At 35.3% G+C, this 288,358-nt stretch overlaps 6 protein-coding genes, 2 non-coding genes and 2 pseudogenes across 16 annotated transcripts; 4 read left to right on the top strand and 6 right to left on the bottom strand.

Moving 5' to 3' along the window:
* Positions 1-2,120: 2,120 nt before the first annotated feature.
* Positions 2,121-228,577, top strand: Dock7 (dedicator of cytokinesis 7). 9 transcript variants are annotated; one of them, XM_047552901.1, is made up of 50 exons: positions 2,121-2,307; positions 22,007-22,112; positions 23,549-23,724; positions 23,909-23,977; positions 26,645-26,774; positions 26,864-27,076; positions 27,529-27,614; positions 33,859-33,925; positions 35,341-35,490; positions 56,840-56,920; positions 58,363-58,528; positions 62,800-62,942; positions 66,876-66,969; positions 68,025-68,187; positions 100,658-100,775; positions 104,081-104,151; positions 108,058-108,196; positions 109,087-109,188; positions 128,310-128,396; positions 134,060-134,291; positions 137,577-137,741; positions 139,888-140,057; positions 145,786-145,884; positions 147,056-147,145; positions 148,094-148,189; positions 149,788-149,928; positions 150,025-150,138; positions 151,652-151,822; positions 153,557-153,696; positions 155,268-155,437; positions 157,328-157,482; positions 175,268-175,450; positions 175,557-175,719; positions 179,078-179,174; positions 181,576-181,672; positions 185,276-185,410; positions 186,206-186,358; positions 193,743-193,901; positions 194,548-194,648; positions 195,768-195,960; positions 197,684-197,827; positions 200,262-200,393; positions 202,157-202,171; positions 209,245-209,370; positions 210,878-210,967; positions 211,085-211,321; positions 211,918-212,061; positions 213,330-213,436; positions 225,564-225,731; positions 228,461-228,577. In XM_047552901.1, the coding sequence occupies exons 1-50, from the start codon at positions 2,270-2,272 to the stop codon at positions 228,501-228,503; spliced, it is 6,429 nt and encodes a 2,142-aa protein (XP_047408857.1). In that variant the 5' UTR covers positions 2,121-2,269; the 3' UTR covers positions 228,504-228,577. The 9 variants fall into 9 exon arrangements, 8 of the variants coding, with proteins under 8 accessions (XP_047408857.1, XP_047408864.1, XP_047408872.1 ...); XM_047552908.1 differs by having other exon boundaries at positions 175,557-175,692; XM_047552916.1 differs by lacking the exon at positions 202,157-202,171 and having other exon boundaries at positions 175,557-175,692; positions 209,236-209,370.
* Positions 50,954-55,649, bottom strand: LOC124990173 (xyloside xylosyltransferase 1-like). Its single transcript, XM_047559910.1, is given in 5 exon segments — positions 50,954-51,701; positions 51,889-52,140; positions 52,142-52,249; positions 52,251-52,330; positions 55,629-55,649. Coding segments are annotated over 5 exon segments (1,209 nt in total).
* On the bottom strand, positions 56,157-56,744 carry LOC124984868 (peptidyl-prolyl cis-trans isomerase A-like). Its single transcript, XM_047552964.1, has one exon. The coding sequence runs from the start codon at positions 56,742-56,744 to the stop codon at positions 56,250-56,252; it is 495 nt and encodes a 164-aa protein (XP_047408920.1). The 3' UTR covers positions 56,157-56,249.
* Positions 83,519-91,210, bottom strand: Angptl3 (angiopoietin like 3). The gene is made up of 7 exons (XM_047552942.1): positions 90,663-91,210; positions 89,947-90,057; positions 87,999-88,113; positions 86,765-86,878; positions 86,250-86,345; positions 84,068-84,334; positions 83,519-83,746 (listed from the first exon to the last, which is right to left on the bottom strand). The coding sequence occupies exons 1-7, from the start codon at positions 91,155-91,157 to the stop codon at positions 83,562-83,564; spliced, it is 1,383 nt and encodes a 460-aa protein (XP_047408898.1). The 5' UTR covers positions 91,158-91,210; the 3' UTR covers positions 83,519-83,561.
* On the bottom strand, positions 125,236-125,312 carry Trnat-ugu (transfer RNA threonine (anticodon UGU)). Its single transcript has one exon. It is a non-coding gene; the product is annotated as a tRNA-Thr (tRNA).
* Positions 132,174-132,981, top strand: LOC124984861 (phosphoglycerate mutase 1-like). Its single transcript, XM_047552951.1, has one exon. It carries the CDS (start codon positions 132,190-132,192, stop codon positions 132,952-132,954), a length of 765 nt encoding a protein of 254 aa, XP_047408907.1. The 5' UTR covers positions 132,174-132,189; the 3' UTR covers positions 132,955-132,981.
* Positions 218,818-219,905, top strand: LOC124990236 (centrosomal protein of 83 kDa-like; annotated as a pseudogene).
* A 3,189-nt stretch (positions 228,578-231,766) lies between the features above and the next one.
* Positions 231,767-240,923, bottom strand: Usp1 (ubiquitin specific peptidase 1). The gene is given in 10 exon segments (XM_047552931.1): positions 231,767-231,895; positions 231,898-232,562; positions 233,814-234,015; positions 234,957-235,127; positions 235,824-236,515; positions 237,512-237,672; positions 238,387-238,491; positions 239,047-239,167; positions 240,740-240,851; positions 240,854-240,923. Coding segments are annotated over 10 exon segments (2,352 nt in total). The 5' UTR covers positions 240,909-240,923; the 3' UTR covers positions 231,767-231,827.
* A 27,179-nt stretch (positions 240,924-268,102) lies between these two features.
* Trnaa-ggc (transfer RNA alanine (anticodon GGC)) lies at positions 268,103-268,178 on the bottom strand. Its single transcript has one exon. It is a non-coding gene; the product is annotated as a tRNA-Ala (tRNA).
* A 14,417-nt stretch (positions 268,179-282,595) lies between these two features.
* On the top strand, positions 282,596-283,375 carry LOC124965313 (ribosome biogenesis protein NSA2 homolog; annotated as a pseudogene).
* The last annotated feature ends 4,983 nt before the right edge of the window (positions 283,376-288,358 follow it).

Raw genomic sequence — 288,358 nt, forward strand, 5'->3', positions numbered from 1 at the left:
CATTCCCTGTGGGGCATGGATACCAGCTAGTACTGGACTCGGTCAGCAACTGCCAGCTTTTCCACAGAGGTGGGGGCCAAACCTTCTGTGTTAGAGTGTTCCTCAGATTCTGTCTACCCAGTTTACAGCTGGCTCCTGCTTGTTCTCTTCCTGCTCTGAATGTTTCCAGTAAGTTTCACAGTGCATGCAATGTCCTTTCAGACACTTTGGCAACTAGTGAGTCATGTATACAAAGAACTATTCAAAGCAAAATGTGGTCAGTCTCTAAGAGAGTACTGAAAAGATGTTTGGCAAGCAGAGATAAAGGCCTACAACATCTGGCTGGGAGCATGAGAGCAAACTAATTCAGGGACTATCAAGCATCCAGGTCACGTTTAAGTGTAGGATGCACAATGATAATAACAGTAATAATAATGATAGCAGCTGATTGATTAATACTTACCATGTGCCATGCTTTAAGAACTTTATGTGATTTAACTCAATGAATTTTCATAAACACCTTTTGAGTAGGTACAATATCCCCCCTTTTAGAGATGAGGTTAAGTAACTTGCCCAAGGTCACATAGCAAGAAGTGGCAGAACAGGACTGGGTTCTCATCATGGAGGGTTTAAAGGTTAGGTACAGCATTAATCTAGTCTTACAGTTCTTTGAGTAGTTATTTCATCATTCTCCAGGGACTTGAACTTTCTGAAAGCACATCTGTATCTGTACTCTTTAGAACATCTAGATGGGCTCTACCCTTAGGTAGAAGCTAAATATATGTCCTCTTTGATCAGACTATTTTCATCCAGTATATAAGCACCACCAGAATGAGTACTGCTATACAAATAAACTTTTCCAGCCTAGAGCACTAGACAGGAAGTTATGGACCTGAGTAAAGGAGGCTTTCACCTCTGACTCATGTGTGACTGGGCAAGTGACCTCATGGCTCCAAGCTACAGATTTTAAAAAGAAAGGGAACTTTACCTAACATGTGGACACACTGGGAATATAGTAACAATAAATAAATACATACTACTTTCTTGAAATATTTAAGAGGAACACTACCACAATAAACAATAAACTAAGGTATTTTTCTTAGTTTTATCATAATTTCAGTAATCAGTAAATTTGTATTAGGAACCAATCATTCTGGACACTATGGGATTACAATGGCATAAGAGACTACTATCTATAGGATATAATGGACAAAGTCAGTTTCAATGGTATACATTGAGGTTATTTAACAGAACATCAAAACAGTGAAGAACATGAAAGTTCCTCTGGAAATAGATATAATGACACCCAAAAGGAGTTAGTAATGAACTCATGAGAAGTAACACAGAAATAAGCTATTCTTATAAGTACCGCGCGCTGATTGCGCCACTGTAGCTCCAAGAAATAAGCTATTCTTAAAAAAACAAACAAACAAACAACAACAACAACAAAAAAAAACCCTGAGCTCAGTGTCTGAACCTCAATGCCTCAGTGGAAGACTTGACTATCTGTGCCACCTAGGGTCAGTCACTTAGCTTCTCTGGGCCAATTTCCTTCTCTCTAAAATGGGGATAATAACCATCTACTTCAAAGTGCTGTTGTGAAGATTAAGTAAAATCGCGTATTAAACTTTGATCCTGTGCCTGCCTATGCACCACAAGCCAACTATTACTGTTGTTACCTCTGCAGGAGAAAAAAGTCTTTTCTGGCTCCCTTTCTACAAGAAAAACCATTGTTCCTCCAGTTAGACCCCACTCAAGCGGTCGAGGGAGAAAAGTACTTTTAAGTGCTGGGAGATGGGCGCTGCAGGAACCCAGATCCAGCCATCCCGGGCGGCAAAGCACAGCCCCCTCGGCAAAGCCCATCTTCCATTTCCTTCCCTTCCTTTTCTGGAAAGCCAAGCTCCCCCCACGCGTTCGGTTATCTTATTTTCCTGCCTCGCAAGGTCGCTCCCCTCTCTGGCTTCTCTCCTCGTACTCTCAGCCGTGCGGACCTCCGACAGCGAGGCGGCGGGGGCCGGCGTCCCGGTCCCTCCACGCCCCCTTCTTGCCCTCGGCTCCCGCCGGCCGCAGCCGCCTGCCCGAGCTGGGGCTCCCGCCGGGATTGACGCGCTGGGGGAGGAGCGGTTTGTCAGTGCGCGCCTCTAAGGAGCATTACGGCAGGACTCGTTCCCGGCTCCGGCCGCCAGCCCCAGCCTCCAGGGTCCGGAGCCGGGACTGGCGGAGGCCGCGAGGGAGGGAGCGCGAGCGAGGAGGCCCGCGCCCAGCCGCCGCCGCCGCCGCCTCAGCAGCCATGGCCGAGCGCCGCGCCTTCGCCCAGAAGATCAGCAGGTACATCTCGGGTGTGGGGCGCGCCGCGGCGGCCGGAGGAAGAGGCGCAGAGCCCTCCCGGCCGGGCCTAGGAGGCGGGTGGGTGTGGCGACGTGGGCGCCGGCGCCAGCGCGGGGATCCCGCGGCCGGGCCGGGCTGGCGGAGGGCGGAGGGGTCGCGGGCTGCTTGGGCGCCGCCGAGGCCTCCCGCCGCCCTGCGACCCTGGCCTTCAGCCCCGGCCCGCGCGGGCCCCAGAGGCGGGGGACGGCGCGCCCGCCTCCGCGGCCGCGCGGGCCTGGAGTTTCGCGGCGGTTCATGGAGGGCGGGTGGGGGAGCGCCTCGGCGTCCGACCGCCGGCGCTGCCCAAATTCTTTGTGTCCCCACCCCCGGACTGCCGGGGGCCGCCGCCGTGTTTGGCCCCCTCCCCTCCCTCAGCCCGCCCCCCTTTGCTCCCGGAGGGTGCGGGGTCCGCCCTCCTCCACCCCAACAAAAGGAGCGGCGCGCGGCTGGCGGGCGGGAGGCCGCCGCTCCTTCACGCCTCGCACCCGGCGGGGGAAATCTGACAGGAACCCTCCCTGAGCCCAGGGGCCCAGCTCGCAGTGGGTTTGTGCACCCAGATTTCAGACGTGGGGCTGCAATGAAAAGTTGAGGGTTCGGTGTGCAGCCCCCGAACCTGGACGATGTTATTAGTTAGCATGTGAATTTAAATGTGCGCCTGTGTTTCTCATAGCCCCGGAGAAGATGGATGATAGGCAGTGTGCTTGCTGCGTTGGCCTTGCACTCTTTACTGTGGGAGTCTGGAAGTAAGCAAGTGATCCAGGTGGAGGTTTTGGAACCACTCACCCACCTACTTGTAGCGGGTTGGGTGCCACTTTTCTTTCCATCCCCCAAATTGAAATTTAATTATGGTGGGAGGAGTCTAATATTTGTAGAATTTCATCGTGGAATGTACTTACGTATCAGGCACTAGACATTTTTTAATTTTAATAAAATCATATTTCTGTGGATTATGATGTTCCAAGAAAGGAAACATTCTAATGAAATACTTTTTTTTTTTTTTTTTTTCCTGACCAATTTTTCTGTGGCTCTGAATCTTTTTGGTTTGCTGACATTTCTTAAAGGCTTTTGGACTATCAAAAGAGACCTAAGAAAACTACTCGACCTCCGTAATGTTAACTCTCTTTTGGCATGTTTCTCATTTAAAACTAACATCTTTTTTATATAAGCTTTATGCTGTTTTTGTTTTTCAAGTTTTAAAGCAGATTTAATTTTCTTCTTTGGCAAAATATTAAGTACTTAAGAGCATGATTCTACTGTCAGGATTTGAACATGGATTCAAATCCTGTTATTTTTTAATTTGGGACCTTGACCAAGTTGGCAAACTATTAAGTTTTAGTTTCCTCATCTGAAAAGTGGGAATACTAATAATACCTAGCTCATAGGGTCACTGTGAGCATTAAATGGTCTAATTTGAAGATTACTGTTAACGCTTACAATCCCGGTCTCCTGAGGCTGAAGGACGATCACAAGTCCAAGCCAGCTTCAGGAATTTAGTGACATCCTGTCTCAAAAATCAAAAGGACTGGGGATGTAGCTTAGTAGTAGAGCACCACTGGGCTCAATCTGTAGTCCAAAAAAAAAAAGGGTCTAATTTGCATGAAGTGCTTTAGCATAGAGCATGGCCTATACCAGCTGTATTTGAATACTTGTAATAGTATGACCTATAAAGTTGGGATAGGAAATCATTACTTTTTTTGTTTTGTTTTATTTTCATAACATAACTGACTTTTGCTTCTGAAGGCAAGATGTTAAAAAAAGATGTTATTAACTGACATTTTTTATATTAGTTTTTCTTTAATACAACCAAAGTTTATCTCTGAAAACATTGTGCTTAGAGAGTAAGATATTAAAGATATTAATATCTTAGAGAGTAAGATATCAAATATATACAGTGTCTGGGCTCTACTAATGGAGTTTGGCATCACATGGGATAGGAGCAACACCAAGAAAAAAAGATAATCAGTTGTGCAAAATAGCCCCAAATGCAAATAAGGATTGCCTTAAAGTTATAAAATTAAGGCAATGGGGATGTAGAGATAGATTAGAGAGACACTTAGGGTGTATATACATGGCAGTGATTAATGATTGATTGGATGTGGAAGGTGAGGAAGACGGAGGAGAGACATACAGGTTTTTAACTTGGGCAACCAGGTGAACAGTAAGAGGCAGTCATTGAGGTAAGGGAGTACAGGAAGAAGAAGGGATTTGAGAATGGGAAATGAGGTTGGATGGAAATGATTATTTAGTTTGGGACATGTTAATTTTGAGGAGCTCATGAATCATTTAAAGAGAAACATCTATTAGGTTATTGGTGTAGGTTTAAGGCACAGGAGATGGGCTGGAGACTAGATTGGGAACATTAGTAAGTAGATTGCAGTTGAGGCCAGGGGAGCCCATGAGATTGCTCTGGGAGAATGTGCAGACTTCATCTGGAGGGAAGATGGAGGAGAGAACTGCAGTAGATAATTATTATCTGTTCATTGTAAATAAAAGGTACTTTCTTCCTTGTTACCAAATATGTTTGAATTACATTTCTGAATAGATTCTCTTCTGCTTCTGATTTTCCTACTAGAGGAAGTCTGGAAATTGTTTTTGATAGATTGGAATTGCCACTCATTGAATAAACTTGGGCAAATTACTTGACTCTAATTCTGCCTCATTTTACCTGTCTAAAAATGGGGGTAATAGTAGAACTTATCTCAGGGTTTTTGTGAGGATCAAAGAAGTAAACACTTAAAGTATATTGATTATAGCAGTGCTTTGTACATAATAAGTACTTAGTATCAGTTTTTTTGTTACAATATTTATAATGTGGTTTGGAACCTTTTGGAAGTGGTGATCCTTTTTTCAAGCTGTACATACATGAAATTTGTTGCTCTATAGCCTGTTGCTGTTTGAAACTTTTTTTTTTTTAAATAAAGTTTCATGATTATCCAGAAATCTTTACTTTAAAAAGAATTATACTACTCTCTTTTCTGGCTCAGTATTTTTTTTTTTTTTTTCTTTTTAACACTTTGCTTTTAGTGCTATTATTATTATTATTATTGTTTTGAGTCTGTGATTTGGTGATTTCTGAATGTTCCTTATTCATGTATCACTAATGGTACTGTTTACCTCAGCTCCTCATAGAAAGGAGCCTATCAAGTAACTGCCTTTTTGTTTATCTCTGCTTTTTGAGGATAAGACCCATTGCATTTATGGAATGTTGACTGTAGATTAGTGACCTAGGATTTTGTTTGGATGATTTTGTTCTATCACTTCATATCGATGAACATTTGTACCCACTAATGCACCTTTTACTACCTTTTCATTTTTATAACCCAGCAAGGCAGAAGTACATAGTAAAGAAGGCTGTGGGGTCAGATTGCACAGGTTTGAAATTCTGCTTATACCAAAAACAGTTGTTTAAGTCTGAGCAGGTAATCTAATCTCTCTGTGTTTTGATTTCTACAGCAGAAAAGTTGGGATAAAAAACCTCCATAAAATCAAGGTTAGGATTGAATGAAACACTTAGAACACTTAGAAGCACTTAGAACTGTGCCTGGTACATAAGCATTCAAAAAATCTTAGCTACTGCTATTATCATGCCTATATTATTTGCTCTTGTTCCTACTACCATATTCCACATTGGGATTAAGACCTTTAAAGAGTGACATTATTTGCCTAAATTGGGACTCAAACGTTAGTCTTTGGGTTTCAGATATTATACTCTTTTTTATTTGACTATATTTTCTTTATGAAACACATTTTCCATGGTAGTTTCGGATTTTCTAACAGCATGACTGTTAGCATCCCGAAAGTTATGCTTTCTTTCTTAGTCTTCCCTTAGTCAACAGTATCGTTTTGCTGCCTAAGAAACAGGATTTATGAAAGTTTTTTTGTCAGATCTTCATTTCTGGATATGGGCTTATTTAACCCAGCTCAGGTTTTAGTCTTGTAGCTTTTAATAACTAACTGAACAGACCCAGTCTTTCAGTTTGCAGAGTCTACTTTGTTTAATTCATACTTCCACATATTGTCAACTGCTTCATTGCTGTCTTTTGTTATACTGGATACTGGAGTCCTAGGGTGGAGGCCCTGCCTGGCTTCTGGGGTCTCAAAAGAGCAGGCTGGGCTACTTGTTCCAATATGCCAATCAAAGAGATGAGCAGTGGTGAAGGGCAAGAAAGGATCTTAAATCAGGAGCCATACCAGGAAGAACAGATCTAGGAGTTCAGTGACCAAAGATCTTTCTTCAAGGCACTGACAAAGAAAAAGGAAAGAATCGGGGGCTTGCATGACTGAGGGTTGTATAGTTGGCAGAGTAGGTCATCTTGTTCAGGACATAGTCTGGTTGATTATTATCTCAGGACTGCATTTGTGAAGCTCTGGGAAGGTCATCATCACTTGGTTCCCCAAGCGAGATGATTACCCTTGCTTAGGGAGGCAGCCTTGGTTCAGTGATAGGGTAGTTGCTTCTGCATAGGGGGGCAATCTCTTCTTGGAGTGGTCTTTTCTGCTGGGCTCCCTGTTACTTATGAGTAGTTTCTACTTATCAATCAGACCTGTGGTTCCTGGAATCCAAGATAAAGGCAGAAGAAAGTGGCCCAGAAGAAAACAGATAGAGGCAAATGGAATAGAGAGGGACAAAACGGAGTGGACCTCCTTCTTAATGATTTTACTTTTTTTTTTTTTTGGTGATGCAGGGGATCAAACCTAGGACCTCACATATGCCAAGGAAGTGCTCTCCTACTGTGCCACGCTCCCAGCTCTTATATCGTTGATTTGTAATGCTGAATATCTAATGTATTTTTTATTCCTGAACTACATAGTAATGTCAGAGGGAGACTAGAACAGTTGAGTTGACCTTTTATTAATTAAAGTCATTTTGAATGAGGTTTACGCCATATCATTTCTTTACCATTTTTTGTTTCCTTACCTTATCTTTTACTGAAAAGTTTTGAGTTTAACACGAGTCATTCATTTCAACCTAAGCATACTACTGTCCCAATATGTCATTTAATCATCATTCCCTTGAACTTGAAAGATCTCCCCCAAATTTACCTATTTTTCTGGACTTTGAAACCTCTTCATTACCACTTCCCTAAGAACCTTGATTCTATATTTCCCCCTTTTTTAACATTGCACACACACACACACAAATGTGTGTGTGTGTGCGCACGCATGTGTTTTGTTGAGGATGAAACTCCAGATCTTGTATGCTGAACTCTTGCTCTACCATTGAGCTACACACCCACCCCACTTTATAGCCTCTTTAATCTGTTCCTTTAGTGAACCTTTCCCTTAAACTGTAAGAATTATCAGCTCTTTCTCATCATAAAGCAAAGAATCATTGAGTCTTCTTGCATTTTAGCAGCCAACCAGTCATTCCTTTCTTTTCTAGTCACATCGCTTCTTGGTATGTGTATACTTGTGACTACTTGCTGCTCATGCATCCTTGAACCATGCGGATGTGCTTACCTTATGTATATTTGAATTATAGAACTCTTGAGGGTGTAGAACCTTTGACTTTCTTTTCCTCATCACTGATTTCATGAGATACTTTTTAAAGAAAAATTGTCCTTGTTTTCTCTACTTCCTGCACCCCCATGTTACACTGCTTTTGAGAGCTCTTCGTGGCAGGCCTACGTCTTGACTTTTTATCTCTAGTGCTTAGCAGAGTCTTGTGGATACTAAATACATAAGAAGTGTTTGAAAAAATGCCCACCTGCCACTTTGGGGCATGTTTCATGAGCTGATCTGGTTTCACCACCCTGTAATTCAGGTGTGTTGCACAGTCCCCCTACAATGTGTCTTTCATCATGGTCTTTTCTTCAGGAAAAGGGTGGGTTCTTAGAGTGTCAAATCTGAACTCCTGCTTGTTATTTGGAGGTGATCCACAATCTGGTCTTTCTCTTGTAGGCTTATTCTTTAGTTTACACTTTCTACTCCAGTCCGTCTGGTATTTTCACTGTACCCTCATAAATGGTGTGCTCATTTCCATACTATAACTGTTCTGCTATTCTTTCTTTTTGATATATCTTTCTTCTTTTTAATGTCTTGCCCATTCTTTATACTGTTCTGACTTGGAATGACTATCTCCTTTGTATTTACCATCCAAGAATGCATTTCTAAGCAATCTAATTTTTTTCTGGTTTTTGAATGGAATTATATTGTACATTTGTAGGTTTTCTGTCTTGCTTTTGCTCAAAGTTCTCTTTAAGAGATTCATTCATTATATTGTGACTAACTGAAATTATGGTATTTTGTTGTATAAATATGCCACAATTTATCTGTTCTTCAGCAGATGAACAGTTGGATTTGTTCCTTTTTTTTTTTTTTGGTGGTGCTGTGGATTTTGCCCAGGGTCCCTCACATACTAGCAAGTGCTCTACCACTGAGCTATATCCCCATCCCTGTTTCCAGAGTATTGCAGTACGTATATTCTGGTACAAATATGCATGGGTTTCTTAGGGTGTACCTAAATGTGGAATTGCTGGGCCACAGGTACTTAATGCTCATCGTAACGGTTTACTTATGATCAAGTTTATTTGGTAATACCGAACTATTTTCCAGAACCATTACCTCTATAGTGTTCTTATTTGTGGGTCTTTTCTAGGCTTTCTTTGGTTCCACTAGTCTGGTTTTATGTATTTTCGCCCATTAAAACTGATCTCAATTATTGTCAGCTCTGAGATTTAGACCAACTCCTCCCCCACTTTTAAAAAAGCATCTTGGCTGCTCTTAGCCCTTTGAATATCCATGTAGATTTTAGAATATTCCAGAATAAAAAAAAATTAAATCCTAAACCAAAAATCCTGATAGAATTTGATTGAGATTGTATTTACTTAATTTATACATAAATTTGATGCAGAAATGATATCCTTTTAATATTGAGTTTCCAAACCATGATTCATGGTGTATTTCTCCATTTATTTAGGTCTCCATGTTGGTATAATGAAATTTTATAGTTTTCTCTGTAAGATTCTATTTTTCATTAGGTTTATTCCTAGGTATATACCAAATTTTATCCAGATATGCCTTGCTAAATTCTTGTTAATTCTAAAAGTGTATCTGTATATTCCTTTTTTTTTTTTTTTCCATGTAGACAGCCATATATCATCTGGGAATCACAAGTTTTTATTTCTTTCAAACCCTTATGCCCTTATAACTAATTTTTTTTTTTTTCTTTTTTGTCTTACCTTATAGACAGTTTGCTGCCCCCTAAAGGACCAATGTTAAAGACTTGGTCCCCAGGGTGGTACTCTTGTGGGACTCTATGAAGTGGGACCTAGTGGGAGGTATTTAGGTTATTGGAGGTTGACCTCGAAGGGGATAGTAGGACCCTAGCCTTTTCCTTATTCTTTTTTTGTGTTTCCTGGCCATGAAGTAAGCAATTTTGCTCTGCCACACACTTCTTGAATGATATACTGCCTTATCCCAGTCCCAGAGCAAATGTTCCAAGTGATCATGCTGTGAGCTAAGACAAACCTTTTTTCTTTATAAGTTGATTATCTCAGGTATTTTGTTATAGTGATGGAAAATTCAACACACTATGAACTTGCATTACTGTGCAGATAATTACCATTTCTATTCAACATTGTATTAATGTTGAGCGTTCTTGTTTTATCATCTTAAAAGGAAAACTTTTTATGTTTCACTACTAAGCTTAATGATTGCTGAGAGTTTTTGGTAGATTTTAGGGAGTTCAGTTCTTTCAGTCTGAATTCTCTGGAAACAGTCTGAGAAAAAAGGCTTAAGAATTGATACTTTATTTGGAAAGCACAATCCCAGGGCATCTGGAATGATTGAAAAGGGGAGTGAGATAGAGAAAGATGGGAAACAAAGTAGGTGATTCCTTATGTTCTTGGTTACTGCTTCACAAAGAGTTAGAGAGAGATTTGTTTGGCAGTTGTGCATGCCTGGCCACATAATCTATCTCTGGAAAGAGGAATGGTTCCTCAGATTAGTAGATAGGAGTATGGAAAAAAGAGGGAAGTTATTTGTCTGCTTTTCTCCTGTATTCCAGTCAATTCGCTCTCTCCAAGGAGTTAACTCCCTTTACTTCTGTGTTGCATCATTTGGATTGCTTTGACAGTTGCTCTGGATGTCTCACTACTTTTTCAATATCTTTATCCAGGGGATTTTTTTTTTTTTTTGGTGTATTGACAAAAACTCCGATTAATTTACACATACACACACACACACACACACACACACACACAAAAGTGTTATGTGGCTGAATACTTGGGTATAGTGGTACAAATGATGTCAACAGACCTGTTCATTTTTGGGGGGTAGATTTTGCATTAAATGATTATATACTGAAATTTGACAGTCAGTCCCCGGCTCTAATCCTACCAGCAGAAAAGATCCAGAGGCTCAATTATTGGTCTGCCTTCGGTCACATGTTCTTCTCTGCTCAGTCCTAAGTCTCATGCCCTTCTCAATGACTTGGGAGGGAGATATGATTGGTTCAGTCCCTACCAAATCTCAAAGAATGAGCGTGTTACCAGAATGAAAGTTTTCTAACATAAAGAATCTGGAAGATGAGCATTCTAGTCACACCAAAACAACTGATGTTCTTTAAAATCAGTCATTTTAAGTTCCACATCACTGTAATAATTTAAATCAATGGCTATATAGCTAGCTTTCCTATTCATAATTTAAATGGAGCTGGTAGAATACAAAGAAAACCAGTATTACTTGGCGAGAGCTAGTGTGGATTCCCTGTCGCCTGTTGTTTTAAAGTTTAGCTCAGACCTTAATGCCAGGTCATAGCCTTCCCAAGAACACCTGCCATTTTTTTATTTTTGAATTTTGGCATTCTCATGCTTTCTTCTGCATCTGCGTTCATGACAGCAGAAAACTGAACTAACTCCTTCACTTATATTAAGGATTTAATGATTTTCATAAGTTTTGCTGAAGATACAGAGATGGTGGTACAGAGGCTCAGGGTACAAAATTTTCTCAGTGTCTCCACCCAGCTCTCTGACTAATATACAGATTCTTTCCCTAATCTACACAGAACAGTCCCAACTATACCCAGATTCTTTTTAAAAAAAACAACAAAGTAAAATCCATCTTTATTCAGGTATATTTTATTTACCATAAAATACATTCATTTCAAATATACAATTAAGTGATTTTTAGTAAGTTTATAATTACAGAACCATCACTCCAAACCCAGTTTCAGAGTACTTCTACCACTCCCAAAATCCTTTGTGCTTGTTTTTGGCAATTCCTCATTTCTACCATAAGCCCCAGGCAATCCACTAATTTACTTTCTGTTTCTTTCTAGATTTTCCTTTACTGAACATTTCATGTAAATAGAGTCATATGATATGTAGCTTGTGTGTGTGTGTGTGTGTGTGTGTGTGTGTGTGTGTGTTAAACCCAGGATCTTGTACATGTTAGGTAAGCACTTTACCTACTGAGCTATAACCCCAGGCCTGATATGTAGCTTTAAATTTTTTTTTTTTGTTTTTTACAGACTGCATTTTGATTCATTGTACACAAATGAGATACATCATTTTGTTTCTCTGTTGTACACAATGTAGATTCATACCATTCGTGTAATCATACATGTACATAGGGTGATGATGTCTGTCTCATTCCTCCATTTTTCATACCCCCCTCCTTTTTGTGTCTGATTTCTTTCGCTTAGCATACTATTTTTATGGTTCATCTATATTGTAGCATGTATTTGTACTTCATTCTTTTTTATAGCTGAATAATATTCCACTATATGTATCACATTTTGTTTATCTATTCATCAGTCGATGGACCTTTAGGTTATTCTACCTTTGACTTGTGAATAGTACCTCTGTGAACATTTGTTTGCAGACTTTTGTTCAAACACTTGTTTTTAGTTCTTGTGGATATATACCTAGGAGTGGAATTGCTGGGTCACATGGTAATTTTTATGTTTTTTTTTTTTTGAGAAATTGCCAAACTATCTTACAATAACTCTACCATTTTACATTTCCACCAGCAGTGTATGAGGGTTCTTATTTCTCTGTATATCTTTGTGTACTCTTATTATTATCCTTTAACATTTTTTTTTTTTTTTTAATTTTGGTTCCAGGTATTGAACCCACTGGCATTTAACCACTAAGCCACATCCTAAGCCTCACAACCCCCCTTTTAAAATACTTTCAGTTGTAGATGGATACAATAACTTTATTTTATTTTATTTATTTATTTTTTATGTAGTGCTGAGGATTGAACCCAGTGCCTTAGGTGTGCTAGGTAAGCACTCTACCACTGAGCCACAACTTCAGTCCCCAAACACCTTTTTATGTTTTGTTTTATTTTATTTTATTTTTTGGAGGAATGCAAAAGATTGAACCCAAAGGCACTTAACCACTGAGTTACATCCCCCAGTCCCTTTTTAATTTTTTTTTTTTTTAATTTTGAGACAGAGTCTTGTTAAGTTGCTTAGGGCTTCTTTAAGTTGCTGAGGCTGACTTTGAACTTGTGATGCTCCAGCCTCAGACTCCTGAGCTGCTAGGATTACAGGCATGCCCCACCATGCCTGGTTGTCCTGTTTTGATTATAGACAGTCTAATGGGTATGAAGTGGTATTTCATTGTGCATTTTCCTAATAACCAGTCATGTTTTTTGTGCTTATCAGCGGTTCACTTATTTTCTTTTGTGTGTTTGTGGGTAAGAAGATTCTGGCTTTATTTTTATGAAATAAGGTAGAATTAAAGATAAATTTATCTCCTTTTGGGAGTATTAACTTTTTATAGAAGATTTTTCCCTCTGTTTTTAGTTGCCAGTTTTAGGTCAGTGTTAACATTCATAGATGCTAAATATTTGAATATTTTTGTTATTAAAATTTAATATATTGGGCTGGGGTTGTGACTCAGTGGTCGAGTGCTCACGTGACATGGGTGAGACCCTGGGTTTGATCCTCAGCACCACATTAAAAAAATAAAGGTGTAAAAAATTTAATATATTACATGAAGTATGGAACAGTATTATTACCATGTGTCAGTTGAAGAACTTGAGATAGAATGATACTATGGATCACTGTGATAAAGATGTCTAAGTTTCCCTAAATCTTTGACTTTAAATCTTATTCTAAAAATAGTGTCAAATGGAATACATGAGACAGCTGAGGTCTTTACTTTTTATCCCCCCCAGGAAAAGAGCTGATTTTTAGTTTAGATATTATATAGAAGGTCTATAATTGTTCTTTTGTTTTGTTTTGCTTTTGGTACCAGTGTTTGAACTTAAGGACACTGGACTACTGAGCCACATCCCCAGCCCTATTTTGTATTTTATTTAGAGACAGAGTTTCACTGAGTTGCTTAGTGCCTCGCTTTTGCTGAGGCTGGCTTTGAACGTGCGATCCTCCTGCCTCAGCCTCCCAAGCTGTTGGATTACAGGCGTGTGCCATCATGCTCGGCTGTTATTTTGGTTTTTTTTGTTTTTGTTTTTTGGGTGTTGGGGATCGAACCCAGGGCCTTGTGCTTACAAGGCAAGCATTCTACTGACTGAGCTATCTCCCCAGCCCCTGTTATTTTGTTTTATATATCAGCCTGTATGAGTTTCAGTTTTCTTCATCCCTTAATGGTTACCCTGGTCTGGTTCTGCAAGTTTCTGAAGACTTTAACCAGAAGTCACAAATATGATGCCTCAAGTCTGAGTTTTAATTGGGCATCCATGAAAGATAGTAGACAGATCAGAACAGTAGTGGTAGTCATTGTAGTATTACTATTAATAATATGTTAGTATACAAACTAAGCATTTTCACAGGGTGTCTTTAATTGACCTTATAGGCTAGGCTTTGGAAAATAGAGAAATTGTTAACTGTGAACTGTATATAGAACCATTTATCTTTTGAAACTTGCTTCCATGGAAAGAGACCTTAAGTATCTAGATATGAATTAAAACCCTTCCTCTACCTTTCATAAAATCAGGCAAGTTTCTTTATTTTTGTAATTTATTTAAAAGATCCGTTTTATAGAAGGCTTGATAGAGAAAATAAAATCACGTGTAATTCTCCATTCAGATAAAAATCTCTTTCTGGTACTTACATTCTAGTGATAGTCTTCGTAAAAACTAGAAATAATCATAGTGTCCAACAAGAGAGACTGGTTAAATAAGTTTCACTTTATTAATAAAATAATGGCATGAGCTTGATAGCATGAGCTCTACAGCAGATAAAACAGGGGACAGTGGTTAAGCATAGAGTCTTTATATTCAGATCTGGGCTTTATTCCTTATCAGGTATGTGGCCATAATGACCTCTTGAAGCTTCAGTATCCTTATGTAATACCTACCTCATAGGATTTTTCCGAAAATTAAATGATGTTTAGCAAATGGAACACTTCACGGCCTGTGGCATGCTGTAAGTGCCCCACAAATGTGCTAGTATTACTAGTTTTATGTACTGATATGGAAAGATTTCCAAGATCTGTTCTTATATATGACGTAAAGTATCAAGAAAAGATTATCATATGGTGCCATGTATGGGCACTAAAAAGGTAAGAATTCCTTATGCTGATGCGTGTACATCTTTTTTTTGAAGCACGCCCAGGAGAATATTAAGTGGTTACCTTTGAGGACTCCTAGGATGGGGGATTGGAAGTGGCAGAGAGGTGTGCCTTTTGTTTTTACCTCTTTGTGAAATTTGGAGTTTTTAATGCCATGCACCTATTTCTTTTATTTATTTTGCTTTAAGATTTATATATGATTTATGTATATAAATAGAAGTTTTAAAGATTTATCTAAGATTTCTTCCTTATATCAGGATTTTGTAGTTGTTTAGTTTTATCTTTTCTTCATATTGGGAAATTGTACTGCCTACACTTCTCATAGTAATTTTATTTACATAACAGTAGAGCTTGAAAGCACTTCTGGAACTAGCTCTTTGTAGATATGCCAGATATATGTTAGATACTATTTTGAGATAAGTGAACAAATTATTTGTCTTATAAAAATTGTTTTTTAAAAGTTCCATTGAATTGGGAAGTATTGTGTTCCAGTAGTAGTTTTTAAATCTTACTAGTAAACAAGTGAGATGATGATGTTGACTAGGCTCCTAAAGTTTGTCCAATTTAGACTTTTTTGTAGATCGAGATCCCCACCACCAGCAAACATTAACCTATTTTATAGCAGTTGATAAGAACATACTTTTCTCTTCCCTTTCCATTCAATCATAAACCAACAACATTTACAGATTTTTTTTTACTTTGGAAGAATTTTGAAAGTTCATATGCTAGGTAGTGTCTAAGTTCATTCTTATGTGGTACCTTGCTCCCTTTCTCTCTACTCATAAGTCTGTTTCTCTGTTTTTCTCTCTCTGCCCTGTTGCTTTAGACTTTGAGAATGTAAGATTAGTAAGATATGGTCCCTGTTTCAAGGAGCTCACATCAGTTGTTCCATTCTGATGTTCTTTTTCAACTACTTTTGGGGGGAAGGAATTATGAGTTTCTGTCTTCTGTTCCCATTTCCCCCTTCAGCTCTGTAAACATTTGTTAGGTACCTTTTATGTGCTAGGCACTCTGCTAGCGGTAAATAAGATGACGTTCTGCCTTTTAATTGTTTTAGTTCCTTTCAGGGAGATAGGCAAACATAGTTGCTGTAATTGAAGTATTTTGTTTAGGAACCACAGTAACATAGTTCTTGATAGAAAAATACCACCAGGAACTGGGGTTGTGACTCAGTGGTAGAGTGCTTGCCTGGCATGTGTGAGGCATTGGGTTTGATCCTCAGCACCACTTAAAAATAAATAAAATACTTTATACTTATATTCTGGAAATGTTGATGTTCTATTCAAATTTCAAAGACTTATTATATTTTAAGGCAAATAGGTTAAGTAGAAGGCTTGGGAAAATGCATTAGTTTATAGGAGGCATTTTGACATGAAAAATTTCCCAATTGGAGAAATTATTCAGTAAGAAAAAGCCAAGAAATTTCAGTTTAAGAATAAACTGGAAAAACAAACAAACAAAAACAAAACAAAACAAAACAAAAAACCCCAAAACAATACCTGCCTTCTACCTAATAGAAAATCAGAGAATTATTCAGCCAGGAGAAGAGTCAAGTGACAAGCGAGTAATGTTTATTGGATAATGACAGAGTTTATTTGTAACCTTGATTATGTTTAAAGATAACATTCAGTTAGTATGTTCTGTGTTAATAAAAACAAACAAAACTAAAAAAATAAATAAATAAAATAAAGGTATTGTATTCATCTACAACTTAAAAAACAAAACAAAACTGGAGTTAGAGAACATATTATTTAATGGCAGAAATTAACCTGTTTTGAGACATTTATACAAGATAGGATAGCAAACTCCAGTCAGAGGTGAGGTTTTCTTGTCCTTGCTGATTCTTCAAGGAGGTTCTGAAGAGTGAGTGCCAGATATGAGAAGCCAAATTCTTGATCTTTACTGTATTTCCCTCCATGTTTTTATACTTGGTGATCGTGTTAGTACTATGCCAGGAAAGCCTACTTACTTTGCAATTTTCAAGTTTTGTCACAAAGAATGTTTACAAACATTGGGCTTCTCTATCACTGAAATCAAACTCAATGTAGCAGGACAGGGTTTTCCATATTTAGTGGCTAGCCTGCTGGCTGTCTGAAGGAGGCCCTTGGAAGTTGTGGTTCCTTGAATGTATGGGGATACTCAACCTGTAGTACCAGTTTTAAGAGATTTTGTGGAACATGCATTGCAGCTATTTTTTATGACTTATAGGAGGAATAACTCAACTAAATTATTAGGAAAGTTTAGGTTGAATTCTCCTTACTCATTTTACTCAGATTTTATTTCTGTTCCATGAAGAATGACTATAAATAAGAGAGGCAGACCTAGATAGGCCTTTCCCTTCTTGTGTGATTGCGGAAATCATGGCTAGATGGGGCATCTGAGAGTGGGATTCGCTTAGAGGATAGGTCAGATGCAACATAATTTCCCCAGGATGTGGGACTTTTGCTGGTTATTCCCAGGATTTTCTGGTGAATGGTCTGAGTGAGTGCTTTCTTTTGTGAAAACTGTAATGAGTGTTAACATAGTGAGGGAACCTGTGGAAAGGAGAGAAAGATAAAGAGACAAATGGGCCAAATATTGGATCATGTTTTCTTGGGAGGGGAAGAAGGTATTTTCGAGATTAGTTTAGGAACATAAGTAACTACAGAAATTTTGACCTATTATTCTTTTTGCTTTGCAGTTAAAATTAATAGCTTATTAGAAGTGAAAAAAAGACTTCTTTGTTTTGCATTACTCTATGAACTATCATTAAGAGTAAGAAAAAATTGCTGTTGGAAAAAGGAATCTGTGATAAAGGATTTTAACTGATATTAGGACCTGTATTTATTCATCACATTTCTTTCACACTTTGTATCATGATATGGTTAAGAGATAGTGTTTGTTTTTATTTAGCAAGATTTCCTCATTACAATTCCATGACATCTTTTCAGAATTTGTGAGTACAAATACATCCCTTATCTGGGTTGCAGATGTAACTCAGTTTGGAAATGGTTCTTATTGAATTAATATTTTTTTTTCCAAATTATTACTGGTTTTCCTTTTTTGGGACATTATGTCATATAGTAGTAAGACATTTATAATGTCAGGATTATCTTTTGCATGCCTATTATTAAGCAAAATTATCTCTTTTTGAAGTAACTATTTTGTTTCTCATTTTAACATGTGAAATCGTCAATTAATTGATGGTGTGGTGGCTAATTGGCAAAGTTCTTTCTTAACTGTTTATGGTATAAAGTTGTGTCTTAACAATTGATGATATTTAGAATTTGATGCAGTACAGAGGTTTGCTATTCAGATAACTCATAGTTTAGTTCCAGAAACGCTCGAGGTACTGCAGAGATTGGTAGACGGAGTTGAGTAGCACTAAGTAGACAGACATAGGGTAGAGCTACTTAGGAAAGCTGGAGAGGGAATGAAATCTTTGAGAGGGAGAATAGGAGAATCGAGGAGAGGGCAAAGGGCAACTTCTTTAATATTCTCTCTTCTTTTAAAGGCTTTTTTTTGGTATTCTCACCTGGGTTTTGATGAGTTTTGAAAGGATCAGGATATGTAACATGGACTTTAACATAGTAACAAATACTTACATGGACTTCATTAAAAGACTTAATGATCTCCTTAATTAAGTGAATGTTCTGTCTTTTCACACAGGTTTATAGAATTTGCCCTTTACCCTCTTATCAATCTGTTTTCTCTCTCAGAGATTTTATTTCCTCTCCAGTTTTCAACTCTAAGCTCTATTTGTCTTCTTTTTCTTTTTTCTTTCTTTTTTTTTGTGGTGCTGGGGATTAGCCCAGCATACTAGGCAAGTGCTCTACCACTGTTACACCTCAGCTGTAATTGTTTTCTTGATGTTCTTCTCTTCTTCCTTGTACAGTTAACTTATTTTTTTATTTTTTAATTAAAAATATTTATTTTTTGTTCTTTTTAGATATGCATGGCTGTAGAGTATAATTTGAGATATTTATACAAACATGGAGTACATCTTACTCTAATTAGGATCCCAGTCTTGTGGTTGTACATGATGTAGAGATTCTCTGTGGCATATTTATGTATGTATGTAGCAAAGTTATGTCAGAATCATTCCACTGTCTTTCCTATTCCTCTCTCCTCTCCCTTCCCTTCATCTCCCCCCGCCCTTTTTTTAATAGACTTCTCTGTGGAGCAAATTTAGGTTCATGGAAAATGAGTGGAAAGTACAAACTCCCTTCCTCTCCCTATTATTAGTATTTTGCCTTAGTGCGTTACATTTGTTGTAGTTATGAGCCAATATTAATATGTTATTATTGTCTAAAGTCCATAGATTACATTAGGGTTTATTCTTTGTGTTGTACATCCTGTGGGTTTTGACAAACATACAATGACCTGTATCCACTCTTTCCTATTATACAGAATAGTTTTACTGCCCTAAAAATCCCTTGCTTTCTACTTATTCATGAATCCTTTCTTCTTCTCCCTCGAACCCCTGACACTCACTGTTTTCCTTTCTTTCTTCATAGTTTTGCCTTTTCCAGTATATCATATAGTTAGACTCATATAAAGCCTTTTCAAATTGACTTCTTTCACTTAGCAATATTCATTTTGTGGCTTGAAAGCTTGTTTCTTTTTTGTTTTAATTTTTTTATTATTATTTTTTAGTTATACATGACAGTAGAATGTATTTTGACATATACAAAGTATAACTTCCCATTTTTGTGGTTGTATGTGATATGGTGTTATACTGGTTGTGTGTTCATATATGAGCATAGGAAAGTTATGTTCAATTCATTCTATTGTCTTTCCTATTCCCATCCTCCCTCACTTCCCCCTACTCCCTCCTGTCCAATCTGGTGAACCTCCACGCCCCCCACACCTATTGTGAGTCAGTATCTGCCTATCAGAGAGAACGTTCAGCCTTTGGTTTTTTGGGATTGGCTTATTTCACTTAGCATGGTAGTCTCCAGTTCCATCCATTTACCAGCAAATGCCATAATTTCATTCTTCTTTATGGCTGAGTAATATTCCATTGTGTATATATACTACATTTTCTTTATTCATTCATCTGTTGAAGGGCACTTAGGTTGGTTCCATAGCATTAGCTATTGTGAATTGAGCTGGAAAGCTTGTGTCTTTATATCGCCTAATAATATTCTTTTGTATGGATGTACCAGTTTTTTGATCTATTCTGTTACTGAAGGAAAAGTTGATTGCTTTTAAGTTTTGGCATTATGAATAATGATTTAGGCTTTTAAAACATAAATGTGTTCTAAAGACCCTCAAGTCATCTATAAAAAAAAGTTGAGCTAATTCAGTGTCTTGAATCTTAAAGAATGATAACTTTTATCTTTGAATCAAAAATTTCTAATTGCATATTCAGCTCATAACAGTGCACAATAAATGTGTGTAGAATGATTAAATGTAAAAGAAGGAAGAAGATATTAAAGGGAAGTAAGGGGAAAGATTATATATTAAATCTGGATAAGTTTTAGAAATTGAGGTTTTCTTGAAACTTACATGGAGATTCTAATGGGGACCAGTATGTTCAGGACTCTGAATTCATTCATCAGTTTAAGAGCACTCTAAAACAAAACCATCACCAAACTGGCCCAGAAACCAGGCTGTTTGAGTCTGTATCATTTTATGTACATGGAATGATAGGAAGAAAGTAGAGTTTATTTTTTGGGAAAAAGAACAGAAGGCAAATTTTATAAGAGAAATGGTTGCTTGATGATCATAGGGTAGAAGCTAGATATTGACATCAGGAATATAATTGCACAAAATCCATAGATGTTAGCCTTTGTTTTATATTCACAAGTTACTGTCTGCTTAATAAAAATCTAACTAATAAAATGGAAGACATTATTACAGGATTTAGGACTCATTGAATATTTTGGTTTATAGTTTGGTGGGATTTGAGGAGTACAGAGATTAATGACTCAAATTCTTTTGAATATCTAAAATATTTTTGTTTTAGAAATGCTATTTATTTAAGTTAATTGAAATGCTAGTATATCCCTAAGAGTCAACAACTACCTTGAAATCTTGGGAATTCTAAACCTTAATCTTGATTTTTTAAAAAAATTTTTTTCTTAGTTCTAGATGGATCTTTTATTTTATTTATTTATTTTTATATAGTACAGAGGATCAACCTAGTACCTTGCACATGCTAGGCAAGTACTCTACTACTGAACCACGACCCCAGCCCCCTAATCTTGATTTTCCAAATAAAGATTTATTTATTTATTTGTTTATTTATTTATTTTTTTGGTACTGGGGATTTAACTCAGAGGCTCTCAACCACTGAACCACATTCCAGCCCTTTTTTTAAAGTTTATTTTGAGACAAGATCTTACTAAGTTGCTTAGGGCCTTGCTAAATTACTGAGGCTGGCCTTGGACTTGGGATCCTCCTGCCTTAGCCTCCTGAGTTGCTGGGATTACAGATGTGTGCCATCCCAGTCAGCAAGGTTTATCTTTAAATTATGGTAATGCCTTTGTGGTTGCTCAGTTTGTTAGTAGCACTATATATTTCATAGGGCTTAAACATTCTTTTTTTGAGTGTCACATGTTAAATATATTGAGGGAAAAAAGGTGAATGCAACCACTGCCTCTGTTTTTATAGGGCATACAGGAAACACGGAGAAAATAACTAGGAAGGAAGAAAATACAAGGTAGCTTTTGATAAATGTTTGAAGAGTTTATAGAAGTGTGGTGTTTTTGGCTATAGTGAACAATAAATTTGCATGATGATCTTGGCTTTGAGTTTTACCCTTAAAACTAGTTCAGAATTGGGTTAGTCACTATAGAAGGGAAACAGCATTCTAGGAAGCAGTTTATGTTGACAGGAATTTGGAAAGGACCTAAAAGTTGGAGAAATAAATTAGGATCAGAGTGTGGAAAACTATTAATGTTGGGCATTATTAGTTAAGTAAAAATAGAATGTTTCATAAAATGCCATGTTGAAAAAACCATTATATAAGTTGCCTCTAACTTTTTATCCTACATCAGCATAACAAAGATATTTTAATGTAATTATAATATTTAGGTAATTATTCATTTCCTGTAATGTTTTTAAATTTATAGACATTAATATGCTGAGATTTTAGCTGTTCTTTAAATGAATCTTCAATGTACTTCCTCCTATTTAAAATAAGTTTAAAAATATATTGTATAGAATGTATTTGTTTTTTGTTATTGTAGAACTGTGGCAGCTGAAGTTAGGAAGCAGATCTCTGGACAATACAGTGGTTCTCCCCAACTGCTGAAAAACCTCAACATTGTTGGCAATATATCCCATCACACCGCAGTAAGTAGCATGTGTTAACAGATGTATCACTGATGAGACCATGCAAAAGTAGTGGAAAAGTAAGAGCCAATAAATTAGGTTCTATCACTGGTTTTATAATCTTGCTTGATAGATGCTTTTTTTGACCTTTTTGACTGGCCTTCTTTCCTTTCTTTGTTCCTTCTTTCTCTTTCTTTTCTTTGATTCTTTCATTCTGTACTGGGGATTGAACCCAGGACCTTGTTCATGCTAGGCAAGTGCTCCACCACTGAGCTACATCCCCAGCCCAATAAATACTTTTAGTAGGCTTTGTGTATTTTTTGTTTTATGTCTACTATAAAAAATTACCACAAACTGGGTGACTTAAAGTAATAGAAGATTATTGTCTCAGTACTAAAGGCTAGAAGTCTGAAATCAGTATCACTGAACTGTAATCAACTTTTTTCAGGGCCACACTCACTTCAGAAGTTTTAGAGAGAATCATTTTCTTATCTTTTCCAGATTGTGGAGGCTTCTGGCATTCCTTGACTTGTGACTTCTGTCTTTTTTTTTTTTTGGATACTGAGGATTGAACTCAGGAGCACTGGACCACTGAACCACATCCCCAGCCCTATTTTGTATTTTGTTTAGAGACAGGATCTCACTGAGTTGCTTTAGCACCTCCCTAAGTTGCTGAGGCTAGCTTTGAACTCTCAATCCCCCTGCCTCAAGCTACTGAGCCACTGGAATTACAGGCATATGCCACCACAGCTGGCTGTGACTTATGTTTTTAAGGCTAGAATCTTCAAATTTTTCTCAGATCCATCTTCATTTGGCTTCTTTCTCTGTTTTTATGACTCAGATCTCCTTATTATAAGAATACTTATGATTTCATTGGGGTCCTACCCAGGTAATCCATGATAATGTCCTTATTTTAAGATCCTTAATCAATGTGCAGAGACTTTTATTTTACTTCATTTTCCATGTAAATTAGCATGTACAGAGTCATGGTTTAGGATGTAGAGAATATTTGGAGCAATATTGTACTGTAAACCACAGTCTGGTTATGTTTTTACAAGGGCAATCAACAATAACAACAAATAAAGTAAGAGAACTGTTTAGAAGTTTAGCAATAAAAGTTCCAAAGATATATAAAAAAAAAATCATTCACTTGAGTACTTTGAAAACAGTAATTTTAACCTAACTGTGGATTATTATTACTGTCTTTATATGAGAATTATGGACAAAGCCTAGGCAAGAAGGTTAAAGACAGTATGACCAAAAGCAGAAAGGAGTGTAAGGCCAATGCTTTGTGGTTTCTTTAGAGTCTCTGACTGAGCATCTCTTGAAATTGTAGAAAGAATTAAATTAAAGCATTTTATATTTAAACCATGATTTTTCTTTGTGGAAAGTTCTAAAATTCTTATATTTCCCTCTTCTTTTCTGCCTGCCTCTCATTTTCACCCCTCATTATAAAGGTGCCCCTTACTGAAGCAGTGGATCCAGTGGATTTTGAAGATTACCTCATTACTCATCCTTTAGCTGTGGATTCTGGACCTTTACGGGATTTAATTGAATTTCCTCCAGATGATATTGAAGTTGTTTATAGTCCCAGGGACTGTAGAACTCTTGTTTCAGCTGTACCTGAAGAAAGGTAAAAAGACTCCTATTTGGGGTTTTAGTGTAATAGAAAAGGCTCTCTTTCATTATTTTATTTATAGTCTCTTTCTTTTGGTAGTTTCACTTCCTATTATAACATCAAGAAGGGCAGCAACCAAATTTACAAATATCATTGCTTTCCTATCTAAATTACAAATAAATTTTCTTTCTTAAAACAGTGAAATGGATCCTCATGTTAGAGATTGTATAAGAAGTTATACAGAAGACTGGGCAGTTGTGATTAGAAAGTAAGTTATATGTTTATTATAACATTTAAAAATTTTGAGTAGAATTTGTAAATGGATTAAGATAGATTAATAATTATGAGGATTGAGAATTTATAACAAAATAACCAAAGATGCAAAAGAAGAATCTTGTGTAAAGATTGTTTCTCCTTTGAAATTTTATAATTACTTCTGCTTTCTTTCCTTATGTACAGTTTGTGGGAATAGTATTAATATATTATAAGTCATTAAGAACTAATAATATATAATGAAAATAATTTCGTTAAATCTAATTCTTTTATTAAATCATGGGTAGATATTAATGAGTAATCTGTTTTCTTAAAAGTATTCCAATTTCGTGAAAGTTACATGGTTAAGTTAAACTTAATGATCAGTTTTCCATATCTAGCTGTTTGAAAGATCTCTGCTCTTTATTTACTATCTAAATACTTACAGGTCCTTGATGTATACATCCACTCAGGTAAATGTTGGTGAAACAATGGTTTGTTCTACCACATGATTTATTTTTGTAAGGGACTGTGTTTAAAATACTAATTCAGGTTAAGAAACAAAACCCAATTAATTTTCCTTTGCTGATTTGCATAATGAAAGAGGGTCTTCATACTGAATCTTAGCCCTATTTTTTTTTAAAGGAGATGTAATAACCAGTAGTGGAGAGTTCTGATATGACAATATAGTTTTCACAAAGGAAGTAATCTATGCCAGAGATACTAGCAGGAGTGAGGTATCCATTGCATATTTTGTCATCATAGCTTCCATCTTATTTCTCTGGGCTGGATACTGAGCTAAGTATCATTCTGAAGAATACTGCTGACATCTTTTTAGCTTTAGTGTGACCTAATAAAAGCGCTGTCTGCTACCCTTTATGTAGAAGAACTCTTTGTGAACTTAAAATATTGGTAAATATTCTAGTAGCTAAATTTTAGACATTACTGAAGAAAACACTTCCTCTGTCAGATAATTCAAAAGTCTTTACTTCTATGCATATAGGTTAGTTGTAAAATACATAGGTCTCAGAATCATGGCCTTTTCTAATCATAGTGTTGCTAACCTTCATTTAAATAAAAGGGTAAGAGAATTAACATCTATGAGGACTTATTGTGTGTTGAACATTTTTTGGGCACTTTGTACTTTTCTCTTTTAAAGTTCCAATATATGAGGTAGCTCAGGACAGAATGCTCCTTTTGAGCTCAAATGAAAGAAGTAAGAGTGAGTCTTATGGATAACTGGGAGAAGTGTTTTTAGGCAGAGGGAAAAACCATATGTGTGAAGACCATATATTGGAAGAATGCTGGAATTTTCAAGGAAGAATAAAGAGGTCATTGTGGTTGGAACAGAATAAATGAGGGTGAGAATGCTAAGAAATGAGTTCAGAAAAATGGTGGTATGTGGGGTCAAATGGATAATCGTATAGAGCCTCATCATAGCACCTGACTAGAGGACAAGATGATAAAGAAGAGTGTTGATTATGCATCATTTACAGCTCTCTTGAATTTCATACTGTCTATTTTTAGGACAGAATGAAAGACTGTTTGATTTATCAAAGCACTTTATATATACAGCTTCACAAATTGAAGCACTTGAAACATTTCATGAAAGATTAATAAGATTCTGCTGCTGAATAAACCTTTCATGTTATTATACTAAGTATCTTTATCTTAGTTCTTTCAGAGAAATGCTTTCTTGTATTTTGTGATTATACTGTGAACATCATGTAACTGCCCTTTCAGTAGCTGTAGCAACAAGGCAGGATGTGAATCATATCAAATATGAATTTTTATTATTTTATAAATTAGTTGATAGCAGGAACCATACTATCTTCTGATAATTATAATTGTTTTATTTGAATTCAAATATTTCTCAAAAACTTTAACTCTATGTAGTACAGAATCATGAATAAAGATTATTTTTTGATCAGTTCTTATTTGATATTCTTTGATAATGTTTTTTTTAAAATGACAGGAAAATAGTTTACATTAATTTAAGAGTTATTCTTAGCATTTGCTCTGCCTATATAGTTAATAAATAATATAAATGTACAGCAGTGTGCAGATTTTGCTGTTTTTCATTTTACAGGTCTGCAACTTTAGTTCAAAATTTTTTCTACATGAGATACGGCAAAAACTTTTAAAATTCAGTTTCATATATAAATAAAACACTTTTAAAGTTTATATTATTAGTAATGCAATATATATTTTCTACTTTCTCATTTTATTCTTTAACCTGACTTTACTGACCAAGTCTTTGAACTAGAAGTACAATTTAAATTATATGCACATGGTTGGCATGGAAGGAAGGAAAATTTGATTTCCTTCTGGAAATTCATCATCTGCTCTTGGGTTGGATTAAAGGTACTTTGATTAGAAATTTTCTTTTTACTTTTTTAAAAATAGTTTTTAGTTGTAGATGGACACAATATCTTTGTTTTTATGTGATGTTGAGGATCAATCCCAGTGCTTTGCATGTGTGAGGCAAGCCCTCTACCACTGAGCTACAGCCCCAGGCCTGAAAATATTCTTGAACCTCTGGTTAAACATGTAAATACTCAAAACTGCTGGAATAGATCTTTATGTGAAGAAATAATGAGGCAAATACTTGACTTATTACATAATGATGCTGAAAAAGTGAAAATTTAAAAAAATAGATATTAATTTGTTTTATTTTGAATAGATACCATAAGCTGGGAACAGGATTTAATCCTAATACATTGGATAAACAGAAGGAAAGGCAAAAAGGTTTGCCAAAACAGGTCTTTGAATCTGATGAAGCTCCAGATGGCAATAACTACCAGGATGAACAAGTAATAATTTTATTCTTAAATAACTGTAAGAAATTATTTTTAAATAACTTATTAATTAATACGTTCATATTTAACATTTTGTATGACAGGATGATCTTAAAAGACGTTCAATGTCAATAGATGATACTCCAAGGGGTAGCTGGGCCTGCAGTATCTTTGACTTGAAAAATTCACTTCCTGATGCTTTGCTTCCTAATTTACTTGATCGAACTCCAAATGAAGAAATAGACCGCCAGAATGATGACCAAAGGAAATCAAATCGTCACAAAGAACTCTTTGCTTTGCATCCGTCACCAGATGAGGTATAGATGTTTACATATAAGAAGTAAATGAGTATTAAAATAGATATTTCTGGAGTAGGATTTGTAAATAGAATTACAATTATGTAGGAAATAAAACCTAGAAACCTACGTATGATTTTGTAAATGAAATATACTTTTACTCTACTGAATTTGTGTTTTGTTTTGTTTTGTTAATGGTGCTGGAAATTGAAACTAGGGCCTAGCACATGCAAGGCAAATGCTTTACCACTGAGCTACACCCCTAACTGTGAACATTTTCAATGAATAATTTCTTTGAATTGAGCACATGATTCAAAGATTTCTGTTTATGGACAAAGAAGTTTTACTTTCCTATGTTAAATTGTGAAGGCAACTAAAAGTATTACATTAGTAAAATAAGTTCTTAAAAAATAAATTGCACAGGATTGAATGTGATGAAGATGTTTATTTTGGTGTTGCTTGTCAATTTGTAGGAAGAACCAATAGAACGACTTAGTATTCCTGATGTGCCCAAAGAACATTTTGGTCAAAGACTTCTTGTGAAGTGTTTATCACTTAAGTGAGTATTAATTTCTTTTACTACATAGCTTTCTGGGGTAATATTTTGATATTTTGACTACTAGTATAACAAAATCTTAGTAGATTTTATACATGTATGTATGTATGTCCTTTTGAGAAGTATTGTCCTAAACATAATTTTAATGTTATTCAGCCTTCATACTTATGTCTGAAGTTAAGTTTTAGGGCATTTTTGGTTCCCAGGTGAAGGTAACTCTTAGCTGTAGTCTTAAAACTTGCAAAAATATTCACTGAAATCTCTAGTATTTATTTGACACTGTTCTTGATGAGGAATATAAAGACAAACTATTTTTTTTTCTTAAAGAGTTAATTTTATTTTTGTTACATGGTAGGCTTGTTTTTGAAGACTTGGAAGTATTTTTAAAAAATATTTTAGTTGTCAGTGGATTTTTATTTTGTTATTATTTATATGCGGTGCTGAGAATAGAACCTAGTTCCTCACACATTCGAGGTAAGTGCTCTACCACTGAGCTACAACCCCAGCCCAGAAGTATATATTTTTAACTTTAAAAAGTTATATGACCTCTAACATCATTGAGGTGACTTATCTAACATTCCTATTCTGCTTTACAAAATGATTTATCTTATTTCATTTCATGCTGTCTTCAGAATAATTCTATAAGGTTGATATTATTTTTTCTTTATTTACAAATGAGGAAACCTGGATTCAAAGGATAAGCAGAGGTTAACTGACATGATATATATATTGGTCATTCTGGAAAACAAACTCCATATTCTTTTTTTATATATCTTTAAAAATTGTTTTAATTAGTTATACTTGACAGTAGAATACATTTTGGCACATTGTACACAAATGGAACACAACTTCTCCTTCCTCTGGCTGTACATGGTGCTGTCACACCAGTATTGTAATCATACATGTATACGGCGCAATAAAGTGGAATGTCTCATTCCACCGTCCCTCCCATCCCCACATCACCACTCCTCCCCTCACTCTCCTCCGCACAATCCAAAGTTCCTTCCTTCTTCCCTACCCCACCCCGCATTATGAATCAGCATCCGCTTATCAAAGGAAACATTCTGCCTTTGGTATTTTGGGGATTAGCTTATTTCGCTTAGTATGATATTCTCTAGCTCCATCTATTTACCTGCAAATACCATAATTCCATTCTTGTTTAAGACTGAGTGATATTCAGTCATTGTGTATATGTACCACATTTTCTTTATCCATTCATCTGTTGAAGGGCATCTAGGTTGGTGTCATAGTTTAGCTGTTATGAATTGAGCTGCAATAAACATTGATGTGGCTGTGTCCACTGTAGTATGCTGATTTTAAGTTCTTTGGGTATAAACTGAGAAGTGGGATAGCTGGGTCAAATGGTGGTGGTTCCATTCCAGGTTTTCTCAGGAACCTCCATATTGCTTTCCAAAATGGTTGCCCCAATCTTCAGTCCCACCAACAATGTCTGAGTGTACCTTTTACCCCATATCCTCGCCAACACTTATTATGGCTTGTATTCTTGATAATTGCCATTCTGACTGGAGTGAGATGAAATCTTAGAGTAGTTTTGATCTGCATTTCTCTATTTGCAAGAGAGATGAACATTTTTTCATATGTTTGTCGATCGATTGTATTTCTTCTTCTGTGAAGTATCTGTGCAGTTCCTTATCCCATTTATTGATTGGGTTATTTGTTATTTTGTGTTAAGTTTTTCTGAGTTCTTTATATATCCTGGAGATTAGTGCTCTATCTGACGTACATGTGGTAAAGATTTTTTCCCATTCTTTAGACTCTCTCTTCGTGTTATTGTTTCTTTTGCTGAGAAGCTTTTTAGTTTGATTCCATCCCATTTATTGATTCTTGATTTTACTTCTCATTTTAACATATTTATATGATAGATTAAATGTGAGTTCTGACATAAGGAAAAAAGCTTAAATTCATAGAGATTCTAAAAGCAGCAACTTATAGTGAAAGACTGCTTTTGTGTGTAATTCTGGCAATTTTCTTTCCTTAAGAGCTCAGTCTTCATATATTTAAATTATCCAGAAACCTGTTAGATTAAGTATGTTGAGTGTTTTGAATATCTGGACACCTAACACTGTGTCAAATTTATAATCATTTTTGGGTAGTAGGAATTGAACTCAGGGGCACTTGACCACTGAGCCACATCCCCAGCCCTATTTTGTATTTTATTTAGAGACAGGATCTCATTGAGTTGCTTAGCACCTTGCTAAATTGCTGAGGCTGACTTTGAACTCTCAATCTTTCTGCCTCTGCCTCCTGAGCCACTGGGGTTACAGGCATGCGCCACCACACCCGGCCTATAATCTTTTTTTTTAAACAACTTTTCTGCAGTATACTTTATATATCACAAAATTTTTCCTTTTAAAGTATACAAATCAGTAGTATATACTCATAGTATTGTGCAACTATCTCTGCTGTCTTATTCTAGTACATATTCATCACCTCAAGAAACTCTGTTGGTCAGCTTGGGCTACCATGTCAATACCATGACTGGGTGGCTTACCCAACAGAAATTTATTGTTACAGTTCTGGAGGCTGGAAGTTGGAACTTTAATAACCAGTGGGTTGGTTTTTTTGATGAGGCCTTGCTTCCTGGCTTGCATATTGCTCTCTGTTCCTTATGTCTTTACATGCCTTTCTGTTTTTCATGCATGGAAGGAAAGGTCTCCGGTGTCTCTTTCTTTTATAAGGACACCAGTTCCATGGGATTAGTGTGCCATTTTAGGATTTCAGTTAATGTAAATTCCCTCCTCAACTACAGTTACTTTGGTGTTAAGGTTTTAACATAAATTCTAGGAGGATTATTAATGTCACCCCTGTTCCTTCTTCCCCTTAGCCTCTGCCAATCACTAAGTAGCTTTCTGTTTCTGTGAGTTCACCTATGTGGATATTTCATGTAAATAGAAGTATACAATATAAGGCCTTTTGTGTATAGACATCATCTTCACATAGCATAGTGTTTTCATGGTTCATCCACATTGTACCATGTATCAATAATTCATTCCTTATAGTACTGAACAGTATTCTACTATATGGCTATACCTCATTTTGTTTATCTAATTATCAGTTTGGAGGTATTTACTCTTTAAAAAAAAAGCAACTTTACTGAGATACCATCTCTCTTAAGTAGTTTACCCATTGTTTGCCCAGTGTACAGGTTACCTGTGAATTCACTTCATTCATCAACTATACAAGGTATTGGGTTTTGTTATGTTCATAGGTCTGTGTAAATTTTAGTACAAGAAATTTAAGAATACTTTCATCACTGTGTGTGTGCGTGTGTATATGCATGTGTTTGTGTGTGGTGTGTTGTATGTGACAAAAGTAAATTTGGCTACTACCTCACTCCATTTCTAAAAAGTTATTTACAGATTGAGAGTAGACCTAAAGCTGAAAGGTAAACAGTAAAGTTCCTAGAAAAATATATAGGATAGCTTCTTGAAAGGAAGGAATTCTTTAATATGATGCGGAAAGCACTAGCCCTAGAGGAAAGTGTAAGAACCCAGAACCACTCCAGACACAGGAACTCACATAAGAGGGTTTATTAAGCAAACAAGTGTCTCCCTACAGGGTAAGAGAGAAAATGAGAGGAAAAGAGAGAGAGTGTGCGCAAGACAGAGTGTGAAAAATGAGGAGGAGAGAGAAAGAAAGAGAGTAGGAGAGAGAAAGCATGAATGAGGAGAAGAGAGAGAAAATGGCGGGGAGCTATCCTTAAGCAGTCAAATTCTGCAGGCTAAGGGGATCAATAACGGAGAAGGATACTTGCAAGCTGACTGATGAACCAATTGCTAGCTAGGATGTTCACAGACTGACAAGTAGTTGGGAGGCGGGGAAATGACTGCAGTGGAAAGGGCGGTGGGAGCAGCTTTATATTAGAAAGCATTGAATACTTTTTACTTCATTAAAACTGACTTTGTTCATCAAAAGACACAGAGTGTGAAGACAAGCCATAGAGTGGGGATAAATATTTCCATGCATACTCTGGACAGAGTGCTGATATTTAGAATACACAAAGAACTACCCACTGATGAGGATAAAGTTAAATAATAATAGAAAATGTATCAAAAGAAGGTATCTGGCTGGGCTTGTAACTCAGTGGTAGAGCACTTACCTAGCATGTGTGAGGCACTGGATTCGATTCTCAGCACTGTATACAAATAAATAAATAAAAATAAAAGATCCATGGCAGGGGGAAGATCCATCAACAACTAAAAAAAAAAAAAAAAATTAAAAAAGAAGGCATCTGAATGGTCAATAAATATATGAAAAGACATGAAGGAAAAATCGAGTGAAATACCAGTTCCCCGCTGCAGTGACAGTATCAAGTGTAGAGGATGCAGAGTGGGTTTTGTAGAGGTTGACACATGTGGACAGGTATTAAGTGTCCTTTTCTCTAATTTATTATTAGTATTATTATTATTATTATTATTAATTTATTTATTTTGTAGTACTGGGATTGAGCCCAGGAGTGCTCTAACACTGAGTAACATCTCCAGTCCTTTTTATAGTTTTATTTTGAGAGGGCAACTTGCTAAGTTGATGAGGCTGATTGGGAAGTGGCAATCATCCTGCCTCCACCTCCTAAGTAGATGAGATTATAGGCATGTGCCCCTGCATCTGGCTAAGATTCCTTTGCGTTTAGTTTCTGGTTGGGTTTTATTAAGAGAGACATTGACAGAAAGTTAGAGGGTGGAAGAGAGTAGATCATGTGAGGTAGTCATTCCTCTCACTCTCCTCTGCTGAGTCACTTTGTTTCCTCCTTCCCTTCATAGTTTCTGTGAAGGGCCCTCTATTCAGCTATTTTTTGTTGTTGTTGTTTGGTTACCTCTTTTATGTTCTCTTTCAGCCCTGAGTTGGTGATGACTCCCACTGTTGCCAGCCCCATAGAGTGGCACTCTGTGTTGTTTTCCCTAGATTATCCAAACCTTTGTAAATGGCCCTTTAGTAAAACTCAGCCCTATGTGAAAATGTTGTCTGTCTCCTACAAGGACCTTGACTGATACTCTTCTTTTTTCTTTGAATATTGTTTAGTTGTAGATGGACACAATACCTTATTTTACTTATTTGTTTTTATGTGGTGCTGAGGATTGAATCCAGTGCCTCACACGTGCCAGGCAAGCACTCTACTACTGAGCCACAACCCCAGCCCCATGACTGATACTCTTTTAATTTAAAAAAAAAAACAATGTAATACAGATTTATTACAACTTCAGCACTGTTGACATTTTTGTCTGGATAGTTCTTTGTTGTCACTATCTACTCTGTACAATGTAGGATGTTTAGTCACATAATGAGGCTTCTACTTGCTAAATGCCAGTAATAACTGCTCCTTTAGTTGTGATAATAAAAAGGTCTCTAGCCATTGCCAGATGCCCCTTGTGTTAAAATTGTCCTTTGTTGAGAACCAGTGCTCTCGAGTTTTTAGTGACCTCACATTACGTATTATTCAATAATATATATTCAGTTTACTTTATGTAAGCAGTTATTTCTTGAAAGAGAATTAAACAGCTAAACTTAAGCATACAGTTAAAATGAATTTTGACATAGATATAAAATGGGAATTACTATACCAACATTAAAAATAATAAGATTAATAGTACTGACATGGAAATTTGCCCATAAAATGTTAGGTTAAAAATAGCACACTACCAATATTATGTATATCCTGACACTCTTTGTTTAAAGAAAAGTGCATTTATACATAAAGAAGTTCTGGATGGATTAGGTACTAACCATTAATTATGGCTCTTTCCACATTGTAGAATTTTGGATGCTCTTGTTTTACTCTGAATATTTTATGTATTTTTAAAGTGTTTTGCATTGAATATATGATTTATAACCTGAAAAAGAAAGAGTAGGTCTTTGGTTTAAGTCTTTTAAAAAAATGAACATATTTATGTATATTTTAATTTATATGTTTATATATAAACAAAATTACAGGTTAGAAAGTGATTATTGACATAAAATGGACATAACATGCCATGAGGCTTTTAGGAAGTTAGAGCTTAGTTGTAGCTGGAGAAATTAAGGAGGATAACATAGAGTAACTAATAATTGATTTAGACTGAAAGACAAGCACGGAAAAGTGTATTTTAGGAAGAAGATGTAGTATAGGCATAGGTACAGATATAGTACTGTGCGGTGTATTAAGATAATTTAATTTTGGAATCAGAATTTTTCTTCAACTGTGTCTCCTATATGTATTTTTAAAGTTATTTTATCCTTTCTCTTCATAAAGATTTGAGATTGAAATTGAACCCATTTTTGCAAGTTTGGCTTTATATGATGTCAAGGAAAAGAAAAAGGTAAGGTTATATAAATTTTGACTGTAGCCATAATCATAGGTTCAGAAACCTGTTTTTAAGTGTTTTTAGAAGGTGAGTAAGTTTTGGAAAGAATTATTAAAATGTATCTCTTGAAAAGACATAGAAACTTATCAAAACGACTTAAATATTTTCTATTATAATACTTTAGTTGAAAACTGGTTTGTTTCATTGAGAGTTTAAAAAAGCAAGTAGCAGAAGCAAGTTTCTTTTAATTAAAGAAATAGGCAATAAAAGAAAAGCATTTTAGGCAAATGGCATAGAACAGATAAGAATGATAATAACTGAAATTTTGACGTAATGTTCAACTTTTACCAGCTAAAAGACTATGTATATTTTAAATGTTCTTTTTTTCAGTGCTAGAGATTGAACCCAGGGCCTTGCATATACTAGGCAAACACTCTTAACATTGAGTTGCAACCCTGCCCTAAATATTCTATTATAAGTAATGCTCTTAGTTTTACTATTGTATCTTTATTACATGTAGAAAATTTCAGAAATGCTCATACAGCATTTCCTTAATTTTGCCTTTTGACTATACTAGAGATTGAACCCAGGATCTTATACTTGGCTAGCAAGTACACTACCACTGAGTCACATCATCAGCCCTTTTTATATTTCTTCTAGATAGGGTCTCACTAATTCTTGTTTTTGTTGTTGTTAATTTTTTCTTTTTTTTTGTAGTTGTAGATGGACAGAATGCCTTTATTTATTTATTTTATGTGGTGCTAAGCATCGAACCCAGTGCCTCACACATGCTAGGCAAGCACTCTGCCACTGAGCTACAGCCCCAGTCTGGGTTTCACTAATCTTCAAATTGGCCTCAGACTTGCCATCCTCTTCCCTTAACTATCCACATAGCTGGAATTACAAGTGTGCACACCACACTCAGCAGCATTTCTTAATTTAATATTATAATATTAAAGCATAATGTATACTAGAAATCTAAAGAGCTGAAGCTCTGACTTCTGTGAACATAGGGACATAAGATGGATTTTTAAAGAAGAACTCTGCTCCAGCAACTTGTATTGCTCAATTGAAACTGCTGATAGACTATTCATGTTGTTTTTTAAAACCCAGTTTGAAGTTATTCCTCTCAATGATAATTTCTTTGGATGTTTTTATTAGAGGTTATATTTTAAATCCAAAGAGTTTGCAATATGATTCTTTGGAATTATAGAATATTTAGAATATTATATTTTCCAAATATCTTATACTTTTCTTTTGCTTTGATTTAATGTAAACATTGGTCTCAGTAACATATAAGATAAACTATAGGTTAGAGTATAATGTCCTGATTAAGATCTGTAATATTTTAAGACTAGAAATGTGTGATTATTCTGACTTTTAAGAAAATGTACAGATTTTAAAATTTAACACACCAATGTATTTTTTAGATTTCAGAAAACTTTTATTTTGACCTTAATTCTGAGCAGATGAAAGGATTGTTACGTCCACATGTACCACCTGCTGCCATCACCACTCTGGCACGATCAGCTATTTTTTCTATAACTTACCCCTCCCAAGATGTTTTTCTTGTAATAAAGGTAAGAATAATGTTAAATGTATTTGTTTATTATATAATATTTATTTACTTATTTCTTTAACAGTATTGAAAGCTTTTTAAGGGCAAAGATTTGACTTTTACTTATTTTTTTTCCCATCTTGATATTCCATAACATAATGTAGATATACACTTTGGTGCTACCTTTCTTTTCTTCTCTTTTTTTTTGGTGCTGGGGATTGAACCCCACTGAGCCATATGCCAGACCTTTAAACATTTTATTTAGAGACAGGGTCTTTCTGAGTTGCTTAGGACCTAAGTTGCTGAGGCTGGCTTTGAACTTGTGATCCTCCTGCCTCAGGCTCCCGAGTTGCTGGGGTTACAGGCAAGAGCCACTGCACCTGGCATACCTAGGTTTTCTTGAATGGAAACCTGTATTAGGGTTCTCTGACAAATGGAAGTGGATATAGTTTAAGGAATTGTCTCACATGATCATGGGAGTTAAGTCTGTAATTAATATGGCAGGCTGGCAAACTGAAAATTCAGGTAAAATTTGAGTTGATTTTCAACTCAAAATGAATCAAAGACCTAGGAAATCGACCAGAAACCATGCAACTCCTAGAAAAAAAACAGGGCCAACACTCCAGCATATAGGCACAGGCAGTGACTTTCTTAGTAGGACCCCTAATCTCTACTCAGGAAATAATTCCAAAAGTTTATAATTGAGATACTGTCAAATTAAAAAGCTTCTGTTATAGCAAAGGAAACATTAGGAACATGAAGAGAGAAACTATAGAGTGGGAGAAAAATCTTTGCTAACTACTCTTCTGACAGAGGATTGACATCAGGAATATATAAAAAATTCAAAAATTTTATACCAAAAAATCAATAATCCAATTAATAAACGGGCAAATGAATTAAACAGATACTTCTCAAAAGAATACAAGTGACCAACAAATGCATGAAAAAAATGTTCAACATCATTAGCAATTAGGGAAATGAAAATCAAAACTACACTGAGATTTCATCTCACACCAGTCAGAATGGCAGTTATCAAGAATCGAATAATACCTGAGTGAAATGGCACATGCCTGTAATCCTAGCAGCTCTGGAGGCTGAGGCAGGAGGATCACAGGCTCAAAGCCAGCCTTCAGTAATTTAGCAAGCAGCTACCTAGTGAGACCCAGTTTCAAAAAAAAAAAAAAAAAAAAAATCCAAACAATAATAAATGTTTGAGAGGATATGGAGAAAAAGAATACTTTTATACTGTTGGTGGAATTGTAAATTAGTACAACCACTATGGGAATCAGTGTGAAGTTTCTTAAAAGACTAGTCATGGAACTATGATATGACCCACTTATGACACTCCTTGGTATTTATCCTAAAGAATTAAGATCATCAGGGAGGAAAAGGGGAAATACTGGGAACTGAATTAGAGCAAATTGTATTCTATACTTTTATAATTATGTCAAAATGAATCCCAATGTTGTATATAACTAAAAAGAATCAACAAAAAGGAAAAATAAAGAATTAAAGTCATCATACTATAGTGGTACCCATGCATACCCATGTTTATAGCAGTACAATTCACAATAGCCAAACTATGGAACCAGCCTAGGTATCCACCAGTGGATGAATGGATAAAGAAAGTGTGGTATATGTGCACAGTGGAGATTTATTAAGCCATAAAGAAGAATGAAATTATGTCATTTCAGGCAAATGGATGGAACTTAAGACCATTATGTTAAGTGAAGTAAGCCAAACTCATAAGGTCAAGGGTAGTATGGAGGAAAAGGAAAAGAAGGGTATGTGTCGGGGGCAGATCTAGTGAAAATCAAAGGGAGATTAGTAGAGGAAAGGGACCAGTGGGTGGGGGTGGGGTGGAGTGTTAGAGAGTGATATTGGCTAAATTATATTGTTATATTGTGTGCATGTGTGAATACATAGCACAAATGCTCTCATTATGTACAACTATGATACACCAATAAAAAATGTGGAAAGAGAGGCAAAAAAGAGTTGATTTGATTTTATAGTCTTTTGAGTCCAAAGTCCATAGGACAGCAGACTGGAAACTCAGGCAGGATTTCCAGTTATAAAGAAAATTCCTTCTTTGGGAAAACTGACTTTGCTTGCACGCTCTTTAACTGCTTAGATTAGGCCCATAACAGAGAATAAACTGCTTTACTCTAAGTCTACTGCTTTAAATGTTAATCAACCTCTAACAAAATGCCTTCACAGCAACTTTAGACTGGTATTTGACCAAACAACCGGGCATCATGCCTTAGCCAAATTGGCTAAAATTACCATCACAGGAGCTAGACTGTAATTTTGTCACTCAGTTTCTAAATCATATAATACTTAAAGCTAAATCATGTCATGGAGGCATTATGATTTGAGTGTCAGCTGATTAAGAATAAGGGTTACAAATTCTGAAGTCTAGAAGTTACTAAGCTACTTAGCTTTGTGTAACTTAAAGAATAATTTACTTTAATTGACCTTGACTTGAGAGTAGCCTAAAATATATTCCTTAATCACTTTATCTTATTTATATAAAATTATCATAAAAAGGTAATGAATTTATAATAAGGTTATAAAGTGGATTTTCATGAAATGAATTCTTTTTACCCACAGGAATAATGTCCTAATTTGTGGATACATTCCTGTGAATTCAGGTTAAAATAAATTTAATTACAATGAATCGTACTACAAGTAAAGATTTATATTATATGAAAATATGATGTACACAGTTATTTTACGTGGCAAAAGTGAGCTTGTAATATAGAGATAGATAATGGTTGAACTATTTGGGTAACAAGATTGTTGTCATCATGAGAATGAATGGCTTACAGAGCATTAAGGATAAAAAAATTGTATGTAAATGTGCAATATGAGGAAATAGGGACTTAAATCATTGTACATTCATATGATGTAATACTACAGCCATTAAAAACCACAATTTGGAAGAACTTTTAATGTTACAGAAATGTATGTGTGATATAATATTTAATGAAAAATCAGTATGGTACAAAACTTTTTATGTATAAAGACTTTTCTCTAATTTCAGAAAAAAAAATAAGTGAAATAATTATTTAAATTTTAAAGGAAATGTATTTAGAAGATTTTCTTTTTATCATTTGAGGCTCATCAGAATGTTTTTGCTTCTGTTTTTTAAAATTTTTTTAGTTGTTAATGAACCTTTATTTATTTATATGCAATGCTGAGAATTGAACTAGTGCCTCACATATGGCTAGGCAAGCCCTCTACCACTGAACCACAACTCCCAGCCCTCTCTTTGTTTCTTGAGAGAAAAATTACCCTGGCGTATGTATTGGATAGTTACTGCTGTAGAAGAACAAAAGAGGGTGCTCCAGTGGGATACAACAATAAACGTTTATTTAGTTCATGTATCTGAGTTGTCTGCTGGTCATCTAATCTAAACTGTACTCTTTTCAGATGGTTGTGTTCCTTCAGTGTCCTGTAGGTTGACTGAGAGTCGGTTGATTTGGCTGGAGGGGTTCTTTGGATGTCTTCTTTTCTAGCAGATATCTTGGCCAGAGCAGACACTGCCATGGTCATTGCAGCAGTGCCAAAGCAGACTCAGTTGCATAAGCACTTTTCAAGTCTTTGGTCACATGGTGTCAGCTAACATTCCACTGACCAAAAGCAGGTCACATATAGCATGTGCTCGAGGAATGGGACTATAGCTTCGTCTCATTATCTGGAGAAACTGCAGTGTCATATAGCAAAGGGAAGGAAAAAAGAAGGGTGAAAAATTGGGACTATTAGTGCAGTCTGTCGCTGTCTAGGATATTGGGATTCTGGTTCAGCTGGAATTACTGATTCCTTGCTTATTTTTATGTTCCCTTTATTAGTACAGTTACTTTCTGATAAATATGTGAAGGTATTATACCACTATGTTTGTTTATTTTTTTTATGTACACTTTCCATTTTGGTGAACAAATATACAAAACACATTGAAAGAAAACCACACATGCAAAAATGTAAAACACTGAAAGAAAACTACAAATAGATAAAAATTTGGATTACAATAAGGAAATTTTCATGAAGTTCATTTAAAATAATTTTAATTAAATATTTTTTGAAGTAAGACATAATTATAGAAGTTATAAATACATGACTTAATTAATTATCCCCAAATGAATACACTTTGTGACCAGCCAGCCAGGTTTAGAAATAAAACATTAGCAGAATCTCAGAAACCATTCCATTCACTGCTCCCTCCTTCTTCCAAAGTTTGTGCTTGGTATGAGTGTTATTATTAATGGGACCAAAGTGTGATTAGTCCATGTTGTTGTATACCACAGTTTTAAAATTATTTTTCATTGCTTCATAGCATTTTATGGTCTGAATATATCACAATTTATCCATTTTATTGGTGATGGTCATTTTTGGTTCTTTTAAGTTTTTGTCTTCTACTGGTAATTCTGTGAATATTTTCAGTCTACAAAAATAGATATTTGTACTAATTTCTAATTAATATATTCCTAAGAGTAGAAGGGCTGAGTCATAGAATGACTGTATATTGACTTTGGTAGATGCTACCAAACAAGTTTCCAAAGTCTCTGTGATAATTGCAATCCTACCAACAATGAATACAGTTTCAATTATTCCATTTAGTATTTATAATTTTAATTAAAATACAAAGTACATTGAGTTCTGAATAGTATACATATTTGAGGTAAACAGCATGATGAATGCTTACACATGTAAACACTGCTGAGCCCAAGTTTTGTATGTTCATCATCCTGGAAGGTTCTCTTGTTTCTTTCTAGTGACTATCCCTCTCTTCCACCAGATAACTTGGACTTGGACTTCTTTCTCTGTCATTTAGCTTTTCCTCTTTTTGAATGTTATATGAATGACATCATACACTATGCAGTCTTTCGTACCTGCGTTCTTTCAATATAGTATTTGTACAACTTTTTACCTATTATAAGTAATGCTGCTACAAATATTCTTCTACATGATTTTGGTGCAAATATGTTTATATTCCTGTTGGGAATATTGATATTTACTGGAACATAGTGTATTTATATCTTCAGTTTTATTAGAAAAGAGCTAGTTTCCCAGCATGATTAGTTCAAATTATAGTCCCATCAGTGTTTCAGAATTTTAGTTGCTCCTATTCCTTCTTAATACTTGCTGTAATCATATTTTGTGCTATTGTATTTACAAGTTTCTATTTTTTAGCCTGAAAAATTTTACTGGGGGAAAGTGAAACATTTCAGAGTAGTAAATGTTAAATAGTCACTTAATGTTATTTTGTGAGTTGTAATTTTAAATTGGAATTTTCCATTTTGATATATTAACTAGAAATAAATTTGTAACTGCTTTAAAAACATTTTTAATTGGTAAAGTATAAATAACAAAATTTATCATCTTAACCATTTTTACTGTCATCTTAACAATTTAGTATCATCTTAACAATTTTCAAATTGTTGCACAACCATCTCTGGAAGTTTTTTGTCTTGCAAAACTGAAACACTATACTCGTTAAATGACTCCCTGTTAGATGCTCTCCCCAGCCCTTGCCAACCACATTTTACTTTCTGTTTTTATTAATCTGACTACATTAGCTACCTCATATAAGTGAAATCATGCAGTATTTGTCATTTTGTGACTGACTTTTTTGACTTAACTTGATGTTTTCAGGGTTCTTATAGGTTATAATGTATGTTAGGATTTTCTTCTTTTTTAAAAAACTGAATAATTTTTCATTGTGAATATATATGAACATATATAAATATAGATATAGATTGCATTCTTAATCCATTCATCCACTTTGATAGACACTTTGCTTCTACCTTACAGCCATAATGACTAATGCCATTGTGAGTATTGGTATATAAATATCTGTTTGAGTCCTTGCTTTCAGTTCTTTTGACTCTATACCTGGAAATAGAATTATTGGATTCTATATTAATTCTATTTTTAACTTTTGAGGAAACTCCATTTTGCTTTTCTTAGTGACTTTACCATTTTATATTCCTATCAATAGTACACAAGGGTTTCAGTTTCTCCACATCCTCACTTTTTTTCTGTGTTGTTAGCTGCCATCCTGATGGATGTGAGATAATCTCATTGTGATTTGCATCTCTCTAATGTGTGATGTTGAGCATATTTTCATATGTTGACCATTTGTGTAAATTCTTTGGAAAAGCATCTGTCCAAGTTCTTTGCCTGTAGGTTAATCAAGTTTTTGTTGTTGTTGTTGAGTTGTAGGAGTTCTTTATATATTGTTGAAATTAACTTGTTGTCAGATGTATGCTATGCAGATATTTTATCTCATTCTGTACCTATTCTTTTCATTCTGTTTATTTTGTCCTTTGATATAGTAAATGTAAGTTTCAGTGTTATCCAATTTATCTGTCTACTTGTACTGTTTGTGCTTTTATGTCATATTTTAAGAACTTATTTCCAAGTCCAATGTCATGAAGTTTTCCCCTGCATTTTATAATTGAGGCTTATGGTTTAAAGTCTGTTTTTTTTTTTTTTTTTTTTTTTTTTTTTTTTGGATATCAGGATTTCAACCCAGGGTGTATCCAGTTCTTTTTTAAGGGCTGAGCCATGTCCCTACCCTTTTCAAGTTTTTATTTTAAGATAGGGTCCTGCTAACTTGTTGAGGCTGGCTTTGAAGCTGCAATCCTCCTGCCTTAGCCTTCTGAGCCACTGGGATTACAGATGTGTGCCACCATGCTTGGCTTGGTTTTAAATCTGATATTTAAGTCTTTGATCCATTTGACTTAATTTTTTATTATTGCTTTTGTATTACTTGATAGAAACTCCTTAAGTAGAACAGAATTTGTTTTATCTACATAGGCGTAAGTGAAAGGGTATGGAGTTGTTAAGTATGCAGTGCTTGAGAAAATATATTTTACGAATATATCACTCATTTTCTGTTATGAAAAACAGGTTTCGTTCAAAATGCGCATAACATTGTCAGGGTAAATTCCACACTGTTTATTTTATGAAGCCATATAGTTAGTATCTGGCCACTGACAAACTTACTGACTTCATTACTATTTATATTCTATTATACTAAATCCTCAAAAACACACTCATTCCCCATTCATACAGAGTGTGACATGTATATATCCATTTTATTGTGGTATTGTTCTCTGACTTGCCTTATATGACAAAGTCACTGCAGATTTTCTTTTTTTGTTGTTAGTTTTATATTGGTACATAATAATAGTGGGATTCACTGTGACATTTGTACATGCACAAGATGTAATTTGGCATTTTGACTTAATTTTGGGGTAAGGTAATTATGGTGTAAGGTAAGGTCCAGCTTTATTCGTTTACATTTGGATGTCCAGCTTTCTACAATGTTTGTTGAAAAAATTATCTTTTCTCTATTGAGTGGTCTTGGTACTCTTGTCTAAAATCATTTGACCATATATATGAAGTGCATATCTGAACTTTCTATTTTATTCCATTCTCTGTCTTTATTCTAGTACCATATTGTTTTGATTACTCTAGCTTTGCAATAAATTTTCATACCTGCAAATGTGAGACTTTCAACTTGTTCTTTTTTTATATTTCCCCTGAGTTTGTTTTGATGATTCAGATTCTTTTGAAATTCCTTCTGATTATTAGGATGGATTTTCCTATTTCTGCAAAACACCTTATTGGAATTTTGATAGGGATTTCATTAACATTAGATTACTTTGGGTATTATTGGCATCCTAATGTTATTAAGTCTTTCAGTCCATATCCATGGAGTATCTTTCCATTTTTTTTTTTTTTAATGAGAAAGCAATTCCAATTTAATGGAAGAGATGCTGAGAGATTCAAGATGAATGTTATCCACTATTAGCATGTAAAACTGAGGGAAAGATCAATGAATTGTGCTCATAGAATTCTGCCCCCATGGGAGATGGAAGGGTCAATCCAAAGTCACTGATGGAAAGATGAAGAAAGATGGACCCTCAGAGCATGGGTTTCTGGCTAGAATTTGTTCTTTGCTCACTATGTCAATTTTTTCTCCCAGTCCCCTCAGGCTGATTCTCTAGGTTAACATGGTGATCATGTTTGCAGTAGTAGAGAAAGGAAGTGACGGGCTGAACCCAGTGGCAGTGTTGAAAATCTTCCCGAATCACATGTGGCCCAGGCTTCTCCAGGGAAGATGGACAGAGGGAAAGGAGGTGCTGGCACCAAGGAGGGCTTAGCATTGGGCTCTGGAAAGTTCAGAGGAAGGAGGCCCAGGTGGTGGGACACACCTGGATAGCAAAGAACTCCTATGGCCATGAAAGTCTACAGTGCCCATACAAGGGACAGCAGTCCAAACCCCCTCATGCATAAGCACATGGAGCCATATGGGGAATTACAAAGGGACTTGCCCTAATCTGTCTCTCATGTGGGACTGACCCAGCCCCATTAAGCCCATGGTGGGCAGCCTGGGAGAGTGGTGGTCAAGGTAGCCCAGTGTTGGACAGGACACCATGGCAGACAGAACCCATCTGGTTTCTTAGGTGAGCTGGTATCCATCCCTCAAAGCCTTTGGACATGCACAGAATTGAAGGAGGTCTTGCTGGATGAGAATGTTGGAAAGCTCCCTCTAGTGAGACTGGACAGGGGTGACAGGGTGGGGACTGCCTTGAGAAAGCAGCTGAGGCATGGATGGATTGGGATTTCCAGAGACTTCAGAGATGATGCCTGGTCTGATAGGAACCATGATTCAGTGCTCCGACTTGGGGCTAATTTGCCGAATGAGGTAGTTCCATCCTGACCTCTCTAGGCAGGGTTGGTCTGGGAAGAGAGAAAACAGGCCTTCCCAAGACTCATGGGGATGAAAAGTGGCCAAGAAAAGCTAGATTTGGGCTCCCAGAATACAATGAGAAAAATAGAGGGCTGTAAAGGATTCTAGGTGCAGACTGAACTGGTGGCACCTTCTATCCATGAGTCTGATCCTGACATTGGCTTGGAGGCAGAGGCGGCCCTTCCCTGATCTTCCAAAGCCCCTAAGGAGATAAAGGGACCAGTTGGAGGATGGGCCTTCGGGCACCCAAGGGCACAAGTGTGTTATGGCCACCCCTATGGAACTCAGCAGGGACCACAAAGTTCCAGCCTCAGTTTGTTCTCAGAGCAACAAGCATGGCATGGGGCTTAGGGGGGTTCAGTCTTGGAGACAAGGGCAGGGTTGCAGGTCTGTCTTCTTGGCCTGGGAATATTTGGGATCCCCCAGCTGGGCCATCCAGATCACCCTTCTGGAATTGCCAGCTCTCTCCTCTCTCCTCAGTGGACAGGAGAGTGGGTGGGAGGGCAGCTTCACCCAACAGGAGACACCATCTCCTCTCCGTGGGACACGCAGCCCCTCGCCTGGGCAGGACCCCCAGGGCCACACAGGCGTGTCTAGATCTCCATGTCTACAGGGTGAATGTTGCCCATTTTGTGCTCTATGACCCAGAGCTCTCTGTCTTTGGCCGGGTCCACTTTTCGAAGCAGTTGGTCCACGGGCTGAACTGTGCTTTGGTTGAACATGTTCGTCTTGTGCTGCAGCTGTATGTACTGGCACAAATGTTGCTGGAACATCTCCACCCTCTCCACTTCCAGCCGCTCCAGCTCCAAAGTGGTGGTCACCATCTCTTCAAACCACGTGGACTGGGCCTGGTTGTAGAGGCCCACACAGCGCATGAGGTCATCACCAGCCTGTGGACTTCCTCTGTGCCTTCTTGATGTCCTCCTCCGTCTTCTTGCTCAGCTTGAGCTCCAGCTGCTGGGTCTTCATCTCCAGGTCTCTCTGCTGCTCTACGAGGGTTTTCCAGGCCTTCTCCACCAATGCATAGGAGCTGGCGAGTTGCTTGTGGAGGTCAGCGATATGGTGGTCACGCTTTTTCATGTCTTTCTTGAAGTTCTCATGAAAGTTCATTAGGGACTTCTCTACCTCGCTGTGAAGCTTGCAGAGAACTTGAGATGAACTTCTGCTTCATCTGCCAGGCTCTTCTTCACCTGAGCCCATGCTTCTCCCAGGGAGCCTTCCTCCTGTGTAGCCAAGGAGTTCTGAGAGAGCTTAGCCAAGTTCTTTGCTTATTCTTCTTCAATCTTTATCCTCTCTCGGACGAATTCAGACATTTCTTTCTGCATTTGTTTGCCCGTCAGTTGCTTTGGAGCAGCAGGTTGAACCCTGCCATGGTGCCATTGCCTTCATTGCCTTGGGGGTCTTTCTTATCAGCCCAGAAGTAGTCACAGTAGCTCCACTGCATTGGCTTCAGCAGCTGCTGTTCAGGCATTGTGTCTGGGTGAGGGAATGTCATGCAATTTATCATCTTCTCTGTGTGGTCACCTTTCTTTTCTTATTTATTTATTTGTTTATTTTTAGTTTGTGGAATTAATTCATTGTGAGATAAAAATTTTATTATGCTCTTCCAGAATGTGGAAGATACTTCCTAGCAATTTGGATATTGTTGCTTCATCAGATTAACCTTTGAAAGTAAAATTAATAACAAGCATTCTTAAATCAACTATGAGCAAAGATAAACTGACAAATCTAACTGTATGACCTATTGAACATGATCATGAAAAACGATCATTTAAAAATTTTTTTTAGTTGTTGATGGACTTTTATTTTATTCATTTATTAATATGTGGTGCTGAGAATTGAACCCAGTGCCTCACACAGGCTGGGCAAGCACTCTACCACTGAACCACAACCCCAGCCCCCAAAAGGTCATTTAAAATGAACTCTCTGAAAGATTTTCAGAAGTCAAAACGCAAAATAGAAATTACGGTGTGGCAGTCTACTATGTGCTTATAAATGTTGCCCTGTTAAAATTAATATAATTAGTATGTATTTTAATATCATACCTCTTTCTTCTTTTGGGGGGTGTAAGCAGACATGAGCACTTTTTTGAAAATTAGAATTTTTAATTTACTTTTTCCAAATTTAAAAATTTTTTTTTAGTGATACTACTTTTTTTTAATTCGTTTTTATTGTAAACAAATGGGATACATCTTGTTTCTCTGTTTGTACATGAAGTAGAGGCATACCATTTGTGTAATCATACATTTACCCAGGATAATAGTTTTTGATTCATTCTGTTATTATTTTTCCCTCCCCCCACCACTCCCACTCCTCTTATCCCTCTACAGAGTCCTTCCTTCCTCCATTCTTGCCCCCTTCCTACTGCCTATATGTGTCATCATCTGCTTATCAGTGAGATCATTTGGTTTTTTTGAGATTGGCTTATCTCACTTAGCATGATATTCTCCAACTGCATCCATTTGCCTGCAAATGCCATAACTTTATTATTCTTTATGGCTGAGTAATATTCCATAATATATATATTATATAATATATATAATATATAATATATAATATATAATATATATATATATATATATAAAAATATAAATATACCACAGTTTCTTTATCCATTCATCAATTGAGGAGCATCTAGGTTGGTTCCACAATCTGGCTATTGTGAATTGAGCAGCTATGTACATATGAACATTGTTGTGGCTGTATTTCTGTAGTATGCTGATTTGAAATCCTTTGGGTATAGGCTGAGAACTATAGGGTATAGCAGGGTCAAATGGTGGTTCCATTCCAAGTTTTCTAAGGAATCACCACACTGCTTTCCAGAGTGGCTGCACTAATTTGCAGCCCCACCAGTAATGTATGAGTGTACCTTTTTCCCCACATCCTCTCCAACACCTATTGTTGCTTGTATTCTTGATAATCACCATTCTAATTGAGGTGAGATGGTAGTTTTGATTTGCATTTCTCTTATTACTAGAGATGTTGAACATTTTTTCATATGTTTGTTGATTGCTTGTAGATCTTATGTGAAGTGTCCATTTCCTTAGCCCATTTGTTGATTGGGTTATTTGTATTCTTTGTGTAGTTTTTTTGAGTTCTTTGTATTTTCTGGAAATTAGTGCTCTATCTGAAGTATGAGTGGCAAAGATTTTCTCCCACTCTGTAGGCTCTCTCTTTACATTGCTGATAGTTTCCTTTGCTGAGAAAAAGCTATTTAGTTTGAATCCGTCCCAGATGTTGATTCTTGCTTTTATTTCTTGAGCTATTGGAGTCCTGTTAAGGAAGTCTGATCCTTAGCCAACAAGTTGAAGATTTGGACCTACTTTTTCTTCTATAAGATTCAGGGTCTCTGGTCAGATTTCAAGGTCCTTTATCCATTTTGAGTTGATTTTTGTGCAGGTTGAGAGATAGGGGTTTAGTTTCATTCTGTTGCATATGGATTTCCAGTTTTCCCAGCACCATTTGTTGAAGAGGCTATCTTTTCTCCATTGCATATTTTTGGCTCCTTTGTCTAATATGAGAAAATTGTATTTATTTGGGTCTGTGTCTGTGTCCTCTATTCTGTACCATTGATCTACCTGTCTATTTTGGTGCCAATACCATGCCATTTTTGTTACTATTGCTTTGTAGTATATTTGAAGGTCTGGTATTGTGATACCCCCTGCTTCACTCTTCCTGCTAAGGATTGCTTTCGATATTCTGGGTTTCTTATTCTTCCAGATGAATTTCATAATTGCTTGCTGTATTTTTGTAAGGTACGTCATTGGGATTTTAATTGGAATTGCATTGAATCTATATAGCACTTTTGGTAGTATGGCCATTTTGACAATATTAATTCTTCCTATCCAAGAACATGGGAGATCTTTCCATCTTCTAAGGTTTTCTTGAATTTCTTTCTTTAGTGTTCTGTAGTTCTCATCATAGAGGTCTTTCACCTCTTTTGTTAGAATGATTCCCAAGTATTTATTTTTTTCGAAGCTATTGTGAATGGGGTAGTTTTCCTAACTTCTCTTTCTGAAGATTCATCACTTATGTATAAAAAATGCATTGGATTTATGAACATTAATCTTATATCCTGCTACTTTACTGAATTCACTTATGAGTTCTAAAAGTTTTCTGGTGGAAATTTCTGGTTCCTCTAAATATATAATCATGTCATCAGTAAATAGGGATAGTTTGAGTTCTTCTTTTCCTATTCATATCCCTTTAATTTCCTTGGTCTGTCTAATTGCTCTGGCTAGAGTTTCGAGGACAATGTTGAATAGAAGTGGTGAAAGAGGGCATTGTTCCAGTTTTTAGGGGGAATGCTTTCAGTTTTTCACCATTTAGAATGATATTCGCCATGGGCTTAGCATAGATGGCCTTTACAATGTTAAGGAATGTTCCCACTATCACTATTTTTTCCAGTGTTTTGAGCATGAAGGGATGCTGTATTTTATCAAATGCTTTTTCTGCATCTATTGAAGTAATCATGTGATTCTTAACTTTAAGTCTGTTGATATGGTGAATTACATTTATTGATTTCCGGATGTTGAACCAACCTTGTATCCCTGGGATAAAAACCACTTGATCGTGGTGCACTATCTTTTAATATATTTTTGTATGCGATTTGCTAAGATTTTTTGAGAATTTTTGCATCAATGTTCATTAAGGATATTGGTGTGAAATTTTCTTTCCTCAATGTGTCTCTGTCTGGTTTAGGTATCAGGGTGATACTGGCTTCATAGAATGAGTTTGGGAGGGTTCCCTCCTCTTCTATTTCATGAAATACTTTGAGAAGTATTGGAATGAGCTCTTCTTTAAAGGTTTTGTAGAACTCTGCTGAGAACCCATCTGGTCCCGGACTTTTCTTTGTTGGTAGACTTTTGATGACTTCTTCTATTTCATTACTTGAAATTGATCTATTTAAATTGTGTATGTCCTCCTGGTTCAGTTTAGTTAATTCATATGTCTCTAGAAAGCTGTTGATGTCTTCGAGATTTTCTATTTTGTTGGAGTATAGATTTTCAAAATAGCTTCTAATTATTTTTTGTATTTCAATCGTGTCTATTGTGATATTTCCTTGTTCTTTCTGAATTTTAGTAATTTGGGTTTTCTCTCTTCTTCTGTTAGTGTGGCTAAGGGTTTATCAATTTTGTTTATTTTTTCAAAGAACCAACTATTTATTTTGTCAATTTTTTCTATTGTTTCTTTTGTTTCAATTTCGTTGATTTCAGCTCTGATTTTAACTGTTTCCTGTCTTCTGCTACTTTTGGTGTTGGTTGCTCTGTTCTTCTTTTTCTAGGGCTTTGAGCAGTAGTGTCAGGTTGTTTATTTGTTGATTTTTTCTTCTTTTATTGAATGTGCTCCATGAAATAAATTTTCCTCTAAGAACTGCTTTCATAGTGTCCCAGAGATTTTGATATGTTGTTTCTTTGTTCTCATTTACCTCTAAGAATTTTTTAATTTCCTTCTTGATATCTTCTGTTATCCATTCATCTTACAATAGCGTATTGTTTAATCTCCAGGTGTTGGAGTAGTTTCTGTTTTTTACTCTGTCATTTATTTCTAATTTCAATCCATTATGATCTGATAGAATACAAGGTATTATCTCTATCTTCTTTTGTTTTCCCTCAAAGATTATTTATTAGCTATTCTCACCCACGATGAAAAGAAATTAAAAGTAAACAAAATTAAAATAAAATGAAAATCCCACAACGTTTCTTGCCCAATGACATCAGTTCGACTACAAAATGGGCCGGTAGGGCCTGCAACTTACCTACAGGAGAAGCGCTCACAAGAGGAAAGAAAAGCACTTTCATGTTTACTCAGGTACAGGGTCTGGTGTGACATGACAGGAAAGTACAATGATTTCTTTTTTTTTTTTTTAACAGAGAAACTAGAATAATTAGAAGCCTCTGAGCAACACCCATTCTGAGCACACTCAGTTGCACCTGGGAACTGCTGGGCTACTCTTTGGAATGAGTCTTCCTAGGCCTCACGATGGCACTGCATGTCCTTGGGGTGGCCAGTCTCTGTTCTTTGATAGTGGATTTGACTTCTTAGTACAATCTGGTCACCTGGAGTTGGTTTGGATGGATAAGGGATAATGGGGTTCTGTGACGTGATTGGGAGATAAAGCTGTAAATGGCACAGCAAGGAGATTTTATGTGGGCCCCAGCTGGCCCTGGAGGCCTTCCCCAGAGAGGTGGCAGTCTTGAAGCCTATGTCAAGCCATGCAGGTGTCTTGAGGGAGCGCACAGCTCCTGGGGTCAGGATGTGGAAGGTCGAGGCTCCTTCAGAAGCTTAAGCTCTGGACTGCTTAACTCACTCCTTCAGAGCTCAGTGGGAACTACAGTGGTACTGTTTGTTCTTTCGCACAAAATAGAAGCCTGCCAATTTAAATTTATATTTGGTCCAAGAAAGGCAATTTCTCAAAGGATTTGGTCCCTTGGGGACCTGGGCACCACTTTCTCTTTCCTTCCTTCTCTTCATATGCTGTTTACTAGCCGACAAGAAGATATCTATGTGTTCATGCTTCTTGATTCCTGGTCCCCTGAAGGTAAAAGGTCCTGAGCACCAGTAACGCAAAGGCCAGTCTTCATTGGGCGGCCTCAGGACAGTGACCAGCCAGGTGAAGGATCTGCAGCAGCATGATCCTGGAGGATGTCTCTGCAGAGTCCTTCCAGGAGTTGATACTTCCCTGAGGCCTGCCCCAGTTCAGAAACAGGCAGGACAAATGCACCTAGGCATCGGGGATGGGGGTGTTGCAGTTCCCATGGTAGATCTTGACGTAGCCCACACAGCGGAAGTAGGCCTCAAAGACGTTGCTGTAGCTGTGGTCCCTCCACCAGGTGCACAGATGCCGGTTCCAGGTGCAGCCCAGAACGTGGAAGAGCTCGGGGTGCTCCATGCGGATCATGGTGAAGTCCTGGTCCCCGAGGTGGCCGCCGAAGTGGTACTTGCTGGCCAGCTGCTGCACGTGGGTGGGCTCCAGCAGGCAACTGTGGAGTGTGGACTGGCGCATGGCCTCCAGGTTCAGCAGCATCACCCCGCTGTTGAAGCCAGGGAGCCCATTGCGGGGAGGGCCCCCCACCCTGGTCGTGGGGTTCTCGTGGCGGAACTGCCAGAATGTGTGCCTGTACACTGGCTGCATCTCTTTGGCTATGCCAATGACAGCACCTGGGAGGAAATTGTCAAACTCTTCGAATAACTCCCGGATATTAGTCTTGTACTTCAGATCGAGGTCTAGTTGAATGATCCGGAGGATCTCTTTGGGCATGATCTGATGCATGGCAACTGAGAGGAAGAAGATGGAGTCACTGTAGTAGGTCCCTGAATCAGCGCTGAAGTGTTTCTGCATGGCCTCTACCACGGGGAAGAGCTTGTCCGTCAGTGCGGCAACATCGGCAACATTGTGGAAGATGACCTCCCACACAGTTATTGTCCTACGCATGGGCATACAGTTAGGCTGGACTCTCTCCAGCGATGGGCTGTCAGAGACTCGAGAGGCAGAGTGTTCCATCAGCAAAGCACAGTCCGGGGTCCACATTTAGGACGCCACTCAGACACCTGGTGATCCTGGTCAAAATGCTCAAATGCCCTTGCACTTGAAGCTGGTGGCAGGTGTCAGCAGCTCCTGGGATCTCCCTATGGGCTTGCGGAGGTGCTTCTTCGCGCTAGTGTGTTGGGGGCGGCCCCTGCCGGACCAGCAGCTCCTGCAGCAGGGCCTTGGCCACCTTGCGGTTGGCCTCCGCGCTCACGAAGTGCAGGTTAAGCACCTCGTGCACCTCGAACATGGCAAGAAGCAGCAGCGAGCGCAACGTGACTTGGGCCTTGGCCTGAAGTGAGGCATTGTGCTCGGCTTTGGTGAACATCATCAGCAGGTGGTAGTCCACCCCGCCGCCCTCCAGGCTCTTGACCTTGGCGCCGGCCCAGTGCCACGGAGCCCCGTGCCACCTCCGGCGTGAGCAGCGAAGGCTCGGAGGGGACCCCAGCGCGGGCCTCCTTCAACCTCTTGGTGGCGCTGGAGAAGGTCTCCGGCCGAGCCTAGGTAATAGAAGGCACAGACTGCAAGCTCCGCAGCCAGCAGCAACGCAGTAGTGAGAGGGGTCAGCGCCTTCTATCTTCTTGTATTTGCTAACAGTAGCTTTGTGGCATAATATATGGTCTATTTTAGAGAAAGATCCATGTGCTGCTGAGAGGAAAGTGTATTTACTCTGTTGGATGGTATATTCTATAAATATCCATTAAGTCTTTAAATTATTGATTGTGTTTTGAGATCTATGGTTTCTTTGTTCAATTTTCATTTGGAGGATCTGTCCAGTGGTGAGAGAGGTGTGTTAAAATCATCTAGTATTATTGTGTTGTGGTCTGTTTGATTTCTGAAGTTGAGAAGGATTTGTTTGACATACATGGATGAGCCACTGTTTGGGGCATAGATGTTTATGGTTGTTATGTCTTACTGATTTATGCTTCCCTTAAGCAGTATGAAATGTCCTTCTTTATCCCTTCTGACTAACTTTGGCTTGAAGTCCACATTATCTGATATGAGGATGGATACTCTGGCTTTTTTGCTGTGTCCATGTGCATGGTATGTTTTTTCCCATCCTTTCACCTTTAGTCTGTGGGTATCTCTTTCTATGAGTCTCTTGCAGGCAGCAAATTTTTGGATCTTTCTTTTTAATCCAATCTGCCAGTCTGTATCGTTTGATTGATGAGTTCAGGTCATTAACATTCAGGGTTATTATTGAGATATGATTTGTATTCCCAGTCATTTGGCTCATTTTTTTTTTTTTTTTTTTTTGGACATGACTTGATTTCTCCTTTATTTGACTGTTGCTTTAGGGTAGTTCCTCCCTTTGCTGATTTACATCGTTGTTTTTTATCTATTCCTCATGGAATATTTTGCTGAGACTCTTCTGTAATGCTGGCTTTCTTTTTGTAAATTCTTTTAGCTTTTGTTTGTCATGGAAGGATTTTATTTCGTTGTCAAATCTGAAGGTAAATTTTGCTGAGTATAGGATTCTTGGTTGGTATCCATTTTCTTTCAGAACTTGAAAAATGTTGTTCCAGGCCCTTCTATCTTTTAGGGTCTGGATTGAAAAATCTGCTGATATCCGTATTGGTTTCCCCCTGAATGTAATTTGATTCTTTTCTTTCACAGCTTTTAAAATTCTGTCTTATTTTGTGTTAGGTATTTTCATTATAATGTGCCTTGGTGTGGGTCTATTGTAATTTTGTGTATTTGGAGTCCTATAAGCCTCTTGAACTTGATTTTCCATTTCATTCTTCAGATTTGGGAAATTTTCTGATATTATTTCATTGAATAGATTGTTCATTCCTTTGGTTTGTTTCTCTGTGCCTTCCTCAATCCCGATAATTCTTAAATTTGGCCTTTTCATGATATCCCATAGTTCTTGTAGATCCTGTTCATGTTTTCTTACTGTCTTCTCTGTTTGGTCAACTTTGTTTTCAAGATTAAATATTTTGTCCTTGATATTGAGGTTCTGTCTTCCAGGTGTTCTATCCTATTGGTTATGCTTTCTATGGAGTTCTTAATTTGGTTTATTGTTTCCTTCATTTCAAGGATTTCTTTTTTTTCCCAATATCTCTAACTCTTTATTGAAATGATCTTTTGCTTCCTGTATTTTCTTTTTTAACTGTCGATTGGTGCAGTCATTCAACACCTGCATTTGCCCTTTCATCTCATCCTTCAATGCCTGCATTTGCTCTTTCATCTCTTTGTTTGCTTCCCTGATTGTTTTGATTATGTACATTCTGAACTCTCTTTCTGACATTTCTTCTGCCATGCTGTCATTGGATATTATTGCTATACCATCTAGGTTTGTTTGGAACATTTTTTCCCCTTGTTTTCTCATATTGCTCAGGTATCTATCCCTCTAGTAGTGAAACTCTGGGATATTGCAGATTTTCTCTGTTGACTAATATTGTCTCTGTAGATTTCCAATAATTCACCTCTTAGCCTTCAGTAGCCTGAAGTCTTGGAGGAACTTGATAATGTGGTGCTTCCCTGGGAAGCTGGCCTTCTTGGGGTGGTGGCCTTCAGGTGGGTATATTCCCCGGTGGCTCCGAGTTGGTCCCAAGTCTCTTAATACCTCCTCTTCTTGGCTCCTGGGTCTTGTCAAAGGTCCTCTAGCCTCCTGTAGGTGTCTCAGGAAGGGAATTACCCTTCCAATGATGATGCCCACGCCCTCAGGAATAATTCAAAATGCCTGTACCAGCCTATAAAGAAGCCTCTGGCTAACTTGGTGATGGTGACAAACCTCAGTGTGGTGGTCGGGCGGGGTTGTTCAGTGATGGCGTCTGTATTTGGCCTGGTGTTTGGGCAGGTTGGCTACCCACCGCCCAGCTCTGCAAGGCAGGCGGGTTCGGTGCCCACCTGCTATCTCCGCGATGCAAGCGTCCTGACTCACCTGTCAGCTTGCTCCGCGACTACAACCAACCAATGATGGCACCGACGTAGGTGCAGGGGTCAGGCGAGGTCCACCTTTATTTTCAAAATTATGTATTTTGTCTTCGTTGCCTGAAGTTCTGTCTTCCAAGTGGTCTCCTCTGTTGGTACTACTTTTTATTGAATTTTCATTTTGGTTTAGATTCCTTCATTTCAAAGATTTCTTCTAGATTTCTTCTCAGGATCTTTATCTCTTTCTTTAAGATATCTTCCCTCTCCTGATTTCACTCTTCGTATTCTCCTTAAAGTCGTGAAGCAGTTTTATTAAGTATATTCTGAACTCCTTCTCTGACATTTCTTCTACTGGTTTGTCAATGGAGTTTATAATTGGAGCATCCTGGTTTGTTTGGAGTGCTTTATTCACTTTTTTTTTTTTTCATTTTGTTTGTGTGTCTTCCCATCTAGCCATGGGGATCTGATGTAGTACCGTTTCTACCCTGTAGATTTATAGTGTCCCTGAAGGTTTTGAGTACCTCACAAATCTGGGTTTCAGTTTCTGTAGGCTCCACCACACCACAGTCCCAAGATGGCTCCTGAATCACAGACGATTGATGAGCTCCAGTGGAGAGTGAAGGATATGGAAATAGGCCCCAGGGAGGAACCTCCCTTCCAATTCCCCTCCCTTTCCATTTTTTTGTGTCTACTTTCATTTCTTTCCGTGTATAAATTTTTCACTTTCTTGGTTATGTTTACTCCTAAATATTTTTTTTCAATGTTGTTATAAATGGAATTTTTTTCTTAATTTTCTTTTGCAATTCCTCATTGTTAATGTGTAAGTTTGGTAGCATGCAATTTGTTGAATTTATTTATTAGTTTCGATAGTTTTTTTTTTTTGGGTGAAATCTATAAGTATTTGCTACATAAAAGATCATATCATTTGCTAAGATCATTTTAATTTTTCCTTTCCAATTCAGATGCCTTTTATTCCACTTTCTTGCCTAATTACTCTGGCTTTGACTTTCAGCATTATGTTCAGTAGCAGAGGCAAGGGTGAGCATCTGTTTTGTTCCTGGATTTAGAGAAAAAACTCACCATTGGTTACAATGTTAGTTGTGGGTTTTTCATATATTTGCTTTATTATGTTGAGGTACTTACCTTGTATTCCTAGTTTGAGTGTTTCTATTAGGAAAGGGTGTTAACTTTTATCTGCTGCTTTTTCTGAATTGAGATGATCATATATAATTTTCTGCTGTCATTTTGTTAATATTTGGTATATTTCATTGCATTTTTTAGAGTGATTTTTTTTTTTTTTTTTTTTGGGTGCTGGGGATCGAACCCAGGGCCTTGTGCTTACAAGGCAAGCACTCTACCGACTGAGCTATCTCTCCAGCCCCTTTAGAGTGATTTTTTTTTTTTTTTTTGTCATTTAGTTTTTATTCATAATCCATAAATTTAACTCTGCAATCCAGCTAGACTTGGGAGGGAAATAAGGAAAATATGGAACCCAAAGAACTGCAGCGAGAGCACAAAGATTATGGGATATTGCGAGCAGATACGGGGTGGAGGGGTGCTCTCCTGAGCTACAGAGGAATGGTTTGGTGGTTAAGATAAACACAAGTCAAATGTATTAGAGTTGTCCACAGTCGGTAATGGTGATCTTCTTGCTGGTCTTGCCATTCCTGGACCCAAAGCACTCCATGGCTTCCACGATGTTCATGCCCTCTTTCACCTTCCCAAAGACCACATGCTTGCCATCCAACCACTCAGTCTTGGCAGTGCAGATGAAAAACTGAGAACCGTTTGTGTTTGGCCCAGCATTTGCCATAGACAAGATGCCAGGGCCTGTATGCTTCAGGATAAAGTTCTCATCATCAAACTTCTCCCCATAGATGGACTTGCCGCCAGTGCCATTATGGCGTGTGAAGTCACCACCCTGGCACATAAATCCTGGAATAATTCTGTGAAAGCAGGAACCCTTATAACCAAATCCTTTCTCTCCAGTACTTAGAGCACGAAAATTTTCTGCTGTCTTTGGAATTTTGTCTGCAAACAGCTCGAAGGAGACGCGGCCCAAGGGCTCGCCATCGACGGCGATGTCGAAGAACACGACAGGGTTGACCATGGCTGACAGAGAACGACCACAGGCGACAGCGGCGTCTTGAAAGCGCGATTTTTTTTTTTTACACTTAATTAATCTTTACATTTTCCTTTTGACAGCTAGAAAAAGTCCTGCAGCAAGGAGACATTGGAGAATGTGCAGAACCATATATGATTTTCAAAGAAGCAGATGCCACCAAGGTAAAATGTCATTCCCCTGACAATATTACTATTGTAATTTGGGGCAGTGAATACAACGTGCATATTAAAGAATTTCACTACTATATCATTTTTGTTGTTTTTGTCCTACTTCCTTTTTTCCTTTTTTTTTTTTGGCAGTGGGGAGGATGGGAATTTAATCCAAGGGTGCTTAACTACTGAGCTACATCCTCAGCCCTTTTTATTTTATTTTATTAAATTTTGAGACAGGGTCTCACTAAATTGCTGAAGATGACCTCAAACTTGCTATTCTCCTGCCTCAGCCTCCCAAGTTGCTGGAATTTCAGGCATGTGCCACAGCTTCTAGCTCTTCCTTTTTCATTTCCCTTTGCCATCTAGCTTGTGTCATGTACTGTGCTGTTCTTGAAATCTATCCCACATCCAAACTAATTGATTATTTAAAAAAATATAATTTTTTTCTTGAAGGGAACTAAATTAATTTAGTTTAACTTAAATAATTAAAAACTTCCTTTATTTACAAAATATTGGTATTTATGGAACTTTTCCTAGCAAAAAGTATTCTTTGCTTCCATGTGGCTACAAGTGGTAAAGGAATATAGTAAAAATAGAAAATATGGTCTATGTTTTGCCATCAGTTGACTAATTCTGAGAATTTAGGTAAACTTAGGAAATTTGTTGAATAATTAATACCAAATTTCAGATACATGAGTTAGCTACAAGGTGATTCTTGAATCTTTGAGCACAAGATTTACTACTAGAACACATAACAGAGATATGCTCATGAAGTATTGGACAAGCCACCAAAATCTAGAAGTTGTTTTGTTTTCTATTTTTCTCAGATTCAGAATAAGAACGGAGCCTTTTCTGCTAATGTAGAGAGATATGAGCACATGATATTCTCTGATCTTGGCTAGATATTTGAATTTCAGGTTAAAGTATTCTGACTTTTCCCAGGTTGTCATTTTACAAATTAAATTTGGTATGTTACATGAAAGTCATAAGTGTATTTAGCAGCTTATTTCATTCTTCCCTTTTATATTTACATAACATGATAGCATTAGGTACACTTGTTTAGGATCTTAAAGCAAGAACTTATTTTGGCAGCATAATAGATACAGCAATATGTGTTGTTACCTTCTAGTAAGTTTTCCACTTCTTTCCAGTCCTAATTTCCAAGGTAAAATACTGTCATTCCTGTATACTCTGTGGAAAGAGTATGTTAGGGACCATTGGTAAGCTCTTGCAGGCCACCTTAGTATTTGTTTCAGGCATATCTTTATAGAATGAATTGAGATGGTTCAGTGGTTAAGACAATATATTGTTATTTGATCTCTGAAAAGTGTAGATTGCCTTTCTATCTTTAATGAGAATTGAGAACTCTTAACCTACCCCTTTATATAGTATAAAATAACCTTTAACTGATTTCTTTCAAGCTTAATCATGTTTGAAGTTCTGTTTTGCAGAATAAGGAAAAATTGGAGAAGCTGAAAAGTCAGGCTGATCAGTTTTGCCAAAGACTTGGGAAATATCGCATGCCTTTTGCTTGGACTGCAATCCATTTGATGAATATTGTTAGCAGTGCTGGGAGTTTAGAAAGAGATTCTACAGAAGTAGAAATCAGTACTGGAGGTAAGCATGTTTTGTATAAAATATTCCTAAATGTATAATTTTTTTTTCTTACATAGTCTTGTTTTAGTTATACCCTCTACGATGTGGCATAGAAATAAATTTTTGTGTTCTTTTTCATTTAATACTTTTTATTGAAATATAATTTGAATATCATATAGTGCACCCATTTAAAAAGTATAATACAATGGTTTTTGCTGTATTCACAGTGTTCTGCAACAATTACCACAATCTATCTTTGAAACACTTTCATACCTGTTAGCAGTTACTCCTCCTTCCCTTCTAATTCCCAAACCCATCTCTAAATCATCATTAATACACTTTGTTTTTATGGATTTTCCTATGCCAGACATTTCATACACTGGCAATTTTACTATGTATTCTTTTGTGGCTAGTTTCTTTTCATAAGGTTTATTCCCTTTGTAGTATGTATCACTGTTTTTCTTTTTTGCTAAAGGATAATCCATTTTATTAATAAACAATATTTTGTTTATCTGTTCGTCATTTGATGACCATATAGGTTGTTTCCACTTTTTGATTATTATGAATAAATGCTGTAATGACCATTCCTATACAAGCTTTTGTGTGGACATATGTTTTTATTTCTCTTAAATATATAGCTAGGAGTTAAATTGCTGGGTCATATGATGATTCTCTGTTTAACCTTTTAAGGAATTACCAGATTATTTTCCAATGTGACTGCACTTGCAAAAATCTTGCTGACAATTTATGAAAATTCCAGTTTTTCCAAAATCTTTGCTAGTACTTATTATTATCTGTTCTTTGATTATAACCAATCTAGTGCAAGTGAAGCAGCATCTCATCATGGTTTAGATTTGCCTTTTGCCGATAACTAATAATAGTACATCATTTCATGTGTATTGACTTTTTGTATATCTTCTTTGAAGAATATAGATTATTATCCTTTGTCTATTTTTAATGGCTTTGTTGTGTTTTTATTATTTAATAGATGGCTAATTCTTAAATGGGATTTTCATCTTCTAGTCCTTGAATCATAAGAGTTCTTAGACTGGATACAAATCACATATCTAATATATGATTCTTATTTTGGATTCTCTTTTCTTGGCGGTATTGGTTGCAGTTCAGAAGTTTTGAATTTTGGTGAGGTCCAATTTTTCTGTTTACTTTTGTCACTGTGATTTTGATGTTGTATCTGAGAAACTGATACCTACCTCAAGATTAAGAAGATTTGTTGTTATGTTTTATTATAACACTTTTGTAGTTTTAGCTCTTACATTTAGGCTTATGATCAGTTTTTAGTTAATTTTTATACACATTATGAGAGTACAACTTTATTATTTTTTGTTTGTACCTGCACCATTTGTTGACAAGGTTATTTTTTACCCATTAAATTGACTTAGCACATTTGTCAAAAATCTATTGAATATAGATGTATGAGTTTATTTCTGGACTCTTAGTTCTATTCCACTGATCTAGATGTCTAACCTTATTCCAGTACTATATTGTATTACTTTAGCTTTTAGTAAATTGTGAAATTGAGAGGACTGGGCCTCTAACTTTGTTAGCCTTTCTCAAGATTATTTTGACTATTTTGATTCCTTGTATTTTTATATGAAATTTTGGTAGTTGTCAATTTCTGTAGATAGACATCTAAGGTTTTTATAGGGCTTGTATTGAATCTATAGATCAGTTTATAGATTATTGCCATCTTAATGATATTAAATCTTTGACTCCAGGAGCATGGGATGTTTTTCCCCATTTATTTAGATCTGTTAGTTTTTTTCATTGATGTTGTATAGTTTTCAGTGTATCTTTTGTCCTTATTACATTTATACCCAAGTATTTTATTGCATTTTGATACTATTTTAAGTGAAATTATCTTCCTAATTTAGTTTTCAGAATGACCATTTCCAGTATACAAAAATACACTTGACTTTTGCATGTTGATCTTGTGCTGTGAAACATTTTTAAAATTTATTAATTCTAGTTGTTGTTTGTTTTCCCCTAGATTCCTTGGGATTTTCTATATGCAAAATTAAGTCATTTGCAAATAAAAATAGGTTTGCTTTTCTAATCTGGATGCCTTTTAAAATTTTTCTTTTCTATTTGTCTTGACTAGAATCTCCTAACAAAGGTAAGAAGAAGTGGCAAGAGTGGATATCCTTGTTTCACTCCTGATCTTAGGACATATCTATTTAGTCTTTTATCATCAAGTACTCTGCTGTTGGATTTTCTTTTCTCTCTTCTCCTTTGGTGCTGGGGATTGAGTCCAGGCTACGCATATATATGCTCTATCACTTAGCTACATCACAGGCTGTGGTAGGATTTTTGCAGATATGCTTTAGTAGGTTGAGGAAGTTCCCTTTTATTCCTATTTTTTTTCAGTGTTTTTATCATGAAAGATTATTGAATTTTGTCTAATGCTTTTTCTGCCTCTTGAAATAGTTTTTATGTTTTGCCCCACTGACTGATTGTTTTTTGGGTGTTAAAGTGACTTTAAATTCTTGTAAAAAGATCTGTTTGGTTGTGGCATATAATCTTTTCCTTGTGTTATTGGAGTCTGTTTGCTAGTGTTTTGTTCAGGAATTTTGCTTCTGTATTCATATGGTTTACTTTGTAGGTCTGTAGTTTTCTTTCTTGTGATGCCTCTGTCTAGTTTTGATGTCAGGGTAATAATGGCCTGATAGAATGAGTTATGAAGTTTTCCTCTGTGTTTTGGAAGAGTTCTTGGAGGATTGGTATGAGTTCTTCTTTGAAAGGTTGGAAGAATTCACCATTAAAACTTAGGTGGCCTGGTCTTTTCTTTGTGGTAAGTTCTATACTAATTAAACCTCTTCATTTGTTTTAGTTGTATTCAGATTGTCTCTTTTATCTTGACTCAGATTTATTAGTAATTTATCTCTCTCTGGAAATTTATCCATTTGATCTAAGTTTGAATTGTTATCTAAGCATTGGCATATAGTTGTTTATAATATTGATATATATTCCTTTTAACCTGTAGATTCAGTAGTCATATCTCTCTTCAATTCATGAAGTTAGTATAGTAAACTTTTCCATTTTTCTTCATCAATTTAGCTGAAGGCTTGTGAATGTTTCCTTTTCACAATTTTTGGCTTTATTGATTTGTTTTTCTATTGTTTCTCTGGTTTCTATTTCACCTTTTCCCACTCTGATATTGTCTTTTTTGTATCCTGCTTTCTTTGGTTTTAGTTTCTTTTTGCTAGTTCCTCAAAGTGTGAGATTATGTTACTGATTTGAGATGTTTCTTTTTAATATATGCATTTATAGCTATACATTTCCCTCTAAGCACTGCTTTAGCAATAGTCTACTCGTTTTGGTATGTTTCATTTTTATTTTCATAATCTTACTTTATAATTTCCTGTGTATACTCACTTCTTTTCCCACTGGCTATTTGGAAATGTGCTATTTCACTTCCATGTAATTGTGAATTCCTCAAATTTTCTTCTGTTATTGATTTATAGTTTAACTCTATTTTAAAAAAAAATTTTAGTTGTAGATGGACACAATATCTTTATTTTCTTTATTTTTATGTGGTGCTGAGGTTTGAACCCCGTGCCTCACATGTACTAGGCAAGCACTCTACCACTGAGCTACAACCCCAGCCCCAAATTCCACTGTTTTTGGAAGATATATTTTACATGATTTTGATTCTTTGGAATTTTATCGTATCTTATGTCTTATTATACAGATTGTCTTAGAGAATGTTTTATAAGTGCTTGAGAAGAATATATAATTTTGTTCTAGCTTACTAGAGTCTAATATAAATGTCTATTTGGTCTATTTTTTTTAGAGTTTTGTTGAGATATTCTGTTTCATCATTATCTTTAATCTAGTAGTTCTACTTGTTTTAAATAGAATTATCTATCGATTCAACACAAGGCCCTGGGTTGAATCTTTAGCACTACAAGGAAAAGGAACTGATTATCTTGTTAAGACTTTGCATGGTATCTTTCAGTTCTGTTTCAAACTCAAATGCTAAGACTGTGGGACCATTACATGTGACTAAAATTTCCATTGTGGTGAATATATCATTGTAAATGTGTAACTCCTCCATAGCTGCTTTTTATAGTACATCTTTGGTCGTACATATAACTCCTTGTGTGGTATAGTCTTACTTTTACTCTGGTGCAATTGTGAAAAGAGAACCAAAAGATTAAGTGATTTCTTCCTAATCTCTACTCCAGTATGCTCCAGTTTTCCTTGTGTTTGGAAAACTACTTTAAATTTAAAATTTTATGAAAATGAGTGCCTTTTTCTCTTCCCCTTGGTAGAACGAAAAGGGTCTTGGTCAGAAAGGAGGAATTCTAGTATTGTTGGCAGACGATCACTTGAAAGGACAACAAGTGGAGATGATTCTTGCAACTTGACCAGCTTTCGACCTGCTACTCTCACAGTGACCAATTTTTTTAAGCAGGTATTGTTCTGTCATGTAGGAATTCTGGGAAGATGTTTGTATATAAATTTCTTTTTGTTTTAGTTCAGAAAAGTAGTAATCGTACCATACATGTACATGAGTGTGATTTCAAGAACTCTAATTTTTTTCTTTGTTTAAATGGTGGTAGTGTGGGTTGAACCCAGGGCCTTGCACATGTTAGGCAAGTGCCCTACCTCTGAACCATATCCCCAGCCCAATTTTAAGAAAGAATAACAATTAAAAAAATAATAAAAGTGAAAACTTTAAAAATAAGAAACAATTTATATTCTCTCTGTTGTTTTATTATTATAGTTATATAAATGTTGACCTTAACATTATTAATGCATCAAAATTAATCTTTCATACCTATATCTTATTTCTCATTTGTAATGATATGACTTATCTTAAGCATTGATGACTTATGAATTTCCTTAGAGTGAATGTGTACTTTTGTTTATCTTTCCCACCCCAATTTTTCTGACCTAAACTACCATAATCTACAGTATGTGGAATAGAACATTTAGACCTGCCTACTTCATTTCTATGCTAAATTGTAGTCAGTGTTTTAAGAGATGAATTTATAGATTCAAGATTGCTTTTTCTTCAAGGATATTTTCTTTGTAAAGCTGTTCCTTCCTCTTCAAATCAAATCAGTATTTTTCACATGTCAATCATAACCCATTGTAGTAATGGAAAACAGTTGGGAAGTTAATACCCAACATACAAAAATAAGAGTGTGTTATGCATGCTAGGGTTAAATATTGCGTCAGAAGCCATTTCCAACCCAGTTTTTGTGTGAGTGCATTTTTGTGTATATGAGTATACTGGATTTTGATGTAAAATGGATTTTTATACTGCAATCAAGATCAGCAAATTTTGAAAGTTTTTGTTCTGAGTGATGAGATGAGCAGACCCACCTAAGAATGGAGAGAAAACTTAGATTGAAGGAGATTGAAGGAAAATACTAAAATTATCTCAAACTTCTTCATTCTGAGGTGTTACTTTAAGGAATTCTTTAATTATAATTTGAGAGGACAAGGGCAGAATGTGCATCGAATTGATAGCAATCTACTTGAAGCTCCTTTCTCTATAACAGATCAGTAGTATTCATAGGTGGTTCCTCTGAGACACTTCAATGGAGAGAAAGCAGATGATAATCATCTAGTAAAAGAAAGCATCTAGAGAAGGCTACAACTGAGTGTTACCTGGATAAAGTGATAGGCCAAATACAGGTAGAAACCAGAGCAATAGATTAATCTGATATAATAACACAGACTTGGAGATATGATGCTTCTTTGTCTTTCTACTTCTTCAGCTGCTATGTCACTTCTGCTACTATTTATACAGCTTTCTTTCTTTTTTTTTTTGTTGGTGTTGGGGATTGAACCCAGGGCATCGTGCTTGACAGACAAGCACTGTACGAACTGAGCTATATCCTCAGGCCACCGCTTTCTTTTTATTTCATCAACCTACTATATCATTGAACTGGTACAGTAAAACAAAATCAATAAGCCAACTACCCCTCTCCTGTTTAGCCAACGAATATATTTGGAGTATTCACCATGTAACAGATACTATTTAAAAAAAATTGAATTGGATTTATTTTAAAATTTATATATAAAACCCAAAATTATACATATTAATAAGGATAATATGGTACTCCATTATATGTATACATTGTAAATCTTTAAATGAGGTTAAAACATTTTTCTCCTTAAACATTTATCTTTTCCATATTGTGAAAATTTACAATATATACTTCTTTGTGAAATGTGATGTTCATTATTTTCTATAATCACCCTACTGAGCTATATAGCACACTAGTAGACACTGTTTTAAATACTGGTAACTGGAAATTAGCATTAAGGACTTCTGAAAACTTAAATAATTACTGGAAACATGGAGCAATAGAAAGGAAAGCATTTGCAATTTACTTTCTGAAGTTCTGCATTACATTTTTTTTAAGCCATGAGCATGTACTATTATAAGTATTTTTAAATAACTAGAAAATTATACATCACACAAATGCAAATTAAGTAAAAGGCAGAGATACAATTTTAGCTAAGTAGAATTCAAGGCACAAATTTCACTTAAATGAGACACAGAAAGCAGTTTCCCTCCTACTTTATGAGAGATTACTATCTATAGTTGGGATGATATAGTAATCAAGAGTGTTTATGTAGAGATTTAAAGTGTTTCAAACCAAAAATAATTAGAAGTATGTGAAGATTTTAAAACAAACTCAAACTGACACATTTGTTTTAGAGACATTTATTCTATACATTGATAGCTTCATGAGTTATCTAGCCTCAGGAGTATACAACTGTAAATAAGCAATGACGAGGGGGCACGGGTCAGCTAGACTACTCCAGTGAACCTGTGTTTGAAGGTTGACTGGGATCAGCTGATCTAGCCTGACTTCTGGTAATACTGAAATGACTCAGCTCTGTTCCATGGCTCTGAACTTTTGCTCTTATCTTCTAGCAGGTTAGTTTGCTTAAGTTCTCATAGCAGTGCCAGAAATTCAAGAGAGAGAGAAAGAGAGAGAGAGAGAGAGAAAGAAAGCTAAATTGTGCAAATGCTTTCTAAGTTCTTTTGCATATATTTGCTTACTGGTCAAAGAAAGGCATGTGGCCAAATCTAGAGAAGAGAATTATGCCACAAGCAGCAAAAGTCACAGAAATAGGACATAAAGGATAGAGGCCAGTGGTATAATTTAATAGGTTAAGTAAATAGAAGTAATTTAGTCTGAATATATTATGAATAAGGACTATTTAACCATCTATATTAATTCTGTAGTCAAAAGGAGAGAATTTATTCTTTCAGTAACTGATGAACATTTATCTTAGGTCACTGAAGAATCTTCTTTAACTATAACCCAAATAAGAGTAAAAACTGTTTTAAAGGTACTAACAAAAAACTATAACCACTTAGAAATTAAAAATCATTTCCCAAATAATGGGATAAAAGAAGATCTATTCTGTCTCCAGTTTAGAATATAATAATGAACAAATGGAGTATGTCTCTAGGTAAGCTCATGGTAACAAAGTAGTCTTGCATAAAATTCAGGTTAATGTGTGAAATATACAAATAAGACAATAAAATGTCAAAAACATGTGGATTGGATTAAATACTGACTCTTTGGTAAAGGAATAAAATCAACCCCAAGTTATTTAAATTATAAGAAAAAAGAAAATATTAACATAAAATTGAAAATTTCATATTATTTAGATTTTTTTTAGTCTTTTTCCATATTGATTGAGATCATTTTAGAGTTTTTTTTTTTTTCCCCTAATCCTGGTCTTACTATCAGGACAGTTATGCTTTTTCTTTCTTTCTTTTTTTTTTTGTGGTGCTGGGATTTGAACCCAGGGCCTCGTGTTCACAAGGCAAGCACTCTACCAACTTAGCTATATCCCCAGCCCTATGCTTTTTCTTAACAGCAGTTTTATTGTTGTTTTTTCTTTTATAAAAAAATTTAACCAATATGTACATTTTGCATTTGAGAAATTAAGTAATATAATGTTGAAAAGACAAATATGAACTCAAGTGTAACAAATTTATAAGACTGTTATATATTTTTACATTTTACATTACACTGCTTTTTGGTTCTGTTTTGTATCTCTATTCCTTTTTTTCTTCATCTACCTCTAACTTGTATTGGTTTTCTATATTTTATGGTATTCTATAATACTTGATAGGTATAGATAATGAACTATAAGGAAATCAAAAGATAATGCTATCACAAATCTCAGTAAAATTTGAAAGCACAACAGAAAAGGAAATAAGTTGGGATATTTATACTCATTAATTGAATTTTTCATTCTGCCTGCATTATAGAAAAATTGCATGCTTTTTAGCAAGCAATGTAAATGTATTTCTGTCTACTATATTTGTTTTACTATGTCCTTTTATCTCTATCATTGAAATCAGGAAGGAGACCGTTTAAGTGATGAAGACCTGTATAAATTCCTTGCTGATATGAGGAGACCATCTTCTGTCTTACGGCGACTGAGACCCATTACAGGTATTTTCAAATATTTGAGTACATTCGATTACAACTATTGTCATCACTAATATATTATTTACAATTATGCATTTCTTATTTTCACTTATTTGGCCCATATATATTTCTATGATCAATATCTGTAAGTCTTCATCTTATTAACTATCATGTGTTCTAATAATTTAGATGTAAGATTAGCACCTTTGATAATTTGAGTTCTAAAATGAGAATGATGAGTAATATTCTGGCTTAAAATTATTTTCTAGAGGGAAAAAAGTGCACATGGAAAGCTAAATATTCAGAAACAGATTCATATTATGATTGGAACAAACCATACCAGAGTAAAGCTGTTTTGAAATCTGCTAAGTCAAAATAAATCATTTAACCTTGAACTGTTAGCTTATTCCTGTATGTGTTTCTCTTTTTAAAATTCTTCTTCATTCCTTCCCATTCATTATTCATAAAGCATTTATTATTTTATATGCATTTATGCATGTATTAATAATTTCTAAGTTTGAGACTCAATAAAATAAAATGATTAAAAGGTCTGAGATGATAGTAATTTGGTTTCTGTAGTATTTTTCCCAGACTTCCTGCATAACAGTTTCTCAGTTCTTCCAAAAACATTTTTATTATTGTGATAGTCAACTTTCTATCAGTATGATAGATTATGTGAGAAAAGTATACTTCAAAGGAGGAAAGATTTATTTTGGCTCTTAATTTCAAAGGTTTTGGTCCATGGTTGATTGGATTTGTTGCTTTTGGGCCTGTTGTGAGGCAGTACATTATGGGGGGAAACATATGGTGGAACAAATCTGCTTACTTCATGGCAACTGTAAAGCAAAAAGAGAGAAAGGGGCTGGGTCTCAATATCTTCTTCATGGGCACACCTGCAAGGACCTAACTTCTTTCACTAAGCCCCACCTCCTAAAGGTTCCACCACTTCCTAATAGTGCCACATGCTGGCCACCAACCCTTTAACACAGAGCCTTTGGGGGACAGTTCAGATCCAAAATATGCCAATCATTGAGTTTTTATTTATTATGATTACATTGTTCTTATATTTTGATATGTAGCTCAGCTGAAGATAGACATTTCTCCTGCACCTGAAAATCCTCATTATTGCCTAACCCCGGAGCTGCTTCAAGTGAAGCTTTATCCTGACAGTAGAGTCAGACCTACCAGAGAAATTTTGGAGTTTCCTGCCAGAGATGTCTATGTTCCAAACACTACTTACAGGTAAGAGATTTTTGGAGACTTCTGATATAAATTATTATATATTCTAAAAGTATTATATTATACTAAAGTAAAGCTAGAAAGAAACTGTCCTAGAAACTTGTGTTAACTTTGTTACTTATTCCATTGCTCAGTGCACAATTTTGGTTAATAGCTGTTGTGTATAAAGCTGTTACTGTGTGCCAGGTATAATGTTAATTACCTTACATGCATTATCTTACTTAATCCTTATACTTTTTGTAGGTGTCACCTTCATTTTAGAGGTGAATAAACCAAGGAATAGAGGGTTTCAAAATATTGCTGAGCTTCATTCTTTAGTATGGTGGTGGCTGGCATTTGATTCCTGGGCTGTAGAGTAAAACATTTGAACTCCTAATTCATATATTTTCTCAAATGTTTATTATTAGCAGAATCTAGTATTACAGGTGAATCAAATTTACATATTTACATTATTTTCTAACAGTTAGTCAAAGATATTGGTTGAGTATATACTACCTAGAGAATACTAGACACAAAGTAGTTGAATATAACTTTTCAGGCAGAACACTATAAACTTGAGGAATAGCATTTACTTATACTCCTGATGAATGATGCTCCCTTTATGAATGCTGAGACCATGACACTGTATGTGTACTGAGATAGCCAATGGAGCAGCTCAGATATAACATTCTGAAATAGAATTTTGAATTTCATTTCAGACTTCCCCATCCTAATATATTTTACTACCAATTACCAAGTTCCTGAAGAAAAAAAATTTTGAAATCATGATTTCTCTCTTTTCCTTACCCCAACACTATTCAGCTAAGTTACATAGGCTCTACTTTCAAATTGTATCCTGAATCCAATACTTCTTATCACTTCCACCTTTTAAAAATTCTAGTCTAAGGCACTAGTAGATCAGCACTGTCAAGTAGAAATACAATGGGAACTACATTTGTAATTTAAAATTTTATAGTTACTACATTTAAAAAAGAATCAAGTGAAATTAATTTTAATTATGTTAACCTAGTGTATAAAAATATCACTTCCACTTCAACATGTAATAAACATAAAAACTTGGTATTTTACATTTTTTTCCTAGTAAAAGTTTTCAAAATCTGGTGTGTGTTTTATACTTAAAGCACACTACAGTTCAGATGATCTGTATTTCAAATGTTTAATAACCATGTGGGACTAGAAGCTACCATACTGAATAATTGTTGATGTCAGATTTTGCTAAAGTTTTCTAATTTGGTCATTTTATTTCTATCCCCAACTCAAGTCAACTCCCAATATTGCATCTGAAAAGATCTTTAAAAGTTACGAGTTTATTCTGTCTAAAACTCTCAAGTGACTTCCATTAAAAGCAAAAAAGAATGTTTTTCATAATAGTCTATAAGACTACTTGATCTGGCTCCTTTCTCTAATTCCATGTATTGTTACTCTGCTTTATTCTTTTCATTTTAACCTTAGTGGCCTTTCTGTTCATCCTTGAAAAAACAATTCTATTCTGCCTAAGACTTTTCCATTAGCTTTTTACTCTGCCTTTTTGTTGTCTCCATATTTTAACATGACTTATTTCCTTATCAGACATGCATCTGCTTCTATATCACCTTCTAGAGAGGCTTATCCTCATCATCCTAATTAAAAAGATCCTCTGTTTTCCTCCTCTGCCTCTTTACCTTATTTTATATTTATCATTATCTGGGGGTTATAATATTTAATTATGTGATCATTTTTTGTTTTTCTCACTTGAGTGTAATTACTGTGAAGGGCAGGATATTGTGTGTCTTATTTACCACTATATTTCCAGAGTCTATAATGGTATTCATCTCATAGAAAGCATACAATACATATTTATTCTGTGAATTAAAAAATACAAGGAACTGTAGAGTGGTAGAAGAATGGGGTTGAAAATCATACAGATGTAACTGTTTACTATTTGGATGACATAGGGCAAATTACTTTATTGGTTACTCTGTTTTCATAGTAATAAAATGTGAGATAGTAATACCTGTTTTCTTTTGGATGAGTGCAGAGCACAAAATGTAATTGATACTTAATGTGAGTTAAATTCCTGGAGCTTGCAACCTAAGCAAGAATATATAATAAAGAAAAATAATATTTATATGTGTGTATGTATACACTTATTTATATAGCTTTAAAAAGAAACAAAGTAGTACAAACTATTTTACAAGTTGTATATGTGCCTATTTACAAGGACCTGGAATTAGAAAGACTATATAGTCCAAGATTTATATTGGACAATTTAGAAATCCTCAACTCCTACTTCTTATCTAGTAAGCAGTTCCAGCTAAAGCATACCCACCTTGTGTTTATCTATCTTGCTTTTGCTTGAATTATTTCAAATGCAGAGAAAATGGAAATTGGGAACTTTGAGTTATCTATTCTTTCATTTTCCTTGTAATCATCATTTATTTACATATTTGTACTTTCAAAAGAATTATGAGTGTACTTAAATTCATAGAATGAGACTTACTGTAAACAGAGATCTTTCATCCTGCTTCTGCCAGCCTTTCCTCACTCTGAGGTCTAATCTTCAGCAGTAAGCAGTGATAACTTTATACTCCTTATTTCTAAACAATATGTTTATGCTGCACTATCTTTTCTTTTTCTTTGTATATTTATTTTTTTGTGGTGTTCATGCATCACTAGAAAAGTGCTCTATCACTCCGCTATATCACCAGCTTTATTCTGCTGTTTCTTTTTCTTTTTTGGTACTAGGGATTGAACCCAGGGTTGCTTAGCCACTGAGACATATCCTCAGCCCTTTTTTATTTTTTATTTTGAGACAGGGTTTCAACGAATTGCATAGGGCATTGCTAAGTTGTTGAAGATGACTTTGAGCTCACGATCCTCCTGCCTTAGCCTTCTGAGCTACTGTGTACCACCATGCTTGATTTATGCTCCTATTTCTTGATCATTTTTTACTTCTATAGTTTCAGAAAATGTCTGTTGACTATTATAGAAAATGTAGCTCTTCCATCTTCCCTCACAAATAATATGTATACTTGTCATATCTTCATCTCCAAATAAATCAGTTTTCATTAAATAAATGTTAACTTTTATCTTTCTGAGTATTATGTAACTGTTTTCACAACCAAGGCATATAGAATACTATGATTTTCTTTCCTTCATTTGTTTTTTATATTTATTTTACCCCTAGAGTCAGTAGTTATATTATCTTGTTTTTCTACTTTTCTCTGTGATATCACCAAGACTCTGTAAGACTTCTTGTAGTACAGCGAAATATGCCAGATAATGAATTATTTTCTCTCTTGCAACTTCCTTGCAGAGAAGTTTTTCAGGCTTCCTGGGCTTACTGTATGGTTGACATCATGGAGCCTTTTGACCATTATTTTGGAATTTCTGTTTACATTTCTTTTGCAGTGGAGTCCTGGTTACCATATTTTTCTTTTTTGGTTTACTCATTTTTCTGAAAGCTTTCATTATCTTCCTAAGATAGGATGTGTGGAATGTAAATTTTTTTTTTTTTAATATCTTTATAATGGACTGGGGTTGTGGCTCAGTGGTGGAGTGCTTGCCTAGCATGTGTGAGGCACTTGTTTCGATTCTCAGCACTGCATATAAATAAATTAAATAAAGGTCCATCAATAACTAAAAAAAATTTAAAAAAAGAATCTTTGTATGTGACAGTCTTAATTTAAATTTTTTTTGAGATGGGGGATGTTGCTATGTTGCCCAGCCTGGTCTTGAACTCCTGGGCTCAGGGGAACTTTGTGCCTCAGCCTTCTGAGTTGCTGGAACTACAGTTGTGCATCTAAGCGCCTAGTTCTGTATCTTTATTCTTACTCCCAGATTAATAGTTGTGGTAGGTACAAACTTATAAGTTAATAAATAATTTACTGTCAGAAGTTTAAAAATGTACTTTCTTCTTCCTTTAATAGTAATAGTATTAGTAGTCTGATATGATTTATGAAGAAAACAAGTAGAATTGTGGTTAATATATTTTGTTGGCTTTTCTTGTTGTTGCTACTGTTTTGCTTGAAATTTCCTTCTTGTTTTAAAAAGACAGTGGTTATAAAGTTGTGACCAAAGTCATTTTTCACATTATATAAAGAAATAATTATTTTTATGTCGCTTGAAATGGTATGACTGTATAGCTTCTGAAGAATTGGGAGATAAACTATAACTCATAGTTTATAATGCTATTTCATTTTTAAAAATAATTTCTTAAAAACTGAGATTAAATATTTTCCTTCTTTTAACATGGTGATAATAAAATTACCTATGTCTTAGAAATTTGTGAAGATTAGATACATGTAAAGTTGCTGGAACATATTAAGTGCTCCATAGAAGTTAGTTGTTATTGTTCTTGTTTTGTTAGATTACATTTACCCCTGCATTATACAACTTGAGAGAGATTTATTTGAAAAGCACAAGGGGGTCTGGGCTTTTAAGGTATACATAAAAGAAAGAATGGTTTAAAAAGGGAGATTATCAAAGTCAGCATTGGTCTGCTTTGTATTATTGTTTGAACCTTTAATGTCCATGATGCCTGAAAACCAAATTATTTACAATGTTTATTCTACTTCATACCATTAGAAAGATTTGATCTCATGGAAAGGATTTTGTTGCCACCCGCAGCAACAATCCTGTGGTAATTTATCGGAGGTGGACTGGAAATGAACTACTTCTATTATCTTTATCTGGGCTACTTCCTTGCTCACTTGCTTGTTCGCTAGTTTATAGAGGAAGAGAGGCTTTGCTTACTTTTAGTTTTAGAGGAAGAGAGGCTTTGAGAGGAAGAGAGGCTTTGCTTAGAGGAAGAGAGACTTTGCTTAGAAGAAGAGAGATTTTGCTTAATTTTAGAGATGCTACTCTTTCAGAGAGGCTATGCTTATCAAAGAGGCTATTTCTTAGAGGTCTGCTGCTTCTTCTTAGAGGTGTGTCCTGCATCCTGCGTCCTAAAGGTGCGTGCTAGAGGTGCGTGCTATCAGAGGTGCTTTCTATCAGAGGTGCTTCTTAGTGGTGCGTCCTGTGACCTGCAACCCGCGATCTAGAGATGTGTTCTTAGTTCCGCATTCTGCGATCTGCAACCTAGAGTTGTCTGCTTAGTCCTTCGTTCTGCGAACTGCAACCTTTATTCTGCCATCTCCTCCCAGGTGAAGAGAATGTCTTATATACACTAAGGCAGCTAATCAGCTTAGGATTAAGTAGCATGGTTGGAGCATGTGCCATGGTACCAATCAAGAAACAATGGGGAACATCTGTTGACCACTAGTGCAGAGGAGACATTAACTAATCAGGCAAAAGTAGATCATGCCGTGTTAACACTAATTATGCGCCACCTCTTGGCTCAACGCCAGCCGCCATCCTAGGGCTCTCTGCAGGATTTATAGTTTATTAAGGGAAAAAAAAAAAAAAGCGACTTGAGTTGTTGCTTGGTGGTGAAGCACTTGCCTGGCATATGTGAGGCCCTGGGTTTGATACTCAGCACCACATATAAATAAATAAAATAAAAGCTTCATTGACAACTAAAAAACAAACAAACAAAAAAACAAACTTTAGCATATCTAGAAAAACTTGCATAGAAATAATTTTGAAAGGAAGATGTATATCAGTTTCACCAATAATTTATAGAACATTCTATAAATATTGGCTGAGTGATTGTATGGGACAATGATGATGATAATAATCTTCTAGCCCATTCAGATTTTTAAAAAGTTTTTAAAATTGTAGGTGGACACAGTACCTTTATTTTATTTATTTATTTTTATGAGGTGCTGAGGATGGAACCCAGTGCCTCACATGTGCCAGGTGAGCACTCTACCACTGAGCCACAACCCCAACCCAACCTTTCAGATTCTTTTTATCTTCTCTGGAATATTTTAGGATAAGTCTTAATTTCTGATTGTACAAACCAGTGATCGTTATGTAAATCTATATGTGTGCATTTCCCCAGTGAATAATGTTTAAAATAGAAAGTAAAGTTGATGGGTCCTTTTAGTTTAAAAATGGTTGTTATCACATAAACTCTAGTGCTTGCATAGAACCAATATGATTATCTCAGTTTTTTTTTTTTTTCTTTGTGGTGTTGGGGATTGAACCCAGGGCCTTGTGCTTGACAAGCAAGCACTCTATAAACTAAGCTGTATCCCCAGCCCCTATCTCAGTCTTATAGATGACAGAGCTGAAATTCTAGTGTTTACATTGTATCTGAGAAAACTAGGAATTTAAGCATTTTTTATGTAGGTTTAAAATAAATAAAAAAAATATTTACACATAGTATTTAGTTTTAGTAAGAAATTTAAGAGGATTGTTAAGTGCCTCATGGGGTAAAAATGATTAAAAAATTCACATTTGATGTAGACCAATGGTACAAAATAGAAGACACAGAGACAGACCCAAATAAATATAGTTATCTCATACTAGACAAAGATCCCAAAAATATACATTGGAGAAAAGATAGCCTATTCAACAAACAGTACTGGGAAAACTTGAAATCCATATGTAACAAAATGAAATTAAACCTCTATCTCTCACCCTGCACAAAAATCAACTCAAAGTGGATTAGAACAGAGACCCTACTTTGCATCTAAAAGAAGAAAAAGTAGGCCTAAATCTTCATCATGTTGGCCTAGGACCTGACTTCCTCAACAAGACTCCTAACGTGCAAGAAGTAAAATCAAGAATCAATAAATGGGGGCTGGGGAGATAGCTCAGCTGGGTAGAGTGCTTGCCTCACAAGCACAAGGGCCTCAGTTCGATCCCCAGTACCGCAAAAAAAAAATAAATAAATAAAAAAAAATCAATAAATGGGATATTCAAACTAAAAAGCTTCTTCTTAGCAAAGGAAACAATAATGTGAAGAGAGAGCCTGCAGAGTGGGAAAAAATCTTTACCACACTCACCTCAGATAGAGCACTAATCTCTAGGATATATAAAGAACTCAAAAAACTTAGCACCAAAAAAACCAAATAATCCAATCAATAAATGGGCTAAGGAACTGAACAGATACTTCACAGAAGAAATGCAGTAGATCCACAAATATATGAAAACATCTCTTGCAATTAGAGAAATGCAGATCAAAACTAAAGATTTCACTCCATTCAGAATGGCAATTATCAAGAATACAAACAATAATAAGTGCTGGTGAGGATGTGGGGAAAAGGTATACTCATACATTGTTGGTGGGACTGCAGATTGGTGCAACCATTTTGGAAAGCAGTATGGAGATTCCTGAGAAAACTTGGAATAGAACCACCATTTGACCCAGCTATCCCACTCCTCAGTTTATATCCAAAGAACTTTAAATCAGCATACTACAGTGACACAGCCACATTAATGTTTATAGGAACTCAATTCAAAATAGCAAAACTATGTAACCAATTTAGATGTCCTTCAACAGATGAATGGATAAAGAAAATGGAATATTACTCAGTCTTAAAAAAGAATGAAATTATGGCATTTGCAGGTAAATGGATGGAACTAGAGAATATCATGCTAAGTGAAATAAGCCAATCTCAAGAAACCAAAGGTCAAATGTTTTTTCTGATACGCAGATGCTGATCCATAATGGGAGGTGGGTAGGGAAGAATGAAAGAATTTTGGATTGTATAGAGGGGAGTGAGGGGAAAGGGTGGGTGGTGGGGTTGGAAAGGATAGTAGAATGAGACAGACATTATTACCCTATATGCATGTATGAAAAAACATTTTTTTAAATAATTGAATAAATGGACATGATTGAATTAAACATTTGACGTGAAAAGCCACAAGAAAAAGAGCTATATTCTGAAAGTGACAGGTTTGCCATTATTTAATATTTTTCACTTCCAATTTTTATTATGCCTACTGTGTATTTAAACTCTACAGAATATATTTAAATTTATTTTGTTTATTATACACATTTGAAATACACTTTTAAAGACATTATTGGAATTTCATTAGAGATTTTTACATTTAAGTAACAAACTGACATTTTTCCCCACATGCATTGGTCACTTATTTTAAATGGGTTAACTCAGGAGGACCTGATTTTTCCAAATCCTTTACAGGAGTAAATGGGTATATATAGATGTATGGTCATTTCTAGCCATCAGGAAATAAATGAGTTGTTTTTATTGAGCCAAACAATAAAGGTTTACATCAAATGATTCCTTTTTCAATGAAATACTTGTGCTATCACAGAATCATAGAAAAAATAATAGTGCAACTTTTACCTTACCACAACCAAATAACAGGCCTTTTCTTATTGGCAGGAAAAAGAAATTCTTTACGGAATATCTTAAACCATCTGAAAGTCAGATAAATGTAATTTGTTGTGCCAAATTGTTACTTGACCAACACTGTTGGATTTGAGCTGTAATAGATCAAGGTACATCTAATTGAGCAAATGCTTATGTGTTTTGTTGACATCCAGTTTTTTAAGAGTTATGTCCACAGAGCACATGATATTCTTGGCAGGATTTTTTTAGTTACCCTCTTTCCCAACAATAGCCTAGGTGTAATCAAACCTGTTGAATTCTGTTATCCTTATTTTTCTATCCAATTTTGTGTGTGTGTGTGTGTGTGTGTGTGTGTGTGTGTGTGTGTGTTGTTGTTGTTGTTGTTATTGGGAGAGATTATAGCTAGAAAGTATTACCACGAATATAAGAATAAAGTGGTACAAACGTGGTAACAATCCATGTGAGAAGCAAATAAAAAGATGTAATAGATGATGATCCTGACCTTCACAGTTACAAGGAGTCTCTCTCTTAATAAATCTTTAGTAAATCTATTTTCTAATTTGAACATAGTTTAAACTTTTTGTTGTATAAAATTCCAAACATATACAAGTAAAGAGAAAAGTGTAATTAATTACTGTTACCATTGTCATTCTTTTTTTGGTAGCAGGGATTGAACCCAGGGGTGCTTAACCATTGAACCATATCCCTAGAACTTCTTGAGACAGGACTGGCTTTGGACTTTTGATCCTCCTGCCTCGGCTTTCTGAATTGCTGGGATTATAGGCGTGTGCTGCTGTGCCTGTGCCTGACTTGTCATTTTTGTTTCATCTGTTGTCATACTTGAAAGCAAAGCTTGGACATCATAGCATTTCATTTGTAAGTCCTGCAGTATGTGTTTCTAACAGACATTTTTTAAAAATTAGCCATAATAACAAGTGAAATGTTTATGATCTCTTTATGAATTTATTTTTGTTTTTTTCTAAAGTAGTTTAATAAGCTTATTATAGACTAAATGAACTTTTTAAAATACTTTTTTTAGATGTTGATAGACGTTTATTTTTTGTTCATTTATTCATATGTGGTGCTGAGAATTGAAACCGGTGCCTCACACTTGCCAGGCAAGTGCTTTCCCACTGAGCCACAACCCCAGCCCTAGATTGATGGAACTTTTTAACCTAAAATTTTGTTTCTAGGATTAGCTTGACTAGTCAGACCGAGTAAATATCTACTCTTCCCTTTGAGACATGGGAACCATGTTATTCATGTTTCCGAAACTAGGTTATTATATTATGTTAGGTCTTTCCTTAGAGCTCATTTCCTAATTTTTGTTTTGTTTTGTTTTGTTTTGTTTTTGTTGGTGGATCCTGTGATCTTCATTTTTGGAATAATGTTTTTAAGTACATAAAATAAAATTCATAGGCTAGCAAAAGAAATAAATTATGTTGACTTAATATCAAAATATTAAAGTTGTAATGTTTCTTTATTAGTGAATTAAATAAGATATAGCCTCAGAGGTAAAAAAAGAATATTTTCTAAATATATTACAACAAAACATTTTGAGATATTTGCAATAGTTTTGATATAAAAATATGTGATTTTTATTCATGATAAAGTCTATGTACTGCTAAACACTGCTGTGATTATTAGTTTCTTACATTCAATTTAAGGAAGCACAAACTTCATCTGATTGTTAGTGAAAATTAAGGAACTTTTTTTCCCATTTAAATGTTTGATCACTATTTTAGAGAATATTGGTTTTTGTTTTCAGTTTTAGTGTTCATAGATGCCTCATAATAATGCCACACACTCTGCTATTTTGATTTTTGCTCTAGATATACCACTCTTTTATCTTAATTGGTTCTAGTTTAACTAGTCAAATTCTTGAGTTGAGAGCTGTTTCCTAACATTTTAATATAACCACTCAGGAGTTTTTAGGGGCTTGCCTTTGAAGGTGCCTTGAATGTGTGGAGTCCCAGAGGAAAGGAGTAAAGTTCCAGAAACAGCAGACTGAAAAGAGCAGTTTTGTTCAACTCTCCTAAGAATTTAAAGTATTTTACATGTTATTTTCTTAAAGTAATGTGATAAGTGCTACCTAAGACCAAGTTTTTAAAAATATATGCATATGTTTAAAACATAATGGATCATAAAATCATTCAAATACAGTGTCAGAATTGATTAAAACTACATGAAGGACCTGGGGCTGTAGCTCAGTGGTGCTCTGAGAGCAGAGCGCTTCGCTTGCCTAGCATATGTGAGGCACTGGGTTTGATCCTTAGCACCTATAAAAACAACAAACAAAATAAAGACATGCTATCTACCTACAACTACAAAAAATGTTTAAAAAAATACATGAAGTAGATTTGGCAGGTCATTATTATTCTTATGTTTTGGATGTATAAACTGAGCTGGTTGTTTATTTGAAGATGAACAGTAACAACTTTACATCTTTAAGATTGTAGTTTATTGCTCTTTCAAATAAACCTTATTTATGAGCTATTTTATTGTTCTTAGGGCTAAACACATGAATTTAGAAAAACATCTTTTATGTTTTAGGTAGAATCCTTAATTACATTTTATATTTTCTAAAATGTTGATATCTCATCTAACAAAGGCTTATTATGGGAGATTATTATTCTACTTTCATGACCTTGAACTACACATTTTGCACCAATTGAGTAATTTTACCCTAGATGGTTGGTGCTGAGAATACTTTGGACTTTGATAAAAATGCCAATTGATCCCTTTCTTGGTAGTTTTGAAAACGACAGTGTTGGATAATAACTCAGTAGTACATGCATAAATGCAATGCTTGTTGTTATTAGTGATGGGAAAATACAAAAGGAAATTTAATTATCCTGTAACAGAAGGGAGAATATATAATTATACAAACTTGGAATAGGTTGTCTTTTTTTTTTTTTTTTTTTTGGTACCAGGGTTTGAACCCAGAGGCACTTAATCACTGAGCCACATCCCCAGCCCTTTTTTATATTTTAATTAGAGATAGGGTCTTGTTGAATTGCTTACTGCTGTGCTAAGTTGCTGAGGCTGGCTTTGAACTCTCAATCCTCCTGCCTCAGCCTCCTGAGCTACTGTGATGGGATAAGGTTTGTAAAAGAGGTATTCAATAAATATTGGTTAATGAATACATTTTTGATGAGTGAATGAGTAAATTGTTTACCTTGAGTTATGTTATTGGAAATAAAAAGACAAGCATGAAAACAGGTTGATTGTAGGATGAGAAAATATATAAATAGATTATAAAAGATGACCCTGCAATGAGAAATATGTATACTTGTTCTCAGAATTCATTCTGTTTCAGAGTAAACTTTTCGTATAGAAATTTCTAGTAATTCACTAAAACCAACCATGCTTTTGGAGTTTTTATTACTATTTTTCAGAATTTTTATTAAGATTTTTCAGATTTACTTTTCTGCCTTTTCTTCTCTTAATAAGTACCATTAGGTGACACTAATGCTTCACAGTTGTAGAGGAAGGAACCACCCTTTACGTGGATATTTGTGAAAGAAATAAAATTATTTGCCCCTTAAAGTATAAATTAGACCTACCCAATCAGAAAGAAGTGGTGAGTCATTCAAGATGAATGGAATGCATTAGGAAAGTTTAGAGGGGAGGTTTAAAAGCAGAACATTTTAATTAGAGCAGAGGGTTTATGTTGGGGAAAGGTTGTTAAAGAGGTAATTGATGTCCGATTACCCCAAGAATACTTGGAAGGAATTTGTATTTTGTTATATGGGTTTGTATCTTCTAATTGGGATCTATGTTCTTATATAGGATCTGCAAGTCAATAAAATAAAAGTGATTCATCTTGTAGGAGCATCACATTTTAAAAGATGTTAGAGGAAAGTAACTTTTTATTGAAAATAGATTTGTGGAGTATAAGACACAATTCATTTGCAAGTTTAAGATAAGACCCTAATAAGATATAAGGTAAAATCCTCATAGATTTCTTTTATGGTTTGAATATGAGGACTGACTGGGTGGTAATTATAGGAATGTGGAGCAGGGCTGGAGGATGCACTGGGTGCATGCGCTGGAAGGGTGCATCTTCCCTGTTACCTTTCCCCGTCTCTCTCTCTTTTTCTCATTGCTTCCTGGCTGCCAGGCAGGGAGCAGCTTCCTTCCACTGTACCCTTCTCCCATGATGCAATACCTCACCTTGGGCTCCATTCAAACTAGGATGTATTGATTTGATTACAGCTCTCATAATTAATCATTTACATCTGAGAATTCCTGCATTAACAGGAGCTTTGAGGGGCACCTCTTACCCAAACCAGAACAGGATCTTATTAAGATCTTACTTTAAATCCTAGGAGTCCAAGATTTAAATCTGAGGCAACCCACCTTGGAGCAATGGAGTCGGCCATCTATAAGCTGAGACCTCTGAAACCCTGAGCCCCTAATAGGCTTTTCTTTCTCTGAGTGTTCTTGTTGGGTATTTTGGTCACAGCAGTGAAAAAGCTGACTAAAACAGATTCCAAAAGAAATTTATGCTTATAGCAAGTCATTTTATCCTGTAACTACAGAACTTTTAAGGACATGTTTTTATTATCCTCAGCTGTTGTACTTCTTCAGTAGACGAGCTTGAAAAACACAAGTCAGATTAGTTTGCTTTTATACATTTGTTTTAGGAAGATTCAGGGAGAGAGACAAAATTAGGAGGTCAGGAACAACTATTTAGATAATTTAGGACTCAGAATAAGGACAATCCTTGAGAAAAAAGTTTTTATCAGTTAAGAGACATTTCCATAGAAGGTTGTATTGGACTTGGTGGCTTATGGCATATATTGTTTACAAAGTTAAGTGAAAAGCCCTAGGAGCATGGTAGAAATATTAATGGATATAAAGAAGTTAGGAGGATGGGCTGGGGTTGTGGCTCAGTGGTAGCATGCTTGCCTAGCACTCATGATGCCCTGGGTTCAATCCTCAGCATCACATAAAAATAGAATAAAGGTATTGGGTCACCTATAACTAAAAAATATATTTAAAAAAAAAAAGAAGTTAGGAGGAGAGTGTGAAGTGTACAAAGGAAGAAAGGAAGAGAGAAAGGGTTGAAAGGGATCACAGAGACAGTGAAGGACTGGTGTATTTATTTGATATGTTGAATTTGAGGAGACTATAGACTATCAAAGGGAGAAATAGCAGGTAGACAATGTAAGAAGGGGAACTGAAAAGAGACCTGGTATGAGCATGTAGATTTTGAAGTTTATTCATGGAAGATAGATGAATCCATGAGGGTAGATAGAATTGTCTGAGTACTGGAATAGAAAAGATGACTAAAGGTTGTGTGTTGGTCCACAGTACTAAATAGAAGGAAGGAGTAGGGTTTACAAAGATGGATCCAGGAAAAGGACAGTCAATGGAGTGTATAGTGATATTCTGGAAGCAAAATGAAGGTTAAAATAACAAAAAGAGGATATTGCTATTGGTAAGTTTTAGATATTATCAAAGGTAAAGTAGGCTGAGAAAGTCCATTAGGTTAGATAGCTATTTGTGGTGAGATTCAAACCCTTTTGGCAAAGTAGTGAGGATAGAAGGACATCATTTTATGAACCATAATGAAGAAACTCCTTTCTCTTTCTCTACCATAATTGTCTCTCAATCCTAGCTTTATATGAAAAAAAAAAATCCAATTTAGTACTCCTAAAATGAACAGAGTGAAGTATACTATATAAGAATTAAAAAACAAACAAACAAACAAAACCAAAAGGAAAACTGAGGAAGCAACTGACATATTATATAATGCTTTATTTTTCATTTGAAAGCTTTCCATTTTGGTGGGGAGGCCATTTTGGTATTCTGGCTCTAAAAACCATGTAAATATTGATAGCTTGGGCTGCAGCTCTGAAAATTGTAGCCTGTGCTTTCCTTTATTATGTATTTTTTTGGAGGCAAATATTTATGTAGGATCCACATACATATAGCTTTTACTATGTGACATATAAAAATATGACATTTATTGAATAATTTTAAACATATAATGCTGAATATTGACCATGCTAAATCGCTATATAACTTAGGTGCCATCTCCTTTGAAAACTGAGTTTAATTCAAAATTTTACTTCTTGGTAGTTTTTTTTTTAAAAACACTTTATCTAAAAATAAATACTGACAAGTGAAATTATGATAAGAAATGTATCTAATAATCCTTGGAGATTTAGATTTTAAATAATTTAAATGAGAAATGTCTTAATCCTATGTTTATTATAATGTCAATAAAAAACTACAAAAATTTAAATTTATATAATTAAGGGACTGAGTCTTTATTTATTAAATTTTAAACATATATACATGCTTGTCATGCTGTTTTAACATTCCATGATATTATGAATGTTAATTCAGCTTAAAATCTGCACAACCATATTAGGCTCATAGCATGTCCGGGGGGAATACATTATTATTAAACTTTAACTTAATGGCTTAAAGGCATTCTTTCTTATTGTGTTCTGACAAAATCCTCATGAAATTATTGGTTTTTACAGTATTGAGTATTAAAATATATGAAATGCATATGGTATGGATAAGTTAACAAATATTTTAAGGTACAATGATAGTTGATGTTAAAGTCAATATGACTTAGTTATCATTACTACTGCATTTGTAAAAGACATTGAGCCTATTTTAATGCAGTATTTCATCTTGGTTAAGTAAACCATATCAAACCTCCAAGGTATTTTGTAGCAAAATAAAGCATCAGTTTTAAAATTCACATTACGGATTTTCACATGTACTGAGACTGAACTTTAGTTTTAAAATTAACAGTATTATATTTAAGAACTCTTATCAGTTTTTTTTTTGTATTTATTCATGTTTAGAATTTTAAAAAGAAAGCTACTTTTTTTAATTGGGGAAATTGTGAAATTAACCTATGACTTTTATAATTAATTTAAAAATACTATTTAAAAATTCATCCATTAGTTATAATTTAGATTTGATCATCTAAATTTTATTCCCACATCACAAAATATATGAACAAACAGCACCATAAGAATTTTGGTTGAGAAAAGTAAATGTTATTCTTTGAGGTGATGTGATGATGTTTAGTTTAAATTGATAGTGACTTTAAAATGAAAAATTTCTGAAGGTTTCCATTAAGAATTTAATACCAGATTATTAAACCACAGTAATGAGTTTAAAGTTTAATTTATTGACTTTTTGATTTGCTTTTGTTCATTCAAAGCTTTCTAAATCTACTGGATGGATTAACATTTTGGTTGATTTGATAGAGTATAACCTTCCATTTTCAGACCTCCAGCATATTCCTCTTCTCTTCTCTGGCTTAGATTTTGCTCTTGGTTTATTATATTTGCCATTTAGGTTGTTTTCTCCACATACATCATGCCACCACCAGCCTCCTAAAGAAAATAAATAAGGAATTTAACGGATACAAACATGTGTAGGCTGGTATTATATTTCTCCATATATGGATCTTAATTTCTTATAAACATTACATTTTGTAGATGCATGTATCCTGATTTTAAATAATGTGTATAACTTTCATTATAACACCCTCCTAAGATATTAGAGGTACACTACCTAGTTGAATTAGAATGAATACTTTTTTCTTGGTAATGGTTTAAATTTGAAAGAGTTATGACATCATAGATAATAACTAAAACCACAGGAAGATATTTTGAAGGTGTGAAAAGAAAGTATTGGTATTAGAAAAATGATACCTGAATAAATTTCTGGACAGTTGAAGTGTCCTTTTGCTTTGTGATCCCATGTAGAAAACATCAAATCCTTGTGTTCCGGGAGGGACTTGGGGATATTGCCAGCAATCTCAACTAGATGTAGTGTATAGTTGGTTTCAAGATTTCCCAAGTGAAAAGAATACTCAATATAATGCTTGTTGTCTTTCCAGTCTTCTAGCTCAATTTGTAAAATATAATTAGATTTTTTCACTATGGAATATATTTTTTCTAGGCCCAACCAAAATTCTCCTGAAAAGAAGAGTTTTAAAAATCTGTGAGTTGATTATGCCCTGACAGATTTTTTTAAAGAGCATTAACTGGTGTTACTGAGTGGTTTTAGTCCTGAATTCCATTTTTTAGAGTCTTTCAAAGTATTTCTTTTAAAAACCATTTTATTAATAGTTTGTATACAAAACATGTTAAAACATTAATAGATCTGCTTAAAATTTGGTTATCCTTTCTAAAATGGATATTGCCAGATGTTTACATACTACACATATGAGACTATTCTATAATAGTCTAATAATTTTTAGGTTTGGTCATTGGTAGAATAGTATCTTACTTCTAAATTGTTACACCAGCTTTCCTATCAGCTCTTTATCAATGCCCACATAGTCAAGAGGCTTGTTAAAGTATTCCTGGATTTGGATAATATGATGCCATTTTTCTCAGATATAAACTGGACCTGTGGTATTTGCTTGATAAATATTTTCTATAGAAAAAAAGAACATTTCTCTCTCTCTTCCTCTTTTCCTCTCCCTCTCTCTCTTTTGGTGGTACTGGAGATTGAACCCAGGACACATATCTTTTCTGTGTAATTAAAAATAGATATTTTTATTTGGAATTTAAAATGTAGCTTAAATATTAATAGATTATTCTTTATTTATCACAATACTTATTAAATTTTTTAATTTAAAAAGTCCATGGTTTCTTATTGGTATTGAGTTAGTAGAAAACTTCATTTAAGCATTGTAAGTACAAGTACAAATGGCTTACTTTCTCATCAGAAATTAGCATTCTGGACCTAACCGTCAGTATTTACTTTTGGGTTACACTCACTCTTTGAGGAGTTGGAGCTACAAAAACATATCACTGAATATACCTTCTAGTCAGGGATTTAATTGGCACTTTGAATGTGAAAAATTTTAAATGGTCAAATTGTACTGAGTATTTAAAAATTTGATATAATAATATTTATTTTCCACTTTCTTTTTTTTTTTTTTTTTTTTTTTTTTCATTTTTGGTACTGAGGATTGAACTCAGGAGCACTTAACCACTGAGCCACATTCCTAGCTCTTTTTCTGTTTTATTTAGAGATAGAGTCTCACTGAGTTGCTTAGGGCCTCACTAAGTTGCTGAGAGTGGCTTTGAACTCACCATCATCCTGCCTCAGCCTCCTGAGCCACTGGGATTACAGTCATGCATCACTGTGCCTGGCTTGTTTTCCACTTAGTAAGTAGGCACTTACATATGATTCATAGATTTTTATAGTGCGCTTTTAGGATTTGTAACATCTGTTACTTTTGCTTATTTTATATTGTTTTGTGCCAAAATAGAATAATTCATATTAACTAAATCAATTTAAATCACATTCCATAGTATATAATATTTAAGTAGAATTTTAAGATTCATACTGAATATCTGACAGTTTCTTGTCCTCTTGTTTATTTTATTAATATGATGTTTTGTAGTGCTAGGGATCACACCCGGGATTTCATACATGTTAGACAAGCACTCTCCCACTGAGCTAATACCCCAGACCCCTTCTAACTTTTAATTAATTAATCCTTAAAATGTTAATGAAAGAATATAGTAACTAGTGCTAGGAATAGTTATCTTTGCAGCTCATTTATAGCACCACTTGTCAAAGCACATAGCACTTAATCAAATTTTTCTTTAATAATTATAATTATAAACCATCAAATTATGTTGTGATAAGAATAAAAATAGATATATAATTGTGATGATCCTAATTCAAATAATGACAGTTATAATAAATATGATTAGTAACAAATGTGTAATTATTTGTTCATAAGTTTTATGAGGACTGGAACAGTTACTTTTCATTGCTATATTTTCAATGCCTAGTCTGTAATAGGTTCCTAAAAAATATTTCTAAATTAATAATTACAAGCGAATGAGTGATTGAATGAAATCATCTTACCATCAAGTCTTCCAAAACCATATCTGTAGTTCTCCCACGTTTCATTGAAGTTTTGTGATCCATCTATTCGGTGTTGAATTAAGGTCCATAGACTACCTAAATATAATGAATGAAACTGTATGTTTTTAGGAGATTGATGTTGACAGATATAAAATTATCTTTTGAGTTTGGTTTTAATTGGTGACTTTGTAAGGTAACTTATTAATGTTGTAATGTATGGTAAGTATATGGTAATACACTTTATATTATTTATTATGGTACCAAACATTTAAGTGAAGAGCAACTAATGAATTTTTTCTTGATCAATTTATTGACAGTAGTCACTTCAGATTCTTTTAAAGAGGAAATGGAGAAGATTTATTTAAACAAATAAATAAGACAAGCATAAGTAATATATGGTTGTTATTATACATATTCAGCAAAGACTAATACATATTCAGCATGTTTTGTCTTTCGAATAGGTATTTAATAACTTGAACTAACTACTGCCCATTTTCTCCTTAGGCAGGTTTTACCTGATTTAATTTCACAGTAGACATCAAAAGCTTGTGAATTGCTTGGTCTAATGGTATATATGCCACTCATATGTTCACCTCTGTTATAAATGGCGGAACAATCAGCAGGAATGCCTAGAATCAACAAAATGTTGTCATAGAAGATTTAGTAAGAGGAATATCTTTTGAACTTGAGATTTTACTTGAAATTTCATGGAATTGTAGTGACTATAGTTTTTTTCAGTAATGTGAATGCTAAGACATTTTTACAGATGGCCGTGTTATACAAAGAATATAAAAATAGTATTACCAACTGATTTTATTTTTAAAGTGACAAAATGAGAATTTTAAGCATATATCATCATCATCTTCATCCAACATGGTATGAGTATTAGGTGGCAGAAATACATATGAAACAGTACAGAAACTTAGTTCTTGCTTGGTGAATAGCAGATCATTAGCAGATATATGTGGAGTGAACATGGAAAAAACTAGCCCCATAGACCTTTTTTTTCTAGGTGAGTTACTTAAAAAAAAATGAATGTTTTGAGCCTGGTGTGGTGGCATGTGCCTATAATTCCAGCTACTGAGGAGGCTGAGGCTGGAGGATTGTGAGTTTGAGCCTAGCCTGGGCAATTTAGCAAGACCCTGCCTGTCTCAAAACAAAACAAAACAAAATAAAATACCATATTGGAGAATATATCATGAATGTATCATTTTGTTGAAGTTTGGATGGGAAGGAAACTTTGTTCCTTGCAACTTTTGTTTTTCTTATGAAGTTTTTCAAGCAAAAAGGAAAGTGAAAAGAATTATTGAAGAAAACACCGTATTCTATCTGTATCCAACTTTTGGTTACATCATGCCATGTATGCTTTACACACACTCACACACAACTACATACACAATCATGTATTTTGTTTGTGCTATTTGAAAGTAGTTTTCAAACATCATGAGTCTTTATCCCTTAAATATTTCAGCATGCATCTCTTAAATGTGAACTCGTTCTTTTTCATAGTTGTAATATCATTATCACATCTAAGAAAATCATTCCATGTTATCTTATATCAAGTTCATGTTCATATTTTTCTGATTATCATAAGAATTTCTTGTATAGTGTTAGAAAAACCCAGGAGCCAATTAAGTTGGTGTTTTATATTTGAAGGATATGTCTTCTACTTTCAGTCTAGCTTAGGCCTGAGGCATAGGAATTCTGATCATAATGGCTTCAAGAAGAAAACCCACCAAATGACCTTACCATCTTGTTCTGTATTTTTCATTTCATTCATCTGAAAAGGGGGAGTGGTTCTTGGTGCTCTTGATTTGGAAGAAAGAGAATTTTCTGTGGGTTCTTGAATTCCAGTCTTTCTGAGCTGATAAAAAAAAAAAAATATCCACTTTTCAAAAATGGTACTGAATATATAATTAGGATAAATCTGAAGTAAGGCTATCAAAAGTACAATTTATTTGCATCTTTCAGTTCACAGTGTTATGGCCTTTGATGTTAAGAAAAATAAACAGTGCTATCCAGATTGTACAGATTATCTGTTCCCAAAATATTTATTCAGACATTAATGAGTTAAAAATAAAGAAAACAGGCAAAATAAAACAATAGCACCCCCCCAGGCATTCATAAAAAAGAAAAACAAAAACAGGAAGGACAGAATTTTTGCTTAAAATATTTTAATATATCATCTTTATTTATATAAAAGATATGCTTAATATTCTATTCATTAACACAGGCAGATTTGAAATTTAATCATTCTCAGTTGTAGGTCTGATTGATTCTCAGATCTGCCAGAAAGACATTACCCATAATTTGAAAAAGGTTGCCTTCTGGATAAGTTGGTTTTTTTTTTTTTTTTTTGATATTGGGAATTGAACCCAGGAGTTAACCACTGAACCACATCCCCAGACTTTTTTTTTTTTTTTTTTAATGTATTATTTAGTGACAGGATCTCACTATGTTGCTTAAGGCCTTGCTAAATTGCTGAGGCTGGCTTTGAACTCATGATCCTCAGCTGCTGAGATTACAGGTGTGTGTCACTCACTGCACCCAGCTCTGGATAGTTTTTGACCTGTATACACATCTGTAGAGGTTGAAAGATCTTTGAAAGTATTTTAATAAAATATTTTATTTAAAGCCTGGTTTTGCAATTGATTGCTTTTCTTATTGATGGTGAGAAAAGCAGAATATAGAATATCTTTCATTATTATTTGCAGGTTTGGTGGGAGTGGTAATGCTGGGATCAAGCCCAGGGCCCTTTCTCATTCTAGGCATGTGAACCTGAACTGCACCCCCAGCCCTACTATTAAATTTTTGATGCTGGCTAAAATGGCATTTCCTAGAACCTAACTCATAAGAATCTGTTCTAAAATTCAGTAACTGTATGTTTGTCTTTTCTGTTGAGTAAATTGATCTTGAAGTCACCTAACTTTTTTCAGTTTTGGTTTTATAATGTAAGTTTGAGAAGTGAGATGATAAGAGACTTCTTCCAACTCAGAAATTTCCTTTGATTTCTTAATAAAGAAGTTCTCTTTTATCCATGAGATACATTTTCTTATCTTCTGAGACCCCCAATGAATGCCTGAAATGGCAGATAATACCAAATCTTATATATTTTTCTCTGTACTTGCATGCTTGTAAAAATATTTAATTTAAAAATTAGTCACCGTAGGATATTAATAACTAAGAATAAAACAGATTAATTATTACAGTAGAGTATAATAAAAGTTAGTGAATGTGGCCTTTCTCTTGAAAGAATAAAGATAAATATTAATATTTATTATTTTTGGACTATAGTTTACTAAGAAATGGGGAGGACACTACTGTATATTTAATGTAGAGATAGAATATATATTTTGTATAATAGTGCCATTTTGCTTTTGCAAGTGGGTTAATTGACTTATCATAAAAGATATAACAAATCTAGGAAGTAATATATAATAAGGGAATTATGGATGAAAAGTAGTTGGCAAAAAACTTTTTGGAAAATTAGCATTGCTATTAAAATGATGTTTATTTAATTAAAATCAGTGGTGATATTTGTTTTATAAGCTTGTGAAATATTTTTTTTATCAGTTTCTCTGAGTATTGTTTTTTTGAGCTAGTTGAATGGCTTTTGAGTATTACTGATTAATATTTTTATACTATTCTCCTTTATATTGAAATGCTTAAATTCTGGACATATCATTTAAATACTTACCTGATTTTCTATTTCTTTTATTTGACTGTGCTGTTGGTTTAATTGTTTATATTGTTCTTCCACAGTCTGGAGAAGGTCTTTGATGCTGTTATCTTGCTGTTCTACAAAAGTCTGGACATAGTTTGTAGTTTAGTTAAATTTTTCTTCCTTTTTTTTTTTTTGTTAAAGTTTTTATTAGTAAACTATCACAGTCTATTTTTTAAACTAACAGTGGGTCAGAAAAATTTTCCCTTGTATGCTTTTTGAAAATAATACAAAAAAGTGTCATCTCTAAAGTTTGATTTTCTGAACTTTACTTCAATTAGAAGAAAATCCTTTACACACAGTATTTTAATAGTAATAAATCTACCATAGATTATTACATGTATCCATTTATGGATACTGAAAAATAGTTTTATATTTAAATTTCTTCTGTTTTTTTTTTAAACTTACTTCCAGTAAATTTGCCAATAGTATAATAATCTAGTGTTCTAAATTTTATTACTGAACTCATTTGTAATTTTTATATGAAATGTAAAGTTTAGTTTTCATATATAATAGTATAGAAACAGAAACCAACTTTAACTTATGATGGGGAATTTTATTTTCTATGTTATTTTTCTTGAAAAAAATAAAGTTGTTCAACAGTGCAACAAAATATTTCAAATAGTATGTCTCAGAAATTTTTAAAAACTCCACACTGAAAAATCATGCAAACTTTGTTGGTTTTTTCTTACCTTAAGTGAAGTTACTTCTGGATGTTCCTGAATTTCAGGTTGATTTTGAATTAAATTAGTTAATTGCTCCTCTAAATACCTCACTTTTTTCTGAAGTAGAATTTTTTCTTCTAGGAGGCTTTCAAGTTTTGAGTTGAGTTCAAGTGACATATTCTTCACCTCTTCATTTTTGACTTGTAGTTTAGATGTAGTTTTTCTCAGTTCTTTTTCTTCTTCTTTAATTTCGTTGGTTTGCAGTGATAGATCATAAAAAGACTGATCAAATATGTTTAGTTTTTGAAATATGTCATTAATTTGGCCCTTAGTCTTATGGACAAAGTCCTTAAGACCATGTCCCAACTGAAGGAGGCCATTGGCTAAAATTTTTACATCATCTAACATAGCAAATCTTGATTTTGGCTCTGAAGATGTAGAATCCAGTGATGAATTGGCATGATCAATTCTGGAAGAAATAACTAGAGGAACAATAAAAAGAAGGAGTTTAACTGTGAACATTTTTATCCCAATTATTCAATTTCAAGCAGTTTGGAATTATTTTTCTCCCATAAGCATACCTAGACTTCTTTATATATACCACTATTTGCCACATAAACAGTAAGGTTGGCAGGTGAATATAGTTAATAGTTAAGCTCTGTTAACTTGCCCGAATTTAACCTTCCACATTTAGTTGGATCAATATTAAGTAAAATCAAGGAAATGAGCAACTAACTTAATAGGTAATTTGAAATTATTTGCTATATTTTAAACTGTGCTTTGAGTGTTAAGGGATCTACTTGTGTTTAAAAGTTCACATTAGTATTTTATGATTTTTAAAAATAAAAAAACTCTTTTTAGTTGTAAATTCATCTTCACAGTTGAGGAAAAATTAATGAGTTAAGTATGCATTTCCCAAATTGTATTTTAGTTCTTTTAGAACCAGTTACCCATCCCCAAAAATGCTTTTTCTGGAAGCCTTCCTCATTTACTTCAGGTGGTGTCATGGTGTACCATGCTGTGTTTCTGAATAAGCTAACATATAATTGTGTATTTGGTCTTATTTGTCAGTATAATTATTTGTTAGTATGTCTTTTTGCTTCACATATGTCTTAATCATCTTTGTATATTTTGACAAAATCATCCCATACATAATAAATATCAATAAAGACACAATTCTCCCTTTCCCCATTGTATTCTTTATCTCTGTGCTCTAGACTCTTTTCCACATGTCTGCTGAAGTACCTACCAATAAATATGTGTAGTCTTGTAAAGTCAAACTAGAATTGAATCTTAAATTCTTTCAAAGTCAGAAACAATTTTCCCATCATAAATTTTTCTGAGGTTTTCTGTGTTGAGCTTAGCAATAATTTTTATGACATAAATTTAACCAAAGTAAAAGATTAATAGTATGTCCAAAAACAAATGTTCCACTGTTCTAAGTTAATGTTAAAAGAAAAATTAAGTGGTTAAATTTTGATTATCTTATTGAGTATTCATATTAAGTGCTTTTTGAGAAAATAAATTTATGGATTAAAATTGCTAAGAATATGGATTCTAAAGTCAAACTGTGGTTTTGGTTCAAAAGCCAGGTGTAGATGTCTGGCCTTGGAGAAATCATTTAATGTTTGCATACCTTAGTATCCTCGTCTGTAAAAGTTGGGGTAATTATAGTTTGTAATTCATAGGGTTATGAGAATTTTTTAAAAAGTATAGAGTGTTTCAAATATTGTCTGGCAAATAAGAACTCAATGTCAGTTTTTATAAGTCACATGAAGCTTTTAGCTGGTGTGTGTTTGTGTATATATAATCAACTATATCTAAAAGAAAATTTTCATAAAGTTAATAACTTTTTAACAAAGAGTAGAATATTGACAAAATGAATTTCAGTTTAAATTTTAAGTTGTCAAGCAAATTTTTATAAAATGAATGGTTTCCAAAATTCTTTTCTTTGAAATGCCTCTACCTGAGGCTGGGAACATAGCTCAGTTGGTAGAGTGCTTGCCTCGTATGCAAATAGCCCTGGGTTCAGTCCCCAGCACCACACACATACACATACACCTTCTACCTGCCATTAAATAGAGGTCCTTCCTTTTGATGATTTAGTATTAAGGGATTGGATATATTAGATGCTATATATACCTAGTGATTAAAGAGTGTGATTCTGGAGCAGGACTGCTTAAATTAGAATCCGGTTCTACTCTTTTTCAGCTCTGTGACCCTTGGTAAAATTATTTAGCATCTCTATTTTTTCCTCTGTTGAGTAAAGATAATACCTACTTTATAGGACTGTGTAAAGATTAAGAGTATTTATAGAGCATTTAACATTACCTGCTGAGTAATAAGAATTATACATCATTATATATTAACTACTTCGTAATTAGAAACAATCAGTGCAGATATACTAGTACTATATAGTATTTTATTGGTAAAAATGATATAATCCTGTATTAAGGTCATGTGAATTTGGGAAATTTTCCTAGAATCTAAATTTTCTGAATTCTGGTCTCTTGAACCTTGATAAGGAATTTTGATTAGCGTGTATATATTTTTTCTTAAATGCCCAATACAGAACCATATAAATATTTGTAGCAGAAATTTAAAAAGTAAAATTTTCTCCCTCTTTAAAGGAAAATTAATTGTTATTATCGTTGATCATGAAGGACATATTTTGGAAATATTCTTAACTAACCTGCCTGTTTTTGTGGCCTAGAACTACTGCTATTTTCATTCACTTCCTACTTACTAGAGAGTTGAGATGGATCAGGTTTATCCCCTGTTATACTAATAAGCTGTTTATTGACCAAATCTGTATCTGGTTTTAATTTATATCCCTTACAAGCTGTTAAGTATAATGCTCACCAAAGAGAAGGTATATGGAGGAATTTTCTTCCATAGTTGTACTGTACTAGAATTAATACTTTCTCTACAATTTACATAATTCCTCACATGTAGAGATTAGAAGGTAGTGGTTATGTATTCTTGATTTATGGTATAGTATCTCTAGGTAGAAATATCTGGATAATTTTTTCTTAAATTATTAGGTGTAATTAAAGTGAGTAATTTGCCTAATTACAAGCTACAGAAGCATTTAAACATGAAAAAATGTAAAGAAAATAGTAACTTTATAAATGATGTTATACCTGTCTTTCAGTGTCTCCTGTCTGACTACATTGTTAAAAGCAGAGTCTAATCTTTGTTTGAACTTTTGCCTATTTAAATAGAACCTTGATCAAATATGACCAGTAATTTATAAAAATCAAAAAATTCTATGTCAAAGAAAATAAAATACTATTAAGCAAACTTAGTTCCTGATTTAAGGATTTCTAGTTTCTAATCAGTATACAAAATTTCCTAGGTGTGTAGAATATTAGGTATTTAGCAGCCCAAATTGTTTAAATTCCAAGCAAAGCAAAGTCCTTTTGCTTTTCCAGGTTATGCAATCTTACGGAGGTGGAACTTCCAAATAACACACAAGGTAGTTTTTTTTTTTTTTTTTTTTTTTTTTATACATAGTATTTCTTCAGTTTTTTCCTCTTTCATCATGACTGTTTGATTTTGAATGCCAGGAGTAGAACAACCCTATACGTGATTTTTTTCTTAAGTTTCAGTTATTCACAGTCACCCGTGGTCCAAAAATATTAAAGGGAAAATTCCAGAAAGTACCAAGTCATGAGTTTAAATTGTACACCATTCTTAGTAGTAGCCTGATGAAATCTGGTGCTGGTTTACTTCATCCCATCAGGATGTGAATCCTGCCTTTGTGCATACTGTCTGCTGAATGTGTACCTCAGCTATCTTAGTTTATCATGTCCACTGTTGTGGCATCTATCTCAGTGCATGTGTTTAAGTAACCCTTATTTTACTTAATGATGGCCCCAAAGCACAAGTATAGTGATGCTGGCATTAAGTAAAGAGATAAGAGTTTTACTTTAAGTTGGGGACCATCTGTAGTTAAAAATTTTGGTAGCCACATTAATAAAAAACTAAAGGAACAGATTAATTTTAATAATGTTATTTTAGTTAATCTAATACATAAAAAATGATCATTTCAGCATATGATCAGTGTGAAAGTATTAATTAGGTATTTTAAATTTTTATACTGTGTGTTCAAAATTTGTGGTGTATTTTATGCTTACAGTGTATCTCAGAGCCAGTCACATATGAATTATTCAGTTGTCTCAGTAGACTTTCTTATTAGCATAGATCCAAAAGTTATTAGATAGTGTAGATCCAGAATTTGAGGGAGTCATTTAATTTATCTTACTGTTTTCATGTTCACTATTAATAAATGTTATTTTTTAGTTATTTAATTTTTGCAGTCCTGGGGATTGAACTCAGGGACTTGTACATGCTAGGCAATTACTCTACCACTGAACTACACCTCCAGCCCATGTTTTTTTTTTTTTTTTTTTTTTTTAATGCTGGAAATACTAATTGTGAAAACTCAAGATATTTTAGAAATGTATAAAAAATGAATATCTTGACTCTTTACTACAAATGTTTTGGGTGACTAACTGAACATAATTTTTTAAAAACAGAAATGGGGTCTTATATATACCCCTTTCATGTATGTGTTTATGTATTTATAAATATTCCAGACCTTAATATTTTAAAATTTATTTCCATATGAGTACTTTAAGTATACTGCATCCTTTTTAATGACTACACAATCTTCTATTAAATGCGTGTATCTAACCTTAATCACCCTCCTCTTTAATGATCATTTAAATTTTTTCTGGTTTTCTAATTATAAGCAGTATATATAGAAAATATGTCTTTATGTAGCTGGACAAATATTTTCACATAGGCTATAGATATTGACTTTTAAATTATGATTGCTTTTGTCCAATTGTCCTGACAATGTACCAGTTCATATCCCTGCCAGGAAAATATGAGAATTTTTCTTTCTCATATACTTTTATCAATATTTTGAGTGAAAAAAGACAAAAAAAATTGATAAATCTAATAGGCAAATATCTATCTTGATTGTTTTTCTAGCCACATACTTTGTTCTCTTTTTCAAATTAGTTGGGTATGTACATAAATCTTCCCCCAATGACCCCCCCCTTAAAATTTGTCTCTTTTTAACTAATTTTAGTAATTACATATTATGGATGCTAACTCTGTCTTACGTATAACAAATAGCTCTTTTCAAATTGTTATTTTTTTTAATCTGTGTTTATGATACCACTTCCTACATAGCTCTAAAATTTTATGTTTTATGATTTTTGTGGCTATGTTAGAGTGGCTTCCTTGCCTATAACATATGGTTACTGTAAAGCTCTTCTAGTACTTTATGATTTTATTATTTAAGCCTTTGATTAATCTGGAATTTCTTGCAATGAGGGAATGCAGTATGAATTTGTCTTTTCCCCCCTAAGTGTCTAGATATCTTTTAACATTTTTCTTTCTAATCTGCTTTTTAACCTTGCTGATTTGAAATTACTTTGAGGGAGTATTTTGAAATACAAAGTAAAGACTTACTGGTTCATTTGGGAATTTATTAGTGGAGTTCTTAATCAAATGGAAAATAATCTGGATTCAGTTGCATGCCTTCAGATAAGTTGGGATTAAAATTTTATTACTTATAGTGAAAATCACACAGTTTGTAGATAATGTTCAGTTAGTTCCTATTTAACCTTCAATTTAAATTCCTAGAAATATTAAATCACTAAATTTCATGTGCATTCTCTACTATTCATTCACTCATTCATTCATTCTTTTTTTTTGGGGGGGGGTGCTGGGGATTTGAACTCATTCATTCAGTAAATATGAAGTAACATTGTAGACATTGGGAATATAGCAGTTAAATTGATATGCAAGGTCTTGCCCTCCTGGAGTTTGGACTCTGTAAGAGAAGATATATTTTAAAAATAAAGTAATACATAAATGAATAAGATGATTACAGATTATGTAATCAAATTACAGGGACATGGGTGCTATTTTTTACTTTTCTGTGTTTTACATGTCTGTTTTATCTTGAAACTTGCTCAATGAAATTTGTGGGCAGGTTGTTTAATCCCAAATCCTCAGACGGGCTCCAGTGTCATTTTTCACAGTGCTTATTGTACTACATTGTATTTATCTGCTTTGTCTGATTTCCCTTCTGGACCGTGAATTCTTTGAAGTCAAGAACTTCTTTTACTCTATATTCTTAATACATAGCACACTTGGGATACTAAGTACATGTTTGTTACAAGGAATTATAGACATAATGAATGTTGGTACATTGTTATATACTTTGGATGCTCTTCTTTCATCATCTCAGGAATCATACTTTCTTTTCTTGTTCTAATATTTGCAAACTCTGTATCAACTGAATTCTTTTCATTAGGATTTAATCAGGCTCTAAATTTGCCACCATAAAAGACTTCAAGAAACTCCCATTTTTTGTACATAATTATTGCATTATCTTTTCCCCCTTTACAGCAACACTTTTAAGAATTTTACTGATTTATTTCATTTTCTTACCTCCCCATGCTTACTCCTGAACCTACTTTTATCTGTTTTCAAACTGAGATTATGGAATGATTTTCATGTTGCTAAATCCCATGAATGTTTTAAAGTTCTTATCTCATTTGGCCACTGAGTAGCATTTGTTTTTTTGTTCTAGGTTTTTTGGTACTGGGAATTGAACTCAGGGGCAACTTTATCACCTAGCGAAGTCCCCAGCACCCATTCCCCGATTTTTTTAAGACAGGCTCTCCCTAAGTTACTTAGGGTCTTTTTAAAGTTGCTGAGGGTAGCCTTGAAATCAGTCCTCCTGCCTCAGCCTCCTGAGTCACTGGCATTACAGCATGTACCACATGCCTGGCCCCTGAGTAGCGTTTGATACTACCTGTTTTTCTTCTTTTCTTTCTTTGGTTTCTATTTTATTTTTCTGGTTTCCCTTCTAGACTGTGGCTGCCATTTCAGTATTTTTGTTAGGCTTATCCCTGTCTGACCACAGAATCTTGAAGTTCCTTAAGTCAGCATTCTTGGAATACACAAATTAAATGACATAATTCTAATTCTGTTATAGTTCGTGTCTTCAAAAATAATTCTCAGCATAGGAAAGATTATATGTAGATGCAGTGTAGAAAGATTTAAGTACATACTTTGTAGTCCTGATATTAGTTGGTAATAGAAGTGTGAACTCAGAATTTATTTAATGTTGAAAGCAGTTTTCTTCTTACTTTTTGTACCCAAATGTCCTAAAACAAAATGACTAACCCACAATAAATGCCCCAACTAGTTTGGAAAAAATGTTTATTACTCAAAAGAACCACAGTTTCTTGGAGAAATGACAGATTCCAGGTCAGAGAAGAAAATGTGCAAGAAAAACCTGGATTGTCTAATCATTAGAAAAAGCAAGAAGTTCTCAAAGACTACTATAACTAAGTCTACAACCAGTTTGAATTGTTTTTTTAATTTGCCAAAGATGGGACAGTTTGAATGTTCATAAGGATAATAATAACTGCAATGTGTTGAAGCCCATTAAGAAAGCTTGATCTATAAGTAAACAAAGTGTGCTTTTTTGAAAAAGACTTAATTGATCCCTTTTAGAGAATTGGAGTATACCCACTTACTGCTTTGAAAACTTGAAAGTAATGGAAAAGAATCAAACATTTATTCCTGACTCTCATATAATGGCTCACTGGCAAAGCAAATAGTAGATGAGGGAAAGTCACCTTCATAGAGGCGTCCCAGCTGTTAAATAAAGAAGGAATGATAGAAAATTACTTTTGGGCAACCCTTAGTGGATTAATGAATTTAGGTATTGATCATCATTATTCATTAATTGTGCAAAAAGAAGAACCAAACATTTTCTTTGTGGTAGAAGAACATGATATCCTTTATGAAGTAATCTTGCTTTAAAAAAAAAATGAACCTTAATATGACCAAGACTTTAGATCCAACTCTCTATTTACAGAAGAATATGGTAAATGACAAAAAAGGGATGCCAATCATTAAAATCTAGGTTCTGGGAAAAAATGGCACAAACCAGTCTGCTTTATTCAGAGAGCTGAGTACCTGTCTTTTCCAAATACCTCTCTCATAACACTAACTGTTTTGAAATAGTCTGTTTGTAGGCAGTTTTGTCCCATTGGGCTGTATGTTCCTCAAAACTAGGGAATGGCCTCTCAGTCTTACTTTATTTTCCTAGTGCCCAATATTGTGTGAGATATTTGTTGGGAAATCAGATATTCCCTGTACAGATTTTATTTGATGACTTAGTTGTCAGTCATAATCATCTTCGATCTCTTTGATTAGCAGCCTTACCAGTCATACTACTTCCATATTTGCCTTTTGCACTTTTGACTGTTTGAGTACAACTGACTCTTCTCAATCTTTACTACTTCCAGAGTGTATGCTTCTTGTCAAGGGCAGTTCCGTCCTCCATCATGTAAACTGCTTTATTGCTTTTTTAATTGCAAAGATCATATATTTTCACTAACAATTTAAATAAAATGGAAAAGTATGAAAAAGAAATTTAAGCCATCAATGTTAACTAAAAGAGAAACTAAAGTCATCAGTATTATTTTTTTAGAAATACAATTTTATCCATTTTCTCTTTCTTCCTTTCCTTCCCTTGTCACATCATACACAGATGCCCACAGAAAATTTTCTATAAATAGGGTAATGTTACTATGCATCCTACTCTGGGACCTGTTATCCCCCATCCATCATATGAAATATTTCTTTCCACATTGATTAACACTGGTACATATTATCATTCTAGAGACTCATATTGATGTGTCTTAGTTTAATTTACCAATTTAGTACAAATTGAGGATCCCTTATCTGAAATGCTTAGAATCAGTGTTTCATATTTCAATTTTAAAAATTTTGGAATATTTGCAATGCACATAATGAAATATATTAGGGAATAGAACCCAAGTCTAAACATGAAATTCATCTGTTTAATGCATATCTTATACACATAGCCAGAAGGTAATTTTATACAACATTTTACTTATTTTTCTGCATGAAACAAATTTGTGTACATTGAACCATCAGATTTGTGTCATCATGTCAGTGCTCATTCAGATTTGGATTTTGGATTTTTAGATTAGGGATGCTTAACATACTAATGATCATTATGTTTCTTTATAATTATTTGTAATTGTGAAAAATATAATGAATTACTTTCAAGATACCCTTTTATACATGTGCATAGTTCTCATAGTAGAGATGGGTTCGTTGAGTCAAAGTTTATGTGTCCATTTAACATTTCTATATTGCCTTACCACCCTCCAGAAAATTTAGACCTATTTTCATTGCCCCAGCAGTTGATTAGCAAGGTTTTGTTATTCTTGAAGTCTTATTCATTAGCTCTAAACACTAGTCTTCAAGTAAAGTAACTCTCTCTCTCTCTCTCTCTCTCTTTTTTTTAACTTAGCTCTTTCTTTTAGTGTCTTGAATTATTTCTCTTTAGATTGACAGCAACAGGTACTATTAAAATTTCTGCAAGATGCACAATCACGAACTGGACAAGAAGTCAAGTAAATGCAGGGTAGAACACAATTGCCTCAGTAATTACCTATTTCTGTTATACCCACTATATTGTAATGTATTTTTGAACAATACGGTGGAATATCATACCTCTTAAATCCTTAATCACATTTTTATAAACACCACATTTATAAATGCCATCCTTATATCTGCTTAGATAACTCAGGTAATATTATAATAATCTTAATAAAGTTTCAGTCCCTTCTCATTTATTTCCCAAAAGCCTCTTGTAGAGGAAAGATAATGAGTTTTGAAGTCTGACTGACTTGTACTCTGAATTCAGCTTTGTCTTTTACCTAGTATGTGGAAAATCAATTAACCTGGATTTCAGTTAATCTGCAAAATCAGGATATATTTGACTGCTGTGGATTTGAATGATTGCTCTAAGGTCAAGTAAAACATATGTGAAATGTTTTAGCCCAGTGGCTTACAAATATTAATAATTCAGTATTTTAATGTTTCTTTTGTGATCCATAGTGTTTTTAGTTATGTATTCACTGTCATTTATAATGTTTCCTTCACAGAAATCTTCTCTACATATACCCTCAGAGTCTTAATTTTGCCAATCGTCAAGGTTCTGCCAGAAATATAACAGTGAAAGTTCAGTTTATGTATGGGGAAGATCCAAGCAATGCCATGCCGGTAAGAAATATTCTTGACTGATCCTATTCTTTGAAATGTTTCAAGTAGATTTTTTGGTATCACTTGGTTGGCAGTTTCAAAATGGAGAGTAATGTGATATTTTAAACCAAATTTCTAGTTGCATCACGTTCTATACAGATAGTAATGCATTTACTTAAAGTCTAACTTATTTATTAAGGACTTGTATATGCTAGGCACTCCCAGAGATACAAAGATGAATAAGGTTTATAATCTAGAGAATATAAAACAAATACATAAAATTAGTGGCTTTTTAAAGAGATTCAGATTTGTATCACTGAGGGCACTCTGTCAAAATACAGACAACTTTACTTTTGGCTTGTGTGGTTCTTATTTTCCTCATCCCCTTTTAGAGAGAAAGGCCAGGTAAGGGAGGTGGGAGGTGATGGGGGTTTGTATAAGGTTGTGTTATAGTTTGAAAATGCTTCCCAGGAATTCTAACATAGATAGCTCTTTCTGTCTTGGTTGAGAAACACTGGTATTAGTTCTCAGTCTTAACTGCATATTAGATTCTTCTGGGGAACTTTTAAAAAAAATACTGGCAATGAGGCTGAATCTCACTTAATTCAAATAGTAGTCTGGGCATCTGAACCAGCTATCAGTATTTTAAAATCTCATCTGGGTGTTCATTTTGCAGCCAGTATTGACAACCAAGATATGTACTAATCATTTCAAGATTGGTGTAGTGATTCCAAAGAATAGGTGTTCAGAGGTGGGAGAGAATGCTCTACTGAGGTAACAAGCACAAGGAAGAGATAATTCTATAAAACCAAAGACCTTTCTGATATAATGGCTGTGGGCCTGGAGAGCTGGGGAAGGAAAACAGTTCAGGTCTAGGAGTGTCTCTGAACAGTGCCAAGTACAGTGGTGAGTTGCCTGTGTCCAGAGCAGTGCAAGCTAAGTCAGAAATAGTGGACAGAGGCCAGACTGGGGAGAATCTTGACTGCCAAAATTGTCACTTAAGATTTGTGGAATATTAGTGGATGCAAGTTCCATGACAGTAGATTTTTGGCTCAACTGAAGTTGGTAACATGGAATAGGAGTATGCTATGACTGTAGATAAATGTTTACCCTCTGAGAAGCAAAGTAAAATGAAAATGCTTAGCTGAGAATGGGTGCATTGTTAAGTTTTATTTTATCCTGCTATGTCTGTCTTTTAATCAGTTTCTTTTGAGTCTCTACTCAGTAGGAAAGATATATTTATATATTTATATATATTTATATATTTATATTTTTATATATATTTATATATTTATATATTTCTTCTCAGTTTTATCAGCATTTTTATATCTCCTTGGTAGCAGTGAGCATAAATTATTCATCTTTGTATTCTCCCATGACAGCTATTTCAGATCATTGCATATAATACATGCTGGATAAATATTTGTTGAGTAAATGTAGAATTCATTTTTGAGGTTTGAATTTATCATTTCATGCTCTTTACTAGCTCTCCATTTCTGCTGAAGAAATGAATATATTATCATAACTGATAAAAAGATACTTGATTGTGAAAATAGTTGCTTTGTCAGCCTATATATGAATTGCTGTGTGAATTGGAGCTCATGACTGATGTAGATTATGTAAAATAATTTGTTTTTATTGTTTGCCTAACAAATTCTTCTTGTCTTAGCATATTTATGGCCTTTTCTAGAACCCCTACTGCACCCTACCTACACTGGCAGTTAGACACTCCCTCTTTGGTGCTACCATAGCATCTTCTCACTTTCACAGGCGTTATTACTCTATGATTATATGTTTATTTCTTCATCTCACCCATTAGACTGTGAGCTCCTTGAGAGCAGGGGCCATGTCTTACTCATATCTGTATCTTGATGCCTAGCATAGTGGTTTACGGTACATAATTGATGCTCAGGCCATGTTATTGAATGATTAAAAATGTATGTCCAGTGGTCAAAAAAAAGGAACACCTTCCACTTTATGTCATTCATGTTACAAAGATAAGTTATCTTGTGAAAAGTGATAGCCTCTCTGAGGGATAAAAGGTATTACATTATTTTTATTTTTTGTGTTATTAATCATCTAAAATATAATGCTTTTGTATTTATGTGAGTAACTAGTTTGAAAGAGTATATATACATGGGCATGTGCTTGCTTTTTTTTTTTTAAATAAGGACTATTAAAATGGATCCTCAGAAATTATATGATCATATAATGTCAGTATGTTAAAATTGTAAACATCATAATTCTTTCACAGTAACATTTTATAAAAACATACTAAGGTATTTCATCAATAAGGCTTATCTAGGAGACTGTAGGAGAATCATAATAATTTTATTTTTATATACCCTTAAAATTAAAGGACCTGCTTAAAATGTTACAAAAAGAAGCAGGAATACTTACTCATATGCCCTTTTAATAAGGGGTGATGCCAGTTAATCCTTTTACATAAGAAATGAACTTAGAGTTAGTTGTTTACTGTTTGTGTTGATGGAAGTGTACTGACATGCCCACATTCCTGTTCATGTATATGAAAGATGGCTAGCCAGACTTAAGATTTTAATCTATGGCTAAATAACATTGCATATCTAACTCTCGTTTCATAGTAATAATCGCTATGATCTTGATATCATTAAGCCATTTCTGTAGTTAGCTGCCCTAATTAGCCATAGTATTCCTGTCAGAATTCAAGAGGCAGATATATAAGGTTGAATTATTTTGTCTCTAAACTTTTTCCAGAAGTAATACTGTATTTTTTTTTAATGTGGTGGGTTTTTTTTTAAACATATGTATAAGATATAAGAACAGATCTCCTCCTCCATTGTATAGTAACTTGCAGGGTGTACTAGAAGCAAAGGATACATAGCTTGAGCTAATAATGAGATTTTTATATGATTTATAAATATTTATAACTTTCAGAATGACTCTGCTGGTGAGTGAAAAAGCCACCAATTTGTAAAGTAAATTTATGCCACCATTCTAGAATCACATTTCTTATATAAATTCCAAATAATATGCTATATCAAGTTTAATAATGAATTTTTCACTTTCTTTAAGAAAAAAGGAAACAAATGTACCTTATTGCTCATTAGATAGAAGTATAATTGATAGAAATTTTTTGAATGTTTGAATGTCAGATGGGTCTATCATTGAAAAGAAATTTATAGTTAAGCAATTAAACTTAATGAACGCCAGTAGGCACATTGTTCTTCATTGGGCCAATTTTGCCCAATTTTCTCAAAGTTATTAAATCAGACAAATTCTTACATAGATATGAAACATCTAGCATTTATTACAACAAAGTTTCAACATGCTGTTATTTGTTACAGGTAATCTTTGGTAAATCTAGCTGTTCTGAGTTTTCAAAGGAAGCCTATACAGCCGTAGTATATCATAACAGGTACTGAATTAAAATATTTCTTTCAAAGTTACTCACTTCTCAGTGACATTGTTAGCACTCACATTAGTGTGTTACCAAATGCTGTGCTGCACTGACTGTGCCACGTTTAAGGCTGACATCGAGGTTATGATTTTCGTCTGTAAATGCACAGCCATTCTCCATAGACATCTCAAATATAAGACTTTGTACAAAAAACATCTTTTCTATCGAATTCTCTGATCCTTTCATTTTTACATTACTGTTATTGATTATCATTATGGTCTCTGATCCTTTGATCTATCCCTGTTGTTTTCCCCTGGCACTTTCTAGTTTTTATTTAACTCTTTACTAAGCTTAAGCCCACTAGTAAAATTGTTGGTATTCTCAACATGCAATAATCCTTTGATGTAATGACTTTCCATTTTACTTCTTTGGGAAATTGGTAACTTTGGTTAACCTTAATTTCTGCTATATTTTGGGGGGATTATTGAATGCTGTTGGAAAAAAAATCAAAATCTCACAAATCAAGGATATTGCAAATTGATGTTGTTGTGTCATGTGATAGGGCTATATTAATTCATTTTATTTTATCTTCTTTTGACTCACTGCTCTTTCATAATTTTATTGTCACTGTTTTTGTTTTTTATTTTAACCTCTTACATAAGAGTAACTGCAGGAGTTTCCTCTAGGTTCTCCTTTTCTTTTGGCTTTACTCTCTGCATTCCTTTTATTAAGTTCATGAAAACCATCCAACTTGAGATCCATACTTCTCTACTTTTCACCTCAAGTTATTCCCAGGCTCTTGTGTCTTTTTTTCTTTTTCAAAAGTAATAATGGCCCACTTCCTGCTCCATGGGAATCATTCCACCTGTTCTCTAACACTGATTATCCAACCTCTTCAAGAATAGTTCCAATCAGTTATTCCTTCTCTTGCATCCTCAGTGTTTGTTTCATTGTCTTCGGTTCTTATTCTCAAATATGTTTCCCTGACTTCAAATAATAACAACACGTCTTTCTTTAGTGCTGTTATATAGTGTGTATTTTCCTTGCCCTCCTTAAAACTTTTCTTCTTTCTCACCTTTATTTTATGACTGTTTGCCAGTTTTCTTCTACTTCTTTAAACATTCTCTTTTTTTTTTTGTAATAATAATTCTTTATCCCATATGTATAGGCATTCTGCACAAAACACGAAGGCTTTGTTCTTAACTGTTTTTCTCTTATATTCGTTCTCAATAATCTCATATGTATCTCTTAGAATTACATTCAATGAAAATGCTTCTAATTTAATACTTATGTGGATTGTTCCCACCTCTTTATTTTTAGCTCTAATCTTCCTTCTGAAGTACATGCATGTATTTTCATTGACCTACTGTAAATATTCATTTCGGTATCCTGCTGCCTTTTCAGTTTCTATATATCTGTCCCTGACTCCATCTCTCACTTTCTATTTTGTTAATGGTACCACCATTTTTCCAGTTAGTTCAGATCAAAATTTAAGACATCTTTACCTTCCCTCTTCTATTCCCTAATAGCCAATGTACTTTTACATCTTGATGATCTTTCTGCTTCATTAGCAGATGTCTTGTGCTGTCCTGTTTCTGGTCTTCTCTTAGATCTTCTTCTCTGTTATGGTGATGATTTCTTGTTTTTATTGAACTCCTACTTATTCTGTATTGCCTATCTCAAGTAGCACCTCCTCAATGGTAGATAATCCCCTGATCTCAGACTTGAAGTAATCTGTTCCTCTCTGTTCTTTAAGAGCTTAACCCTGCATGCTCTGTACCAGGGGTTGGCAAACATTTTCTTTCTTTCTTTTTTCCCAGTACTGGGGATTGAACCCAGGGCATCACCCATGCTGAGCAAGTGCTCTACCACTGAGCCACATCCCCAGCTCTTAGATAGTATATGTTTTAGGTCTGGGCCCACAAGTCCTCTTCTGTATTCATTCAACTCTGCCACTGTAGCACAAAAGCAACCATAGACACTAAGTAAAGTTGCTTGTAAATTGATGTGGCTACATTCCAAAGCTTTACTTATGGACACTTAAATTTAAATTTCATATAACTTTCAGATGACATGAAATATATTATCTTTTAACCATTTAAAAATATAAAAGCTGAGCTGGGGTTGTGGCTCAGTGGTAGAGCACTTGCCTGGCATGTGGAGGCAATGGGTTCGAATCTTAGCACTGCATATAAATAAATAAAAATGAAGGTCCATCAACAACTAAACATATTTTAAAAAATAAAAATATAAAAACTATTCTTAATTTGCAGGCTATATACAGCTAAGTAGGGGACTGGATTTGGCCCTTGAACCAAATAGTTTGCCAACCCCCCCCTCTTTTTTTTTTTATAGCATAGCTATTGAGATCTGTGTCCTATTTATATTCTTACTAAATTAAACACTCTTTGAGGGTAATCGTTTGCTTATATTCATCTTTAAGACCAGCACAGAAATAACAGTGTGTAGCCCAAAGTTGGACAAATTAAACCTACCTATTGAATGAGTAATTCTTGTAGATAACTTAATTTTTCACAAAAGCCTTCATATAATGTGAATTCAGGAAGAAATGAACCAAAACATTCAATACCAGGAAAGGTGTTGATAAATAAGGTAGTAATTTCTTAAAATTTCTCAGTTTCATCTAGGTTGTAATAATAATAATCATTATTATTTTGCTCTCAGCATTAGTGGAATTAAAATGACAGTACCGTCTGACATTGCTGGTAAATTCACCTTTTTCATAATTCAGTGATAATTGGTGACATTATTAATAGGATTTATAGCTTTTCCCCCCTCCAAAGTCAGTAAGTTTTCAGATGGCTAGCATCAGCTCTTTCTTATTAGTATTATTTAAAGCCTAGATTCCCCCCCCCTTTTTTTTTTGTGACCAAATCCATACCTATTAACATGTTTTTGAGGCTTATTTGAGAGGAAAGGATATTTGACCAATTAGCCTTTAAGAAAAAAATCTCTTAATTGTTGGAACAGCCTTCATTTTAAAGATGGGTGGGGCCACATGGTTTAGTTGCATTTTTCTAAATATTAATCTTAGTATGGAAGTTTGGGATGCTAAGGTTCTGTCCCCTTTAAATGGATATCATGAATACCAATCATGCTTTCCTTTTAAAATGCCCCATCTCAATGGATGTTGAGACAAAATATGATGAAACATGTTTGATGAAACATGATAATTATTGTACTCTTGTAGTGTGTAGAAGCATTTCTAAACTGTGGGACAAATGAAATTTGTGGACATTCCCTGATTTTATCTTTTTGTTGTTGCTGTTGTTTTTACTTAAGTCAGTTCTCCTCCATGTTTTGGTAATATTTTTTATTTTGTTAACAATTAAATAATTGATATAAGACATTCCACAGAGAGCCCAACTTCATATTAGGGTATCTTTATATATATATAAAGATATATATATATATATATATATTTTTTTTAACAAAAAGATGATACAAATCAGGCTTAATATGAAATGGTACTCCTACAAAAGAAAAAATGCTTTTCTATAGTATGGTTTTAAATATATACTTATAAAGCTCCTGTTATTTTTTCTGTGTATGTCAGAATAGATTCATAAATGTAGAAAGCGCTACCTAAATCTCCTTTTACATATAGATTCAGTATAGATCTCAATATCAAGGTGGTAATAATTAATGAATTTTCTAGTAGTAAGATTATTTACCCATTAATAAAAATGGGATGAGAAATTTCAGAAACAATGATAGCTTTCTCATCTAGAAGTAGAATTTAATTATTTGGAGATTGGGAATAAAGAAAAATATTTTGGATTAGAGGAAAATTAAAGCATGAATACTAAAATTAATTTTAAAATTGCTCAAATGTACAAATGCAATAATTACTTTGGGCATATTACTGATTATTTATTTCTGTTTTTGTTCTTTTGTATGAAGGTCTCCTGATTTTCATGAAGAAGTCAAGGTTAAACTCCCTGCTACTTTAACTGATCATCATCACTTGCTTTTTACTTTCTATCATGTTAGTTGTCAACAAAAACAAAATACTCCTCTTGAAACCCCAGTTGGATATACAGTAAGTCCTTCTTATTAAATATTTAGCTCTTTGATAGTTAAAATATTTATGATACTTAAGATATTTTCATTTATTATTTGAATATTCCCTGCTTCCCTACAGTTATAAATTGCATTTGTATGATAGTCATCATAACAAGATAATGCTCATTAGTGTGATAAATGAAATCAACAAATTGATAAACTTGTATAAACACATAGGTGTTGGTCCTGAATACTGAGTGTTTACCCAACAGTGAAATATAAGGAGAGAATAATTTGAATGTAAAATTAATAAAAGAAATTAATTTCTTACCAAAGAAATTAAACCTCTCAAGTAATTTTCAAAAATCTTTGAAATACAAAAGTAAAATTAAGATTAGCATTATAATGTACTGTCCATAATTTTGTCAGAAAAATTGTGCTTCCACCCAAAAGAGGAAAATCAACATTTGATTTATTATTTTTGTTTCTGGCATTTGTGACATGAATTTTGTTAATTGTAAGAAAATAAGTTTATGTTCATACTTTCAGTTTGGTTGTCAGCAGTCATAGGCTGGTTAATCTTTCACTATTCACATTGAAACTGTTATCACAGTTTTAAAATTGATTCACTTCATGTCCTTTTTTAAGGATGAACTTTTCCTTAGGTAATAAGGACCCCCTATATTATACATTACATGGTTAGTAAAATAATGTTTTGAGGCATCCTCCTTGATGAAATGTCATGAAGGTAACTTGCCTTTAGAGGAATTAGGAAAGCTTGTAATTATTATTTATATAATTAAATACCTTATGTTTGGTGATAAGAGACAAATTTAGCTAATACCGAGTTCTTAGGACAGATTTTCCAAGTAATTATTTTGATAACAAACACATTTAAGTTATAATTGTTTACTTTTCATTTAAAAGTGGATACCAATGCTTCAGAATGGACGGTTGAAGACTGGCCAGTTTTGCCTACCAGTCTCACTAGAAAAACCACCACAGGCTTATTCTGTACTATCTCCTGAGGTCAGTATCTTTCATGTTATAATTCTCTAAATTGAATGGAATGACTTATTCATTATAAAAATGTTTCACAAACCAAAACCTTGCTATTTCTTCTATCTGTAAGTATGTAGATAAGGAAGTAATAGTATTTCCCTCAGATTGAGTCCTCTTATGAAACTTGGAGGCTTTTGTCCTTTTTAAAAATAAGTATATTCATTTTAAAACCAAGATTATGTATGAAATGTAAACTCAAAGAAAAGATAAATTTGCAAGATTTTCAGTTGTAATGTGTGAAGCTTCTTTAAATAAATGAATACTATTTTTTTCTATTTCTTTTTTGGAACCAGGAATTGAACCCAAGGTTGCTTAACCATTGAACCATATGCCCAGCCCTTTTCTTCCTTTTTCTTTTCTTATTTCTTTCTTCCTTTCTTTCATTCATTCTTTTTTGTGGGGGGCACACCAGGATTGAACTTAGGGTTATTCAACCACTGAGCCACATCCCCAGCCCTATTTTGTATTTTATTTAGAGACAGTCTCACTGAGTTGCTTAGTACCTCACTTTTGCTGCGACTGGCTTTGAACTTGTGATCCTTCTGCCTCGGCCTCTTGAGGGGATTACAGGTCTGTTCCACTATGCCCAGCTTGAACATTTCTTTTAATAGATTTCACATTTCACTAAAAGACTGGAGGAAAGAAAACAGATTTGAATTAAAACTTTGTTTCTTAATGTAGTGTACTCATGCTATGGTCTATTATTGAGCTACTAAAAAAAAAAGAATGAAATACTGGTATATGCTACAGTAAATCAATCTTGAAAATTTGCTAAGAAGTCAGTCATTAAAAGACTACAGTATATTGTATGATTCCATTTCTGTGAATACATCACATTTCTGTGAAATGAAATAGTCAAATTTGTAGAACAAAGTGAATTAGCACCTGCCTAGGGGTAGGAGTTAGGGGGTTGCGGGAAATTGGAGTACCAATTGGTACCAAATTTCTTTTTGAGGTGATGAAAAAGTTCTAAACATGGTAATTCATGGAAAATTTTAGTTTTTCTTGTTTATAGTTATCATAAGTTAGCTTTTAGAATTCAAACAAGGTGGGTATGGAGGTGCAAATCTTTATTTCAGGTACTCAGAGGCTGAGGCAGGAGGAGTCTTTGAGACCAGTCTGGGCAACATAGGTAGACACCATCTTAAAAAAGAAAAAGAAAAGTTTTTAATTCAGGTAATGGAAGGATATTTTATTTTTTGAACAGTTCCCTAGTCTCATTCAGAAGTTTCCCTGAATCTTGGGAGGATACCACTTGGGGTAATCTACCCATCTTCTTTCACTAAAATAATGTAAAATATGTTATTAGAGTTTATAGTAATAGAAAATATAAAATGAAAACTCAGAAGACTAAAGAAAACAAGTTGTTCATCTTTCTCAGAGGTAACTATTTTTAGGACTTTGATACATTTCCTTCTAGTATGTTTTAAATTTTTTCATACATGTGTATAGGGTAATAATGTTCATCTCAATCCACTGTCCTTCCCATCCCCACCCACCCCATCCTTCCCCTCACTCCCCTCTGTACAATCCAAAGTTCCTTCATTTTCCCTACCCACCTACTACTATGGATCAGCATCCACTTATCAGAGAAAACATTTGGCCTTTGGTTTTCTGGGATTGGCTTTTTTCACTTAGCATGGTATTCTCTAGTTCCATCCATTTACCTGCAAATGCCATAATTTCATTCTTCTTTAAGACTGAGTAATATTCCATTATGTATATGTAACACATCTTCTTTTTCCATTCATCTGTTGAAGGACATCTACATTGGTTACATAGTTTTGCTATCATGAATTGAGCTGCTATAGACATTGATGTGGCTATGTCACTGTAGTATGCTGATTTTATGTTCTTTGAGTATAAACTGAGGAGTGGGATAGCTGGGTCAAATGGTGGTTCTATTTCAAGTTTTCTCAGGAATCTCCATATTGCTTTCCAAAGTAGTTGCACCAATCTGCAGTCCTACCAACAATGTATGAGTGTACCTTTCCCCCCACATCCACGCCAACACTTATTATTGCTTGTATTTTTTTTTTTTTTTTTTTTTGCGGTGCTGGGATTGAACCCAGGGCCTTCTGCTTGCAAGGCAAGCACTCTACCAACTGAGCTATATCCCCAGCCTATTGCTTGTATTTTTGATAATTGCCATTCTGACTGGAGTGAGATGAAATCTTAGAGCAGTTTTGATTTGCATTTCTCTAATTGCAAGAGATGATGAACATTTTTTGATATGTTTGTTGATTGATTTATTTCTTTTTCTGTGAAGTGTCTGTGAAGTTCCTTATCCCATTTATTGACTGGGTTATTTGTTTTTTTGGTGCTGTTTTTTGAGTTCTTTATTTGTCTTGGAGATTAATACTCTATCTGAGGTGCATGTGATAAAGGTTGTTTCCCATTCTGTAGGCTTTCTCTTCAAATTATGGATTGTTTCCGTTGCTGAGAAGAAGCTTTTTAGTTGAATCCATACCATTTATTGATTCTTGATTTTACTTCTTGCACTTTAGGAGTCCTCTTGAGGAAGTTAGGTCCTAAAACAACATGATGAAGATTTGGGCCTATTTTTTCTTCTATTATAGGCACAGTGTCTCTGTTCTAGTGCCTAAGTCTTCAATCCACTTTGAGTTGATTTTTGTGCAGGGTGAGAGATAGAGGTTTAACTTCATTTTGTTGCATATGGATTTCCAGTTTTCCCAGCACCATTTGTTGAAGAGGCTATCTTTTTTCCAATGTATATTTTTGGCACCTTTGATTAGTACGAGATAAATGTATTTATGTGGTTTTTCCTCTGTGTCTTCTATTTTGTACCATTGGTCTACATGTCTATTTTGGTGCCAATACCATGCTGTTTGTGTTACTATTGCTCTGTAGTATAGCTTAAGCTCTGGTAATGTGATGCCTCCTGCTTCATTTTTCTTGCTAAGAATTTCTTTGGCTATTCTGGGTCTCTTATTTTTACAAATGAATTTCATGAAGAATGAAATTCTATTCGTATGAAGAATGTCATTGGGGTTTTAATAAGAATTGCATCGAATCTGTATAACACTTTTGGTAGTATGGCCATTTTGACAATATTAATTCTACCTATCTAAGAGGTGGGTGGTCTTTCCATCTTCTAAGGTCTTCTTCAATTTCTTTCTTCAGTATTCTGTAGTTTTCATTATATAGGTCTTTCACCTATTTTGTTAGATTTACTTCCAAGTATTTTACTTTTGTTAAGACTATTGTGAATGGGGTAGTTTTCCTAATTTCTCTTGCAGTGGATTCATTGCTTATGTATAGAAATGCATTTGATTTATAGGTGTTGATTTTATATCCTGCTACTTTGCTGAATTCCTTTATGAGTTCTAGAAGTTTTCTGGTGCAGTTTTTTTGGTTCTTCTAACTATAGAATCATGCCATGGGCAAATAGTGATAGTTTGAGTTCTTTTCCTGTTTGTATCCCTTTAATTTCTTTCGTCTGTCTGATTGCTCTGGCTAGGGTTTCAAGGATGATGTTGAATAGAAGTTGTGAAAGAGGCCATTCATGTCTCGTTCCAGTTTTTAGAGAGAATACTTTCAATTTTTCTCCATTTAGAATGACGTTGGCCGTGGGCTTAGCATAGATAGCTTTTACAATGTTGAGTTATGTTCCTATTATTCTTAGTTTTTCTAGCATTTTCAACACGAAGAGGTGCTGTATATTGTCAGATACTTTCTCTACATCTATTGAGAAAAATTGTATGATTCTTGTCTTTAAGTCTATTGATGTGATGTATTGCATTTATTGATTACTGTATGTTGAACCAACCTTGCATTCCAGGGATGAACCTCACTTAATCATGGTGCACTATCTTTTAAATATATTTTTGTTTTTTTTGTTTTTTTTTTATTGTAAACAAATGGGATACATGTTGTTTCTCTGTCTGTACATGGCGTAAAGGCATACCATTTGTGTAATCATAAATTTACATAGGGTAATGTTGTTTGATTCATTCTGCCATTTTTTTCCCTTCCCCCCCTCCCCTCCCACCCTTCCCCTCCTTCTATACAGTCCTTCCTTCCTCCATTCCTGCCCCCCTCCCTAAACCCAACTCCAACCCCAACACTAACCCTTCCCACCCCCCATTATGTGTCATCATCCACTTATTAGCGATATCATTCTTCCTTTGGTTTTTTGAGATTGGCTTATCTCACTTAGCATGATATTCTCCAGTTTCATCCATTTGCCTGCAAATGCCATAATTTTATCATTCTTTATGGCTGAGTAATATTCCATTGTATATATATACCACATTTTCTTTATCCATTCATCAATTGAAGGACATCTAGGTTGGTTCCACAATCTGGCTATTGTGAATTGAGCAGCTATGAACATTGATGTGGCTGTATCTCTGTAATATGCTGATTTTAAGTCCTTTGGGTATAGGCCAAGGAGTGCGATAGCTGGGTCAAATGGTGGTTCCATTCCAAGTTTTCTAAGGAATCTCCACACTGCTTTCCAGAGTGGCTGCACTAATTTGCAGCCCCACCAGCAATGTAGGAGTGTACCTTTCTCCCCACATCCTCGCCAACACCTGTTGTTGCTTGTATTCTTGATAATTGCCATTCTAATTGGGGTGAGATGGAATCTTAGGGTGGTTTTGATTTGCATTTCTCTTATTACTAGAGATGTTGAACATTTTTCCATATGTTTGTTGATTGCTTGTATATCTTCTTCTGTGAAGTGTCTATTCATTTCCTTAGCCCATTTGTCAGTTGGATTATTTGTATTCTTGGTGTAGAGTTTTTTGAGTTCTTTATAGATTCTGGAGATTAGCGCTCTATCTGAAGTATGATTGGCAAAGATTTTCTCCCACTCTGCAGGCTCTTTCTTCGCATTGCTGATAGTTTCCTTTGCTGAGAGAAAGCTTTTTAGTTTGAATCTATCCCAGTTATTGATTCTTGCTTTTATTTCTTGTGCTATGGGAGTCCTGTTGAGGAAGTCTGGTCCTAAGCCGACATGTTGAAGCTCTGGACCTACTTTTTCTTCTATAAGATGCAAGGTCTCTGGTCTGATTCCGAGATCCTTAATCCATTTTGAGTTTAGTTTTGTGCAGGGTGAGAGATATGGGTTTAGTTTCATTCTGTTGCATATGGATTTCCAATTCTCCCAGCACCATTTGTTGAGGAACCAGGAAATTCCACCAGAAAACTTTTAGATCTCATAAGTGAATTCAGTAAAGTAGCGGGATATAAGATCAATGCACATAAATCTAAGGCATTTTTATACATAAGCGATGAATCTTCAGAAAGAGAAATTAGGAAAACTACCCCATTCACAATAGCTTCGAAAAAAATAAAATACTTGGGAATCAATCTCACAAAAGAGGTGAAAGACCTCTACAATGAGAACTACAGAACACTAAAGAAAGAAATTCAAGAAAACCTTAGAAGATGGAAAGATCTCCCATGTTCTTGGATAGGAAGAATTAATATTGTCAAAATGGCCATACTACCAAAAGTGCTATACAGATTCAGTGCAATTCCAATTAAAATCCCAATGATGTACCTTACAGAAATAGAGCAAGCAATTATGAAATTCATCTGGAAGAATAAAAACCCAGAATAGCTAAAGCAATCCTTGGCAGAAAGAGTGAAGCAGGGGGTATCGCAATACCAGATCTTCAACTCTACTACAAAGCAATAGTAACAAAAACGGCATGGTATTGGTACCAAAATAGAAAGGTGGATCAATGGTACAGAATAGAGGACACGGACACAAACCCAAATAAATACAATTTTCTCATACTAGACAAAGGGGCCAAAAATATGCAATGGAGAAAAGATAGCCTCTTAAATATATTTTGTTTGTGATTTGCCAGAATTTTATTGAGAATTTTTGCATGTATGCTCATGAGGGATATTGGTCTGAAGTTTTCCTTCCTTGATGTGTCTTTGTCTGGTTTTGGCATAAGGGTGATACTAGCCTCATCGAATGAGTTTGGAAGGGTTCCCTTCTTTTCTATTTCATGGAATAATATTAGGAGTATTGATTGGTGTTAATTGTTCTTTGAAGGTCTTGTAGAACTCAACTGGAAATCTGTCTGGTCCTGGGCTTTTCTTGGTTGGTAGTCTTTTGATGGCATCTTCTATTTCTTTGCTTGAAATTGATCTGTTTGAATTGTGTGTGTCTTCCTGCTTCAGTTTGGGTAGATCATATGTCTCTAGAAATTTGTTGATGTCTTTGAGTTTTTCTATTTTATTTGAGTATCAGTTTTCAAAATAGTTTCTCATTATCTTCTGTATTTCAGTAGTATCCATCATGATAGTTACTTTTTCATCACAAATTTTAGTAATTTGAGTTTTCTCTTCCTTTCTCTTTGTTAGTGTGGCTAAGTGTTTATTGATTTTATTTATTTTTTCAAAGAACCAACCTTTTAAATTTTTTGAATTGTTTCTTTTGTTTCAGTTTTATTGATTTCAACTCTGATTTTAATTATTTCCTGTCTTCTCCTGCTTTTGGTATTGATTTTTTTCTTCTTTTTCTAGGACTTTGAGATGTAATGTTAGGTCATTTATTTGTTGACTTTTTATTCTTTTAATGTATGCACCCAGTGCAGCAAACTTCGCTCTTAGTACTACTTTCATGCCCCAGAGATTTTGGTAGGTTGTATCGGTGTTCTCATTTACCTCTTAAGTATTTTTAAATTTCATTCCTGATATCTTCTTTTATCCATTCATCATTCAATAGCATACAGGTGTTGGGGTAGCTTGTATTTTTTATTTTATTGTTGATTTCTAATTTTATTCCATTATGATCTGATAGAATGCAGGATAGTATTTCTATTTTTTTTTTTTTTTAATTTCCTGAGAGTTGCTTTGTGGCATAACATATGGTCTGTTTTAGAGAAGGATCCATGTACTGCTGAGAAGAAAGTGTATTTGCTTGATGATGGGATGAAATACTCTATATATGTTCATGAAGTCTAAATCATTGATTATATTATTTAGTTCTATAATTTCTTTGTTTCATTTTTGTTTGGAAGATCTAGCCAGTGGTGAGAGAGGTGTGTTAAAGTCACCCAGTATTATTGTATTGTGGTCTATTCGATTCTTGAAATTGAGAAGGATTCGCTTGATGTAAGTGGATGTTCCATTGTTTGGGGCATGTATATTTGTGATTGTTTTTTCTTGTTTGTTTCTTGTTTCCTGTCTGTGTCTTTTGATTGATGAGTTTTAGCCTTTAACATTCAAGGTTATTATGAGATATGATTTATATTCCCAGGCATTTTGGTTTATTTTTGTTTTTTAACCTGACATAGTTTCTCCTTTGATTGATCTTTCCTTTAGTGTAGTTCCTTCCTTTGTTGATTTTCATTTAAAAAAATTTTTTTTATCTCCTCCTTATGGAATATTTTGCTGAGAATGTTCTATAGTGCAGACTTTCGAGTTGTGAATTCTTTTAACTTTTGTTTATCATGGAAGGTTTTTATTTCATCTTCAAATCTGAAGCTTAATTTTGCTGCATATAAAATTCTTGGCATTTATTTTCTTTCAGAGCTTGATATATGTTATTTCAGGACCTCCTGGCATTCAGGATGTGGGTTGATATATCAGCTGAGGTCCAAATTGGTTTCCCCCCATATGTAATTTGATTTTTTTCTCTCACAGTCTTTAAAATTCTGTCCTTATTCTGTATGTTAGTCATTCTCATTATAATGTGCCTTGGTGTGGGTGTGCTATAATTTTGTACATTTGGGGTAAGCCTCTTATAGTTGATTTTCCATTTCATTCTTTAGATTTGGGAAGTTTTCTGATATTATGTCATTGAAAAGATTGTGCATTCCTTTAGTTTGTATCTCCATGCTTTTGTCTTTTCTGATAAATCTTAACTTTGGTTTTTCATGTTACCCCATATTTCTTGGCAGTTCTGTTCATGGTCTTACCATCTTCTCTGTGTGGTCAGATTTACTTTCTAGAGTATATATTTTGTCTTCATTGTCTGAGATTTTGTCTTCCAAGTGGTTTAGTCTGTTGGCGATATTTTCCATTGAATTTTAAATTTGGTTTATTGTTTCTTTCATTTTGAAGATTTCTGCTTGCTTCCTTTTTATAATCTATGCCTCTTTATTGAAGTGATCTTTCCCTTCCTGTATTTTCTCTCCAATACTATCCTTTATTTAGAAGATCTAACTACGTATGTTCTAAACTTCATCTCTGACATTTCTTCTGCTATGTTGTCTATGTATTCTATTGTTGGAACATCTTGGTTTGTTTGAGGCACTTTTTTACTTTTTTTCATGTTGCTTATGGGTTTTCTCATCTAGCAGTATGGAGTTGAGGCAGTACAGATTCTACCCTGTTGTTTTTCAGTGTCCCTAAAGGCTTCCAGTATCTCACCTGCAGGTCCTGGCTGTTGTCCAAAAATGGTGGCAGCTGCATGTAACCAAACCTGTGGGTACCATGACAATAGACTTGCAGGCAACAACGGGCAGCAGGCAATTCACTGGTTGCCTGTGGTGGTCTGCAGGCTACTGGTAGATGATTGGTGGGTGGACATTGGGCAGTGGGCAATGGGTAGGTGAAAGGTGGGCAATGGGCATACAAGAGGCAGGCAGACGGGAAATGGTGGATGATAGGTGGTAGTCAGTGTGTGAACCGCACTCAAAAATCAGGCGATATGGTGGCAGATGGTAGGTGATCGGGGTAGATGAATGGGATAAAAAAACAGGGGATCTGGGGGCAGTGAAGACTGCCTCACAGAGAAACATTATTTCCTCTGCTTGAAACCTGAGTTATGGAGCAACAAGGAATACAGCCTCCCTCTAGTCCACCATCTTGGATTCCCTTGAGTTAATTGTTAATATCTTTTTGTAATTGAGGATCAAGTAAGTGAAAATAAAGTAGCTATCAATATGTAATACAAGAAATATTAGCAGCCTTGACGAATGGCATATGTGACTTATAAGACTTGAAATAAAAACACTAGAAAACTATTAAGAATTAACAGCCACTGTTCAAAAACCAAAGTGCCTTGTGAGACAACTTTTCCATGATGATTACCAGTGTCTCTAAATCACTTCAACTAACTGGTTGTGAACATTAATCTAAACTATGCCTTGTATATATTCTCCTGACGGCATTGTTTTCAAAATACAACTATAAAAGGCATGGTGGCTCACACCTATAATCGAAGCTATGTGGGAGACTGAGACAGGAGAATTACAAATTTGAGGCCAGCCTTGAAAACTTAGTGAGACCTGTCTTCCTGTCTTAAAACAAAATTAAAAGGGCTGGAGATATAGCTTAGTGGTAGAGCACTTGTCTAGTGTGTGAAAAATCCTGGGTTTGGCCCCCAGTATGGCAAAAAGAAAAATAGAGAGGGAAAAAAAAAAGCATTTATAAACAAATTGTATTTTTATTTTTAAAAAGAAGAACAATACAACTATTGCTTAGTTCTCATTTCTCAACATTTTCTGTCACTTACTCAGCCCTTACCACATATCACCTGGCCTTTGTGGTTTGTTCCTCAGACACACAAAGTTCATTTGTATCTGAGGCCATTGCGGTCCCCTGTTTGCAGTGTCCTGTCACTAACCCTACTTGTCATTTCATTCAGACATGCATTCAAATATCGTGTCTCCAGAGAAGTCATCCATGATAATTCTGTCTTAATAGGAAACTCTACTACTTTATCTCTTTACTTTTAAAATTTCTCCTATCATTTATCATTGACTTCACATTTGAAATTTCTTTAGTGAAGCCTTTTTTTTTTTAATAAGGAAAAGTATTGTACATTTATTATAGTGATTCTCAAATTTGGCTGTATAGCACAATCATTTGAGGAGTTCCTTTTTAAAAAAAATTATTGGCTCTTTATAGTTATACATGGCAATATGATTAATTTTCACACAATTATAAAAGCATGGAATATAATTTGTTCTAATTCAGTTCCCAGTATTTCTCCTCTCCCTCCCACCTCCCTCCCTACTGTTCCTGTCTCTCTAATCTACTATCTTTCTGCTATTTACTTATAATTCTTTTTGATTAGTGTCCTGTCAATATACAAGACATGTGCTATATTCATATATAGCCATAGTCACATTCACTCCGCTGCCTTTCCCTATCCCATTCTTCCTCCCTTGCCTTCATTCCCCTTTGTCTACTCCACTCATCTTTTATTTTTTTTTTATTCCTCTCCCCTTGTTTTGAATTAGCTTCCTCATATCAGAAAACATTTCACCTTTCACTTTTTGGGACTGGCTTATTTCCCTTAGTATGATAGTCTCCAGTTCCATCGGTTTAGTGGCAAACGCCATAAAGTTATTCTTCTTTATGGCTAATATTCCATCGTGTGATATATACTACATTTTCTTTATCCGTTCACCTGTTGAAGGATACGTAGGTTGGCTCCATAGCTTAGCTATTGTGAATTGAGCAGCTATGAACATTGATGTGGCTGCATTACTGTAGAATGCTGATTTCAAGTCCTTTGGGTATAGGCCAAGGAGTGGGATAGCTGGGTCAAATGGTGGTTCCATTCCAAGTTTTCTGAGGAATCTCCACACTGCTTTCCAGAGTGGCTGCACTAATTTGCAGCCCCACCAGCAATGTATGAGTGTACCTTTCTCCCCACATCCTCTCCAACACCTATTGTTGCTTGTATTCTTGATAATTGCCATTCTGACTGGAGATGAGATCTCAAAGTAGTTTAATTTGCATTTCTCTACTTGCTAGAGATATTGAACATTTTTACATATATTTGATGACCATTAGATTTCTTCTTTTGAGAAGTGTCTGTTTAATTCCTTTGCCCTTATATTGATTGGGTTATTTGGGGTTTTTTTGGTTTGTTTTTTTTTTTTTTTTTTTTTGAGTTCTTTATATAATTTGCATATTTATGCTCTATCTGAGGAGCAGGTGGCAAAGATTTTCTCCCATTTCGTAGGCTCTCTTCATGCTCTTGTTTCCTTTGCTGTGAAGAAGCTTTTTAGTTTGATACCATCCCACTTATTGATTTTTTGTTTTATTTCTTGTACTTTCAGGAGTCTTGTTAAGGTAGTCAGTTCCCAAGCTGATATATTGGAGTAGTGTTGGGCCTACATTTTCTTTTATCAGTTACAAGATTTCTAGTCTAATTCCTAGGTCTTTGATCCACTTTGAGTTGAGTATTGTGCAGGTTGGGAGATAGGGGTTAAATTTTGGATTTCCAGTTTTCCCAGGACCATTTGTTAAAAAGGCTCTATTTTCTCCAATATATGTTTTTGAAACCTTTGTCTAGTATCCAATAACTGTATTGGTTTTGTCTCTGGGTCTTCTATAGGTCTTCATGCCTGTTTTGTGACAGTACCATGCTGTTTTTGTTACTGTATAATTTGCATAATTTATGTATAATAGCATAATTTGAGGTCTAGTATTGTGATGCCTCATGCTTTTCTTTTCTTGCTAAGAATTGCTTTGGCTATTCTTGAGTCTTTTATTTTTCCAAATGAATTTCATAACTGCTTTTTGTGACATTCTGTGAAGAATGTATTGGAATTTTGGTGGGGAAAGCTCTGTATAGAGCTTTTGGTAGTATGGCCATTTTAACAGTATTAATTCTGCCTATCCAAGAACATGGGAGGTCTTTCCATCTTCTAAGGTCTAGTGAAGTGTTTTTCTTGTGGCTTTGTTATATAAAACTGTGGTCTTTTATCAGACACAGTATATTTAAAAGGAAATTTTTTTTAAAGAAAATATGCTTTTGGGGAACCTATGGATTTGTTATTACTTAGTTGATTTGCAAATAAAAGTCAGTTTTCTAAAGGGAGGCCTGTGGTTTTCTTCTAGCTACTCTGCTAAATACAGTGATATATAAAGAATATTGTGGTAATTTGGATTTGACTATAGACATACAATGTAGCTGATTGATAAATGAAATAAACCACTTGATTGTTAAAACTTTGATTTTAGTTATGATATTAATAAAGCAATATATTCTTAGTTTTATTATTAGATTTAAAGAAAAATGTATGTTCTTATTTTTAATGCTTAAATTAAACTAAATGAGGGAAATTATTTAAAAATTCAACTTTTATAAGACAATGCTTAATGTGGTTTTGTATTTCCTTTCCTGGCTAAGGTTGAACTCTCTTTGATTCTTTTTAAAGAGTCGGTGACTTTTGATAGATTCTAACTTCAACAGTTCTTAGCCTTAAATCTGAGACTTGACATAATCATGCTGAGGACTGATAAACTAATTTCTGTAACCAGTGAACTATTTCTTTATGATTTGACTCTATTGATCATTTTCTTCTTAATACTGGGTCAAAAGTGACTTTTTACATAACTTTGTTATACATCATCTCCTTAGTTTTCACTCTGTTTCCTCCTTAAATATCTGTGTTCCTCTCTGAACGTCTAAGCACTATTTTCAAGCAGGACCACTAATTGCAGTTCATGTGCATGACACTCCCAAGGTGGTGTAGTGTACAACTTGCATAATGATCAAGGTGCTGTTGACTTTTGTGAATTGATGAACTCTCTGTATTTCTGCTCATCCACTTTTGTGATTTTTCTGGAAAATTAAAATGTCTAGTGATATCATTACCTGAATATCACAAACACAAAAAAATAAAAAATTGGATTCATTCTTTTTGAATTCTGTTGAAATCTTACAATGATGAAAACACCTTGGTCACTAATGTGCATCAGCAGAATGATCATGTTCTTGTGAATTTACCTCAGTGTAATGTCTTTTTCTTTTCAGGATCAGTGTTTATTGGATTCTAAGAAGCAAGTTCATACTTACCAAATTTGTAGAAGATTGAAGTATAGACCAGCAAGGCAGTCTGTTAATAGGTTTTTTTTCCCATTAGTATTATAGAATGCAGATCTATAATCATAATTACCATAATTACATTTTGTTTGTTTTTTGCCTTTTGAAATATGTGACACTGGGACTGGGGTTGTGACTCAATGGTACAGTGCTTACCTAGCCCATATGAGGCATTGGGTTCGATCTTCAGTACTACATAAAAATAAATAAAATTAAAAAATACTGTGTCTATCTACAACTAAAAAAATTTTAAAAAAGAAACATGTCCCAGTGAAAAACATTTCCTCAGTTTTATTTAATGCATTATGCTTCTAGATATTTATCTTACACATATATTTGCACAAAGATCAGCTTGTGGCATGTTTTTAAACTTAATAGTGGTTATACCTGTAGGTATTTTTCAGTTTTTTATTTTATTTGTAATAAACTTTCATGAATCTCCCACCCTATTCAAGAGTTAGAATACTGATAATAACTTACATCATTTTTGTGTTCCTCCCCATTCTATACTCTTCTTCTTTCTAATTGTATAAAATTAGTTTTCTGGATGGCGTAACTTACTGGGTTTCAATTCTTACTCCAACATATATTAATCATGAGACTTGGGCAAGACTATTGATTTCTGTGTCAACTGTGGACTAAATTATGTTGAAGCATAGCCCTCAGTGTGATGGCATTTAGAAATGGGGTCAAAGGAAGGTAATTTGATTTGATAAGGTTATGAGGTTGGAATCCTCATAATGGGATTGCCGCCCCTTTAAGAAGAGATACCAGAGAATTTGCTTTCTTTCTCTCCATCATCTGAGAAGACAGCAAGAAGGAGTCCATCTACAATCCAAAAGAGGACACCCATCCACCAGAAGCTGACCATGCTGAAACCTTGATCTTGGATTTCCAGTCTCCTGAACAGGGAGAAAATGAATTTATGTTGTTGAGCCACCCACTATGCTATTTTGTATTACAGCCTCTCTGGCTAATACAGACTTTGGTACCCCAAAGTGGAATGCTACTACTGTAACAAATACCAAAATTTGAGGAAGTGGACTTGAAATTGAGTAATGATAGAGACTGGAAGAATTTTGAGGTATATGTTAGAAAAATGGATATTAAAGGTAATTCATTGAGATCTCAGTGGAAATGAGGAACATGTTATAAGAAACTAGAGAAAAGATAATCCTTGTTATAAAGTAGCATAGAACCTGGCAAACTGTGTTCTCTTGTTTTATGAAAGGTAAAACTTATGAATGATGAAATTGGATATTTGAAGAACTTTCTAAGGAAAGTTATGTTGAAGGAGCAGCTTGGTTCCTTCAAGCAGAGGAAATGTGAAAGCAGAGAAAATAATTGAAAGGGAATCGATAGACCCAAAGGCACATTTAAAAAAATCTTAGCCTATTCATTTTGTTAAACTGTGAACGCATGTTTTGATGATAATACCAAGGCTCTCTATCATGTGATAAAGAGTTTATGGAATTATACAAGCAGACACACTGCCAGTTTGAACTAAAGGAGATAAAGTTGGATGAAATAAAGGAAGGCTCTTGGACTTCCTGGGTTCAACAGGAGAGGAAATAAAACTATTTGTCCATACATGTGTTGTTCTTCAAGAAGAAGAAAGTGATCCCAGTGGTGACTCAGAGATCACCAGGGCCACTGCTCTGGTTTCAGTAGGTCAAGAATCTCTGCCTAAAGTTTAGGGCAAAGTGTTGGGGGCCAGATCCCCTGCTGGCTCTGCTAGGAATGAATCCATCCTGGAGCAAAGGAGGTGATGCTGCTGCCCCAGTGAACCTCAAAAGCAGATCATCAATCAAAAGAATATTCTTTAGAGAGACCAGTAATAAATTCAAACATATAGTATGTGAACTTTTTACAAGGAAACCAGGAAGACACATGGGGCAAGGATAGTGTGTTTAATAAATGATATTGGGAAATCTGTATTTCCACATGCAAAAGAAGAAAATTGGGCCTTTATCTTATACCATACCCCAAAATCAATTCAAAATGAATAAAAGACCGAATGTAAGACCTGAAACCTTAAAATTCCTGGAAGAGAAGAAACACGGATGAAAAGCTCCTTTGCATTTGCCATGGCAGTATTTTGATGACAAACAAAAACTCAAGCTATAAAAGCAAAAATAAGCAAAAATAAATAAATAATTAAAAAATTTTAAAAGTTAAAAAATGAAAATGAAATTATATCAAACTTAAGAACTTCTACACAGCAAGGAACCAGTCAACTAAATGAAGTGGCAACACAAGCAAAAACAAGTGGCAACTGACAGATTGGGAGAAAATAATTGTAAATCATATACATCTGATAAGGTGTTAATACCTAAAATCTTTAAGGAACTCCCAACTTAATATTAGAAAAGAAAACCTTATTAAAAGCTGGGAAAAAGATCTAGTAGACATTTTTCAAGTAAGAAATAAAAATCACTTGGGCTAGGGTTGTGGCCCAGTGGCAGAGTGCTTGCCTTGCATGTGTGAACCTCTGGGTTCATTTCTCAGCACTGCATATAAAATAAAAAGAATAAATAAGATCCATCAAAAATTAAAATTTTTTTTAAAAAGTATAAAAATCACCCACAGGAATATTAAAAAGGGCTTAACATCATATTTGGGTAATACAAGTCAATACCACTGTCAGTATCCTCTCATACCAATTAGGATTGCTATTTTCAAAAAAGTCTAGATATAATAAATGTTAGCATAGTTGTAGGGGAAAGGTACTCTTATATAGTCTTGATAGAAATAATAGTATGGTGGTTCTTAAAGAAACTAAAAATTGAACTACCAGATGACTTACCGGTTCCTCTTCTGGGCATATATGCAAGGAAATGAATTTGCCATGTTGTAAAGATCTCCCACTACTGTGTACATTGCAACATTATTAACAATGGCCAAAATATGGAAACAACCGGTGTCATCAGTGGGTGAATGGATAAAGAAATTGTTGTATATTATTCAGTGTAATATTATTCAGCCTTGAAAGGAGATCCTGCCATTTGCTATAATATGGATGAGTCCGAAGGACATTATGCTAAAAGAAGTAAGCCAGGCTCAGAATAAAAATTATTATTCATTTATTTCACTTCATGAGGACTGTAGTTAATAATGATAAAGCCATACAATAGTTGAGATTCTTGAAAAATGAGTTAATTGTAGCCAAACAAAATAAAAGAGGGTAAACTGAGATTATGAATATTAATTCGCTTCACTACAGTAGCCATTTTTTTTGGGGGGGGGTGCTGGGGATCGAACCCAGGACCTTGTGCTTACAAGGCAAGCACTCTACCAACTGAGCTATCTCCCCAGCCCCTACAGTAGTCATTTTATTACCTTTATGCATCCCATAACATCTTGTATACCTTAAACATGTACAATAAAATTTCTTTAAAACAACAACACCATGGAATATTATGCTTGAGCCTTAGGAGCCTTGGTAGGTTTTAGATTTGCTTGAGACATGTCACTTCCTCCTTTCGTATTTCTTTCATTTGAAATAGTAATGCCTATCCATGTTGTCCAACGATTGTGTTTTGGAAACACCTGACTTGTCTGGTTTCACAGGTTCATAGCTAGAGAGGAATTTTGCCTTGGGATGAATTGTACCTCCATTTTCACCCATATTTGACTTATATGATATCTTAGATGAGACTTTGAACTTTAGACTTGATGCTGGAATGATGTAAATGTCTGGGGTTGTTGGGAATAATGAATGTATATTGTATTCCAGAAGGATCATTTTGGGAGGACCAGGACAAAATGCTACATACTGTTTTGTCCCGCTAGAATTCATATGTTGAAGACCTAACTCCCAATGTGATATATTGGAGATGGAACCTTTGGGAGATAATTAGGTTTAGGTGAAGTCATAGGGATAGGGCCCCTGCTAGGATTAGTACCCTGTAAGAGGAGATACAGAGAACTTGACAACCTCCCCCACACCTTCTCTCATCAGTGTAAGAACATAGAAAGGAAAGTGGCTGCCTGCGACCCACTGAGAGATCCCTCACCAGAAACCGATCATGCTGATCTGATCTTGGATATTCAGTCCCCTGAACTATAAGAAAATTCATTTCTGTTGGTTAAGCCACCCAATCAATTATTTTGTTATGGCAGCCCAGGCTAAGACAGTCTTTGCACCTCATCTTTATCATCTGTAAAAGTGAGAATAATAATTAATATCTACAATAATGAGTTATATTGATGAGTAAATGATGGAGAACATTTAGAATTGTGACAGTTAAATGAAAAGTTCTTTAGATGTTTTTGCTACTATTTTGTCATTGCTATTGCCACTACTTATTACAATTAGTTCAAGATAGCAGTATTATTTTATCTTGCTTCAGATTTACCCAGAAGAAGGTTTGTTTTAACACCAGTTGTGAACCTTATCCCCAGTTTCTGATGCAGTATGAGTTGGAACTTGAGTATTTACATTTCTAACAGTGTCCTCATGACATTTATGCTCCTGATTCTTTTTTTTTTTTTTTTTTTTTGGGTGCTGGGGATCGAACCCAGGGCCTTGTGCTTACAAGGCAAGCACTCTACCGACTGAGCTATCTCCCCAGCCCCTGCTCCTGATTCTTAAACCAGACTTTGAGAATTACTGTTTTTAAAGAAGTATATATGTACATTTTACTTATGTCTTGTTTTTTAAAACTGGAAACAAGTGTTTTGGGTTGAAAGAGCTAATATTGTTTCTTGATCGATTTCAACTTATTCCAGTATCTTTGTTTTTCAGAAATGTTTCGAACACTTTATTTTTAGCTTCAGTAGAGAGATTGAATCTCTTACTTAGTGTTAAAATTTGTAATGGGAAACTGACTTTTTATGGTTTCCTTTCTACACATAAAAAGATAAAGCATGAGAAAGAAATCCCTCTTTTTTGCTGCATATTTTTTTTTTCATTCATTTCAAGGGTATTTGTAATTGCTTGTTGAATCCCCCCCCTTTTTTTTTTCTGAATGGTAACTGCTTTAAAATCCTTGTCAGAGCTATCTAACATCTGCGTCATCTTATTATTGGTGTCTGATTACTGTCTTTTCTCATTTGGGTCAAGATTTTCCTAGCCTTGGTATGATGCATAATTTTGCATCATGGACATTTGGGGTATTGTGAGACTCTAAATTTTGTGTTAATATTTTGTCTTAGTATTAGGGGAGTGAGGCACTACTACCAGGAGTTGGGTTGGGGAGATCATTGTGAGGTGGAGATGCAGCCTCCTTGCTAGGCTCTGCAGACACCTCCCTGTTTGTGAGAGGGAGGGGGTGCTTTATTACTGTTTTCTGCTTGGTCTCCACTGATACCACGGTTGCTTGGGGACTTGTTATCATTGGAAGGAAGGGGATGGGGTCCCAACTGTGTCTTCCTGAATACCACGCCAAGTGTGTTGGTTGGTTTGGGCACCTCCTTACAGCTAGCTTGTAGCCTAAGCCCCTCACTCAGCTCATGGAGATGAGAGTTGGCTAAGATTTGTTCCCTTATGATTGGCTGGAATATTGCTGTTGTGGGCTATGAAGAGCAGGTTTTTCTTGGGGCTTTGCTTGTGTGTCTTTTGGCACTTCTGAATTGTCATTTTCTCTAGCACTCAGTTCTAGAGGATATGTAAGGCAAAAATAAAACCCACAAAATACTGCTTTGTACTTTCTTATATCCTTAGGTTTCCAGCTCATCTTCATTCTCGTCTGTACTTTTCAGAGTCTTTATATTCATTTTATGTATCATGTTTGGGGATTTTAGCAGGACTTAGCAAGAGGAATTGAATTTATATATTTGCTTTTAAAAATGATTTTTATGAAATAATTTTGACATTCCTAGAAATACTTCAGAAAAAAAATTGTAATCTTTAGAACAAGAGTTCCTTTGCTTATGAATGTTTTAAAGCTCACTTAAAACACAACAGGAATACTGAAAATAAAGAAAAGGGAATATTATAAGCCATTAAAATGATATCATGTGAATTTATTGATGCTTGTGAGATTCATAATGTATATTATGCGAGAAATAGCTTTTAAAACAATGTTTTATATTAACTATGAAAGGTTTATGTGTACATATGAAGACTTGGAATGAAATAAGGGGATGTCTCTGAAAAGGTAGACATTTGGAGTATTTCTGTTTTTGCTCCTTGAGCCCTTTAATTCTTTTGTAAAATTACTAATTTTGTAATAGTGGAATTTAAGTATTTAATTGATTTATGGTGATAAATTTCCACAGTATTTTTTCTCATTGAGTTATTATAATTTTTTGTTTGTTTCTTGGATTGATCACCTACTCTTAAAGCATCTGTGATATGATCTTTCAGGTTCCTCTACCTGGCATGAAATGGGTAGATAATCACAAAGGTGTGTTTAATGTTGAAGTTGTTGCCGTTTCATCTATCCATACACAAGTAAGTGAATTTTAATAACTATGTGGTCAACTTTTATTCAACTAATTAAACATATTATCTCAGACTTATGCCAGTTTGTTATCTGTCATCAGTTATAGGAATATATATCAGTTGAAAACATTTAGAAGTTATTTTGTTTTTTAAAGGAATAAGCAAAATGTTATTGACTGTTAACAAAGGCAGACATTTTGCTTATCAGATGTCCTTGACTTTATTTTGAACAATTAAGTATCCTTTTTCTAAGTTTCAGGTACATGATATAGTTTTAGAGTTGAAAAACTATTGTCCAACTTACTTTATTCCTCATAGGTCAGTTATTTAAATGGAAATAGTTTTCAGGAATCATTTGCTCCAAATCCACACTTTCTGGAACATACTGAGTTCCTTTCTAAGATTTTATAGTCTTTGACTGGAATGCTTTTCTTTGTGACATTCATTTGACTTCTGTTTTAAGAGTTTCTTTTCACCTCAGAAAGATTACATTCTTCCGTAACTCATTTAGACATAGCAAACCCATCACTCTGTGTCAGCTGAGCATGTGCTTCCTACTGAGTATATGCATGTCTGTGGCTCTGTGGCATATTCACTCCCTTGCACTCTCTCTGTATGTCCCCTCCACATGCATATTTATTGTTTTTCCCCATTATATGGTAAGTAAGCTCCATGAGGTCAGAGATATTACCTATCAAAGAGGTTTCCCTTTAAGAACCTTACAGTATAATAGGGGAAAGTGGAAAAATAATCATAATATAATAAAATTAGTACTATGGTACTAATGGTATGGATAATTTGGCTAAATCCTTTCAAGTACAGAGGAAAGAGTTGTCTGTTGTGCTAAGGACTGAGATGTTGCATTGGTAAGTAGAGTTTACCATACTGAGAAAAGGAGAGTGGCAACTCAGATGAGCACATAACATGCAAAGTGATAGTAAGGAGTCTGTGTTTAAGGACCAGCAAGCAATCCAGGATAATGTAATTTAAAGTGCATAGGAAATCATAACAGATGAGGATAGAAGTTCAGGTTGTTAACAGATTAGGAATAACCTTGAATGTCATAGAATTTAGAGTCTAGATAGATGGTAATTTTTAACCTAACTGAGAATACAAGAAAAGTAAACTTGGGAGCAGATGAAAGGAGAGCAATTGAAACTCCACATCATGTACAGCCACAAGAATGGGATCCTAGTTAGAATAAATTATATGTCAAAATATACTTGACTATCATGGATATCTAAAAAGAATTTAAAAATTTTTTTAAAAAGAAAGGAGAGCAATTATGGAGCTATTATGAGTTTAATTTTGAACCTGTTAGTTTGAAGTACCTGTGCACTTCAAATGGAAATTTTCTAAAGGTAGTTGTAATTATTTGGGAGTTTGGGGTTGAAGGTAATAGAATACGTGTAATAGCTGAAATTAAATTGGTGAATATGATTTTCTAGGGAGAAAAGGTAGAGTGAGAAGAGGCAAGTGTTTCAAATAGGGGGTGTTTAGGGGGCTTCCCCAAACCACCTTAGGTTCAGTGATTTGTTAGGAGGACATGCAAGGTAAGTCACACAGTGATACTCATAGCTGATTTATTTTGGTGAAAGGATGAAAAGTAGTCAGCAAAGGGAAAAAAGTACCTGAGAGAAATCCCAGGAAACAAAGCCTAAGTGAGTCCTCCCCTAGTAGAGTCACACTGGCAAGTTGAAACAACATATGTGAAATGCTGTCTGCCAGGGAAGTACAGTAGGGTCTTATAGGGTTGTTTCTGGGGGCCAATTATATAGGCAGTCTGCCTAAAATGTACTAAAAGTCTAGACTTCCCAAAGGAAGGCAGGTATTTACCATAAAGCATGCTGTTTGCATATTTTAGGCATGTGAGCTATTCCCTATCAGTGGGAGCCAGCCTGAAATCCAAGTTCCCAGACACCAGCTGAAGATCAACTTTAATAGGCTTATAAGATAGCAGTCTTAAGCCTGCTGTGTTAACCCTTTTCTGCACATTGAGGTAGGAGAAAATAAAAAGACACGGCACCTCTATGCTTTGTTTAGAAAAAAAAAATATTTGGTGATCTATAGGTTTTATTTAGCATTACACGTGAGACCCCCATAACATAGTAGCTCCAGTAGAATTTTTTCCTTTTCTGATGTTAGTGGATGTGTCCTATGCTTCCTATATACCTTGTTCCTTTGTTGATAAAAAGAATGACATTATAGTATACTATTGTACATATTCTTTCCTTTAATAGAATTCTTAATATCACATTGTGTCTTTCTAAATATACAAGTACACCCTCTTTCATGCTGATTTTTCTTCTATTTCTATATGTGTTAGATTTTTAGAGTTGTCAGTACATTTGTCTTTTACTCCCGTTTGTTTTTCTAGATGCAGATTCATGTGTTGTCCTTATGTGACATAAAAGGATTTGGGGAAAATATATTATATATCTAGTCCAGAAGCTATACAATATAGGGGAAGAATAAAGTGCAGTTGTCTACTGCATAGCATCCTGGCACTCATAGTCCTGATGACTAATATTAAAAATTTTATTAATTGGAAAACTAGATAAAATAAATAGATCAATTATTATAAAGGATCAGTTGAAAGCAATAAAGCCTTTTTGTGATATTTATACTTATAACTCTGAAATATATTGCAATGATATAAAAAATGGATAAAAAACTAAATTGATCAAATATTACAACCTTTTTAAAAGGATTGATTAAAGACAAATCTTTCTTGTAATGTTTCATACTTTTGTAATTCTTTGAAATTTACTAAATATGTAGTTAGAATTCAATAGACTTTATTCTTTTAAATACATTCATGTAGAACTATATTAGAATTTTAAATGCGAAGCTGTGCAGCATTGCTGCCTTTTCTTAAAGTTTATTTTCATTGTTAAGTAAGTGTAAATCTTCCCATAGTTCAGTAGACTTGCTTAAATCTCATTGGTCAGAACTATAGCACATGGTTGTTTCTAGATACAAAGAAGCCTGGAAGAGTAAGCTTCTACTGCTTAAATAAGACTGGTTCTGTTAGCATTGTGGAAATAGGTTTAATAATACCAGTCAATTTAATTGGGAGACAAATCCATCAATAATAAGAATGTGGAAATTTTAAGATAAATAATTATTAGCTAATTTAAAGGTGATTTACTACTAAATGGGAGTAAAAGAGAATTCTGTGATAATAACAGTAACAGAAAGTATCAAAGAAGGAACTTAGGAGCCTAGAGGAAGCTCCTCCTGAAGGCTGAGAGACCTCTGAGGAGAGGATGCTACAGCTATAAAAACACTTCGCCATGCAGTGGAACTTGGTGGAGAGTCGCTGCCATGGAATTATGAGAGCCACTACTAGTATGGTGACCACTTCTTCCCATGTCCCTTACCTCTGAGCTACAGCAGTCACATCTCCTAGCCATCACCTGAAAAACAAACGAGGAATAAGTCTCTTTTAACTTCTCAAGCCTTCAGACTGCCTCTCTTGTGCTCTACTGTCTGAGCCTGACCTCAAGCCAGCTGACAAAAGAGAACTATAGTGTGAAGAAACCAGTTCCAGTAGTATGCAGCATGACAAAGGTGTAAGTTTGGAGCTGAGAGACAATACATTAATAATGGACCCGGGTAGTCTACTAAGATACCTGACACAGTAATTGAGCTCTAAATGAATAAGGCAACTCAAACTAAAAGAGAAGAACCTTCATTAGTACTAAGAGATTTCTTGAGTAACTCAGTAATATTGGAGGCAGCTATTTTACAATAGCAAATTAGAATAGATGTTTTTAGGCCGCATCCTCACCTCGCCGCCATGGCTGCCTACAAATTGGTGCTGATTCGGCACGGCGAGAGCGCCTGGAACCTAGAGAACCGCTTCAGCGGCTGGTACGACGCCGACCTGAGCCCGGCGGGCCACGAGGAGGCGAAGCGCGGCGGGCAGGCGCTGCGAGATGCTGGCTATGAGTTTGACATCTGCTTCACCTCAGTGCAGAAAAGAGCAATCCGAACCCTCTGGACAGTGCTGGATGCCATTGATCAGATGTGGCTGCCAGTGGTGAGGACTTGGCGCCTCAATGAGCGGCACTATGGGGGTCTGACTGGCCTCAATAAAGCAGAAACTGCTGCTAAGCATGGAGAAGCCCAGGTAAAGATATGGAGACGCTCCTATAATGTCCCGCCACCTCCAATGGAGCCAGATCACCCCTTCTACAGCAATATCAGTAAGGATCGTAGGTATGCAGACCTCACTGAGGATCAGCTGCCCTCCTGTGAGAGTCTGAAGGACACCATTGCCAGAGCTCTGCCCTTCTGGAATGAAGAAATTGTCCCCCAGATAAAGGAGGGGAAACGGGTTCTGATTGCAGCCCATGGCAACAGCCTTCGGGGCATCGTCAAGCATCTGGAGGGTCTCTCTGAAGAGGCCATCATGGAGCTGAACCTGCCAACTGGTATTCCCATTGTCTATGAATTGGATAAGAACTTGAAGCCCATCAAGCCCATGCAGTTCCTGGGAGATGAAGAGACCGTTCGTAAAGCAATGGAAGCTGTGGCTGCACAGGGCAAGGCGAAGAAATAAAGGCAAATAGCAGACTATTGTACCAAGGAACACCCCGCCCATCCATTCCTTTGTACTTCTCTCCTGCACACGGACCACATCTGTAGGCATCTTAAGTTGTAGCTGCAGATGGGGACCAGTAGCTCCCATTTTAATTTTAGCATTTTGTTTCCTGCACCCACTCCCTTTGTAGATTCTAGTCAGAATAGCACCTCTGGGGCACAGATTCTCATTCCAAGCCCAGGGAAGCCTCCTTGTGTCCAGAAAAATTGAGGTAGTAGTTCTGGTTTTTTTTCTTAGTGATTGTTTTAAGGACCTGCTTGAGAAGGGGATAGGGAGGAACTATGCTAAGGCATGACCAATGAGAAGCCAGAGAGCCTGTTTGTGTTTCCAAGAGTAAGTTCTGTACTCTTCTGTAGTCAGGTCACTGGGAATGGGGTGACAGGGGACTCTAGTCATTCCAGTGGAATATGAATGTACTCTGCATGGTGATTTTAGAAAAACAACTATTTCTTCCCTGGCCCCAGAGGAGCTAGCTCCAGAAGGTTGGGATCAACTCTGAATTGTTTGTTACATTTACTTTCACAAAAAGAAAAATAAATAAATCTATATATAAATAAATACTAAGCAAAGCCCTCTGGGGTTTCTAGTGGTGGTTAGTCCCACATGTGGTCACCAGAAAATAAGCCATTCCTCACACCAATATGGGATAAGCTCCTTGGCCTGAAAGGTGTAGGAGTGTATCTCGCTATGTATCTGAGAGAATTCCTCCTCTGCCTTGTTTTGTGGCAGTGAAATGCCTCTTGATCATGTCCCAAGTGTGTCTTTAACTGTGTTTGATTTCTGAGTCATGTTGCAGTTGCTTGGCCCTGCCACACAGGCCCAGTACTCATTTTACGCATAACTGTACTAAATCTTTTTCCAGATCAGTATAATAAAGGAGTGATGTGCAATAAAAAAAAAAAAAAAAAGAATAGATGTTTTTAATTGGAAAAATGCTTAGGTATACCTATATGTATTTTTTTATATTAGCAATTTATGTGAGATATCAGTGGTCCAAAGTCCTTTAGGATTGGGAAGTTTATAGTTATAATTGTTTGGTACTTTTTTTTATTTTTTGTTTTAGGATCCTTATCTTGACAAGTTTTTTGCTCTCGTCAATGCCCTGGATGAACACATGTTCCCGGTCAGAATTGGGGACATGCGAATCATGGAAAATAACTTAGAAAATGAATTGAAGAGCAGTATTTCAGCACTGAGTTCATCACAGTTGGAACCAGTGGTCCGATTTCTTCATCTTCTGCTTGATAAACTGATACTTTTAGTTGTTAGACCTCCTGTCATTGCTGGCCAAATAGGTAATTTGCTTTTTTTTTTAGCTTAGAGATAAATCATGAAATTTATAATTTGAAATTTCTAACTTTTGTTAAAAAAAGAAGCCTTGCTTCCTGTTTGCTGTCTATAGGGACTACGTTTTATTGGGGGAGGTTTGTTTAATCATCAGAAAATAATAACTATTGATTTGTTTATATAAAATGTGCCATATAGACTTACTTTCAAATTATGGAAACTCAGTAATTTATTCATTCATTAAATACTTAAGTACTTACTATATATCAGACTCTGATAGTCACTGTCAGAGGCATAATTCCTGACTTTAAGAGCTCACAGACTAGTACAGAAAACAGACAAATGGAGAAATCATATTACATTTTACAGGTCATATAATCTACCACATCTACATTTTCATTCATCTGCTATCCTTCATTGAATTTAGTTCTTCTTTCTTTCATTTGCTCAAGATCACTGTATTCTTTTTCTTCCTCTGTGTTGTTCTGGAAGGAGTGGTGTTTTTTTTTTTTTTTTAATTTTTCTATTTAGTTATACATGACAGCAGAATGAATTTCAATTCATTGTACACAAATGGAGTACAACTTTTCATTTTTCTGGTTGTACAGGATGTAGAGTCACACCATTCCTGCAGTCATACATGTACATAGGGTAATGATGTCCATCTCATTCTACCATCTTTCCCACCCGACTGCCCCTCTCCTCCCCTCGTTCCCCTCTGCCCAGTCCAAAGTTCCTCCATTCTTCCTTTAACCACCCCCATGCCCACCCATTGTGTATCAGCATCCACTTATCAGAGAAAACATTTGGCCTTTGGTTTTGGGGATTGGCTTATCTCACTTAGCATGATATTCTCGAACTCCATCCATTTACCTGCAAGTGCCATAATTTTATCCTTCTTTAAGGCTGAATAATATTCCATTTTATATATGTACCACAGTTTCTTTATCCATTCATCTGTTGAAGGACACCTAGTTTGGTTCCATAATTTAGCTATTGTGAATTGAGCTGCTGTAAACATGGATATGGCTTTGTCACTATAATATGCTGATTTTAAGTCCTTTGGATATGTATATATAGGCCAAAGAATGGGATAGCTGAGTCAAATGGTGGTTCTATTCCAAGTTTTATAAGGATTTCCATACCACAGGAGCAGTGTTTCTTATCCTCTCCCTTTCCAAGTTTTACTCATTTGCTTTTGCCAAGTTTCTACCTAAGTCCTATGAAGAAGTTGAGCTTGGAAGAAACTTGAGCTAACCTATCATAAAAATTTTGTTGTTGGACTGGGGATATAGCTCAGTTGATAGGGCGCTTGCCTTGCAAGCACAGGCCTTGGGTTCAATCCCCTGCACTGCAAAAAAACAAAACAAACAAAAAAATCTTGTTGATGTACCTCAGTATTGGAGCATTTGCCTAATGGCACAAGGTTCTGGGTTCAGTCCCTTGACTGCAAAACAAAACAAACAACTCCTCCCAAACAAAAATGATGAAAGCTTGAATTAAGAGATTATAAAGATACTGTTACAGGAGTTATAGGAAAAACTTTTTAAGAAAAAACAGGTTAGTTTTGTTTTTTGTTGTAGATTGTATACATTAGAATATAGTAGTAACAATAATAACAGACACTTTGATAACACTTATTATATTCCAGGAATAGTGCTGTGTGCTTTATGTTACTGTATGAAATCCTCACAATGACTGTATGTAGTAGGTGCTATTATGACCATCATTTCATGAATGAGTAAAGTGATAAACATAATATTTAAAATTTTCACCTGAGGTCACTCAGCTGGTATGGCAGATCTAAAATTCAAACTCAAGCAACAGGCTCTTGAGAGTCTCTCTTGTCTACAATATTTGAGAAGTGTCTACTGGTAAAATTTACAAAAATAGTTGAGTCTAATTGAAGGTAGAAATCATTTTAAGAAGTTTAGAAGAGAAAGCAGTGTTGATTTAAGGCATAAGAATGGAGGTATTTGAGCATGTTTAATGTTGAGAGAAACTATATAGGAGAAAAATAAAAGATATGAAATAAGAAAGAATTTAGTTAATGAAGCAAGTCTGTGAGGCAAAAGTGAAGGTCCATAAGATCACTTATGATAGGGAAGGTACACTGCTTCCTTTGGAAAGGAGATATAAGTGGTTTCCATTTTTTGATAAATTTGTAGAAAAACTTGAGGACTTTCATGCTTTGTATATTTCTTCTGTGAGATTAAAGGCAAGATTTGCTAAGGGGGAAGTAAGATAGACCTGAGTTTTTTTTTTTTTTTTTTTTTTTTTTTTTTTTTGCGGTGCTGGGGATCGAACCCAGGGACTTGTGCTTGCAATGCAAGCACTCTACCCAGGTCTGAGCTATCTCCCCAGCCTTAGACCTGAGTTTTAAGGATTCTTTGAAATAGCTACTATGAGAAAACGAACAGGAAAAGGAATTAACTAGGAACAAAGGTAGGATTGTTAAACCCCACTCAGGTTTCTGTTTCTAGTGTCTTCCCTTTCTAGTTCAGTATATATAGAGTAATCTTACTAAATGACCATTTTTGATTATTCCACTTTTAGGAAAGCTCATTATTTATTCATATTAGGAGCTTCATTATTTATTCATAATTTCCTGTCTTGACTGAATGCATTATAATATCTGAGACTCTATTTCTCCAAATGACTGTGTGGTTTACGTATTCAGTGTGCTATCAGGATTCCCCCACTTTTGGAAATTTATTGTTATATACTGACTTGAATGACTGAGTAGGTAGTGTTTAACCCGGCATTTAAAATGCTATACAATCAATCTGTTTTTCTAGTCCCCTTTCCACTTTTAATCCTTTTATAAATGCACTCATTTCAATTATTGATTATTCAATTATTCTTTTTTCATACTGTTAGTAGTTTTAATAATTTTTGTTGATATTGTTAATTTTTAAATAAAATAATATATGCTCATGGTATGCAACTTAGATTTTCGTCTTTCAAATGAGAAATTGCTTCTCAAAGTGATACATAAGATAGTTTTCTTTTTTTCTTATCATGTGCTTTCTATTGTTTTATGAAATAACAGATATCTGTTAGGTAATGTTTTGGCTTTTGACTAATCAAACCTGTACAATTTCATATTAAATTAGTAAAATAATTTTTTTCTCATTTTGTTTGCAAAAGTCTTTTTGGTTTATCTAATACATCACTAAAATTAGTACCAAATATCGTTTTTATACACTTGCTGTGTATAATCATTATACAAAATCTTGGTTTTCATGGAACTTAGATTCTAAAAGTTAAACTGTTTTCTTCCTTCTTAAAAGTTAATCTAGGTCAAGCATCTTTTGAAGCCATGGCATCGATTATAAATCGACTTCATAAAAACTTGGAAGGAAATCATGACCAGCATGGTAGAAACAGCCTTCTTGCCTCTTATATCTATTATGTTTTTCGCCTGCCAAATTCTTACCCTAATTCACCATCACCAGGTATTTTAGCGTTTTTACTATGAAACTGTCTATCATAAATTAAGTGTTCATGGCAAGATTGAAACAGTCTTGTAATCCATGGTGTGATGTGTTCATTCAATAGCAAATGTTTGTTGATACTACCTAAGTACCGTTCATTATGCTAGGTTGCTGAATAAGTTACACTTTTAAGTGTCATTATTTATACGGGTTCCTTTAATTTGAATTAGAGATCTTGGTTAAAACAACTCATAGAAATGGACCTTGAAAAAAAACTTTTATATCTTCGAAAGCATTTTAAATTATTTGTTAGGATAAAAAGAACCTGTTTTGTCATTTAGAATGCTGCTGGACTTTAAAGAAGAAATGTGGTAGATTAGCAGTTCCCTACCAACCCAGTGAAACCTATGATAATATAAAAAAGTTCTCATTTCTTCTCGATCAGTACAATAACAGCCTTTCAGAGTATTGGTGCCACAAGTAGTTACTTGTCTTTGTATGACACTGGTGATAGAGGTGGTAATTGTGGGGGATGTCTTAGTTTAAACAACCCTTTGTTCAGTTAGTTAATGATTAACATGTGTATACTTTTAACCTGCTGACATGTTTGCATGAGTCATCATTCTTTGCTAGTGATAATGGTAAGTACTTGTATCCAGCTATTAATAGTGTTAACACTGATGATGGTGGCAAATAATTATGACATTCACTATAATATTAATCTGAATTCTTTTTTAATTTTTGTTTTTGTTTTTGTATACTAGAAATTTAACCCAGGGATGCTTCCAACCCTGCTGCACTAACTTCCCAGGTCCGCCCCCCCCCCCCCCCCCTTATTTGGAAGTTTTTATTTTGAGACAGTGTCCTGCTCAGTCCTGAGGCTGGCCTCAAATTTAGGACCTTCCTGCCTCAACCTCCCAAGAAGCTGGGATTACAGGCATGTGCCACTGTGTAGAATCTATCTTTTTTAGCCTACTTTTTCTTTTCTTTATCTTTTTTTTTTTTTTTTTTTTCTGTACCAGGGATTAAACTCAGGGGCACTCAACCAATGAGCCATATCCCCAGCTCAGTTTTGTATTTTATTTAGAGACAGGATCTCACTGAGTTGCTTAGCACCTTGCTTTTTCGGAGGCTGGCTTTCAACTCGAGATCCTCCTGCCTCAGCCTTCCAAGCCACTGGGATTACAGGTGTGTGCCACCACACCTGGCAGCCTACTGTTTCTTTACTAGACTGCAAAAAGAGAAGGAATTGAATCTTATATTTTGGCTCATAATCTTATATTCTGGTTCATACTTTTCCTATTTTGATTTTTTAATTGTTCAGTTTGAGGATCTGAGTGTGTATTTCAGTATACTATTAGGATTTCACAGATTTTACAGATCATCTTTATTATGTGCTGGCCTAGAAGATTATATTAATTAAATTAGTTGATAGGTGTGTATCATTTGCAAATAGGACACTTAAAAAGATTTCTATGAATAAGAAATGGAGTTAGATTATGGATGTAATTGCTGTATGTTTTTGTACTTACAGAAGATGATGTCAGTTTTTATTGTAATTAGGCAAAAAGAAAATTTTTTTGCTTTTTTCTTAATATAATCTGGACTCAGAATTTTGTTTAGTTTTTTTGTATGTATATATAATTAAGATGCCATTTTGTTATTGTTCACATGACTGATGAAGATAGAGAAATAAAAACAGCCTCATTTAAGAGATGTTGGTAATAAATTGGCTCTCCCTTTAGTGACTGTATCAAGGGGCAGAGCAGGAGGGGTGGGAAAAAAAGGAAGAGACATCAGCTGGAGCATTTTGGGGCCTAGATACAACTATATCTAAGTGAAGGTAATATATGTGTGTGTGTTTCCTATTCATTTTGGTTTTTATTGTGCATGTAATGTGTAATATAGAAACACTGAAAAAATGTTATTTTATTTATAATTCATATGGTTTTGTCAACTGCTATGAAATCGAATATTTTTGTGTAACTATTGTCAGTTCTTGGGTGTTTTTTATTTCTGTTGGTATTTTTTAAAATATAGTATTTTTCATTTAGAAATAAAAGCAATTCATGATCTTTGTGAAATTTTGTATAATAAGCTTTTTTTCAGGTCCTTCCCTGAGTAATTTTCTTAGTTTAATTTTGTGCTATTTTATATGCAAATCCAGGTCCTGGGGGTTTGGGAGGATCAGTGCATTATGCCACAATGGCTAGATCTGCTGTGAGACCTGCAAGCCTTAATTTAAATCGTTCCCGAAGCCTTAGTAATAGTAACCCAGATATATCTGGGACTCCAACATCACCAGATGATGAAGTTCGGTCAATCATCGGCAGTAAGGTAAACTGACCACATGCAGCTATAAATTTGGTTTTCAGTTTATGAAAAAATGAGAAATGTTCAATTATTTTAATTTATTCTTAATATTTAGATGTGTATGAGTTAAGAATAAGCCAGAAATTGTATATTTTCTATGCTGAGGAATAAGCAAGAATTGTACATTTCTATTATGTCAGAAAATACTGTTTTATATTTCTATCAAATATAGTTGCTAGTACAAACTGATTTGTGTACTCTGCTAAGAAAAACTTGCCAAATTCTAAAATGTATCCAAGATAACTAGTTACATGCAACTTACTATTGTCCTGTATCCTACTCTATGATGTGAAAATGACTAGATTTAATTTCTGTACAATTAAAAGGGATTCATGTGACTGATGTGTAAAGACATGCCATCATTAATACAAACTACGAGAACCCCCTTTCAAAAATTTTTAGTAACAGTGTTTAGCCTTGGTTAATAATTGAGTCACATTTCACAGGAAACTGTATGAAGTGTGTAGACTTATAAAAGTATGATTTCTTTAATGATGGTTAATTATCATCCCAGACAATAAGAGACCATCTTGTATAAGATCCAGCTATATTTTGTTCAAATTATCCATCTTTATCACCCCCACCAGATACTTATTACCTTTCTCATGTAAAGTACAAATATAACTCAGAGTTTAACTAAAATAGACCAAAGCAAAGACTGAGACCAATAAATCACATCATGTGTTTTGGCCATACTACTTCTTATTTTTTGTTATTGGAAAAGAAGATATTATTTTCCTTGACATTTTATTTTGTTAATTTGGATATGAAGAAAAATTAATAAACATGTTCTAGGATTCATGTTTAACTCTTAACTTGAACTACTATGAAATTTTAAAGGTCTGAATTTGTTTGTTAAATAATAATACTTGAACATTACTCAAAACCATCAGACCTATCCTTATGGTTTTATTGTATAGAAATATAGATAGCTCATATAATTACAGAAATTTTACACTCAAAGGCTTAATTTACATTAAGAAATGTTAACACATAGTTGCATTCATATTAAATAATTTGTAGTTTCTCACAGAAACTTATAATTTAGTGAATTAAAACACTTCAGTAACTTAAAGATCTATATAAATGCCTCTCTTATTAAACAACTTTGACTTTTTGTGAACTCCTAGAGAGAATGATGTGTAAATGTATTATAAGACACTGCACAGTAACCTGAGTAATATGGCAACTGCAAAAGAGAAGGCTCCTTGTTAACATGTTTTCATGATTAGCAGAATAATTCAGGTTTTTTTAATTCTTGTTTTCATTCTTGCTCATATCTCATCATAACAGGGTAGTCGTTAGCATGACTTATATGCTATATAGTTTTCCAGTAGTTTGAATCTAATTTATAAATTATAAAAATTTCTACAATCATAGAACTGTGGACAGCATATTCCTCAAGGTTCTACTTTAAAAATGTCTCAGTTTCTGTAAGATTTGCATTGTGCCTTATTTAGCATAATTCTAGAATTATTCCTCATAGATAGACTATAACCTCAGGATTTATAACAAAGAGATCTGTATATATTGGAATAATTTGTTGCCTTTTTTCAAGATCATTAAATGGGACATACATTTGTACATAAGTAAATATAAACTAATTTCTGAGAAAGCCTTCACAAGATGAGAATTTGTCTTAGGACAATTCACCCTTGCCCTAATTAAGTTTTATTTGAATGATTTTTATGTTGTTTCCTCTTTTCATTGGAAAAGTCTTATTAACTACTTCCATATTATATTATCATTTAGTTATAATCCCTACTGTTAATGGTATATAATTGTATTTCAGAAAATGTAAGGAATCTATATTCTGTGTCCTATATCCTACTCACCATTCATTCTTCCAGGAATGATTTCATGCCATAGTATATGAAATCATAGTACTCAAACCTCCCAATACCTTTCTCCTCTTCCTCCTTTTCATTTTATCTCCCGTTTCATTGGGAAAACTGAAAGTGATCAGAAGAAAACTTGCATAGACTTTTACCATCACATCTACCTACCTACTACCGACTGCTCAATAATCTGCTATAGATGAACTATCCTTCTTTCTAAATTCATTTCTTCCACTGTAGACAAGCTCCCATCCCTTCTTACTGCTACCTGTAGTTGCAGTTTACTCCAGCAGTTCTCTTCATCTGTTCTTGCATCATCTGTTTTTCCACATACAGGCATGCTGTTATTCTCTCATTTAAAATAAAAAATTCTCTCTAGTATTTCTGCTATTACCTTCTTTGGCATTTGTTCACTGACATATATAAAGCCCCTAAATGTCAAACAATACTGAAGTTTCTCAATAAATATTTATCCAATAAATGATTGTGAGCATGGAGCATCCAGAGCAAGAACAAAATTACTTCTTAAAAAATCAAATTGTTCTTTTACTCACTGTCCTCCTATCAGGATTAATTATATATTTAAAGTCTTTAGAGATTTGACCTTAGGAAAATTTTGGTTACACTTCATTCCCTAATATTAAATGTAGAACATCTAAAATTTAAGAATGCTTATGTAATATAACAGGCTTTTATTATACTAGTAGTTTTAAACAGGTATTTGGGAGATTTTCTTTACATTTATTTTGCCAAAACTACCTGTGCTTTCTTAGTCATAGCAAGAATATTTAACATTCAATTATGTAAACATATGGTTACATCAGGAGTGAATTTATTGCTTTTAATCAAATACTAGTGCAATTTTATATTGATATAGTTTCTTATATATCACCTCATAATTTTTCATTTTATTTCTCAAAAACTGAGAATCTGTTGTGTTAGGCAATCTTAGGCATGTAAGGCCAAGTCTTTGTGTTATAACATGAATATTGATGTCAGATTGCGTACAGTATGAGCCTTGCTCAAGGAACTTTTCTATACCTATGGGACAAAATGAGAGCTGTGGGTACAGCTCAGTGGTAGAGTGCTTACCTCGCATGTGTGAGGCCTTGGGTTCAATCTCCATCACCACAAAAATATGTAATAATAAAAATTTAACTGGAATTTGGCAACCAAAAAAAACCACTCACATTCATACACATGTGTACACATTGTTCATCTTTTCTATATTGCTTGTGGATCTGTAAACATAATATGATTACATTAGTAAAATCAGTGACAATTTTGCTTAATTAGGGTTATTCAATATGATTATTAATTTGTAACCCTCAAATTATTTGCTTTGTAACCTAGAAGTTATTTTCTTTAAAACATACTTGGCCACAAATTTCTTTAAATAGTTAGCTTTGAACTGGGCACAGTGGTGCTCACCTGTAATACCAGTGACTAAGGAGACTGAGTGAGGCAGGAGGATCCAAAGTTCAAGGCCAGCCTCAGCAACTTAGCAAGTCCCTAAGCAAACTTAGCAAGACCCTGTCTCAATTTAAAAAATAAAAGGATTGGGTATGTAACCCAGTAATAAAGTGCCCCTGGGTTCAGTCTCCAGTACCAGTCATCGTCTGGTATCATCATCATCATCATCATCATCATCATCATCATCATCTTTGACTATAATTATAACTGTTCAGAGCATCACTATTTTTTGTATTTTTGTATACATAAAATAAAGTTTATGGCAAAAAGATACTTGTTTATTTTCACATTATAGATTATCATATATCTTAGTTTTAAATAAGAATTATTAAGCAGTGACTTAAAAAGTAAACTATAAGGGTATGGTTAAGTTGTTTCTTTTGTGGAAATTTATAGGGAAGAAGAGAACATTTATAATTCTGCAAAACTCAGATTTTTATGTTTTATTACTTTTGTAACATAAGAAGTGATTATAAAATTTAATATGGCAGAAAGAACTTCAGGCTTTTACAGTAGAGACCTAATTTTGGAAAATAGTGAAAAAATGTGTTGTAACTACCTGAAATACATGCTTGTTGACTTGTTTTACTCGAAATATTATAAAAGGGTCTTGATAAGGCAGGAATTTTATTTTTAATAAATGTATTGGTTATCAGATTTTACTGGTATTTGGATAATATCTAATTTATTTGCTACCAAGTATTTTTTAATAAAACTTGTATGGAAAGTTTTTGTAAAATCTACTTTTGAGAGTTTACTGTATTCAAGGCATTGCATTTAATAATTTACTTCCACTATTTAACTTGGTTCTTAAAATTTGAAGGAGATATAATCATTCCTCCTAGAGACTATGTAATTTATCTTAGATTTTGCAGTTAATAAGCAGGAGAACCTGAATTGAACCTTCATTCCAATCTTAAATATTCATTGTCAAAAATAAGAAATAGATGTTATTTGTATCATATTTCAACTTCTTTCTATATATTTGAAAGGAAAAAAAAAGGGGGGAAAGCAAAGGAACTATTCCTCCTAAAACTAAAGTTCTAAATAGCTACAGTTCTTTTTTCTTTCTTTCTTTCTTTCTTTCTTTCTTTCTTTCTTTTCTTTCTTTCTTTCTTTCTTATCTTTTGAAGATCTCTTGAAATATTTTAAAAATACTGATTTTAGGACCTCATCTCCTGCAACTCTGGTTTAATTGTTTTAAAGTAGAGCCCTGCACACAGGTTGAGCCTCCCAAAGGCACTACTGTCTAGTAGTTGATTGCCATTGTTACAGCTCTTGTGTGTTCTTTTACCTGATCTTCCTTTGGTGCTTTCTGGTTTGGGTCTGTACTCATTCTCTAATATTTTAGTCAGCTTGTCTCGGGTATTATATTATTATTATTATTATTATTATTATATACCCTGATAATCCTCTAAAAATTCCTTACAGCTCACTCCAGTTCCAATTAGCAGATGTCCATTTCCTTAGCTCAGTTTGTTGAATCAGAATTTTGTGGGGGTAGGACCCAGAATCTTAATTTTATAAAACTTTAAGTGATTCTGATTGTCTGTCAGATTAGGAAATAGAAGGGAAGCTTCAGTCCTTTCCCCAGGAAGCATAGTAACCCCCTTTCACATAAAGACAGTCATAATTCACTTCTGACCATACCCATTAGTAGAATATTAAAAAAAACTATAATGAAGGTGATGATGAAGAAAACAATCTAGCATATTTTTTCCTTATACTATTTAGGTAAGATAGTAGCCTATTATGTTTCGTTACATCAAGTACAATAAAAATGAACACAACTCCAAATCTACTTTTGTTACTAGGAAGGACAAAAATGCTAGGATTGTTTTCTTCATAATATTTTACTTAATTTTTCCTAGTCCATAAAGAAAGTGTCAAAGAAGAGGTATAGTCAAATAGAAATGTGGAGTATTACTGTACAGTAGTTTTTAACTGATGAGAAATGTAATTAAATTAGTCTTTAGCATAGAATGAAATGTTTTTCTTAGATTTTTTCCCTTTAGACCTCAGTTCAATTCAGAGGAAATTTTCTGATGCTAATTTGAACTACCTACCTTTAGGAAGAATTGGAGAGGGTGATGCTATGGGAACTTTAGTTTTTGGTATTTGGAGGTGACTCCTTTATACAAAGAGAAATTACATTTAAATGCTATACTAATATTCTTGGTTATCTTTTTTTAAAGAATTATGTTACATAATAAGATAATTTGGGTGAACTAATACTTTGTAGGTGCCTAAAATTGATTGCTTTAACCGTACTAATTAAAAACATGTTTGCATTGGAAAGTCTGGATTTCTTTAAGAATAATTTATAGCATGCAACATGTAATATTTCTTTCCTCTCCAACTGCTTTCTATTATATGCTTAGGGTTTAGATCGCTCCAATTCCTGGGTTAACACTGGTGGTCCAAAAGCTGCCCCATGGGGATCCAACCCCAGTCCAAGTACAGAATCAACCACAGGTGGTGTTTACATTAGAGGTTTCTTTATTGGCTGCTGATGTTTCCCTTTAGAAAATTACTTTTTAGTACATACTGTGATTTCAGTGGCTTGCTTTTTTTTAATCATTTAAGTGTGTATTTTTGTTTACTTAGCACATTTCCAACTACTATGCATGAATACACCAATAGCACCAGTAATGCTTTCCTTTCCTATTTCTGTCTCCTCTACTTCCTCCTATACTTCCTGTCAATATTTCAGTGCCTGCTGCTTATGCAATTGATGGCTTTTATAACACTTTCTACTTTGGGGGTTGCACATCTTTAGTAAGAATTTCAAATATTTTTGTGGGAAAACCCAACAGTTTTCCTATTGGTTCGGTTTAAAGAGTAGCTATTATTATATCATTTTCATTTAGTCTTCACTATCTTTTTTTTTTCCACAATAACTGAATAGAAAGATGAGTAGTAAGTTGAAATTAAATTTGAACAATGTATTATCCCCATGCTGTTAGATTATATGACAGAAGCAAAATTTTATTTTCATTTGTACTGTGTTGCAAAGTATGAAATGTTATAATTTAGTTGAATTAGGTTTTGCTTACTTAAGATTAGTTGCTTGATAGCTAATACCTGCATGATACCTCAAAAGATACTTCTCACCTGTGTGTGGCTTTGGAGGAAAGTCCCTTATTCTTAAAAATTTTTAATTCTATTTAATATTATAAATGATTTATATTTGCTATACTACATGATGTATTTGAGTGATGACTTTTGATAACAGTGAAAAATGAAAGAAGTTATTCTAAACTTAATTTTGTTTATTGAATACAAAATTCTTTTTTTCTTTTTTGGTCAGAAACCAGTTGAGAAGTATGTTTTTACTTTTTATATATTTTTACTGGATATGTGCATGTATAGAGATCATACAAATAAAAAGTTTCATTCTTTGCAGCACTCTAAATAATAGTCATTAAAATACTCATTTTTTTTATAAGCTAAAATATATGGAAGCCATTTTAATACTTCTCATACATCATTATTAAGATTAAAATAATGTAAACAAGATAAGTAATAAAATAGATGGTTGTTGAAACCATAGTCAAACTCTACTTTTAAATTGTACATAATCCTTGAACTACAAAGTCATCCACTGCAGTGTTAATGTTATCTGGTCATTCATTCATCTTCACTCCATAGGCTATGGATCGAAGTTGTAATCGTATGTCTTCGCACACAGAGACGTCAAGTTTCTTACAAACATTAACGGGACGCTTACCAACTAAAAAGGTGATTCATATGAAGACAAATCATAGAGGGGGGATATAATTTTAACAATTATATAGATGCACAATTTCTTTACATAATCAATAAGATATTAAAACAATGACATTGTGTTTAAAAATACATCTAAGCAAGCACTGCTTGTCTGATGCCTTTAACCAGTACTTCTCCAGTGTGAGCTCTTTTACTTAAAGATAATGTTTTATTTTGGGGATTGACTGTTTTTTAGAGTTTAGTTAATTCAAATTTGATCGTCATATTTTAGTACCAAAAAAAATGTATCAACTCTTAATTCTGTTTCTGTAACTGCTTCTGTTTTGTGTTTTAAATCTCCAGGGAAAGGAAGATGAGTTAGAAAAATTTTCACTCTTAGTAAGATATGTTGATTTGCTTCCCTTCTGCACAGTTTTGTTAGTCCTTTTTCATATTAATATACACTACTTTGCAAATGCTTTGTATGCATATCCATTATGAGGCAGGAATTTTCTGTGATTTTTGAAAAAAGATTTTAAGCACTTGAAAACTTGAAAATTAATGGCATAGCAAAGTTTAAAAATTTGAAGGTGTTTCCTAAATTGTACCAGCAAAGTTCATGAGTGTATTTGTGTACGTTAAAATATGTATTTCAGGCACAAACAAGATCTTATTTGTAATTGTTGAGTTTTTGGTCCAGTTTCTGTTTGCAGGTACAATTTAGGAGGCTAGTTCCCAGCTGTCCTTTTAAAATTACATTTTACTCCAAGATAACATGTAATTTTTTTCAGCTGTTCAACATGCCACTGTCTTACATGCATATTAGCCGTTTCGTTAATGGGTGTCTTCACTGCATCATTGAATGGTTCACATGCCTTATTTTGCTTATTTTCATTATATCTTCATTGTATCTGCATTATTATTTGGTTATGTTATCAGCAGATTTAACTTTGATAATAACTTTGGATTACTTCTGGATAGCTTTTTCACGAGGAGCTGGCTTTACAATGGGTTGTTTGCAGTGGCAGTGTTCGGGAATCAGCTTTGCAACAAGCCTGGTTCTTTTTTGAGTTAATGGTGAGCAAACTAAACACATCCCTTAATAGTTTTTCCTTAGTGAACAGTTTTATGTTAGCTCATTTTTTATCTTAGAAGTATTTTTCTATTGTACATCTTACGGTCTTATATGTACTTCCAAGACAAAAATTACATGTATTACATTTCTGACTAAACACTGTGACACTAAGCACATTGAGGTGAAATTGTAAAGAATAAGGTTCATTTTAACTCCTTTTTCAGGGATAGTTGCAGAAGCTAGCAGTCTTTTTTCAGGAAGCTTGTACTATATTCTCTCTAATCTGGATGTATAGGTGTATAATGGCAGTGCTATAGATTTTATACTAAAGGTAAAAATGAGCATTGTAGATGTCGGTTGCCATTATCATAGTTAGAAAACTCTTAGGGAAAAGCCAATTACAGCCAGTAAACAAACATCATCATCTTTTGCTTAATTTAATAAATGATATTAAAAACAAATAAATGAACTAATATTTTAATAAATGAATACAGTTATAGGAAAATACGTATATATATGTACTCATACAAAATTAAAAAAAAATTATTCAGGTAGTTAAAATATGCTAGCATATTACCAAGATACAGAAAAGTTTAAGTGACTTAATCTAAGTCTATACAACTTAGAGGTAGCAGAACTATGATTTAAACCCCAGCATGCTGGCACTAAGGACCTTCTTTTTTCTCCTTAACTCTATAAAACTGAAATCACTGAAACTTTTCTTCCAAAAAATAAGTATTTAATAAATAAATAAGAAACAAAACCACAACAAAGAAAGAAAAAGAAAATTTGGGGGGAGGAGAGTGAGGGATGAAGAAAGGAAAGGGGGAAGGAAGGCAGTAAAGAGACTGTATATAAGTGACAGAAAACTCTTTTTTTCCCATAGAGGATAAGGAGCAAATTTATAATTCATATGCTTTCTTTGTAATATAAAAATTATAATTAAAAAAAATCTTACATGTATGTTCATATTTCTTAAATATAAGTCAAAAGACCACAGTTTTTAAGACTTAGCTATGTTGTATACACTGTAGGACTTGAGCTTCAATTTCCTTGAATTTGAAGTTTAAATATCTTTATTACCATTACAACAGCATTATAATAAAGAATCTATCTAAAAGCATTCTGTGAACTTAAATCAATGTTAATTTTTATCTAATATTTTATTATTAATATTTAATCATTAAATGTGTATGTATTTATACCATATGCCATTCTGCAGTAGATGCTGAAAACACTACAGTGAAGACAGGGTTTCTAACCTTTCAAAGCTTAGAATTTAGGGATATGGAATGGCAAAGTTAATTAAAAATTTTCTTATAGGGTGAATTTTTTTTCTTCATATTTACTGAATATTTTTCCTATTGAAAGCCAGAATAATTTTATGAATGTAATATAGTGATTGACTTGTATTATGTTTGATATTTCTTTGACACATACAAAATATTATAAGAAACTTTTTCAAAATACTTGAAAAACAAAATATTTTAGCCACCTATTAAATTACGTGGTATATTGAAAAAGATAGTCCATTTAGAGTCATTGAAACTGTTAACCGAAGTTATAAGAAATTAAATGAATGGCTTATGTGTTTTTTCAGGTAAAAAGTATGGTGCACCATTTATACTTTAATGATAAACTTGATGCTCCAAGGAAAAGTCGTTTTCCAGAACGTTTCATGGATGACATTGCTGCTCTTGTCAGCACAATTGCTAGTGATATAGTTTCCCGATTCCAGAAGGTAGTGATAAATTTTTTCTACTTATTTCTCTTTCAAGCTGAGACTAAACTATCATACTTTAATTTAATTTGTTTTGCTTTATATTCTGTTTCCTAGGATGCAGAAATGGTTGAGAGACTCAATATAAGCCTTGCATTCTTTCTCAATGATCTGTTATCTGTTATGGACAGAGGATTTGTCTTTAGCCTTATAAAGTCCTGCTATAAACAGGTAATATATAATTAGTAATAATTCGTCATCAAGTAATTTAAATACTGTTAACTCTTTCTAGAGCTGAAGCTTCAAGAGCACATTCATTTACTGGTATTAAAACAAAAAAGTAGTACAAGCTAACATTGTTATTATTAAGGCAAAAGTTCATTTGTTTTATCAGGGCAAAAGCACTTGGGTAAGTTTTGATATTAGTACAGTGGCTTCTCTTGATTCTCTAATTACTCATGACTTACTCATGACTCTTTAATTCCCTTTCTGGAGCAGGTAGCCAGATCAGTAGTAATGTAAAACAGACTCAAGATATCAGGCAGGGGCAGCATTTGTACAGAATGAACAGCTAACTGAACTGATTGTGTCTTGAGTAATTTTTAAAAGTAGCTGCATTTTGCTGTGTATTTCTCCTACTCTATATTCCTTGACCTTGCAGAGTTTGAAATCATCGAAAGATGTCTGCTGAAGTCCGCAATGTCATTCATGATCTTTGTTTTACTTAACTTAGAGCATACTGGACTTCTTCCACAAACAGTTGATTTTGTTTTAAAATATTTATCAATTGATCAATGAAACCTGCCTTTTCAGAAACATTAGTTGTTGGTCCTGATGGAACACTTGATTGTAAGCCATATCATTGTTCCAGAAGTAACTTTTATAGGAACTTTAAAAATTATATGGATCTCTGGGTCCCATCCCAGAATTATTGAGGAGTTTTTAATCCTAGTTGTAGATCAAGGGTAGTGTGAGACATAGTGCTTATGAAGCACTTCCCACATGGTCCATAGATGAGTTTTGAGGAACTACTGCTTAAGAATTCTCCTTAGCAATATGATATTTAAAATTCTGAAGACCTGTTTTATTGGATGTCTTTATTGTTTATTTCTTTTAATAGAGAGTTAAGTTTCCTTGGGCACTGACCTACTTGCAAATATTTGCAAAACTTTATACTTTTGTTTCATTTTTCCCCCTGTAATTTTTATGTCCTATTGCAACCAAAACTCATCCTGTCTTATTCTTGAAGTATGAACCCCTATACTTGCCAAACATTGAGCTTGGCCCTAGGGATACTAAAACTTTTAAGTCCGTTTATCATCTGTCTCCCCAAATAGTTTATGATGTAGCTCGGAAAATAGACAATTATAAGTATTATAAATATAATACTATAAATATAGGTGAATGCAAGATGCTATAAAAAGAATGGATAGTTTATTTTAAAAGAAGTGATATTATTTTGGTGGTATATTTTTTCCTTCACAAAGTAGATTTTTAAGAAGTAGAAATATTAATGCTAAAGGTAACAATGTTACTTTTAGGTTAGTGAAATGAATTTATATAGTAAGTCTTGTAGTTTCAAATTTCTAATTTTAGTAGTAACTCTGGAAAAAGCTGGTACTGTTATTATAAAACCCAAAACTGCTCACTACTATTCTTTGATCCTTTTATCTGTCATTCTAATATCACCATTAGATAAATAACATTATCAATTAATGTTGTCTTATTTACAAAATGCTACAAGGTGTCTTCAAAGCTTTATTCACTATCAAATCCAAGTGTCCTGGTGTCTTTGAGGTTGGATTTTCTACGAATCATCTGCAGCCATGAGCACTATGTTACATTAAACTTACCCTGCAGCTTACTTACTCCACCTGCATCTCCATCACCTTCAGTTTCTTCTGCAACATCCCAGGTATGCAAAGTGGATAAACATGCTTATATAGTCCACCTTTGTGGAAAGGGTTTTTAAACAATGGAAAAATTGTAGTACTTATTGAGTAATACCTGTATGATAGGCTTAGTTTCAAGTGCATTATGCGTGATAGCTCATTTAATCCTTAGAACAACTCTAGGAGGTAAGTTTTGTTATTATCCCAACCTTGTGTTTGAGAAAATGGAAACACAGAAAGTTTACTAAGTAAAAATGGCAACTTTGAATCAAGAATTTATTCTAGAGTTAACCACTTCTTTGTGGGTACATGATGAATATTAAGGATCAATACCTATGAAAGGAAGGGGAATGAAGCATAATAAATCAGAGAAAGAAATCAAATTGCAATGTAGACCTTCCAGGCCCTGCTTAATTCATATTCAGAAAACCCAAAGGAAACTAGATGAACAACTTTAGTTTTCAGTGGATGGCACTTGGTTTAGACAGCTAGCAGTTTCTCTAAAGATAAAAAAGGGTTATTGTAATAATTATTATGTATATACTCTCATATAGGTTGAGATTAAGGGATTTTGTAGTTTTAATACTAAGGAAGTCAAGATTTTCCTCTCCTGGTAAATCACTCTTTCTGCTATATTATTCCTGATGTAAGCAAGCAATTTCCTTAAGCTCTTAATGTCTGAAAGTCAAAACAGAAGTTAATTCTGTTTTCAAGATATTAAATTCTCAAATGGAATTTGTTGAAAAGAAATACTTCAACTTCACTTAGAAAGACAGAGAGCATCTACAGATTTTCACTTCATTTTAGCAGAAAATTTAGATCAATTTTTTGGCACTTTTATACCTGGTTAGCACATCATTACTGTAACGAATCAGACTGATCTTTTACTTTCTTTCCCTATCTTTTGTCAAAGATGTAGTAGGTGCAGTTTCTAAAACCTTTAATGAAACACATTTGTTTGTATCTGCCTCCTTACTGAACATCTCACTTAGCCAGGAAATTCTCATAGCATTTCTTCTCTTCTTGTTATCTTCTTGTCCCCTCTCTCATCTAACTACATTCTTTTAAAATTTTAAGAAATAACAGAGACATTCTCTTGTGAGGGGGAACCTGAAAGAATTTTGTATTCTTACTAGGAGATGATTTCTCTATAGAGATATCTGAAATCTATTGTTGTTCTTTAAAACTCCTCATGTGTGGTTCTGAATATGGAATATATCTTGGGGGAATGCTATTTTGCAGCAGTGAAACTTTAAGAAACTCAATAAGTAGACCACAAAGAGATAGTAATTCTAGAGGTAATATGTTCTCTGAAAAATAATTATTGGTATTTGGAATTTCTCTAGAAACCAATAGCCTTGACTAGAAATATTTTTCTTATACTGTGGGATGAGTATATACTCTAATATTTGCCTTTTCCCCCTTGAGAATATGATATTGAAATGTTAGGTGGTATGAGAATAAAGAAAAAAACAAATGGAAGATTTTCTGTGTGAGAGAAGGGAAATTAATTTTCTATTAATCAATTTTAGTAACAAAATGATTAAATGAGTAAAATGGTTTGATCATGGTCTCCTATACCAAAAGTAAGAGCAGTTTCTTTCTCTGATGCTAATAATAGTAATATAAAATAAGCTATCCCAGGTAAGGTTTATCTCACTTTTAATAATACTAACATTTCTTTGGTTGTAATGTCCTCATTGTAGGATGTTTGTTGCACAGCTGTTATACTTTTGTTCTACCTTACTCTCCAACAGAGTTCTGGATTTTCCACAAATGTACAAGACCAGAAGATTGCAAATATGTTTGAATTGTCTGTGCCTTTCCGCCAGCAGCATTATTTGGCAGGCCTTGTGTTAACAGAACTGGCCATTATTTTAGACCCTGATGCTGAAGGGTGAGTAAACCAGTTTTTGCCTTGTAGAATGGAAAGTGGGATAGAAGCATCCCACTTAAACTGCTTAAGAATCAAAAGAACAGAAAGCAAATGTCCAGAATCTGAGCCTGGAGATTGGGTGATAGGGAATATGAGGAAGGATGGGAACTATCAGAAAAAATACTGAAAAAAGAAAATATAAGGTGACAAAATGTCAGGTAGAGAACTCAAGACTGTGAACTGAGAGATGTCCATTAGATGTGGTTTTTGACAGTGTTTAAAACTATATTTTCTGAATAAAAATCTAAAAGGGAAAAGAACGAAATCTCCAGGTAGCCTTCATTTACAGTTATGTAAAATGGAGATAAGGTCAAGGACTCTGGATTAGGACTACCTACTATCAAATCACAACCCTTACAAGATTGGAAGAAGGCAGGAACTTAGTGAGCGGGGGGATACTGAAGCTGATGCAAAGAAAAGATGATTTTGGTAGGTGTAAAGATGAACATGTGTAAAAGATCTGGCCAGAGCAAATTCAGAATGGTTCTTCTTTCCTAAGAAAGAAGCTAGATAAGGTCTTCTATCAAGTTTGTTAAGAGGCTTAAGAAGAGAGAAAGAGTCAGGGGGAAGGGAAAAAAAATAACAGAATGAATCAAATAGCATTACCCTATGTAAATTTATGATTACACAAATGGTATGCCTTGACTCCATGTACAAATAGAGAGACAACATGTATCCCATTTGTTTACAATAAAAAAAAAAAAGGAAGAGAGAAAGAGATCTAAAACTGGTGCTGAGTGCAGCATTAAGGGTAGTTAGAGGGGTTGGGGAGATAGCTCAGTTGGTAGAGTGCTTTCCTGGTAAGCACAAGGCCCTGGGTTCGATCCCCAGCACTCCCCCCCCCCCAAAAAAAAAAATACAAAAGGGTAGTTAGGATGGATGGATTTTTAATGAGGATGATTACTTAGTCAAAGTGTCTCTAAGAGACAAAGAATGCAGGAAGGTGAGAGTAATCCTTGCTTGGTTAAAACTGAGGGAGATAAGAAGTCTAGAAAAATTGTAAGGGCCTAAATGAGCAAGTATGGTCAGTTTATTAACTAGAGATGTCAGACCCCATCCTGTGGACTACATAATCCATTAGGTAGAGGATTCTTTTTTAGAAAAAGGAAGTAATTTATTTTTGGTAAATGTGAAAAGATCTGATTTGAGGAAATACAGTTTAAAACTACTTAAAATTTACTTTTTGAAAAAAATGTTACTATAAGTGCTCTTAAATTTCTTAAAATTTCAAGTGTACTAATGAGGAGTTAATGTCAAAATGTTTAGCTTTACTCCTAAGTAAATTTAAAATGTTTAGCTTTACTCCTAAGTGAATTTGTATAGTAATTCCTTTTTCCCCAGTTCTTAATTTATACATTTTTATACTTTTATATGTTTTTATTTACTTTAAAAGAGAATACATGCATATAAATGACAAAGTTAAGAAATGAACAAAATTGATTTAGTACCATGACTTACTGTTTGTTTTAAAGATATTAACTAATCTCTGTGACCTTACTACTTCTTCTTCTTCATCTCTTCTTTTTAAATAGACTGTTTGGATTGCATAAGAAAGTCATCAATATGGTACACAATTTACTATCTAGTCATGACTCTGACCCACGGTACTCTGACCCCCAGATAAAGGCTCGAGTGGCCATGTTGTATCTACCTCTGATTGGTATTATCATGGAAACTGTACCACAGCTGTATGATTTTACAGGTACTTAATATGAGTAAGACAAATTTTACAGCTTGGTGTCTAAAAGTGTTAGAAAATATCTTAAGGATGATTTTATTTTAGGAAAACAAATGTAAGGAAATATACACTGATTAATATTTAACTGTATTGCTGAAAAACTTGACTGTGTGAGGGAATTCACTATAAAATCCATGTAAGTAGCTTAGATGATGAATTAAAAATAACAGTTTTGTAGCTATGTATACCTGCCTTCTAGGATATAGGTGTGTTTTGTGAGTGTGTGCTGTACATCTTTGAAAAAAAATAACAAGGAAAGTTGACATGTTCTATCCTCAGAGGCAACTTTAGTCATATATGTACATAATTGAAATTAATATTCACCTATATTTCAAAAATTATTCTTATTAGCAGTGGGTTAATAAGTTGAAGTTAAATTGCTTCTTATCTAGAACCCACAGGTTTTGTTCCTCTTGCTTTAAATATTTACAATTTTACTTAAATTAGACTTTACTTAAATGTAGAATTTTGGTTGCAACAATATTTTCTATAGGGCAAGTGAAGAAATTTTAACTAACAATTAGCCTTATAAAGTATATCTAGTTTCATAAAACCAAAAACATTTCCCAAATACCTGTTGTGTATTATGAACTTAATGTGGAGGTGGGGTTGTAGTTTAATGGTAAAGCGCTTATCTGGAGTGTGTGAAGCACCGAGTTCATCAGCACCACATATAAATAAATAAATAAAATAAAAGTTCAACAACTTAAAAAGAAAGAACTTAATGTCTGCTATGAGAAAGGTAACTAACCTTTAAGATAACTAGTAGTTGAGTATTGTCTTCCCAGTATTTTGATCACCAAAATGAATTTCCTTACCTGAAGGTAGAAATGTTTATGTTATTTTTTTAACTACGAAGTTAAAGTTCTCCACAAGTGACAAATTATTACTGTAGAAATGGATTTAATGTTTATAAAATATTTTTGAGAAGTAAATTTAATGATAAATATTACTTGACTGTTGAACAAAACAGGTTTGAACTATCTGGGTTCACCTTTAGGCAAACCTTTTTTTTAGATTTACAACCATATGAAAAAACAGACTACATAATCTAGAAATGTTGGAAAAAGTGAGAAAAACTCAGTTATGTCATGAGTGCATAAAATATATGTAGACAGTAGTCTGTTTTATTAGTTATTACCAAAAATATTCACAAATCTATTATAAAACATAGTAATTAATCAAAACTTACACAGACTATACATGATGCCATTCACATTTGAGAGAAGTATAAAAAAATGTAGCTGGGGAGATAGCTCAGTTGGTAGAGTGCTCGCCTCACAAGCACAACACCCTGGGTTCTATCCCCAGCACTGCAAAAAAAAAAATGTAAATCATGCAGTATTAAATCATATCTCACAAAGTTAACTGTAGTACATACTAGACTACTGTTGTAACTTTTTAGCTACCTCCTGTTGCCGTTGTAGTGAATTCAAGTGTGGTATTTGCTGAAAACACTGTAAGACGATAATCATCTCTGTGTGAGCAGTTCGCCTGACCAGTAAATTATGTATCTCAGTAAAGAAAATTATCTCTCATGGTTCTTGCCTATTTTTCACTGTATTTAATACAGATAACCAACTGTTTATGTTATTGGTGAGGCTTCCAATAAACAGCAAGCTATTGGAAGTTAAGCTGTTAAAGAGTCAGAATTTACACTTTAAAAAAAATGCTGCATATGGATTTTCGATTCTGGAGGGGTCAGCATCTTTAAACCCCTGCATTGTCCAAGAATCAACTGTATGTGTTAAAAGTATTTTCTTTTAAAGAATGATGGAGAATAGGGTAAAGAAATTGTGTCCTCAGAAACTGCTGGTTGAGTTAAAAAGTTTTGTTCCATTGTTTTTCTTTTAGAAACTCATAATCAACGAGGAAGACCAATTTGTATAACAACTGATGATTATGAAAGTGAGAGTGGAAGCATGATAAGCCAAACAGTTGCCATGGCCATTGCGGGAACATCAGTCCCTCAGCTAACAAGACCTGGCAGTTTTCTCCTCACATCAACGGTAAAGCAGTCCTCCTACAGAAATTTTTTCTGGAAAATATTTTTGAGGATGTGCCCTTAAATAACAAAGATTATTGTATTAGCTCATGCAAAAGTATTCTGAGCTTAATTTATTGAATGAAAACAATAAAACTCCCAGAATATCTGTACTGTTTTAAAAACTATTATAGGATAAAGCTGTTTTTGTCACTTAGAATTATTGAAAATTGCCCTATTTTATATAGCTCATTTTCTTTATTTCTAAAATCCACACTTTTATTCTTTATCAGCCCCAAGAAATAGTCTCACTTTAGCAGTTGAGAATGTATTTTAATCTGTGAAGATTTATATTTTTTCAGTTTTGTAAATTGATATTTATTACATCCCTAAATTTTTTCTTACAAAAAGAAGGATATGTGTACCAAGAGAAGGCAAACTGCCAGTAGAACAAGTTCAAGTGCTAAAAGTTTTAAATGACTTTCTTTGAGAAAAATACAGTATTTTTCATCATCCTCAAAAGAATCCTTATGCCTATTAGCAGTTACTCTTCATTCCTTCCCAACCCCTAAATTAGAGAGTGACTAATCTACTTTCTATCTACATAGATTTGCCTCTTCTGAATATTTCGTGTAAATTAAATTGCATACAATGTGACCTTGGGTGTCTGACTTCTTTCACTAAGCATAAAATTATATTTTTGTAGTCCATGCATCCATGTTGTAGCATGTGTCAATGCTTCTTTCTCTTTTTATGACCAAATAGTATTCCATTATCTTGACATACCAAAATTTTGTATATTCATTTGTCAGTTGATAAACATTTGGTCATGTCCACTTTGGGGCTCTTAGAAATAATGATATTACATAGTGAACATTTGTGTACACGTCTTTGTGTATGCATGTATTTTCATCTCTGTTAGATACATAAGAGTGAATTTGCTGGGTAACTTGGTATCTCTACATTTAACATTTTGAAAATTCTAAGATCTTTTTTTCAGTGTGATGTACCAGTTTTCATCCTCTTAAGCAATGAATGAGTTCCTATTCTCCAGATCTCACCAACAGTCATTATTTGTCTTCTCAGTTATAGTCATGTTTAGTGAATATGAAGTGGCATGTCTCTGTGGTTTTGCTTTGTGTTTCCCTAAGGATCTAATGATGCTGAGTACCTTTTCATGTGTTCAGTGGCACATTTTTTTGTTTAATCTTTGGAGAAACGTCTTTTCAAATTCTTAAATTGTGTTATTCTTTTCATTATTGATTGAACGAGTTTTATCTAGTCTAGATAAAATCACTTATCAGATATTTAATTTGCAAAACTTTTCTCTCCAAGGATTATCTTTTCATTTTCTTGATGGTGTTGTTTGAAGTGCAAAAGTTTTGGAATTCTTTTTTTGTTTGTTTGTTTGCAGAAATTTATTAAAACTGATAAGATGTTTACTCTTCTATCTCATGAATGTCCATCTAGCTGTCTGTCAGAGGGCAAACTGCATGCTTGCTGATGCCATAAAAGTCCTTGAAGATTTCAAGATAACAAGCCTACCTGCACTTTTCTAAATGTGAATTCTTTTTTATTTTTTTATCTGTTCTAAGTAGTTATACATGACAGCAGAGTGCATTTTGACATATTGTACACAAATGGAGCACAACTTCTCATTCCTCTGGCTGTACACGAGGCAGAATCACACTGTTCGTGCAATCATACACGTACACAGGGAATAATGTCCAACTCATTTCACCATCTCCTACCCCGCCCCCGCAAATGTGAATTCTTTTTTTTTTTTTTTGGTGCTGGGGATTGAAAAATGTGAATTATTAATCCTAAAACTAACGAACAGTGCAATATAAGATACTTAATAGATAAGTCATTATAGTAATCCAAATCCCCAAACAATGAAAGGCTTGATTCCTTTTAAACGCATAAACAAGATTATTGCAGCCAATCAAAAGTTTTTAATTTTAGTGAATTCCAGTTTACTAGTTTTTCTTATGGCTTGTGCTTTTGGTGATATTTTATATATAGTAGAAAGTTATAAAGTGCATGTATAAAAATCTAATAATAATAAATAAATCTAATAATAGAAAAAAAAGTATAACCTAAGAAATAAAATATGAGTACCTTTGAGGTTCCCAATCTGTCTCTCTCAATTCCATCATTATCTCCTCTCAAAATGACCACTGTTCTCAATTTAATGACCTTACTTTTCATTTTTTAAATATCTAACTATGAAAAGTACATGAAACACAAATGAGCAAGTTTTCAAAACATCAGAAAACAACTTTGTAGTTACCACCCTGGACAAAAGAAGAGAGCTTTGGTTATCTTCCAGAAATCTTCAGCATGTTCTTTCCCAACCACAGCTCCCCCCCAAGCCATCCACCATCCTGACTAATGAAATAATTGTTTAATTTTGCTTATAGTTTTGTTAAGTTTGTATCCCTAAATATCAATTTAGTTTTATATTGTTTATTTTTTTCTTTTCTTTTCTTTTTTTTTTTTTTGTCACTAGAAAGAGTAAAAGCTTTATTTTTACTATTAATATCCTCACACCTAAATTAGGCCATGGCATATACAAGTCACAGGCAGGGCTAAGTCCAAATTTGGCAAAACACAATAATTAATATGAATGATCTTAATACAAATAAAATTAGCATTTATTGCAATCTTATAGTATGTCAGGCATTAGTCACAAGACATTAAACAATAAAACTATAAAGAGATATTTTTCTCATTATGTAAAAATTGATATTTAGAGAACTTAAATGATTTCTCCTAGATTACCAGTTTAGTAGTTAGTTGATTCCACATTTGAAAATAGGTCCATTTTATTTCAAAGTCTACTCTATAAATCAATATGGAATTGGCAGCCCCTATAACCGAATTCTTCTGAATTACATGAATTGCAACAATATAGTGTTTTTAACCTTTAACTTCATCTTTACTTTTTTTTTCTTCTGTTTTGTTTTGTTTTCTCTTTTCTTTCTTTTTTCTTTTATCATTTTTATTGTAAACAAATGGGATACATGTTCTTTCTCTGTTTGTACATGGAGTAAAGGCATACCATTTGTGTAATCATAAATTTACATAGGTAATGTTGTTTGATTCATTCTGTTATTTTTTCCCTTCCCCCCACCCCTCCCACCCCTCTTTTCCCTCTATACATTCCTTCCTTCCTCTGTTCTTGCCCCCACCCCTAACCCTAACTCTAACCCTAACACTAACACTAACCCCTCCTACCCCCCATTATGTGTAATCATCCACTTATCAGCGAGATCATTCGTCCTTTGGTTTTTTGAGATTGGCTTATCTCACTTAGCATGATATTCTCCAATTTCATCCATTTGCCTGCAAATGCCATAATTTTATCATTCTTTATGGCTGAGTAATATTCCATTGTATATATATGTACTACAGTTTATTTATCCATTCATCAATTGAAGGGCATCTAGGTTGGTTCCACAATTTGGCTATTGTGAACTGAGCAGCTATGAACATTGATGTGACCGTATCTCTGTAGTATGCTGATTTTAAGTCCTTTGGGTATAGGCCAAGGAGTGGGATAGCTGGGTCAAATGGTGGTTCCATTCCAAGTTTTCTGAAGAGTCTCCACACTGCTTTCCAGAGTGGCTGCACTGATTTGCAGCCCCACCAGCAATGTATGAGTGTACCTTTCGCCCCACATCCTCGCCAACACCTGTTGTTGCTTGTATTCTTGATAATCGCCATTCTAATTTGGGTGAGATGGAATCTTAGGGTGGTTTTGATTTGCATTTCTCTTTTTACTAGAGATGTTGAACATTTTTCCATATGTTTGTTGATTGTTTGTAGATCTTCTTCTGTGAAGTGTCTATTCATTTCCTTAGCCCATCTGTCAATTGGGTTATTTGCATTCTTGGTATAGAGTTTTTTGAGTTCTTTATAGATTCTGGAGATTAGTGCTCTATCTGAAGTATGATTGGCAAAGATTTTCTCCCACTCTGTAGGCTCTTTCTTCGCATTGCTGATAGTTTCCTTTGCTGAGAGAAAGCTTTTTAGTTTGAATCTATCCCAGTTATTGATTCTTGCTTTTATTTCTTGTGCTATGGGAGTCCCGTTGAGGAAGTCTGGTCCTAAGCCAACATGTTGAAGATCTGCACCTACTTTTTCTTCTATAATCTGCAGGGTCTCTGGTCTGACTTCGAGGTCCTTAATCCATTTTGAGTTTAGTTTTGTGCAGGGTGAGAGATAGGGGTTTAGTTTCATTCTGTTGCATATGAATTTCCAATTCTCCCAGCACCATTTGTTGAAGAGGCTATCTTTTCTCCATTGCATATTTTTGGCCCCTTTGTCTAGTATGAGAAAATTGTATTTATTTGGGTTTGTGTCTATGTTCTCCATTCTGTACCATTGATCTACCTTTCTATTTTGGTACCAATACCATGCCGTTTTTGTTACTATTGCTTTGTAGTAGAGTTGAAGATCTGGTATGGCGATACCCCCTGCTTCGCTCTTTCTGCTAAGGATTGCTTTAGCTATTGTGGGTTTCTTATTCTTCCAGATGAATTTGATAATTGCTTGCTCTATTTCTGTAAGGTACGTCATTGGGATTTTAATTGGAATTGCATTGAATCTGTATAGCACTTTTGGTAGTATGGCCATTTTGACAATATTAATTCTTCCTATCCAAAAACATGGGAGATTTTTCCATCTTCTAAGGTTTTCTTTAATTTCTTTCTTTAGTGTTCTGTAGTTCTCATTGTAGAGGTCTTTCACCTCTTTTGTGAGATTGATTCCCAAGTATTTTATTTTTTTCCATGCTATTGTGAATGGGGTAGTTTTCCTTATTATTCTTTCCCAAGATTCATCAGTTATGTATAAAAATGCATTAGATTTATGTGCATTGATCTTATATCCTGCTACTTTACTGAATTCACTTATGAGTTCTAAAAGTTTTCTGGTGGAATTTCCTGATTCCTCTAAGTATATAATCATATCATCAGCAAATAGGTATAGTTTCAGTTCTTCTTTTCCTATTCGTATCCCTTTAATTTCTTTGGTCTGTCTAATTGCTCTGGCTAGAGTTTCAAGGATGATGTTGAATAGAAGTGGTGAAAGAGGGCATCTCTGCCTTGTTCCAGTTTTTAGGGGGAATGCTTTCAGTTTTTCACCATTTAGAATGATATTCGCCATGGGCTTAGCATAGATGGCCTTTACAATGTTAAGGAATGTTCCCACTATCCCTATTTTTTCTAGTGTTTTGAGCATGAAGGGATGCTGTATTTAATCAACTGCTTTTTCTGCATCTATTGAAATAATCATGTGATTCTTGACTTTAAGTCTATTGATATGGTGAATGACATTTATTGATTTCCTGATGTTGAACCAACCTTGCATCCCTGGGATGAAACCCACTTGATCATGGTGCACTATCTTTTTAATATGTTTTTGTATGCGATTTGCTAAAATTTTGTTGAGAATTTTTGTGTTGATGTTCATTAAGGATATTGGTGTGAAATTTTCTTTCCTCGATGTGTCTCTGTCTGGTTTAGGTATCAGGGTAATATTGGCTTCATAGAATGAGTTTGGGAGGGTTCCCTCCTCTTCTATTTCATGGAATACTTTGAGAAGTATTGGAATGAGCTCTTCTTTAAAGGTTTTGTTGAACTCTGCTAAGAACCGATCTGGTCCTGGACTTTTCTTTGTTGGTAGACTTTTGATGACTTCTTCTATTTCCTTACTTGAAATTGGTCTATTTAAATTGTGTATGTCCTCCTCGTTCAGTTTAGGCAATTCATATGTCTCTAGAAAGCTGTTGATGTCTTCGAAATTTTCTATTTTGTTGGAGTATAGATTTTCAAAATAGCTTCTAATTATGTTTTGTATTTCAGTCGTGTCTGTTGTGATATTTCCTTGTTCATTCTGAATTTTAGTGATTTGGGTTTTCTCTCGTCTTCTCTGTTAGTGTGGCTAAGGGTTTAACAATTTTGTTTATTTTTTCGAAGAACCAACTATTTATTTTGTCAATTTTTTTCTATCATTTTTTTTGTTTCAATTTCATTGATTTCAGCTCTGAGTTTAACTATTTCCTGTCTTCTACTACTTTTGGTGTTGGTCTGTCCTTCTTTTTCTAAGGCTTTGAGCTGTAGTGTTAGGTCGTTTATTTGTTGAGTTTTACTTCTTTTATTGAACGCGCTCCATGAAATAAATTTTCCTCTAAGTACTGCTTTCATAGTGTCCCAGAGATTTTGATATGATGTTTCTTTGTTCTCATTTACCTCTAAGAATTTTTTAATTTCCTTCCTAATATCTTCTGTTATCCATTCATCATATAATAGCATTTTGTTTAATCTCCAGGTGTTGGAGTAGTTTCTGTTTTTTACTCTTTCATTAATTTGTAACTTCAATCCATTATGATCTGATAGAATACAAGGTAGTGTCTCTATCTTCTTGTATTTGCTAACATTAGCTTTGTGGCATAATATATGGTCTGTTTTAGAGAAGGATCCATGTGCTGCTGAGAAGAAAGTGTATTCGCTCTTGGTTGGATGGTATATTCTATAAATGTCCGTTAAGTCTAAATTATTGATTGTGTTATTGAGATCTATGGTTTCTTTGTTCAATTTTTGTTTGGAAGATCTGTCCAGTGGTGAGAGAGGAGTATTAAAATCACCTAGTATTATTGTGTTATGGTCTATTTGGTTTCTGAAATTGAGAAGAATTGTTTGACATACATGGATGAGCCACTGTTTGGGGCATAGATGTTTATGATTGTTATGTCTCGCTGATTTATGCTTCCCTTAAGCAGTATGAAATGTTCTTCTTTATCCCTTCTGACTAACTTTGGCTTGAAGTCCACATTATGTGAAATGAGGATGGATACTCCAGCTTTTTTGCTGAGTCCATGTGCATGGTATGTTTTTCCCCATCCTTTCACCTTTAGTCTATGGGTATCTCTTTCTATGAGGTGAGTCTCTTGCAGGCAACATATTGTTGTATCTTTCTTTTTAATTCAATCTTCCAGTCGATGTCTTTTGATTGATGAGTTCAGGCCATTAACATTCAGTGTTATTATTGAGATATGATTTGTATTCCCAGTCATTTGGTTCATTTTTTAAATTTTTATTTATTTTTTTTGACACGACTTGGTTCCTCCTTTATTTGACAATTACTTTAGGATAATTCCTCCCTTTGCTGATTTGCTTCTTTGTTTTTCATCTTTTCCTCATGGAATATTTTGCTGAGAATGTTCTGTAATGCTGGCTTTCTTTTTGTAAATTCTTTTAGCTTTTGTTTATCATGGAAGGATTTTATTTCATTGTCAAATTTGAAGGTAAGTTTTTCTGGGTATAAGATTCTTGGTTGGCATCCATTTTCTTTCAGGGCTTGAAAAATGTTGTTCCAGGCCCTTCTAGCTCTTAGGGTCTGGATTGGAAAATCTGCTGATATCCGTATTGGTTTCCCCCTGAATGTAATTTGGTTCTTTTCTCTCACAGCCTTTAAAATTCTGTCTTTATTTTGTATGTTCGGTATTTTCATTATAATGTGCCTTGGTGTGGGTCTGTTGTAATTTTGTGTATTTGGAATCCTATAAGCCTCTTGAACTTGATTTTCCATTTCATTCTTCAGATTTGGGAAATTTTCTGATATTATTTCATTGAATAGATTGTTCATTCCTTTGGTTTGTTTCTCTAAGCCTTCCTCAATCCCAATAACTCTCAAATTTGGCCTTTTCATGATATCCCATAATTCTTGTAGATTCTGTTCATGATTTCTTACCATCTTCTCTGTTTGGTCAACTTTGTTTTCAACGTTAAATATTTTTTCTTCAATGTCTGAGGTTCTATCTTCCAGGTGTTCTATCCTATTGGTTATGCTTTCTATGGAGTTCTTAATTTGGTTTATTGTTTCCTTCATTTCAAGGATTTCTGTTTGTTTTTTTTCAATATCTCTAACTCTTTATTGAAATGATCTTTTGCTTCCTGTATTTGCTCTTTTAACTGTCGATTGGTGCGATCATTCAATGCCTGCATTTGCTCTTTCATCTCATTATTCAATGCCTGCATTTCCTCTTTCATCTCATCGTTTGCTTCCCTGATCATTTTAATTATGTACATTCTTAACTCCCTTTCTGTCATTTCTTGTGCCATGCTGTTGTTGGATTTTATTGATGTAACATCTAGATTTGTTTGGGGCATTTTCTTCCCTTGTTTTCTCATATTGTTCAGGTATCAGTGGACCGCTGAGATATTGCAGATTTCCTCTATTGACTTATAATGTCCCTGACGATTTCTCGTATATCCCCTCTTATCCTTCAGTAGCCTGAAGTCTCAGAGGAAGTTGATAATGCGGTGCTCCACAAGGAAGCTGCCTCTCTAGGGGTGGTGACCCTCAGGTGGGGTATATTCCCTGCTAGTTGGCAGAGGTGCCTCCACTTGTTGACCAATGGTCATCCAAAGGGGAACTAGGGTGCGAGCTGAGGCAAGGACTGTTTGTGCCTGTGTCTCTGGTTTTACCATCCTTGTTGGAATACCTCACCCAGCTGGGAAGACTCACCTGGTGGGGAGGTCTCGCTGGTCAGTTCCCCTCCTAGAGGTTCCCCTCCTAGAGGTTCCCCTCAATCCACAACTACCGCCTGGGCTGGGCTGCCTTCCTCTGCAACGTTCCCAAGGGTCCGGACCTACCTTCTGGGCCTGGGAGCCTCACCCTTCACAGACTAGTCTTCTTAGGCTGCTTCTCCTCGGAGAATCTGCCCGCAGTCCTGGAACCTTCGCTCCGCCCCTCAGCTTGTCTCTGTGCGGCTCTTCCACCAATAAGCCGCCTAGGTCCTGGGATCCTGCTCTGCACCTAATCGCCTGGCTATGCGACCCCTCCTCTGAGCAGCCACCTGGAGCCCCGTATAGTCACTCCGAGTTCCAGCGACCCGCCGCACGCCTCTTCCTCTGGGCAGCCACCCGGTGTTCCTGTGCGGTCGCTGGGAGTCCCAGCAACTCACTGCTCAACTCCTCCTCCCGACAACCACCCGTAGCCATGGTGCATCACTCCCAGTCCAAGTGACCCGCAGTGTTCCTCCTCCTCCTCCAGGCAGCCCCCTGGTTGTTCAGGAGTGGTCGCTCTGAGTCCAAACAACTCACCCCGCGCCCCCTCCTCTGGGCAGCCGCCCGTAGCCCTGGTGCAGTCACTCCGAGTCCAAGCTACCCACCGCACTCCTCCTCCTCCTCCGGGCAGCCCCCTGATGTTCAGGAGTGGTCGCTCTGAGTCCAAACAGCTCGCCGTGCAGCTCCTCTTCTGGGCAGCCGCCCAGAGCTCTGGTGGGTTGCTCTGAGTCCCAGCGTCATGCTGAGCAGCCTCCTCTCCAATGCCCCCAGTTGTCCAAGTTTACTGCTCCAGCGGGGGGAATGGTGTCTTGTTGGGCAACTCTACTTCACAAAGTTCCCTGCGTTCTGGGACTACCACCCCATCCGGGACGCATCCCCAACAGGAGAGACTCACCCGGTGGCTTTGAGTTTGTCCCAAGTCTCTCAATATCTCCTCTTCTTGAATCCTGAGTCCTGGAGCAACATGAAATGCAGCCACCGTCTAGTCCGCCATCTTGAAACCGCCTGGAACACTTCTTATATTGTGTTTTTTATACTCATCCATGTTATAAATTATAGCTATAATTCACTTATATTAATTTCTGTACAGTATTTCATTTTCAGACTATAAATCATGATGTTTATCTATTCCATGATACATAGGTGATTTGGGGTTATTACTAGTAGCAATCCTATAGATTTTCTTTTATAAATATCCTTTATGCCTATATATACACATTATTTAGGGTATTCTCTAGGACTGGAATTAGGTTTTTTTTAATATGTTTCAATTAGTTATACATGACAGCAGAATGCATTTCTACTCATTGGACACAATTAGAGCATACCTTTTCATTTCTCCCATTACGCATGATGCAGAGTCACATCATTTGTTCAATCATATACGTACATAGGATAATAATGTCTGTCTCATTCCACCATCTTTCCCTAGGACTGGAATTTGTTGATTGATAGATCAATTAGACATATCTTCATCTACACCAGATTATACCCAATTGTTTTCCAAAGAGTTTGTTTCAATTTATACTCACATCTACAGTGTAAGAGTCCCATTCCTTTACATATTCATCAGCTCTTAGAATTGTCATACTTTTGATTTTTGCCAATATGGCAGGTTATAGTTGTATCTCATTTTAGCTTTCCTCTCCTCAGTGGTTTATAGGACATACAGTTTTGCATGTATATGTTGGTCTTTTAGATTTTCTCTTTTGAGATATGTAGAGGTTTTTTTGCCCACTTTCCATTGAGTTGTCTGCCCTTTTTTAGGAATTTGTAGGAGTGTATGTACATGTTCTGGATCAAGTCTATTTTCATTTATAAGTGGTTCAAATTGTTATTCTCTATGGCTTGTGTTTTCATACTCTTAATTATGAATTCGGTGGTTAGAAATGTCTATTTTTAAAATTCTTAAAATTTGTCAAAGTATTTTCTGTCCCTTATTTAAGAAATTTGGGGACTATGGCGGTGGCTAGTGCACTTATCTAGTACGTGTAAGGCCCTGGGTTTAATCCCTAGTATCACATTAAAACAAAAAAAAAAGGTGGGGAGGGAAGTTTTCCCCCTTTTTGGTACCGGTTATTCAACTCAGGGCACTTGACCACTGAGTTACATCCCCAGCCCCATTTTGTATTTTATTTATAGACAGGGTCTCACTGACCTGAGTTGCTTAGCACCTCGATGTTGCTAAGGCTGGCTTTGAACTCTCAATCTCCTGTCTCAGCCTCTTGAGCCACTGGGATTACAAGGCATGTGCCACCACACCTGGCTTAAATGTTTTTTTGTTCTTCCTTTTACGTATGATTGTAAAATCTACCTGGAATTGACTTTTTAATATATAATATAATTTGAGAAGTCCAGGTTCACATACATATTTATTTTGCATATTATACCAAATACTCTCACACTGTTTATTAAGAGTATTTTCCCATTCACCTCTATGGGGGAGGGAGGAGTATTTTCCTTATTTCTTTGAAGTACTGCCTCTACGTAGTCTGTAATATAGAAAACTCTTTAAACATTAAAAAAAAATTATTCTTTCCTGATTTTTGATCCTGTTTTTCTGCACAAATTTGAAAATCAGCATGTAAAAGTTCCACTGAATTAGAACAAACAAAACCCAATGAATTTTTTGGGATTTTTGGTTAATATTATATTGACTTATGGATCAATTTTGAAGAAATATCCATGGATATTTTTACACATCAAATCTCCTAATTTTGAACATGGTAGTTTCCCTATTTAGGTTTCATTTAATATCTATTAATACATAAACTGTGATTTCCATCAGAGACTTAACCTATCTTTTATAGATTTATATTGGTCCTTGATCTTCTTTTTATGTTATCTTTTTAAAAATGTCATCTTTTTAAAAAAAATTACATTTTCTAACTTTCGCTTTTGTGTGGAAATAATACTGATTTTTATACAGTGATTTCTGTTTCCGTCAGACTTGCTAAACTACTAATACATTAATAAAAATTTTTCTACACATACAATCATATTATCTATGAATAATGGCAATTTAGTTTCTTCCTTTCAGAGTTTTTCATAATTCATTGTATTGACTAGGACGTCCAATACAGTGTTGAATAGGGATTGTAGTAATTGGAATCCTTAAAGGGAAAGCTTTTAACATTGTATTCTTAAATATACATTCTGTAAGTATATATTTTTTAATATACCCTCTATTGTTTTATGGAAATGTCCCTCTGTTCCTAGTTTACAAAGAGTTTTTTTTTTTTTTTGCTTCATTCTTTACAGTGCTGAGGATCAAAGCAGGGCCTCTGTAGAATAAGGCAAATGCTCTATCACTGAGCTGTAGCTGTAACCCAGAGCTTTATTTTTTAATCTTCAATAGTCATTGTTACTAAAACTTTTATTTTACCTATTGACATGCTTATATTATTTTGTATTTAATCTTTTAATGTGGTCTGCTTAAGTTGACTTTCTATTGTTAAGCCAACCTTGAAATCCAGAATTATATCCAACTTTTTCATGGTTGTAAATTGATATATTTGACTTGCTGATATTTTATTTAGTATTTATATATTTATGTTCATAAGTAAGATTGTCTATAACTTTTCTTTCTCATAATGTTCATTTAAGATTTGGTACTCAAAGTTAGGTTAACCAATTAAAATGAGCAAGAGAATTTCCTCTTTTACTGTGTTCTCTGCAAGTACTTGTTTAAGGTTAGAATTATTTCTTCCTGAAATATTTGGAGAACTTGTGGGTGCAACCATCTGTGCCTGGAGTTTTTTGGTTTTTTGAAAGTTCTTAAATTACTGATTTAATTTCTTCCATGACTGCAAGACTGTTCAAGTTTTCGATCTCCTTATACTAATTTTTGTAAATTTTATTCTAGTGGAAAGTTATTCAATTTCTTAGCATATAAAGTTGTTCTAAATATCTTTAATGTCTGTATCATCTGTAGTAGATGTAAATGTTTTCATTTTTGTGACTTAACTTTTCATACCTTTTCTTAATCATCTCTTCAGAAATTTGGAATATATCTAGTTTATTAAAGTACCAATTTGGGGATATTCTTGATCCTCTCTTTTGAATTGTTTGTTATGTTTTAAAATTTCTAGTCATCCCCAAATTTTCTTTGTCCTTTTGTTTCTGATTTTGGTCTAATTGGAAGCTCAGAGAGGACTTAACTGTAATTTTAATTAGTTATATTTTAGGCAACTGCTTTTATGTCTAATACATGGTCAATTTTTAAAAATATCTCGTATATCAAAATGGATGAATGTTCTTTAATTTTTAGTCACAGTGTTCTATGTATATCTATTACTTCCCATTTCAATCTTCTTGACCTTTTTTGAGTTTTGTCTCCTTATTCTAATATCTTGTTACAATTTCAGTTTCGTCATTTCTCCTTTTTGTTCCATCAGATTTTTTTTGTGTGTGGCATGATTATAATGTATTCAACAGTTTTAAATTATCATATATTTTAAATGAATTTTACCTTTTTTAAACATATATAATTTTTTAAAAGAAGTATAACTGATCTTGGTTTCTTTCACCTAGTGTTTATACATGGCATGACTTTTTCTAAAATCCTTATACTTTCAATATATTTATATCATATTTTAAATGTGTCTTTTATAAATAGTATGTAGTTAGATTTTGTCTGTATCTTAAAAAATCTGACCTGGTTAATCATTCCCTTTCACTAATGTTTTTGGTTTTGTTTTTGGTTTTGGTACCGAGGATTGAACTCTTGACCACTGAGCCATATCCCCAGCCCTATTTTGTATTTTATTTAGAGATAAGGTCTCCCTGAGTTGCTTAGTGCCTCACTTTTGCTGAGGCTGGTTTGGAACTTGAGATCCTCCTGTGTCAGCCTCCCAAGCCGCTGGGATTATAGGTGTGCACCACCACCACTATGCCTGGCTCACTAAAGATTTTAATCATTACATTTAGTATAATTAAATTTAATGTACTTAGCTTTTTTTTTTAATAACTTTATATTGTTTTACCCATTATGGGTTTTTTTTTTTTTTTTGTCATTTACTGACTTCTTTTGAATTTTTTTCCTTCATTTTTCTCCCCATTCCATCTGCTTCTTCCTACTAGTCTTTTAAAATATTTTTTAATTGTCAATGGATCTTTTATTTTACTTATTTATATGTGGTGCTGAGTATCGAACTCAGGACCTCACACATGCCAGGCAAACCCTCTTCCACTGAGCCACAACTCCAACCCCCTACTAGTTTGAAAGTTATACAGTCTTGTTTCTCCTGTGATTACATTATAAATCATGATATTCTCTTAAATTATCAAATATAATGTTAATCATATCTTTATATTCCTATTAGTTAAAAGAAGGATCTGAGAACAGGTTGACTTTACTTACATCTCTCCCATTTAGAACAATTTTCATGCATTTTTATTTATAAATCTCATTATACTTCTCAAGGAATTATTATTATTAAAATTATCATTGTCACTATGGCTATATAGAACCAGATTTGCATGTGTGTTCACCATGTTTTTTGCTCTTTATTCTTTTATGAATTCCTGATCTTCTATGTGAGAATTTTTCCTCATTGTGAAATATGCCCTTTAGAATTTTCTATGCTATGGTTTTGCCTATGGTGAACTCTCTCAGAGTTTATTAGAAATATGAGTTTATTTGACTTCTGTTTTTTCGGATTAAAAAAAAAATAGAATCTCAGTATCCTGGTTTCTTTATGCAAGCTAAGAACATTGCTCCATCTTCTCATTTCCACTGCTGCTGTTGATAAATCAGCAGTGACTTAACTTGCTTCCTTGAAGATACTTTTTTTCCTTGAAGATACGTTTTTTCTGTTGCTTCTTTATACTCTTCTAAGAATGGTTTCTGTGGTTTCACTCTGTTAAGTCCAGTATTTAAATTCTTATATTAATCCTGCTTTGTACTTTGAGTTTATTTTTTTACATCCGATTCAATGTATTTCTTCAGTTCTGTAAAATTTTCAGCTATTAACTCTCTAAATTTAATGTCCTCTTCTTCATATTGTCTCTTCTCTTTTTGTATTCCAGTTTTGTGCTAATCCTTTTCATCATATCCTTTGTCTTTCACTTCTGTAAATTCCATCTTTTTGGTTGATCTATCTTCTAGTTAATTCTCTCATTTACTGTACCTGATACATTAAACCAAAACATTGAGGTCTTAATTTAGTTATTGTATAAATTTTTCTTGGTTTTCTAAGTTCTGTTTGTTTCTTCTCTTCCCCTCCCTGCCCCAAAAATCTTTTTATACTTTCAAGTTTACTTATTTTTAGTAAGATGGGTTGTTTGATTTATCTTGTTCAGCATTATCCAAAACAGAAGTCCTGCCTTTTTTTTTTTTTTTTTTTTTGGTAGTTTTGCCACCTTTATATATTTTCTCTATTGGTCTATTTTCTGTTAGAATGAAACATGTGAAGCTGAGTAATTTTAAAAGGAAAGAGGTTCACTTAGCTCACAGTTTTGGAGGCTGAAAGTCCAAGATCAGGCAGCTCTTATCAGCTTCAGCTCTAGTGAAGACCATCTTGTCTGAGGTACCACATGGTGCATGTCATCATGGCAGAGGTCTTTGGAGAGGGAGAGAACCAATGGTGAGGCAGGAAGTTAGAGGGAGACCAGGAAGGGATCAGTAATGACTTCCCTCTAGTCTCCATCTCTTAAAGTTCCTTCCAGTTCTTCCTGTTGCCACACTGAAGACCACACTTCTAACACATGAACCTTTGAGGTAATGTGTTTGGCAATATATCAAAACAATATTTTTTCAAACTTTACATGCTTTTTATCTTTTTATGACTGTATACTATGAATAATTCTGACTTTTCATCACTATATAAGAGGCATTCATATTGATATGTATCACTGCAGTCTGTAATACTAATCTATTATATGAAAGTATTATATATTATGTATTCTATCTCAAAGGAAGTTTGTGGTGTTTGCCTTTTTGGCTATTACAAACAAAGAGGTCATAAATATTCTTGTACATCACTCTGTAGAAGGGTTTCACTAGGGTGTATATCAAGGAGTGGAATCATAAGTGTATTCCTTCTAAAAATTTGAAGTTTTTGCCTTTTGCATTTAAGTTTCTTCTTTATCTGAAAAATTTTTTTGATAGAATGATGCAAGGTCAGAATCCACTTTTTTCCTCCCACTAGGGAAATCAGTTATCTCAATATTATTATTAAACAATTCATTCTTTCACTTCTGATCTACAGTGTTAACTTTGTCATAGATCATATTTTCAGATATGCATAGGACATTTTTTATTCTCTATTATTTTTCTGTCCACATGCCAAAATCACTGTCCTTATCATTCTCATTTTTAGTTTGCTATCTAGTAGAGCAAATTTATCTCCCTTACCTGCTACCATTCCACCTGGTTATTTTTCCAGAGTGACTTGCATATTCTTGGCCTTTTGCTTTTCCCGTTTAATTTTAGAAATCAGTTTATCAAATATCCTGACTGGGATTTTGATAAGAATTGCATTGATCCTACAGAAGATTTAGGGAAAAACTGACATTCTTACAATGCTGGTTTTTTTTTTTTTTTCATGTTTCTTTGACTTCCTTCCAAATGCATCACCATGTCATTGGCAATTTATATATGGTGTAAGAAATGTCAATGTATGCCTATTTGTAAAGTTCAGAATAATTTTTCAGTTGCATTTCTAAATAATAGGTACTTGAAAATTCAGTGTATTTTTGCATACCTGCAAGTTCATTTATTAAAAAGTACCTGCTTTTAAAACAAATGAATATTTTTCTTATGAGAAAGATCGTAGATTTGGGAGTAAGATTCAGAGTTACTTATACCTAGATCAGAGGCAGCATAACATAGTGGATAAGTTGATTTATTTAGATGAATTCACTTGTATGTGCTTGAGCACATGAGAAGGAGCAGACATAATGGATAAGAGCTTGGACTCTGGAGCCACATTTTCTGCATTTCAATACAAGTCTCACTGTTGATTACAAAACATTTCTGATGGCTCAATTTTCTTGCTGTAAGATGGAATAATATTTATCTCTGATTAGTAGCAAGGGATAAATAAGTTACTATGTATAAAGTATTTAGTGTATTACCTAAGGCCAGAGACAGTATTATTAAAGTGTTAGCTGCTACCATTTTCATCATCCAGAGTAGGGGGAAGATCGGAAGGCAGTTGAAATCATGACCAAAACATTTAAGTATGTTCAGCTTTCTTGGGTCTTTCCCCTCAAAGTCCCTTCCACTGATTTCCCATTATTATTTAGTATATTAATCAACCAAATATTAGAACATGATATAAAGATGAGAAACATAGATTTTGGAATCTGGTTAACTAAAATCTCACCTTTTTGTGGTATGTGATTTAGAGCAATTTAGTTAACCACTAGCCTTCAGTTTTCTTACCTATAAGCTGGAAATGAGAAGTTATTATCATTTCATAACATTTTTGTAAGATATATAAGAAAAAGTGATAGCACATTGTCTAGCAAATTCCAATTTTTATCATTATTTTCATTGTCATTCTATATTATTATCTGTAAAATTGATACAACTTACTTGTTAATATAATTGAAGAAATAACGTACGTGGAATGCTTATTATGACAACTAGAACAGAGTAAATGTGCAGTTAATGATACTGTAAAAATGTTCTTATGTTTAGTTTTTCATTTATATTTCACTTGCCACATACTACTTCAGATTAAACATTAAAAATAGTATTTCAACCTTATCTGCCATAAATAAAAGTAGGATTAACTTTGGTATGCCCTAAGACTTTTCCCTTTATTTCAGTAGTCCTTGATAGCAGTGTTTCTCTAACCCTCATGAACATGATTTTGTTATGACTTTCTATTCTTAACACCTCTTGCTTACTCTGTCAGTTGCTTTTTTCTTTTATTTTCATCATATCTGATAATCCATGATGTTCTTTTAGTTTTTAATAATCAACCTTTTTTCTTTATGTCTTCTGTTACAACGTTTTAAAAATTTCCTGCTGACAGGCCTGCCAGTGATTAAAACAAACTTTTAATGCCAGGAAAAGTTCATGAAACTTCTTCAGTCTTTAAAGTTCTGTATGACTGTTTTATGTGAATGTTATCTAAATCAAATGGATCTTTTAAAATACCTTGTTTTTAAGCAATTTGTTTTACTATTTTTAGAAGAAAACAGCTGACAATCAAAAAAAAAAAAAAAAACAAGAAATGGTTATTGATCAATCACTCTCATTCTACTTCTCTTTATTTTCAGAGTGGCAGGCAACATACTACCTTTTCTGCAGAATCAAGTCGGAGCCTTTTGATCTGTCTACTTTGGGTTCTTAAGAATGCAGATGAAACAGTTCTACAAAAGTGGTTTACAGACCTCTCAGTCCTGCAACTAAACCGGCTATTAGATCTGCTTTATCTCTGTGTATCTTGTTTTGAGTACAAAGTAAGTGGTCATTATACGATTGCAAAAAACAAGAAAGGAAAAATAATATAGAAAAGAAACAAGAAAATCTCCTCAATGCCTCTTCTTTTCAATGTTTAAATCTTAGGGGAAAAAAGTGTTTGAAAGAATGAATAGTTTGACCTTTAAGAAATCGAAAGATATGAGAGCAAAACTTGAAGAAGCTATTCTTGGTAGTATAGGTGCAAGGCAAGAAATGGTGCGCCGAAGCCGAGGACAGCTCGGTATGTACCCAGTATCTTCTCCTTCTGGTGAGGGTTATTTTCATTTCTTTTAATTAAATATTATAATTATCTTGTTTCAAGTCACCAATGACAATCTTATACTTTCTTAAAGATCATTTAAAATGTAATTGTGAATTAACTTGAGTAAATATTTTTCTGTAGGAATGCAAGTTAGAATCCTGATTTAAGGAGGGTAAACATAATTTCCAGTTTGCTGTGGCTAGTCTCAGTTTATGCCTGTTGTCTTTGTGTGATTATTGATATATTGCTTACCACTCACTCCTTTTTGAAATTGACTCTTTAAGCAGTTTTAAGGTTCACAGTAAAATTGAGCATAAGTCAACAGAGATTTCCCATACACCCTCTGCCCAGACACACGCATAGCTTCCCCCATTATCAGCACCCCCACCTGAGTGGCACAGTTGCTACAGTTAGTGAATCTACATTGACACATCATCACCCAGAATCTATAATTTACATTAGTGTTCATTCCATGTAGCATCCTTTTTTACTTTTAAAAAGTGTTCTAGTTTGCACAGTACATTAATATACCCTGTAGTGAAGGTAAAAATATTGCCCATCAGGAAGAAAAAACAGTTTAGTAGCACTTGAGGTCTATTTCTAATCCCCAGGTCTGCTACCTATTAGTCATATAACCATGGCCATGTCAATCTTCCCATCTTCCTTTTCTTCATCTACTTGTAATCGTTTTGAGAATATAGAAGGTAGTATAACTAACTGATCTTACCACCTTTGTAGTGATCATGTATGTGTAAACATTTTGTAAATTCTAAAGTGATATACAAATAATATTATTGCTAAGAGTTCCTTAATGTCAGGGGCATGGCCTAGTTGTCTGTGTACATAACACATGCCAGCATCACAACATGTATTTGTATACATAAAACAAAATACTTATTTAAATGAATATCTTATAATTGTAGTTTCCAGACAGGATACTAGAATAGTGATCATTTATTTAAGTAGCTTTTGTATGCTGTGTGTGTTTGGGATTTAATAATGACTAAGACACAGTTTGCCTATGAAGATATTAATAGAGCATCATATTTTCACTTGAGTTGTATGTAATTTACAAGTGTATGAATATTTACTTTTACTTTGGTCACTTAACTATTATAAAAACACAATGAATATATATATATATATATATATATATATATATATATATTTTTAGTTTAAGAAAGTAAAACTCAATAAATAACTTGCCTAAGATTATAAACTAAGTAACATAAGCAGAATCTTTTGGCTTCCAGTTTAGTGGTCTTTGTTTATACCACAACTCTTTTAAGGTATATTTTTTCAGAGATGGAACTGTTTACTATTATCATATTAACTATTAAATATGTCTGTTGTATTTTTTAACCTGTAGACCTTAGTACAACTACTATTGTTTGAATGTAACAATTAAATTCTTTTTGTCTTAGAAAAAATACAACCTTTATTATTCTTTTTTACCTTTGGGACATTAAAACTGTCACCTAATAATATACATTCAGCTAAGGAAGTAAAATAATTTCATGGGGAAAAAAGAAAGTGATCAAAATGTAAATAGATTACATGCATTTATTTTTCTAGCTATCAATATAAGCAAGTGTTTTGTTTTCTTTCACAAAATTTTTCAAAGATAGAGATTTTTGTACAAGTAATCACCAGATATATGAAAAAATGTTCAACATCCCTAGTAATAAGGGAAATGCAAATCAAAACTACCCTAAGATTTCATCTCACCCCAATTAGAATGGCGATTATCAAGAATACAAGCAACAATAGGTGTTGGAGAGGATGTGGTGAAAAAGGAACACTCATACATTGCTGGTGGGGTTGCAAATTAGTGCAACCACTCTGGAAAGCAGTGTGGAGATTCCTCAGAAAGCTTGGAATGGAAACACCATTTGACCCAGCTATCCCACTCCTTGGCCTATACCCAAAGGACTTAAAATCAGCATACTACAGAGATACAGCCACATCAATGTTCATTGCTGCTCAATTCACCATAGCCAGATTGTGGAACCAACCTAGATGTCCTTCAGTTGATGAATGGATAAAGAAACTGTGGCATATTTATACATGGAATATTACTCCGCAATGAAGAATGATAAAATTATGGCATTTGTAGGCAAATGGTCGAAATTGGAGAATATCATGCTAAGTGAGATAAGCCAATCTCAAAAAACTAAAGGACGAATGATCTCGCTGATAAGCGGATGAGGACATATAATGGGGGGTGGGAGGGGCTAGCATTAGGTTTAGGGTTAGGTTTAGAGTTAGGCTAAGGAGAGCAGTAAGAATGAAGGAAAGAAGGACTGTGTAGAGGGAAAAGAGGGGTGGGAGGGGTGGGAGGGGTGGGAGGGGTGGGGGGGGAGGGGAAAAATATAATAAACATCATTACCCTATGTAAACGTAAAAAAAAATAAATAAATAAATAAAAAAAAAGAGATTTTTAAATAAAAGGGGAAAGAAAGAAAGAAAGGGGAAGAAAATAGGATAAATGCATAGTCTTTTTTTATCATTTGGCAAACAGTAGTTGTTTCTTTTTATTTTTTTAATTTCAGTTTGAACTCAGAATTTTCACTTTTATTTTTGTTCATCTTCTGAACCATTTAAAATACCTTTTTCAAAAAGAATCATTAGTGTTCCAGTTGAAATTTTGAAATCAAATGGATTCCCTTGTTTAAATGTATGTTGTTTATTTCTCCACAATTCACAATGCCTTCTCCACTTCTGATGGATTTTTATGAATAATTTGTGCTGTTTCTTTAAAAAAGCCCATAACATTTAGTCATCCTTCAAATCTAGAAATCTCTCAAGAGAACCCCCCTTTCCTCTTTTCCTGCCTTTGTAGACCAAAGGAAGTAATTAAAATTTCTTTATATTTTGTTATTTATTGAACAGAAACTTATTGAGCTCTCAGTATGTGCCAGATGCTTAATTAACATGAGCATAAAATACTGGACAAAATAAATATCATTTCTGTTCTTAAGTAGCTTGTATTCTTGTAGTCATATGTGCTACAGAAAGGAACAAAGCAAATTAAGAGAAAGGAGGTGTTGGAGAGTAGGGGGAGAGTTTTCTGAAGAAGTGATGAATGATTAGTGAAAATTCTGGGAAAAGCAATCAGGTAAAAGGAACAACAGCTGTTACTCAGTCCTAAACAGGAGTACATGAGACTACACATGCTAATAGAGAATAGGAAAGAGGGCAGGATAACTAATGAAGCAAGCAAGGGAAGGTGGTAGGAAATAAGGTCATATCATGCAGAGCCTCAGAAGAAAAGCATTGTTAGAACCTTATGTGTTTACAAATATACATACATGTGATTCAACTAAAATAACATTTTAAATTGGTTTTGAAATTTATTTGTCAGAGAGAAGTCCATCTGGAAGTGCCTTTGGAAGTCAAGAAAATCTGAGATGGAGAAAGGATATGACTCACTGGCGTCAAAACACAGAAAAGCTTGACAAGTAATAACAACTTTTAATTTATATTTTGTATGGGCTTGTTGAATTTCAAATGGAAGAGGAAAATGATTAATTTTAGTTTTATGTTTATTAGGCATTCAAATCTCAAAAGATAAATATCTAATTTTAAAATTTAGATTAAAAAATATTTGCAAAATGTATGATATATTTCAAAACCCATTTCCCCCAACAAATCCATGTGGAAAATGAAGTCAGCAACTATTTTTTGAACACATTTTTATGTGTCACACTAAAATTTTCAAGTACTGCAAAGAATTAGAAGATGAATATGTGCCCTCTTGGAGCTTAGAATAAAATTAAAGAAAGACAAAATAATGTAGGCCTTTTGTTTCTATCATGAAAGCAAACTAGTTACATTGATTCTACTGCTGAAATCAAGTACAAATGTACTTACACCATACTACCCTTCTTACCGCCCAGAGGACTGTGGTGAGACTTGCCTGGCTTGAAGTCTGTCATGGAGGGACTAAAATTTTTCACTTGAGAATTCATAATTGCTAGTTAGCTCTCAAATAGCTTGAACTGACCCCAAAATAAGATAACCTACTCATCCAAGTTCCTAGGAATCTCCCAATTTTAGCACTAAACTTCCAGGGCAAACCAGGAGGGTGGTCACCCTGGTAACTGTTTTTAGCCCAAACCTCAGAAGATCCTCACAAATAAACTTTCAGAAGTATTTTCTCACAGACAGGAAAATCATAAAACACAGGGAAAAAAGGCCCTGTGAAAGCCACCAGAGAGAGAAATAGCAGTATCAGTATCATATATATGAGAGTTTGGAATGATCAGAGACTAAATGTAATATAAATATGTTAGAACTCTTCAGCTTTGAGTGTGTACTTCCCTCACATTCTCTCTGCCAAGTCCGTTTCTCTAGTTGCTTTTCCGTGTGGGTGTTTTTCAGAAGTCACAAGCATCCAGACTTTATTAGTGTGTTGCTTTTATTCATTTGTGTAACTTGTTCTCTCAGCTTCTCTTGTGGTTTGAGGAAGACTTTTTGGATGTTTTCTTGATTGTTTTTTGTTTTAAACTGTCTTGTTATTATTATGTTTCTTTATACAATTTCACTGCCAATTTTTAGTGTCAACATTAAATATTTTGTTTTGTAATTTAATTCTGATAACAGTTGTATTTTATTTTTGTGTTTTAGTCTCATGCCTGCTGAATGTGCACTTTGCCACTGAACTCTGCCCTCCCATTCCATATTCTTCAATTTGTAAAATATTAAATTCATGAAATATTTTCTTTAGTGGTTTAGTGGTGGTGATAAAAGCACAGATTTTACAGACCTAAGAACTTCAAAAAGTTAACCTTTAATATGTCCTTTTACTTTTATGTGGTGTTTACCTACTTTAATACATAGTTTCTACCTATTGCTACTAAAAAATGTCAGCTTTACCAATAAATTATTTTTTTAATTTTCACTAAGTGATACTTATATAAATGGTAGTATTCAACTAAACCACCTATTGCATCAAATGACTTTCTTTATTTTATTTTCCCACTTTATTGAATAATAATTGAAAATATGCATACTTACACATTGTTTTGAAATGTGTGCAGTTGTGAAATGATTGCCACAGTCAAACTAATTAACTTGTCTGTCACCTCACATATATTTTTTCAGTTTTGTTTCTAATGTATGATACTCTCATTTCACTGAAAAGTTACCTTATAAGCATATTTGTGTAAAAAATTGGGAGAGCCAGGCATGGTGGCACATACCTATAATCCCAGTGGCTCAGGAGGCTGAAGCAGGAGGATCAAGAGTTCAAAGTCAGCCTTAGTAACAGCAAGGTGCTAAGCAACTCAGTGAGACCATGTCTCTAGATAAAATACAAAAAAGGGCTGGGGATATGGCTCAGTGTTTGAGTGCCCCTGAGTTCAATCCCCAATACACACACACACACACACAAAAAAAAAAAAAAAAAAAAAAAAAAAAAAACTTGAGAAAAATAAGTACTTTTGTCCTGAATAAATACATTGAAAATTTGGGAATGCTAAGATGAATACTTAACATTTGCTGCTTTACGTGAAGCATTCCTAAATACAAATCCACGTAGCACCACCTAGTGTCAGTGTACTGATATTCATAATAAAATAACACGTTTACTGCATGTTTGAAAGCTAAACAAAAATGTTTACACTTTGTGTCATTATGTTTCTGAAGTAGGGTAAGAGAATGTGTATTGGCATGGTCAACAAATCATAGGATAAAACAAAAACATTTTTTAATTTTTAAAATACTGCCTTTTAAATAACATTTTTATCCAGGCAAATATTAAAAATGGTTTCAAGATTTTGACTTTTGTGCATCCTCAAGTCTTTTAGGATTATGACTTCTAGAAAGATAAATGTAATTTCTTGCACTATTTTGTATTAGGTCAAGAGCAGAGATTGAACACGAAGCACTAATTGATGGAAACCTGGCTACTGAAGCAAACCTAATCATTTTAGATACATTAGAGATTGTTGTTCAGGTAAGAACACAAAGAAGGGGAATTTAAAGTATAGACTTGGTAAATTAATCTGGGAGGAAAGTAGTTATTGAGTTGTATAACTTCATTTAAATATCAGTAATTTCTAACGATTTAGCTCTAAGCAGTCTGATTCTCTAATTATGAATTATATCTCTTCTCACAGCCACAGTGTCAGTGTTTAATATTTGAGGATGATTATCTCTTTTTCTTTCCCCTTCAAAGCTTAACCTTGCATTTCTAAATGACCACTGAGTACTTATAGTTGATTGGTTGTCCTTATACACTCTTTTAGTCAGCTCTTCCACTGCTGTGACTAAAAGATCCAATCAGAACAATTTTAAAGGAGTAGAAGTTTATTTGAGGGCTCACTTTTCAGAGATCTTAGTCCATAGGCGTCTGGCTCCATTCCTCGGGGATCATAGTAAGGCAGAATATCATGTGGTAGAGAGAAGCAGCTCACATAAGATCAGGAAACAAAGAGAGATAGAGATTCCACTTGCTGGATACAACTATATACCCCAAAGCCACACCCCCAGTTTCCACCTCCTCCAGCCACACCCTACCACTTCTGTTACTATCAGGAGATTAATTCACTGGTTAGGTTAACACTCTCACAACCCAATCATTTTTCCTCTAAACCTTCTTGCGTTGTCTCACAGGGGGACTTTTGGTGGGGACACCTCAGATCCAAACCATAACATTCCTTCCCTGGCCCCAGAAGCTCACACTCACCTGACAGTGCAAAATACATTCAGTCCCCTGTAGTCCAAACAGTTTTGAGATTGCTTATAGTTCAAGTCCAAAGTCTTCTCTGAGGCTCAAGGCAATCTTGCATTGTGAGCTCCTGTAAAATGTAAAGCAATTTACAAGTATCCAATATAAAATGGTACAGAGTAAACATTTCCATTCCCAAAATTAGGGGCATAGAAAGAAGGGATAAGACCAAAGCAAGACCAAAATCCATCTGGGCAAACAAGTCCTGTAGCTCCACATCTGTCATCTGGGGCACATGGCATCATGATGTTCTCTCAAAAGGGCTTGCACAGGTCCAACTCTGTGACTTTGCTAGTTGCAACACAAGTATCCTTTCTGTTGGCTTATCTCTGCTCATTTCCTGAAACTTTCATAAGATGATGTCCCATATTACTGGCATTTCTTAATGTTGGGGATCTCCACTGCAGCTTGGGCTTCCTCCTCACATTTCCACACTTTGACTTCTCAGGGGGTACCCACAGGGACTCAGACTCTGCTGCACTTTGCCTGGCCTCCCAAGCCTTCCTTTGAAATATTGGTAGAATCCTCCATGACCCACTAACTCCAACATCCTGCTTTCCTGCAGAACCAGTACCATGTGGTTGACACCAAGATCTGCCACCATCTCAAGCCATAGCCAAGCCTCTAGGGACTCTGGATGCAGCAGCCTCTGAGTGCCTTGGTGGCTGAGCATGTTGAAAAAACTTCCTAGGCCCCCTTGTGCAAGGAGGATGCCCCACTGTTCTCTTCTTAAGAAAATTTTCACCTTTACTCCCTTGAGCATTAATTGAGTATGGTCTTGCCAGCTCCTGAGATGCCCTCAAGCCATCTTTCTTACTGTCTCTAAGCAAAGTCTTTAGTATTTCAGTAGTGGTGGTAGTGTCTTGAACAACTACAACTTCCTTACCTCTAGTTTTACTCCAGCCTTTCAAGTTTACTTTTTTCAAATCTTTGTGCTCTGCTTTCTGCTCCTGATTATCACAATAAATTTGACTAAAAGCCGCCAGCAATATCCATACCACCACCTGAATGCTCTGCTGCCTAGACATTTCTTCTACCAGATAAAGAAGTTAATCACTTCTAAATTCAGCCTCAGAGAAAATCTCTGAATATGGGCAAAATGAAGACAGCTTCTCAGCCCCGAAGATAACATGAATGACCTCTACTCCAAATTCTAATAGAGTTGTTCCTCTGAATGTTCTTGAGCCCTGTCTTCATTGTCCCTGGTCCTATTGCCATTCTGGTCTTCAGAGCTCCATCAGAATCAACCAGTAAGCTCTGCTTACAACAACCTAAAGCATTTCCAGCTTGAATTGTTAAATATCTCAAAATTCCTCCCACCAATTCCAAAAAGCTCAAAAAGTTTCTGAACCACGTGGTCAAGTTAGTCACAGCAACAACCCCACTTCTTAGTATCAATTTCTGTTTTAATCAGCTTTTTTGCTGCTGTGACTAAAGGAGAAAAAGTTTCTTTGAGGGCTCACAGTTTCAGAGGTGTAATCCATAGATTGCAGGCTCCATTCCTCAGGACTCAAGGTGAGGCAGAACATCAAGGTGAAGGAAATAAGCTCATGTTATGATCAGGAAGCAGAGAGAGAGAGACTCTACTTGCCAGATACAAATATATATCCCAAAGCCTTGCCCCAATTCCCACCTCCTCCAGCTACACCCTACCACCTCAATTACCACTCAGTTAATCCCTATCTGGGGATTAAATCACTGATTGAATAAAGATGCTCACAACCTAATCATTCCTTGTCTCACATGAGCTTTTAGGGGACACCTCACTTTCAAACCACTACACAAAACACTATCTTAAACTTGCATGCATAGCCATACTTATATATAGGAGAGTTCTAGGGTTTTAATTTACACAGTCTCTCCCCCTGCCCCTTCCCCCTCAACCTTTCCCTCTCACTCTCCCCCGAAGATTGAACCTAGGGCCACTTTACCACTGAGCTACAACCAGCCCTTATTATTTTGGGACAGGTCTCACTAAGTTGCATGGAGCCTTTCTAAGTTGCTGAGGCTGTCCTCCAACTTGTGATCCTTCTGCCTGATCCTCACGTGTGCCACTGCACCACACTAGGCTTTTTATACATTTATATTATTTGATTCTATTAGTAGCTTTCTAGACAGTATTATCCCTTTAGTGTCAGTAGTGACAATTGACATTTATTTAATTTTTACTGTGTCAGACACTGTTCAAGCACTTTACAAATATTAACTCATTTGGTTCTTATGAAAAAATCATTCAAGCCAGGCATGGTGGCACATGCCTGTAATCCCAGTGGCTTGGGAGGCTAAGGCAGAAAGATTTCGAGTTCAAAGCCAGCCTCAGCAATTTAGTGAGGTCCTAAGAAACTCAGTGAGACCCTGTCTCTAAACAAAGTATGAAAAATGGGCTGAGGGTATGGCTCAGTGGTTAAGCACCCCTGGGTTCAATCCCCAGTACCAAAAGAAAAAGATAAAGGAAGAAAGAATAGCTATAGGCATTCAACCAACCTTCTCTGCCATGGGTACCACTCTAGGTTTTCAACCTTACTGTAGTTGTTTTCTACATAAACCTCAAGTCAGTCCAGATTTATTTATAGATTTCCCAGAATATACTTTATGGTTTCTTACTATTATATATATGCTCCTCTTTTTTTCCTTCTTATTTAAATTTTGTCCATTCTTTTCCCCCATTTTCTTCTTATATTATCCAAATCCCATTCAACTTCTTCTTGAAGTCCTCCTACCTGTTCTTATTTTATCTTATAAAAAATTGTTTCTTATGCACATTTTACCTCCCTGACCAAATTGCAAGTATATCTCCATTCTGTTGATTTATTTATTTTTAAATTGCAGACAGTTTCTGTAACAGAGTCCAAAGAGAGCATTCTTGGTGGGGTGCTAAAAGTGCTGCTGCATAGCATGGCCTGCAACCAAAGTGCTGTTTATCTGCAACACTGTTTTGCTACACAGAGAGCCCTTGTGTCAAAGGTAGGTTATTTCGTACCTATAATCTTACCTGACTTTGCTTTATTAATGTTGTCCAAGATCACATTTTTTTCTCTTTTATTTGGATCACCATTAACCAATTTTTAATATAAAAGATAGTAATTCTGATGTGAAAAATAGCCTGAAATTAATAGTTAATCTCAAATGTGGAACTTTTCTTATTTTCTCTTCACCATGTTCTCTTTTCAACTTAATTTATCAGGAATATAATGTATAAGCAATCAACCCAGTGTAATTAATTTATCCTAGGATGAATAGAAAAGTATTTATTTGTTCAACTGCTTCAAATATTTCTTTCCTATGCTGGTTTTCCCATAAAAATATTGTACATTCTTAAAATTTGAAGGTAACTATTTGATCTTTGTCATCCTAGAAGATGAAATACAGTACTGTTGATGAATTCTAGCCAGTGAAAATATTTTTGTATTATAAAAATAAAAAATATAGAATTATTATATGGTGGTTATTGTACTGTGTTTTGCACATTATCTGATTGAAGCCTTATAACAATCCCATGTAGATATTGTTATTAGGCCTACTTTATGGATGAGAAAACTTGTCTAAGGTCACCTGACTAGTAACCTTGGTAAGTAGCATCATCAGTATTTGAACCCCATCTGTCTGGCTGTGGTCCACACTGTTAACCATTAGTTAATATTGTACTTTAACCATCCATTTAGTTTCTGTGCTGATCTTCCAGATGTCCAATTCAGGCTTATATTAATATATTTCTGGAATTTTTACTGTGTAAATTCAGTGTTGATGTTGTTTTTATAGTTCCCTGAACTCTTATTTGAAGAAGAGACAGAACAGTGTGCTGACTTATGCCTCCGTCTTCTCCGACACTGTAGCAGTAGTATCAGTACCATCCGATCACATGCTAGTGCCTCACTTTACCTACTCATGAGACAAAACTTTGAGATTGGGAATGTAAGTATTTTCCCATAAAAGTTCTCTGGAATCATAATGAAATATAACTTTAATAGGTAGCTATTAAGTAGTTTTTTGAAAGAGCATGGCGCTTTTGTGCATTTTGGGTCTATCTTAGATTGTCTTGTTATTTCTCATTCTGTGAACTTCTTACACAAGTCCAAATCCCCACTTTTGTTTCCTGTATCATACATAGAGATATAAATATATAAATACACATACATATATATGACAATATAGACTTAGAATATAAACGTATGCTTAGCAATTTTAAATTTTAATTATCACCCAATAAAAAAGAAAGTAATAAAGAAAATTAAAGGCTTAAATATCTTGGCTTGATATCTTATGATTGCATTTCACAGCTTTTAAAAAATTCTTTTTTTTATTTACGTTTTTATTAGACATTATACTCATTCAGTTTTCCTTTTCCTTTTTTTTTTTTTGTACCAGAATTGAAACCAAGGGTGCTTAAACACTGAGCCATATCTCCAGCCCCTTTTTTTTTTTTTTTTTTTTTTTGACTTTTATTTTGATACAGGGTCTTGCTAAGTTGCTTAGAGCTTCTTCTAGGTTGCCAAGGCTGGCTTTGAATCTGTGATCCTTCTGCCTCAGCTTCCCTAGCTGCTGGGGTTATAGGCATGTGGTACTGTGCCTAGCATATTTTCCTAACTTATTGAGTCACATATTTAATTCATTTATTTGTACTTATATAAATATTTAAGGCCATGAATTTTCCTTTAATTACTACTTCCTTGGTGTCTCCTTGGTATGTCTAATACGTAGTAATATTGTAATTTCAGTTTGTATCAGTTTATATTTTCTTTTTAAGCCAAAGAGTCAACAACTCTTTTTATTTCAAAGTTTTGGTATTCATTTTTAGTTTTATTAAATTATAATTAAACAATGTATATAACATTTAGCCTTTATGTACTATGGATTTGTATATTTGTGTCCAAATCTAAAATCAATTTTTATGAATTTGTCATAAGCACTTAAAAGAAGAGGCATTTCTATATTCAGACTTGATTTAAATGTATACCAAGCAAATATATTCTGTTGTTTTTTTTGTGTGTGTGTTTCTATATCCTTGTTTATCTTTTGGTCTATTTCATTGACTGATAGAAGTTAATTAAAACCTATACATATGTTTATCTTCTTTAACTTTTTCTTTGGGGTATTAATATTCATAATTATTATGTCTTCTTTTGAATTAGTTCCCTTTGAATTAAGAACACTCTTGGTTGCATTTAAAACTCTTGGCGCAAATTCCACATCGTATGGCATTAAATCTTGACCTCTGCTTTCTTTTTAATTTGAACTTGCTTCAGTTACCTTTGCCTGTTCTTTTATTTTTACTTTATTTTGTGTGCTTGTCATATATACCCCACAACAGAGTTTTGCTTTATGATGATCTGATCTCTAATTTGAATTAAACTTTTTCTTGTTTTTGTATTAGATATGTCCTAAAATTGTGTTGCATTATTTTGCAATGCCTTCTTCCCCTGCCCATCTCCCCCTTAAAAATCTTGTTTTGGTTATTCTCATCACTATATGATAATTTCACCTTATTTTTTGGGCTAGTGTTTATCACATTTAGCAAAATTTATATTTTTCTCTGAAAACAGGCCTCTGTTTCTTTAGCCTCACACATTCTCAATTGTATTGTAATGAAGAGATTAAAAATCAGTTCTTGTGGGGATTAAAAAAAGAAATACCCTATCTATTACAATGGTTTGTGAACCTCCAAAGTTCAACATTCTTTAGTATTTATTTCTCTCATTGTTCTTAATGGGTATCACATAAATGTACAGAGTTGGTATTATGGAGTCTAATACTCTCATTCCATAGGCATATAATAAATCTTTTGTGTTCTTTTTCCTGTTTTAAAAAAATGATCTTACAAAACTGTAGAGATTAGTTGGCTATATTGGAGGACTTTTAAACTTCATAATAAATATCAAAGTCATGTGACAAGAGGTTAGCATCCATTTGCTTCATTGTGGATATTACTTATACTTAATTCTCAACGCTCTGGTATATGACTTGGGCTTTGAAATTTGTTTTTCAAACTTTATGATTTACAAGATAAGTCTTAAAAGGTAATTCATCCCATCATTAATTATGTGAATTGCTGAGAAGAAACAAATATCAACAATAGCTGAATGAATATCTAGCAACTACTTAAATTGAAACCTATTTTCATATATCAAACAAAAGTCACATGCAGTAAAATATTTATATATTTTATATATATATATATATATTTGTATATATGTATATATATATGTATATATATATATTTGGTACTGGGATTGAACCCAGGCATTCTTTACCAATGAGCTACACCTTGACTTCTTTTATATTTTTTTATATTTTTTTAATTTTGAGAGACTGGCCTTGAATATGTGATCCTCCTGCTGTAGCCTTCCCAGTCATGGGAATTACAGGCATTTGCTACTACATCTGATCATTGAAATAGTTTTTAAGAAATTGAATTTTTACTTTGCTGAACAAATAGTAGTTTTGAATTATTTTAATATGATTATATTGGTCTTTTTTATATTTACATAAATTGTCAATTTGATATATTACTACTTAGACCAAAAGAAATGACATGAAAATTTAACCAACAAGCAAGCTAGAAAATCAATTTAAATTTAGTTTTCAGTTTTTAATGTAAAATTCTTACTCAATCATTCATACTTTTGCATTGAATAAAAAAAAAGGTCTGTATTCTTTTAGTATACAAATATACAAAGAGTACATAAATGGATATACACCATATCTCTGGTATCAGAATTTAATAGGAGGGAGGAATGACTAGAAAAAAATATAAAAAGGTTTCTTAGGGAGACAGTAATGAGAAAAAAGCTAAGAAACACTGTTTAAGACAGTAGCTATTAATTCACTTTTTCTTTCCTCCCCTCTGTCATTCTTCCTACCTCAACATTTCAATAAACTATCTTACTCTTTATATATGTATTGAGTATGCATGTATGTTGTCAGCTTCAAATTATATTGATTTCTATCTATTGCAGATATGAGAACATTCTCCTTTTCATCATCTTTCATCCCTCCCAATTTTCTCTTAATTGTAACACTTCAATCTTAGTTCTTAGTCCTGTAAAATGAAATTTTGCAGGGCTGTTTTGTTTTTAATCATCTCTTATTTGACTAAATATTGTCCTTAAGGAAGTCTTAGGAATAATATTTCCCAAGTTCCTGGTTGTTTGAAGTTGTCTATACTTATAGGACAATAAGAGTGGTTATGAAATTTTTGTCTCAGACTTCGCATAATAAAAAGCATGAGAAAAGTCAGCAAATCATACTAAAGAATATTTAATAGGGGAAAAAGGATACTAATTTTTCCCCCAGCTGCTCAAGTGAATCTTTCTTTCTATATAAAATTAAATGATTTTTCTAGAATGTGTCTTGGTATTGGCTGATTTTTGTTGAATTTTTCAGGCACATAATGTATACTTTCATAAAACGTTATTTTTTTTCAGAAAACATTCTTGAATATAAAATTCCATATTTATTTTGTTCCGGTTTGTTTGTTTGGTTGGGTTTCCTTGCTGGGTACCAGTTATACATGTGTTGGATATTTTTTGCTTTAGTTTTTACCTATCATATTCTCTTCTTTTTTGACAGTTTTAAAATTTCATCTTCATTTATATTTTTCTCAAGTAAAATTTTTCTTGTGCTAGCTCACGTTTACTCTCCTATTTTACATTATTTTTTTTTATTCTTACCATCCTTCCTTGAGTTCTCATAATTTTCTCATTTTTCTTCCTAAAGGTAATATCTTTATAAATTTATATAAGGCAGAATATTTCATTAGAATTTTCATCTCTTTGATGACAATACTTTTCTATTAAGTAAAAAGTAAAGTCATTGGGAGGAGTGGGGGGGAAGGGAAAAAATAACAGAATGAATCAAACAACATTACCCTATGTAAATTTATGACAAATTGTATACCTTTACTCCATGTACAAACAGAGAAACATGTATTCCATTTGTTTACAATAAAAAAAAAAGTAAAATCATGCTTTTTTTTGGTACCAGGAATTGAACTCAGGGGCACTTAACCACTTAGCCACATCCCCAGCCCTTTTTTGTATTTTATTTAGAGACAGGGTCTCACTGAGTTGCTTAGGACCTCTCTAAGTTGCTGAGGCTGACTTTGAACTTGAGATCTCCTGCCTCAGCCTCCCAAGCTGCTGGGATTACAAGTATATGCCACTGCGCCCAGCAAGTCATGCATCTTTTAACAATGTTTTGATCAATGACAGACTACCTATACAGTGGTGGTCCTGTAATATTATATCACCATATTATAGCCAACTTGGTGTGTGTAAGTATACTCTGTGATCCACACAATGACAGAAGCACCTAAGGACACATTTCTGATATCCTTGTTGTTCATGGATACATGTATATATTCTTTATCTGGTGAGTTTTGCTCATCTTTTTTACCATTTTATTAATCAACAGAATAAATTGGATTATTGGCTCAACTCTTTGTAGGAAGTTCCTTCCAAAACATGTTTTTGTTTCTGGGTGTCCTGATGCATGCCTGTAATTCCAGCTGCTCGGGAGGTCAAGGCAGGAGTGTTGCAGGTTCAAATCCAGGCTGGGCAATTTAGCAAGACCCAGTCTTAAAATAAAATTTAAAAAACTGGGAATGTAGCTCAGTAGTAGAACATTTGCCTGACATAATCTAGGCTCTAGTACCACCCCCCACCCCAAAACACACACACACACACACACACACACACACACACACACACATATGTGTTTTTACTGGGATTTTGCTATAAAATACACATCTTGCTTAACTTCCTGAACTTTCTGAATGGTCCATCTCTGTTGACTCCTACTAGATTTTTAGATTATTTTGTTTTCCAGACAAACAGTTTTATCATTTCAAGGCAAGTTTCTTATTTAAAGGGATTTTTCCCCATTAGTTCTGAAACCTGTGCCCTGGATATCTCACTTTCCTTTCCTTTCATTGTCTTGCATTGGAACTACTTCCTGTCTTAGTTTATCTTAGCAACCCTTACTCACTTTTTAAATATATGGATTATATGTCTCACCTCAATTTGATGAAGATAGAGTTAATGGAATTTTTTTTCCTATTCATCTTTTATTTTTCATGAAATTCAAGAAGAGCAATGGGAAATTGCTATTCATACAAATCCTCTTCTTTTTCTTTAATCTCATTTTATTGGTTCTCCTTAGTACCTAGTCCTCTTTCTTAATCCAGAACAATAGAGTCTAGTTATTTTATTGATCTCATTTAGTTTTTGAAATAAAGTTCCTAAAATTTTACCACACTTAGAGTTTTTAAAATATTTTTTCTGTTATTTTAGGAAAGCTTTGTATAGTAGAAGGGGAAAGACAATTTATCATATTACTAACAGGTAGTGCCTATGAAAAGGAATAGGTGATTTAAAATTGGCAGTGGTGCATATGGTTGATATATTCAACAGATACTAAAATATTGAACTGTGTGCTAAATTGGGGCAACATAAAAGGACCATCCTTTTTTTCAAGTAGTTTAGCATTTAATGGGGCAGGATATGAATAAGCAGTGTTCCTCTCATAATAGATGAGCCTATTTCAGATGGTTCTGTATTATATAAAGTAATATTAAGTAAAACACAAGAGTATGTAGCACTGAGCAGGTGCTAATATAATGAGAGATAAGCAGAGGGCATTGTGTAAGCACACAGAAGAGCAGCTTATGACTCAGGAATGGGTTTTCAGAAAGAGCAAATGCTTTAACCGTGAAGATTTACCCAATCAGATGGATAAGTGGATAAAAGATTTTAAGTATGGAAAATGGTACATGCATAATTAGGAAGTCAGGGAGATAAGGAAATAGACAAACACAAAGCCTTTTGGCACTCCTTAATGGTTACGGCTGGAAGAGAGAATAGTAAGGGATAAAGTTGTAATTGCAAAGGCCGAGACTAACTTATAGGCAGATACTTTTTGTTTATCAATGTATTCTTGGTTTGCATTGTATGGTTTGACTTATTTACTGAATTGAATACTTGAGTTTTATCCTTAATGCTATGGAGGCCACTGGAGTATTGTAAGGAGAGGAGTGATATGTTAAGATGTGCATTTTACACAAAGATCCAGGGTGCTACATAGAAGATGACCTTAAGAGATAAGAGAAAAAGTCAAGGAGATTAACTAGGAAGTTATTACAGTAATCCAAGAAACAAATGGTAAGGGTGTAAACTAAAGCAGTGGCATTGGGAGTGGAGAAAGGATAGATTGGACATGGGTTAGATTTATTGTACCAATAATGAAATGGAAGAATGAGTGTGGAATGGCCCCTAGATTTTTAGCCTGCATGACTACAAGAATAATAACACCATTTATTTAGATAATCAATAGGAAGAGAAGGCATGTTAGACATGTTTGACCTTGAGGTACCCTTGAAACATCCAGATGGAGCTGTCTAGTAAAATGTAATAATCTGGAGCTCTGGAGAGAAATATAATTTGAAGACAGAAACACAGTTAGGCTAGATGAAGGCAAAGGCATCAGTGAGGACACTTAGAGCATAAGAAGTGTGAAGAGAGGTTTTTGACAAAATTTTGGTAACACTGATATTTAAGAAAGATGACCAAGGAACAAAGGAGTTGAAAGAGGAGTGGATGAAGAATAGGAAAACCAGTATAAAGTGGTGCAACTGAAGATCCTGGAGGAAATTATCAATTATTAGTACATCCAAATATACAAAGATATCAAGTAAAATATTGACCAAAAAAAGGTAGCCTGGATTTGGCAATTATTAGGTTATCATTGATAACCTCTCAAGTGGTTTCATAACAGGGAATGGTGGAACAGAAATGGATTTACAGTAAAAAAGTAAGAATGTACATTTTAAATGCTTAAAAGCATCATTCCAAAAGATTCTACCTGTTAATATATGAAGTATGTTAAATTACTTTCATGTAGTATGAACCTAATTAAATGGATTAGAGTTTAAATGCTACATCTGCAACTTAAGAATTTTGTGATGTCACTCAGGCTCTTTAACCTTATCCATAAAATGGTGTTACTATTAATAACATATACTCATAACAGAGAAACATAAAGATCTAGACACAATTCTGATTCAACTCTAACACATGCCTTTTTTAACAATGTTTCTTAGCAAATTACTTGTAACAAGATTCTAAGTTCTATGCCCTTTCTACAGTGAGATTTTAATGTGCACGTTTCATTACTTTAAAATTTATTATTAACCTCAGGGTGGTATTTTATCGTCAAATTTTTTTCTTCTGGCAAAGAATAAAAAGCACTTTTTACTTTAAGCTTTCCTATATTAAATACGGATCTGACCATTTCTCTGTTACAGAACTTTGCCAGGGTTAAAATGCAAGTAACAATGTCACTATCCTCCTTGGTGGGCACGTCTCAGAATTTTAATGAAGAATTTTTAAGACGTTCTTTAAAAACTATATTGACGTATGCTGAAGAAGATCTGGAATTGAGGGAAACAACATTTCCTGATCAGGTCAGAAATGTTACTTTACAAATTATTAATTGAAATAGGTTTGTTAAATAGGCACTTCCAGGTTGTTAAATCAAATATTGGTTTTGCTGGTGGGTCTTTTGTTTCCTTTCAGTCCTCTTTTGTGCCTCAGAGAAGACAGAATCTTTATTTTATTAAGATACCCTTCCTTTTGGGAATAGTCAGTATCTTTGGTATTTAATTCTGTACTTTTGTAAACAAGTAAAACCATAGACTTCTTAGGCAATGCAGACAAAGCATTATGATGAAATATTACTCCTACTTATTAGTCAAATAGTAGTTTGCCTTAAAAAACTAAAGTTTCTATAAATTACCTTTTAGTAAAATGAGAAACCTAGGGCAGAATTTTCTGTTTGCACTCTTTATTCCCTATATCCTATAGTTTATTTTTACTTATAGCTCTCCTTATTTCCAAGTTTTAAAAAAACTGGAAAAACATGGTCTGCTGAGCAATTTTTATAGTTTACTACCTTTCCTTTCCATACCCCAGCATTCCTACCCTCTGTAGAACTCTGTCAATATCATATAATTTATTTTGAAATCTTTATGTTTATCTGAAATATCTCCTAAGTTAATTTAGTGATTGTAAATGAATAATAAAACATTTTTATAAAATTCTCTGATGCAGGTCCAAGATCTGGTTTTCAATCTTCACATGATCCTTTCTGATACTGTTAAAATGAAGGAACATCAGGAAGATCCTGAAATGTTGATTGATCTAATGTACAGGTAGCATTTGTTTGATTCCCTTATACTTTATATAATGAATTTAGTAAGACATATTAATAACACTAGATAAAAAAAGTTAAACATACAAAAACTATTTAAGTGATTTTTCTAATGGTAGTTTGAGAAGTTCCAAGCTGCTTTTTAGATCTTCTGTGTCACCTCTTTTAAGAACTATGTAAAAGTATAGTAATAGAAGGCATTTCAGTTCTTGACTGGGGTTGGTGGGAGATGAAATGGAAGGGACAAGAGGGAATGTATACAAACAGGTATGAGAACACTTAAGATTGATGAATGTGTTCATTTTATTATCTTGCTTGGGGTGATGGTCTTATGGGTATATACAGGTGTCACAACTTAGCAAATCATAAATATGTGCAGTTTATTATCTATCACTTTTGCCTCAATAAAGCTATTTTTTTTAAAAAAAGAACTATGCATACCTGGTTAGGATATTCATTGATTATCAAAAACAGGAATTCAAAAATAATCGTAGACACATATTTAACACCTTGATGTCTTAGGAATGCCCCAACCCTATATATTAATTGTATAAATCAGTCATTTAAGAAGAAAATACAGTATATGTATGCTTTATCATAACAATAATTATCTTTACTTTAAATATAATTATGGCTAAAGATATTGATTCTAGGGACAATTTTTGAAAAATCTATATTTTTTTGTATCTTGATAAACCAGTAGTAAAAATTTAGAATTTTTTTTGCTATATGATCCTTTCTTTTTTGTTTTTCAATTCATTAAAAACACAAGTAAAACAACTTTATTCTCTTTAAAGTAAAGATGACATAGCTGGGCATGTTGGTGCGCACCCATAACCCAGCTACTCAGGAAGCTGAGGCAGGAAAGTCACAGGTTCTAGATCAACCTGGGCAATTTAGCAAGGCCCTCAAGAAAAGTTGGGGACAGGGAATGTAGCTCAGAGATAGAGCACCCCTGGGTTTAATCCCCAGTACTTAGTACTACAAACACAAAAGGTACCTTGATAGGTTGTATACAGAAACAGAAACCTGTTCAGGTAAACTCAAAACAAGCTTTCTAAAAATTTCTCCTAGTTTGGGGAAGCATATGCTAATTGAGAAGAATTTCTGTTTCAATCAGAATTGCCAAGGGTTACCAGACCTCTCCAGATCTACGATTGACCTGGTTGCAGAACATGGCTGGCAAACACTCGGAACGAAGCAATCATGCTGAAGCTGCACAGTGTCTAGTCCACTCAGCAGCACTTGTTGCTGAGTATTTGAGCATGTTAGAGGACCGTAAATATCTGCCTGTGGGATGTGTAACATTTCAGGTAGGAATATGCCAAGTATATATTAAATCAAGGTATGTCCTGTTTGGGTTTTAAATTTCACTCACTGGTGTTTAAGAGTCCTTCAGTTTGTAAAGGAAGCACAAAGATTGAAGCTAAATTGTGACAAGGTTAATTAACATTAATGTTACACTATCATTGTCACTAATGCATTTTTTCCACTAATGCATTTTTAAAGGGTATTCCTCATTAATTTTCTTTCCACAGTTTCTTACCCTTAAATTATCAATAATTTCTTCTCTTTGCCTTTACTGCTTTGTAATCAGTTATGAACTTTAGCGTCTTTGAAAATGTATTATACTCAAAATACTGAGAATCAGAATTTAATCCATAGTCTTAATTGGCTTTTACTTAACACACCCCATAAGTCAATATTCTTCATTCCCTGTGTAAAATATATTAATATCATGACTCAAAGATAGTAGTTTACTCTCTAGTAGAGGTACTTTCCTCTGACCCACTAATTGAATTCTTTTCTTGCCAAGTGTCAGTTATGGTCAAGTGTGGTGGTACACTCAGAAACTCAGGAGGCAAAGGCAGGAGGATCACAAGTATAAGGCCAGCCTGGGCAACTCAGGGAGACCCTGTCTCAAAATTTTAAAAAGGGCTGGGGATGTGGCTCAGTACTAGACTATCCTGAATTCAGTTCCCTATTATTGCCAAAAAAAAAAAAAAAGTGGGGGAGAGGAGAGTCCGTTATGTTTTGTCTTCCTTCAAAACCTGTTAAGACAGGTTTAAGATATTACAAAATTTTAATTAAGTGTTATATCTTCTGATGATATTAGAATGCAGAAATGTATTTGTCTGAAAACTAAATTGAATGTTTTGCAAAGATTCAGTAAAGGTGAACCTCTAAAGTAATTACTATTGAATTAAGTTTGGACCAGACAAATAAAAGATTGAAGGAAAATCTCCTAAAAATCTAGGATAATTTGATTATCTTCAAATTCAAGTTTTTACTCTTTACTTAAGAGACTGCATAAAATTCTGATTTGGATACCCATATGTAAAGAAAAGGCCTTGAACCTACTTCAAAAGTTGATAAATGAGTGTACATCTACAGTAAGTGTTTATATTAAAATAGGTAAGGTATGTATCATGCCTTGCTTTTTAGAAACAATGACAGATTCTAATTTTATTGGGTAAGAGGGCTTTAATTATACCTGCCCAAGCTGAGAGACTTCCCCCCAACCCCCCGCCCTGCTGGGGATTGAACCCATGGTCTTGTGCTTGTGAGGCAAGCACTCTGCCAACTGAGCTGTATCCCTAGCCACCGAGAGACCATTTTTGTACTTGAATTTCCCTTACAGAGAGCTTTGAGATCAGCTAAATCAAGAAGAAAGACTATATAAGTCCTTTTAAATGTCCTAAGTCTTTAGCCCATGATTTTTCTTAATCTTTTTTCTCATACCTTTTTATTGAGGGCAAAGTTGTCTAGCAGTAGCATTGCCATTTTATTGTCATCTTCAAAAACAGAAAGTCTTTTGTTTACTCTTTTATTTTCTAGCATTCAGAGTTAAACCCAAAGCCTTACACATGCTAGGCAAGTACTCTACTACTCTGAACTATGTCACTAGCCCTTCCTTTTTTTTTTTTTTTTAACCTAAGCTGACAATCATATTTCACCTTCAGTTACTTTGTGTACATCTTTCATGTACACAAAATTAATTCCATTTTGCAAATTGTTTTCATTTTTTTCCTCTAGAATATTTCATCTAATGTTTTGGAAGAATCTGCAGTCTCAGATGATGTGGTATCTCCAGATGAAGAAGGTATCTGCTCTGGAAAGTACTTTACTGAGTCAGGACTTGTGGGATTACTGGAACAAGCAGCTGCTTCTTTCTCTATGGTAGATGACTCTTGTTCATTCTCTTTCCACAGTTTCATACCTCCTCATTATCAGTGACATGTATATTTATTCTCTCTGCCTTGTAATCTTGCCTTTCCTTTAAAATAATTTCCTCCAAATACATTTAGCATGTAGAAACAGATTTTCTTTCTAGATTCATCATTGCTTACTCCTTTGGGTTTTTAATAATGTCACTTACCCCAGTGTTTTTCATTTGTATGTTTATGAACAAGCATGTAGTTCGCAACAGATAAAATAAAACAAAATTTCCCTGGGTAATTTAAGTTCTACTTGAGTAGTCTAACATGGCTGTATAAGTGGAGCTTGTATAGGGTGAAATGGAGACTCTTCTTTCCAGTTTGTTGGGCATTGCCTAGGTGAGCAGAAAATTATGGCCACCCATCCATCCCATCCCATTGGCTGGATACTAGCCTTATTAGGTAGATTTGGGCGGCTTGGAACTTACCTGTTCCAGCTTTCTAAACTGTATTCGGAGTCCCTTGCCTGACTACTCTACTATTGCTATAACCTTATCTTCTCCCATCTGTATGCGAAGAATTGAAGCAATAAGGTGGAGCCCAGGTGGGATGTTTATAGAAGGAAAAGAGCCAAATCTTGCTTGCCTTCCTGAGCCATGTAGATAAGTTTAGATGCTTTCTGTTTTTTCTGCTTAGAGTTCAGTGTCTCAGCACCAAGATTTAGAAGATACTGAGGTTCATGATAGAGTAAGAGGGAAGATTGAGGTAACATGCAGAGCTGCTCTGCTTCCTGATTGGGAATGGGTTATTTCTTCTCCAGGCCTTAGCCCTATTCTGAAATATATTGGCTAATGACACAGATTTAGAAGGCACATTGCCAACATTCAATTCCTAACTCTGCTACTTACTTGTATTACTTCATGATACAAATTAATCTATGGATGTCTAACTTTTCTTACCTATTAAATACATTAAGTATAGTACCTACCTCACAGGATTGTTATTAGGATTAGATGAGTTAAAAAAAAAAAAAAAGGAATGTATTAATGTAATGAAATTGGGCATGGTGGCACACAACTGTAATCCCAGCTACTCCAGGAGCAGAGGCAGGAGAATTGCAAGTACCAGGTCAGCCTCAGTAACTTAGCAAGACCCTATCTTAAAATAAAAAATAAAAAGGACAGGGGATGTAGCTCAGTGGTAGACTGCCCCCAGTTCAATCCCCAGAACCACAAAAATCAGTAAATAAATGAATAAAGTGTAATAGTGTTAGTCTTAAGAGTATAAATGTCTTGCCTCTAAGAACCTTGACTGTTCAGTTCCTCCCCTAGACTAGTATGAATTAGCATGGGAGAAATCTTTTTTGCTATTGATAGAATATTTCAGGAAACATAACTATATGTTTTGTGTGTGTAATTTTAATAATTTACAGTAGTGCATTTAGATTGGGTGACAATGACCTATATTACAGATACTTTGTGCTTATATGTAATTTCATTCTTTTTGTATCTAACTATATATTTTATACACATAATTACATGTTGCATAATTATGAATTCCATTCTTTTTCAGTTAATCTGTTTGATTTTAATTTAGATTACTACTGGACATTTTAATTACATATTTCACTATTAGCTATATTATTGCTTAAATATACTTCTGCGAACTGACTAGGAAATAGAAAGACCACATGTTTATTTCCTTGGGAGAGTATGCTTGCTGATCTGTGAAACAATGAGAACTCATCAAGTGCTTTTAGAAAACATCTTCATCTTCTCTGTACAGTACCAATCCATTTTTAAGGATAAGGGATGAAACAGCAGTACAGACACATCTTGTCTCCCACTCTGATTATAACCAGATCAACCAGTGGCCAACCAGTGGCTAACTAGCTCCTAGTGGAAGAAAATCTGGTGACTCAAAACCCTCTCATATTTTGTTAAAGATCAAATTGTTTGAAGATTTTTCTATAGGAGATTCTTTATGTAAACTTAGTATTTTTGAGAAGTAAATGGTTTTAATTTCCCAGGAGGACCCACATTATCAGATTTATAGGAGAATTAGGTTGTCAGTATAATACCAGTATAATAATTGAATATTTTTTATTCCTCTGCTCAGAATTAGTTCCTACAAAAGTTTTTATGCTTTTTAAGCAAGTATATACACATAGTTACCTTAGTGAAGTAATTATGGAATAAATAAAATAAGAATGTCCAATTCAAATTATATACAAACATAAATATGCATATATATGTGTGTATATACATGCATACATATCTATATACATTGTGTAAAATTCTTTTGTTGTACTTTAATACAACTAAAAATTAATGTTTATTTTTATGTCCTATTGGAAAAGCTTCAGTGGTATTCTCGGAAGAAATTATGAATGTATAAATCATAATTATTTTCTTATTAATATAAAAAACCAATGTCTTATAAACATTATTTTATAGGCTGGCATGTATGAAGCAGTTAATGAGGTTTACAAAGTACTTATTCCTATTCATGAAGCTAATCGGGATGCAAAGAAACTATCCACGATTCATGGTAAACTTCAAGAAGCATTCAGCAAAATTGTTCATCAGGTAATGATTCTAATTTCTAGCTTTAGTATAAGCAGAGAAGACTGTGTAGAAGCCTTAGTGTTCTGATGTCAAACTGAATTCCATGAAGTGATCATTTTAATCAGGTTACAATGAGCACTAAAATGATGGTTAATGGCTAAAGCAAGACTAACAAAAAGTGAATTTGCCTAAAGTGGATGATGATCATTATGACTTTACACATAAGTTTTTGTTTTTGCTTTTATTTCATTTTTTAAAAATAAATTAGTAGGCCAGGCATGGGAACACACACCGTAATTCCAGCAGCTTGGGAGGCTGAAGTACAAGGATCACAAGTTCAAAGCTGGCCTCAGCAATTTAGCAAGGCCCTGTCTCAAAATAAAAAAATAAAAAGGGATGAAGTTGTGGCACAGTGGGTATACTCCTCTGGGTTCAATCCCTGGTACCAAAAATAAATAAGTAAATAAATAAAAATATTTGTTAGCAAGTTTTTAAAAATATTATTTTCTGTTTCACAATGTAAGTATAATCGAATCTGATTTTTAAACTGGTATTTATTCCTTTGCTGCCAAAAAAGTTTCTAGGTTTAATTTTTTATTCAACAATGTGAAACTGTAATAAACTTCTAATACTTTTCATAACTGCAACTGAACTTGATCTTCCTTGATGTTTACATTATCATCCTTTGATATATTTGTAATATAAAAATAATACTTAGTGAAAACAGTGAACAAAATGGGCCTTTGTAATTTAATTATAACAGTATGATTTTAGTATTTTATAGTTCATCATGTAATCCCCATGTTATCACCAAAATTGAAATCAAATTAAGTATGGTTTTAAAATGAAATAGACTACTAGCAATTTATTTTCTTGAAACTAAATTCTTGGCTCTTGGCTCCATTGAAATACTCTAAAATGTCCTGTTGAGCCTTCTCCAGTTTCCACTTTTCTGTTCCCTTGCCTGTGCTACCCATGCTGTTAACCTGCTGCTGCCATCCTCTACAAAGGAGGTAGAGTAGAGATTATCCTTTTTCAGTACTAGTCCTACTTTATTGTCTGTCAGCTTGGCCTTCTCTTTCTTACCATGGGCTAAGCAGTTATGAATGAGTCAGTATGATCTGAAAATAACATAGGGCTGCTAATCCTGTTAAGCCAGGATTCTGTTATTTACTAAAATATTGAAGTTGCAAAATTTTGATTAGGCTTCATGATCATAACAGGTGAGTCTTTTATAATCAGTTGTACCTATACTAAGGAAGGAACCTCACCCCAGTTTCTAGAGCTATAAATTATAAATTGTAGATGTCAAGTCTGGAACATCTAGAGCTAGTTGTTTCCAAGAAATTTCATCCATTTATGTCAGTGGCATTTGAGCAAAATTGCAATTTGTATTCCAATTTAACCTGGATATTTCAGTGAAGTACAGCTCACCGTAGTTGGGGATCTAATTTAGACACATAAATGGAACAAGCATCTGGTTTTCTTTCCCCAAAATGTGTACTTTAACTTTTAAAAAGTATTTTGCACTTTTCACTTCAAAAGTTTCAAGTTTTAAAAGGCAATATTATAACTTCTAGGTTTTGAACAAGCAATCTGTAATATTATTATAGATCTTAAGTGAAAGAACATGCTGTTTTAAATATCTTGTTATCTTCTATTCATTGAGAAGAAATTATGGTATATGATGCCTTACACTATTCATCTTCCTTTGGCCTTTTTTTTTTCTTTTTAAATAGTTTTTTTTTTTATATGACTTGCCCTTTTTTACTTTTATTATACAGAGTACTGGCTGGGAGGTAGGTAATGTTTTAGTTAGTTAAAGACACTAATAGATTGATTTGATCAGATTTCTTATGCCAATGCTTTACCCACATCTGCTAGCTGTGGGCATTCTGTTGCTATCTGCTATCAACTGAATTCATTAACCAAAGAAATTTTTGTTAAAATACTGTAAGTTATTTTAAGAAATTTTTTATTAAGAGGTTGTAGGCAGTGCATGGAAATCCATATGTTACACTAATGAGATTCTTTGGTAAATGAGCTACTTTGTCATCACTTTAGTTTGTTTTTATCCTTTGAAACATTTCTTTCATCAACATTTATACACAAATTTCTTTTTTTAACCATATTGTTTCACCTCATTTTACAGAGGTCGATTTATGTTTATTGCTCAGAGGTATAAATAGAATGTACTGTATTTTATCTAATCTAAGATATCAATTGTGAGACATGATATTACTTTAATATGCCTTTAAGAAAAGAAAAAACCAAACTTGTGTGTTAAACCAGGACATCCTGTGAGTTCAGCGATGAATACCAACTACAGAGATATTAAAACGTGAGCAAAAAAACATGCATCTCAGCATTGATGAAATATTGTGTTAATTTGATCTTGAGTCACTTCACCTTGAGTTTAAACCCTGCTGAGGAAGGAAATTCACTTTTGTCATTTAAATTTTGTGATGAGAGGGATAAAGAGATTGATAGAACTTGAAATTTAATTTGACCTTATATTCTGACAGTGTTTGATATATTAGTATTTAATAAAGGCTACTGGTACTTCCTTTTATGTATTAGTTAGGCTTGTGAAAAGTTATATGTAAACTAAATCTTACCTGGAAATTTTCAGGAAAAATTTATTACCATTGTTTTATATCTCTCTGAAAAAAAAGGATTCTGTAAATTATGCCATAATTTATTTTGATAAGGTAAAATTAGGTAATATAGATTAGAGTTATTTAAAGCTAGGCATACTTACAAAGCTATCTACTTTGCCTCTCACTTTGTAGTCAGTTTTATGTCGACTTAACAGCTTAGACTTCTCTGGTTTTGCATTACAGTATCTGTTTTGGAACCCAAATAGAAAGCCTATGGAATGAATGTTATGACTGAGTTTTCTTGTTTCTGAAATAGTCCCCACATTTTGCTTTTCTTTAAGTGAAGCCAGAACTTTTACATCTACTTTAATTCTCCAGATTAAATGGATATTACTTTGTTAATACCTGAGGTATAATCCTTCATGTCATTGTCTCAGTTAAGACATGTGTAAAGAGACTTGTCATGGTTATCAATGAAAGATAAAGTTCCTTATGGATATTCTAACATGCAGTAGAATTGGCTGAAAATTAGGCCTATAATGAAAATCATAGTATAATGAAATTTATAGTAATATATTGAAACCTCTGAGCAGTTTAGTATTAGTCTGCTTGATGTTAAATCGACCCCTGAAAGGTATAATTTTCACTGGTTATGACATTAATACCATTCTTTCATCATGTTTATTGCATGGTAAAAGTCGCACAGACTTTATTTTCTTGTTTGTATTTTTGTCACTACTTTTTACTGGACCTTTAGCTTTGTAGCTTCTAAATTTGTTGCACGTTTGTTTTTTGCTTTTCCCTTGTAAAACTTAAATGGATGCTTGCATTTTTTAAAAAAAATATGTTTGCTACCATTTGCTGCTTAATTGTTTTTGAAATTTCCCTAATTAAAATGCTTTCTGTTTTCTCTTCTCTCTTGCCCCTGGTTGCTGACCCTACTCCCTACTTTTACTATTGTCTATTGTGGTAAGTTCCTATCTTGTGAATATATTGCTTTATGATTCTGTGAAAATCTCAGTAATTTCATTTTTTTCTAAAAACTATGTTTTCCAGCTAATTTCTTAGTGTTCTCCTAGAGCTTTCATGAATTGAAGTCCAATAAAGATAATTTATATACTGTAGGAAGGCTTTTATTATGTTCCTTTGGTACAAATTGTTGAACTTGGCAAAACTTTGGGGAATGGGGAAGGAGAGGGGGAGTTAAAAGTTGTGATATTTAGCAATTTAGTGAAGTATTTATATTCAGAATAACAAATCATACCCTTAAGGAATCATGTGGCTGTTTTCTACTCTGCCAATTTCCATTCCTTAATGGTTCTTTAATGTTCACTTTTATTTTCACTTTTCTCACAGGCCTTTTTTATTTTTCTTGAAATAATAGAAGATAAATCATTTCTTTCCTGGGATACATTTTTAGTTACTTTTAAAAGAGATATGTTGAACTTCTGTATAAAAATTTTATAACTATTTCATATTTTGTGTGCATATGTTTATTTTCAAAATGTATTTGTCCATTTGCCAAATAGTGGTAAACTTGTATTCAGAAATACACCAATACAAGTTGGCACTTTTTAAAAAAATCAGTCCCCAAATGCTAATAACTTAGTGACATGACACTTCATTTTGTTTTTAAAGATTACATCATATTTCTTTAATAAGAGAATACCGTACCATAGTAGATACATCTTACAGTCTCCAGAAAGGCTAGAGAAGATGGGGTTAGCTTTATTAAGCTAAACTCTCTACAACATCAACAAAGAACTATTGGTTACTGTAACTTTTGAGATTGAAACATCCAAAATGACTATATTTTAACTCTTATTAGTGAGTTGGATGAACATAAATGAGTTAGTATCTTGGTTTTTATGTGCTCAGAAATAGGCCGTAGGTCTGGCCTAATGGCTTCTGTTGAATTTTATAGTGTTTAATCTGCTCTAAACCTGAGTGAGATAAAGTAACTCATCCAAGTAAATAAAAAGTAGAGCAGAATTAAAAACAGCTGAGTATATTCAAAGAAGGGAGGGGAATATACACTAAATGAAGGAGATGTTAAAAAGTTGAGAGGATGAAGCCTTAAGCAAGTACTTTTAGGCAGCTTAATGGGAAAATATGACACTAAAAAAGAAAAAAGCTAATGTAGGTATAAAGCATCCATTGTTTACCTCAGGAAGGTGAAGTTAAATATGGAGACAGTTAAGGAAAACACAGTAAGTGGGAAGAATCTTAACATCTATAAGAGGAGATGCTTTCTAGTAGTGGCTACCTCCCTGATAATTGGTATAGACCATCAGTGAGCAGCTGATGAGAGATGCCATACTGCTGATTTTGTTCTTCCCCTTGTGCTGTTTTTGTGGAAGAAACAGGAGTATCGCGAGAAAATATAGCTGGGGATGTGGCTTAGTGGTAGAGTGCCCCTGAGTTCAATCCCCAGTATCCCCTAAAAAAAAAAAAAAAAAAAAAAACAGCAAATATTTACTATGTAGATATTAGACATGACTTATTTTTTTCTGGACTGTTATATATAATGGACAGAACTGAATTTCTGATAAGTAATGGAGTAAGGTATATCTTAGAAGAACATGTTGGATAGGTAAGCCACCTTGAATTTTATGCTGGAGTATGCAGAAAGGAGATGCAAAAATGACAAAACAATTATAGTAGAGAACAGAGAAAGGAAAATCACAGAGAGGTAATTCTCAAGTGAATTACTCAAGAAAACTCACAAGAGTTCTCAAGGAAGACATCAGAGAAGAGGATGATGGTTGAAAGGTCATACTTAAAAGCTTTCATTGGTATATAGAATATAGGGAACGTAGCTAAATCAAGAACTTGGATTTAGGTGTCAAATATATTGGGTTTAACGCCCAGCTCCACCCCTTAATAAAAGTGTGATCTAGAGAAAATTACTTTTTCTCATATATAAAGAAGAGTGAGATAAGGTACCAAACTCATAGAATTCTGATAAGAATTGATATGATACATATGAAGTGGGTTAGCCAGTGTCTAGAAACAGTAAGTACCTAGAACATAATAAGTACTTGAAAAATGTTGAAGATCATTATTTTGTTGTTACTATGATTTTTTATCATCATTAGTATTATTATTGTTACTTTAAATCTTAATAAGATTTAGAATAATAAAATCTAGGATTCGTTCTGTTCCTAAGTTGAGATCTATGACTGCTAAGGAAGAATAAGTCATAGTATGGGAGTGATGGAAAGTTCAGAAAGAATTATTAATAGTAAAGGCAGGGAATGCTAGAAAAACATAGGTTAGATTATAGGAAAGTAATTTAAAAAGAAAAACAGGTTATTATCCTATGGTCCAAAACTGAAGAAATAAAAATGAAGTGATGTCTTTTCTGAAGATGAAACTGTATGACAATGCTCTTGTTAACTGGATAGGACCAGTGGTTTCACAGTAGAGGACTCTTTCTAAATTGAAAATAAAGTTAGCCAAACTCTTAGTATTTCTTTCTGTCAAGCCTCAACCTTTGATATTTCCTGCCCAACTCGTGTACACACATGCACACACATTCATTTTAAATTCCAGTAGCTCCTTATAGTTACTTCTCTGACTTTTATCATTCTCCTGCTTTCACTTTTACTCTGCTCTAGCCACATTCTTCACTTTCCTGTTCTTCGGTAGACTCTTGTCTCAGAGCCTTTGCACTGGCTTTTCCTTTGTCTGGAAGGCTCTTCCTCCTGAAATCGTGTGAATAACTCTCAAACCTCCCTCACCTCTTTGCTCAGATGTCACCTTCATGATGGGGCCTACCCTATCTCCTTTGTCTCTTTTGTTCACTGATTTATCATAAATGTTTAGAACAGCTTACTGACACATAGTAGGCACTCAATAAATGCTTGAATGGATGAATAAATAACTTCCCTCACATCTGTTCTATTTTATGACTATCTGATTCTCTTTTCCTCCACTCTCTGCTAGAATGTCCCTTCCTTCCATTTGAACAATTCTTTTGAGTCAAGAACTCTATGACTAAAACCTCATTTGTCACTTGGCTCCATCAAGATTAATCTTTCCTCCTTTCATACCACTTTTTGCTGTAGTATATATTGCTTTATACTGTAATGATTTGAATACATTTTTTTATGTTCTTGAGAGAGAGATTGGGGACTCTTAAGAAGCAAGACTGACCTACTTCTTCCAACTAGGCCCCACCTCTGCAGCCCACCACTTCCCCATAAGAAGTCAGAACCCTCATGATCCAATCACCTCCCCAAAAGCCCCACCTCTGAACACTCAAGGTGGGACCAAGTCTCCAACACATAAGCCTTTGGAGGATACTTCACATCCAAACTATAATGCTATAGTAATAAAATTCAGTGTCCAGATTCAGGGAGGCAGTGAGCCTACTGATACCTTCACTAGTCAGGTCATCTCTACAATATTGTGTCTATTTCTAGGATACCACACTTTAAAGGTAGCATTGAAAAACTAATAACATGCAACAGGATTGTAGTTCCTGTCATATGAAGATCAGTTGAGAACTGGAAAGTTTAGCTAAGGGAAATAAGTCCAGAATGCCAACCTCAAATGTTTAAAGGGCCACAATATTGAAGAATTGAAATAGTGTTTTAAGCTAGTAACCTCTGAGTAATATAGCTAGAATAACAATATTTTAATATTTTGGGTTTTGTATAGTATATATATTATTTATGTATGTGACTTATTTTAAAAGTAACAATCAGATTTTTAAGTGACTTTTTTCAGATGACTATTTCCCACAAAGTGCTGCCTTTTCTTGATTTTGTCAAATTACTATTATTATATTGTTCCTTTGACTTACTAATGATTTTAATCAAATTTTTTTTTTTTATTTTTTGGGGGGTTAGGTCTATTTTTTTACTTGTTCTTTTTAGATGTACATGGCAGTAGAGTGTATTTTGGCATTTTATACATATATGGAGTATAACTTATTCTAATGAGGATCCTATTCTTGCGGTTGTACATGATGCAGAGTTACCCTGGTTGTGTATTCAAATACGAGGATAGAAAAAGTTATGTCCGATTAATTCTACTGCCCTTCCTACAGAATTTTGTTTTAATTCCTTTACTATACCTGGAGATTTTATTTGCTATGGAAGTCAGTTAATATTATGTCTATTAAATTTTGAAATAAAGTAACTGCAAAGAGATATTTTTGAATTAGAAACCTCAAGTTTCTTTAGCTCCAAAAACATTTATCTTTGCAGGTATACTTATTTTGAATAAAGATATAGGGTATTTTAAGTCATTATACTCTCCTCTCTCTTGGTTTGTGAAACTGGTAAATTAAGTGTCAGAGTATCCTGTTTTTCTTATTACCCATAACATTTGTAACTTATTTATAAACACTGGTTTTTCCTGTATAGGAGAAATAAATATAAATTAAGCTGAAAGAGAATTCAGAGGAGTTTAAATATTTAATGTGTAGTTGTGTATATAGGAGCTGCCACAAAATCCTTCAGAAATAGCTTTGTCTTAATTGTAAAAATTACATGGAAAGCTTCCAAATATTTGTCTTTATTGAAAGAATTTGTCTTTAAATGTGCTTGTGTAGAGACATCAATATATGATTAATGCATGCAGTGAGTAGTTTGGGTGCTTTAGAATAACCTCATCTCAAAAAAAATTTAGTGTCTTTCATTCACAGATTTTCTTTCTATTTCATCTTTAGTTACTCTTCCACATATAAAAATTTTTATCAATGGAGGGATATTGATAGTAGATTTTTTGCTTTAGTGCTTCTTGAGATTCTTGGCATTTTACTGACCACTCTACAACAGATGCTATACTTGGCTCCTAACTTTTCTCATTTTTATACATGTAAAGAGCTACATAAAGGATAGTGCTAATTTAAAAATATGTTAGTGTTGTTTTTCAATGTAGCTTTAGTATACTCAAATAATAGGACAGTTAAAACACAGTTCATGCTATACCAAGCATCTTTTCTTGCAATAAGGATTTATTTTGATTATATGGACTTCAAAAAACAAATCAATGTGATAGTTTGAACAAATTCTGAAAAAACATACCATATGTGATTTAGTCCATTGGTAAATGCCCTGTTTGTCTAATTTTTGTGAGGAAAAAAATGAAAAAAAAACTGTTTTACCTTCATTTGAAACATAATAAAAATATTTTAATTTTTAATTAAACTTATTTTTCAATGTTTTGGAAATTTTACACTATAGTAATCTAAGCAGAATGTGAAAAAACAAAAAGATTATATTAAAGTTTCTTCATTTTCCTAAACCTAGGATGGTAAGCGGATGTTTGGCACCTATTTTCGTGTTGGTTTTTATGGAACCAAGTTCGGGGATTTGGATGAACAGGAATTTGTTTACAAGGAGCCTGCAATAACCAAACTTGCAGAGATATCTCACAGATTGGAGGTGAATGCTGTGGTGGTTCATAAAATGTCATCTTTAGTTTGTATTCTTAATCTATTTTCTGATCCAGATTTAATCACTGAATAAGCCAGCTTCTGCCAAAAAAGCACTCCTATGGAGTATAAGGATTTTTAATATTTTCAAATCCTTCAAATTTTTTATGGCAACAGTAAAACAATATTATTAACCTTTTTTTGAAGCTCCATTTTCACACATATTTTAGAAACTCTATATCCTTTGGAATTGCCATGACCTATGGAGAAATGTATGGATTATCCACATTTTGTGCAAAAAGACAAGAAGTTAAGTAGCATCAGATAGTGGAACTAGAAGCAGAACCGCAGGAAATTTCTGACCCAAGTGTGTTATCTCTTGACTTAATCTATTTTCAGTGGCACATCTTTAGAATTTAAATGCCTGAAATCACACTTCGAAAACACCTAATAGAATCTTTTCATCTTTATAATTTTTTCCTCACCACAGATGATTGATTTCATATTTGTTCAGCTAATCCATCTTTTTAGTTAAAAATTATTCTTTCTCACCTTTCTGTAGTCTTACTACTCAAAATGTGGTCCATAGACTAGAAGCTTTAGCTTCATCTGTGACATTATCTTAACTGCAGAATCTCAGACTCCACCACAGATTTTCTGATTTAAAATCTGCATTTTAACAAGATCCCCAGGTGATCTGTGCTCACGGAAGAGTTTGAGAAGAGGAACTTTAGGATTTATTTTATAGATGATGCTGCACCTCCTACATCTTGCTCCCCACCTCCCAATTCCTGGGGATTGAACCTAGAGCCTAACTCATGATAGGCAAGCATTCTGCTGAACTACACACCCCCAGCCCTGATGCTAATTCTTCAGTGTTACATTGTTACTGGTGACTGCTGGCTGGACTTTCATAAACTGGCTCAAACTGTGACTTTTTAAATTTTTTAAGAACTAGGTCAGTCTTGGAAAATATTGATTTCCAAGCTTAATCATAAAAATTATCTTTGGGGTAGGGGTAGGAGTGTCTTTGCCCATTCAGATTTAGTTTTCCCGTTCAAATAGCTCTATCCATTACCCATGCTGCTTCCATCATGTGGAAAAGTCACTTTTCTTGACCCCAGTGTTACTTTTTCAAAATCTAAATCTAAAAACTTCAACAGGTCAGCATTTTTATTTGAAAAATTATGGAATGCTACTTTAAATCATTCATAAAAATAAGTGCTCATTAATTAATCCATAGCACGCAAGAAATCAGGCCTAAACAAGTTCACTAAAAGTAAGATCCTATACATCAAAGATAATGAGTTTCTTTTGTCCTTTTGCACTGCATTCCCTTTTTATTTCCACAAGAACCCCTTGTGGAATCTTATTGGAAAAGATTGTTATTTTTCTGTTATTTGTGTTAAAGTACATGGATGGGAATATTAAGTAAATATTTTAAAAGCAATTATTTTGTGACAATTAACTTACTAAATCCCTTGATTTTGCTCAGGAATTCTCTTTTTTTATTGTAGGGATTTTATGGAGAAAGATTTGGAGAAGATGTGGTCGAAGTAATCAAGGACTCTAATCCTGTAGACAAGTGTAAATTAGATCCTAACAAGGTATGATTGATTAGACTATAATCATATGTGGGCTTGTCTTTGATATCCTCTATGCAATTTTGTTTGATATACTAAATTATTTAGCAGTGAGGAAATGCGGACTTTTTCCTTTCCTAGGCCTACATTCAAATTACCTACGTGGAACCATACTTTGACACGTATGAGATGAAGGACAGAATCACATATTTTGATAAAAATTATAATCTTCGCCGTTTTATGTACTGTACACCCTTCACTTTAGATGGTCGAGCCCATGGAGAACTTCATGAACAATTCAAACGGAAGACCATTCTAACCACTTCTCATGCATTTCCTTATATTAAAACAAGAGTCAATGTCACTCACAAAGAAGAGGTAAGTCCATAAATGGGGAAAATATTGAGTGAAAGATCGTCTAGCCATGTCATAACAATATGGATGCAACAGAAGATGTGTACCATCCCTCGAATAGTATTAACACACTAGAACTTCACCCATTTTCGAGTCTTTATTTTTGCCATTTTTTTGTTTTGTTTTGTTTTTTGGTACCTGGGATTGAACTCAGGTGCACATGACCACTGAGCCACATCCCCAGCCCGTTTTTATATTTTATTTAAAGACAGGATCTCACTGAGTTGCTTAGCACCTCGCTGTTGTTGAGACTGGCTTTGAACTTGCGATCCTCCTGCCTCAGCCTCCTGAGCCAACTGGGATTACAAGCATGTGCTACCCTGGTTGGCCATTTTTGCCTTTTTTATTAAGTCTCTAATTCATCTTCAGTTTATGCTTTAAAAACTTTTTTTGTTTCTTTTTCTTTTTCTTTTTTAAGTTCAGGGATTTAAGTTTGGAACTCCACTATTACATGAAATTTTACAATTGGTCCACTTTTTTTCTAATTTTAATTGGTTATATGAAGCTCATTAAATAGTTTTTGATCAGTACACTGACCTGACAATTGCTGTTTTACTCAGATCATCTTAACACCGATTGAAGTTGCTATAGAAGACATGCAGAAGAAGACACAGGAGTTAGCATTTGCAACACATCAGGATCCAGCAGACCCCAAGATGCTTCAGATGGTACTTCAGGGATCTGTTGGCACAACAGTGAATCAGGTTAGTACTTTTTGCTACTACTGTGTGCTTTAAGTTATAAGTATGACTTAGATTAATTTCATTATTTTTCAAAATCACCAGTATATGCTGAATCAAGTGAAAAGGATGTGTGTTGGAAATGATTGCAAAAGATATTAAACTATAAATGAAGACATATTGCAAAGCACAAGTTGTTTAGTATAATCTCAGTTGTTGTTTTCATACCTGCCTTTTCTACTATATTATTCTGCCATTCTTACAAACTCTGTTAAGAAGGAATTGAGTCACTTAAAATGCCTTTCTTTAAAACACTTGTACTGAAAGAATGTTATCTAAAAAGTAGGGCTCATTTTCAGAGCTGTATACAGGTGCACATGTAATCTTTACCATCTTAGATTCTTGCTGATATTGTCTTCTCCAGATCTCCTTGATAGTGGGTTCTGGGGATTAAATGATATGGAATCACTTTGTATAATTTTATATAAAAATAATTATAATCTTAATAATACAAGAATACAAGATATGATGGTTGTTTTGTCATATGCTCTTTAGAAGCCATCCCCATTATTTCCTTATAGTTGGTGTGCTCAGATTTCTTGCTAGTAATGATTTTAATCATCACCCAATCTTAAGAATAGAAAAATTTCAAAAAACTTAAGTTTGGAACTTCACTATTACATGAAATTTTACAATTGGTCCACTTTTTTTCAGATTTTAAATAATATGTTTTTACTTTTTGTATTAAAGGAATAAAGCCAAAGTACTGTACTGAAACTTAAATAAACACTAAAAGGCTTTTATTCCCCCCAAATATACATGATTTTGAGGTTTTTACCTCCAAGTGATCTAACTTATTCACAAAGGATTATCTTATTTAACTTCCAGTGTCAGGAATACCTTTGGAATGCTGAGGGAAGCTTAGCAAAATTATATCTAATAATCAGTGGATTGGGAGATGTAGTAGCTTGAGAACTTATACATGCAGGATCAATTAAAGAAAGAAAACTCAGGGCTAACTGCATCAATCAACACATTAGTCCTTGAGCTCCTACCCTGTTTCTTTGTATAATGAACTAAAAAGTCTAATTGTAGTAGGCAAGAATGTAGGTATGAAATTAAGGAAATCTGAAACAAAATCTGTCTCTGAAGAATTTTAATAAAGGCATAAACACATATGCACTAAGCTTAAGTGGACCATTCTCAGTGCTCAAATAATTTGGATTAATTCTGTCTCTGTGATTTTAAAGAAGAGAAAAACTCCCTTGCTGTTTTATTTTCTTATTTTGCAGGGGCCTCTGGAAGTTGCTCAGGTTTTCCTATCTGAAATACCCAGTGACCCAAAGCTGTTCAGACATCATAATAAACTGCGACTCTGCTTTAAAGATTTTACTAAAAGGTATTCAAGGCTTCTTGTATGAAGATCTTCAAATTGAGAATGTCCAATGCCACATTTTGACATAAGGGTCTTAACTATTAAAAAGAGAAAAAATATAGGGAAGTGGTTCATGGATAAACAATCCATGTAGAATTTACTGTTCTTTAATAGTGTATATTCCTCCTACATCTATACTCTATAAAACCATAGTTTTATATTTTACAGATTGGAGAAACCAAGGCTCAGGAAATTTTTTAACTTGAAACTATTATTAAACTAACTTGAAAGCTACTGTTTAGTATGAATCTTCAGTATGTGAATATCTTCTTCCCTTCCCTTAGGGAAGTTAAAACAAGAAACTTGGAAGACAAAAATTTGTGTTTACATCCTGATTTTATCGGTGTATATTCTTTTCTGGATCACTTAACTTACCTCTATGATCCTCAGTCTTTCAAAAAAATCTACAAAGAAAGAATGATACCTAACTCTCATAGGGAGGTTTTACAAATTCAGTGAAATATTACATAGGTGTATTAGAAGTCCCTAAACCCACCCCTCAGTTTCAGTGATTTGCCAGGGGAACTCTTAGCATAGTTGTACTGGTGGCAGTGATTTATTGCACTGAAAAGATACAAAGTAATGTCAGCAAAGGGAGAAAGTACATATGGTAAAGCCTACAGGAAACCAAGTATAGACTTCAAAGGGTCTTCAACTGGTGGAGTCACATAAGGTATGCCTAATTCCTCTGCAATGAGTTGTGACAGCATGCGTGAAATATTGTCTACAAAGGAACCCCATTAGACACACTGCCAGATGTTTTTATTAAGAGCTATACTCTGTCCCTGATTGTGTACCAAAATTCCAGACTCCCAGAAGTAAAACAGATTTTCAACATAAACCATACTGTTTGTATGAACAATTTTGGCACAGTGAGCCAGTTTTATCTTCTGGGAATAATGAGAATCCTCCTGAAATCCAAATTCTCAGAGGCTAATAGAGGGCCAGTTTTGTAATCAGGTCTTTCTAAGGACAACAGTTTCAGCCATGCAGTCTTAACTCTCTGCACAAATAAAATCTTTGTAGGCTAATACTTGGTACATAATAAATAGATAGTTGTAAATATTGAATTTTGAAATAATAGGGAAAAATAGTCATTTATCAACTTGATAATTCCTGCTTTATTAACACTGTGATCACAGAAGAGGGAACAATTAAATGAGATTTTAGAGTATGATTTTTTAACTTAAATTTATTTTTAACTGATACATAAAAAATTAAAATTATACATATCTGTGGGATACTATGTGATGTTTGGGTACATGTATACATTGTATAATGTTGCCAGGATAAACTTACTCAGGGCATCAGTTTCCTCAAGTATTTGTCATCATTTCTTCATGGTGAAAACAGTCAAAATCCTTTCTTCTGACTTTTTGAAGTATACAGCACATTAACATTATCTGTAGTCACCCTACTGTGCAATAGCACACCAGAACTTCTTACTCCTATCTAACTATAACTTAGTACCCTTTGATCAATCTCTCCCTGTCCAGCCCTCCCCCGTCTTCTCCCCAACCTCTGGTAGCTATCATTCTACTCTCAACTTCTATGAGATCAACATTTTTAGATTGCACATAAATGAGATCACGTGGTACTTGTCCTTCTCTGCCTAACTTATTTTGCTTAATGTAATTATTTCCACTTTGATCCAAGTTGTCACAATTCTTTGTTATGGCTAAATAGCATTCTATTGTGTATATGTGTACCACATTTTCTTTCTCTGTCAGTTGGTGGACAGTTACATTGTTTCCATCTCTCAGATATTGTAAATAGTGCTGCAGTGAACAGGAAAGTGCAGATGTCTCTTTGACAAACTTATTTCATTTCCTTTGGATATGTATTCAGTAACAAGATTTCTGAATCATATGATACTTCTATTTTTAATTTTTTTAAAGACCAATCATATAGTTTTCTTTAAAGGCTTAAATAATTTCCATTCCTACCAACAGTGCAAGAGTTCCCTTTTCTCCATATCCTTGCCAGCACTTGTTATCTTTTGTCTTTTCAATGATAGCCATTCTTACCAGGATAAGATAATATCTCATTTTGGTCTCAATTTGCATTTCCTTATAGATTAATAATATTAAACATTTTTTCATGTATTTATTTATTGGCCATATTTTTTATATTTTTTGAGACAAGTATTTAGGTCTGTTGCCCATCTTTAAATCAGGTTTGTTTGTTTGCTACTGAATTTTTTAATTTCTTACATATTCTGGATATTAATTCCATGTCAGATGTATAGTTTGCAAATATTCCCTTCCATTCTGCAGGTTGTCTCTTCACTCTGTTGATTGTTTCTTTTACTGCGCAGAAGCTTTTGAGTTTGATATTAATTCTGTAATATGACTATTAAGGTAGATGGCCTCATAGGATTGATTAAAGGAACAGATGACCTGTTGATAAAGAAACGTGTTTGCCACTATAGAATTGACTGATTTCTAGCATTAATTTTATTATTTTGGAGGTTTAATACAACATTAACAACAACAAAAAAAATTCTGCTGTCTTTGCGAGCAAGGCATTCATGGAACAATACATACTTCATTAAGACATAGACATTTAGTAAGAGATACCTTTTTTGCTTGCTGTTGTTTTGGAATATTTTAACACATCTATAATTTTAAATATATGTTTTTTGTATATATATTTACTTTGGAGTAATGAATTCCTGTAGTCAACAGATCTCCTTAAGTGTTATTTTGACTGTTGAGGAAGTTTTCTATTTGTAAATTTTAAAAAAGGCAAAAAGTAGAAAAACAAAACTACAAATAGACTTTACAAAGAAGTTATGGCCAAAACCACATTTTTTCCATGTTGCCACTGATTTTTATGCCAATATACATATATATATTTTACCATAATTAAGTCGTGATATACATATAATCTTAAATTCTTATTCTTCAATTAAAGTTAATACAGTTATTCTAATGGCTATATTATTTCCTCAAATTAATTTAATTTTATATACTCTTTTTTTTTTTTTTTTTTTGGTACCAGGGATTGTATTCAGGCACTTAACCACTGAGTCCTTATTTAGAGACAGGGTCTCACTGAGTTGCACAGGACCTCACTAAGTTGCTGAGGCTGACTTTGAACTCATGATCCTCCTGCCTCAGCCTCCTGAGTTGTTGGGATTATAGGCATGTGCCCCTGTGCCTGGCATATGTTCCTATTTTTTTAAGTTTTCATGTTGAATGTGGAATAGTTTATACCACAAAGGATCTTTTTTGTTGATATTGTTGAATTAAAATTTCTTTTTCTGTTTTGAACCCAGGGGCATTCAGGAGACAGAGTCTCACTAAGTTGCTTAGGGCCTCACTAAATTGCTGAGACATCCTCTGCATCAGCCCCCTGAGTCGCTGGGATTACAGATGGACACCACCTCACCTGGCTGAATTAAAATTTCTATCATGGTTTTCCAGTTTAAATTCCAGTTTTTCTGCCTTCCTCCCATATAAGTCAGACAAATTAGTTAACCCCTTTGTCTTAATTTCCTTCTTTTAAAACAGGGGTAGAGAACCTACCTCTGAGAATTAAGAGAATTAAATGTATGAGTAAAAATAAAATGCTTCAAAAAATTTCTAATCATGGAATTACTAAGCCAAAATACATGAACATTTTTATTGGCACTTAACATATAGTATGTTTCAAAAAGTTTCTCAGTATTAACAGTGCCAAGAGAGCAAGTGTGCTAGCCTTGGCATACCTTGCTTTAATTTATGCTATATAAATGCAGCATCTTTAGTTAATCAATTTTAAATGGTACTTTAGTTCTCTTCATTACTAAAACAACAAACATTTTTCTGTGTGTTAACTTTTTATGTTTTTGGGTTTTGTCTTTTAAAACTTTCTTCATTAAATATTGAATAGATTAGAAATAATACTTATAACATTTGCTGTTAAAGAATAGTAAGAACCAGGCATGGTGGGGCACACCTGTAATCCTCGTGGTTTGGAATGCTGAGGTAGGAGAATCATGAATTCAAAGCCAACCTCAGCAACTTAGTGAGGCCCTAAGCAACTCAGTGAGGCCCTGTCTCTAAATAAAATACAAAATAGGGCTGGGAATGTGACCCAGTGGTTAAGCATTCCTGGGTTCAATTCCTAGTTTTCAAAAAAAAAAAAAAAAGTAATTTACCAACTTAAGATATGAGCATTATTTGAGATCCCTTCCCCAGGTAGCCTTCTCTGACTTATCTCCCTCCCTGCCTTTGGAGGTGACCAGCATCCTGAATTTTCTCATTTTATAATTTGTTCTCTTGTTTTAACAAAATGAATAGTTTTATCAAAAATGACTATATCTCTAAATAACATATTATTTAGTTTTGCATCCTTTTAACTTTTTTCATTTTTTAGCACCCTTTTAACTTTATATAAATGTTCAATATGTATAGTCTTAATAACTTGGCTGTTTTCAGTTTTTGTGAGATATAAAATGTTGCTTTAATTTTTATATATTCCATTGTATGAATATATCATGATGTATTATTTTAATGAATATTTTGGTGGTTCCTGGTTGGTATGTTTTTGTTCTTTTGTGTTTTTAGTTACAAAGAGTGCTACTCAAATATCCCCATACCTATTTCTAGACATACATGTAAAAGAGATTTTCTAGAGTTTATACTTCAAAGTAGTGTTGATGTTTGATAGATCCATCTTCAACCAGTCAATGCCACATTTCCTCCAAAATATGTAAGTCCACATTTATCAGTAGTATGAAAGTTCATATTACTGTATATTCTCACCAATACTTGGTATTGTGTGTCATTTTAATTTTTCCAAATCTGGTGAATACGAAATGGGATGCAATTGTGGATTAAATTTGTACTTCCCTGATTACCAGAGAGGTTGAATTTCTTGTCAACTGCTCAGCAATTTCACTTTTCCTTTTCTGTAAAGTTATATGTCCATATCTGGCCACTTTTCTCTTAGATTCTTTTCCTTACTAGTTTCTTAGAGTATTCTGGGTGTGTAATAGTTTATCATTTTTAAATATCACAGATATCTACTCTGAATTTGGGACATGTTGCTTTTTTTTTAGTTTGTTCTTAAATTTGATGTGGTTAAGTGATTTAGTCTTTTCCTTTATGACTAGTACTTTGTGTGTTGTGTTGAAGAAATTATTTTCTTTGTAGTAATATTGTGCATTGACTTCTAAAAGCCAGAGGACGGGTAGTGGGTTGAGGGTGACATCTGGATCACCCCACACTCTCAAAGAGAAAGAGCAGGGCTTTTAGGGGCCCCCTCGGGGCTCTCCTGGGAGACTCAAGATTTCCCCAAGTTGGGAGCCCAAGGATCCGGCTCGACCGTCCTCCAGCTCTGCAGCCCACATGAGGGCCATGGAAACCTGTCCCAAGTTGGAGAGTTGGATCAGCTCCATAGTCCTCAGCCCCATAGCTTTCACCAACTATGAGTGGGTGCTCACATCCAGAAACCCTTTGTCAGTAAGTTTCAGGTGCATTGAGCTTGGACCTTGTGTGAGTCTGGTATAATTTGACCTCCTGAGATTCTGCCTCACCAAGAAATAAATGGGAAATGCTACTGAAAAAAAATACTAAAACAATAGGAAAGCCACAATTTATTTTTATGTGACTGTAAGCTTACTTACCAAGGTGGACAGTAATTCCAACACTTTTCTACCTGATGGAGTTCTGTATCTTGAGTTCCAAAAGATGTTTATTGATGAAAGGTTACAATGTAAGCATCATAAAACTACTTATCAGACTCTGAGAGTTGAACACACAGGGTATTAATTCCCCCAAAATTGTTACTGTTAAGAGCCCAAATACAACAGGAATTAGAAATGCCAATATTGACAGCATTTAGGGAATCTGGATGAAGGAGTGGAAGAGTGTAGAGCTGATGTAATAAGCTTTGCTTTGAACACACATTCTCACATCAGAATTTGAACACAAGAAGGAAGAATATATCCATATTTCAGAAAAAAAATACAAAATATGAATCAGAAATCACAAGACTAGGAAAAGATAAAAAATGGTCTAACCAGCTGTGCAGTACTGATCTCACAAGAGACAGCAAATTGAATGGAGCAACTTGTGCTAGGAAAAGTTCATTTGTCTCAGAAATTAAGTTTTAGAAGCTGAAGTAGCAGAATTAAGGGCCTTTCTGAAACAGAGAATTCTGGTACTCAGGTGAATACAGGTGCAATAGTTGGAGAAGATGCATGCTACAGTCAGACCCCTGGAAACTGAGAAACAATTAAGCTATAGGCTGAACATTTGGAAAAAGCTACAATCAAGCAAGGAACAAAATACCTTTTAAATCAGCAAATTGCCTAAAACTGTTAGCACAATAAAGACTGGGATAGATGCAAACTTCACAAAATAAATACATTGCCTAGTAAGGTTAAGCATTGAAACAAACTAGAATTAACAGAATCAAACTGGAATTAACAGAATCAAGCTAAGAGTGAGCTGAAAGAGAAAGGAATAAGATCAAAGTGAACTGAATGCATTACAGTGAAATTCTCAAATCAACTGTTGAATACCAGGGAGAGAGTGCTCTAGGTAGAGAAGGATCATGAATTAATATGTAAAATACAAGCTACCAAGGAAGAATATTGAAAATGCAGAGAAAAAAAAATGAAAATTCAGATCAGAAATAGCAAATCAGTAGTTTGCAGATCCATGTGACGTCACTGACACAGAAAGAGAATGACTTGCTGAATTTAAACCAAATGCTGAAGGAAAAGGTGGAGAAGAGATTAAAATATGAATGCTGAAGTTGAAGAAGTCAAATTGAAAAAGTGCAACTAGATGTTGAAAAGATATTGGAAGAAAAATAGATACAGTAGTTAGAAGAAAAGTATGAGCTTCATGAGAGAAGAAAAGTATAATCAAGCTAAAGTGAAACTAGAGTGAGCTGCAGTTGCTCAGAAAAAGAGAAAATCTCTTTATGAAAACAAATTGAAGAGACTGCAGGCGAAAGTGGAAGTCTGGAAGGCAAAGAGAATTAGAAAATCAGATGTTAAATAGACAAGATGTTTCACTTGAAGAATATACAAGGCTTCAACAGACTAAAGGACATACAGAAAAGACTGTTAGCACAATAAAGACAGGGATGGACGCAAACTTCACAAATCAGCTGTTTTATTCAGGAAGAAGTTTCACACAGGAACAGAGGATGCAGGGACGGGTGATGCCACTGGACCCACTTTCCTGGTAGAAAATGAGCCACAGAACAAAGAAAGGGACTAGGCTTATATAAGTTATACTGGGAGGTGATTTATTGGGCATGTCAGTTTGGGCACTCGGAGAGTTGAGTTGTTGGGTTGGGGGTCAGTGGCAGCACCCAGAGAGGAGTTATCTTGGAAGAGATTAGTGTTTCCTAGAGACTCATTCTAGGTTTGATGAACACTTTCTCCCCGCCTGTGGTCAGCATCTGAAAAGGATTTATCTTGAAAGAGATGAAAACTGTCAATGTTTGGCTTTCTTTTTCATTCCCTTTCCCAGGCCACACTATCTTGGGGTTTTTCATTTTCCATATCCAATAAAGACAATGAATTTTGCAGTCTATTTTTGGTTCCTAACCATGCCTCCAACAGTGTCTGTGGATCCTGTTAGTGTTCAGTCATCAGTCATGGTTCCAGGCATGGAACTGTCCTTTCTTCCTCATGAAGAGGAACAGCATTTAAAGGAACTCTCTCTACTAGAAAAACTGGGAACAACACTAAAGGAAACAACCAGAAGAACTTGGATCTCCTGAGGAATGATGTTCTTGGATAAAAGTCAGATAGATCAAAAGGGATAAAATAAAGAAAATAAAGTATGAAGTTTTAACACAGTGGCATTAATATGTTATTATTTTTGGCCAAAATATTTTCATCTTTTTTAAAAATTTGTTCTTTCTGGATATACATGACAGTAGAGTATATTTTGACATGTTATACATACACACATAGGATAACTTGTTCCATTTAGGATTCCATTTTTGTGGTTGTGTATGATATGGAGTTACATTGGTTGTGTATTCATATATAAGGATAGGAAAGATATGTCCAATTCATTCTACTTTTTTCTATTCTCATCCCCCCTCCCTTCCCTTCATTCCTCTTTGACTAATCCAGTGAGCTTCTAGCCTTCCCCTCCTAGCGTGGTGGGTTAGTGTCCGCATATCAGAGAGAACATTCTGCTTTTGGTTTTTTGGGGACTGACTTATTTCACTTAGCACGATATTCTCCAGTTACATCCATTTACCAGCAAATGCCATAATTTCATTCTTCTTTATGGCTGAGAGATATTCCATTGCATGTGTGTATAAATATATATAAATTTATATATATTTATGTGTGTGTGTGTGTGTGTGTGTGTGTGTGTGTGTGTGTATCACATTTTCTTTATCCATTTGTCTGTTGTAGGGCACCTAGGTTGGTTCCATAGCTTGGCTATTGTGAATTGAGCTGCTATAAACATTGAAGTGGGTCACTGTATTATGCTGATTTTAAGTCCTTTGGGTATAAACCGATCAGTGGGATAACTGGGTCAAATGGTGGTTCCATTCCAAGTTTTCTGAGGAATCTCCATACTGTTTTCCAGAGTCCCACCAGGAATGTATAAATGAACCTTTTTTCCCACATCCTTGCCAACATTTATTGTTTGTATTCTTGATAATTGTCATTCTGACAGAAGTGAGATGGAATCTCAGTATAGTTTTGATTAGCAGTTCTCTTAATTGCTAGAGATGTTGAACATTTTTTCATATATTTTTTTGACCATTCATATTTCTTCTGTGATGTGCCTTTCAGTTCCTTATTCCATTTATTGATTGACTTATTTGGTTTTTTGGTGTTAAGTTTTCTGAGTTTTTTGTGTATCCTGGAGATTAATGCTCTATCTGAGGTACTGGTAATAAAGATTTTCTCCCATTCTGTAGGCTCTCTGTTGGCCAGAATACTTTAATGTGTTTCAAGAAAAGATACTGGCTATGTGCTGCATTGCACAAGTAACAAGATTTTAAGATCATCCTAATGACAAAGCATTAAAACAAAGTTTCAAAGATACTTAAAATATATTGTGACAGCCCTTTGAGAACATAAAAATAAAAGGAACTAATTAGGGAATAAAGTTTTAAAATTAAGTTTTTTACTTTGTTGAATTTTGGCATATTGCCTGAAATATGCCCTTCTTGAATTAATTTTCCCTTATCTTTGAGGTGCTTGACATTATCAAGATTGGTAAATTTTTGGTTTATGATATACCTTTACTTTTCGGAAAAAAGATGACAATGTGAGAAGAGCATTAAAAAACCTGAACAGTGGGGCTGGGTTTGTGGCTCAGTAGCATGTGTGAGGTACTGGGTTCGAGTCTCAGCACCACATATAAATAAGTAAATAAAGGTCTATCAACATCTAAAAATATATATTAAAAAAATTGAAAAGTATCTGTATATGTTCATTGCAAAAAAACTACCTTTTCTAAAAGTTATTTACACATAATTTTTAAATAAATATTTTTCTACTAAAATTTTTAAAATTAATAAAAGCATGGTGGTATTTTTAAAATTAAAATACAGGATAAACAAAGGGTAAGCAAAAATTAACCTTTTTATTTTCTAAATAATTCATTTCTGATTTTTTTGGGGGGTGGGGTATGGTTCAAGGTAAGGATCGGTTGGATTTTTGTCCATACTTTTAACTGTTATGATCTCAGTACTATTTGTTTAATATGGTATCAGATTTCCTTTCCTCCATGGATATTCAGTTGCCCAGCATTACAATTTAAAAGATTATCTTTTCTCCATTGCTTTCAGTATCATCACAATTATAAATTAAGTGCCCATGTTTATATGTATCAGTTTCTAGGATCTTTATTCTCTTACATTACTCTCTCTTCCCTTGAGCCAATGTCATGCTAATGGTAGCAGCTCTAAAGTAAGTTTTGGTATCTCGTACAGCAGTTCCTCTCACCTCGTTTTGATCAAGGGGGCTTATTTAATATAAATTTTAAATTTTAGTATCAGTTTGTTCCTCCCTCCATGGAAAACAGCCTGAATGTATACATCAATTGGAAGAAAATTAACATCTTTATAAATGAGAGTCCATGAATATCAAGTATTTCTCCATTTACTTTCTTTTGAATAGTTTGAATGTTTTCTTAATGTTATTTAAAATTTCTATTTAGAGGCATTGTACATCTTTTGATTTGTCCTTTAGTACTTAATACTAATATGCTTTTGTTAATACCTTTCAAAATAATTTTATTTGCTGATATACAGAAATTCAGTTAAATTTTTTTTATATTTTACATGAGAACCTTATAAAACTCATGTTAATTTTAATAATCTATCTGTAGAATCTTTTTCTTATAGTGATAATTAGGGCCTCCAGTGCTACACTGAATAGGAATAGAGGACATCATTTTCTTACACCTCATTCAAAAAGAAATGTTTTCACCCTTGAATATAGTGTTTGCTGCAAGGTTTTTGTAGATATTTTAATCAGTTAATGTTTTAATTAGGTTTATTATGATGTTTTAAAATTTTCTTTCCAAATGCTTTTTCTGTATCTCCTTTAATCTTTTAGTGGTGTGAGTTACATTTATTGATTTCTTATTGCTAACCTTCCATTACAGATAAACCACTTGGTCATGGTGTATGTGCATGGGTGTTTTTCATAGAGAGGTAGAATATTTTCCTGTTATCTTTGCAGGTTTTGTAGTCATTCTTTTTTTAATTTTTAGTTTTAGATGGACACAGTACCTTTATTTTCTTTATTTATAAGAATTGAACCCAGTGCCTCACGCACCAGAGGCAAGTACTCTACCACTGAGCTACAACCCCAGCCTAGGTTTTGTAATCATTCTTATGGATAAGATTGAATAAGAATTTTTTCCTTAAAGTCTTTAGGTTTTGGTATCCTCTCTTTGAAAAGTAAGTTCAGAACTCCTCTCAGGAACAGTTATTTTTTTCCACTTTGGAAGCTTTGGGGTTTTTTTGTTTGTTTTGTTTTTTTAATATACTCTGGAGGAATTACATTACGTTGGAATTATTCGTCTCTAAGAGTGCTCAGTAGAACTTCCATATTAGGGCATTTTTGTGTATAGATTTGACACTGATTCAGTTTATTTGATGGTTTTAGGGTCATTCACATTTTTTTCTTAAATGATTATCTAGAAAAATCTTTTGTATTAAATTGAACATCATCCTTAAAGATTTTTTTAGACATCTGCTATTTTTTTTTCATATTCCATTTTAAATTTCTAGTAGGGGATATTTGAGCTTCCCTTATTTAAAGTTTAGTCTGATGTTTTGGTTTTTCAAATAACCAACTTTTTGGTGTTTGCTGTTTTTTTTTTGAGATGAGGTTCTTTTGGTTTTTTTTTTTTTTTTTTTTTTTTTGAAACGAGGTTCCTGGCTGGCTCTAATTCCTGTGCTCAAGCAATCCTACCCAGCACTTGGCTGCCAACTTTTCCAATTTTTGATACTCTGTCATACTTTCAAATTTTATTTCCTCCCTTATATTTAGTCTGTTCTTTGTAAGTTCTGATTCTTCAATTTTAGCCTTATTTTCTAATATAAGCATTTGAGACTATCTATTTTCCTCCAAGAATTTGCTTTAGCTGCATCCTGCAAGTATGGATATGTATATATTTTCTTTTTTTTTTATATATATTGTTTTTCAGTCATCTTTCTTCCTTTAATCAGGATCCAGAGGTTTTTCTTAGGTGTTTGAGTAAGTTAAAGGATTGTCATCAGATCTGTTCGTTGTAGAAAACATTTATTGGAACAGTTGACAAGCAGTGTAAAATGCCATTGGTGCCACATTGAGTATGATTACATTTCTTAAAGTTTCTAGTCTATTCTATGTGAAAAAGATGGCTTTAGATTTCTTTAAAAATATATAAATTTCAATTTAATGAAAACTGGAAGTGTTTATTAGAATTTAATGGAATTCAGCTATTATCTGTTCTTACCTCAAACTTAAAACATGAGGATTATTAACATTCAGCTGAAAAACTGAATGTCCTTATCTCAGTTAATACATGAATACATGTTGAATGTATATATGTATATATAGATGTGTGTGTGACCAAGTCTAAATCTTTTGGTAACATGCCTTTTCTCCTAGGTGTGAAGATGCCTTAAGAAAAAATAAAAGCCTAATTGGACCAGATCAAAAAGAGTATCAAAGGGAACTGGAGAGAAACTATCATCGCCTTAAAGAGGCTCTACAGCCACTGATAAACAGAAAGATTCCTCAGTTGTACAAGGCAGTATTACCTGTCACTTGCCACAGGTATGCTTGGTTTTTCTTATTTCAGAGCTCTTCAGGAAAATACAATCTGAATTGTTTTAATAGTAAATTGGTGTTAACTTTAAATGGCTTCAGATTTTGTGTCCCCTGAAACCTAACCAGTTCAACTAGTATAAGCTTTTTATCACCTATACATTAATAAGTCTGTAAGATACAAGTCAGCTTTCTTCCTGTAATTCGAGCATGCATGTTAATTGGGACAGATGAATGTTCATCTAGCCTACTAAAACTATTCCTTTTTAATATCGGGTTACATCTTCTGGTACTTTTGTGAGAAAATTCACTAGAATGTTATCTGGAACCAGGCATTCATTTTTCTTCAACTGCGCCGACAGTAAATAGTATAAATAATCTTCTAGACATGTATTAAAAGCAAATAACACCAATGAGTATCAGACTTCAGTATTTTTCTCCAAATTAGAAATGAAAATAACTTTGAACTTTCTACAGTTGAATCCTAATTCTACTTGAGCAGATAACTTAGTCTGCTTTTTAGATTTCTATATAGTAAGATAGTACTTATTTTGAAAAGATTGTTGTGGAAATTAAATGGCATTGCAAAGTTCCTAGGACAGTGCCTGGCCTTTTGCTTTTTAGCACCTGAATTCTGAAAAGGGCACAAAAACTGCTAAAAGTAAACTGCCATTTTTACATTTTGAAATCAAATTTACATATAATTGTTGAATTATTGTGGCGCTATTATTCCACCCTTTGAAGTAAAAGAGTAAAGCTATTATTATCTGTTAAATTAACATTTAGAAGGTTGTTCAAGCTGCTTATATGAAAACAATTTAGATGCAGAGTATACTACACTGCAGTAAAAACTTAAACTGGCTGGCACATGCCTGTAATCCCAGTGATCTCAAGTTCGAGGCCAGCCTCAGCAACTTAAAGTGAGGCCCTATCTCAAAAAAAAAAAAAAGAGCCAGGCACGTTGGCACATGCCTGTAATCCCATGCCTGTAATCTAGAGGCTGAGACAGGAGAATCATGAGTTCAAAAGCCAACCTCAGCAATTTAGTGAGGACCTAAGCAACTCAGTGAGACCCTGTCTAAATAAAACATAAAAAGGGCTGGGGATATGGCTGTGAGAGTGCCCTGGGTTCAGTTCCCAGTACCCCCTATTTTCCCATTAATTCAAAAGTCTACCAAGTGCCTGCTGTATATTATATCCCCCCAAGTACAAAACATACGACAAAACATGTTTTGCATCCACCCCATCTATTCTAATATGAGACATCCTAGAGGGTGGTTTCCTCTCAAAATTCCCAATGGTTTTCCCTTAGTCTTTTTGCAACAACTTCCTTCTTACTGTTTCCATTCCCCTCCACCAGTCATACCCACCAAGTCAAAAGTCCAGAGGGTGAGCGTGGTGTGTCCCTGAGATGGTCGAGCAGTTGCCTAATCCTAGGCAGTTCCTTCTGCTCCTTCCAACTCCTTTCCAAGGAAAGGCTGTGTTCTTCCTATCTGAAGGAAACTTTCCATTACACCATATCTTAAGTTTGCCGTCCTCTGTGATCTACTTTATGCCCAGTCTTTTAGGCTTAGTTCTTAATATTTACAGGTAATTTTTTTGGAATTTAGGAAAAAACCTTTTCTCAATGAATAGTATCCAGATTTCAAGAATGTTCTCTGGAACCAAAACAAGCTTTGAGATTCAAAGCTGGATGTGATCTCTTTTTACCTACCCTCTCCTTTCCGGGGGATATAAGGTTCCTGGCTTAATCTTAATGGTAAAAGAAACCAACTTAAGGGTAAAGAAAAATATACCATGAGCTTATTTCAAGAACATAATCCCTTTCTATCTCAAGTTCAAAATTTAAGGAAAAAATCAGAATTTTAATTTTTATTGATTTACAAAATATGGAATGTTATTTTCCAGTAGGCCTATGGGGCTTAAGATTCTCAAAGGTGATCTAGGACCCATGGGGAGTCCCTAAGGCCCTTGCAAGAGGTTCCTGAAGTCAAAACTTGTTTCATATTAATACCAAATATTATTTGCCTTTTTCACTGTCATTCTCATGAGCACAGTGGAGTTTTCAGAGATTACATGAGATGTGATATTTTAAGATGAGAAGCAGATGAGAATTTAGACCCTCATTAAACCACACATTAAATATGTAAGAGTACTATTCTACAATCTCTTGCAAGTTATTTTATAAACAGTGCTATACTTATAGGAACATGCAATTGGTTGTTTTGTAAAATAAAATTTTCCATTGTCTTATATGGTAAACATCAATATATGAGCTACAAAAAAATTCCTGGGGTCTTCAATAATTAAAAAATACAAAAATGATCTGAGAAAAAATGTGACTCTCTAACACTTAAAATTTTTAATATTTTAAAGAAATACCTGCTTTTTGCATTTTACTAACCCCGGATCTTTTCCTGAAATCTCCTTTATCCCTTATGTTCTTGTTAAATCACAATTATCTGCAGCACCTACTGGACAAATATAAATGATCAATAGGCCTGGCAAAGTGGTTACTATAATTCCCTTCTAGAGAACTGTTAGCCAGAATATATAAGGCAGAATATGTGTATGAGCATCTAACTTAATAAGAAGTGGTGACAAAACTTTTGAGATTATCCTGGCATTGGGGGGAAGAGGGAATAAAATATCTTAAAGGTATAGACACAAAAAAATGTTTTTTCAGTATGGTACATTTATTTTGTTCTTTTATAACTGTCTTCTTATTTTTTCCCCAGAGATTCCTTCAGTCGAATGAGCCTTCGCAAAATGGATCTCTAAAATAAATGCACTTGGTTTTATTCATTTGAAAAGAGCCATGTATTCAACATTGTGAAAAGACGTTAAGATCTGTTGAAAAATGGGACTTGGGATGTAATTCTGGAAATTATTAATTTACTCATTGAAGAATGCCAAAATGATATCAAATGTAGATTGTTAAAGTTTGAGAATCATGGCTATGGTTTCTGACATTCTGGTAACATACTGCTATCTTTTTTTTAAAGATATTTTAATGACTCAAAGGTACACTATAGATTGACCGTTATTTATACCATAGCTAATGTTAAATTTATTTACTTTAAGTTCGTATTTTTTAATTTATATTACCATTTATAGATTCGTTTTGGAACCATTTTAAATGTAGTAATGCTTATTTTAAAGGTACTATTAAATATGTGAATGTTTACACTAATTTTTAATGAGTGGAACTTTGAAAATTTTTCTTTATTGAAAGAGGCACAGAAAAGTTGAGTTGAACTGGCTCCAAAAATAGCAATATTAAAATCAAAATTGGCAGTCACTTTATAGGCCCAAAGAGCCCTGAATTAAATGAGTTAATGGGTTAAGGTAGATACTGGTAACTGCTTTCTAAGTTCAGAGTATCCATTTTAGATACCCTAAAAAAGAAATTTAGAATTCAAAAATGACTTCACCTGATAAAATTCTTGTCTATAAAGGATTAAATGACTGAGACAGCTAATACTGGTGAGGACAGCTTGATTTTTATGACTCAATTTTGTTATTAGTATGAACTTCATGACTCTCAGCAATTAAAATGAATGATTTGTGTTTCAGATTAAACAAGCTAGTCATCAATTTTTAATGATCTAAGCCAGTAAATCAGAAATCTATTTTAAAGCTATTTACATCACCATGAAGGTAACACAGAGCTGGAGTTTATTCATTTTAATCTATCAATTAAATAGAAGTCAGTTATTTTTTGACACTTGCAGGTTTTACAAACATGTAAAAAAGTTAAATTAGTTGCTTTAGTCAAAATTAACTCACTTAAAATTATAACTTCATACAGAAAAATATTGAGAAATTAGCATTTCAATTACTCGGCAAATTTTTTCAAAATAGTACATATTCATGATTTCTGCAGGTGTTTTGAACAATGGTTTTTGTGTCACTATCACTTATAGAATAGCATCCTTGAATAATTCCTTTGATCTACTGATCAGTCACATGAATCACTTAAGAACTGATTAGGATTAATACCATGGCTTCATTCTATAGCTTATGTCTATAGGTGATGGTTTATTTTCCCCCCTCAAGCATACTTCAGTGGGCAATTATTCTAAATTCTTAACTGCATCAGCTCAAAGACTGAATCAGAGATTTTTCAGATAAACCAACATTATCGGAATTAAAGGAACTATTTGAAGAGTCAAAAGGGCATAACTTCAAAAATCTATTTAGGGTTGGGGGCTGAGTGGTACAGCACTTGCTTAGCATGTGCAAGGCCCTAGGTTCGATCTCCAGCACTGCAAATAAAATAAATCTATTTGGGGAAGTGAAGCTAAAGGAAAAGGAAAAGGCAATGAGTCAAGAATGGAAACTCACCCACAAAAATGACAGTCTCCCTGTTCTTTGGGAATAAAGGAGGGTAGATATAAGATTATTATCACCTATAGGTCATTTCTCCTATTAACTCCCATGTCAGTTCTCTTACATTTACCTAGGTTTGGACTGTTTCACATAAATCTGAGTAACATTATTGAAGACTTCAAGATTTATGTAATTATTATTTGTTGTATTGTCTTGCAATACCAACTATTTGAGTGAAAACAGGCTTCCTTTTACTCTTAAACTGGTATGATACAGAATACTTAATTTCTTACGTGTTTTCTTAAAATGTAAAATTTCTTACATCAGGAATCTAAGAACTCACACTAGTTCTTAACATTGTCTTTGAGTTATTCCAGGCCCAGGCTCTGTCCTAGCCCTACTCCATCATCATCTTATAGATAGTGCACAGGGCTGTTTAAAGTTCCATTGGTGGTTATGAATATAGAAAGCAGAAGTACAACTTTTGTTTCTATCACATCACATAATCTTGTGGGGAAATCGGTCATTTATTGTTGACCAGGTATTCTTATTTGTTGAAATGGGATTATGTTATCCCAGAAGCACTTATATATTCAAAATGAAAATCTCTTTTAGTACCAAGAATGTCCTTTAACAAATCATATGACAATTAACCACTTACTGATTTAGTATACAAAATTTAAAATTATAGTTTAACAAAGTTTTTGTGCCCAAAGCATCATCTTAAATTCTCATTTTGGATTCCATTAAATCATGTCTATTTTCAAGGGCAACTAAGATGTGACAGTTTTTATTGTAAACCTCTTTTAAGCATGATAACCAGGCTGGACTATAAGCAGTTTCTCTGAGATATTCTTCACCTCCACTGTCAGAAAATACCAAGTATTATTAAAGGTAACATGCATGTTTGTTCTCTCCTCTCTTTCTCTCTCTCTATATATATACACACACATTGATTCTGTTCTTTAAGAGAAGTCAGCTGTATTTATAATTTTTAAAAATGCAAGTAAAAAATTTGAGCATTTGTATACATAGTTTTTAAGCAGTTTAAATTTTATTGACCTCCCAGTATTTAAAAAAAGTTAAATTTAAGGTCACACCTCTAAGTTTGATGTACTATATACAGATCGTGCAGAATGAGTATGAAGAGATACAAATTAGTCCATGCCCAAAAAGATTTACTAGAATACAGAATCATCTTCATAAATACATATAAAATTCTTATGAAGATATAGAGGACTGTCCAAGTTTTCTGAGACACTTTTCCAAAGTGATTCAAGGCACAAAATGTACACCACTGTGAATACACATTCTAGACTTTGTGCCTCTGATACAGCCCAAAGATTTCGCTTCCTGTTATAAAACTAAATGTACTGAATGAGATTCTGTTTCTTAAGTGAAAAACCACAGAGCTATAAACATGTAGATAATTACTCCAAAATATGGAGAATACAAATACAAGCACTTTATTTTTAAAAGCAAACACAAAAGATTGGTGTAAATCCAAAAGTGTTTAAATGCTTCCATTTTGGATAATTAAGAACCTATACAAGTTTGTTCCCAGAAGCTAATGCATCACTAGTCTCTAAGGAAAATGAATTCTAAAAATTAACATGGTTTTCAGTATTTCAAATTTCACTATTTATATAAAAACCTAGAGAGACCAATAATATCCAATAGCTTCAAAAGATAAAAGCTAGACTCTGATGTAATTGACTTTACCAATGTTTGTCCAGGTCTGTTTAATATATACACAAGGAAAATACACTCACTCTATAATTTCTTATAAAATAGCAAGTAAGGAGTAGATGTAGGAGATGTAGATGGGGAAAGAGAATTCAAAAGTCTTTCTCTTCAGTAACTTTCACTTCAGAATCATCAAAAAGCAACCACTTCCCTTCATATTCCTTTAAGCTTTGCACTACATATGAAATTTTGTTCTCAAATCCACTAATGTTAATGCCTGTTTGGTCACTGGATTCCTTGTTTCTATCAGATTCATGGGTCCCATTAGTATTGTTAGTCTCAGAATTTCTATTTTCAGCAAATGCTGTACTGGCAACCTTATCAGGATTAGATGTTTTGTTGTATAGCTCATAATCTGCTTTGCTCTTTTGTCCTCCAAGAAGTCCAATAGCTTCTACATTTTTTTTGTTCAAAACTTTACTTGGCTGTGTATTTCCACCAACTCTAATTGACACTTCTTCATCATCATAATTTTCAACTGCACCCCTTGCTTCCTCCTCATTCATTGGTTCTGGCTTACCTATTTCACACGTCTGGTCAACCACAAAATTTCCCTTATCTAGTTCTAAACTATTAAGGTCAGTGACTTTAACAGAAGCAGTGTAATGCCCACTACTAATTGTAATGCCACTATGCATCACAACTGCAAATAATCCATAGCTGTCATTAGTTGGCTTTGTGCTCCATTCTTCTAGTGACAATTTAAGAGGTGTCAATAAAGGAGTGTTGATCTTGGAAAGTCCACCACCATAACAATCAAACCTTTGGAAGAAAAAGAAAAAAAAGGTTTCCTGTAGTTCCATTTTAAATTCAAAATTTTACACCCAATGTAAAAACCAAGTCAAAGTCTGAACAAACCCTTAATATGTAGGTAAATAAATGAAAAACCAGAATAAAAACAAGACCTCAGTTGTGAATAAAATTTATAATATATACACATAATATTAAAATAACTGCTAATATTCAGGTGTTTTGTGGAGGGTATGTAGAATTTTTCATTATCTTTATATTTTCCTAATTTTATACACCAAAGAATTAGATGGCATTTTAAAAACACTGAACTTTGCTGGGTGTGGTAGCACACACTTGTGATCCCAGCCACCTGGAAGGCTGAGGCCCTAAGCAACTTAAGAGCAAGACCTTGCATCCAAAAAAAATGGGGGGCAGAGTGGAGTGGGGATGTGGTGTAGTGATAAAGCACCCCTAGATTCAATCCCCAGTACCAAAAACAAAACAACACTGAATTTTTGAAACTAAAATTCTTTACATTTTAATCATTTTAATATGTCTTCGTCAAGATTGGCAACAAAAATAAGCAAAGAAAATGCCCACTGAATTAAAAAAAGACAACTGTATGCTCTCTTATAATAATGTGTGTATGTGTGTGTGCATGTGAGACAGAGAGAGAGAAGAACATGCCCACGAGCAAGCTACTGGGAAGTTCATGTCATTTTCAAATAAGTCGTTAATGTGGAAAAGAATGAAATCAACAATGATATTATGCATGTCAGAAAAAAAGTCACAGACTATCCAAAATGCATTTAGCATTTTTATACTTATTTTTAATAGCTTTTATACATTTGAATTCTCAACTATAGAAAATTTCTCATCTTTTTCAAAGACTAGTTAGTCTGATTTCTTAGTTTACCTTAAAACCAAAGAATTTTGCCTTTATATCCTTCAAAAAAAATCTCAATGTATTCAGATTTCTTCTCTGCTTTAATAAGATCTACTAAAATTGAATTCTGTAAATAGCATCTACACAATGAATATGAAAAAGATATATATAGAAATCATACTAAATAGAACATGTGTTCATACCAAAAGGATTTAAATTAATGCATTTTACAAGGAAACTGTTTTAAAGAGAACAACTCTTTCTAAAGCAATCTTTACAAGTTATTTCATTTCAGTCAGTACTTAGTTATATTAAACTATTTAGTATTTTAAACAAAATTTCTCCTCTATAGCAGCTTATTTTCTTCATATATAGCTTTTATTTACAATACTCACTCCAAGCCACTAGCAGCAAAGCACTTCAGATGAATAGTTATAACTTCAGGCATTTTATCAAACAAAAGACTTCTTTCGGCTTCAGTATAATGATGGCAATTTTCACAGAAATATTTATCTTCTCCTACAATCCTCTCCACAGAAGCAAATTGTGAAATTGCCCATCTCAAGGTCTTCATTTCTGTTTTTGGCTCTGGAGAAACTATAAAAAAGAGAATCCTTTCCTTTACAGATACAGTATTCAAAAATTAAACCACAAAGTTCCACATGCAAAATTAGCATTCAGTTTCAACTGACTACCCCATTCCCCCAAATAACTGAAGAGATTTCTTTTTCTTTCAGAAGTTCCTCCTTAATAGCACAGCTTTTTTTTTTAATTTTTAGTTGTAAATGGACACAATTATCTTTCTTTATTTTTATGTGGTGCTAAGGATTGAACTCAGTGCCTCATACATGCCAAGCAAGCACTCTACCACTGAGCTACAACCCCAGCCCAGCATACATATCTTTTAAATAGTGTAATATTGTAATTGGTCAGCAAAAAAAAAATTTGTGTGATATGGACGGCAAAAACTTCTTGGTCTCACTGTAAGAGACTAGTTTAAAGTCAATATTCAGCAAACCAGTCTCATTATTTTGCATGACAACTGGTTTATGGTTTGCACCAGACACACAATGGTTCCAATGGTGTGTTAAAAATTACCTCAAGTAGCTCCGAAAAATTAAGATCCCCAAACTAACTTTTATTAAATAAGCATTTCATTTTTCCATTCTAACATACTATATAAAAATAAAGATGATGCACTTCTCCAAATGCTATTAACAAGTGAAGCTGAATAAGTAGAAAGGCTAGGTGGGCACAGTGGTGCACACCTGTAATCCCAGTGACTCAGAAGTCTGAGGCAGGAGGATGGCAAGTTCAAGACCATTCTCAGCAAATTAGGGAGGTCCTGAGCAATTTAGTGAGACCCTGTGTCAAAATAAAAAACAAAATGAGCTAGGGGTATGGTTTAGTGGTAAAGCTCCCCTGGGTTCAGTGCCAAGAAGAAAAGAAAGGCTATATAGTAGGACCAAGGACACTATATTGTTAAAGAAAACTGTAATTATCATTCCATGGTCCATTGAGACTCTAATTTTGCTTACTTTCAGAATTCTCCTCTACTTTGGAAAGTTCATCTTCTTGTACTGGCACACTGATGTCCTGAAAATCTTCTCTTCTTTCTGTTAAACTTTCACATTCCAAACAACGAGTCCTTAATACAAGCTGACCTTGAAATAATTTCTCCACTAGCTCAAAACCAATTTGCTCTGCACCTGAAATGAAAAAGAAAAATATAAGCCTATACAAGTTGTTTTTCGATATAGTTCAAATAACCAATTTTCTAGGTTATCATGAGTAAAAGCCCCATTTTCATGTCTGTTTATCAGCCTTAAGAGGTCCCTTGTTGATGAAATATAAAGTTCCTGTAAAGCTAGTTTTAATTAGAATTACTATTATTTTTTAAGTCAGCTATATTTCTCAACTTGCTTCCCAAAGATACCTCCTTATAGAATAATCCCAGAATATGTATGACACTATGGTAAAACCATCAACCACATCAATACTACATATTCTCCCTGAGATATATAGATATGGACAAAACCAAGTGGCATAAATACTCATTACTTTGAAATTTTACTAAATGTATTTTCCCTTGAATTTACTTCAAATACTACAAAGATAAAAGAAAAAATAATCTCCATTAAAATATACTGGACTTTCCTAGTTTATAAACCATAAATTAATATTACCTTAAGATTAATGACATTACATGTATATATATATATAATACACACAACCGCACATAATCTAAGCACAGTGCTTAAAATACCACAATTCATGCTGTGTTGCTTTCTCAAACAAAACAATTTTAGCCTCACAGATTATACTGTACATTTATCTAAGGAAAAAATTTCTATTTCTGCAGTGATTAAGACTTCTACCTATCAAAGTCTAAGAATTATACTGACCTTTGTTTATGGACTTAACTTCATTAACATTTACAGGTTTAACATTATTTCCTGGAGATTCAAGTCCACAACCATTAGCTGTGTTATCAATTTCACACTTCCCCAAGTCCTCCTCAAGATCATACTCATTTTCTTTAGACTGTCCTTTGGATCCTTGGCTTGTTGTTATTTTCCCCAGACTACAGAATTTCGAAAGAATGCTGGGTTGCTTAGTTGCAGACTTTAACCAATTTATTTTAACTCTTGATTTCCTTTGTGAGAGTCTTGCACTCTCATTTTCAGAAACACACTTGGGGATTACTTTAGGAGGAATCTCTAATGTATCACCAGTAGCTTTTCTTTTTGACCTTGTTTGTCTCTGATTCTCTTCCAATGACTGGTGTTCCTTAGATACTTTAACTTTTTTCTTTGTGTTACCAAATTCTGTGTCACTTTTTCTTTTTCCATTCCCTTTTGGGAGTTTTTCTTTATGGTCTTCAGAATTCCTCATACTGTCAGTCTCCATGCTGCTAATTCCACTCATTTCCTCTTTCTGGTGAGGTTTTTCTTCTACCTTAGTCGATAATTCTGCTACATTTTTTACTTCTTCTTTTTTTAGAAGTTGGCATGTTTCTTGAATGTTTCCCAAAATACACTGTAGTACTTCCTGTGCATCATGCTGTAGATATCCTTCATACATAGGGTTCAGTTCCCTATAAATAAAAATGTCCATTTCATCTACTCTAGTTTGAAGACGAAATATATAAAAACAAATATTTCTATAAATTACTATATTTTAAAAATCTAAAGATACTTATTCAGTTAATGTGAAACCTATCACAAACCAGGTTTTATTGAAAATGCTTTTGATATTATATGTATATACAGTCCTCACAGTAACCCCTGGAGGTAGGTCCTGTGATCACTACTATTGATGATATGGGAATTGGGTACAGAGAGGTTAAATAATTTGCCAAAAGTCACAAGTAGTTTAGATGAAAAGCCAGGATTCAAATCTGCTCTTACTACCCTGCTACAATGCTTCTAAACAAAGGCAAAGCAATGTACAGCACCTATATCAATTTCGAAACTAAATGATTCAATGATTTTTTAAAGTCCTACAATATTATAAAATTTGTTAAAATAATGCTGTTTTATATATAAAGTTTCACTTTTTAAGACAATACCAGAAAGCAATCTAACTCAGTTAACTAAAGGTTCTCTTCTAAGCACTTATATAAATGATAAAATATTTGGAACTTACAATTTATACATATAACACATTTTGAATATAGACCTATAATTCCTAGTCTGAAATCCTTAGGATCCACATGTTTAGGAATTCAAAAGATTTCAGATTCAAAAAGACAACAAGACATAAGCAAAATATATATCATTTAACATGATATGGGCAATACCCTACAATTAAGAAACCATTGCTATTTCCACAGAAAAATGTATGAATGTTCATATTAGTAATAAACATGAATAGACTATAAATAGCCTCATACAAATTCAAATCTAATAAATTCAATACCAAATTTATCCAAAAAAATTACCAGTTTTCAGAGCCTCTGATGTCAAGTACTATGGACCTGGAGTTCCAATTTTCCTAGCCTTTATTCCTATACTGTTCATGTGCCACTCTCTCCCCCAAAGACAGGAACAAGTTGCTAAATTAGAATTGTAAAATTATACGCTATACCTACCTGAGTGTGTTAAGCAGTCGCCTTGGCTGGGTAGCAAGTTCATCAGTATATTTCTCTGGATTTAAGAGAAAACTAGCCTGAAGCTGTTCTACTGAAATGATTAAGGACTGTAAACTGCATATAAGTTCATAACTTGCCAAAGACTCTTCTTTGCAATTTCCCTGTCATGGAAAAACCACAAAAACCAATATTTTCGTTTATGTACAAATTAAGTACTTTCCTTAGTTTATGAACAAATTAAGTATGTCTCACTAAATAACTCTAGGCTTTCTAAACAATTTCATTATAGCACTAATTTTACGGGGTATAAAAATTTTTTTTTGTAATTTCAAAATGTTATTTTTAGCTACTATGTGGATAATGATTTTCTAATTACAGAAGTCAAAAGTTTTGTTTCTTTAAACATATTTAAATATTAAAGTTGGGGCTAGAGTATAACTCAGTGGTAGAGTGCATGCTTAACATGTACAAAGCTATGGGTTTAATTCCTGGGATTTCCCCCACCCCATCCCCCCAAAAAAGCAAAAAACAACTAAAATTCCAAAAACACAATGGATAAACAGGTGATATGAATATGACAAATTTGTGATAGTGGTATACAAATGACAAGTTTGATAAACAATACATGAGAGGAATGGAGAAAATACTCTGTACAGGGAGATAATCTGGTAATTTACCTCACTAGAATGATAAACACAGCCTTTCAGACAGAATACAGAACAATACTGAGAATTTCAATTTTCATTTAGTTATTAAGAGAATCTTTGTCATCCTCCTCTCCAATCCTCTTTAAAAATCTTACCTTTTTACTTGTAAGCAAGTGAATTTCCATTTTTCTTTTTACATTACTTTTGCTGAGTTTTTTTTTCCCCTACCTTATCTTTTTGATTGGCTTCATCCTTTAGAGCTTCCTTCTTCCTTGAAATAATATTAAATAAGTGCTTCACTCCAGACTTAAAACCAGGACAAAAATATAATACCTATAAAAAGTTAAAATGTCTAAGTGTTATAAACAAACATTCTTAAAATCATTAAAGTACAAGGGTGCTTTTTGTAGGGCACTTTTAATAAACATTACCTAAAATTCTAAGATTAAACTTTCTGTTAAAACTTGTTCTCTATTTCTTCAATAGTAGCCTCTCTGGCATTATACACTAAGCCTTTAGCAGATAGTATTAACATTTATCTTTATGAGGGCATACAACATAATACCAATACTGTTTCAAGGGGTAAGATATCACCATTCATACCAGGAATCAGGCAGAGAAATTAAAGGTTTGGCAACTTCCACTTAACCCAGGTCAACTCAATTTTTCTATCTCACCTTTACTTAATATATCCTTTTCTCTCACCCCAAAGGAGGTTTAATAATCTGCAATTTAGGAATCATTATTTTAGCCCATTATGGTTTACTTGCAATTAAAGGCAAAGACAGTAGCACAATTAAAGCCTTCCAATATTTGAAATCCTCAGAAACATTGTTACATCATTCTTGCCTATTAATATTTTAGTATATAACAAAATTGTCAATTTACCTGAAGTATACTATTAAGATAACAAGTATTGCCGAGATTATTCAGTCCCACAAATGGTAACAAGTTTTCTCTCTTCTCACAGTTTATAGGTGAGGACTGTGCTGCAGGAACAACTTGATCACTAAAGTATAGAGGGGGAGAAAGGTATCATGAAGCAGCATCTTTAGGGTTCAATCCTCAGTAACACAATAAATAAAGAAAGAAACAAAATGGAAATATTGCTTCCCGAGAAGGGTTATCCTTCCCAAAAGGGTTATGATCTGAACAATTTTAGTAATATGACACCTTAAGAAATCTGCACAGGGCTGGGGCTATAGCTCAGTGGTAGAGCACTTGCCTTGCACGTGTGAGGCACTGGGTTCGATCCTCAGCACCACATAAAATTAAGATTGTGTCCACATATGACTAAAAAATATTAAAAAAAAAAAGAAATCTGCACAAATAAATTGCTGTAGACCCAAAATAAGAATATTAAAAACATTATTACACTCAAACTTCAAAATAATTCCCTTAGGAGGATATTAATCCCATTTTTCAGATTAAAAAACTGAGGAACTGGTACTGTGATTTTTTTTTAAGCCTACTCTGTGATGTTTCAATTAAGCACTTTAATTCTGAATGTGAACTTGGTAATAAACTGACTAAAAAATATTTGGGAGGCTGCACTAAGATTCTATTAATAAAGATTAAGAAGAGTCTAGGAAGAGAATTTATCCCTCACTTAAAAATGAATTGTTCAAGCCAGGCACCATGGCCCACGTCTGCAATCCCCAGGGACTTGAGGAAGCTGAAGCAGAGGATCTAAAGTTCAAGACCAGCCTGGGTAATTTAGGGAGACCCTATCTCAAAATAAAAAAAATAAAAGGGATAGGGGTTGTAGCACTATAGTTAGCACCCCTAGGTTCAATCACCAGTATTAATTAATTAAAGTCTATCATGCTTTTACATCACTTAAACAGTGGGTCCCCCAGTATTTTGTGTACCTTACAGCCAATAATTATTACAGTAGTACCTCAAAGCATAAGCATGAATGCTGATGAGCAAAAGGTTTACAAACTCAATGTATGACTGCTAGATATTAGGAAATCACACATGGGACCAAATCAACTTTAGTCACCCAGCAGAGCGCCTATGTGTTGAATAGATAGAGCAACGTGGAATAAATTATTCCATTTCTGATTTCTGTAAGTCACTGAAGAATTTCCATAAAAACATTTCTTATTTTTAAGTACATTTTAAGTATCAATTGCAGCTGTATGCCTCCAGCAGATATATTAGTTACGACTACATGCCTACATAACTATAGTTTAAATAACTTGATACCACTGTCGTCTTTTGAACACAACAAAAACAAAAACACCTATTTCTTAATCCTTACAACACCAAAATAATTAAGTGTAAACTCCGAAAGAGAATTTAGTCAATAAACATTTTTCCAAATTATCCTAAATGGCTCAAGAAAATGTTTATGAATTAGTATTGTGGTGTGATGCCTGTGGGGAACCACCAGTTTTGCTCTGTTCCTACTACATGCTGCTAGACTTTTCTTACTAAAAGCATACTAATGTGTATTTTTTTTTTCCCTACTACGAACTATCAGATCAGTCTGGAAGTATTAACCCAAGTTCAATGCTTCTTCACTGTTTCAGAATTTTAAAAAGTACAGAAATATACTTATAAATAAGACACATACATTTCTGATCCTCTATATTCAGAAGCTTTTTCTTCATTTTCTTGAGAATCTGTGAAATCTAAGGCTCTCTTAGTTTCCTTTTTCTGAAAAAATTTCAAAGAAAGTCTGTTTTCTTGGATGGACTACCTCTTGAAAGCCCATTACTTTCACTGGGTATGACACCAGGCATTTTCTTTTCAAATCCCAAGGAGTTGACAAGAATTAATTTATAGAGGGCAGTTGTAATCACCAATTATATCTGTTAATCACAAAGAAAAGGTTTCATTAGTTCTCCATTATTAGTGTAGGCAACCGAATCATCAATTGTGACAACAATATTTACCAGGGAAATGGTAACAAATTAGAACTTTCAAATAATTAGGAAATTATTTGAAAACCGAATGCCTGGCAATAGGTACGCAATATTTATTGCTTAAATGAAGAAGTATGCCACATTGTCCTTAACTTTTTTTTTAAAAAAAGTGATGCTGAACCTTTATTAGCCTGTCATAGATTGAGGGCAAAACCACAGAACTTTATTTAGTAAAACTACGGTAAAGTAGTAGTATTAAGGAGTAAAAATTCAATTTTTCATAATTATTAAATTTAAACATTGGCTGAGCAACTGCCATCTCTAACTGAAGTAGGAAACAAGGACGAATGGAAAAATCACAGTGTAGACAATAAGAAGTCCTCCCTATATAAAATAGTCTCAAACTCACAAAGAAAGGCATAGGGTGGGTGTTCGGTTATAGCTAAAAACCACGATATTCTATTTGTTTTCCAAACTTTCAAAAAAGAGTTTTTAAAAAACTGCTTTGATTTAGACAAAAGGATGATAGTTTGCCTTTTGCAACCTTTCTACCGTTTTAAAGTAAAACTTTATAATGAAAAAAATATGGCAATATTTGTGGTAGCTAGTTTATATATCAGTCCTATTTTTCATTAGGACTCTAGGGGGAATTACCTGACTAGAGTATTAAAATACAATTACGTAAAACCCCAAAACCTCAGCAAACCATTTTCAAATGTAGAAACAATAGTAAAATTACCCATAACTCACTCAAATTCCATCCTTAAATATTTCACTCAACTTGGCAGTGAAACCAATTCTGAGACCCAAGTGAGGAACTAGAAAGTTGGTCAATATCCCCATCCTGTCTCCAATTCTATTTACTTTTCCTGGCCACTTAAATTTCTGATGAATGAAAAGCCAGCCTGCACTAAAATTTCAGGATCTCTAAGTATTCTCCTCCTAAAAGGTTTTCCTGACAGTCAATTCCAATAAATGACAAACTGGGCTCTCTAAGTGCCAGGAATAGCCAGACTTAACAGAAGAAAAAGATCAAACAACTGAAAAGCAGATCGTCGTTTCAATCCAAACTCTCCCGGCCCCACAAAGCTACCATCAAACATTTAACATTACCAATTACACAACATTTTACTAGGTGCCATATCTCAGAGGTTTGTTACACAAAATACATTTCTCCTGTAACACAAACTTCAGAGAACAAGGAATCCAACTTTAAACATACTTGACCCAATGACAGCGTGAATCTCAGTCCTATTAGTTTCCAATAATATGACACAATTCCTATTTTTCAAGAAAAAATGTAAAACAACTGAGAACATCTTTGCCAAAGCTTTAAGGACACGTGGCGTTCTACAGACTTCTGAGAAAACTGTAACTAAGAAAATGCGCGGTAAAATTTCGCAATTACCGACACAAGACAACGTGAATGCAAGCATTTCTCCTCCCTAACCTGCATCTCTCTACTGAACAGAAAGGAAACTGCAAAGCCTGCAGAGCCCAGGCAGGCGTCGTGCCCCCCAGACACCGCACCGGCACGGTGGGAGGCTGCCGGGGGCTCTCCGGCCCGCCCCGCCGTTCCCGGCCTCCCTGCCCGCGGAGTTGGCCTATTTACTCCCCAGCCCGCACCTGCCTCCCCGAGTCCCCTGCGGCTGCAGGAGGGGCGCCCCCCGGGGCACAGAGGACTCGGCCCGCAGCTGGGCCAGGGCGCAGAACCAAAACGGCCCCACGTCTTCCCGGCAGCCCCTCTCCAGCGCCCTCCGAACTTGCCTCCGCGCGCCTCTGCCCCAGGCCCTCTTACCCGGCCATGGCCCTAAGCGAGGTCCGCGCGGTGACGCCGCTGAGTCCAGTCCGGATGAGTGTTGGGTACCACAGGTGAGTCCCTGCCTGAGACGCCGGGTCCCCGACCCAAGGGAAAGCTGATGGGATCGCCCTCCCGCGGGGGATGACCATCAGCTCAGAGCGGGAACCCGGGTCGCCGCCGCTCGCTCCTGCCCAAGCGCGCCACCCACTACATCCCCGGAGCGGCGCCCGCTGCGCCCCGCCCAGGATGGCTAGAGCGCAACAAGCGGTGGTCGCGCTCGCAGAGCGCCTGAACCGCTAGGGTCTCTCCCACTCCTCCACCGAGGGGAACTTGGCGCGTTTTCCTTAGTCTCAGGACCCCCGTGTTTTAGCCTCCGCCCGCGCCAGCGCTGCGATTGAAGGTGGCGTCCTTCGAAAATGCCGGTTCTAGTCTCCACGCTGCAGAGACGCGAAGGCAAGAGCGGCCTCGCGACCACCACTCGGCCCCGGCACGTACGGGCTCCGGAACCAGCTGGAACGGTAGTTCCCCGAAGATCCTAACGGGTTCTGCAGTTTCAAACAGCGCAGGCACAATCACGGGCAGCTCGCGCGGGTCCCTCGCTGTGGGCGCGCGCTAGGTGCTGGAGGCCTGGCTGGCGGGCTCGAGCCTCACAACCCTTTTTTTTTTTTTTTTTTTTTTTTTTTTCCTTTTAACCATTCGTGCGCGCGAGTGGAGGGAAAGCGTACGGGTCGGGAGACGGGACAGAGGACCAGATGGAACAGGCCCCTTCCTCCAGAAGGAGCCCCCCACACCAGGTGCTCAAATGCGCCAATCCATGATGAACAATCCCAAAACCTTGCCACCCCCCACACACCGCCAGGAGAAGCCATCAGAAGTACCTAGATAAAAGCCAATTGGATGGGTGGAGAAAGAAGCCTGGCCAATACCAAAAAAGAAGAAAGGAGGGCTCCAGCCAATCATTGTTGAGCATACATAGTGTTCCTCCGGAGCCGTTCCTCTCCTTCCGCTCTCATTGGCGCTCGAGGGCGCGCTTTCGCTGCCGACTGTTAAAATCTTGCTGTGCGTTTTGTTAAGCCTGGACGGTGGGATGCCACCGCGGGTGCGGCTTCCGGAGCGAGGCCCTCACGGCAGGCCCCGCCTCCCTTTCTTGCGTACGCACTCGGGCGGGGTTACCAGGGAGACGGGTTTCGGAAAATGGCTGTCGGGTGACTTGCTCCTCCGCGCCTGGTCTTTCTGTTCGGAATGGCATGCCGAGAGCCTTCCAATAAAAGCAGGCGCTGCCATCGATAACAACAGATCCTCAGCCGAATACTGTGGAGCCGAGGCTCCTTCAATCCCCTTCGCGCCTTTTATTCTGTTTGCCGCACGGGATAGCATTTAAGTCCCAGTTCCCGCTGCAGAAGCTTCTCAGGGTTCTGGCGCGAGCCGGTACTAAAAGACTCAAAAGCCGAAAAGGCACACCTTATCTGATTTTTGCTTCTCTTTGTGTTTGTAAGCTTTCTTGGTGAAGTGACCTCACAACGCAAGTGGTTGCAGTTAATCTATTCAGTCCAAATCCGCTCAGTGTTTTTTAGGGCGCTTACTACATGCCAGGCATATTTCAAGGTGCTAGGTATATTAGATGAGTGAAATACATTCCCTGCTCTACCACAGCTTTAGAGGAGGAGACGACGTTAAACTAAAACGATGTGAAGTCACATAAAAGGGAAAGGAGATAAAGTTATGGTGCTTTAGATGTGAAAATCTGGAAAGGCCTCTGAGATGACATGCAGCAGAGTTGAATGAAAGAGAAACGAACCTTGGAAATCTAAGGGAAACAGCAAGTTCCCTGAAGCGTGAAGTGTTCGGTGCGTTGGAAAGAGGGAAGACCGGGAACTTAGAGGATAGCCTGGGTGAGGAGATAGTGGGAGATGCGATTAGTGTTATAGGCAGGGTTATGGAGCAGGCCATGGAGATCAGTCAATAGATGGATCTGAGCTGGGGAGTGGTGGGATTTGTAAAGTGGCATACCTGTGGTGGATAGATTGTACCTTCAAGAGGACAAGCAGAAAGGTCCTCTTAGAAAGTTTGTTCAGTATGCCAGGGGATAATTATGATGACTTGGAATACAGTAGTAGCAGTGGGAATGTTGTGAACTGGTAGGATTCAGGATATATATTTGAAACAGCCAACAAGCTCTGCTGATGGATTGGCTGCATGGTATGTAAGAAAAAAAGAGAAGAAAATGACAATGACTTTTTTTTTAACCCCAACGGCTAAACTAGATAAGTGATTGGCCTTTGCTAAAATGTTTGGATCTGAGTAAACTCCATAACGTGGAAGTGGCCTTTGTTCTTAGACATATTAAGAGTAAGATGTATCCAAAGAAACGAGGATCCAAATTGAGCCAACAGATAATTGAAAAGACAACAATAGAAAGTATAATTCTAAATCGACCTCAGTTTGCTATTGTGTACTATAGACTGGCAGTGCTTTGTTTTCTAGTACTAACAATTATTGCAACTTTCAGATTACCCACATGGATCTAGTTGTAGTTTCCCCTTCCTTGAGATCCCTTTGTCTAAAAACCACTACCTTTCCTGTACAATTTACAGATAGCATTCTCTGCTGTGCTTTTCCTTACCAGATTTAAAAAAAAAAAAAAAAAATTCCCCAGCTGGTGAAAATTCCCCAGAAGGTGAAAAATGAACTAAGTACATCTTTGGTTCCTTGCAAAGAGAATGCACTGAATATCAATTTGCCCCATGTGGATATATGAAGATGTGCTGCCCAAAATCCCTCTTTAGGGAAGAACTTGCTCCCAAGCTTCAGAGACTACTTTGAGTGTAAACTTCATCTGGGTCTACTTCAGCTGCAGACAGCAGCCTTTTCTAAAGTTATACCCTTTCTAGGAAAGCCTGTTGTAAATGAGAAAACTGGGCTGGAATATAAAGGGTTAGCCATTATGGCCCACCACTGACCACCCTCGACCTACAGTATTCACTCCAGAGTTCTTTGCCAGGTTGGACAAAACTTTGTTGGCTCTGTATTGAATTTGACTTCATCCTCCTCATTCTGTTTCCTCTCCCTTTCACATCTTATACACCAAGCTCTGTCCAGCATTTGCCTCCCAAGAAACCTACCTGCAAGAGATGGTGCCAGGATTGGTTGGAATAACAGACAATAAGAAGGAGTTGGGGAACTGAGCTATGACTACCTTCCTGGTGGTAGATGAAGTATAGCCAGCCCCAGCACAAGGTAATGGTTCAATTAGGATAATGTGGCAGGTGAAAGAGAATATACTAACAGGCATAATGTATCAAGGCAGTTAAGACATATGGTAGAAGTGGGGCTGTAAGAATAATGATTTGGATAGCTATTACTAAAACTCCATCAGATAGAAAAATATAATGAAAGGTAAGTGTTGGTAGTAAGTCAGATGTCAAAGCTTCTTTGCACACAAAGAAGCTCTCATGCACGAGAAAGCTGAGCACCAGGACTAGAATTTTAGCGTGACTGAGGCTGAAACAGTAGGTCTGTTGTGCCAATGAGTCAGGGTCACAGTTGAGAAAGCCTAGCATTCTAACATTTTGAGAGGCCATTTGGGTGATGCTCCTGAAAATTTTGAAACCCCAGCTCCTCTGGTGCCTGCAGTGTGGCTCATTCCTCCCTACTAAGAACTATCGTTTTGTCCTACTGGGAGATATTGCAAAGCTTCTGCTTGGAAGCAGACATGTTCTACCCTACCCCAGCAATAGCACTTCCACGCCCCCACCTACCCTTCTGACCAGTAGGGCCTTATAATTAGGGTTAATTTTTTTTAACTTTTATTTATTTACTTTCATTAACTTTTTTGACAATGATGATTTTTAAAAATTCTTTCATACATGTATATAGGGTGATAATGTCTGTCTCACAATCTACTGTCCTTCCCCCTCCTACCCACCCCACTCCTCCCTTCACTCCCTCTGTACAATCCAAAATTCCTTCTTCCCTACCCACTCCCCACTATGGATCAGCATTCACTTACCAGAGAAAACATTCGGCCTTTGGTTTTTTGGGACTGGCTTATTTAGGATTAAGTTAAAGCACACTCTAGTTGGGAAGGTGCTGCCCTGATGATGGAAGCAAGGACTATTCCCCAAAGAAGATGCAAGACCTAGCCAGCACGTACCACAGGAGCTGGCAGAGTGCATATATGACTGGATTCAGAAGATGCTTGATCAAGAAAACAGGAACATAAAATTGGATAGGAAAATTCTGTTGCATTGGGAATGTTCTGAAATGTAAGACTTGACATCCTGGCAAGGACCACCAAGAACTGAGCTGGCTACTACATGGCTCCTAGAATCTAGGAAAAAGCAATGAATCACACTGACTGAAACTGAAATACCAGTAGCGCTATGGCAGGCAAAAGGGACAAGAAAAGATAAAGGTTCAGGGAAGTTGGTGTGCTAGAATGATGTACTATGTGCCACCAGAAGGTTATGATCTTTATGTTCTAAGGGAAGGCACAGAGAAACAACATTTACCAAGGCCATAGAAGCATGCTCTGATACAAAGGACATGAACACTGCTAATAAGTTCAGTCATGGCTGATGGTAACTGGCCTGGCCTACCTCAACTTGCTGATACGAGAATATAGGAGCCCCAAACAACAGAGAGCCAAGTGGCAGTACTTAATTAACAGAAACCAGTGGTTCATAATTATAATGCCTGTGTAAGGGGGTTCTGACCCACAGGGAGTTACCAAAATAGTTACTAGAATATGGTGTCCTTGGGGGCAAATTAACAACAAACAAAATCCTAGTTGTGAGAGTAGGGAAAAAAATTGAAAATAGATGGCCAGATATCTGGAGACTGTCACCCAATAAGTCATGATTCCTTGGTTTCCAGACATGAACCAGTTTTGTAGACCTGGAACCTACAGGCTGAAAAGTTCCCCAGAAGAAAGATCCTGCCTCACCTCATAAGTGTGAATAGTAATGATTTTCCAATCCTTTCCTAAAGGCATCTTTGGCCACTTACTTGGATAATTTTACCCTGGGGAAATTGGCATATCCAGACATTTGCGAGGGACTGACAGACATGGGTCTGAATTGACATGGATATCCAGAGATCAGAAGCATCATCATGACCCCCTATTAGAATGGGAACATACATGAACCAGTTAATAAATGGGGTCATGGCAAGGTCTAGCTCAGTGAGTCTCCTGAGTCTGTGACCCCATCCAATGGCCATTTCCCCCCTCATCCAAATGTATAATGGGATTGATCTATTTGACAATTGATGTAAACCCATTAGACCTTTGCCTATGGAATACAAAGCTATTATGATGGGGAGGCCAAGTGGAAGCCTTTGTAACTGCCTCCCCTCCCCAACCAAACATGGTGTCTTAACTCAGTTTGCTATTAAAAAATACCATAGTCTGGGTGGCTTAAATAACAGGTACTTATTTCTCATAGTTCTGGAACCTAAGGAATCCAAGATCAAGGTGTTCACAGATTCAGTTTCTAGCTTGCAGACTACCACCCTCCTCACCATGTTCTCATAGGGTCTTTTCTCAATGCATGTGGGGTACAGAGAGAAATCTTCTTAGAACAATACACATTGCATTATGGGAATGGAATTCCCATTCCTCATGCACTCACCTGCTATACTGTTTGTATTTACCCCAAATTCATTGAAACCCAGTCCCTACTGTGCTGGTATTTAGAGGTGGAACCTTGGTAGGTGATTAGGAATGGGTTTAGTTGCCCTTATAAAAGATGCCTCAGAGATTGCCTTTGCCCCTTCCTGCAGCAAAGGATGCAACAAGAAGCCATCTTAGAACCAGAAAGTTGCCCTCATCAGATATAGAATCTGATAATGCATGGGTCTTGGACTTCCTAGCCTCAAGAACTATGAGAAACCAATTTGTTACAAAGAAAAGAAGCCACCCAGGTCTATGATATTCTGTTATAGCAGCCCAAATGGACTAAGATATCACAGAAATCTAATTAACTCCCAGAGACTCCACCTCCGAATATCATCACAGACCCAGTACTAGGGCTTCAGTGTATGAATTTTGGAGGAACACACACACACATACCCTAACACCAGGAAAATCAAATGATATTATGTCTCAGGAGGGAATGAAAAGAATTAGTGTCACCCTTATGAATTAAAGAAAACAGCTGCTGATTCTCATCATAGCCCCATTTAACTCACCATCTGGCTCTGCAAAAAAATAGATGGACCCTGAAGGATGACAGTAGATTACTGCAAATTCACCTATTAGTGGGCCAGAGTGCAGCTGCCTGGCCAGATGTGGTGTATTTGCTAGAGCAGATTAATACAGCCTCAGGTATTCAGTTAAACATCATTGATTTTGGTGAATACATTCTTTTCCATCCCAATCATAAGATAGAATCTCAAACAGTTGGAATTCCCAGGAAACAAACAGAAGGACACATTTACATCTGGACCCAAAGCATTGTTAACAGCACTCCTACCTTCAGCCCTAAAATAGCCTGAAGGGAGCTGTACCTGCCTACTGGATATCCTGTTGAACATCATGTTGATCTGTTCCATCAGTGACTTCCTCCTGGGTAAGTAGAAATGGGCAAATTATAGTGTACTGTACTAGGAGGTTTAAAGGAGTGACATATACTTTGTGGTCAAGGTGCAGCGTCATGTACAAAAGACAGGTAAATCCTCATCTTCCATATTGGAAAGTCAACAGAGAATGACTAAAAAATCAGGAAACAGAAATATAAACACATTATATGATACGTGGAAGTAAATACCAAAGAATCAGTCAAAAATTGAAAATGGCTGCCTTGGAGAATGGGAATTCTTGTTGGAACCATTTAACCCTTTAAATCATGCTCATATATGACTTTGAAAAGAGGGGGGGATCCCCTCTGTGAATGTTTTCTTATTTCATTTCCTGGAAAAGGGCAGAGCAAATAAGCTCAGTAGGAATAAGATTATTTTGAATTGGGTGACACTTCTGACCTTCTAAGTGTAAATTAAGCGAAGACTTGGTATCTGAGACCTTGAACTTCCAGCATTTTAGTAAGACAACTTCAAAACAGCAAGCCAACCACTATCCAGTAGTTAACAAAAAACACATTTTCACAAATTAAAGTCTATTTGAAAGGCAAAAACCTACTTAGTATCAGGATTTTAAATTCTTTTCAGGCTCAAGCCCCAGGGTCTGGTAGGAGGACCTCTCATGTTTATGAAAGCATGCCTTGCCCCACTTCTTAATGTTTGGTAACAATTTAGTAGATGAATGTCCGGTGAGGGGGTAGCAGGAAGTCTCCTGGGCCTATTTATAGCTCATGGGAAGAGGTTTGCCTTTCTTATGCCATTAAGTTTCTCTTATCCTTTGTATGTTTAACCCACCCTGAAAGAGACCTACAATTAAACTGACAACGGTATTTTTTTCTTCTCTGAATAAAATTACTTTCATAAAGTACTATGTATTTTACAATTGATTATTTTCTTTAAAGTAGCATTACAGACTCCTGGCTTTTTACAATCTTAACCTGTTTTGATTAAGTATAACCTTTATTTTCTTTTTGAAGCCAAAAAAAAAAATAGTCACAATTTAACTTGTGGGAACTCCTTGTAAACTATTTCTGGGTTCTGTCAACATTTTGAAAGCTCTTACCTTCTGACAAATTTCAGGGTCCATCCTTTAAAAGTATTTTCTTACCAACTTGAATATCCCATATGATATATGGTTCAAATAATATTAGTAAGATTTATAAGCTTTAATAAAAACTGTATTTAAGTATGTCATCAGGTACTATTCATTGTGTATTTGTTATCATTTCATTATGAACTTTGAAAAAGCATCCATGTGCTTTCTAAATAGGTAAGTATGTTACTGAAACCTCTGTGCTTGTCCCCAGTGCCAGTCCAATAATGAGGACACAGTTTTGAGAAAAAGGAAAAAGCAGGTTTATTGCTTTGCTAGCAAAGGAGAAACACAGGAGACTCCTGTCTAAGAGGCTGTGATTCTCTCCATCAGTAGGAACAGGGACTTTAAAGAGGTGGTTCAAAGGCTACGTTCCATGTGCCTCTATTGGAGTTGTAATTCACTTGTTAATTTGGGAGGTACTCATTTCTGACATCTTCTGGTGCCATCCCCAAAGTCTGATTACTTCATTCCTATGGGTGGGTTGTGTTCAAGGTTGGATAACTCTGCCTAAAATAGGGAGAAAGGTAATCCTGTTTCCCTGAGATTGGGGGTGGGGAGAGATTAGGGAGGAGCAGGGAGAGAGGAAGAGAAAGAAATGTGTCTATTTAAAAAATAAGTTGCAGTAGCAGAGCAGCAGGGGTTATATTCAAAGCACAAAGTGGACAACTGTCACAAGTATACAGTGAGTTCTAACGTGGGGATTCTGTGACCATTATGATGTAGTTTTCCTTCTTTCAGTCCAATAGCTTAGAATTAGGTTTTGTATAGGCCTCGGTATGGAACCACCTTAAAACTTAAGTGAAGTTTTATTATTTATGATTCTATGGTCATACAGCTCTCCTGCTGGTCTCTTTAGACTTGCTACATGGGCTGCCATGGTAGGCTTAGATGTTCCCCTGGGCTTCTCTCTCCCTGTGGTCCCTCCACCTCCAAGAGGCCACAACAGTTTTCTCCAAGTAGAAAGGGAGGTGGCATTCCAAGAGGGCAAGTCCCACTGCATCAGGGCAACCACGACTCTCCTTCTGTCATGGTATTTCTGTACTGTCCCTTTGATCAAAGCAAATTCCACAGCCAAGCCCAAAGTCAGTGTGTGACAGGTCTTATACGGAGTAGCACATCTTTGGGTCAATACTCTTACTGTCTACTTCAGTCTTCTCATGCTGTTATCTTCAGGCAATATATTATCTGAAAAGGAAAGGTCCAGTAGGACTTTTCTTTTAACTTAGGAACAGCTGCCCTACTATTTCTAAAGAATTTTATATGAAAAAAATGTTAAAAAAAGAATTTTATATGAGATTTGGTCTAACTAGCCCGTTCATTTTAGATTTTATATACATACATGTATTAGTGTCATTTTATCTTTTGTGTGTGTGTGCTGGAGATTAAAACCAGGAACTGAATTAGCATGTGACTCTGCCACACCCAGCCCATTTTTATCTTTTATAAAAGGTAGTTGGTATTGCACTCTATTCTTTCCCCTTACAGAAGTTTTAAATAGGGCTAAGTCTCAGAAGTAGAGCACTTGCTTAGCATTTGTGAGGCCCTGGGTTCAAAGCTCAGTACTTAAAAAAAAAAAAAAAAAAAAAAAATCTTTAAATACACACACACACACACCACACACACACACGAGCACATGCACACACATACGTACACTCTTAGCTATAGCCCCCAAATCAAATCAATCAAGAAATTTTAAAAACAATATTAAATGCAAAAAATTGATATTATAATTAAGAATTATTTTAAAAACCAGTTTTAAAACCACCCACTATGATAAGGGAAAATGCCTTCTATAGGTTCGTATTTATGATTTCCCTATGATTCAGAAGAACTAATTAATAAGAGAGCACATACATGAATTATGCTACATTTCAGCTGTAATCCCATGTTTACCTTATAGTTTTTAATATAGTCACAGATGTGTTTTAGTTACTTTAGGGAAAAAAATCAGAATATTTTCAAGGATAGAATAAACTATGCTTATATTCCCAAAATATTTCATAGTCTACATTTTCACTGAAGGCGCAAACTATAACATCACATTTAAAAATTAAAGTTCATTTTAAAAGCTTAATTTTACCAATAGATTTTCCTTTTATTTCATTTCACCTGTTAGCACTGAGGAAACTCCAGTAAGAATTGTTAACTTTCCTCAATTTATTATATCATATATTTATTTACTTTGAACTTAAACACTTAATATAAAAGATTTGTACTTAGAAAACTTACAACTAAGACAAAAAAGAAGAAATATATGATTCCCCCTCTAATATCAAAAAAGAAAATGGAGTGACTTAGCTACTTTATTTCAGTTCAGAAACCAGGGCCTTTGGAATCAAGTTTCAAAGTGACATTTTGTGTTTTCCTCACTTAAGAAGTATATAGGACAGTATACAAAATCAAAATACAAAAATCAATAGCTTTTTCATACACTAATAATGATTTGCTGAAAAAAGAAACCAGGCAAATAATTCCATTCACAACAACCTAAAAAACAAACAAACAAACAAAAACTTAGAAATAAATCTAATCAAGGAGGTGAAAATCATCCACAATGAAAATTATAGAACACTGAAGAAAGAATTGAAGAAGACACTAACAGATGGAAAGACCTCCCATGTTCATGGATAGACAGAATTCATATTGTTAAAATGACCATATTACCAAAAGTAATCTACAGATTCAAAGCAATCCCCAACAAAATAACATGATGTTCTTCACAGAACTAGAAAAACCAGCCCTAAAATCCATTGAAAGAATAAAAGACCCAGAAAAGCCAAAGCAATTCTAAACTAAAAAAAGCAATGCTAGGAGTCTCACAATACCTGACTTTAAATTATAGTCTAATCCTATAGAGGTATAGGAATAAAAACTGCATGAAGGGCTGGGGTTATGGCTCAGTAGTAGAGCACTTGCCTAGCATGTGTGAGGCATTGGGTTCAATTCTCAGCATCACATATAAAAAAATGAATAAAATAAAGGTCCATCAACAACTAAAAAGAAAAATAAGAAAAAAATCCCTCATGGTACTGGCACAAAAAAAGACACATAGACCAAGGGTACAGAATGGAAGACACGGAGGCAAACCCACACATATAAAATTATCTGACCCGGACAAAGGTGCCAAAACATACATTGGTAAAATGGCAGCCTTTTAAACAAGTGGTGCTGGGAAAACTAGATATTCATATGTAGATAATGAAACTAATCCCTCTCACCCTACACACAAGTCAACTCAAAATGGATCAAAGACCTAGGAATTAGACTAGAAACTCTGAAACTGCTAGAAGAAAATATAGGATCAACACTCCAACGTATAGACAGAGGCAATGGCTTCTTCAATACAACTCTTAAAGCTCAGGATATGATACCAATAATTACTAAATAGGATGGCATCAAGTTATAAAGGTTCTGCCCAAGCAAAGGAAACAATTAAAGGCATGAAGAGAGTACCTACAGAATGGAAGAAAATCTTTGCTGTATCTAAAGAACTCAAAAACTTACCACCAAAAAAACTTGCCAAAACACAAAACACAAGTAACTCAATTAATAAATGGGCAAATGAACTAAATAGACTCTACTCAAAAGATGTACAAATGGCCAAAAAAAATGAAAAAAATATTTAATATCATTAGCAATTAGAGAAATTCAAATCAAAACCACATGAGATTTCATCTCACTCCAGTTAGACTGGCAGCCATCAGAATACAAATACAAAAAATGCTGGAGAACTGTGGGGAAAGGAACACTTTACACTGTTGGTGGGATTGTAAATTAGTTCAACCACTATGGAAATCAGTATGGAGGTTCCTCAAAAGACTAAGAATGGAACCACCATAAGATCCATTCCTTGGCATTAATCCTAAAATTTAAGGTCAGCTTACTAGGGTGTTATATATTTATAGCAGTATAATTCAATAGTCAATCATGGATCCAGCCTAGGTATCCATCAATGGGTGAATGGATAAAGAAAATGTGGCATATATATACCATGGAGTTTTATTCAGTCATAAAGAAGAATTAAATGATGTCATTTTTGGGAAAATGGATGGAACTGTAGAACATCGTGCTAAAGTGAAATAAGGTCAACTCAGAAAGTTAAGGGTCATATGTTTTCTCCCATACGTGGAAACTAGAGACAAATAATGGGGAAAGTGGGGGGGAGGGGTGTCTTATAAGAAAGACCAGTAGAGTCTATGGGAACTATGGGGAGGGAGGAGGAAAGGGAAAAGGAAGGTACTGGGGCCAAATTATACTGGGAATATACAAATATGTACAATAAATTCCACAGTTATGTATAATTAAAATGCACCAATAAAAAGAAAAAAATGTTAAAAGAAGAAAATACAACATCCCAAACCAAAAAAGAAAGGAAGGAAGGCAGGAAGGACATGGAGGAACTATGTATGTGTTCCTGTGCATTTGTTCATGTGTGCACATGCCCGTATGAAGGCATCTTATTATTACACCATAATTTTTGGGGGGATGTATGCTGTCATTTCTTTAAGCATGTACATTATCTTTTGTCTTCTGTAAACATTTATAGTGCTGAGGGTGCAGCTCAGTTTGTCTAGCAAAGCGCTTGTCTAGCATGTTCTGGTTTGAGCCCTAGCATCATAAAAACAAGCAAAAAACCCACAGTGATTAGTTAAATTTATTTAATTCATAATATCATAATATCATCTTAGCTTTATTGATTTATAATGTATCAAAATTTCAATAAAAGTATAACTTTAGGTTTATACACAAAACATGTTTTCATATATTCATTCTTTCAAACAGACATTTTAAAGTAATTTTCCACCTTTTTTCAGTGGAACATTTATGTTTTAAATTGAGGATTTTATTGAGCTACTCAGAAAGAAGTTTTTCTAAACAATCATTTTGAGATCTTGAAAACATCCAACTACCTTTTAAAAACTCAATTGGTTTGCAAAGCATTTGTGCAATTTACATGGCTTTTAGGTGATGATTCTTCAACTATGTCTTTAAAAGCAACTTATTAACTTATATTAAAAGTTGCCCATAAGCAGAATTAATATTGTCAAAATCGCCATACTACCTAAAGTACTATACAGATTTAATGCAATTCCTATTAAAATTCCAATGACATTCTTTATAGAAATAGAAAACGCAGTCATGAAATTCATTTGGAAAAATAAGAGACCCAGACTAGCCAAAGCAATCCTTAGCAAGAAAAGTGAAGCAGGAGGCATCACAAGACCAGACCTTAAATATTATATCTCAGAGTCATAGGAACAAAGACAGCATGGTATTGGGAAAAAAAAAAAAAGACATGAAGACCAATGGAACAGAATAGAAGATACAGAGATAAACCCACGTAAATACAGTTTTCTCATACCAGTTAAAGGTGCCATAAATATACATTTGAGAAAAGATAGTCTCTTCAACAAAATGGTGCTGGGAAAACTGGAAATTCATCTGTAGCAGAATGAAATTTAACCCCTGTCTGTCACCCTGCACAAAACTCAGAGTGGATCAAAGACCTAGGTATTAGACCAGAAACCCTGCACCTACTTGAAGAAAATGTAGGCCTAACACTTGAACATGTCAGTTTAGGAACTGAATTCCTGAACAAGACTTCTAAAGTGCAAGAAGTAAAATCAAGAATCAATAAATGGGAAGGCATCTGGTTAAAAAGTTACTTCACAGCAAAGGAAACAATCAAGAGCATGAAGAGAGAGCCTACAGAATGGAAAAAAAATCTTTGCCACCCACACCTCAGATAAGACGTTAATTTCTAGGATATACAAAGAACTCAAAAAGCTTAACATACACACACACACACACACACACACACACACACACAAATAACTTAATAAATGGGCAAAGGAACTAAACAGACACTTCTCAAAAGAAGAAATATGAATGGTCAAAAAATACATGAAAAAATGTTCAACATCTCTAGCAATTAAAAAAATGAAAATTAAAACTACACTGAGATATCTTCTCACTCCAATCAGAATGGCAATTATCAAGAATACAAGTGATAATAAATGTTAGCAAGGATGTGGTGGGAAAGATTCATTCATACATTGTTTGTGGGACTGCAAATTAGTGCAATCACTCTGGAAACCAGTGTGGAGATTCCTCGAAAGAGTAGGAATGGAATCACTATATGACCCAGCTATCCAACTCCTCAGTATACATTCAAAAGATTTAAAATCAGTGTACTACCATGACACAGCCACATCAATGTTTATAGCAGCTCAATTCACAATAGCTATGTTATGGAGCCAAACTAGGTGTCCTTCAACAGACGAATGGATAAGGAAAATGTAATATAGATACACAATGGAATATTAGCCATAAAGAAGTAAAAAATGTTGCCTGGTTGAATCACAGTTGTGAACATACTGCTTCAAGACTTGACTAGTCAGAAGTGACTATATCTTATTCCATAGGAGACCTGCTTATTGGTATTGCTTTCTTCCTTAAGTCTAAATACCATTATTATGCTTTTCTTACCTGTAGGTTAGTCTAGCAGATCTGACACCAAGTCACATGATCCTAGACCAGAGTTAGGCCATTAGGCTGCTCTCTGTTGAAGCTCCCCAGAAAGGACTTCCAAGGGTCTGTGGTTTTTGTCATCAGTGTTGGATATTCTAAGTTTCTTTCTATCTATTAAGCAAAGCAACTCCAAATAAAGGGACCTCAAGTTGTTGAAATAAATCAGGCTTTACACTGATGAAATCTGCTGGACAGTGTTTTAATTTGGCCAATGTTTCAGCAATTATTGAAAGAACAGAAGAGATTAGAACTGAGAACATCTGCATAATCTAAATTTCCTCATTCCTGGAGGAAAGATAGACACATTTTTATAGTGAGAAAGTCACACAATAGGTATAGTTTTGACATTGTTTCACTTTAATCTTTCATGTGAATTTGAGACTTCTAAAGTCTCAAACAAGTATCCACAAGCTTTGTCACCAAGCAGGCATATTTATTTGAAAGCCTTCACAATCCATGTATGGTCCTTTTCAACAGACCCAGAAAAAGTTTAGGAAACACAAATTTAGCTAGAGTTTTCTTGAAAAATTAGGATTCCTCAGAAGAGGAATAAATGGAAGAGCAAAAGAAGTTTCAGAAATTTCTAAAAATGTATTCATAATTATACCCATGGTAGTCATTCATGTATCCTTCACTTCTTCTTCATCCATTTAGCCAGGTTTCCAAATATTTTAATTCATTATGAACTATTTGAGAAATATGAAAGAATATACAAAACAGAAATGTAAGTTTTCTGTTGCTGTAACAGAATACCTGATGGTGGATATTTTGTAAAGAAAAGGAAATTAAATAAGGAAACAATAACGTGAAGAGAGAGCCTACAAAATGGGAGAAAAATCTTACCACATGTACCTCAGATAGAGCATTAATCTCCAGGATATATAAAGAACTCAAAAACCTAACACCAAAAAACAAAAAACCCAATCAATAAATGGGCTAATGAGCTGAACAGACACTTCACAGAAGAAGAAATACAATAGATCAACAATTTTATGAAAAAATGTTCAGCATCTCTAGCAATTAGAGAAATGCAAATCAAAACTAAGATTTCATCTCACTCCAGTAAAAATGACAATTATCAAGAATACAACAATAAATGTTAGCAAGGATGTGGGGGAAAAGGAACACTCACACATTGCTGGTAGGAATGCAAATTGGTGCAACCATTATGGAAAGCAGTATGGAAATTCCTCAGAAAACTTGGAATGGAACCACCATTTGATCCAGCTATCCTTCTCCTCGGTTTATACCCAAAGGACTTAAAATCAGCATACTACAGTGATGCAGCCACATCAATGTTTTTAGTAACTCAATGCACAATATGGAATCAACATAGATATCCTTCAACAGACAAATGGATAAAGAAAATGCGGTATATATACACAAGACAGGAAGTCAGAGAGCAGGGAAAACTTGCTCTTTTATAACAACTCACAAGAACAACTGGCATCCCACAAGAACTACCTTAATCTCTTTTGAGGGCAGTTCTTGGGAAAGACATGGTCACTTCCCACTAGTCTCTGTCTTTTTAAGATTCCACCACCTTCCAACATTGCCATATGGATAGAAAGGTGTCCTGGCCCATTGATTAAATAACCCAGACTTTCCTCAGGGATCTGTTGTACTCCTCTGTCATATTTAGTTTACAGATATAAGTCCATTTCTGGTTTTTCTGTTGCACTACCTGTATAGTTTCTACAGTGTTATAATAATTCTTTATATTTGCTAGAGCAAGGACTTGCATTCTGTTTTACTTCAAGAATGTCTTGTGTAATTTTGGTCTTTACACTTCCACGTAAATTAGGAATCAGCTTTTAAAGTTCCATTTAAAACCCTCAGTACTTTGAGTGGGAAAAAAAAAATTGGTGTGGAAAACAAAACAAAACCCCCAGTAGTTTCTGTGGGTTCTGCTTCCTCTCCTCTTGACTCTGATCTGACCCTGTGACCTATTTTTCCTGACAGAATATAGTAGAAGTAATACTTTATAATTTCCAAGACTGGCTTTAAGAAATCTGCAGTTTCCTTTTTTGCTGTTTGAACACTCTCCCTTGGGGCTGAGCTACTGTTAAAGAGACCCCCAATTAGCTATGTCAAGAAAACCATACAGAGAGACAGGAAAGTTCTAGTATTTAAACCACCCCTGCCAAGGCATCAGAGGTGTCAGTGAGGCCATCTTGTGAACTTCATCCCTAGCTACTATCTGGCTTCAGTTGCATAAGGTATCCCAGCAAATGCCATGAAGACCAAAAACCTACCCAGCCAAGCTCTAGTCACGTTCTTGATCTACAGAATTGTAAACACATAAAATGATTTTAGTTTTAAACCATTATGTTTGGGGGAGTTTTATACAGCAAGTAAAGCCTTGTAAAGTAGTATAGAAGCAAAACAGTTGGCAATACTGTCACCTGTAGTGTAGAAAATAGAAACTACACCTAATAAATGTTTCTAACACTACCTTCCATGTCTCTTAATTTTTCATACATTTGATCTGCACCTGGGCACTCTTTTCAAATCTATCTTCCATTTCATTAATTCTCTCTTTAGTTGCATCTGGTTTGTTTTTCAGCCTAGCATTGAGTTTTTCATTTCTTTTGTGATATTTTTGTTTCTTAAAGTTATATGTTTTAGTCTATCTGCATGATCTTGTTGATCATTTGCTCCTTGTCCATGTTTTTAATTTCATCTTTCATTTATTTAAACAGGTTAAATATTCTCACTTAATTTTTTTTTTTTTAGCCAATAATTCCAACATGGGGGATTCTTGCTGGTCTAGTTCTATTACCTTTTTTTTTTTTTTTTTTTTGGTACCCGGGATTGAAGCCAGGGGTACTTAACCACTGAGCACATCTCCAGCCCCTTTCATAGTTTATTTAGAGACAAGGTATCCCTAAGTTGTTTAGGGCCTCACTAAATTGCTGAGGCTGACTTTGAACTTGTGATCCTCCTGCCTCAGCCTCTCTAGTTGCTGGGATCACAGGTGTGTGCCATCACACCTGGCCTGTTGTTTTTGATTGACCCTTGCACATGGTAGCATTTTCCTGTTGTCAGCCTCTAGGATCTGGAAAAGGCAAGGACATGGATTCTCTGCTAGAACCTCTGCATAGGAATGGAACTCTGCTGACCCGTTGTTATGGGTTGGATTTGAGGTGTCCCCCAAAATCTCATGTGTGAGACAATGCAAGAAGGTTCAATGGAGAAATGATTGAGTTGTGAGAGTCTTAATATAATCAGTGAATTATTCCTTGATGGGATTAACTGAGTGGTAACTGGAGGCAGGATGGGTGTGGCTGGAGGAAGTGGTTAATTGGGGGCATGGCTAAGGGGCATATATTTTGTATTTGGAGCATAGGTTGCTCTTTCTGCTACCTAATTACCATGATGTGAGCTGGTTCCCTCTGCCACCCTCTCCCTCCATAATTTTCAGCCTTACCTTGAGCCCTGAGGAATGGAGCTGGCCTTCTATGGACTCAGACCTCTGAAACCGTGAGCCCTCAAATAAACCTTTCCTCCTCTACAGTTGTGCCAGTCTGGTCCTTTAGTCACAGCAGAGAAAAATCTGACTGAAACATACTTTAATCATAGTCCAGTGAGATATACAATGTTGGACCTCTGATCTACCAAATGAAAAGAAAATAAATTGTATTGTTTTAAGTCACTATATTTTTGATAATTTGTTACTGCAGAACTAGAAGACAAATCCAGGATTTTCCTCAAGGAGGATTTCTCCAATTTCTTACATACCTGGGGGCACTCCATACCTGGGTCCACTGCAAATATTGATTTGGGGGGTTGGGGGGACAGGAATATTGCAGTTTTTAAGAACTTCTGAATGAATAAATGTAGATTCAGGTCCAACACCTATATGAGAACTTGTCAATCAATAGAGTTCTCAGGGGACACTTTTTTTCCGTTTTGTTGAAATCTCTCCAATCCAAGACCCACACAACTTTCCTTGTTCTCTACATCTGTGGGGTGGCTTTCTGGTAATAACCTTCCTGTGTCCCAGCTTTACCTGAGTGATCTCTCTACAGGCTCCCAGACCTGAGTGGTCTCAGGGCTCTTAGGTCTTCCTGTGCAGTGCCCTGGGTGCTTTCTGACTGCCCATGGCTTCACCATTCGCTTCCCTCCCTCGCTGATTTCACCCGCCCTTCCCTAATCTTCCCTCCCTGGTCTTATGTTCCCATTTAATTCCTGACTTCATCAGGTTTCTCTTGCCTTCTTGTAACTCATCTAATCACTGATCTAATCAATCAGAGAGATCATGTGCATATGAGAGTTGGTATTTTGTTGACTATTTTTAGATGATATTCAGCAGAATAATTTTGGAATCTCTAGTTTTCCACATTGCCAGGATGGACATCACGATTATCTTTTAAATCTGTCCCTCTGTAATATTTAAATATGAGTTGTCCCCCCAAAGCTCAGGAGACAATGTAGCAATGATCTGAGGTGAAATGATTGGAGGAAAGTGTAGCCTACTTAGTCTATCCTAGTTTAAATGGACTAACTGGGTGGTAACTATAGGAGGTGGGGTGTGACTGGAGGAGGTGGGTGACCAGGGGAATTCTCTGGAAGGGTTCATCCTTCCTATGGCCTCTCTTTCTCCTTCTCTCTCTCCTTCCTAGCTGTAATGATCTGAACAACTACGTTCCACCATGATATTCTCCTCCCCTCAGACCCAGAGTGAAGAAACAGTCCAACCATGGACTGAACCCCTGAAACTATGAGGCAAAATAAACTTTTCCTCCTCTAAGTTGTTCTGATCAGGTATTTTGGCCACAGTAACAAAAACTGACTCACTCACTCTCAGTCTTCATATATTAGTTCAGTCTTCACCCTCTACTTTCACGTTTCTTTTTTAATCCTTTCCTACTCTGATCCATCCTCTCCATCACCATGAGAGTTGTCTAGGACACAAAGGGGTACACACTAATGTCCTAACTCCCATGTATGGTATGCAAGTTCCTTCAAGACCTGGGTATTTTCCTGTTTGTCCAGTTTAGTGTCCCATCTCTTCCCTCTTCCCAGTCTATACTCCAAATATACCAAATTATATGCAATTTCCCCAATGGGCTATGCTATTTCATAAATTGTAGGGAACATTCCTCAAGCTCATCTGACAGCAGTCACTGACACCATGGTCTAAGTAAGCCAAACAGTCTGGACAGAGAAACTGAGGTAATGGTAAAGACTCGCCATGGACTGAAGGTCTTTGCAGTTGCTGAGGCTGAGTTTGAACTGAGGGGAGGCCTCGTTCTGACTTGCATCTCAGCAAGCTGTGATGTGAGCTGTCTGCGCTGCCTCACCTCATTCTGTGTGCTGGAGCTTGCCATTCCCCCAGTCCTTTGTCTCAGACTTGTTGCTGGGCAGAATTACTTAGGCATGCTTGGTTTGTTTACATTATCTTGACATATAGCTCACCCATAGGCTGATTCTGTTATGCTTTAACGAGCGTGTTAACCTGATTGGATAATGTGCCTATATACGTCTTGTACAATCCTAAGTAAAATTAGGTCTGTGCCTTCAGAGCCCGGTCTCCAATGTCTGCACTGGGGTAGACATCGTTGTCCTCACCCTCAGCGGGACTCCTAGTCTCTGAACATCTATAATAAATCTGTGTTTTTTTCTCCTATAATAATTCCTTTGGGCAGAATACTCTTCTTTTGCTCCACTTGTTAACCCTGATATTCTTTTTAACTTAAATACCCAGTTCCAATTTTTTTGTCCCTTCTCTCCTTTGAGCACAATTCAACCAGCTTGAATTGGCTGCTGTGTTCCAGCACCTGTGCTGGTACAGAGGTAGCAACATTCATAAGACCAAGTTTCACCCTTATGGAACAGTACCCTAGTAGAAGGACTCCCTGAGATGAGGTTGCTTATGCCATCTTTACGTGACCAGTTCACACAGTACTTTCTCCTATGATAGTCTGTTGTACTAGGTGTTGAGTTTCTTGTTCACATGGTTATCTGAGACTCTTGATGTTTTATGTTTATATTCCAAATTAACAAATTTTATTGTCTGATTTTAGATAATATTTTTAGACCAAATAATTTGTTTATATATCTGCCTCCCCAACTAGGCTGTGAGCTCTTTTAGAAAATGAACCCTCTATGATATGTCTTTGTGCATATTGTGGGCACCAAGCGAATGGACAAATGAATAACTTCTTATCTGTTCTGACATCCTGTAGTTCAAAAGTCACCTCTGCAGAATCCCCCAAAGAACTCTTTTTAATCTTTCCTTCATATAGGACACTTTACATTTTATTATATTTTTGTATTTTTTGACCCATATTGAGATAATTTTTAAAAATTCCCAGTTTCTGGTGTCTGGCATAAAGAAAGTGATCAATGAAGATTGAATTCAAATTATATGTCTAGCAAATAAATGCAAGCCCCCCCACAACAGGTCTTAGAAGTGTCAATTCCTTAAAAAAGCCAAAGTCACATGTAAAATAACTTTGATTGTAAGATGTAAAATTTCTTAAATAGTTAAAAGACACAGAGCTTTCTAGTAAAAAGGAGAACAGGAACAGATATTTGACCAATTACCAAATCGACAAGTTAAAGATTAAAAAGAAAAATTAAGAAAACTTTTTTAATTTTTAGGCTTTTAATTAGTTAACTGGAAATAAGTGTCACCTAAGGTTCATCCATCAGCAGGATCTCTGGAATAAGCGCCACTGAAGCAGTCAAGATAGCTTTCCATTAGGACCATGAGATGTGCTTTTAAGTTTCCCATCAGTAGGTGGCACCCACATCATAGCATTGACTGGTCTTTGAACTTGATTTCGGAGTGCCCTGAAGATGCTAAAGCAAGTATACTGAGGGCAGAGTTTGTCATGAGGATAGATAAGAATTATATTTAAGAATAGCTATCACTACTACTTTATCCAGGTTCTGTTATTAGTACTCAAGACACCTGGACAAGTCTCTTTGCTTGAGTAGTTTTATAAATACTTGCCTTTCAGAAAGCCAGAGGTGAGAGTGGCAATTTAGCAAGATGCGAAGGCCTCTGATGGAACGCTGGAAAGTGAGTGTGGGCTTTGGAATTCGGCAGACTTTAGCGAATATGCATACTACCTTTCCTCCATTTTTAAAAGCTTATGATTGTTGAATCCATACTGTGTACCAGTTCTGTGGGTTCTCTAATTTAATGATCACAACAATCCTGGGTGGCAGGAGCTTGCCAATGAAGACAAATCCTTCATCAAAGCCCTACTTGACCAAACTCCTTCCTGTTCCTGTCTCCTCATCTCTCACCTGCTCTTCTACTCTTCTCAATATAACATCCATCCCCATTAGTCTATCAAAATGGTGTTCTCCACTGCAATTGAACCATCATGGTTTCTAGAAACCACCATGTTGTCTTTCCATGCTGTGAACCTCCTTCCAACACTCTTCTCATAGGATCCCAGTTTTCTTCCTAACCATGGACATCTGCTCCACTTTAAAAAAAAAAAAATTTGTAGTTATAGATGGACAGCATGCCTTTAATTTATTTTTATGTGGTGCTAAGGATCAAACCCAGTGCCTCACACGTGCTAGGCAAGCGCTCTGCCACTGAGCTACAGCCCCAGCCCTGCTCTTCACTTTTGTCTTTCTTGGTCAACAAGTGCTCTCCAAGACTTAGTCCTTGACCCTCTTCTTTTTTCATCTTTTTCATTGTAGGGAGATCTTTATTTGGTAGTTATTCATTCAGTCAACAATTGAAACATATATGTTTGAACAAGACGATGTCCCTGATCTTGCAAGAACTGTCAACTGTGGGGGGCAAACAATTTAATAAACAGACATTATATATGAAAAAATGTTCACCATCTTTAGTAATAAGAGAAATGCAAACCAAAACTACACTAAGATTCCATCTCACCCCAATTAGAATGGCGATTATCAAGAATACAAGCAACAATAGGTGTTGGAGAGGATGTGGGGAAAAAGGTACACTCATACATTGCTGGTGGGGTTGCAAATTAGTGCAGCCACTCTGGAGAGCAGTGTGGAGGTTCCTTAGAAAACTTGGAATGGAACCACCATTTGACCCAGCTATCCCACTCCTCAGCCTATACCCAAAGGACTTAAAATCAGTATACTACAGAGACACAGCCACATCAATGTTCATAGCTGCTCAATTCACAATAGCCAGATTGTGGAACCAACCTAGATGTCCTTCAATTGATGAATGGATAAAGAAACTGTGATTGATATATATATATATATATATATATATATATACACACACACACACAATGGAATATTACTCAGCTATAAAGAATAATAAAATTATGACATTTGCAGGTAAATGGATGAAATTGGAGAACATCATGCTAAGTGAGATAAACCAATCTCAAAAATCCAAAGGACAAATGATCTCACTGATAAGCGGATGATGACACATAATGGGGGGTGGGAGGAGTGCAAGAATGGAGGAAGGAGGGACTGTATAGTGGGAAAATAGGGGTGGGAGGGGTGGGGGGAAGGAAAAAATAACAGAATGATTCAAACATCATTACCTTTGTAAATGTATGATTACGCAAATGGTATGCTGTTACTCCATGTACTAACTTAGAAAAGGAAAAAAAAAAAAAAAAGAAAACAGTCATTATAAAGTATAAACTGATTGAGGTTCAGGCCAAAACACGGGTTAAGCTGTGTAGTCACTCCAGGACTTCTGCTTGTTCCCTGTGAGGACCTGAGTTCCTGATAAGAGTCATCACTTAGCATTTGCTGGGAACAGAGAATTATTCTAAGTTACCTTCATGTACTGATTCATTTTACCTGCACTGCAGCCCCCATCAGAGCCTACAAACAAGTGGTAACACTGAGGCACAGGGGGCTAAGTGATATTCCTGCTGTCACACAGCTCGTAAGAATCAGGGCCGAGTTGCTTATTGAGAGGCTGAGCCCGAACTCATCTCTTGCCCTCTCCACTGGACCACCCCTAGGTCAGAGTCACCTGATGCCCTCACTTCCAGTGCCTGTCTGAGGGACTGGCAAGTCATGGGAGGATGGGCCAAATCACGTGGAAGGGCAAGCTTCCATCCTGACCCTCTTCCATCATCTCCTCCTGTCCAGGTCATTCATACCCCACACGTGGCAATTAACACTTCTATGCAGATGACACAGGGGAGCATGGGCCCCAAGGTGGTATATACAAAACTGCCTACTTGATTATCTCCACTTGAATGTGTCAGTACCCCTCCAATTGCCCAGAACCAAGCTCATGATCTTCACCACACCATCAGACCTGGTTTCTTCCAGTATTCTCTAGTTCATGAATGGCACCACCTTATAGTCAGTTACCTGAGCCTGCACCTTAGCTTGGTCACCTTTGCCAATCCCCTTTCTTTGCAACTCCCATTTCCAATCTACCACCCTATTTGGTCAATTTTGCCTCCCAAACATCTCTCCATCCATCTACTTTCCTCTAGCTTTCCTAGCACTAACTTAGTTAAAGCTGAAGTATTTCTTGCCTCCACGTTGGTCTTCTTGCATCTAATAGCCCCATTCCACAGATCAGGAGAAGAGTCCAGACCTTGATCAACTTCAGGATGGGTAGGGATTGTCAGTGGGGGACCAGCAGGAAGTCTCAGTCATGACCAATGCTCAGTTAATTCTGGGCTCTACCCATCCTATTCCACCTGTTTTCCCAGGGTGGCATCCAAGATTTCCAGGCCTGCAGGGAAGGAGGAAGTTTCTGGTTTGTTGTCTTCCTTGGTCAGCACATTTATGTTTGATAAAGTAGTGATAAATAATTAAGGCTCTCTTCTATGTTTTTAGTTTTCTCACTTAATCCACACAACAATCCTACCAGGTGGAACTATTACAGGCGAGAAAACCCAGGTGCAGAGAGTTTAAGTAAATCACCCAAGATCACCTAGCAAGGAAGTGGTAGATATGGAGGCTTCTGAACTGGTCTCTTAACCTGCACTGCATTGCCTCCTTCGATCTGGAGTCCCCTCAGGGCCCACCTTAGCCTCCGTGAATGTTTTCTAATATAGTAGTACTAAATCTGATTTGTTGATTTTAAAAGTTTTAATTAATTTTCAAACTGATACATAAAAAACATAAAAATGAACATATTGCTGGGCATTATAGTTATGCTAGTCACCATAATCCCGGCTACTCAGTAAGATGAGGCGGGAAGGTGGCAAGTTAGAGACCAGCCTGGGCAACCTTGTAAGATCCTATCTCAAAATAGAGAATGAAGATGAGTTGAGGATGTAGCTCTGTGGTCCCTGGTACAGCAATAATAACAATGATATGTGTGTATATAAATTCATGAATATAAGTATTTATACACATTGTTTAAGAGATACCATGTGATATTTTGATACTTGTATAATGTGTGAATCAAGGTAATCACATCTATTTCTTCCAACATGTATCTTTTTTTATGGTGAAAGCATTCAAAATACTTTCTTCTAACTTTTAAAAAAATGCAAGACATTATTGTTATCTGTATTCACCCTTCTGAGCAAGTTTCATTGACTGTGTGGATTTACTTCTAGATTTTCTATTCCATACCATTGGTGCATGTATCTGTTTGTGAAAAATTTAAAAGAACATTTGCATTGTATTCATAAGAGAAGTTGTTGTATAATCGTTTTGTGTTCTTCTCATTTTTGGTACCAAAGTTATGCAAGTCTTATAAAATAAGTTGAATAGTTTTCCCTTTGTCTATTCTTTGAAAATGTGATCATAACAGCTTATGTCTTCTTTGAAGGTGTAATGATGGAGCTTCCCTATAAAATTGTCTGGGATTGTGGCTTTTTAAGTGTAACAAGACATTTATTTAACTTCCATCAGGCAGATGTGTTGCATTAGGTAGAGTGAGATTGTGGTCTTGTCCAGAGAAAACTGACTGCCATCTGGTCCCTGCTGTCAAAAGTGTTGAGTGTCAGAAGGTGGGGGAGATTTCTGCCAAGACGGTCCCAGGATGGCGGGCATACCTTCTGGTTGTGTGGGCTCTGACCATTATGATGCAAGCTGCATAGCATATAAGCCTGGCTCTCTAGCTCTCCTGGGAATTGGGGAGCTACCTAATAACTATTTTGTTTTTTTTTTTTGCCATGCTGGGGATTGAACCCAGAACCTCATGCATGCCAAGCAAATGCTCTACCACTGAGCTACACCCTCAGCCCCTAATATCTTATCAGATTCTTTCTGCTTAAGTTAGCTTGAGTCATTTTTGTTTTCTGCAACTAAAAATAAACTTTAGGATATAATACATGGTCAAATTTTATGTCCGTATGTTCTTTCTACTTAGTACTAATTTTGAGTCCACTTGAGCTATCATCTCTGATAGATGTCCATTAACATATGACAAGCTGTACTAATAAGTGCCTTTTTAAAAATTTTTTTTATTTTATTGCGGTGCTGGGGATTGAACCCAGGGCCTTGTGCTTACAAGGTAAGCACTCTACCACTGAGCTATATCTCCAGTCCCTAATAAGTGCTTTTAAGTTCTTGGTTTTTTGTTTTGTTTTGTTTTTTTATTGTACATTGTCCTACTTTCTCTTCATTTTACCCCTAAATTCTATTTTATCGAATGTAATTCTGCCAAAATGACTCTTTTAAAAAGTATTATTATTTTTTAATATAACATTTTTAGTTGTAGATGGACACAATACCTTTATTTTATTTTTATGTGGTGATAAGGATTGAACCCAGGGCCTCACACGTGCTAGGCAAGCACTCTACCACTGAGCCACAAACCCAGAACCTTAAGTATTATTCTTATTATTTTTTTGTCACCACTTTCATAAAGACAACTTCCAAATTCCCCACAGATATTTCTTACCCAAACACCAAGTCTGTCTATTTAATTGTTTATTAATAGCACCATCAGAATTGTGTAGAGGCACCAGCTTGCCCAGTTTTCTTCTCAACCAGCTACATATTTAAAAAAAAAAAAAAAAAGTTTAGTTGTAGATGAACACAATACCTAACTTTATTTATTTATTTTTATATGGTGCTGAGGATGGAACCAGTGCCTTACATGTACCAGGCAAGAGCTCTACCCCTGAGCTACAGCCCCAGACCAAGTATTATTTTTATTAGAATTAGGCTCAGTTGCAAAGATCTGAGAACCAAAATAGCAGTAACCTAAAGAAAAAGACTTTCTTAGGAAGTCCAGGGATAAGCAGCCCAGGGCTGGTAGAACCTCTGTTTCTCGGGGACCTTGGTGGGTATTTCAGCCTCACTACTCAGTCATCACAGGGCATGGCTCTCACCCTCATCGGTCTCCGCTGAACTCATCGTCTCCTCAGCAGAATTCAAGAAGAAGCCCATGCCCTCGTGGTAACATGGATTCTCAGCAGGATCCCTTTCTGTGGGTTCAAGACAGCATCTGTGCCCTTCATAATCTCGATTTCAAACATCCTACTTGTCAATGACAACCTCCTATCTTCTCAGCTCACTTCCTCTCATAGCTCAACTCAGTCACCTTCTAATTCTTGGGGGCTTCATCCAGCTGTGCCCCCGCTTCTCTCTAATTTATATTTTTTATTTTGAGACAGGATCTCACTAATTTTCCCAGGTTGGTCTTTAACTTGTGATCCTCCTGCCTCAGCCTCCTGAGTCACTGGGATTGCAGACATGCACCACTGTGCCTGGCTGTCTCGCTTCTTAATCACTTTTTCATCAGAATTCTTGAAAAAGTGCCAGTTCTCGCTATCTCCAGTTTACTCTTCTCTCATTTCCCCCTAAGCCCACTCTAAGCAGGTTTTTGCTCTGGTCACCACTGAATCCTCTTATTTTATTAGACCCAGGCTGGATTCAGTCATGTGCAGGAGATCTGCTCCCTCTGGACCAGAAGAGACCAAACCGTCCCCTGATGAGGTGAGAGCCTGGTTCTACTAGGTCTTCCCATACCCACCAGGGGTCATTTGGTGTCACTGGCATCTAGGATTACTGGACAACTCTTCCTTTCTTCCTTCCCTTCTCCCTTCCTTCCTTCCTTTCATTCGTACTGGGGATTGAACCCAGTGGTGCTCTACCTCTGAACTACATCTGCAACTTTTTTTTTTGCTTTTAATTTTAGACAGGGTCCTGCTAAGTTGCTGAGGCTGGCATCCTCCTGCCTCAGTAACCTGAGTTGCTGGGATTACAGGCCTGTGTCATCATGCCTGGCTACCAGGAGAAAGTTTACATTTTAATCTCTAAGATCCCCAGCTTTTAGGAGAGTACAGGGTTCCTGCAGCTGCTTCCTCTGCCCGGGAGAGAATTTCTGCACCAGAGTGCCTGTGGTGGAAAGAAGGCTAGCCTTTGATGAAGTCTGAAGTGTGGGAGGTGTACAGGATCTTCTTATCTACAAATTAGACTGTAAGCGCGATCAGAAAAACTTCCTGATTTTAAGAGATGTGAGAAGACTTGCTTCCACTGAATGCACATAAAAGCTAGTAGAAAACAAAATGAAATTGCATTCTAATTACATGCCACAAGTTGAGTCTGTCTAGTTTAACATACTCAATACCTTAATTTACTTTATGAGGGCTCAGTGTGAAGGAAATTCAAGTGAATGTCCATCCATAAGCAGTTCTCCTACCTGAATTCAGATTCATTAATAGTCTCTAACATATAATTTCTATTCACACCCTTCTAAAACCTCTCCAATTTATGCCCATTGGGAAATGTTCTAGAAACCTAATTCAAGTGACTGTCCTATGGAGACATCACCCTCCATCCCAGGCCAGTGGATTGCTTTAATAATGGCGGGGGGCGGGTAGATTTTGAGTTGAAAGGATTTCCTTCTTGAGAACAATTGGCCAGTATGGAGGACAGACCAGCTGAGCCCAGCACAGAGGCAGCTTTCTTCCAAGGGAATGTTGAGCACATGGACACCCTGACCCTTGACTGATCCAGTCCTTAATCGTGACCTCCGTTCTGAGGTCCTGGAGTGGGACCTGCAGATCATCCCTGTTCTGTGGCTTCAGACTGCAGCCCGTGTCCCTGTGGCAGATTTGTTTTCACACTGGAACTTGGCATTATTTCCCTCGAGCCACTTCAACCTGGGTCACTGACAGGGAGAGTGTGATTATTTGGAGGACAGGCAGGACCAGGGCAGTGTCTATCATTCAGAGAGCACCACTCCGGGGGCCTGGCACCCCGCTAGTGCTTTCCAGCTCCTCTGCTTTCACTGTATGTTCTGGACTGCCCCAGGAGGTGGGTGTTACTATCCCCATTTTGTAAGGAGATTAAAGTCTTGTGTTATCAGGGATCCAGCAGGATGCAGGTGGCCTATCCAGGGGGTTTAATGAAGGGTCTAAGAAATGACTATTGACAGCGATATGAACAGAGCTAAGGAAACTAACAAGCACCAGTGAAGCTCCAGGGATTAGCAATAGCTGGAAGCCATTATCTTGGTGGGATTGGGGAGGGTTGTTAAAGGGGAAGAGAAGACCCAGAACCTGACAAGAACTGAAGCCAAAGATGGTGGACACACCGAAGCCCCATGGGTGAGGAGACGGTGGTGGGGAGTGAATACCCTCCCCTCTCTTCTCCCATCACTGATTTTCTCTGGTAAAATCCAAGGACAAGGAAACATGGGTGACGCTGGCCTAGACGTTGACTTCCTCAGGGGCAAACAGACTAGCCAGCACATGTCTTGGGAGTTTAAACAATCCAACCAAAAGTCCCATGTTGAAATTTAAACCCTGATCTTCCTGAATCCATGATACCACCCTGCTGCCTCCCTCCCATTGTCTGCATGATCAGGAGTAGCAGCTGGATTTGGAAAGAAAGAGATGGACCAGTAAATTAAAGTTCAGCCATAGATCTCAGGTCTCCAGGTAAGGCAGAACAGCAGGGTGAAAGAATATGGCAGAGGGAAGCAGCTCACATGATGATCAGAAAGCAGAGACACCACGTGCTAGATACAAAATATATACCCCAAAACCACGCCCCCAATGCCCCACCTCCTCCAGCCACACACCCCCTACTTCAGTTACCATTCCATTAATCCCATCAGGTGATTAATCCACTGATTTGGTTAAGGCTCTCATAACCCAATCATTTTTTCTCTGAACTTCCTTGCATCTTCTCACACAAGAGCTTTTCAGGGACACCTTACATCCAAACAGTAATGGAGACATTCAGGCCAGGTTTTGACTCACTGAAGGTAAAGTGCTTTGGGATAAACAGTTTTAGTTAGAAACTTGGAGATGCAAGATTAGGGTTCTGGAGAATGGTTGCTGCTCAAGGTACACATTTGAAAGCCATCAATGTGTGGGTGACAATTGAAGTTCTGGGGGTGGTCTCCAGAGTGAGAAAGCAGAGCAGAGGGTCTAACTGGGCTTCAGATGTGAGGGAACTTCCAGAAACTACTCCAGATATTTTATGTCTGTTCATGAATACACACATCTCCCTGCCTTCTCCCACAAGGAAGAATGTCCCATAGCTTTCAGCATATTCTCAGGGGTGTCTTGGAAAAAATAAGTTTAAGGACCATTGGTGAAGAATGAGAGGAGAGGAAGATCAAGGATAGAGTCTGCAAGGAGAGTTGCCAATGAAGTCTGTCACCCTGTGCCAGAGTGATGGAGGCAATACAGGGTGCAGGGGCTGTAGGATCCACAGTGGAAGGAAAGACTAGCAATTTTTCCAGTAGGCAGAGAGGTTCAGGTACAGATTAGGAGAAGGTATGGTATGATTAGATCTAGAGAAAACCCTTTGGATTTGGCAATTAGGAGGTCATTGCCTTATGGAGAGCAGTTATCAGTAGGGTCCTAGGTGGGTGAGATTACAGAGGGTAGGAATAATGAGTGGCGTTGGGGGAAGCAGAAGATGTCAAAAGAAACAAAACTCCTTCAAGATGCTTGTGGTCAAAGCAGGACTAGAATGAAGTGTTTGTACTGGCTTGAAATTAAGAGCAATAAAAGACTCACCACTGAAGACACTGTTTTAAAAGAAAATTCAGAACTCACATACTGAAATACACAATTTCTCTTCGTGTCTTAGTTCATGTGACTTCCAGTAACAGACTGCTGTAGACTGGATGCTTGTAAACAACAGACACTTATTTCTCACAGTTCTGGAGGCTGGAAGCCCAAGATCATGGTGCTGGCAGATCTGGTGACTAGTGAAGTCTTCTTTCCCTGTACATGAATGACTGTTTTTGTGCTATGTCCTCATGGTGAAAGGGCAAAGGGACTCTCTGGGGCTTCTTTTTTTAATTATAGCAATTAATTATTATTAATTAATTAAATTTTAATTATTCATTTTTTGGCACCGGGTATTGAACCCAAGGGTGCTTAACCACTGAGCCACATCCTCAGCCCTTTTTGTTTTTATTTTGAGACAGGGTCTCACTAGGTTGCTTAGGGCCTGGCTAAGTTGCTGAGGCTGGTTTGATCTTGTGATCCTCCTGCCTCAGCCTCCTGAGCTGCAGGATTACAGGTGAGCACTTGTGCGCCTGGTGGGCTCTTGGGCTTCCCTTATAAGGGTGCGGAGTCCATTCATGAGGGTTCCAATCTCATGACCTAATCACTTCCCAAAGGCCACCTCCTACTACCATCACCTTGGGGGTTAGGTTTTAATCTATGAATTTTGGGGGGACCTGGACACAAACATTTGGTCTATGATATTTGGTGAATTAAATATATAACTCATCAAACTCAACACACACACACACACACACACACACACACACACACACACACAAAAGCAGTAAGTATGGGGCTGGGGAGATAGCTCAGTTGGTAAAGTGCTCGCCTCACAAGCACAAGGCCCTGGGTTCAATCCCCAGCACCACAAAAAAAAAAAAAAAAAAAAAAAGCAGTAAGTACATGTGGGGAGAAGAGATTACAATAAGGACAAATGTTGAAGGTCAGAGTTGTTAACAATTTAAACTGCATCTGAAAAAGAAAGAAGAGTTAAGGTTCGACTTGAGCCAGAGGAGTGAATGATAGTATCTTTTATAGAACTGTAGAAGACTGGGGGAGAGCAGGTGAGGAGCAGAAAAAAAGGGCTCCCTTCTGAATGCCTTCAATTATGTTATGGCTGCTGGGCCTATTAGATCCCCCAGTGGAGAAGGCAAGATGAATACAGAGTTGGGCGTGATGGTGCACACCTGAAATCCCAGCTACTTGGGAGACTGAGGAAGGAGGATTGCAAGTTTGAGGCCAGCTGGACCTCTAAGTGAGACCTTGTCTCAAAATAAAAATAGAAAAATAGAAGAGCTGGGAATGTAACCAAGTAGGGCACTTGCCTAGCATACATGAAGCCCTGGGTTTAAACCCCAGTACTGCCAAATATAAAAAATAAAATAAAATAAAGTAAATAAAAAGATGCACACAGAGCCTGGGACTGGAGGAGAGAGAGGGCTGGAGATAGAATTTGGGAGTCATTATATGTGGATGGCACTTGAGCTTTAGGCCTAGATGAGATCACCTTAAGAAAGATTATAGATAGAGAAGATGACCACAGACTGAGCTCTCATCAATCCTGTGTTGAGAGGTTCAGAAGGATCCTTGCACTTGGTTGAGCACAATTCAAAGTGATCTGCTCATAGGAAGAACACTCTAAGAGGAGCGCTTTCTCAGTACTTTAGTCTGTTCATAACTTCTGCAATCGCCACCATCTCAACAGCGTTGCCTGTTCTGTTTATTGACGGCCTAAGCCACGCACCCAGGGTCAAAGATCATTAGAGTTTATGAAAACTTCAGTCTATGCTCATCCAGGATTTATGACCACACCGCCAGTGCCCAGTACAACTTCAGGGACCCTATTCCCATTAACCAGGTTATGAACGGCGCCCCCTGGAGCTGTGTGGCCCACAGTGCACACTACCAGGGGCAGCAGCCGTGCCCTTACAATGTCTTGCTACCTTGGCCTCTGCCCTACGAAGGTCTGCTAATTTTAACATAATGAAGTCTTTCCAAAGCCTCCTGATTTAAAAAAAAAAAAAATTCCTATTGATTATAGGTGTGAGCTTTGGAGTCAACAGAAATGGGTCCAGATACTAGCAAGGCCTTTTCTCATTCCAAAACATTTAAACTTCAGTCTCTTCATCTGTTACAAATTGAGAAAAATTAGAGCAGCCACTTCAAAGGGATGCATAAGCACTGAACAAAAGAAGTCTGGAGGGTCAGCATGCTTCACTCTGTCCTTTTTGCCTGGTTTGGACTCATTTTTGTTTCTAACTGCAACTTGCTCAGCTTGGGCCTTGGCTCTCCGGAGAGACTGAAGGCTTTATGGAAAGGCTGAGACTTCGATTCGGTTCAAATCCACCAGAAAATGAATGAAGAGGACACCATGGATCAGGAATCAGTGTGCAGAACAAAGATATACAGTTCAGCAAGCAAAGAAAACTCTCTGGGTGGCTTTGTTTGGGTCTGTTATTCTTCCTGTTCTGAAAAATGCTTACTTTATGGCAGGTCTGTTTTTGAAGTCATTTGTCATGAATTTGGGTTTTTTTCTTTTTTTTCTTTCAATTCAGTCCGTGCATAAGGATCTCTGGGGCTGTGTGAAGGAGGACACTTTAAAAACCTGAAATATAGGATGTAGGCCCTGTGATTCCATTGTGAAGCAGGGCATTGGGAGTTAAAGGCAAGGAGGTCGAGGGAATGGAAGTCTATTTACAACCTAGTTTCAGTAGATCTTGTTTTCTCCCCACTGCAGTATCTAACTAAAGATTCACCCACATTTCTGAAAATAAAATGAGCGTCTGGCTGCAGTGTCTATGAGCAATTGACGCAGTATGTTTATATTTTATATCTGTCAAAGGTGCAGAATGTTTTCCAGGTTTTTCTGCTCCTCTTGATTTTGTAAAGAAACAGGAAGAAAGAGGCCTGTCCCTGAAGGGGGAGGTTCTGGCCAAGAGCCCAGAGTCTTCCTTCTGGCTTCAGAAGGAAATGTGAAGATGGTCTGAGTTTTAAATGAAGACAGACAGGAAAACTTTTGTGCTCTGGAGTTTGACACCATGGTCCTCAGTGGCCCCCCCTTCCTGCCATACAATAGTGCAGCAACTTGATGTTGGAAAAAGTTGCTTATGAATGTTTACTTGGCTCACTTATATTTAAAAGTTCGGTATGATGTGAATGATAGAGCAGAGTCACCTCTGCCTCAGCCAGTTGCATGAATAACTCTGCATGGGAACAAAGGGGGTTTTCTTGGCCACCTCTTGAGAATGTATAAGGTGAATCCTTCTAAGAGAAGGAATGATCGATCCCATTTACAAAGTTTGCTTTTTTTTAATATGGAAAATTTGTACAGTATACTAGAGGGAATGGTAATGAACTTCCAAGGAACCAGCATTCAGCCTAACAGGGAACAGCTGTGACCCATGTCCTTTCCTCTATATTCTCTAGACCCACCTCTACCCCGATTTGAAGAAGATCTCAGGCACAATGTAATTTTCATCATAAATAAAAAAGATTTGTTTTCTCATAAAATAAACCTTCAAAATGTATGAACTATTTTTTTTAACACAACGATAGCCATTCCTACATTTAAAAAAGCTAACAGTTCTCAATGTTATTATACATCCAGTCTGTGGTCATTTCCTGGGTGTCTTATAATTATTTTATTATTTTTAGTTAGACTCAGGATCCAAATAAAATCCATGTATTGTACACTTAATATGTTTAAATCTAATTTAATCATCTCTACCTTCCTTTTTGTCTTTTCCTTATAATTCATTGGAGAAACTGAGTCAGTGTCTTATAGAGTTTTCCAAACAGCTTATATTTTGCTGACCTCATCTTCCTCTGACTCCTATATGTCCTACAAATTTATAGTCAGTTCTGGAGACTTGATCAGATTTCTTGAGTGTTTTTGGCAAGAATACTGCCTAGATGGTGTATTCTTCTATCAGTTGGTGCATAATGTCTGGTTGTCTTGTGTCTTGTGTAATATTAGCAGCTATGGATGATCATTATATGGACTCATTAAGAAAGGCATACTGGCAATAGTCAAATTTCATCATTCCTCTATAATTTACTTAGCTGAAGTATTCTACAAAGAGAAACTTCCCCATATCTAGTATTTGACTAAACTACAGATATAAACAGGAAAGGGGATAAGTGCTGGGTTCTTTTTCTTTATTTACCAATATTCAAAATAATAAGGTGATTCCCCCAGATCCTCCTAATGTATCTGTTTGACCAATGAAATTTTAAATACAACAAAATAAATTCATGGATTTTTAAATAAGTTGAACAGTTTTAACACATTGTAGTGATTATTATTACTAACATTCAAATCATTCCGTCTTTGGCCAGGGGAATCCTCTTTCCATTAACTACTGGTCCTGTCACAGCCCTACTGGCCTTTGATGGTTTCCTTACATTCTAGTGTGACAAAACAATCTAGGTTTATTTTGTGATTTTCTGCCCCAGATTTGGAATTGGCTATTTCTTCAAGGATGCTGATTCCTTTGGCACATCTCCATGAGAAACAAGGTGAGCATCAAGGAACCTTGTCCTCAGCTGCTATCCTTTTTTTAATGATCATTACTTTTCTGTAGGCTGGGCCAACATGTTCTGCTACTAAAATCCAGCATTTTTGTATTTTCCCCAATTTTCAGAAAAATACACTAAGTCAATGGATAGAGTTAAAATTATTTTAATTTTATATTTCTTTCACAATTTCTTCTTAAATCTTTTGGACCTGCTAGTTCTTGTGTAAAACTATGATTTACCAAAACAGTATAAAGCAATGTATGATTTTACACACAGTATTATTAGTTATTTTCAGTTGATTGCTCACTGTAGTTGGTGGTTGTGCAGGAGTCTTGTGATGCACTGATGCCTACCCCTGCCCCAGGGCCCACAAACTGAATACTCTACTTCCCGCCTTTATTAAGGGCTGACACTGAAAGTGGTCACTTGGATTGAGGTCTTAGAGTTCTGAACCAGATCATGAAGATGCTGCTCCACAGGACACTCAATATCCCTCCTAAAAGAAACCACATTAATAATTTAGTAGAGTTTAGTGTCAGGGGCAAGTATGTCTTTTTTTTTTTTTAAACAGGAAAAAGAACACACAAAATTTGCTACCTGCCTAAGGCATGGGAATATTAGACTGTCAAACGTGTCTTTGGAAGGACTGAAAATTGCTTGGCAGATGTAGATGGTCCCTGGGGTTTACTGATGAATAAATGAACAGGGGTATGTCAGGTTCTGGGCAAGCGGAGGGAGAACAATGTTTCTTTTTAAACTTGAATGGATGACATATGACATGTAGTATTTTTTGTTTTGCCTTGGTTGCTGGGAAGCTTGGCTCTAAATGAGTGCTTGATGCAATAACTACTTTATTCCAGGTTCTAATCTCAACTCTTGGCCCCCTTCCAAGAGACTTCATTTATTTATCTTTGGCACTCCGTGGTACATGCATTTTCATTACCAGTGGCTTCAGACTATTGTAAGGGTAGCATGGAGCACTGTAAGAGTTCTGGCGTCAGACATATGGGGTTCAAGTTGGCCGATCCCTGAGCAAATTGTTCCTCTGCCCTGCATCTTGCTAAATGATAATTTTGCAATACTTAGAAAGTTCTTTGCAGAGTGCCTGGTACGTAGCATCTGATAAGTGTTAATAGTACATAACAACAACAATAAAAACGAGGCAGTACAATACAAATCTTAAATGCCTTAAATAAATACTTTGTGCACATATTCCTATAAAACCATTTTATCATTTCAGTCTGTTATCCCAGAATGACTCCTATTAATAAAAGTATATGTTTAAATAATACGACATAGCAGGCTTTTGAGTGCTTCATGTATTAACTTATGCAAACACATGTTTCTGATGTGCGTTGATGGAAAGGTTGCAATCCTCACAACCCCCTGAGGTGGGAGGATCGTTGTCTCTATTTTACAGATGAAACCACTGAGGCACAGAGAGGTCAGGTAACATGCCCAAGGTCAGAAAGATGGTGCGTGGGAGAGCTGGGGTTCACGCTCCAGCAAGCCTCCTGCACAGTGCTTAACCACGTGCATTCCGCTTCAGTGTTTAGCGAGCACTCAGCACGTGCCAGGCTCTGCGACAAGGCATTACCGCTGCATCTCTTCAATCCTTCCAACAACTCAGTGAGGGAGCCTCACTCTACTGGGAGGGCCGCAGGAGGCCAGTCACTCTCCCAAGGCTACCCAGCTGCTGAATGGCAAAGGAGGACCCCACACCCGGGTCGGTGGACTCCCAAACCCTCAGGCCCAGGTCCAGCTCTCACTTCATGAATTGTCCTTTGGACACTCTGCTTTACTTTAAAAAAAAAAAAATTGAGTTAAAATATACATAACACAAAATTTACATTTTAACCATTTTTAAGTTCTGAGCATTAAGTATATTTACATTGTTATACAACCATCACCACTATCCATTCCAGAAATTTTCTTTTTCTTGGCAGTGCTAGAGATTGAATCCAGAGCCCCACCTATGTTAGGCAAGCACTATACCACTGACTTACACCCCCAGCCCTCTCCAGAACTTTCTTTCATCATTTTGAACTGAAATCCTGTATTTCCCATTGTTTTCCTCCCCACTATTCTGTCTTTATGATTGTGTGTGTGTGGGGGGGTGGGTAATGGGATTGAACCCAGGGGCACTTTACCACTGAGCTATGTCTTTGGTCCTTTTTATATTTTGTTTTGAGACAAGGTCTTGCTAAGTTGCTGATACTGGCCTTAAATTTGCAATCCTTCTGCCTCAGCCTCCAACTCACTGGAATTACAGGTGTTTGCCCCACATCTGGCTTTCTGTCTTCAAGATCTGACTACTCCGAATATCTCATTTAGGGGAATCATATAATACACGTCCTTTTATGTCTGGGTTCTTTCACTCAGCATAATGTTTTCAGGGTTCATCCATGTTGGTAACACACATCAGAGTTGTCTTCCTTTTTAATCTGCTTTACTTTTATACTTACTGTTAAATGGAACACACAAGAAAGGAAGATCCCTTACCATCCTGAAGGGCTGTTTGGGGGAAAGCAGTGGTTAAATCATTGACTCTAAAATAGATATCAAGCATGAAGTCATCTGCATAGGAAACATATGGTCAAGATTTATGCATTACTCTCTCTAGGACTATGATGGGTACATCCCGTGAAAATTCTTTATTAATAGAATTCGTGGTTGAAGAACAAAAGATCTTGTGTGGAAAGGACCAAAAATGATGAATGAAGCCACAAAAGCCCTTATACATATTCAACTTGACTCATTAGGCCAGTGGAGATGCCAGATAGACTGGTCATGGCATTTCCTCCTCCTCATCACTAATGGCCCAAGATACCAGTTGTGTCTCACAGCCCCATTTGTAGGGAAAACATGGCAACTGCAACAGAACCTGGTATGATTTCAAGTTCACTCAATGTAAATTTTTTGCCTTGTGAAATAATATGTAATTATATGTGAGGCCTAGCGTTTCTTTTCTTGGCAAATGTGCCTTTGCAGAGAGATAACTATGTCAACAGTGTTGGGATCCATGTGCAAGAGCAGGTGAGAAAGCACCTGCCGACACTGGTATCTGTCTCCTGGAGGTGTAAACGGTGGCAAGAAAGAGCACTAGGAAAGGTCTGCCCCATCCTGGGATCATCTTATGGACCTGAGATGCTGTGACGTGATCCAGCTGATCCTAAGTGTTCATAATAAGTTTTTTCACTAGTATCTAGAGACCATAAAGCAATAAAAAGTCAGCTTCTATCAATCATAAGCTACTCAAAAGCTTTTCAAGACACCATCAGTGTTTGGGCTATTAATCAAAGAAATGAATGATTAAGGCTTTGACAAAGCAACTCTATTGCTGGTAGGCAGGCATTTTGATGTGTTCCCACCGTTGCCATTGGTTCCTTGGGAGTCAAACTCTGAGACAGGGAGTGGTGTGAAGATGTGTGTCGAGAGCACCAACAGGAACCACACAGGTAGAAGGGAAAGGAAGGGAACAGAGTGGACACAAGAAGATGTCAAGTTGTGTTGCAGGTCCAACATCCTCCATTGGTCCCCACAGGGAACACCACAGCTGGATTGCCCTGTGGGGGTTGTCCTGCATTGGGTCATAAAGGCAGGCCCTCCTGCATCAGAGGTGGGCTGCCCCAGCAGGGCATGCTTTGGAGGAGCTGACAAGAGCTATCTTCTGAGGGCACTTCTACCAGCTGTGACAAGTCTTTCTTGGAAGGGGACCTGGGCAGCTCTACTCCACATCTACCAGAATTACTAACAGGGCCATTTTCACTCAGTTACGTTGTTAAGCCCCTCTAAGGGAACAGCTTAACTGGAGTAGAGAAAAGCTCCTGACATCTATAACCATCAGTTTCCTTCAGCTTAGCAGCCCCTTTCCAAGATCCAGGAGTTGAGAATTCAAGAATCGCTTGACTCTCTTGACTGGGTTAGTGGAGAAAATAAGTAATATTTTTTAAAATATATTTTTTACTTGTAGATGGGCACAGTACCTTTATTTTATTTATCTATTTTTATGTGGTGCTGAGGATGGAACCCAGTGCCTCACATGTGCCAGGTAAACACTCTACCACTGAGCCACAACCCCAGCCCCAAATAAGTGATATTTTAATTAGAATGAAGGTAAGTCACTCTCACTGAACAGGGGAGGAAAGGTGTTACAAAGTGTGAAGAATTACTTGAATATACTATTTAATCATATTGATAAATTTTGCTTTTCAAAACTGGGGAAAAACTAACCTCTATTGGTAGGTTGATAGAAATGTGGATGATAAGATGGAACCTAGAGTGTGTAAGAGGAGAGATTTTCTTTAAGTCTTCAAAAACTTTGCTGTATGGAGATTCTCAAACATATACGAAAGTAAGGAGCATAATGTAAAACTCCCACGCACCCATCATCCTGACCCAATAATTATCAATATAAGATCAATCTCATTTCACCTGCATTTCCAGCCATCTTCACCCCTGCTGAATTATTCAGAGAAAATCCCAGACATCATAATATTTCATCTATAAATATTTCAGTATGTGTGCCTAAAATATAAAAACAAAACCCCATAACATCATTAAAATGATATTTTAAAAATTAACAACTTTGTAATTTTCATCAAATATCAATTCAGTAGCTGTTGTGGGCTCCCCTATTATCTTAAAAATGCATTCTGAGTGCTTGTTAGAATCAAAGCCCAAGTAAAATCCACTTTATTTCTTGCCATTTATTTGTCAAAGAAGCCAGGTTGTCTTTCCTACAGACTGTCCGTGGTCCAGAGCTTGCCGATTGCTTCCCCACTGAGTTGTTTAATAGGTTCCCTCCCCCTGTGTGTGTAATTGACAGATGAAGATGCTTAATGGGAATCCAGGTATTTATTTATTTTTGTAGCTGGCGAGGCTATAGGTGGTGTTTCTTTCCTTGTGAAGTTGGTAGCTTTGTCTCCTTTCTGTGATGTTAGTACCTATTGATCATTATTGGTCTCCATAGGTAGAGTAACTCATAGGGGCTGCAGAGTGAAGATCCTCCAATTCTTGTTCCTTAAGAATTATAAGCTAGTTTTGAAGGGTTGCTCTTTCCTGTTCCGCGTTGCGCGGAGTCGACTCGTGGGTCTTTGGTACCCGAAAATTAAGAGCTTCTACTCACCCCGGAGACTGCACCCTGCAGATCTGTGTCACCATGCCACAACATGAATATATTGAATCACACCGTAAACGCTTTGGATATCGTTTGGATTACCATGAGAAAAAGAGAAAAAAGGAAAGTCAAGAGACTCATGAACGTTCAAAGAAGGCAAAAAAACTGATTGGCCTGAAAGCTAAGCTCTACCATAAACAGTGCCATGCCGAGAAAATACAAATGAAAACGACTAGCAAGATGCAGGAAAAGAGAAACACCAAACAAAAGAACGATGCGAAGACTCCACAGGGAGCAGTTCCTGCCTGTCTCCTAGACAGAGAAGGACAGACTCGGCAAAAGTACTTTCCAGCATGATTAAACAAAAGCGAAAAGAGAAGGCGGGAAAATGGCAAGTCCCCCTTCCCAGGGTTCGTGCCCAGGGAGAAACAGAAGTACTAAAAGTGATTCGAACAGAGAAGAGAGAAAAGAAGGCCTGCAAGAGGCTGGTTCCTGAAGTCTGCTTCGTTGGAGATGGCTTTACAAGAAAACCACCTAAATATGAAAGATGCATGAGGCCAATGGGCTTTCATTTCAAGAAGGCCCATGTAACACATCCTGAAAGGAAAGCCACCTTTTGCCTACCAATACTTGGTGTGTAAAAGAATCCCTCATCCCACTATATACAACTTTGGGTGTTATTACCAAAGGTACAGTCATTGAGGTGAATGTGAGTGAATTGGGCCTTGTAACACAAGGAGCCAAGTTATTTGGGGGAAATATGCCCAGGTTACCAACAATCCTGAAAATGACGGGTGCATAAACTCAGTCTTACTGGTTTGACATCTGTTTTACATTTCTTATAATTAAAGACTACAAATCAGTCAGGAAAACCATCATTACTGTGATATTTCTGAGTATTACCAAACAGCCTTAAATATCTGTAGTCATTAAGAGAACTATTTATTAAACTGTTTTAAAAAAAAAAGAAAAACATTAAAATGACCAAGTTTGAAAAAAAAAGTTATAAGCTGAAACACTTCTATGAAGAGAAATTTCTCATCATCATTTTATGTAAGTATTCTAGATAACAAATAATGTATATATTATACATGTATATACAATGTATATGTGCATATAATATACATTATATTGTTTTATGTCATAAAATGTATTAATACATTAAATATAATTAAAATATACAAAATCTTTATATGTTATTTATTACATATATAATCGAAGTACCTTTTTTGAAGGAATAGTAGAACAAATTATTGATTCTTTTCATTAATTTACCAGTTCTCAAAGCAATCAAGTGGCTTCCTGGTATCTTCCAAAATAATGAAAGTAGTCCAATAACTGTGTGTTAAAGTCCTTTAGAACAGGACTATATGGTATTGGCTTCAACTGTATACAATTAGATTCAAGTACATTATTTGGTTCTATCTTCCTCAAATGTAGCAAGATGGAGAACCGTGTGTGGAATGTACTATTTCTCCATGAGAAGTATTTTCTTCTATCAAAAAATATTAGAAGGATAAGCCATAGGAAAAAAACTGTCTTTAGGGGCAGAATGAAATATCATGGAGGGGGCAAGGATATATACTGTATTTTTATAGATTTGACTTCAGAATCAGGATCACATTTTACATAATTGAAAGACTAAATTAAATAGAAAGCTGTCCCTAAAACTCAAAAGAGCATAACTATGTCTGGTTTTCTTATTTTACTTTGTTTTTTTAATTTGTTCTAATTCGTTACATATGACAGTAGAATGCATTTTGGTCCATCATACATAAATAGAGTATAACTTCTCATTCTTCTGGTTGTACATGATGAAGAATCACACCAGTTGTGTAATTATATGTGCACATAGGGTAATAATGTCTGATTCATTCTACTGTTCTTCCTACCCCCATATCCCCTCCCTTCCCTTCACTCCCTTCTTCCTAATTCACAGTACCTCAATTCTTCCCTAGGCTCCCCCACTTATTGTGAATTAGCATGTGCATATCAGAAAAAAACATTTTGCCTTTGGGTTTTTGGGACTGGCTTATTTTGTTTAGCATAATATTCTCCAGTTCCATCCATTTACCTGTAAATGCCATAATTTCATTCTTCTTTAAGGTTGACTAATATTCCATTATGTATCTATACCACATTTTCCTTATCCATTCATCTGTTGAAGGACATCTAAGTTGGTTCCACAGTTTAGCTATTGTGAGTCGAGCTGTTACAAACATTGATGTGGCTGCATCACTGTAGTATGCTGATTTTTAGGTCCAAATGGAGGAATGAGATAGCTGGGTCAAAGAGTGGTTCCATTCCAAGTTTTCTGAGGCATCTCCATACTGCTTTTCAGAGTGGCTGCACCAATTTGCAGTCCTACCAGCAATGTATGAGTGCATCTTTTTCCCACATCCTCACCAACATTTATTGTTGCCTGTATTCTTGGTGTTTGTTCTTTGAGGTGAGATGTGCTGTGTTGCCCAGGCTGGTCTTGAGTTCCTAGGCTCAAGCGATCATCCTGCCTCGGCCTCCTGAGTGCTGAGACGGCAGCTGAGCACCAAACGCCCGACTGAGAGCAGAACTTTTTTTTTTTTTTTTAATTGTAAACAAATGGGATACATGTTGTTTCTCTGTTTGTACATGGCGTAAAGGCATACCATTTGTGTAATCATAAATTTACATAGGGTAATGTTGTTTGATTCATTCTGTTATATTTTCCCTTCTCCCCCACCCCTCCCACCCCTCTTTTCCCTCTATACAGTCCTTCCTTCCTCCATTCTTGCCCCCTCCCTAACCCTAACTCTAACCCTAACACTAACCCCTCCCACCCCCCATTATGTGTCATTATCCACTTATTAGCGATATCATTCTTCCTTTGGTTTTTTGAGATTGGATTATCTCACTTAGCATGATATTCTCCAATTTCATCCATTTGCCTGCAAATGCCATAATTTTATCATTCTTTATGGCAGAGTAATATTCCATTGTATATATATACCACAGTTTCTTTATCCATTCATCAATTGAAGGACATCTAGGTTGGTTCCACAATCTGGCTATTGTGAACTGAGCAGCTATGAACATTGATGTGGCTGTATCTCTGTAATATGCTGATTTTAAGTCCTTTGGGTATAGGCCAAGGAGTGGGATAGCTGGGTCAAATGGTGGTTCCATTCCAAGTTTTCTAAGGAGTCTCCATACTGCTTTCCAGAGTGGTTGCACTAATTTGCAGCCTGAGAGCAGAACTTTTGAAAACGACTTCTACCATTTCAAAACTGGAGGGTCCTCAGCAGTTCATATGACCCCAAGAAGACAACTGCCTCCTGTCTGAAAGTGGGTTAATTCTAGTGACTCCCTCATAGTCCATACGATTCAATGATGCACATCAAACACGGCACCCGGCACGAAGCAAGTGCCCAAAGAAAATTAGCTGTTATTTGTGAGTCTCTTTGAATGAAATAACTTGGAAACAAGTATCCATTTTATAGAAATTTTCTTTCTGAGATCCTTCTAAATATTGAGGTTTTTCAAAATAGCTAAACATGTAATTTACAAAAATTTAGTTTTTCAGAAATAGGTCTCTTCCAGACTTGGGAAGGGGAGTAACTGTCTCTTCTGGCCCAGCACAGAGGATCTGCTGAGGGCAGATTCCACCTCACTCCAGTGAAGAGGAGGCAGAGGAGCTTCCTGCCTCCCTGAGTGGAGAGAAACTTCTAGAACACCACACAGAACATATAAGGAATGCTTTCCTTGGTAGAGAAAGTGAGACCTGACTGGGAGGAATTTTCCTCTCACCAGTGACCTTGGTTTAGCCCAGTTTCACTTTCCTCACCAAGGAAGGCCAGACTTCCTTCTAAAACTTTCCTCCTCCATGACTCATGTACTTATAATGTTGTCTCTTCCTGTCATGAATCTGAGGAGGTCACTATGTGGTGCCAGGGATGTTCCCCAAAGTCTTTCCTGTACCAAGATGTCTAAGGATGACAAAATATGCACTAAAGTAAATTGGAACCACATAAAAATGTCTCATTAAACCAAGACAGATGACTTTAGACCTAACTCCTGCTCCCTTTACCTGAATCCCAAAATGATGCTGGTACCCCAAAACCATCGACAAAAGGGAAAGTGGTATGTGTGGTGTGCATGGGGGCTGGGGTTGCAGTGGAAACAGATAATGGCTGTAATCAATTACAGTTAAAATACTGAACATTGGCAGATCTGTAAAAAGCCTATGACCATGTCAGCACAGGGTTAGGGACCTTCCTGTGGCCTTGGAAGGGCCTCTGCAAATGAGAGACCTTGTAATTTAAGCTTTGTTGGCTTCATGTTAAATCTGCCATTGCTTATCAGGAAAGCTCAGTTTTCAGGAGGATTTTCTGGGAAATCCTTTTATAGAGCAGAGCCTCATTTCTCAATTTATTATCCTGTGGGTTGAGGTATTTCCGTGTCCAATTTTCTAAAAAGGGAGCATCACCTGTATTTAAGAGCTGAAAACTATACATGATGGCTGATGGGACTGGGGGTGGCAGCAGCAGCTGCTTCCAGAACAGCTTTGGGAGTAAAGCAGCCCTGGCAGGGCAGGCCTAGGGCCACAGGTCTGAATGGGGAGGCAGCCACCTAAGGAGCAGAAGCACCTCAGACACAGGATGAGGGGCCTCTAATGACTGCAGCAGTTAACAAGGTCAACAATGGCAGGAAGGAAGGTTCCTGCACAACCTCCCCCTCCCAACCCCCACACCACAAATCCTCTTCCTCATCCCCACCTCCAGCTCCTGCCCCTTACCAGACAGCTATATTTACACTGAATGGGTTGCGCTGGAGATGTTGGATACGTTCCCATTACGGCCTTACTGACGGTCTTTCTGTTATCAGGCCTTGGGCCGCCAGCCAGGAGAAGCACCTGGTATAATTCTGTTTTCCTCTAGAGCCCTCATGTCCTCTGGGAGTGTTAAGGCTCCGCATTCCAGAGAAGGAACGAAGAGTGTTACTGCAGTTAGTCGTCTCAGACTTGGACCCAAGCTTTTGTTTTGTATGTTTACAAATGGTTAAAAGGTTTAGTTTCCATTAAATCAGTTAAAATCATAGCATTCTAAATTCCACCTAATGTTCAAGGTAGCTGCTTTGAAAAATGAATGATTTCAGAAAATCAGGAAATGACTCATGAATTAATTGGAAATTATTATGGAAATTAATGACGCTTTCAGAACTTCCCTGGTGAGCTCTGTAACAAACTCCCTTTTCTTCAAATTTCAAAAAAATCTCCTCAGAACATGGCCTGAAGTTCCTCAGATGCATATCTCTGCAATGAACAGGAGGTTTGAAAATGTATCCTGCTTTTGCAGACTTTATTGCTTTTCAAGATGGAAATTATTTTAGCTATCAAAAAAAATAGAAATAAAAATAAGAGAACTACTACCACTTATTTTCTCTTTAATTCTTAGTCCTTCAACAGAAACACAAAATGAAACAATGAATCAGTTGGGTGCTTCTCTTTTTTTAATTTTTAAATTTAATTTGTTCTAATTAGCTGTACATGACAGTAGAATGTATTCATACATTTCAGTGGGGGTGGACTTCTTAATGGCTTCCTATGGTTGTAGGTCGAGTGTGGAACTTTCGGAAAGAAGCAGTGAGATTGTATCTGTATTTTCATAAGGACGGGGTATCATGCAGCCTACCCATGAACGAGACTTTGTGAAGCATATGGGTGGCTGCAGGAATGGCTCTCATAATAACTACATTTATGCAATTATTTGTTTACTGGTTGTTTTCCCCACTAGAGTGTAAACTTCACACAGGCAAGGTTAGATATTTTTC

The sequence above is a fragment of the Sciurus carolinensis genome, chromosome 1 (genome assembly GCF_902686445.1).
Source record: "Sciurus carolinensis chromosome 1, mSciCar1.2, whole genome shotgun sequence".
Taxonomy (NCBI): domain Eukaryota; kingdom Metazoa; phylum Chordata; class Mammalia; order Rodentia; family Sciuridae; genus Sciurus; species Sciurus carolinensis.

Excerpts from the sequence above, each read along its gene's own strand:
- Angptl3 (XM_047552942.1), bottom strand. The coding sequence starts at position 91,157 with ATGTTCACAGTTAAACTCCTTCTTTTTATTGTTCCTCTAGTTATTTCT. Across the intron at positions 84,335-86,249 it reads TGGTTTTGGAAGACTTGATG|GAGAATTTTGGTTGGGCCTA; the intron begins GTAAGATGATTT and ends TCTTCTTTTCAG. Across the intron at positions 83,747-84,067 it reads CTGTCCAGAAATTTATTCAG|GAGGCTGGTGGTGGCATGAT; the intron begins GTATCATTTTTC and ends TATTTTCTTTAG.
- Dock7 (XM_047552901.1), top strand. The coding sequence starts at position 2,270 with ATGGCCGAGCGCCGCGCCTTCGCCCAGAAGATCAGCAG. Across the intron at positions 104,152-108,057 it reads GCCGTAGTATATCATAACAG|GTCTCCTGATTTTCATGAAG; the intron begins GTACTGAATTAA and ends TTTTGTATGAAG. Across the intron at positions 140,058-145,785 it reads GGTCAATCATCGGCAGTAAG|GGTTTAGATCGCTCCAATTC; the intron begins GTAAACTGACCA and ends TTATATGCTTAG.
- LOC124984861 (XM_047552951.1), top strand. The coding sequence starts at position 132,190 with ATGGCTGCCTACAAATTGGTGCTGATTCGGCACGGCGAGAGCGCCTGG.
- LOC124984868 (XM_047552964.1), bottom strand. The coding sequence starts at position 56,744 with ATGGTCAACCCTGTCGTGTTCTTCGACATCGCCGTCGATGGCGAGCCC.